Source organism: Dendrobates tinctorius, unplaced genomic scaffold, assembly GCF_039654945.1.
Source record: "Dendrobates tinctorius isolate UK_male_01 unplaced genomic scaffold, ASM3965494v1 ptg000143l, whole genome shotgun sequence".
Lineage (NCBI taxonomy): Eukaryota > Metazoa > Chordata > Amphibia > Anura > Dendrobatidae > Dendrobates > Dendrobates tinctorius.
In genome coordinates, this window is record NW_027361810.1 from 221055 (window position 1) to 509412 (window position 288358).

The window sequence follows — 288358 nt, forward strand, 5'->3', positions numbered from 1 at the left end:
TCAGACGGGAAGGAGCGCCATTTGACTTTTATGGCTGGAATTGAGATCAGACGCCATGTCACGTTTGGAGAGCCCCTGATGGGCCTAAACAGTAGAAACCCCCCACAAGTGACCCCATTTTGAAAACTAGACCCCCCAAGTAACTTATCTAGATGTGTGGTGAGTTTTTGCATCACCACATATTGAGAGCTATAATTTTTCCATATTTTGACCCACCGAGTCATGTGAGGTCTTATTTTTTGCGGGACGAGTTGACGTTTTTATTGTTACCATGTTCGGGCACGTGACATCTTTAATCACTTTTTATTCCGATTTTTAGGAGGCAAGATGAACAAAAACCAGCGATTCATGAATTTCTTTTGGGGGAGGGGGTGCTACACCATTCCGCGTGCGGTAAAATTGATAAAGCGGTTTTATTCATCGGGTCAGTACGATTACAGTGATACCTACTGTAACTTATATCTTTTTTGTGTTTTGGTGCTTTTACACAATTTTATATAAAAAATGATTGTTTTTGCATTGCTTTATTCTGCGAGCTATAACTTATTTTTTTGCTGATGACGCTGTGTGGCGGCTCATTTTTTTGCATGACAAGATGACGTTTACAGCGGTACCATGGTTATTCATATCAGTCTTTTTGATCGCGTGCTATTGCACTGCTTTTTGCCTTTTTCTTTTAAGGGGTTAACTAGTGGGACGGCTTTATAGGGCGGGTTGCTACGGACATGGAGATATTAAATGTGTACTTTTATTATTTACATAAAGAAATGAATTAGGGTTTTGTTTTTTGTTTTTTTTTACCCCCCGTGGCCATCTTGGATCCAGGGGCCTGCAGGGAGGAGGCCCTCGGAACAATGCGATCACATTGCGTTCTGAGGGTCTCAGGGAAGCACGCAGGGAGCTCCCCTCCCTGCGTGATGCTTCCCTATGCCCCCAAAGCACTGAGATCATGTTTGATCTCAGTGTGCTGGGGGTTAATGTGCTAATTAGCTGATTCCCGGCCATGAGCGCAGCTGATCACTATGACGTACTATCCCGTCCATGGGCATTAAGGCCCAAGGCACATGGATGAGCTAGTACGTCAAATGTCGGGAAGGGGTTAATGAACACTGCACCCCGTCTTCACTGAAAAAATGGAAATGTTTAAGTTTTTGCAAATTTATTAAGAAAAACTGAAATCACATGGTCATAAGTATTCAGACCCTTTGCTCAGACTCTCATATGTAAGTCACATGTGGTCCATTTCCTTGTGATCCTCCTTGAGATGGTTCTACTTCATTGGAGTCCAGCTGTGTGTAATTACACTGATAGGACTTGATTTGTAAAGGCGCACACCTGTCTATATAAGACCTCACAGTGCATGTCAGACCAAATGAGGATCATGAGGCCAAAGGAACTGGCCAAGGAGCTCAGAGACAGAATTGTGTCAAGGCACAGATCTGGCCAAGGTTACAAAAGAATTTCTGCAGTAATCAAGGTTCCTAAGAGCACAGTGGCCTCCATAATCCTTAAATGGAAGAAGTTTGGCCATCCAGCCAAACTGAGCAATCGTGGGAGGAGAGCCTTGGTGAGAGGTAAAGAAGAACCCCAAGATCACTGCGGCTGAGCTCCACAGATGCAAATGGGAGAAAGATCCACAAAGTCAACTATCACTGCAGCCCTCCACCAGTCGGGCCTTTATGGCCGAGTGGCCCGACTGAAGCCTCTCCTCAGTGCCAGACATATGAAAGCCCACATAGATTTTACTAAAAACACATGAAGGACTCCCAGACTATGAGAAATAAGATTCTCTGGTCTGATGGGACGAAGATAGAACTTTTTGGTGATAATTCTAAGCGGTATGTGTGGAGAAAACCAGGCACTGCTCATCACCTGCCCAATACAATGCCAACAGTTAAACATGGTGGTGGCAGCATCATGCTATGGGGGTGTTTTTCGGCTGCAGGGACAGGACGACTGGTTGCCATTGAAGGAAACATGAATGCGGCCAAGTACAGAGATATCCTGGATGAAAACCTCTTCCAGAGTGCTCTGGACCTCAGACTTGGCTGAAGGTTCACCTTCCAGCAAAGACAATGACCCTAAGCACACACACAGCTACAATAACAAATTAGTGGCTTCAGAACAACTGTGACCATTCTTGACTGACCCAGCCAGAGCCCTGACCTAAACCCAATGGAGCATCTCTGGAGAGACCTGACAATGGCTGTCCACCAACGTTCACCATCCAACCTGACGGAACTAGAGAGGATCTGCAATGAAGAATGGCCGAGGATCCCCAAATCCAGGGGTGAGAAACTTGTGGCCTCATTCCCAAGAAGACTCATGGCTGCACTAGCTCAAAAGATGCGTCTACTCAATAATGAGCAAAGGGGCTGAATACTTATGACCATGGGAGATTTCAGTTTTTCTTTTTTAATAAAATTTGCAAAAATTTCTACATTTGTTTTTTTCAGTCAGGATGGGGGCAGAGTGCACATTAATGAGAAAAAAAAAAATTAACTTTTCTGAATTTACCAAATGACTGCAATGAAACAAAGAAAAATGTAAAGAGGTCTGAACACTTTCCGTACATCCCCCAACAAGAGACCACAGCGATTACTAGAAATGGTTTATTAAGTAAACAGCAGATGATGCGAGACCCCCGCAGAGTCCATAGACCCCCAGCTTTGCACATGAGTATTTACAGGACACCGGTGATCTTGCGGCACGGCGTCATCGGCTCACATGGTCACGTAGTTGTCCTGTAGGATCTTCACGAGTAAACAGGAAAAGAGAATCCCGAGAATCTGGAGGAAGAAGACGACACGAAGTCATAAAGAAACCCAGGAGAGCAGAGCGGCACAAGCTCGTGTTACCTGAGTGAAGCCCAGGCCGATGCCCACCGCGCCAATCACGTCAAAGTGTTCGGATATCCACGTCTTCATCTTCAGCACACAGCCCTGCGCAACAAACAGCGGCCTGTGGTGAGATGGTACACGGGCCCGCAGCGACATGGCGCTCGTACAACAGCCACCACCTCCCCAGCAGGGTGAGAAGTGTAAACCGTGCAGGGATCACATTTGGGAGTTTTGTTTTTTTTTTTTTATTTGAAGTGTTATATGCAGCCTCCTGATTGGACAGGACCTGTTTAGGAGCTGCATCCTACAAGTGACTGCACCATTCTCCCCCCCGCCCCCTACAAGTGACTGCACCATTCTCCCCCCCCACCCAACCATCTCCACGTCCTACAAGTGACTGCACCACTCCCCCCCCTACAAGTGACTGCACCATTCTCCCCACCACCACCAACCATCTCCACGTCCTACAAGTGACTGCACCACTCCCCCCCCCTACAAGTGACTGCACCACTCCCCACCACCAACCATCTCCACGTCCTACAAGTGACTGCACCACTCCCCCCCCCTACAAGTGACTGCACCACTCCCCACCACCAACCATCTCCACGTCCTACAAGTGACTGCACCACTCCCCCCCCCTACAAGTGACTGCACCACTCCCCCCCAACCATCTCCACGTCCTACAAGTGACTGCACCACTCCCCCCCCCTACAAGTGACTGCACCACTCCCCCCCAACCATCTCCACGTCCTACAAGTGACTGCACCACTCCCCCCCTACAAGTGACTGCACCACTCCCCCCCAACCATCTCCACGTCCTACAAGTGACTGCACCACTCCCCCCCCCTACAAGTGACTGCACCATTCTCCCCACCACCACCAACCATCTCCATGTCCTACAAGTGACTGCACCACTCCCCCCCCTACAAGTGACTGCACCACTCCCCCCCAACCATCTCCTCGTCCTACAAGTGACTGCACCACTCCCCCCCCCTACAAGTGACTGCACCATTCTCCCCACCACCACCAACCATCTCCACGTCCTACAAGTGACTGCACCACTCCCCCCCTACAAGTGACTGCACCATTCTTCCCCCCCACCACCAACCATCTCCACGTCCTACAAGTGTCTGCACCACTCGCCCCCTACAAGTGACCACCAGTCTCCCCCCCCCCCCCCCCAACCATCTCAACGTCCTACAAGTGACTGCACCACTCCCCCCCCGCCCCCTACAAGTGACTGCACCACTTCCCCCCCCCCCACCATCTCGACGTCCTACAAGTGACTGCACCACTCCCCCCCCCCCCCCACCACCATCTCGACGTCCTACAAGTGACTGCACCACTCCCCCCCCGCCCCCTACAAGTGACTGCACCACTCCCCCCCCCCCCCACACACACCTTTACTCGCCCCACACCATTCATTTCAAGGTTTGTTACAGTGTAGCATTGCAGGCAAAGTGGATCCCACAGGACTGTCTATACCAGATTACTTGGTAACAAACCTTCAGCTGTGAGAGGTCGCAGCCTGTGCTTGCTGACAGGATACAGAATCATCCTGTGAACAGTCAGAGATCTTGAGAAAGACACTGGAAACGTGCGCACTCGCGTCACGGGCGTCCAACCTCATCCCGGGTTTTATAAACTCTGGTTACTAAGGGCGAGTGCACACAGTGCGGAATCATCTGCGGATTTGCAGGTAAAGTGGCCTGCGGTTTGACACCTGGACAGTGGAGCAGGTGTCAAACCGCTGCGGAATCCACAGAAAGAATTGACATGCTGCAGATTTAAAACCGCAGCAAATCTGAGCAGAAAAATCAGCAGCGTGTGCACTGCAGTTTTGAAATCCCATTGGCTAACATGGTACTGTACATTGCTCGCGGATCCGCAGCGTGTGCACATACCCTTAGGTGGACACAAGTCCTCTGCCTCATCTAACAACTCAAAGTGGTTGTGATTCCACGAGAAGTGGCGACCCGGGGGCATAAGGCCGCATCTTACTTATAGGCTTCTGGGTTGGGGGGGACAAAGCGCAGTTTGTTGTTTAGGTCCAGAATCTTCGCGTTTCTGCAGATCGCTGCGGCTGTGTCTTACTGCAACAGCCTTACAAGCCGCTCACTACTGACTGGCCAGATGACCACCTTCCCATACCGGGGACCCTCGGTGTCCGTCACGGCGGTCTCCATACCTCTTGGTACAGGCCCTCACTGTGCCCCAGCGCATCCTCTCCACACTTCGGACGTGGGATCCTGCAGCAGCTGCTGGGAACGGAGCTTTCATAGATTCCAGAAGAGACGTTAAACCAGTCGGTAAAGTTCTTTGCGCCACAACACTGGAACTACGGGAAGAAGAGGGGGATATACGAGAGACCGTCAGTCTGCCACAACGGGGGCAACATGCATAAAATAGAGTAAGCTGCGGACGAGCTCCGCACCCTCATTGGGGGGGGTCTATAACCTTCTGGCCTGGTCTCTATAGCCAGGTCCAGGCTCCACCTAAGGATGCGTTCACACAGTTTAAGTGCTTAAAATCATTTATTAAACTGTAAAGCGCTGCGGAATATGTTGGCGCTATATAGATGAAGATTATTTCAAGTACAAATGCTTCTAGTTTGGAGAAGTTTTTCTGTTCCGAAATGTTTTGGAACAGGGGTTTGTTCTTTTTTGCAGAATTCTGATTGGATTCCATCAGGATCCGCTCCCTAGGATCTACCTGATCTCCCATCTTCCCTCTGAGCAGCACAGTGGATTTCCCATAGAAGTGGACAGGAAGAGTTTTCCTATGAAGAGCATATTGCAGCAGATCCTGTGGTGGGGGGGCTACTCGGACTCACCCTTTGCTGCACCCCGTCCACTGCGCGGGTGACCAGCTTCTCCGCCCCGTACTTGTCCATCACCTTCATAAATCTGCTCAGTAGGTCACGGTGAAGCTGTAATAGAGCGGATTATTACATGGCGGCGGGCGCGGCGCACAATATGGCAGTAATAACCCTCGGGTGTCTGGAGAGGCCATGACTATAGAGGAGGCGCTGCAGTCAGTCTCCACAGACATGGCCGCTCACCTCACCTTGTCTCTGTAGGAATAGGCCGACATCCCGACTACGATTTCTGCGACAAAGACCAGAAGCATAATCCCTGTGAACTGAGAGAGGGGAGAGGAGACATGACGGCGCCAACAAACACGGAAAATGGAGGCCAAGTCCAGAGAGTGCCCCCCTCAGACCGCGCTGCACCTGTACAGGTGAATGGAGCGGCGACCTCACTGGCACTCACTATTCTGCAGCTTCAGAGCTGAGATCTCTCAGCATCCCCTGCTGCTTCAGCATCTGCACAGACCTTTGTCCCCCATGTCCATAAGCTTGCTGACTGTTTCCAGGAAAACTAGCAGAATAAGGGTGTGTGCACACACTGCGGATTCTGATGCGGATTGATCCGCCCGGATTTCGCAAAATCCGCAAGTCAAGAGACCTGCGGTTTATCTGTGGATTAGGCTGCGGTTTTGCCCTGCGGCTTATCACCTCTACAATGGAGGAGATGGTAAATTGCAGCGGAATCCGCAGAAAGAGTTGACATGTCAATTCTTTCTGCAGATTAGAAGCCGAAGCAAATCCACGCGGAAACATCTGCACCATCTGCACTGCGGTTTCCATTTCCCATAGGATATTATGGTGCTGTACAACAGCAGAAACTGCTGCAGATCCGCAGCGTGTGCACACAGCCTAATGAGTGCAGCTGTGGAGTAACGAGGACGCCGCCGTCAGGGTTACGGGGAACATACGATTTTTATCAGGATGAGGTTTTCTTTGATTGCAGCCACAGCCCCGAAACCAGAAAGGAAGAAAATGACCATCCCCACGACAGTCAGGACCATGGGGGCGCCGGATGAAGTCTCCACCACGACTACGGAAACATCCGATAACTTCATCTGTGCCGAGGCCCCGAGACAGATCAGCACAACACCGGTCACCTGACGGAGGACAAGAGCACCGGTCACAGCAAGTAACGGCTCCGGCAGACACCGGATAAGGCCCCGTGCACACCCGCAGGAGCATACAGCAGGCTGTCTAGGCAGGAGAAGAGACGGCGAAACAGCCAGCACGTCTGCATCCCTCACAAATACTGACCGTGTGAACGCGGCCCAAGTGTGTGATCATGGGGGGCCTGGCTCCAGAGACCCCACTGATCCCGAGAAGCCAGCAGCGGCCCGTATGTCTGCATCACAAATACTGACTGTGTGAACGCGGCCCAAGTGCGTGATTGTGGGGGGGCCTGGCTCCAGACACCCCACTGATCCCGAGAAGCCAGCAGCGGCCTGTATGTCTGCATCACAAATACTGACTGTGTGAACGCGGCCCAAGTGTGTGATCGTGGGGGGGCCTGGCTCCAGAGACCCCACTGATCCTGAGAAGCCAGCAGCGGCCTGTATGTCTGCATCACAAATACTGATCATGTGAACGCGGCCCAAGTGTGTGATCGTGGGGGGGGCCTGGCTCCAGAGACCCCACTGATCCTGAGAAGCCAGCAGCGGCCTGTATGTCTGCATCACAAATACTGATCATGTGAACGCGGCCCAAGTGTGTGATCGTGGGGGGGGCCTGGCTCCAGAGACCCCACTGATCCTGAGAAGCCAGCAGCGGCCTGTATGTCTACATCACAAATACTGACTGTGTGAACGCGGCCCAAGTGCGTGATTGTGGGGGGGGCCTGGCTCCAGAGACCCCACTGATCCTGAGAAGCCAGCAGCGGCCTGTATGTCTACATCACAAATACTGACTGTGTGAACGCGGCCCAAGTGCGTGATTGTGGGGGGGGCCGGGCTCCAGAGACCCCACTGATCCTGAGAAGCCAGCAGCGGCCTGTATGTCTGCATCACAAATACTGACTGTGTGAACGCGGCCCAAGTGCGTGATTGTGGGGGGGCCTGGCTCCAGAGACCCCACTGATCCTGAGAAGCCAGCAGCGGCCTGTATGTCTGCAGCCAGCGCTCACAGACGGAGGGATCCCACTCTTGGGACTCGCGGGTCTCAGCCATCAGACCCCCAGCAATCACACATTTATCCATCCACTGTAAAACAACCCATTCAACCAATGGAGAAGAAGAGTCTAGAAACCATAGGAGCATAAACTGCTCTTTACTGCAGGCAGTTTGTTACAATGTATCAGTGCAGGTGACACTTCGGATGATACAGTGCAATACACCCCTCATCATTGCCTGTAAACCCAACCCCAGGGGTCATCACCAGGATGGGCCCCAACTTATCCAGAGGAGTGACATGGAGCGCTCACCCAGTAGAAGAGGATGACGCAGAGCAGCGCAGCCTTCACACACACCACATTGCCCTGGGGCTCCGTCTTCATGTCTGCAGCCTTGTCTCAGGAGCTGACACTAACTAGAGGGAAAGATTCCTCATCAGATGCCACCATGAGCTAATGAGCCCGAGATCAGCGATCAGCTGAAAGTTAACCCCGCACATTCTGGGCAGCTTCCACCAGTGGATATTGGAAGTAGACAATTTATTCCACACAGGACAGAAAAAACTTGGAGTTGGTTTTGTTGCAGATTGCGCTGTGGATTTGTCACAGGTTGCGCTGTGGATTTGTCACAGATTGCGCTGTGGATTTGTCACAGGTTGCGCTGTGCATTTGTTGCAGATTGCTCTGTTGATTTGTCGCAGGTTGCGCTGTGGATTTGTCGCAGATTGCTCTGATGATTTGTTGCAGATTGCGCTGTGGATTTGTCACAGGTTGCGCTGTGGATTTGTCACAGATTGCGCTGTGGATTGGTCGCAAATTGCGCTGTGGATTTGTCGCAGATTGCGCTGTGCATTTGTTGCAAATTGCACTGTGGATTTGTCACAGATTGCGGTGTGGATTTGTTGCAGATTGCGCTGTGGATTTGTCACAGATTGCGGTGTGGATTTGTCACAGATTGCGCTGTGGATTTGTCACAGATTGCGGTGTGGATTTGTCACAGATTGCGCTGTGCATTTGTTGCAGGTTGCACTGTGGATTAGTCGGAGATTGCGCTATGGATTTGTCGCAGACTGCGCTGTGGATTTGTCGCAGGTTGCGCTTGGATTTGTCGCAGGTTGCGATGTTGATTTGTCACAGGTTGCGCTGTGGATTTGTCACAGATTGCGCTGCGGATTGGTCGCAAATTGCGCTGTGGATTTGTCACAGGTTGCGCTGTAGATTTGTCACAGATTGCGCTGTGGATTTGTCACAGGTTGCGCTGTGCATTTGTTGCAGATTGCTCTGTTGATTTGTCGCAGGTTGCGCTGTGGATTTGTCGCAGATTGCTCTGATGATTTGTTGCAGATTGCGCTGTGGATTTGTCACAGATTGCGCTGTGGATTGGTCGCAAATTGCACTGTGGATTTGTCGCAGATTGCGCTGTGCATTTGTTGCAAATTGCACTGTGGATTTGTCACAGATTGCGGTGTGGATTTGTTGCAGATTGCGCTGTGGATTTGTCACAGATTGCGGTGTGGATTTGTCACAGATTGCGCTGTGGATTTGTCACAGATTGCGGTGTGGATTTGTCACAGATTGCGCTGTGCATTTGTTGCAGGTTGCACTGTGGATTAGTCGGAGATTGCGCTATGGATTTGTCGCAGACTGCGCTGTGGATTTGTCGCAGGTTGCGCTTGGATTTGTCGCAGGTTGCGATGTTGATTTGTCACAGGTTGCGCTGTGGATTTGTCACAGATTGCGCTGCGGATTGGTCGCAAATTGCGCTGTGGATTTGTCGCAGATTGCGCTGTGCATTTGTTGCAAATTGCACTGTGGATTTGTCGCAGATTGCGGTGTGGATTTGTTGCAGATTGCGCTGTGGATTTGTCACAGATTGCGGTGTGGATTTGTCACAGATTGCGCTGTGCATTTGTTGCAGGTTGCACTGTGGATTAGTCAGAGACTGCGCTATGGATTTGTCGCAGACTGCGCTGTGGATTTGTCGCAGGTTGCGCTTGGATTTGTCGCAGGTTGCGATGTTGATTTGTCACAGGTTGCGCTGTGGATTTGTCACAGATTGCGCTGCGGATTTGTCACAGATTACGTTGTGGATTTGTCACAGGTTGCGCTGTGGATTTGTCGCAGATTGTGCTGTTGATTTGTCGCAGGTTGCGCTGTGGATTTGACGCAGGTTGCGCTGTTGATTTGTCGCATGTTGCGCTGTGGATTTGTCACAGATTGCGCTTTGCATTTGTTGCAGATTGCACTGTGGATTTTTCACAGGTTGCGCTGTGGATTTGTTGCAGGTTGCGCTGTGGATCTGTCACAGGTTGTGCTGTGGATTTGTTGCAGGTTGCGCTGTGGATTTGTCACAGGTTGCGCTGTGGATTTTTCACAAGTTGCGCTGTGGATTTGTTGCAGGTTGCGCTGTGGATCTGTCACAGGTTGTGCTGTGCATTTGTCGCAGATTGCGCTGTGGATTTATCACAGGTTGCGCTGTGGATTTGTCGCAGATTGTGCTGTGGATTTGTCGAAGGTTGTCCTGTGGACATCAGCTCTCCTGCTCAGTACATCACTTTCTCTCTGGTCTTCTGGATCAAAGAAGAAAAATAAATCACATTGTCCGATGAATCACGCTGGAGGACGGAGTGGTGACTACCCCGCAGGTAGAGATGTGACACGCAGTGTACAGCCCCGACAATGACACAGAAAAGGACATGGAGGTTCTAACCTAGGAAGACACGAAGGATCCCAATGAGGAAGACGCGGAGGATCCCCCTGAGGAAGACGCGGAGGATCCCCCTGAGGAAGACGCAGAGGATCCCCCTGAGGAAGACGCAGAGGATCCCCCTGAGGAAGACGCAGAGGATCCCCCTGAGGATGATACGGAGGATCCCACTGAGGATGACACAGAGGATCCCACTGAGGAAGACTTGTAGGATCCCACTGAGGATGACACGGAGGATCCCACTGAGGATGACACGGAGGATCCCACTGAGAATTGGGAAGTCCCTGTCACGTCTGTACTGTCCCACAGCAGCGGTCCCTGTCCTTCCATCTATGTCCCTTCTGTCCCAGGGCAGGGGTCCCTGTCCTTCCGGCTATGTCCCTTCTCTCCCAGGGCAGGGGTCCCTGTCTTTCCGTCTATGGCCCTTCTGTCCCAGGGCAGGGGTCCCTGTCCTTCTGTCTATGTCCCTTCTGTCCCAGTGCAGGGGTCCCTGTCCTTCCGTCTGTGGCCCTTCTGCCCCAGGGCAGGGGTCCCTGTCCTTCTGTCTATGTCCCTTCTGTCCCAGTGCAGGGGTCCCTGTCCTTCCGTCTGTGGCCCTTCTGTCCCAGAGCAGGGGTCCCTGTCCTTCCGGCTATGTCCCTTCTCTCCCAGGGCAGGGGTCCCTGTCCTTCCGTCTATGGCCCTTCTGTCCCAGGGCAGGGGTCCCTGTCCTTCCCTCTATGGCCCTTCTGTCCTAGGGCAGGGGTCCCTGTCCTTCCATCTATGTCCCTCCTGTCCCAGGGCAGGGGTCCCTGTCCTTCCGTCTATGGCCCTTCTGTCCCATGGCAGGGGTCCCTGTCCTTCCGTCCATGTCCCTTCTATCCCAGGGCAGGGGTCGCTGTCCTTCTGTCTATGTCTCTTCTGTCCCAGGGCAGGGGTCCCTGTCCTTCCGTCTATGACTCTTCTCTCCCAGGGCAGGGATCCGTGTCCTTCCATCTATGTCCCTTCTGTCCCAGGTCAGGGGTCCCTATCTTTCCGTCTATGGCCCTTCTGTCCCATGGCAGGGGTCCCTGTCCTTCCGTCCATGTCCCTTCTATCCCAGGGCAGGGGTCGCTGTCCTTCTGTCTATGTCTCTTCTGTCCCAGGGCAGGGGTCCCTGTCCTTCCGTCCATGTCCCTTCTGTCCCAGGGCAGGGATCCCTGTCCTTCTGTCTATGTCTCTTCTGTCCCAGGGCAGAGGTCCGAGTCCTTCCATCTATGTCCCTTCTGTCCCAGGTCAGGGGTCCCTGTCTTTCCATCCATGTCCCTTCTGTCCCATGGCAGGGGTCCCTGTCCTTCCGTCCATGTCCCTTCTGTCCCAGGTCAGGGGTCCCTGTCTTTCCGTCTATGGCCCTTTTGTCCCATGGCAGGGGTCCCTGTACTTCCATCCATGTCCCTTCTACCCCAGGGCAGGGGTCCCTGTCCTTCCGTCCATGTCCCTTCTCTCCCAGGGCAGGGATCCCTGTCCTTCTGTCTATGACTCTTCTCTCCCAGGGCAGGGGTCCATGTCCTTCCATCTATGTCCCTCCTGTCCCAGGTCAGGGGTCCCTGTCTTTCCGTCTATCTCCCTCCTGTCCCAGGTCAGGGATCCCTGTCTTTCCGTCTATGGCCCTTTTGTCCCATGGCAGGGGTCCCTGTTCTTCCATCCATGTCCCTTCTGTCCCATGGCAGGGGTCGCTGTCCTTCTGTCTATGTCTCTTCTGTCCCAGGGCAGGGGTCCCTGTCCTTCCGTCCATGTCCCTTCTGTCCCAGGGCAGGGATCCCTGTCCTTCTGTCTATGTCTCTTCTGTCCCAGGGCAGAGGTCCGTGTCCTTCCATCTATGTCCCTTCTGTCCCAGGTCAGGGGTCCCTGTCTTTCCATCCATGTCCCTTCTGTCCCATGGCAGGGGTCCCTGTCCTTCCTTCCATGTCCCTTCTGTCCCAGGTCAGGGGTCCCTGTCTTTCCGTCTATGGCCCTTTTGTCCCATGGCAGGGGTCCCTGTACTTCCATCCATGTCCCTTCTACCCCAGGGCAGGGGTCCCTGTCCTTCTGTCCATGTCCCTTCTCTCCCAGGGCAGGGATCCCTGTCCTTCTGTCTATGACTCTTCTCTCCCAGGGCAGGGGTCCGTGTCTTTCCGTCTATCTCCCTCCTGTCCCAGGTCAGGGATCCCTGTCTTTCCGTCTATGGCCCTTTTGTCCCATGGCAGGGGTCCCTGTCCTTCCATCCATGTCCCTTCTGTCCCAGGGCAGGGGTCCCTGTCCTTCCGTCCATGTCCCTTCTGTCCCAGGGCAGGGATCCCTGTCCTTCTGTCTATGACTCTTCTCTCCCAGGGCAGGGATCCCTGTCCTTCTGTCTATGACTCTTCTCTCCCAGGGCAGGGGTCCGTGTCCTTCCATCTATGTCCCTCCTGTCCCAGGTCAGGGGTCCCTGTCTTTCCGTCTATCTCCCTCCTGTCCCAGGGCAGGGGTCCCTGTCTTTCCATCCATGTCCCTTCAGTCACATGGCAGGGGTCCCTGTCCTTCCCTTCCTCTCTGCAATGTCCAGACCTGGGACTTTGGGGCCCTGCGCTTCTTCTAACTGCCCAGTCCTGGGATGCGGGGGTCCCTCCCGCTTCCCTCTCATACATGGCTCTGTGGCCGCACATCCCGGGATACACGCGAGGACATGTGTGAACACGTTCTAACATTTGGAGAATTTTCCGCAGATTTCCTCCAGGGGCTGTGGTACTATTAACCCTCGGCTGCCTGTAACACCGCAGCCAGCGGCTCATGTCTGACCGCCGCTTGCCTTGGTCTGGGCCGTATTTAGGCTGCGGCTCCTCAGGAGGGTGAAGCAATCGCCTTTATGTTTCCAAATAAGATCCCAGACACATTCATCCTGGAAATGTGTCCACATTGGGCCTTATAAGGGCCGCAGTGCCCTCCTGCCCTCCTAGCTGGCTGCTCACCAGCTCGGTTGTGTAACCTTCCTGTAATAAGGACCTGCGCCCGCTTCTCAGACGTTCTCCTCAAATGTGATGCTGGGATTTCTGCACATTCCAGGAGATGCCAGCGAGGGTGAGAGGGGAGAATTCATCAATGGAAGCCACCAGCCCATAACTGTACGGAATACGGGCTGAGCCCACCCGACTGGAGTATAGTGGGGCAAAGAGTGGCATCCTGGGCATGCAGAGCTGACGGTGCCCACCCTCCACGGAATAAGAGAGGCCTTCATCTCTGAAAGACGTATACTGCTCCCAGCTGAGGGCTCGTTACTTTGTGTCAGTGCAGACAGACATCTGTGGGGTAATACCCGGACGAAATCTGCCTCCTGCCCTGATGTCACAATGTGTCACTACAGACCAGGATGTGATTCTAAGCAGTGGCCAATAGAACCAGACCCTCAGTGGGATGAGACCCCAGGTGATGATGTCCCCGGGGGGCTGCACTAATCACTGGTCATGATGGTTGTGCTGGAATCTGAACACTGTGAATTAAAGAAATCTCATCAGAACCGAGAAAGACTGAGCCCAGCAAAGTGACAAATGGGAGGGACAAAACCTTCACATCCACAGGAATTATTACTGGTTATTATAAATAATTATCCATCTGTCATGGGGTTACCGCGACAGAGGAGCCAGAAGACCGCAGCCTCTGATTTCTCCTACTCCTGCCCTGATTACAAGCACTTCACCTTCATATTAGATGGTGTAAATTTATTTTAGCAGTGCAGGGTGTGGCATGGCGACTGGCCATGTAATTGATGGGTGGTATGTATCACAGAGGTGGGTGTCCTCTGTGATGGAAGCCTGGGTGTGTGTTGCTCAGCAGATCTACTGCTGGGGTTTACTATACATTGGGAGGCTTCCAGGTGACTTGGAGAGATGAGTGGGTCCAGTCACCTACATACCGACCCCAGGGGCTGTGTCTCAACGCCCAAGATGGCAGCAGTGCTGGCTAGTGTGAGCCAGAGTGAGGAGTCCTGTGATGACCGATCCATTAAAGTAAATGGCTGCCCACTCTCTCCAGTCCCACAAGCTCACTGCCTCGGGGTTATCCTTGACACTGATCTCTCCTTCAAACCACATATCCGAGCCCTTTCCACTTCCTGCCGACTTCAACTCAAAAATATTTCACGGATCCGTACATTCCTCAACCAAGAATCTGCAAAACCCCTAGTCCATGCCCTCGCTATCTCCCGCCTTGACTACTGCAACCTACTGGTCTGTGGCCTCCCCTCTAACACTCTCGCACCCCTCCAATCTATTCTAAACTCTGCTGCCCGACTAATCCACCTGTCCCCCCTGCTATTCCCCGGCCTCTCCCCTCAGTCAATCCCGCAATGGCTCCCCATTACCCAAAGACTCCAGTACAAAACCCTAACCATGACATACAAAGCCATCCACAACCTGAGTCCTCCATACATCTGTGACCTCGTCTCCCGGTACTTACCTGCATGTAACCTCCGATCCTCACAAGATCTCCTTCTCTACTCCCCTCTTATCTCCTCTTCCCACAATCGCATACAAAATATCTCCTGCGCATCACCCCTACTCTGAAACTCTCTACCCCAACATATCAGACTCTCGCCTACCATGGAAACCTTCAAAAGGAACCTGAAGACCGACCTCTTCCGACAAGTCTACAACCTGCAGTAACCACCGATCGACCAAACCGCCTCACGACCAGCTCTACCCTCGCCTACTGTATTCTCCCCCATCCCCTGTAGACTGTGAGCCCTCGCGGGCAGGGTCCTCGCTCCTCCGGGACCAGTAAAGCGCCATGGAATAAATGGCTCTGTAATAATAAATAATAATAATAATATACCTCCGGAGAGACGCCTCTGAGGATAAGAGGTATCCGGGAACCTGTGTGGTCGTCACAGATAGATAACAGACACTAATCTGTGTTAGGCACACCAGGCTCAGCGAGGACCGTGGGTTCTATGAAGCTGAAAGGTGGTCGGACGGCGCACGGGGTGCTGCATGTTACCAACTATCTGAGATTTGGTTTATGTTGTATATTAATAAACCGAATGGACTTGTTTTAACTCTTAGTGTCCCAGCATATTCCTCGAAGACCAGCCAAGTGAGTACTGCCCGTCCACAGATAGTGGAGATGTGTTACAGTCATGTGGAGCCGTGCAGAGCTTGCGGAGCCTCGCTGAGCCTTGCAGAGCGGTGCGGAGCCTCGCTGTCACGTGCCCCGTCCTGTGTGACACGGCCAGCAGGCCGGTAACTAATACAACAGGACACGGCACGTGTAATTGTCCAGTGTGACGCGGCCCGCAGGCCGATAACTAATACAACAAGACAAAGGGGATAGGGAAACATTTACAACGGTGGGCCCTACGATAGGGAACGGGGGATGTGGAGACCTTCTGCACTCCCCTGAGTCAGTGTCCCTAACGTTCCTTATGCCAGTTCCGCACCGGGCGCCGCTCAGGAACCTGTAGCCCTGGCACACCCTACACCTATCCCTTGCTAGGGAGCTGGGTGGTGCAGGCACTGGCCCCACCGCTGCACTAACACCAACATGAGGAAAAGTGACAAACGGAAACACGTAGCTTTGCTCTGATGCACTTGCTCCTGGCAACAGAGAACAACACCTGACTGCATCTTCCTCCACCGTGTCCAACACCTGGAAGCAGCTTTACAGCAACAGCGTCCAGCACTGAGTGCCCCCTTGGAGCAACAAAGTCCAGCACCTGAGTGCAGCTCTCCAGCAACCGAGTCCGGCAAACTGAGTGCAGCTCTCAGTAACAGAGTCCAGCAAACTTAGTGCAGCTTTACACCATAGCTGCCACTCCACAAAGCTTTGCAGGAATTCTTCACTGACACCATAGCTGCCACTCCACCATGCTTTACACGAACTCCTCACTGACACCATGGCTGCCACTCCAGGACTCTGAATGAGCCACCCTGGACTCTCCTCCAGCTCCCATCCAGCTCCTTCCTTCACCCAGGATGGTTGGAAAGCCCAACAATAATAATATCACCAACATCAGTGAGTACTACTGACACACCTTTATAGAGCAAACACACCTGTTAGTGATTCCCGTGCAATCACTCTAACCACCACCGGGGGCAAACTATCTCTAAAAACACCAGTGCAATGACCATACTGGCCACCAGGCAAAACTATCTCTAAGCACAAGTGCAATGACCATACTGGCCACCGGGGTAAAACTATCCTGAGCAAAACAGCTCACAGGAAAAAAAAGGTTACTTGTGCATTTAATCTGTCAGATCCACCCTGGATCATGACAGTACCCTCCCCTTAATGAGGGGCCTCTGGACCCTCAAGACCACTCCTCATCAGGGAACCACCTACAGCGGGGACGCCCAGATCCAGAGTTCACCCCACCACTAACTGACACTTCAGGTTTATGACAAAAGCACCGCTGGTATTGGCAATATGTTCTGGAGCCACCACTCATCGCGCTTACCTGGGGAACGAGTTGTGTATGTTCGGTATGAGCTGATCAGACTCCGCAACACACTTCCACAGGATGTTTTTTGGTGGCCACCCATACATGCTCGTTCACACACAGGTCCGGACCTGAACGTTTATTGCCACACATTCGTTTGTCATAATTCGGTGAACTCATTCTGGAATCGACAACAGGCGTCCCCCTGTGTCACCACACTCACCCCCCCGCAATTCACCAAGGGACACCACCCTCCAACCCTTTACACCATGAGGTCTGCGCCTCCCAGGGTTGGCTAATGGCGAGGGTTGAGATTTGTCCTGTGATAAAACACTCCGGGATCGGCTTTGCTGGGGTCAAAGGTCACGTGCGTTCAGCATGAAACTCAGGTGTAGAGCTGGGATTCGGGTGTAACTGACCCTGGGTCAGGTTTATTAACGGTGAAAGCAATGCAAAAGGAAATAAAACATAAAACAAATCCTTGCCTGTCCGGCACTAACTAAACAAGGTACAACCTAACTACCAACTGGTGGGCTTCTCCCGTCCAGCCAAACCACAGTTGCAGTGGGCACTGCTTCCACTCACATGTGTCTCTCACACAGACAGGCTCTCTGTGTTCCCAGGCTGAGACACTCACACAACCACCTGGCATCCTTTTATATCCACCTCCCATTATTCATTAGGAAGCAGGTGATATACTGACCAGACTTGGCCACATAGGAAAGGAATCTGGGCGAGATATACCTGCCCTCATCCACTATTCCCACATGATTCTCACATATCCCCCCCCCCTGCTCAGACCACTCCGGTCGAGCAATGACACCCGCCAAACAGTGCACTCGGGACAGGGCATCTGCATTTCCCATCTGTACCCCTGGGCGGTGCTCCACCGTAAAAGTGTAGGCCTGCAGGGCAAGGAACCACCGGGTCACCCGGCTATTCCGTTCCTTGTGCAAGTGCATCCACTTGAGAGGGGCATGGTCAGTGATCAGCCTGAACTTTCGGCCCACCAGGTAATATTTGAGGGCCTCTAGAGCCCACTTAATGGCGAGGCACTCTTTTTCTACGACTGCATACCTTTGCTCGTGTTTATTCAGCTTCCTGCTGAGATAGAGGACTGGGTGTTCCACTCCGTCCCTCACTTGTGAGAGTACGGCCCCGATACGGTATCAGAGGCATCCGTTTGTACCACAAACTCGCTGCGGAAGTCCGGAGTCACCAGTACGGGCTGAGAGCAAAGTGCCCGTTTCAGGCTATGGAAGGCTTCTTCAGCCGCTAAACTCCATTTAATCATGACGGAGTCTTTCCCTTTTGTAAGATCCGTCAGGGGGGTAGCGATGGCTGCAAAATTGGGTATGAACCGGCGATAATAACCGGCGATCCCCAGGAAGGCTTGCACCTGCTTCTTGTTGACAGGTTGCGGCCAGTCCTGAACCGCCTGAATCTTATCAACCTGGGGTTTAACAACACCCCTCCCAATTACATACCCCAAATACCGGGCTTCTTCTAGCCCGACGTGACATTTCTTGGGGTTCGTGGTTAGACCTGCCTCCCACAGATCGTCAATCACAGCTTGTACTTTCTGGAGATGAGTCTCCCAGTCCAAGCTGTAAATGACAATGTCATCCAAATAGGCTGAAGCGTACCGCCTATGTGGCCTCAGGACTCGATCCATCAGTCTCTGGAAGGTCACCGGTGCTCCGTGCAGTCCAAACGGCATATACACATACTGAAATAAACCTTCCGGCGTAGCAAATGCCGTCTTTTCTCTGGCAGCCTCCGCCAGAGGGATCTGCCAATACCCCTTTGTTAGGTCTAGGGTCGTAATATACCGGGCTTTTCCTAACCGATCTATTAACTCGTCGACCCGGGGCATAGGGTAGGCATCAAATTTTGAGACCGCATTCAGTTTCCTGAAGTCATTGCAGAACCGGATGGTGCCGTCCGGTTTAGGAATTAGCACAATCGGGCTGGACCAAGCACTGTGCGATTCCTCAATGACACCTAACTCTAACATTGCCTTCACTTCTCGGGAAACGGCTTCACGGCGCTTCCGGGATTCGGTAGGGCTTTACGTGAACTGTGACACCAGGTTCCGTTACGATGTCATGTTTCATTAGCGTAGTCTGCCCGGGTTTTTCTGAGAAAAACTTTTGGTTGTGAAGTAGAAACTGCCTGACCTCAGTCTTTTGCCGCTCCGAGAGAGTCTCTGCAACCCGTACCTCCGGTACGGTATGCGAGCAGACGGGACGGGCCAGCTCCGCTGACAAGGCAGACCGATCTTTCCAGGGTTTTATCAGATTTACATGATAAATCTGTTCAGGTTTCCGTTTACCTGCCTGGTATACTTTGTAGTTTACTTCACCAACTCTTTCCTTGATCTCAAAGGGGCCCTGCCACTTTGCCAGGAACTTACTGTCCACCGTGGGGACCAGGATCAACACCCTATCTCCGGGTGCAAACGTACGGATCTTGGCGCCCCTATCATAGATTCTTTTTTGGGCTCCTTGGGCCTGTATCATGTGTTCTTTGACGATAGGCATAACAGCCGCAATACGGTCCTGCATTTGTGTGACGTGATCTATCACTGTTTTAAACGGAGTGACCTGACCCTCCCAGGTTTCTTTTGCAACGTCTAACAGTCCGCGAGGACGTCGGGCGTACAATAACTCGAAAGGCGAGAACCCCGTGGAAGACTGGGGTACTTCCCTGATGGCAAAAAGCAAATACGGAAGTAAATAGTCCCAGTTCTTCCCATCCTTGTCTATCACCTTTCTCAGCATCTGCTTCAGAGTTTTATTGAACCGTTCGACCAACCCGTCTGTTTGAGGGTGATACACGGATGTGCGTAACGGTTCGATTTGTAACAATCGGCAGAGCTCCTTCATTACCCTGGACATAAAGGGGGTCCCCTGGTCGGTGACTATCTGTTTTGGTATACCGACCCGACTAAACACATGCACCAGTTCCTTGGCAATCGTCTTAGTGGCCGTGTTACGCAAAGGGATGGCCTCCGGGTAACGAGTGGCATAATCCAAGATGACCAGGATATGTTGGTGTCCACGTGCAGACCGTGGAAGGGGCCCCACTAAATCCATCCCAATCCTCTCAAACGGGACTTCAATAATAGGTAGGGGTACCAAAGGGCTACAGAACCAGGGCTTAGGTGCAGAGGCTTGGCAGTCAGGACAAGACTCACAATATACACGAATATCATGATGCATGCCTGGCCAAACAAAACAGTGTAATATCCTTTCGGTGGTTTTCTGGAATCCCAGGTGACCTCCCATCACATGTCTGTGGGCCAGGTCCAGCACCTGCCGCCGGTAGGGTTTTGGCACGACTAATAGTTGTGTCACATCGGCGGGCATGCCCGCCGATGCCCCTGCTGCTGCGGCGCGCGCCACAGCGTTACCTCTCCAGCGCGCTCCCGTCCGGTCACGCGCCCGCCGTCCACTCGGCCTCACGGCGGCTCCTGGCTCCCGCCTCCTGGTTCGCGCACGCCACCTCCCACGCTCTCTCTCCAGCGGTGGGCGGCGCTGAGGGGCGGGTCCAGGGGACGCACTTCCGGGGGTGTGCTGTATTTCAGGCGTCCTCGCTGTCAGGAGGACGCCTGATGATTGTGTAGATTCTCTGCACCCTCTGGCCTCTACAGTTTTGCTGTAGTTAACCTCTCTCTGCCTGTATCGCTCTGCCGTCCTCAGTCTCGTGTCTCCCTTCCACCCAGTCTGCCTGGGCGCTGTCTTCCCTCCATCCCCTGTGCCCTCCTCTGTCTCCAGTCCGCCTTGGCCTTCCACGTGCCTTTCTCCCGTAGTATTCCATCCCCTGTGCCACTGGTCCTTGCTCGTTTTCGCACCGTCACCTTCCCAGTCCTTTTGTCCGTGGAGCCGTCCCTCTTGGTTCCGGCTGTCGCGCCTCCGTCCTCTGTGGCCCTGCCCCTAACGATCCCTGTATAGGGGTCGGTCTTCACCTGGCGTGCTCGGCCCAGGGGCTCCGGATCCGTGACCCAGAGGGTCCACTCTCTAACGTAGAGTTCCCCTAAGTATTACAAGTTGCACCGTATCTTCCCCCTTTTTCTCTATCTGATAGAGTAAATCATTCTCCAGAACCATGTAAGGATATGCCAGCCTAGAGCCAGGTTTTACGGGTACCCCATTTATCACTTTTACATTTGTCCTAGCCTGAGAAAGGGTAGGATCCTTTATTTGCTCGCTTTGGAAGTCATCTTTCTGAACTTCTAAATCCGGCAAACGGGGAGGTGGACGGCTGTCGGCCTCCTCCTCTTCCCCGGTCTCCTCCGTATCACCCGCCATGACTGAAAACGGGAACTGTAGGTCATTTCCCCGCAGACCCTTCCCCCGAGTCTTCCGGGGAGACCTCTTCCAGGGGTTCGGGACCCACACGCGCCCTGGGAGAAGAATCATGTACACTATTACCCGAGGGCATCAACTGATTCTCCCACAATTGCCAGAAGTGGGGAAAATCCCGGCCCAGGATAACATCATGCAATAACGCCGGGACGAGTCCCACTTTATGTTGCACAGACCCATAGGAAGTAGTAATGCATATGACCGTGGTGAGGTACGAACAGGTGTCTCCATGCACACACGTTACAGAAAATTTGTCTGATGGTCCAGTCGGGGCTGACACCAGACTGGCCTTCACCAGAGTCACCACACTTCCCGAGTCTAACAATGCCACCACATTTTTGCCATCAACAGTTAAATCACACAAGTGTTTTTCCACATCCTTTTGACCGGCATTCACACTCACTACCCGTGCAACCATAGACATGCGGTTTTTAGAGTCTGTGACGTCGCACTGCATGGGTTCAGTAGTGACCGGACAGTTCGCAGCAATATGTCCCATCTCTTGGCAGCGGAAACACCTAACGGGCCCCTTGCTTAGACCATAGTTCGTTACTCTCGGCCTCGCAGTGCGGGCAGTCCCGTTTTCCTCCCCCACTGTCTTAGGGATTTTTCCATCTCCCCTACTCCCTGGAACAGTCTTACCGGTTCCACGTGGAGATGATGAAGAACGAGGTGGGGTAGCGTCGTCTCGGAGTCCTTCCGCCACGGAGTAACGTTCAACCAGATCCACCAGTTGATCTGCCGTCGTAGGATTTCCATGGCTTACCCACTTCCTCAGGGCTGGCGGTAGAGCTCTCAGGTACTTGTCCATGACGACTCTCTGGATTATCTCTGGTGCTGTCAACACCTCGGGTTGTAGCCACTTCTTCATCACGTGGATCAGGTCGAACATCTGGGACCACGGTGGTTTATCCGGCTGATAAGTCCATTGTTGCACTCTCTGTGCACGGACAGCGGTCGTCACTCCCAGCCGGGCCAAGATCTCGGCTTTCAATTTGTCAAAGTCCTGCGCAGCTTCAGGCTCTAAGTCATAATAAGCCTTTTGGGCCTCACCGGAAAGAAACGGGGCAATCAGGCCGGCCCATCGTGCCTTCGGCCATTTTTCTCACACCGCCGTCCGTTCAAACGTGGTCAGGTATGCCTCGACGTCATCTTCGGTCGTCATCTTCTGCCAGTACCGACTCACGTGAATCACTCTCGACTCGGCTTCCAGGTTAACCTCAGGTAAGCTTGCCAAGCGCTGCGCCACCTGCTGGAGAAGCGAACGATCGGTAACTGTCATGTCCACCAACTCCTTCAGCTGGGCCATCATCACCCGATTAGCTTCTTGCTGGACGGCGGTGGACTGTACCAGCGCTTTCACCACGTCCTCCATGCTTGCAACGTGATGCCCGCGTTCTCCACCACAATGTGATAAAACACTCCAGGATCGGCTTTGCTGGGGTCAAAGGTCACGTGCGTTCAGCATGAAACTCAGGCGCAGAGCCGGGGTCCGGGTATAACTGACACTGGGTCAGGTTTATTAATGGTGAAAGCAATGCAAAAGGAAATAAAACATAAAACAAATCCTTGCCTGTCCGGCACTAACTAAACAATGGACAACCTAACTACCAACTGGCGGGCTTCTCCCGTCCAGCCAAACCACAGTTGCAGTGGGCACTGCTTCCACTCACGTGTGTCTCTCACACAGACAGGCTCTCTGTGTTCCCAGGCTGAGACACTCACACAACCACCTGGCATCCTTTTATATCCACCTCCCATTATTCATTAGTCACCAGGTGCGATACTGACCAGACTAGGCCACATAGGAAAGGAATCTGGCCGAGATATACCTGCCCTCATCCACTATTCCCACGTGATTCTCACAGCCCCTACTCCCCCGCAGCGCACCTGCTGCTCATACCGGATAGGGAGGGGCCTGGGATATGGAGGAAAAATACACTCCCTGGTCGCCTTCCTCCACATGACCAGGAGGGGGCAGCTTCTTCGGTGGTATGGAAGATTTGGCGTGAGCCCCACGGGCTATAACATCAGTCTGCTCACTACCAGGACGTACCCCTTCACCTCGGGGAACCGCAGACAGCACCATGGGGACACCAACTCCACCCACCTGTCTGGGTGTGTCCGTCAGCATGAGCAAATCCCGCTCCCCAGCAGCGACTCTAGGGGCCTCCATTGCCAGCCGCTATTTGATTTTCTGGTTAAGACAGAGGGAAGGCCCCAGACCCTGAATACCGCTGCTGGAACTGCTTACACACCATGCAGCTCCTCACTCACCTCAGTGTGGCCCAGCAGCAAATGCTCACAGGTCTGAACATGGCCTGAGGCTCACCAGAAAAAAAAAAAGTATGGTTGGTGATAATGTCACGTGCCCGGTCCTGTGTGACACGGCCAGCAGGCCGGTAACTAATACAACAAGACAAAGGGGGATAGGGAAACATTTACAATGGAGGGCCCTGCAATAGGGAATGTGGAGACTCCCCTGAGTCAGTGTCCCTAACGCTCCTAACGTTCCCTATGCCGGTTCCGCACCGGACACCGCTCAGGAACCTGTAGCCCTGGCACACCCTACACCTATCCCTTGCTAGGGAGCTGGGTGGTGCAGGCACTGGCCCCACCGCTGCACTAACACCAACCTGAGGAAAAGTGACAAACGGAAACACTTAGCTTTGCTCTGATGCACTTGCTCCTGGCAACAAAGAACAACACCTGACTGCATCTTCCTCCACCGGGTCCAACACCTTGGTGCAGCTTTACAGCAACAGCGTCCAGCACTGAGTGCCGCCTTGGAGCAACAGAGTCCAGCACCTGAGTGCAGCTGTCCAGCAACCGAGTCCGGCAAACTGAGTGCAGCTCTCAGTAACAGAGTCCAGCAAACTGAGTGCAGCTCTACACCATAGCTGCCACTCCACCAATCTTTGCAGGAATTCTTCACTGACACCATAGCTGCCACTCCACCATACTTTACACGAATTCCTCGCTAACACCATGGCTGCCACTCCAGGACTCTGAATGAGCCGCCCTGGACTCTCCTCCAGCTCCCATCCAGCTCCTTCCTTCACCCAGGATGGTTGGAAAGCCCAACAATAATAATAATATCACCAACGTCAGTGAGCACTACTGACACACATTTATAGAGCAAACACACCTGTTAGTGATTCCCGTGCAATCACTCTAACCACCACCGGAGGCAAACTATCTTTAAAAACACCAGTGCAATGACTATACTGGCCACCGGGCAAAACTACCTCTAAGCACAAGTGCAATGACCATACTGGCCACCGGGCAAAACTACCTCTAAGCACAAGTGCAATGACCATACTGGCCACCGGGGTAAAACTATCCTGAGCAAAACAGCTCACAGGAAAAAAAAGGTTACTTGTGCATTTAATCTGTCAGATCCACCCTGGATCATGACACTCGCTGTGAGGAACTGCTGGGGCAGATAGACTGCCGTGTACAGGCAGTGAGGGGCCTGAGAGGGCCGTGGACAGTCCACGGCGTGCACCCCAAGGAGGGATGGTTGCCTGAAAAGGGAAGTAGTCCCAAAAAGGGGTGGTGACCCAAACAGGGGTGGTTGCCCAAAAAGGGGCAGTGGCGAATGCGCCAAGGGACTGTTGCCGGGAACAGTGTTCGAACAGCGCGTGTCTGGTATCCTGTATCAGTTATCCATTTGACAAGACAGCACAGAGGTGTTCTGTGGAAGTCAATGGGGAGAGCGTGGCCGGACTTCTGGACTCAGGGTGCCCAGTGACCCTGGTGAGCACCACGCTCCCTGTCTATCTGATTCCCGGAAGGAAGATGGAAGTCCACTGCGTTCATGGGGTCCCTAGGGATTATCCGGTGTCCAGGGTAATCATTGAGACGCCCACGATTATCACCAGCCATGATGTCCCTGTAGTCCTGGACTTGCCATACCGTGTTGTAATAGGCCGGGACTTTAAATTGTTTTGGGACTTGTGGGAGACGCATTAAGAGGAGGACGTAGCGCCCCTCAGGTTGATATCCCAGAGTTAGGGGTGACCGGGAAAAAGTGTGTGTCTGGCCAATTCAGGGACTTAGATGGGTTGACCAAATGTGTGAAAACGGGGTAGATACAGGAAAGGGATCCAACACCTGTTTTAGTGGGGACTTGTTGTTCCTGGGTGACAGGGTGAGTAGTGGTGACTCCCATTCAGACAGACTCAAGGGGGGAAAGAGTGCGGTTAGGTGGACCCGAGCTAAAACGGCCAGTCTTCCTCTCAGCGCCAGGGACACGGCGGCCGCAGAGAGGCAGGACAGGCTACACCCTCTGAGAAGAGGGATGAAGAAGAGACAGGGTCAGGGGCCGCCAGGCTGATTTCCTGGATAAGGAGGTCACTTTACCACTGACAATCCCCTGCACGGAGGTCGTCAATGATGTGGCAGAAAATGACAACGGCGCCAAAATTCTGGAAAGGGAAGGCAACTGTACTGAGGCGTGTGACACCAGGACAGTAGGTGGTGAGAACTCCAGAGAACCCGAGGCTGGGGAGATGGAGTGAGGGAACGAGGACATTGAATCTTTAGAAAGTATTGATGATCGGATCTATTATAGGGCGGAGTATCGATGATCGGATCTATTATAGGGCAGAGTATTGATTACCAGATCTATTATAGGGCGGAGTATCGATGATCGGATCTATTATAGGGCAGAGTATTGATTACCAGATCTATTATAGGGCGGAGTATTGATTACCGGATCTATTATAGGGCGGAGTATTGATTACCGGATCTATTATAGGGAGGAGTATTGATTACCGGATCTATTATAGGGAGGAGTATTGATGATCGGATCTATTATAGGGAGGAGTATCGATGATCGGATCTATTATAGGGCAGAGTATTGATTACCGGATCTATTATAGGGCGGAGTATTGATTACCGGATCTATTATAGGGCGGAGTATTGATTACCGGATCTATTATAGGGAGGAGTATTGATTACCGGATCTATTATAGGGAGGAGTATCGATGATCGGATCTATTATAGGGCGGAGTATCGATTACCGGATCTATTATAGGGAGGAGTATTGATTACCGGATCTATTATAGGGCGGAGTATTGATTACCGGATCTATTATAGGGCGGAGTATTGATTACCGGATCTATTATAGGGCGGAGTATTGATTACCGGATCTATTATAGGGCGGAGTATCGATGATCGGATCTATTATAGGGCAGAGTATCGATTACCGGATCTATTATAGGGCGGAGTATCGATTACCGGATCTATTATAGGGCGGAGTATTGATTACCGGATCTATTATAGGGCAGAGTATTGATTACCGGATCTAATATAGGGCGGAGTATTGATTACCGGATCTATTATAGGGCGGAGTATTGATTACCGGATCTATTATAGGGAGGAGTATTGATTACCGGATCTATTATAGGGCGGAGTATTGATTACCGGATCTATTATAGGGCGGAGTATCGATTACCGGATCTATTATAGGGAGGAGTATCGATGATCGGATCTATTATAGAGCGGAGTATCGATGATCGGATCTATTATAGGGCGGCGTATCGATATTCGGATCTATTATAGGGCGGAGTATCGATGATCGGATCTATTATAGGGCGGAATATCGATGATCGGATCTATTATAGGGCGGAGTATCAATGATCGGATCTATTATAGGGCGGAGTATCGATGATCGGATCTATTATAGGGCGGAGTATCGATGATCGGATCTATTATAGGGCGGAGTATTGATTATCGGATCTATTATAGGGCGGAGTATTGATGATCTGATCTATTATAGGGAGGAGTATTGATGATCGGATCTATTATAGGGCGGAGTATGGATGATCGGATCTATTATAGGGCGGAGTATCGATGATCGGATCTATTATAGGGAGGAGTATCGATGATCGGATCTATTATAGGGCGGAGTATCGATGATCGGATCTATTATAGGGCGGAGTATCGATGATCGGATCTATTATAGGGCGGAGTATCGATGATCGGATCTATTATAGGGCGGAGTATCGATGATCGGATCTATTATAGGGCGGAGTATCGATGATCGGATCTATTATAGGGCGGAGTATTGATTATCGGATCTATTATAGGGCGGAGTATTGATGATCGGATCTATTATAGGGCGGAGTATTGATGATCGGATCTATTATAGGGAGGAGTATTGATGATCGGATCTATTATAGGGCGGAGTATCGATGATCGGATCTATTATAGGGCGGAGTATCGATGATCGGATCTATTATAGGGCGGAGTATCGATTACCGGATCTATTATAGGGCGGAGTATTGATTACCGGATCTATTATAGGGCGGAGTATTGATTACTGGATTTATTATAGGGCGGAGTATTGATGATCGGATCTATTATAGGGAGGAGTATGGATGATCGGATCTATTATAGGGCGGAGTATCGATGATCGGATCTATTATAGGGCGGAGTATTGATGATCGGATCTATTATAGGGAGGAGTATTGATGATCGGATCTATTATAGGGAGGAGTATTGATGATCGGATCTATTATAGGGAGGAGTATTGATGATCGGATCTATTATAGGGCGGAGTATTGATGATCGGATCTATTATAGGGCGGAGTATAGATGATCGGATCTATTATAGGGCGGAGTATCGATGATCGGATCTATTATAGGGCGGAGTATCGATGATCGGATCTATTATAGGGCGGAGTATCGATGATCGTATTTATTATAGGGCGGAGTATCGATGATCGGATCTATTATAGGGAGGAGTATCGATGATCGGATCTATTATAGGGTGGAGTATCGATGATCGGATCTATTATAGGGCGGAGTATCGATGATCGGATCTATTATAGGGTGGAGTATCGATGATCGGATCTATTATAGGGAGGAGTATCGATGATCGGATCTATTATAGGGCGGAGTATCGATGATCGGATCTATTATAGGGCGGAGTATCGATGATCGGATCTATTATAGGACGGAGTATTGATGATCGGATCTATTATAGGGAGGAGTATCGATGATCGGATCTATTATAGGGCGGAGTATCGATGATCGGATCTATTATAGGGCGGAGTATCGATGATCGGATCTATTATAGGGCGGAGTATCGATGATCGGATCTATTATAGGGTGGAGTATCGATGATCGGATCTATTATAGGGCGGAGTATCGATGATCGGATCTATTATAGGGCGGAGTATCGATGATCGTATTTATTATAGGGCGGAGTATCGATGATCGGATCTATTATAGGGAGGAGTATCGATGATCGGATCTATTATAGGGTGGAGTATCGATGATCGGATCTATTATAGGGCGGAGTATCGATGATCGGATCTATTATAGGGTGGAGTATCGATGATCGGATCTATTATAGGGAGGAGTATCGATGATCGGATCTATTATAGGGCGGAGTATCGATGATCGGATCTATTATAGGGCGGAGTATCGATGATCGGATCTATTATAGGACGGAGTATTGATGATCGGATCTATTATAGGGAGGAGTATCGATGATCGGATCTATTATAGGGCGGAGTATCGATGATCGGATCTATTATAGGGCGGAGTATCGATGATCGGATCTATTATAGGGCGGAGTATCGATGATCGGATCTATTATAGGGTGGAGTATCGATGATCGGATCTATTATAGGGAGGAGTATCGATGATCGGATCTATTATAGGGCGGAGTATTGATGATCGGATCTATTATAGGGCGGAGTATCGATGATCGGATCTATTATAGGGCGGAGTATTGATGATCGGATCTATTATAGGGAGGAGTATCGATGATCGGATCTATTATAGGGAGGAGTATTGATGATCGGATCTATTATAGGGCGGAGTATTGATGATCGGATCTATTATAGGGCGGAGTATCGATGATCGGATCTATTATAGGGCGGAGTATAGATTACCGGATCTATTATAGGGAGGAGTATGGATGATCGGATCTATTATAGGGCGGAGTATCGATGATCGGATCTATTATAGGGCGGAGTATCGATGATCGGATCTATTATAGGGCGGAGTATCGATGATCGGATCTATTATAGGGCGGAGTATCGATGATCGGATCTATTATAGGGCGGAGTATCGATGATCGGATCTATTATAGGGCGGAGTATCGATGATCGGATCTATTATAGGGCGGAGTATCGATAACCGGATCTATTATAGGGAGGAGTATTGATTACCGGATCTATTATAGGGCGGAGTATTGATTACCGGATCTATTATAGGGCGGAGTATCGATGATCGGATCTATTATAGAGCGGAGTATTGATGATTGGATCTATTATAGGGTGGAGTATCAATGATCGGATCTATTATAGGGCGGAGTATCGATGATCGGATCTATTATAGGGCGGAGTATCGATGATCGGATCTATTATAGGGCGGAGTATCGATGATCGGATCTATTATAGGGCGGAGTATTGATGATTGGATCTATTATAGGGCGGAGTATCAATGATCAGGTCTATTATAGAATCATAGAATCATAGAATCATAGAATCGTAGAGTTGGAAGGGACCTCCTGGGCCATCTGGTCCAACCCCCTACTCAAAGCAGGATTCGCTAAATCATCCCAGTCAGATGTCTGTCCAGCCTCTGTTTGAAGACTTCCATTGAAGGAGAACTCACCACTTCTCGTGGCAGCCTGTTCCACTCATTGATCACTCTAACTGTCAAAAAGTTTTTTCTAATATCTAATCTGTGTCTCCTCCCATTCAGTTTCATCCCATTGCTTCTAGTCTTTCCTTGTGCAAATGAGAATAAAGTTGATCCTTCTACAATGTGACAGCCCTTTAGATATTTGTAGACAGCTATTAAGTCTCCTCTCAGTCTTCTCTTTTGCAAACTAAACATTCCCAAATCCTGCAACCTTTCCTCATAAGACAGGGTTTGCAGACCGGTCACCATTCTGGTCGCTCTTTTCTGAACTTGCTCCAGTTTGTTGATGTCTTTTTTAAAATGTGGTGCCCAAAACTGGACACAATATTCCAGATGAGGTCTGACCAAAGAGGAGTAGAGGGAAATAATGACTTCACGTGATCTAGACTGTATGCTTCTGTTAATACATCCTAGAATTGCATTTGCCTTTTTTGCTGCTGCATCACACTGTTGACTCATATTCAGTCTGTGATCTATTAGTATACCCAAGTCTTTTTCACATGTGCTGTCACTTAGCCCTATTCCTCCCATTCTGTATATGCTTTTTTCATTTTTATTGCCCAGATGTAGTACTTTGCATTTCTCCCTGTTAAAAACCATTCTGTTAGTTGCTGCCCACTTCTCCAGTTTATTTAAATCTTTTTGAATCCTCTCTCTCTCTTCTCTAGTATTAGCTATCCCTCCTAGCTTTGTGTCATCAGCAAATTTAATCAGTTTACCCTCAATTCCTTCATCTAAATCGTTGATAAAGATGTTGAACAATACAGGGCCCAGGACAGAGCCCTGTGGTACCCCACTTGAGACATTCTTCCAACTGGATGTGCAGCCATTTACGACCACTCTTTGGGTCCGATCACTAAGCCAGTTATGAATCCACCTAACAGTTGCCTTGTCCATTCCATACTTAGTCATTTTTTCAATAAGGATTGTATGAGAGACTTTGTCAAATACTTTGCTGAAGTCAAGATATACTATATCTACAGCATTTCCTTGATCCACCCAATCAGTGATACCGTCATAGAAGGAAATTAAGTTAGTCTGACATGACTTATTAGTTACAAACCCATGCTGACTCTGTTTAATCACTTCATTCTTATCCAGGTATTGACATACATGTTGTTTAATAATTTGTTCAAAGATCTTTCCTGGTATAGAAGTCAGACTCACCGGCCTATAGTTGCCTGGGTCCACCTTCTTCCCCTTTTTGAAGATAGGAACAACATTTGCTCTTCTCCAGTCTTCTGGCACTTCTCCTGTTCTCCAAGAATTTTCAAAGATTATGGAGAGGGGTTCAAAAATTTCTTCTGCTATCTCCTTCAGTACTCTGGGGTGTAATTCATCTGGACCTGGAGACTTAAATTCATTTAGGTTAGCTAAGTGTTTCCTCACTATCTTTCTGTTTATAGATATCCTGGATTCTTCTATTCCCTTAATAGGACAGTGAATAACAGTTGATTTTACATTTCCTTTCTGAGAGAAAACAGATGCAAAATAGGAATTTAAAAGTTCAGCCTTCTCAACATCCTGTCTTACCATTTCATCATTTTCATCCTGTAAAAATCCTATAGCATCTTTGACTTTTCTTTTACTTTTGACATATCCCCAAAATCCTTTATTATTTCTTTTGACATCTCTTGCAAGCCTCAATTCATTTTCAGCTTTAGATAATCTGATTTGTGCCCTGCAGGTTCTGCAGACAGCATTATATTCTTCTTTAGATATGCCTCCCTCTTTCCATTTTATAGACATTTTTCTCTTCCTTTTTAGCATGTGCTTAAGTTCTGTGTTCATCCATCCTGGTTTCCTTAAATGCTTCCTATTCTTCCCTCTTTTCGGAATTGTTAACAACTGTGCTTTGAGAATTTCATTTTTCAAGATTTCACATCCTTCCTGGACATTTTTGTCTTTAAGGATATCCAGCCATTGGATCCCTCCAATTCTCTTTCTGAATCCCTTAAAATCTGCCTTTCTGAAATCTAACCTTGACGTCTGAGTCTTCACAGGTCTTCCGCCTCTTGTTATCCAAAATTCTAAAATAGCATGGTCGCTACCTCCTAGGGTCCCAGCCACTTTTACCTCCTCAACCATTTCCTCCCTGTTTATAAGGATTAGATCCAAGGTAGCAGTTCCCCTTGTTTTCTCCCCTACCTTTTGGAAGATAAAGTTGTCAGCAAGAGAGGATAAGAATTTCCTTGACCTGTTAGTTTTGCCTGAGAGAGATTCCCAACAAATGTCTGGATAGTTGAAATCTCCCATGACAACTATGTCATATTTTTTGGAGAACTTGGCCATTTGATGCATAAAGAGTTCATCCATATCTTCAGCTTGCACAGGCGGCCTGTAGTAAATGCCTACAATGGTGTCCTTTCCATTGTTCTGTCCTTGTATTCTTACCCAAACAGTTTCCACAGAACTCCCAGTCTCTGAAGCTTGGATCTCTGTGCAGATATACGCGTTTCTACCATACAATGCGACACCTCCTCCTCGTTTATCAAGTCTGTTTCTTGCAAATAAGTTGTATCCTTCTAGTCTTGTATTCCAATCATGTGTATAGTCCCACCAAGTTTCAGTGATTCCAATGACATCATATTTCTTTTCCTGTGTTAGTAGTTCCAATTCTCCTTGTTTGTTGCCCATGCTTTGTGCATTAGTATAGAAACATTTTAGTTTGTGATTGGTTTCTCTTTCTCCAATATTTTTATTAATTAGATACTTTTGTCTTTGTTCTTCCTTTCCACTTCTAATAGCAGAGTTCTCAATAGCATTTGTCAGGTGTTTGGCTTTTTCTGGTCTTGTGCTTCCCTTCCCATGTTGTTCTAGTGTAAAGCTCTCCTTACAAGTGTAGCAAGGCGACTTCCAAATACCTGCTTTCCAGTCTTCGTAAGGTGCACCCCATCTCTAGCAAGTAGTCCATCGTGTAAGTAATTCACTCCGTGATCCAGAAATCCAAATCGTTGCTGACGGCACCATCGACGTAGCCAGTTGTTCACCTGCAGAATCTTATTCCACCTCCTTGTTCCATGGCCATCCACTGGGAGGATGGAAGAGAAGACCACCTGCGCTCCCAGGTCTTTCACGTTCTTGCCTAAGTCTTCAAAGTCTCTGCAGATGGTTTCCAGGTCGTTTCTTGCGGTTTCATTTGTCCCCACATGTAGTAGCAGGAATGGGTAGTCATCTGTAGGTCTGAAGAGTCCTGATCTCCTGTCAGACACATCTTTAATTTTTGCACCTGGAAGACAGCACATTTCTCTTGAAGTTATATCCGGTCTGCAGATAGCGGCCTCTGTTCCTCTCAACAGGGAATCCCCCATGACCACCACTCTCCGTTTCTTCTTCACATTTTTCTTTCTCCATCCAGGAGGACTCTGAAGGCGTACAAGGTTGCTGTTTGTGGGTAAAGTCTTATCCTGATGTATTTCTTCATCGTTTTCCTGCGTGAGAGCCTGGTACTGGTTCCTGAGCAGTATGGGTGCTGACTGCCTCCTGATCCTCCTGCTTCTCTGGGTCACATTGTCATGATTTGTAGTCTTGCCCTGTCCTGTATTTTGTATAATATGTCATTTAACTTTCCTCTGGTTCATTTGCTGTAAATTAACCATATCTCCTTCCCCCAATACTTGCAATGTCTTGTGATGTACCTGGACCATAATCTAATTTAGGCTTGTGTCAACAGCTAGTGGAACTTTGGCTATTGTTTTCCTAAGCAGAAGATAACCTACAATACACATCCTGTAGACTAAGTGGAGCCCTTACATTTCTAGAATCTTCTGATGGACCAAACCATTGAATAGTAGGTGTGACCCCTACCCCCCTTCAGATGGACTGATCCCAGGAGCCCTGACAATACATTCTTGCTTTAAGATCAGATGTGAGTTGGATGCTAAAAGAGAAGGGCGAGGCTGTCTGAGGAAGCTTCGGCCTCGGTGTGATCGTGGTGGATTTCTGGGACTCTTAAAGGACTATGGTTTTGTGATCTGGCACAAGGATTGTCGGGAGGTGCCCCCGAATCAGTTTCCTGTCGACTTATTTTGGGACTCTGCAAATTACCTTCGTGTTGTTCCTGTTTTTTGGTCAATAAATCTGTTGGATTATTCCCAGGCCTGTTGTCCCTCCTTGCTCTGGAGAATACTCCCGTCACAAACTGGTGGCAGCGGTGGGATCAGAGCAGAAGGAATGGAGGACAACGGCCCATCAACATCTGGAACCAGCACCGCAGAGTACAAGAACTGGACTGCGGTGAACCTACAAACAAAGGCCCGTGAACTGGGAGTCAGCTACAAGGGACTCTCCAAGGAGCAGCTGATTGAGGCTTTGGAAGCAGTTCACCTGCAAGATGATGCTGAGGAAGGATCCTCACAGCAAAGAGAGGAAAGGCGGCAGTCGGAGGTAAATACCCAAAAAAGTCAGTGGGTTGTGTGGTACGAGGAGGAGATGGCCTTGCTGGGAGAAGAGGCTACCATAGAAGATAAGAGGGAGGTCATGCGCACAGCCAAGGAGAGGCAGCGCAGGATGGAGGAGAGGGCAATGCTGGAGAGGGAGATCACTTTGGAGGCAGCGAGAAGCTCCAGACAGACTGTACCCACAGCATCCCCCATGAGGGAACTCCCCAGAGTGTCCCGCAAAGACTTCAAGCCGTTTAATGAGGCTTCCGGTGACATTGAGGGCTTCTTCCTGGACTTTGAGCATCAGTGTCGATTAATGGAAGTCCCGGAATGGGAGCGCGTCCGACATCTTGTGGGGCTCTTAGAGGGTGGAGCTGCTGCAGCCTATAGAGCTATGGACCCTCGGTTGAACTGTGAGTATGCGGAGATTAAACAGACTATTCTAGAACATTATGCTGTGACCCCAGACACTTACAGGACTCAGTTCCGTACTTTAGCCTGTGATGAGGAAGTGTCCTTCAAGATGTATGCTCACAAACTCAAATATATATGTCATCGCTGGCTGGAGGCAGAGGAGGCAATAACCTGGGAAACGTTCCTGCAGGTCATCCTAAAAGAGCAGTTTTATTTTAAGTGCCCCGCTGAGATCCGGGAATGGGTGCGTGAAAGGAGACCAGCAACAGTGGAGGAAGCTGCAGCTCTAGCTGATGAGGCTCTCACCATCAAGCCTCAGTGGAAAAAATTACTACTCAGGGAGAAAAACACTACCAGCCCCCCAACGCTGGCGGCCCCTGGTCCTTCTGCCTCCAATATTCACCATCCCACTAGACCATCAACTCATGGTGACCTTCGTGTGACTGTGCCTCGCATTACTCCTGCTCCACCTTTGGGACTACGACGTGGAGGAAGAATCCCAGAGCGCAGATGCTATGGATGTGGGCAGCCCGGGCATATGCAATTCCAATGTCCAGGTGTACGGAGGCAGAACACCTACAGACCGCCTTTGCCTGTTCATTATCTACAGACCCCCTCACCTGGAGAAGAGATGGATTCAGTGCCTGATGACTTGCCAAGTGACTCTGATATCCTGGCTTCCCTACCAGGAGTCTATGGGGTGCGAGCCCCAGCCACCTGTTCTTCTGATCTTCAGCACAAACATCTACAGGAGGTCGTGCTGGATGGTCAAAAAGTTGTTGGCTTCCGTGACACTGGGGCTTTTCTCACCATAGCCGATCCCCGAGTAATTCAACCAGAAGCAATTCAAAAGGGACCAGGAATTGCCATTGAATTGGCTGGAGGTACCCAGAGATATATTCCAAGAGCGAGTGTGACCCTGGATTATGGCTTTGGGGCCAAACAATGCATGGTCGGTGTGATGAGCGGCCTCCCTGCAGACGTTCTTCTAGGAAATGATGTGGGGAATCTTCATTGCCACTTTGTCGGTGCGGTAACCCGAAGTCAAGCCAAGAGAGCAGCAAATGTGGACGTGTACAACCCATCCATGGAAATGAGGCCACCAGAACTGCCGTCACAGCCGGTGAGTGATTCTTCTTGTGGGGATAATATGAATGTTACCTGGGATAAAGTTCAGTTTAGACAAGAAGTGGAGACTGACCCCACCCTAGCTAGTTTTAGAGCTCGAGCTGAAATAGGGCAGCTAGGGGAGAATGGAGAAAGAATTATCAGAGAAAATGGACTTCTGTATCGGGTTACCAATGCCGACTCCCTAGATAAGCCCTGGACTTATAGCAAACAGCTGATTGTTCCTCAGAAATACAGAATTCCCCTATTACACCTTGCTCATGATATTCCTACTGCTGGCCATCAAGGCAAAACCCGCACCGAGAGGCGATTGACTCAATCTTTCTATTGGCCTGGGATTTCCCAAGCAGTGGCGCATTTCTGCCGAACTTGCGACATATGTCAGCGTAGAGGGCGACCCGGAGATCACCCAAAGGCACCCCTGCAACCGCTCCCTATAATAGAAGAACCCTTTCAAAGAGTAGCTGTTGATATCATTGGACCTCTGGCTAAACCAAGTAAATCTGGAAAGCAGTACATTCTCACTGTTGTGGACTATGCCACCCGATATCCAGAAGCGGTGGCCTTGTCAAGTATTTCTGCAGCCAAGGTGGCCGAGGCCCTGGTTACCATTTTCACCAGAGTAGGATTTCCCAGTGAGATCTTGTCGGACCAAGGCTCCCAGTTCATGTCAGAGCTGGTCCAGTGTCTGTGGCGCACCTGTGGAGTACGAGCGATCCGCACGACCCCGTATCATCCCCAAACAAATGGACTTTGTGAACGATTTAATGGCACTCTGAAGAATATGCTGAGGGCCTTCACTGACAGAGATTCAAACTGGGAGAAGTACCTACCCCATCTCTTGTTTGCCTATCGGGAAGTTCCCCAGGAGTCCACTGGGTTCTCCCCCTTTGAACTACTCTTTGGAAGAAAGGTCCGAGGACCCTTAACCCTGCTCAAGGAATACTGGGAGGGGCAAGTTGAAGATACAGGGGCCCCTGTTGTCCCTTATGTCCTAAAGCTGCGAGAAACCCTGGCCCAACTTGCTAGTTTTGCCCAGAGTCATGTGCGGATGGCTCAAACCAGACAGAAGACATGGTATGACCGTAAAGCACGCTACCGGGAGTTTGTAGAAGGACAACAGGTCTTAATGATTGTTCCCCATCGGCAGAATAAACTGCAGACAACATGGGAGGGTCCCTTCCGGGTTCTCAGAAAACTGAATGACACCAATTACCTTCTTGCTTTAGATGATCAGGGGCTAAGACAAAAGACTGTCCATGTGAATATGATTAAGGAGTACCATGACCGGACCCTTCTAATGATAGCAAGCTGTCGGCTAGCTTCAGAGGACGGTCAAGAGGATGAGGACTCCCTACCTGATCTTGTGGAAGCAGCGAGAGCCCCATCCACTGTGGAACAGGTTCCTCTGGGAGATCACCTGGATTCCTTACAGAAAAACCAGATGCTGGGAGTGCTTCAACAGAGACGTGCTGCTTTCTCATCCCAACCAGGTCGAACCACCGTCACCCAACATCATGTGGACACTCAGGGCATCCGTCCCATACAACAGGCTCCTTACCGGGTACCTGAATCAGTTCGAAACACCATGCAGCACGAACTGGAGGAGATGCTACAGCTTGGGGTAATCCAGGCCTCCCATAGCCCTTGGGCCTCTCCTGTGGTGTTAGTACCCAAGAAGGATGGGAGTACTCGATTTTGTGTGGACTATCGACGACTAAACGACCATACCGTCAGCGATCCTTACCCAATGCCTCGTATTGACGAACTTCTAGACCGACTGGCTGGATCCCGATATGTCACTATCTTTGATCTCAGTAAGGGATACTGGCAAATCCCTCTGACGGAGGAGGGGAGAGAACGGTCCGCTTTTATAACCCCCTTTGGTCTGTATGAATTCCTAAATATGCCCTTTGGAATGAAGAATGCCCCGGCCACCTTCCAGAGAATGGTGGACCAGATCCTCCGGGGATGTGGTGACTTTGCTTGTGCCTACTTGGATGATATCGCTATCTTCAGCCAGACGTGGGAGGAACATCTGAACCAAGTAGCCGTTATTCTTGACCTGCTTCTTGCAGCAGGCCTAACCATTCGACCAGATAAATGCCAATTGGGGATGGGTGAAGTCCAGTACCTAGGGCATAGAGTAGGAGGAGGGAAGCTCCGTCCCGAACCTGCCAAAATCCAGGCTATTAGAGACTGGCCTGTACCCCAAACTAAGAAACAAGTTATGGCTTTTTTGGGCACTGCCAGTTATTACCGAAAATTTGTTTCGCATTTCAGCACTGTGGCCAAGCCTCTTACCGACCTGACCAAGAAAACGATGCCCCGGCTGGTGATCTGGACTCCAGCCTGTGATGAGGCTTTTAACCAGCTGAAGGACGCTCTGGTCTGTGACCCTGTTCTGGCTGCTCCAGACTACAAGAGGAGATTCATTGTGCAGACGGACGCCTCTGCTTATGGACTGGGAGCTGTCCTCAGCCAGGTGAATGCAGCTGGGGACGAGCACCCCATTGCCTACCTCAGCCGGAAACTGCTGGACCGAGAAGTGGCCTATGCAACTGTTGAAAAAGAATGTCTGGCTGTAGTGTGGGCCCTTAGGAAACTAAGGCCGTATCTGTATGGACGAGAATTCACTGTCATTACTGATCACAATCCCCTCACCTGGCTGAACAGAGTCTCTGGGGACAATGGACGCTTACTACGATGGAGCCTGGCACTGCAGCCCTATAACTTTACCATACAGTATAGAAGAGGCAGCCAACACCAAAATGCAGATGGACTGTCCAGGCAAGAGGAGCCCTGAGTCCTGTCAGCCATGCCTGTGTGTACTTAACCAGTGACCTGTAGAGGTCCCTAGTACGTACACAAATTGGGAGGGGAAGGGATTGTCATGATTTGTAGTCTTGCCCTGTCCTGTATTTTGTATAATATGTCATTTAACTTTCCTCTGGTTCATTTGCTGTAAATTAACCATGTCTCCTTCCCCCAATACTTTGCAATGTCTTGTGATGTACCTGGACCATAATCTAATTTAGGCTTGTGTCAACAGCTAGTGGAACTTTGGCTATTGTTTTCCTAAGCAGAAGATAGCCTACAATACACATCCTGTAGACTAAGTGGAGCCCTTACATTTCTAGAATCTTCTGATGGACCAAACCATTGAATAGTAGGTGTGACCCCTACCCCCCTTCAGATGGACTGATCCCAGGAGCCCTGACAATACATTCTTGCTTTAAGATCAGATGTGAGTTGGATGCTAAAAGAGAAGGGCGAGGCTGTCTGAGGAAGCTTCGGCCTCGGTGTGATCGTGGTGGATTTCTGGGACTCTTAAAGGACTATGGTTTTGTGATCTGGCACAAGGATTGTCGGGAGGTGCCCCCGAATCAGTTTCCTGTGGACTTATTTTGGGACTCTGCAAATTACCTTCGTGTTGTTCCTGTTTTTTGGTCAATAAATCTGTTGGATTATTCCCAGGCCTGTTGTCCCTCCTTGCTCTGGAGAATACTCCCGTCACACACATGTCTCCATTCCTCTGTTTCTTCAGGTGCACTTCGAATTTCTTCTCTTTCTGTAACATGAAGAGATAATTCTGCTCTGTCCAAGAACTCTTCACCTTCCTTAATGATCTTCAACGTAGCTAACCTCTCTTCCTCCAGCAGGGACACAAGCTGCATTTGTGGCATGTGAAGTTTGGCTTTTCCACTGGTAAGTCTGTGAACATGTAGCAAGAAATGCAGCTCACTAATGGCTCCTGGCCTCTTCCATCTTGAGATTTCTTAAAAACGATGAAAGATGAAAAGATGAGCCAAAATTCGGCGCGCGGTTTTTCCGATTTCCTCTTTTCAGCTGCAACTGCCAAAACCCAGTGATCGTTGAGCTCGCGGGAGACTCTTCACTTATCCCAGAAGGCACTGGGAATATGCAAATGATCTCCTCAAGACTCTTCCCCAGGGCGGAGTATTGATTACCGGATCTATTATAGGGCGGAGTATTGATGATCGGATCTATTATAGGGCGGAGTATTGATGATCGGGTCTATTATAGGGAGGAGTATCGATGATCGGATCTATTATAGGGCGGAGTATTGATGACCGGATCTATTATAGGGAGGAGTATTGATGATCGGATCTATTATAGGGCGGAGTATCGATGATCGGATCTATTATAGGGCGGAGTATCGATGATCGGATCTATTATAGGGCGGAGTATTGATGATCGGGTCTATTATAGGGAGTAGTATCGATGATCGGATCTATTATAGGGAGGAGTATTGATGATCGGATCTATTATAGGGCGGAGTATCGATGATCGGATCTATTATAGGGCGGAGTATCGATGATCGGATCTATTATAGGGCGGAGTATCGATGATCGGATCTATTATAGGGAGGAGTATCGATGATCGGATCTATTATAGGGAGGAGTATCGATGATCGGATCTATTATAGGGAGGAGTATCGATGATCGGATCTATTATAGGGCGGAGTATCGATGATCGGATCTATTATAGGGATGAGTATCGATGATCGGATCTATTATAGGGAGGAGTATCGATGATCGGATCTATTATAGGGAGGAGTATCGATGATCGGATCTATTATAGGGCGGAGTATCGATGATCGGATCTATTATAGGGCGGAGTATCGATGATCGGATCTATTATAGGGAGGAGTATCGATGATCGGATCTATTATAGGGAGGAGTATCGATGATCGGATCTATTATAGGGCGGAGTATTGATGATCGGATCTATTATAGGGCGGAGTATCGATGATCGGATCTATTATAGGGAGGAGTATCGATGATCGGATCTATTATAGGGCGGAGTATCGATGATCGGATCTATTATAGGGAGGAGTATTGATGATCGGATCTATTATAGGGTGGAGTATCGATGATCGGATCTATTATAGGGAGTAGTATCGATGATCGGATCTATTATAGGGAGGAGTATTGATGATCGGATCTATTATAGGGAGGAGTATCGATGATCGGATCTATTATAGGGAGGAGTATCGATGATCGGATCTATTATAGGGCGGAGTATTGATGATCGGATCTATTATAGGGAGGAGTATCGATGATCGGATCTATTATAGGGCGGAGTATCGATGATCGGATCTATTATAGGGCGGAGTATCGATGATCGGATCTATTATAGGGAGGAGTATCGATGATCGGATCTATTATAGGGTGGAGTATCGATGATCGGATCTATTATAGGGCGGAGTATTGATGATCGGATCTATTATGGGGCGGAGTATCGATGATCGGATCTATTATGGGGCGGAGTATTGATGATCGGATCTATTATGGGGCGGAGTATCGATGATCGGATCTATTATAGGGCGGAGTATTGATGATCGGATCTATTATGGGGCGGAGTATCGATGATCGGATCTATTATAGGGCGGAGTATCGATGATCGGATCTATTATAGGGAGGAGTATCGATGATCGGATCTATTATAGGGAGGAGTATCGATGATCGGATCTATTATAGGGAGGAGTATCGATGATCGGATCTATTATAGGGCGGAGTATCGATGATCGGATCTATTATAGGGCGGAGTATCGATGATCGGATCTATTATAGGGAGGAGTATCGATGATCGGATCTATTATAGGGAGGAGTATCGATGATCGGATCTATTATAGGGCGGAGTATTGATGATCGGATCTATTATAGGGCGGAGTATCGATGATCGGATCTATTATAGGGAGGAGTATCGATGATCGGATCTATTATAGGGCGGAGTATCGATGATCGGATCTATTATAGGGAGGAGTATTGATGATCGGATCTATTATAGGGTGGAGTATCGATGATCGGATCTATTATAGGGAGTAGTATCGATGATCGGATCTATTATAGGGAGGAGTATTGATGATCGGATCTATTATAGGGAGGAGTATCGATGATCGGATCTATTATAGGGAGGAGTATCGATGATCGGATCTATTATAGGGCGGAGTATTGATGATCGGATCTATTATAGGGAGGAGTATCGATGATCGGATCTATTATAGGGCGGAGTATCGATGATCGGATCTATTATAGGGCGGAGTATCGATGATCGGATCTATTATAGGGAGGAGTATCGATGATCGGATCTATTATAGGGTGGAGTATCGATGATCGGATCTATTATAGGGCGGAGTATTGATGATCGGATCTATTATGGGGCGGAGTATCGATGATCGGATCTATTATGGGGCGGAGTATTGATGATCGGATCTATTATGGGGCGGAGTATCGATGATCGGATCTATTATAGGGCGGAGTATTGATGATCGGATCTATTATGGGGCGGAGTATCGATGATCGGATCTATTATAGGGCGGAGTATCGATGATCGGATCTATTATAGGGAGGAGTATCGATGATCGGATCTATTATAGGGAGGAGTATCGATGATCGGATCTATTATAGGGTGGAGTATCGATGATCGGATCTATTATAGGGCGGAGTATTGATGATCGGATCTATTATGGGGCGGAGTATCGATGATCGGATCTATTATAGGGAGGAGTATCGATGATCGGATCTATTATAGGGAGGAGTATCGATGATCGGATCTATTATAGGGCGGAGTATCGATGATCGGATCTATTATAGGGAGGAGTATCGATGATCGGATCTATTATAGGGAGGAGTATCGATGATCGGATCTATTATAGGGAGTAGTATCGATGATCGGATCTATTATAGGGAGGAGTATTGATGATCGGATCTATTATAGGGTGGAGTATCGATGATCGGATCTATTATAGGGCGGAGTATTGATGATCGGATCTATTATGGGGAGGAGTATCGATGATCGGATCTATTATAGGGCGGAGTATCGATGATCGGATCTATTATAGGGAGGAGTATCGATGATCGGATCTATTATAGGGAGGAGTATCGATGATCAGATCTATTATAGGGTGGAGTATCGATGATCGGATCTATTATAGGGCGGAGTATTGATGATCGGATCTATTATGGGGCGGAGTATCGATGATCGGATCTATTATAGGGAGGAGAATCGATGATCGGATCTATTATAGGGAGGAGTATCGATGATCGGATCTATTATAGGGCGGAGTATTGATGATCGGATCTATTATAGGGAGGAGTATCGATGATCGGATCTATTATAGGGAGGAGTATCGATGATCGGATCTATTATAGGGAGTAGTATCGATGATCGGATCTATTATAGGGAGGAGTATTGATGATCGGATCTATTATAGGGCGGAGTATCGATGATCGCATCTATTATAGGGCGGAGTATCGATGATCGGATCTATTATAGGGCGGAGTATCGATGATCGGATCTATTATAGGGCGGAGTATCGATGATCGGATCTATTATAGGGCGGAGTATTGATGATCGGATCTATTATGGGGCGGAGTATCGATGATCGGATCTATTATAGGGCGGAGTATCGATGATCGGATCTATTATAGGGAGGAGTATCGATGATCGGATCTATTATAGGGCGGAGTATTGATGATCGGATCTATTATGGGGCGGAGTATCGATGATCGGATCTATTATAGGGCGGAGTATCGATGATCGGATCTATTATAGGGCGGAGTATTGATGATCGGATCTATTATGGGGCGGAGTATCGATGATCGGATCTATTATAGGGCGGAGTATCGATGATCGGATCTATTATAGGGAGGAGTATCGATGATCGGATCTATTATAGGGAGGAGTATCGATGATCGGATCTATTATAGGGTGGAGTATCGATGATCGGATCTATTATAGGGCGGAGTATTGATGATCGGATCTATTATGGGGCGGAGTATCGATGATCGGATCTATTATAGGGAGGAGTATCGATGATCGGATCTATTATAGGGAGGAGTATCGATGATCGGATCTATTATAGGGCGGAGTATCGATGATCGGATCTATTATAGGGAGGAGTATCGATGATCGGATCTATTATAGGGAGGAGTATCGATGATCGGATCTATTATAGGGAGTAGTATCGATGATCGGATCTATTATAGGGAGGAGTATTGATGATCGGATCTATTATAGGGTGGAGTATCGATGATCGGATCTATTATAGGGTGGAGTATCGATGATCGGATCTATTATAGGGCGGAGTATTGATGATCGGATCTATTATGGGGCGGAGTATCGATGATCGGATCTATTATAGGGCGGAGTATCGATGATCGGATCTATTATAGGTAGGAGTATCGATGATCGGATCTATTATAGGGAGTAGTATCGATGATCGGATCTATTATAGGGAGTAGTATCGATGATCGGATCTATTATAGGGCGGAGTATCGATGATCGGATCTATTATAGGGCGGAGTATCGATGATCGGATCTATTATAGGGCGGAGTATTGATGATCGGATCTATTATAGGGCGGAGTATCGATGATCGGATCTATTATAGGGAGGAGTATCGATGATCGGATCTATTATAGGGCGGAGTATTGATGATCGGATCTATTATGGGGCGGAGTATCGATGATCGGATCTATTATAGGGAGGAGTATCGATGATCGGATCTATTATAGGGAGGAGTATCGATGATCGGATCTATTATAGGGCGGAGTATTGATGATCGGATCTATTATAGGGAGGAGTATCGATGATCGGATCTATTATAGGGAGGAGTATCGATGATCGGATCTATTATAGGGAGTAGTATCGATGATCGGATCTATTATAGGGAGGAGTATTGATGATCGGATCTATTATAGGGCGGAGTATCGATGATCGGATCTATTATAGGGCGGAGTATCGATGATCGGATCTATTATAGGGAGGAGTATTGATGATCGGATCTATTATAGGGCGGAGTATCGATGATCGGATCTATTATAGGGCGGAGTATCGATGATCGGATCTATTATAGGGCGGAGTATTGATGATCGGATCTATTATGGGGCGGAGTATCGATGATCGGATCTATTATAGGGAGGAGTATCGATGATCGGATCTATTATAGGGAGGAGTATCGATGATCGGATCTATTATAGGGAGGAGTATCGATGATCGGATCTATTATAGGGCGGAGTATTGATGATCGGATCTATTATAGGGCGGAGTATTGATGATTGGATCTATTATGGGGCGGAGTATCGATGATCGGATCTATTATGGGGAGGAGTATCGATGATCGGATCTATTATAGGGAGGAGTATCGATGATCGGATCTATTATAGGGCGGAGTATCGATGATCGGATCTATTATAGGGCGGAGTATTGATGATCGGATCTATTATGGGGCGGAGTATCGATGATCGGATCTATTATAGGGAGGAGTATCGATGATCGGATCTATTATAGGGCGGAGTATCGATGATCGGATCTATTATAGGGCGGAGTATCGATGATCGGATCTATTATAGGGAGGAGTATCGATGATCGGATCTATTATAGGGAGGAGTATCGATGATCGGATCTATTATAGGGCGGAGTATCGATGATCGGATCTATTATAGGGAGGAGTATTGATGATCGGGTCTATTATAGGGCGGAGTATCGATGATCGGATCTATTATAGGGCGGAGTATTGATGATCGGATCTATTATGGGGCGGAGTATCGATGATCGGATCTATTATAGGGAGGAGTATCGATGATCGGATCTATTATAGGGAGGAGTATCGATGATCGGATCTATTATAGGGCGGAGTATCGATGATCGGATCTATTATAGGGCGGAGTATCGATGATCGGATCTATTATAGGGCGGAGTATTGATGATCGGATCTATTATAGGGAGGAGTATTGATGATCGGATCTATTATAGGGCGGAGTATCGATGATCGGATCTATTATAGGGCGGAGTATCGATGATCGGATCTATTATAGGGCGGAGTATTGATGATCGGATCTATTATAGGGCGGAGTATCGATGATCGGATCTATTATAGGGAGGAGTATCGATGATCGGATCTATTATAGGGCGGAGTATTGATGATCGGATCTATTATAGGGAGGAGTATCGATGATCGGATCTATTATAGGGCGGAGTATCGATGATCGGATCTATTATAGGGAGGAGTATCGATGATCGGATCTATTATAGGGAGGAGTATCGATGATCGGATCTATTATAGGGCGGAGTATCGATGATCGGATCTATTATAGGGAGGAGTATTGATGATCGGATCTATTATAGGGCGGAGTATCGATGATCGGATCTATTATAGGGCGGAGTATGGATGATCGGATCTATTATAGGGCGGAGTATCGATGATCGGATCTATTATAGGGAGGAGTATCGATGATCGGATCTATTATAGGGCGGAGTATCGATGATCGGATCTATTATAGGGAGGAGTATTGATGATCGGATCTATTATAGGGCGGAGTATCGATGATCGGATCTATTATAGGGCGGAGTATTGATGATCGGATCTATTATAGGGAGGAGTATCGATGATCGGATCTATTATAGGGAGGAGTATCGATGATCGGATCTATTATAGGGCGGAGTATCGATGATCGGATCTATTATAGGGCGGAGTATTGATGATCGGATCTATTATAGGGAGGAGTATCGATGATCGGATCTATTATAGGGAGGAGTATCGATGATCGGATCTATTATAGGGAGGAGTATCGATGATCGGATCTATTATAGGGCGGAGTATTGATGATCGGATCTATTATAGGGAGGAGTATCGATGATCGGATCTATTATAGGGCGGAGTATCGATGATCGGATCTATTATAGGGCGGAGTATTGATGATCGGATCTATTATAGGGCGGAGTATCGATGATCGGATCTATTATAGGGCGGAGTATCGATGATCGGATCTATTATAGGGCGGAGTATCGATGATCGGATCTATTATAGGGCGGAGTATTGATGATCGGATCTATTATAGGGCGGAGTATCGATGATCGGATCTATTATAGGGAGGAGTATCGATGATCGGATCTATTATAGGGCGGAGTATCGATGATCGGATCTATTATAGGGCGGAGTATTGATGATCGGATCTATTATAGGGTGGAGTATCGATGATCGGATCTATTATAGGGAGGAGTATTGATGATCGGATCTATTATAGGGTGGAGTATCGATGATCGGATCTATTATAGGGCGGAGTATCGATGATCGGATCTATTATAGGGAGGAGTATCGATGATCGGATCTATTATAGGGCGGAGTATCGATGATCGGATCTATTATAGGGCGGAGTATTGATGACTGATCTGTAGTTGTCAGCCGCCTGCAGTTCCCCTCTTCTCCAGCAGATGGCGCCGGCGGTGCAGCCTCCCCGCTCCGCGCTCGCACCTGCCGCTCTTCTCCGCGGTGTCGCTGGTTGTATGTTCACATTGTCTTGTCTGCAGCCGCAGGGAATGAACCGTCTCTGACACCCGGAGCTGTTACCAGGGCAACCGAAGTAGACCCGTGAGCCGCCCGCAGGGGGGCGGAGCTCAGAGCCGGGTCAGCGCTCGTCAGAGAGAGGAATGAAGTGCGAGCTCTGTGTACAAGGTGAGTGCAAAGCCGAGACCCCGACACACGGACCGCCCCCTATAGAGGGAGACCCCGATACACAGACCGCCCCCTATAGAGGGAGACCCCGATACACAGACCGCCCCATATAGAGGGAGACCCCGACACACGGACCGTCCCCTATAGAGGGAGACCCCGATACACAGACCGCCCCCTATAGAGGGAGACCCCGACACACGGACCGCCCCCTATAGAGGGAGACCCCGATACACAGACCGCCCCCTATAGAGGGAGACCCCGACACACGGACCGTCCCCTATAGAGGGAGACCCCGATACACAGACCGTCCCCTATAGAGGGAGACCCCGATACACAGACCGCCCCCTATAGAGGGAGACCCCGACACACGGACCGCCCCCTATAGAGGGAGACCCCGACACACGGACCGTCCCCTATAGAGGGAGACCCCGACACACGGACCGCCCCCTATAGAGGGAGACCCCGATACACAGACCGCCCCCTATAGAGGGAGACCCCGACACACGGACCGCCCCCTATAGAGGGAGACCCCGATACACGGACCGCCCCCTATAGAGGGAGACCCCGACACACGGACCGTCCCCTATAGAGGGAGACCCCGACACACGGACCGCCCCCTATAGAGGGAGACCCCGACACACGGACCGCCCCCTATAGAGGGAGACCCCGATACACAGACCGCCCCCTATAGAGGGAGACCCCGACACACGGACCGCCCCCTATAGAGGGAGACCCCGATACACGGACCGTCCCCTATAGAGGGAGACCCCGACACACGGACCGTCCCCTATAGAGGGAGACCCCGACACACGGACCGCCCCCTATAGAGGGAGACCCCGACACACGGACCGCCCCCTATAGAGGGAGACCCCGACACACGGACCACCCCCTATAGAGGGAGACCCCGACACACGGACCGCCCCCTATAGAGGGAGACCCCGACACACAGACCGCCCCCTATAGAGGGAGACCCCGATACACGGACCGTCCCCTATAGAGGGAGACCCCGATACACAGACCGCCCCCTATAGAGGGAGACCCCGACACACGGACCGCCCCCTATAGAGGGAGACCCCGACACACGGACCGCCCCCTATAGAGGGAGACCCCGACACACGGACCACCCCCTATAGAGGGAGACCCCGACACACGGACCGCCCCCTATAGAGGGAGACCCCGACACACAGACCGCCCCCTATAGAGGGAGACCCCGATACACGGACCGTCCCCTATAGAGGGAGACCCCGATACACAGACCGCCCCCTATAGAGGGAGACCCCGACACACGGACCGCCCCCTATAGAGGGAGACCCCGATACACAGACCGCCCCCTATAGAGGGAGACCCCGACACACGGACCGCCCCCTATAGAGGGAGACCCCGATACACGGACCGCCCCCTATAGAGGGAGACCCTGACACACGGACCGTCCCCTATAGAGGGAGACCCCGACACACGGACCTTCCCCTATAGAGGGAGACCACGACACACGGACCATCCCCTATAGAGGGAGACCCCGATACACGGACCGTCCCCTATAGAGGGAGACCCCGATAAACAGACCGCCCCCTATAGAGGGAGACCCCGACACACGGACCGCCCCCTATAGAGGGAGACCCCGACACACGGACCGTCCCCTATAGAGGGAGACCCCGACACACGGACCGCCCCTATAGAGGGAGACCCTGACACACGGACCGTCCCCTATAGAGGGAGACCCCGACACACGGACCTTCCCCTATAGAGGGAGACCCCGACACACGGACCGTCCCCTATAGAGGGAGACCCCGACACACGGACCGTCCCCTATAGAGGGAGACCCCGACACACGGACCGCCCCCTATAGAGGGAGACCCTGACACACGGACCGTCCCCTATAGAGGGAGACCCTGACACACGGACCTTCCCCTATAGAGGGAGACCCCGACACACGGACCGTCCCCTATAGAGGGAGACCCCGATACACGGACCGTCCCCTATTAGGGAGACCCCCGATACACGGACCGCCCCCTATAGAGGGAGACCCCCGATACACGGACCGCCCCCTATAGAGGGAGACCCCGACACACGGACTGCCCCATATAGAGGGAGACCCCTATGCACGTACTGCCCCTATAGAGGGAGACCCCCGATACACGGACCGCCCCCTATAGAGGGAGACCCCCGATACACGAACTGCCCCCTATAGAGGGAGACCCCCGATACACGGACTTCCCCCTATAGAGGGAGACCCCGATACACGGACCGCCCCCTATAGAGGGAGACCCCGACACACGGACTGCCCCATATAGAGGGAGACCCCTATGCACGTACTGCCCCCTATAGAGGGAGACCCCCGATACACGGACCGCCCCCTATAGAGGGAGACCCCCGATACACGGACCGCCCCCTATAGAGGGAGACCCCTGATACACGGACCGCCCCCTATAGAGGGAGACCCCCGATACACGGACCGCCCCCTATAGAGGGAGACCCCGACACACGGACTGCCCCATATAGAGGGAGACCCCTATGCACGTACTGCCCCCTATAGAGGGAGACCCCCGATACACGGACCGCCCCCTATAGAGGGAGACCCCCGATACACGGACCGCCCCCTATAGAGGGAGACCCCCGATACACGGACCGCCCCCTATAGAGGGAGACCCCTGACACACGGACCGCCCCCTATAGAGGGAGACCCCCCATACACGGACCGCCCCCTATAGAGGGAGACCCCCGATACACGGACCGCCCCCTATAGAGGGAGACCCCCGACACACAGACCGCCCCCTATAGAGGGAGACCCCCGATACACGGACTGCCCCTTATAGAGGGAGACCCCTGATACACAGACTGCCCCCTATAGAGGGAGACCCCGACACACGAACTGCCCCCTATAGAAGGAGACCCCGATACACGGATCGCCCCTATAGAGGGAGACCCCCATACACGGACTGCCCCCTATAGAGGGAGACCCCGATACACGGACTGCCCTTTATAGAGGGAGACCCCAGATACACGGACTGCCCCCTATAGAGTGAGACCCCGATACATGGACTACCTCTATAGAAGGAAGACCCCGATACACGGACTGCTCCTATAGAGGGAGACCCCAGACACACGGACTGCCCCCTATAGAGGGAGACCCCAGATACATGGACTGCCCCCTATAGAGGGAGACCCCAGATGCGTGGAGTCTCCCAAGTCCATGGACTTTTCTCTGATCCGTGACTGCCCTCTATAGTCATTCGTTTGAATAGCCTCCAGATGCCCCCTCGGTCAATGTCTCCTGACCCTATTTGCCCCCCTCGGTCTGCGTGTCCTCTCCTCAGATGCCCCCTTGGTCAGCATCTCCTGCTCCCGGATTGTCGCCTCGGTCTGCATCTCCTGCCCCTAGATGCCCCCCTCGGTCAGCGTTTCCTGTCCCCAGATCCCCCCTTGGTCAGTGTCTCCTGCCCCCAGATCCCCCCTCGGTCAGCGTCTCTTGCCCCCAGATCCCCCTCGGTCTGCGTCTCTTGCCCCCAGATCCCCCTCGGTCTGCGTCTCTTGCCCCCAGATCCCCCTCGGTCTGCGTCTCCTGCCCCCAGATCCCCCCTCGGTCTGCGTCTCTTGCCCCCAGATCCCCCTCGGTCAGCGTCTCCTGCCCCCAGATCCCCCCTCGGTCAGCGTTTCTTGCCCCCAGATCCCCCTCGGTCTGCGTCTCTTGCCCCCAGATCCCCCTCGGTCTGCGTCTCCTGCCCCCAGATGCCCCCTCGGTCAGCGTCTCCTGCCCCCAGATGCCCCCTCGGTCAGCGTCTCCTGCCCCCAGATGCCCCCTCGGTCAGCGTCTCCTGCCCCCAGATGCCCCCTCGGTCAGCGTCTCCTGCCCCCAGATCCCCCCTCGGTCAGCGTCTCCTGCCCCCAGATCCCCCCTCGGTCAGCGTCTCTTGCCCCCAGATCCCCCCTCGGTCAGCGTCTCCTGCCCCCAGATCCCCCCTCGGTCAGCGTCTCTTGCCCCCAGATCCCCCCTCGGTCAGCGTCTCCTGCCCCCAGATCCCCCCTCGGTCAGCGTCTCCTGCCCCCAGATCCCCCCTCGGTCAGCGTCTCTTGCCCCCAGATCCCCCCTCGGTCAGCATCTCCTGCCCCCAGATCCCCCCTCGGTCAGCGTCTCCTGCCCCCAGATCCCCCCTCGGTCAGCGTCTCCTGCCCCCAGATCCCCCCTCGGTCAGCGTCTCCTGCCCCCAGATCCCCCCTCGGTCAGCGTCTCCTGCCCCCAAATCCCCACTCGGTCAGCGTCTCCTGCCCCCAAATCCCCACTCGGTCAGCGTCTCCTGCCCCCAGATCCCCACTCGGTCAGCGTCTCCTGCCCCCAAATCCCCACTCGGTCAGCGTCTCCTGCCCCCAGATCCCCCCTCGGTCAGCGTCTCCTGCCCCCAGATCCCCCCTCGGTCAGCGTCTCCTGCCCCCAAATCCCCACTCGGTCAGCGTCTCCTGCCCCCAGATCCCCCCTCGGTCAGCGTCTCCTGCCCCCAGATCCCCCCTCGGTCAGCGTCTCCTGCCCCCAGATCCCCCCTCGGTCAGCGTCTCCTGCCCCCAGATCCCCCCTCGGTCAGCGTCTCCTGCCCCCAGATCCCCCCTCGGTCAGCGTCTCCTGCCCCCAGATCCCCCTCGGTCAGCGTCTCCTGCCCCCAGATCCCCCCTCGGTCAGCGTCTCCTGCCCCCAGATCCCCCCTCGGTCAGCGTCTCCTGCCCCCAGATCCCCCCTCGGTCAGCGTCTCCTGCCCCCAGATCCCCCCTCGGTCAGCGTCTCCTGCCCCCAGATCCCCCTCGGTCAGCGTCTCCTGCCCCCAGATCCCCCCTCGGTCAGCGTCTCCTGCCCCCAGATCCCCCCTCGGTCAGCGTCTCCTGCCCCCAGATCCCCCCTCGGTCAGCGTCTCTTGCCCCCAGATCCCCCCTCGGTCAGCGTCTCTTGCCCCCAGATCCCCCCTCGGTCAGCGTCTCCTGCCCCCAAATCCCCCCTCGGTCAGCGTCTCGCGTCTCCTGGAGTGTCCCGGGGTTTCCTCGGAGCTGGCAGCGGCCCCTAGTAGTGGGATGTAGGAGGGCTCATCAGCCACGTTTATACCCTCCGTCTGCTCCCGGGTGCAGGTCAGAGGGAGGATGAGAAGAGGAGGTGCAAGGACTGATCGCTCAGGTACCCGGGGGCTCAGGGGGCTTCCACTGGGTGTAACTGGAGGTAGTGCAAATATAATTTGGGGCATAAATAAGGGGTGACTCCTCTCCCCATAGTGGGGGCTGAATAGAAATTCCTCTGGTTTCTTTGGTGCATAGCCATACTTCATGACTGTTTCCTTCGTCCTTAGATATTCCATCTGTTTTCTTGCTGCATGGTTGTGCCTTCTATCTGTTTCCTTTGGTGGACAGATAGATGTTCCTCCTGACTGTTTCCTTGGTGCATGGAAGTCTCTCCTGACTGTTTCCTTGGTGCATGGATGTCCCTCCTGACTGTTTGCTTGATGCACGGCTGTCCCTCCTGACTGTTTCTTTGGTGCATGGATGTGTCTCCTGACTGTTTCCTTAGTGCAAGGATGTCCTTCCTGACTTTGCTTGATGCACGGATGTCCCTCCTGACTGGTTCCTTGGTGCATGGGTGTTCCTCCTGACTGTTTCCTTGGTGCATGGATGTTCCTCCTGACTGTTTCCTTGCTGCATGGATGTTCCTTCTGACTGTTTCCTTGGTGCATGGATGTCCTTCCTGACTGTTTCCTTGGTGCATGGATGTTCCTCCTGACTGTTTCCTTGGTGTATGGATGTTCCTGCAGACTGTTTCCTTGGTGCATGGATGTTCCTGCAGACTGTTTCCTTGGTGCGTGGATGTCCCACCTGACTGTTTCCTTGGTGCATGGATGTTCCTCCTGACTGTTTCCTTGGTGCATGGATGTTCCTTCTGACTGTTTCCTTCGTGCAAGGATGTCCCTCCCGACTGTTTACTTGGTGCAGGGATGTTCCTTCTGACTGGTTCCTTGGTGCATGGATGTTCCTCCTGACTGTTTCCTTGGTGCATGGATGTTCCTCCTGACTGTTTCCTTGGTGCATGGATGTTCCTCCTGACTGTTTCCTTCGTGCAAGGATGTGCCTCCCGACTGTTTCCTTGGTGCAGGGATGTTCCTTCTGACTGTTTCCTTAGTGCATGGATGTTCCTTCTGACTGTTTCCCTTGGCGGACTAATGTTCATCCTGACTGTTTCCTTGGTGCATGGATGTTCCTCCTGACTGTTTCCTTGGTGCATGGATGTTCCTCCTGACTGTTTCCTTGGTGCATGGATGTTCCTCCTGACTGTTTCCTTCGTGCAAGGATGTCCCTCCCGACTGTTTCCTTGGTGCATGGATGTTCCTTCTGACTGTTTCCTTGGTGCATGGATGTTCCTTCTGACTGTTTCCCTTGGCGGACTAATGTTCATCCTGACTGTTTCCTTGGTGCATGGATGTTCCTCCTGACTGTTTCCTTGGTGCATGGATGTTCCTCCTGACTGTTTCCTTCGTGCAAGGATGTCCCTCCCGACTGTTTCCTTGGTGCAGGGATGTTCCTTCTGACTGTTTCCTTGGTGCATGGATGTTCCTCCTGACTGTTTCCTTGGTGCATGGATGTTCCTCCTGACTATTTCCTTGGTGCATGGATGTTCCTCCTGACTGTTTCCTTCGTGCAAGGATGTCCCTCCCGACTGTTTCCTTGGTGCAGGGATGTTCCTTCTGACTGTTTCCTTGGTGCATGGATATTCCTCCTGACTGTTTCCTTGGTGCATGGATGTTCCTCCTGACTGCTTCCTTGGTGCACGGATGTTCCTCCTGACTGTTTCCTTGGTGCACGGATGTTCCTCCTGACTGTTTCCTTGGTGCATGGATGTTCCTCCTGACTGCTTCCTTGGTGCACGGATGTTCCTCCTGACTGTTTCCTTGGTGCACGGATGTTCCTCCTGACTGTTTCCTTGGTGCATGGATGTTCCTCCTGACTGTTTCCTTGGTGCATGGATGTTCCTCCTGACTGTTTCCTTGGTGCACGGATGTTCCTCCTGACTGTTTCCTTGGTGCAGGGATGTTCCTTCTGACTGTTTCCTTGGTGCATGGATGTTCCTCCTGACTGCTTCCTTGGTGCACGGATGTTCCTCCTGACTGTTTCCTTGGTGCACGGATGTTCCTCCTGACTGTTTCCTTGGTGCATGGATGTTCCTTCTGACTGGTTCCTTGGTGCATGGATGTTCCTCCTGACTGTTTCCTTGGTGCATGGATGTCCCTCCTGACTGTTTCCTTCGTGCAAGGATGTCCCTCCTGACTGTTTCCTTGGTGCATGGATGTTCCTTCTGACTGTTTCCTTGGTGCATGGATGTTCCTTCTGACTGTTTCCTTTGGCGGACTAATGTTCACCCTGACTGTTTCCTTGGTGCATGGATGTTCCTCCTGACTGTTTCCTTGGTGCATGGATGTTCCTCCTGACTGTTTCCTTCGTGCAAGGATGTGCCTCCCGACTGTTTCCTTGGTGCAGGGATGTTCCTTCTGACTGTTTCCTTGGTGCATGGATGTTCCTTCTGACTGTTTCCCTTGGCGGACTAATGTTCATCCTGACTGTTTCCTTGGTGCATGGATGTTCCTCCTGACTGTTTCCTTGGTGCATGGATGTTCCTCCTGACTGTTTCCTTCGTGCAAGGATGTGCCTCCCGACTGTTTCCTTGGTGCAGGGATGTTCCTTCTGACTGTTTCCTTGGTGCATGGATGTTCCTCCTGACTGTTTCCTTGGTGCATGGATGTTCCTCCTGACTGTTTCCTTGGTGCATGGATGTTCCTCCTGACTGTTTCCTTCGTGCAAGGATGTCCCTCCCGACTGTTTCCTTGGTGCATGGATGTTCCTTCTGACTGTTTCCTTGGTGCATGCATGTTCCTTCTGACTGTTTCCCTTGGCGGACTAATGTTCATCCTGACTGTTTCCTTGGTGCATGGATGTTCCTCCTGACTGTTTCCTTGGTGCATGGATGTTCCTCCTGACTGTTTCCTTGGTGCATGGATGTTCCTCCTGACTGTTTCCTTCGTGCAAGGATGTCCCTCCCGACTGTTTCCTTGGTGCAGGGATGTTCCTTCTGACTGTTTCCTTGGTGCATGGATGTTCCTCCTGACTGTTTCCTTGGTGCATGGATGTTCCTCCTGACTGTTTCCTTGGTGCATGGATGTTCCTCCTGACTGTTTCCTTGGTGCATGGATGTTCCTCCCGACTGTTTCCTTGGTGCAGGGATGTTCCTTCTGACTGTTTCCTTGGTGCACGGATGTTCCTCCTGACTGTTTCCTTGGTGCAGGGATGTTCCTTCTGACTGTTTCCTTGGTGCATGGATGTTCCTCCTGACTGCTTCCTTGGTGCACGGATGTTCCTCCTGACTGTTTCCTTGGTGCACGGATGTTCCTCCTGACTGTTTCCTTGGTGCATGGATGTTCCTTCTGACTGTTTCCTGAGAGAGAGCTGTATCCATAGCGTATGTTACTCTGTATCCATAGCGTGTGTATGTTACTCTGTATCCATAGCGTCTGTATATTACTCTGTATCGATAGCGTGTGTATGTTACTCTGTATCCATAGCGTCTGTATATTACTCTGTATCGATAGCGTGTGTATGTTACTCTGTATCCATAGCGTGTGTATGTTACTCTGTATCCATAGCGTCTGTATATTACTCTGTATCGATAGCGTGTGTATGTTACTCTGTATCCATAGCGTGTGTATGTTACTCTGTATCCATAGCGTCTGTATATTACTCTGTATCGATAGCGTGTGTATGTTACTCTGTATCCATAGCGTCTGTATATTACTCTGTATCCATAGCGTGTGTATGTTACTCTGTATCCATAGCGTGTATATGTTACTCTGTATCCATAGCGTGTGTATGTTACTCTGTATCCATAGCGTCTGTATATTACTCTGTATCCATAGCGAGTATATGTTACTCTGTATCCATAGCGTCTGTATATTACTCTGTATCCATAGCGTGTGTATGTTACTCTGTATCCATAGCGTGTATATGTTACTCTGTATCCATAGCGTCTGTATATTACTCTGTATCGATAGCGTGTGTATGTTACTCTGTATCCATAGCGTCTGTATATTACTCTGTATCGATAGCGTGTGTATGTTACTCTGTATCCATAGCGTGTGTATGTTACTCTGTATCCATAGCGTCTGTATATTACTCTGTATCGATAGCGTGTGTATGTTACTCTGTATCCATAGCGTCTGTATATTACTCTGTATCCATAGCGTGTGTATGTTACTCTGTATCCATAGCGTGTATATGTTACTCTGTATCCATAGCGTGTGTATGTTACTCTGTATCCATAGCGTCTGTATATTACTCTGTATCCATAGCGAGTATATGTTACTCTGTATCCATAGCGTCTGTATATTACTCTGTATCCATAGCGTGTGTATGTTACTCTGTATCCATAGCGTGTATATGTTACTCTGTATCCATAGCGTCTGTATATTACTCTGTATCGATAGCGTGTGTATGTTACTCTGTATCCATAGCGTGTATATGTTACTCTGTATCCATAGCGTGTGTATGTTACTCTGTATCCATAGCGTGTGTATGTTACTCTGTGTCCATAGCGTGTATATGTTACTCTGTATCGATAGCGTGTGTATGTTACTCTGTATCCATAGCGTGTGTATGTTACTCTGTATCCATAGCGTGTATATGTTACTCTGTATCCATAGCGTGTATATGTTACTCTGTATCCATAGCGTGTATATGTTACTCTGTATCGATAGCGTGTGTATGTTACTCTGTATCCATAGCGTGTATATGTTAGGCTGTATCCATAGCGTGTGTATGTTACTCTGTATCCATAGCGTGTGTATGTTACTCTGTATCCATAGCGTGTGTATGTTACTCTGTATCCATAGCGTGTGTATGTTACTCTGTATCCATAGCGTGTATATGTTACGCTGTATCCATAGCGTGTGTATGTTACTCTGTATCCATAGCGTGTGTATGTTACTCTGTATCCATAGCGTGTGTATGTTACGCTGTATCCATAGCGTGTATATGTTACGCTGTATCCATAGCGTGTGTATGTTACTCTGTATCCATAGCGTGTATATGTTACTCTGTATCCATAGCGTGTATATGTTACGCTGTATCCATAGCGTGTGTATGTTACTCTGTATCCATAGCGTGTATATGTTACTCTGTATCCATAGCGTGTATATGTTACGCTGTATCCATAGCGTGTGTATGTTACTCTGTATCCATAGCGTGTGTATGTTACTCTGTATCCATAGCGTGTGTATGTTACTCTGTATCCATAGCGTGTGTATGTTACTCTGTATCCATAGCGTGTGTATGTTACTCTGTATCCATAGCGTGTGTATGTTACTCTGTATCCATAGCGTGTGTATGTTACTCTGTATCCATAGCGTGTGTATGTTACTCTGTATCCATAGCATGTGTATGTTACTCTGTATCCATAGCGTGTGTATGTTACTCTGTATCCATAGCGTATGTATGTTACTCTGTATCCATAGCATGTGTATGTTACTCTGTATCCATAGCGTGTGTATGTTACTCTGTATCCATAGCGTGTGTATGTTACTCTGTATCCATAGCGTGTGTATGTTACTCTGTATCCATAGCATGTGTATGTTACTCTGTATCCATAGCGTGTGTATGTTACTCTGTATCCATAGCGTATGTATGTTACTCTGTATCCATAGCGTGTGTATGTTACTCTGTATCCATAGCGTGTGTATGTTACTCTGTATCCATAGCGTGTGTATGTTACTCTGTATCCATAGCGTGTGTATGTTACTCTGTATCCATAGCATGTGTATGTTACTCTGTATCCATAGCGTGTGTATGTTACGCTGTATCCATAGCGTGTGTATGTTAGGCTGTATCCATAGCGTCTGTATATTACTCTGTATCCATAGCGTGTATATGTTACTCTGTATCCATAGCGTGTGTATGTTACTCTGTATCCATAGTGTGTATATGTTACGCTGTATCGATAGCGTTTGTATGTTACTCTGTATCCATAGCGTGTGTATGTTACGCTGTATCCATAGCGTGTATATGTTACTCTGTATCCATAGCGTGTGTATGTTACTCTGTATCCATAGCGTGTGTATGTTACTCTGTATCCATAGCATGTGTATGTTACTCTGTATCCATAGCGTGTGTATGTTACACTGTATCCATAGCGTGTATATGTTACTCTGTATCGATAGCGTGTATATGTTACGCTGTATCCATAGCGTGTATATGTTACGCTGTATCGATAGCGTGTATATGTTAGGCTGTATCGATAGTGTGTATATGTTACGCTGTATCCATAGCGTGTATATGTTACTCTGTATCGATAGCGTGTGTATGTTACTCTGTATCGATAGCATGTGTATGTTACTCTGTATCCATAGCGTATGTATGTTACTCTGTATCCATAGCATGTGTATGTTACTCTGTATCCATAGCGTGTGTATGTTACTCTGTATCCATAGCGTGTGTATGTTACTCTGTATCCATAGCATGTGTATGTTACTCTGTATCCATAGCGTGTGTATGTTACTCTGTATCCATAGCGTATGTATGTTACTCTGTATCCATAGCGTGTGTATGTTACTCTGTATCCATAGCGTGTGTATGTTACTCTGTATCCATAGCGTGTGTATGTTACTCTGTATCCATAGCGTGTGTATGTTACTCTGTATCCATAGCATGTGTATGTTACTCTGTATCCATAGCGTGTGTATGTTACGCTGTATCCATAGCGTGTGTATGTTAGGCTGTATCCATAGCGTCTGTATATTACTCTGTATCCATAGCGTGTATATGTTACTCTGTATCCATAGCGTGTGTATGTTACTCTGTATCCATAGTGTGTATATGTTACGCTGTATCGATAGCGTTTGTATGTTACTCTGTATCCATAGCGTGTGTATGTTACTCTGTATCCATAGCGTGTGTATGTTACTCTGTATCCATAGCATGTGTATGTTACTCTGTATCCATAGCGTGTGTATGTTACTCTGTATCCATAGCGTATGTATGTTACTCTGTATCCATAGCGTGTGTATGTTACTCTGTATCCATAGCGTGTGTATGTTACTCTGTATCCATAGCGTGTGTATGTTACTCTGTATCCATAGCGTGTGTATGTTACTCTGTATCCATAGCATGTGTATGTTACTCTGTATCCATAGCGTGTGTATGTTACGCTGTATCCATAGCGTGTGTATGTTAGGCTGTATCCATAGCGTCTGTATATTACTCTGTATCCATAGAGTGTATATGTTACTCTGTATCCATAGCGTGTGTATGTTACTCTGTATCCATAGCGTGTGTATGTTACGCTGTATCCATAGCGTGTATATGTTACTCTGTATCCATAGCGTGTGTATGTTACTCTGTATCCATAGCGTGTGTATGTTACTCTGTATCCATAGCATGTGTATGTTACTCTGTATCCATAGCGTGTGTATGTTACACTGTATCCATAGCGTGTATATGTTACTCTGTATCGATAGCGTGTATATGTTACGCTGTATCCATAGCGTGTATATGTTACGCTGTATCGATAGCGTGTATATGTTAGGCTGTATCGATAGTGTGTATATGTTACTCTGTATCGATAGCGTGTGTATGTTACTCTGTATCCATAGCGTGAATATGTTACTCTGTATCCATAGCGTCTGTATATTACTCTGTATCGATAGCGTGTGTATATTACTCTGTATCCATAGCGTGTATATGTTACTCTGTTTCCATAGCGTGTGTATGTTACTCTGTATCCATAGCGTGTGTATGTTACGCTGTATCCATAGCGTGTATATGTTAGGCTGTATCGATAGCGTGTATATGTTACTCTGTATCGATAGCGTGTATATGTTACGCTGTATCCATAGCGTGTATATGTTACTCTGTATCCATAGCGTGTGTATGTTACTCTGTATCCATAGCGTGTGTATGTTACTCTGTATCCATAGCGTGTGTATGTTACTCTGTATCCATAGCATGTGTATGTTACTCTGTATCCATAGCATGTGTATGTTACTCTGTATCCATAGCGTGTGTATGTTACTCTGTATCCATAGCGTGTGTATGTTACTCTGTATCCATAGCATGTGTATGTTACTCTGTATCCATAGCATGTGTATGTTACTCTGTATCCATAGCGTGTGTATGTTACTCTGTATCCATAGCATGTGTATGTTACTCTGTATCCATAGCATGTGTATGTTACTCTGTATCCATAGCGTGTATATGTTACTCTGTGTCCATAGTGTGTATATGTTACTCTGTATCCATAGCGTGTGTATGTTACGCTGTATCCATAGCGTGTATATGTTACTCTGTATCCATAGCGTGTGTATGTTACTCTGTATCCATAGCGTGTGTATGTTACTCTGTATCCATAGCATGTGTATGTTACTCTGTATCCATAGCGTGTGTATGTTACGCTGTATCCATAGCGTGTGTATGTTACGCTGTATCCATAGCGTGTGTATGTTACGCTGTATCCATAGCGTCTGTATATTACTCTGTATCCATAGCGTGTATATGTTACGCTGTATCCATAGCGTGTGTATGTTACTCTGTATCCATAGCGTGTGTATGTTACTCTGTATCCATAGTGTGTATATGTTACGCTGTATCGATAGCGTTTGTATGTTACTCTGTATCCATAGTGTGTATATGTTACGCTGTATCCATAGCGTGTGTATGTTACTCTGTATCCATAGTGTGTATATGTTACGCTGTATCCATAGCGTCTGTATATTACTCTGTATCCATAGCGTGTGTATGTTACTCTGTATCCATAGTGTGTATATGTTACGCTGTATCGATAGCGTTTGTATGTTACTCTGTATCCATAGCGTGTATATGTTACGCTGTATCCATAGCGTGTGTATGTTACTCTGTATCCATAGTGTGTATATGTTACGCTGTATCCATAGCGTCTGTATATTACTCTGTATCCATAGCGTGTATATGTTACTCTGTATCCATAGCGTGTGTATGTTACTCTGTATCCATAGCGTGTGTATGTTACTCTGTATCCATAGCGTGTGTATGTTACTCTGTATCCATAGCATGTGTATGTTACTCTGTATCCATAGCATGTGTATGTTACTCTGTATCCATAGCATGTGTATGTTACTCTGTATCCATAGCGTGTATATGTTACTCTGTATCCATAGCGTGTGTATGTTACTCTGTATCCATAGAGTGTGTATGTTACTCTGTATCCATAGAGTGTGTATGTTACTCTGTATCCATAGCGTGTATATGTTACTCTGTATCCATAGCGTGTGTATGTTACTCTGTATCCATAGCGTGTGTATGTTACTCTGTATCCATAGCGTGTGTATGTTACTCTGTATCCATAGCATGTGTATGTTACTCTGTATCCATAGCGTGTATATGTTACTCTGTATCCATAGCGTGTGTATGTTACGCTGTATCCATAGCGTGTATATGTTACTCTGTATCGATAGCGTGTATATGTTACGCTGTATCCATAGCGTGTGTATGTTACGCTGTATCCATAGCGTGTGTATGTTACTCTGTATCCATAGCGTGTGTATGTTACTCTGTATCCATAGCGTGTATATGTTACTCTGTATCCATAGCGTGTGTATGTTACTCTGTATCCATAGCGTGTGTATGTTACTCTGTATCCATAGTGTGTGTATGTTACTCTGTATCCATAGCGTGTGTATGTTACTCTGTATCCATAGCGTGTATATGTTACGCTGTATCCATAGCGTGTATATGTTAGGCTGTATCCATAGCGTGTGTATGTTACTCTGTGTCCATAGCGTGTATATGTTACTCTGTGTCCATAGCGTGTATATGTTACTCTGTATCAATAGCGTGTGTATGTTGCTCTGTGTCCATAGCGTGTGTATGTTACTCTGTGTCCATAGCGTGTGTATGTTGCTCTGTGTCCATAGCGTGTATATGTTACTCTGTGTCCATAGCGTGTGTATGTTACTCTGTATCCATAGCGTGTATATGTTACTCTGTGTCCATAGCGTGTATATGTTACTCTGTATCAATAGCGTGTATATGTTACTCTGTGTCCATAGCGTGTGTATGTTACTCTGTATCCATAGCGTGTATATGTTACTCTGTATCCATAGCGTGTATATGTTTCTCTGTATCCATAGCGTGTGTATGTTACTCTGTATCCATAGCGTGTATATGTTACTCTGTATCCATAGCGTGTGTATGTTACTCTGTATCCATAGCGTGTATGTTACTCTGTATCCATAGAGTGTGTATGTTACTCTGTGTCCATAGCGTGTGTATGTTACTCTGTATCCATAGCGTGTATATGTTACTCTGTATCCATAGCGTGTATATGTTTCTCTGTATCCATAGCGTGTGTATGTTACTCTGTATCCATAGCGTGTATATGTTACTCTGTATCCATAGCGTGTGTATGTTACTCTGTATCCATAGCGTGTATGTTACTCTGTATCGATAGCGTGTATATGTTACTCTGTGTCCATAGCGTGTGTATGTTACTCTGTATCCATAGCGTGTGTATGTTACTCTGTATCCATAGCGTGTATATGTTACTCTGTATCCATAGCGTGTATGTTACTCTGTATCCATAGAGTGTGTATGTTACTCTGTATCGATAGCGTGTATATGTTACTCTGTATCCATAGCGTGTATATGTTACTCTGTATCCATAGCGTGTGTATGTTACTCTGTATCCATAGCGTGTATATGTTACTCTGTGTCCATAGCGTGTATATGTTACTCTGTATCCATAGCGTGTATATGTTACTCTGTATCCATAGCGTGTATATGTTACTCTGTATCCATAGCGTGTGTATGTTACTCTGTATCCATAGCGTGTATGTTACTCTGTATCCATAGAGTGTGTATGTTACTCTGTATCGATAGCATGTATATGTTACTCTGTGTCCATAGCGTGTATATGTTACTCTGTATCCATAGCGTGTATATGTTACTCTGTATCCATAGCGTGTATATGTTACTCTGTATCCATAGCGTGTGTATGTTACTCTGTATCCATAGCGTGTATGTTACTCTGTATCCATAGCGTGTGTATGTTACTCTGTATCGATAGCGTGTATATGTTACTCTGTGTCCATAGCGTGTATATGTTACTCTGTATCCATAGCGTGTGTATGTTGCTCTGTATCCATAGCGTGTGTATGTTACTCTGTATCCATAGCGTGTATGTTACTCTGTATCCATAGAGTGTGTATGTTACTCTGTATCGATAGCGTGTATATGTTACTCTGTGTCCATAGCGTGTATATGTTACTCTGTATCCATAGCGTGTGTATGTTGCTCTGTATCCATAGCGTGTGTATGTTACTCTGTATCCATAGCGTGTATGTTACTCTGTATCCATAGAGTGTGTATGTTACTCTGTATCGATAGCGTGTATATGTTACTCTGTGTCCATAGCGTGTATATGTTACTCTGTATCCATAGCGTGTATATGTTACTCTGTATCCATAGCGTGTATATGTTACTCTGTGTCCATAGCGTGTGTATGTTACTCTGTATCCATAGCGTGTGTATGTTACTCTGTATCCATAGCGTGTGTATGTTACTCTGTATCCATAGCGTGTATGTTACTCTGTATCCATAGAGTGTGTATGTTACTCTGTATTGATAGCGTGTATATGTTACTCTGTGTCCATAGCGTGTATATGTTACTCTGTATCCATAGCGTGTATATGTTACTCTGTATCCATAGCGTGTATATGTTACTCTGTATCCATAGCGTGTGTGTGTTACTCTGTATCCATAGCGTGTGTATGTTACTCTGTATCCATAGCGTGTATATGTTACTCTGTATCCATAGCGTGTATATGTTACTCTGTATCCATAGCGTGTATATGTTACTCTGTATCCATAGCGTGTGTATGTTACTCTGTATCCATAGCGTGTGTATGTTACTCTGTATCCATAGCGTGTATATGTTACTCTGTATCCATAGCGTGTATATGTTACTCTGTATCCATAGCGTGTATATGTTACTCTGTATCCATAGCGTGTATATGTTACTCTGTATCCATAGCGTGTGTATGTTACTCTGTATCCATAGCGTGTATATGTTACTCTGTATCCATAGCGTGTATATGTTACTCTGTATCCATAGCGTGTATATGTTACTCTGTATCCATAGCGTGTGTATGTTACTCTGTATCCATAGCTTGTATATGTTACTCTGTATCCATAGCGTGTGTATGTTACTCTGTATCCATAGCGTGTATATGTTACTCTGTATCCATAGCGTGTATGTTACTCTGTATCCATAGAGTTTGTATGTTACTCTGTATCGATAGCATGTATATGTTACTCTGTGTCCATAGCGTGTATATGTTACTCTGTATCCATAGCGTGTATATGTTACTCTGTATCCATAGCGTGTATATGTTACTCTGTATCCATAGCGTGTGTATGTTACTCTGTATCCATAGCGTGTATGTTACTCTGTATCCATAGCGTGTGTATGTTACTCTGTATCGATAGCGTGTATATGTTACTCTGTATCCATAGCGTGTATATGTTACTCTGTATCCATAGCGTGTATATGTTACTCTGTATCCATAGCGTGTATATGTTACTCTGTATCCATAGCGTGTGTATGTTACTCTGTATCCATAGCGTGTATATGTTACTCTGTATCCATAGCGTGTATATGTTACTCTGTATCCATAGCGTGTATATGTTACTCTGTATCCATAGCGTGTATATGTTACTCTGTATCCATAGCGTGTGTATGTTACTCTGTATCCATAGCGTGTATATGTTACTCTGTATCCATAGCGTGTATATGTTACTCTGTATCCATAGAGTGTGTATGTTACTCTGTATCGATAGCGTGTGTATGTTACTCTGTGTCCATAGCGTGTATATGTTACTCTGTATCCATAGCGTGTATATGTTACTCTGTATCCATAGCGTGTATATGTTACTCTGTATCCATAGCGTGTGTATGTTACTCTGTATCCATAGCGTGTATGTTACTCTGTATCCATAGAGTGTGTATGTTACTCTGTATCGATAGCGTGTATATGTTACTCTGTGTCCATAGCGTGTATATGTTACTCTGTATCCATAGCGTGTATATGTTACTCTGTATCCATAGCGTGTGTATGTTACTCTGTATCCATAGCGTGTGTATGTTACTCTGTATCCATAGCGTGTATGTTACTCTGTATCCATAGAGTGTATATGTTACTCTGTATCGATAGCGTGTATATGTTACTCTGTGTCCATAGCGTGTATATGTTTCTCTGTATCCATAGCGTGTGTATGTTACTCTGTATCCATAGCGTGTATATGTTACTCTGTATCCATAGCGTGTGTATGTTACTCTGTATCCATAGCGTGTATGTTACTCTGTATCCATAGAGTGTGTATGTTACTCTATATCCATAGCGTGTGTATGTTACTCTGTATCCATAGCGTCTGTATATTACTCTGTATCGATAGCGTGTGTATATTACTCTGTATCCATAGCGTCTGTATATTACTCTGTATCGATAGCGTGTATATGTTACTCTGTATCCATAGCGTGTATATGTTACTCTGTATCAATAGCGTGTGTATGTTACTCTGTATCCATAGCGTGTATATGTTACTCTGTATCCATAGCGTGTGTATGTTACTCTGTATCCATAGCGTGTATATGTTACTCTGTATCCATAGAGTGTGTATGTTACTCTGTATCCATAGCGTCTGTATATTACTCTGTATCGATAGCGTGTGTATATTACTCTGTATCCATTGCGTCTGTATATTACTCTGTATCAATAGCGTGTATATGTTACTCTGTGTCCATAGCGTGTATATGTTACTCTGTATCCATAGCATGTATATGTTACTCTGTATCCATAGCGTGTGTATGTTACTCTGTATCAATAGCGTGTGTATGTTACTCTGTATCCATAGCGTGTGTATGTTACTCTGTATCCATAGCGTGTATATGTTACTCTGTATCAATAGCGTGTATATGTTACTCTGTATCCATAGCGTGTGTATGTTACTCTGTATCCATAGCGTGTATATGTTACTCTGTATCAATAGCGTGTGTATGTTACTCTGTATCCATAGCGTGTATATGTTACTCTGTATCCATAGCGTGTATATGTTACTCTGTATCCATAGCGTGTATATGTTACTCTGTATCCATAGCGTGTATATGTTACTCTGTATCCATAGCGTGTGTATGTTACTCTGTATCCATAGCGTGTGTATGTTACTCTGTATCCATAGCGTGTATATGTTAGGCTGTATCCATAGCGTGTATATGTTAGGCTGTATCCATAGCGTGTGTATGTTACTCTGTGTCCATAGCGTGTGTATGTTACTCTGTATCCATAGCGTGTATATGTTACTCTGTGTCCATAGCGTGTATATGTTACTCTGTATCGATAGCGTGTGTATGTTACTCTGTATCCATAGCGTGTGTATGTTACTCTGTATCCATAGCGTCTGTATATTACTCTGTATCGATAGCGTGTGTATGTTACTCTGTATCCATAGCGTGTGTATTTTACTCTGTATCCATAGCGTCTGTATATTACTCTGTATCGATAGCGTGTGTATGTTACTCTGTATCCATAGCGTGTATATGTTACTCTGTATCCATAGCGTCTGTATATTACTCTGTATCGATAGCGTGTGTATGTTACTCTGTATCCATAGCATGTGTATGTTACTCTGTATCCATAGCGTCTGTATATTACTCTGTATCGATAGCGTGTGTATGTTACTCTGTATCCATAGCGTCTGTATATTACTCTGTATCCATAGCGTGTGTATGTTACTCTGTATCCATAGCGTGTATATGTTACTCTGTATCCATAGCGTGTGTATGTTACTCTGTATCCATAGCGTGTATATGTTACTCTGTATCCATAGCGTGTATATGTTACTCTGTATCCATAGCGTGTGTATGTTACTCTGTGTCCATAGCGTGTATATGTTACTCTGTATCCATAGCGTGTATATGTTAGGCTGTATCCATAGCGTGTGTATGTTACTCTGTGTCCATAGCGTGTATATGTTACTCTGTATCCATAGCGTGTATATGTTACTCTGTATCGATAGCGTGTATATGTTACTCTGTATCCATAGCGTGTATATGTTACTCTGTATCGATAGCGTGTGTATGTTACTCTGTATCCATAGCGTGTATATGTTACTCTGTATCCATAGCATGTGTTTGTTACTCTGTATCCATAGCGTGTGTATGTTACTCTGTATCCATAGCGTGTGTATGTTACTCTGTATCCATAGCGTGTGTATGTTACTCTGTATCCATAGCATGTGTTTGTTACTCTGTATCCATAGCGTGTATATGTTACTCTGTGTCCATAGTGTGTATATGTTACTCTGTATCCATAGCGTGTGTGTGTTACTCTGTATCCATAGCGTGTGTATGTTACTCTGTATCCATAGCGTGTATATGTTACTCTGTATCGATAGCGTGTATATGTTACTCTGTATCCATAGCGTGTATATGTTACTCTGTATCGATAGCGTGTGTATGTTACTCTGTATCCATAGCGTGTATATGTTACTCTGTATCCATAGCATGTGTTTGTTACTCTGTGTCCATAGCGTGTGTATGTTACTCTGTATCCATAGCGTGTGTATGTTACTCTGTATCCATAGCGTGTGTATGTTACTCTGTATCCATAGCATGTGTTTGTTACTCTGTATCCATAGCGTGTATATGTTACTCTGTGTCCATAGTGTGTATATGTTACTCTGTATCCATAGCGTGTGTGTGTTACTCTGTATCCATAGCGTGTGTATGTTACTCTGTATCCATAGCATGTGTATGTTACTCTGTATCCATAGCGTGTGTATGTTACGCTGTATCCATAGCGTGTGTATGTTAGGCTGTATCCATAGCGTCTGTATATTACTCTGTATCCATAGCGTGTATATGTTACTCTGTATCCATAGCGTGTGTATGTTACTCTGTATCCATAGTGTGTATATGTTACGCTGTATCGATAGCGTTTGTATGTTACTCTGTATCCATAGCGTGTGTATGTTACGCTGTATCCATAGCGTGTATATGTTACTCTGTATCCATAGCGTGTGTATGTTACTCTGTATCCATAGCGTGTGTATGTTACTCTGTATCCATATCGTGTGTATGTTACTCTGTATCCATAGCGTGTGTATGTTACTCTGTATCCATAGCATGTGTATGTTACTCTGTATCCATAGCGTGTGTATGTTACTCTGTATCCATAGCGTGTGTATGTTACTCTGTATCCATAGCGTGTGTATGTTACGCTGTATCAATAGCGTGTATATGTTACTCTGTATCGATAGCGTGTATATGTTACGCTGTATCGATAGCGTGTATATGTTAGGCTGTATCGATAGTGTGTATATGTTACGCTGTATCCATAGCGTGTGTATGTTACTCTGTATCCATAGCGTGTATATGTTACGCTGTATCCATAGCGTGTGTATGTTACTCTGTATCCATAGCGTGTATATGTTACTCTGTATCGATAGCGTGTGTATGTTACTCTATATCCATAGCGTGTATATGTTACTCTGTATCCATAGCGTGTATATGTTAGGCTGTATCCATAGCGTGTGTATGTTACTCTGTGTCCATAGCGTGTGTATGTTACTCTGTATCCATAGCGTCTGTATATTACTCTGTATCGATAGCGTGTGTATGTTACTCTGTATCCATAGCGTGTATATGTTACTCTGTATCCATAGCGTCTGTATATTACTCTGTATCGATAGCGTGTGTATGTTACTCTGTATCCATAGCGTGTGTATGTTACTCTGTATCCATAGCGTCTGTATATTACTCTGTATCGATAGCGTGTGTATGTTACTCTGTATCCATAGCGTGTGTATGTTACTCTGTATCCATAGCGTCTGTATATTACTCTGTATCGATAGCGTGTGTATGTTACTCTGTATCCATAGCGTCTGTATATTACTCTGTATCCATAGCGTGTGTATGTTACTCTGTATCCATAGCGTGTATATGTTACTCTGTATCCATAGCGTCTGTATATTACTCTGTATCGATAGCGTGTGTATGTTACTCTGTATCCATAGCGTGTATATGTTACTCGGTATCCATAGCGTCTGTATATTACTCTGTATCGATAGCGTGTGTATATTACTCTGTATCCATAGCGTGTATATGTTACTCTGTATCCATAGCGTGTGTATGTTACTCTGTATCCATAGCGTGTATATGTTACTCTGTATCCATAGCGTGTATATGTTAGGCTGTATCCATAGCGTGTGTATGTTACTCTGTATCCATAACGTGTATATGTTACTCTGTATCCATAGCGTGTGTATGTTACTCTGTATCCATAGCGTGTGTATGTTACTCTGTGTCCATAGCGTGTATATGTTACTCTGTATCGATAGCGTGTATATGTTACTCTGTATCCATAGCGTGTATATGTTACTCTGTATCGATAGCGTGTGTATGTTACTCTGTATCCATAGCGTGTGTATGTTACTCTGTATCCATAGCGTGTGTATGTTACTCTGTATCCATAGCGTGTGTATGTTACTCTGTATCCATAGCGTGTATATGGTACTCTGTATCCATAGCGTGTGTATGTTACTCTGTATCCATAGCGTGTGTATGTTACTCTGTATCCATAGCGTGTGTATGTTACTCTGTATCCATAGCGTGTGTATGTTACTCTGTATCCATAGCGTGTGTATGTTACTCTGTATCCATAGCGTGTGTATGTTACTCTGTATCCATAGCGTGTGTATGTTACTCTGTATCCATAGCGTGTGTATGTTACTCTGTATCCATAGCGTGTGTATGTTACTCTGTATCCATAGCGTGTGTATGTTACTCTGTATCCATAGCGTGTGTATGTTACTCTGTATCCATAGCGTGTATGTTACTCTGTATCCATAGAGTGTATATGTTACTCTGTATCGATAGCGTGTATATGTTACTCTGTGTCCATAGCGTGTATATGTTTCTCTGTATCCATAGCGTGTGTATGTTACTCTGTATCCATAGCGTGTATATGTTACTCTGTATCCATAGCGTGTGTATGTTACTCTGTATCCATAGCGTGTGTATGTTACTCTATATCCATAGCGTGTGTATGTTACTCTGTATCCATAGCGTCTGTATATGTTACTCTGTATCCATAGCGTGTATATGTTACTCTGTATCCATAGCGTGTGTATGTTACTCTATATCCATAGCGTGTGTATGTTACTCTGTATCCATAGCGTGTGTATGTTACTCTGTATCCATAGCGTGTGTATGTTACTCTGTATCCATAGCGTGTGTATGTTACTCTGTATCCATAGCGTGTATGTTACTCTGTATCCATAGAGTGTATATGTTACTCTGTATCGATAGCGTGTATATGTTACTCTGTGTCCATAGCGTGTATATGTTTCTCTGTATCCATAGCGTGTGTATGTTACTCTGTATCCATAGCGTGTATATGTTACTCTGTATCCATAGCGTGTGTATGTTACTCTGTATCCATAGCGTGTGTATGTTACTCTATATCCATAGCGTGTGTATGTTACTCTATATCCATAGAGTGTATATGTTACTCTGTATCGATAGCGTGTATATGTTACTCTGTGTCCATAGCGTGTATATGTTTCTCTGTATCCATAGCGTGTGTATGTTACTCTGTATCCATAGCGTGTATATGTTACTCTGTATCCATAGCGTGTGTATGTTACTCTGTATCCATAGCGTGTATATGTTACTCTATATCCATAGCGTGTGTATGTTACTCTGTATCCATAGCGTGTATGTTACTCTGTATCCATAGCGTGTGTATGTTACTCTGTATCCATAGCGTGTATATGTTTCTCTGTATCCATAGCGTGTGTATGTTACTCTGTATCCATAGCGTGTATATGTTACTCTGTATCCATAGCGTGTGTATGTTACTCTGTATCCATAGAGTGTGTATGTTACTCTATATCCATAGCGTGTGTATGTTACTCTGTATCCATAGCGTCTGTATATTACTCTGTATCGATAGCGTGTGTATATTACTCTGTATCCATAGCGTCTGTATATTACTCTGTATCGATAGCGTGTATATGTTACTCTGTGTCCATAGCGTGTATATGTTACTCTGTATCCATAGCGTGTATATGTTACTCTGTATCAATAGCGTGTGTATGTTACTCTGTATCCATAGCGTGTATATGTTACTCTGTATCCATAGCGTGTGTATGTTACTCTGTATCCATAGCGTGTATGTTACTCTGTATCCATAGAGTGTGTATGTTACTCTGTATCCATAGAGTGTGTATGTTACTCTGTATCCATAGCGTGTGTATATTACTCTGTATCGATAGCGTGTGTATATTACTCTGTATCCATTGCGTCTGTATATTACTCTGTATCGATAGCGTGTATATGTTACTCTGTGTCCATAGCGTGTATATGTTACTCTGTATCCATAGCGTGTATATGTTACTCTGTATCAATAGCGTGTGTATGTTACTCTGTATCCATAGCGTGTATATGTTACTCTGTATCCATAGCGTGTGTATGTTACTCTGTATCCATAGCGTGTATGTTACTCTGTATCCATAGAGTGTGTATGTTACTCTGTATCCATAGAGTGTGTATGTTACTCTGTATCCATAGCGTCTGTATATTACTCTGTATCGATAGCGTGTGTATATTACTCTGTATCCATTGCGTCTGTATATTACTCTGTATCGATAGCGTGTATATGTTACTCTGTGTCCATAGCGTGTATATGTTACTCTTTATCCATAGCGTGTATATGTTACTCTGTATCAATAGCGTGTGTATGTTACTCTGTATCCATAGCGTGTATATGTTACTCTGTATCCATAGCGTGTATATGTTACTCTGTATCCATAGCGTGTATATGTTACTCTGTATCCATAGCGTGTATATGTTACTCTGTATCCATAGCGTGTGTATGTTACTCTGTATCCATAGCGTGTATATGTTACTCTGTATCCATAGCGTGTATATGTTAGGCTGTATCCATAGCGTGTATATGTTAGGCTGTATCCATAGCGTGTGTATGTTACTCTGTGTCCATAGCGTGTATATGTTACTCTGTGTCCATAGCGTGTATATGTTACTCTGTATCGATAGCGTGTGTATGTTACTCTGTATCCATAGCGTGTGTATGTTACTCTGTATCCATAGCGTCTGTATATTACTCTGTATCAATAGCGTGTGTATGTTACTCTGTATCCATAGCGTGTATATGTTACTCTGTATCCATAGCGTCTGTATATTACTCTGTATCGATAGCGTGTGTATGTTACTCTGTATCCATAGCGTGTGTATGTTACTCTGTATCCATAGCGTGTATATGTTACTCTGTATCCATAGCGTCTGTATATTACTCTGTATCGATAGCGTGTGTATGTTACTCTGTATCCATAGCGTGTGTATGTTACTCTGTATCCATAGCGTGTGTATGTTACTCTGTATCCATAGCGTCTGTATATTACTCTGTATCCATAGCGTGTGTATGTTACTCTGTATCCATAGCGTGTATATGTTACTCTGTATCCATAGCGTGTATATGTTACTCTGTATCCATAGCGTGTATATGTTACTCTGTATCCATAGCGTGTGTATGTTACTCTGTATCCATAGCTTGTATATGTTACTCTGTATCCATAGCGTGTGTATGTTACTCTGTATCCATAGCGTGTATATGTTACTCTGTATCCATAGCGTGTGTATGTTACTCTGTATCCATAGCGTATGTATGTTACTCTGTATCCATAGCGTGTATATGTTACGCTGTATCGATAGCGTTTGTATGTTACTCTGTATCCATAGCGTGTATATGTTACGCTGTATCCATAGCGTGTGTATGTTACTCTGTATCCATAGCGTGTGTATGTTACTCTGTATCCATAGCGTGTATATGTTACTCTGTATCCATAGCGTGTATATGTTACTCTGTATCCATAGCGTGTATATGTTACTCTGTATCCATAGCGTGTGTATGTTACTCTGTATCCATAGCTTGTATATGTTACTCTGTATCCATAGCGTGTGTATGTTACTCTGTATCCATAGCGTGTATATGTTACTCTGTATCCATAGCGTGTGTATGTTACTCTGTATCCATAGCGTGTGTATGTTACTCTGTATCCATAGTGTGTATATGTTACGCTGTATCGATAGCGTTTGTATGTTACTCTGTATCCATAGCGTGTATATGTTACGCTGTATCCATAGCGTGTGTATGTTACTCTGTATCCATAGTGTGTATATGTTACGCTGTATCCATAGCGTCTGTATATTACTCTGTATCCATAGCGTGTATATGTTACTCTGTATCCATAGCGTGTGTATGTTACTCTGTATCCATAGCGTGTGTATGTTACTCTGTATCCATAGCGTGTGTATGTTACTCTGTATCCATAGCATGTGTATGTTACTCTGTATCCATAGCATGTGTATGTTACTCTGTATCCATAGCATGTGTATGTTACTCTGTATCCATAGCGTGTATATGTTACTCTGTATCCATAGCGTGTGTATGTTACTCTGTATCCATAGAGTGTGTATGTTACTCTGTATCCATAGAGTGTGTATGTTACTCTGTATCCATAGCGTGTATATGTTACGCTGTATCCATAGCGTGTGTATGTTACGCTGTATCCATAGCGTGTATATGTTACTCTGTATCCATAGCGTGTGTATGTTACTCTGTATCCATAGCGTGTGTATGTTACTCTGTATCCATAGCGTGTGTATGTTACTCTGTATCCATAGCGTGTGTATGTTACTCTGTATCCATAGCGTGTATATGTTACTCTGTATCCATAGCGTGTGTATGTTACGCTGTATCCATAGCGTGTATATGTTACTCTGTATCGATAGCGTGTATATGTTACGCTGTATCCATAGCGTGTGTATGTTACGCTGTATCCATAGCGTGTGTATGTTACTCTGTATCCATAGCGTGTGTATGTTACTCTGTATCCATAGCGTGTATATGTTACTCTGTATCCATAGCGTGTGTATGTTACTCTGTATCCATAGCGTGTGTATGTTACTCTGTATCCATAGTGTGTGTATGTTACTCTGTATCCATAGCGTGTGTATGTTACTCTGTATCCATAGCGTGTATATGTTACGCTGTATCCATAGCGTGTATATGTTAGGCTGTATCCATAGCGTGTGTATGTTACTCTGTGTCCATAGCGTGTATATGTTACTCTGTGTCCATAGCGTGTATATGTTACTCTGTATCAATAGCGTGTGTATGTTGCTCTGTGTCCATAGCGTGTGTATGTTACTCTGTGTCCATAGCGTGTGTATGTTACTCTGTGTCCATAGCGTGTATATGTTACTCTGTGTCCATAGCGTGTGTATGTTACTCTGTATCCATAGCGTGTATATGTTACTCTGTGTCCATAGCGTGTATATGTTACTCTGTATCAATAGCGTGTATATGTTACTCTGTGTCCATAGCGTGTGTATGTTACTCTGTATCCATAGCGTGTATATGTTACTCTGTATCCATAGCGTGTATATGTTTCTCTGTATCCATAGCGTGTGTATGTTACTCTGTATCCATAGCGTGTATATGTTACTCTGTATCCATAGCGTGTGTATGTTACTCTGTATCCATAGCGTGTATGTTACTCTGTATCCATAGAGTGTGTATGTTACTCTGTATCGATAGCGTGTATATGTTACTCTGTGTCCATAGCGTGTGTATGTTACTCTGTATCCATAGCGTGTGTATGTTACTCTGTATCCATAGCGTGTATATGTTACTCTGTATCCATAGCGTGTATGTTACTCTGTATCCATAGAGTGTGTATGTTACTCTGTATCGATAGCGTGTATATGTTACTCTGTATCCATAGCGTGTATATGTTACTCTGTATCCATAGCGTGTGTATGTTACTCTGTATCCATAGCGTGTATATGTTACTCTGTGTCCATAGCGTGTATATGTTACTCTGTATCCATAGCGTGTATATGTTACTCTGTATCCATAGCGTGTATATGTTACTCTGTATCCATAGCGTGTGTATGTTACTCTGTATCCATAGCGTGTATGTTACTCTGTATCCATAGAGTGTGTATGTTACTCTGTATCGATAGCATGTATATGTTACTCTGTGTCCATAGCGTGTATATGTTACTCTGTATCCATAGCGTGTATATGTTACTCTGTATCCATAGCGTGTATATGTTACTCTGTATCCATAGCGTGTGTATGTTACTCTGTATCCATAGCGTGTATGTTACTCTGTATCCATAGCGTGTGTATGTTACTCTGTATCGATAGCGTGTATATGTTACTCTGTGTCCATAGCGTGTATATGTTACTCTGTATCCATAGCGTGTGTATGTTGCTCTGTATCCATAGCGTGTGTATGTTACTCTGTATCCATAGCGTGTATGTTACTCTGTATCCATAGAGTGTGTATGTTACTCTGTATCGATAGCGTGTATATGTTACTCTGTGTCCATAGCGTGTATATGTTACTCTGTATCCATAGCGTGTGTATGTTGCTCTGTATCCATAGCGTGTGTATGTTACTCTGTATCCATAGCGTGTATGTTACTCTGTATCCATAGAGTGTGTATGTTACTCTGTATCGATAGCGTGTATATGTTACTCTGTGTCCATAGCGTGTATATGTTACTCTGTATCCATAGCGTGTATATGTTACTCTGTATCCATAGCGTGTATATGTTACTCTGTGTCCATAGCGTGTGTATGTTACTCTGTATCCATAGCGTGTGTATGTTACTCTGTATCCATAGCGTGTGTATGTTACTCTGTATCCATAGCGTGTATGTTACTCTGTATCCATAGAGTGTGTATGTTACTCTGTATTGATAGCGTGTATATGTTACTCTGTGTCCATAGCGTGTATATGTTACTCTGTATCCATAGCGTGTATATGTTATTCTGTATCCATAGCGTGTATATGTTACTCTGTATCCATAGCGTGTGTATGTTACTCTGTATCCATAGCGTGTGTATGTTACTCTGTATCCATAGCGTGTATATGTTACTCTGTATCCATAGCATGTATATGTTACTCTGTATCCATAGCGTGTGTATGTTACTCTGTATCCATAGCGTGTGTATGTTACTCTGTATCCATAGCGTGTATATGTTACTCTGTATCCATAGCGTGTATATGTTACTCTGTATCCATAGCGTGTATATGTTACTCTGTATCCATAGCGTGTATATGTTACTCTGTATCCATAGCGTGTGTATGTTACTCTGTATCCATAGCGTGTATATGTTACTCTGTATCCATAGCGTGTATATGTTACTCTGTATCCATAGCGTGTATATGTTACTCTGTATCCATAGCGTGTGTATGTTACTCTGTATCCATAGCTTGTATATGTTACTCTGTATCCATAGCGTGTGTATGTTACTCTGTATCCATAGCGTGTATATGTTACTCTGTATCCATAGCGTGTATGTTACTCTGTATCCATAGAGTTTGTATGTTACTCTGTATCGATAGCATGTATATGTTACTCTGTGTCCATAGCGTGTATATGTTACTCTGTATCCATAGCGTGTATATGTTACTCTGTATCCATAGCGTGTATATGTTACTCTGTATCCATAGCGTGTGTATGTTACTCTGTATCCATAGCGTGTATGTTACTCTGTATCCATAGCGTGTGTATGTTACTCTGTATCGATAGCGTGTATATGTTACTCTGTATCCATAGCGTGTATATGTTACTCTGTATCCATAGCGTGTATATGTTACTCTGTATCCATAGCGTGTATATGTTACTCTGTATCCATAGCGTGTGTATGTTACTCTGTATCCATAGCGTGTATATGTTACTCTGTATCCATAGCGTGTATATGTTACTCTGTATCCATAGCGTGTATATGTTACTCTGTATCCATAGCGTGTATATGTTACTCTGTATCCATAGCGTGTGTATGTTACTCTGTATCCATAGCGTGTATATGTTACTCTGTATCCATAGCGTGTATATGTTACTCTGTATCCATAGAGTGTGTATGTTACTCTGTATCGATAGCGTGTGTATGTTACTCTGTGTCCATAGCGTGTATATGTTACTCTGTATCCATAGCGTGTATATGTTACTCTGTATCCATAGCGTGTATATGTTACTCTGTATCCATAGCGTGTGTATGTTACTCTGTATCCATAGCGTGTATGTTACTCTGTATCCATAGAGTGTGTATGTTACTCTGTATCGATAGCGTGTATATGTTACTCTGTGTCCATAGCGTGTATATGTTACTCTGTATCCATAGCGTGTATATGTTACTCTGTATCCATAGCGTGTGTATGTTACTCTGTATCCATAGCGTGTGTATGTTACTCTGTATCCATAGCGTGTATGTTACTCTGTATCCATAGAGTGTATATGTTACTCTGTATCGATAGCGTGTATATGTTACTCTGTGTCCATAGCGTGTATATGTTTCTCTGTATCCATAGCGTGTGTATGTTACTCTGTATCCATAGCGTGTATATGTTACTCTGTATCCATAGCGTGTGTATGTTACTCTGTATCCATAGCGTGTATGTTACTCTGTATCCATAGAGTGTGTATGTTACTCTATATCCATAGCGTGTGTATGTTACTCTGTATCCATAGCGTCTGTATATTACTCTGTATCGATAGCGTGTGTATATTACTCTGTATCCATAGCGTCTGTATATTACTCTGTATCGATAGCGTGTATATGTTACTCTGTATCCATAGCGTGTATATGTTACTCTGTATCAATAGCGTGTGTATGTTACTCTGTATCCATAGCGTGTATATGTTACTCTGTATCCATAGCGTGTGTATGTTACTCTGTATCCATAGCGTGTATATGTTACTCTGTATCCATAGAGTGTGTATGTTACTCTGTATCCATAGCGTCTGTATATTACTCTGTATCGATAGCGTGTGTATATTACTCTGTATCCATTGCGTCTGTATATTACTCTGTATCAATAGCGTGTATATGTTACTCTGTGTCCATAGCGTGTATATGTTACTCTGTATCCATAGCATGTATATGTTACTCTGTATCCATAGCGTGTGTATGTTACTCTGTATCAATAGCGTGTGTATGTTACTCTGTATCCATAGCGTGTGTATGTTACTCTGTATCCATAGCGTGTATATGTTACTCTGTATCAATAGCGTGTATATGTTACTCTGTATCCATAGCGTGTGTATGTTACTCTGTATCCATAGCGTGTATATGTTACTCTGTATCAATAGCGTGTGTATGTTACTCTGTATCCATAGCGTGTATATGTTACTCTGTATCCATAGCGTGTATATGTTACTCTGTATCCATAGCGTGTATATGTTACTCTGTATCCATAGCGTGTATATGTTACTCTGTATCCATAGCGTGTGTATGTTACTCTGTATCCATAGCGTGTGTATGTTACTCTGTATCCATAGCGTGTATATGTTAGGCTGTATCCATAGCGTGTATATGTTAGGCTGTATCCATAGCGTGTGTATGTTACTCTGTGTCCATAGCGTGTGTATGTTACTCTGTATCCATAGCGTGTATATGTTACTCTGTGTCCATAGCGTGTATATGTTACTCTGTATCGATAGCGTGTGTATGTTACTCTGTATCCATAGCGTGTGTATGTTACTCTGTATCCATAGCGTCTGTATATTACTCTGTATCGATAGCGTGTGTATGTTACTCTGTATCCATAGCGTGTGTATTTTACTCTGTATCCATAGCGTCTGTATATTACTCTGTATCGATAGCGTGTGTATGTTACTCTGTATCCATAGCGTGTATATGTTACTCTGTATCCATAGCGTCTGTATATTACTCTGTATCGATAGCGTGTGTATGTTACTCTGTATCCATAGCGTGTGTATGTTACTCTGTATCCATAGCGTCTGTATATTACTCTGTATCGATAGCGTGTGTATGTTACTCTGTATCCATAGCGTCTGTATATTACTCTGTATCCATAGCGTGTGTATGTTACTCTGTATCCATAGCGTGTATATGTTACTCTGTATCCATAGCGTGTGTATGTTACTCTGTATCCATAGCGTGTATATGTTACTCTGTATCCATAGCGTGTATATGTTACTCTGTATCCATAGCGTGTGTATGTTACTCTGTGTCCATAGCGTGTATATGTTACTCTGTATCCATAGCGTGTATATGTTAGGCTGTATCCATAGCGTGTGTATGTTACTCTGTGTCCATAGCGTGTATATGTTACTCTGTATCCATAGCGTGTATATGTTACTCTGTATCGATAGCGTGTATATGTTACTCTGTATCCATAGCGTGTATATGTTACTCTGTATCGATAGCGTGTGTATGTTACTCTGTATCCATAGCGTGTGTATGTTACTCTGTATCCATAGCGTGTGTATGTTACTCTGTATCCATAGCGTGTGTATGTTACTCTGTATCCATAGCGTGTGTATGTTACTCTGTATCCATAGCATGTGTTTGTTACTCTGTATCCATAGCGTGTATATGTTACTCTGTGTCCATAGTGTGTATATGTTACTCTGTATCCATAGCGTGTGTGTGTTACTCTGTATCCATAGCGTGTGTATGTTACTCTGTATCCATAGCATGTGTATGTTACTCTGTATCCATAGCGTGTGTATGTTACGCTGTATCCATAGCGTGTGTATGTTAGGCTGTATCCATAGCGTCTGTATATTACTCTGTATCCATAGCGTGTATATGTTACTCTGTATCCATAGCGTGTGTATGTTACTCTGTATCCATAGTGTGTATATGTTACGCTGTATCGATAGCGTTTGTATGTTACTCTGTATCCATAGCGTGTGTATGTTACGCTGTATCCATAGCGTGTATATGTTACTCTGTATCCATAGCGTGTGTATGTTACTCTGTATCCATAGCGTGTGTATGTTACTCTGTATCCATAGCGTGTGTATGTTACTCTGTATCCATAGCGTGTGTATGTTACTCTGTATCCATAGCGTGTGTATGTTACTCTGTATCCATAGCGTGTGTATGTTACTCTGTATCCATAGCGTGTGTATGTTACTCTGTATCCATAGCGTGTGTATGTTACGCTGTATCAATAGCGTGTATATGTTACTCTGTATCGATAGCGTGTATATGTTACGCTGTATCGATAGCGTGTATATGTTAGGCTGTATCGATAGTGTGTATATGTTACGCTGTATCCATAGCGTGTGTATGTTACTCTGTATCCATAGCGTGTATATGTTACGCTGTATCCATAGCGTGTGTATGTTACTCTGTATCCATAGCGTGTATATGTTACTCTGTATCGATAGCGTGTGTATGTTACTCTATATCCATAGCGTGTATATGTTACTCTGTATCCATAGCGTGTATATGTTAGGCTGTATCCATAGCGTGTGTATGTTACTCTGTGTCCATAGCGTGTGTATGTTACTCTGTATCCATAGCGTCTGTATATTACTCTGTATCGATAGCGTGTGTATGTTACTCTGTATCCATAGCGTGTATATGTTACTCTGTATCCATAGCGTCTGTATATTACTCTGTATCGATAGCGTGTGTATGTTACTCTGTATCCATAGCGTGTGTATGTTACTCTGTATCCATAGCGTCTGTATATTACTCTGTATCGATAGCGTGTGTATGTTACTCTGTATCCATAGCGTGTGTATGTTACTCTGTATCCATAGCGTCTGTATATTACTCTGTATCGATAGCGTGTGTATGTTACTCTGTATCCATAGCGTCTGTATATTACTCTGTATCCATAGCGTGTGTATGTTACTCTGTATCCATAGCGTGTATATGTTACTCTGTATCCATAGCGTCTGTATATTACTCTGTATCGATAGCGTGTGTATGTTACTCTGTATCCATAGCGTGTATATGTTACTCGGTATCCATAGCGTCTGTATATTACTCTGTATCGATAGCGTGTGTATATTACTCTGTATCCATAGCGTGTATATGTTACTCTGTATCCATAGCGTGTGTATGTTACTCTGTATCCATAGCGTGTATATGTTACTCTGTATCCATAGCGTGTATATGTTAGGCTGTATCCATAGCGTGTGTATGTTACTCTGTGTCCATAGCGTGTATATGTTACTCTGTATCGATAGCGTGTATATGTTACTCTGTATCCATAGCGTGTATATGTTACTCTGTATCGATAGCGTGTGTATGTTACTCTGTATCCATAGCGTGTGTATGTTACTCTGTATCCATAGCGTGTGTATGTTACTCTGTATCCATAGCGTGTGTATGTTACTCTGTATCCATAGCGTGTATATGGTACTCTGTATCCATAGCGTGTATATGTTACTCTGTATCCATAGCGTGTGTATGTTACTCTGTATCCATAGCGTGTGTATGTTACTCTGTATCCATAGCGTGTGTATGTTACTCTGTATCCATAGCGTGTGTATGTTACTCTGTATCCATAGCGTGTGTATGTTACTCTGTATCCATAGCGTGTGTATGTTACTCTGTATCCATAGCGTGTGTATGTTACTCTGTATCCATAGCGTGTGTATGTTACTCTGTATCCATAGCGTGTGTATGTTACTCTGTATCCATAGCGTGTGTATGTTACTCTGTATCCATAGCGTGTATGTTACTCTGTATCCATAGAGTGTATATGTTACTCTGTATCGATAGCGTGTATATGTTACTCTGTGTCCATAGCGTGTATATGTTTCTCTGTATCCATAGCGTGTGTATGTTACTCTGTATCCATAGCGTGTATATGTTACTCTGTATCCATAGCGTGTGTATGTTACTCTGTATCCATAGCGTGTATGTTACTCTGTATCCATAGAGTGTGTATGTTACTCTATATCCATAGCGTGTGTATGTTACTCTGTATCCATAGCGTCTGTATATTACTCTGTATCGATAGCGTGTGTATATTACTCTGTATCCATAGCGTCTGTATATTACTCTGTATCGATAGCGTGTATATGTTACTCTGTGTCCATAGCGTGTATATGTTACTCTGTATCCATAGCGTGTATATGTTACTCTGTATCAATAGCGTGTGTATGTTACTCTGTATCCATAGCGTGTATATGTTACTCTGTATCCATAGCGTGTGTATGTTACTCTGTATCCATAGCGTGTATGTTACTCTGTATCCATAGAGTGTGTATGTTACTCTGTATCCATAGAGTGTGTATGTTACTCTGTATCCATAGCGTGTGTATATTACTCTGTATCGATAGCGTGTGTATATTACTCTGTATCCATTGCGTCTGTATATTACTCTGTATCGATAGCGTGTATATGTTACTCTGTGTCCATAGCGTGTATATGTTACTCTGTATCCATAGCGTGTATATGTTACTCTGTATCAATAGCGTGTGTATGTTACTCTGTATCCATAGCGTGTATATGTTACTCTGTATCCATAGCGTGTGTATGTTACTCTGTATCCATAGCGTGTATGTTACTCTGTATCCATAGAGTGTGTATGTTACTCTGTATCCATAGAGTGTGTATGTTACTCTGTATCCATAGCGTCTGTATATTACTCTGTATCGATAGCGTGTGTATATTACTCTGTATCCATTGCGTCTGTATATTACTCTGTATCGATAGCGTGTATATGTTACTCTGTGTCCATAGCGTGTATATGTTACTCTTTATCCATAGCGTGTATATGTTACTCTGTATCAATAGCGTGTGTATGTTACTCTGTATCCATAGCGTGTATATGTTACTCTGTATCCATAGCGTGTATATGTTACTCTGTATCCATAGCGTGTATATGTTACTCTGTATCCATAGCGTGTATATGTTACTCTGTATCCATAGCGTGTGTATGTTACTCTGTATCCATAGCGTGTATATGTTACTCTGTATCCATAGCGTGTATATGTTAGGCTGTATCCATAGCGTGTATATGTTAGGCTGTATCCATAGCGTGTGTATGTTACTCTGTGTCCATAGCGTGTATATGTTACTCTGTGTCCATAGCGTGTATATGTTACTCTGTATCGATAGCGTGTGTATGTTACTCTGTATCCATAGCGTGTGTATGTTACTCTGTATCCATAGCGTCTGTATATTACTCTGTATCAATAGCGTGTGTATGTTACTCTGTATCCATAGCGTGTATATGTTACTCTGTATCCATAGCGTCTGTATATTACTCTGTATCGATAGCGTGTGTATGTTACTCTGTATCCATAGCGTGTGTATGTTACTCTGTATCCATAGCGTCTGTATATTACTCTGTATCGATAGCGTGTGTATGTTACTCTGTATCCATAGCGTGTGTATGTTACTCTGTATCCATAGCGTGTATATGTTACTCTGTATCCATAGCGTCTGTATATTACTCTGTATCGATAGCGTGTGTATGTTACTCTGTATCCATAGCGTGTGTATGTTACTCTGTATCCATAGCGTGTGTATGTTACTCTGTATCCATAGCGTCTGTATATTACTCTGTATCCATAGCGTGTGTATGTTACTCTGTATCCATAGCGTGTATATGTTACTCTGTATCCATAGCGTGTATATGTTACTCTGTATCCATAGCGTGTATATGTTACTCTGTATCCATAGCGTGTGTATGTTACTCTGTATCCATAGCTTGTATATGTTACTCTGTATCCATAGCGTGTGTATGTTACTCTGTATCCATAGCGTGTATATGTTACTCTGTATCCATAGCGTGTATGTTACTCTGTATCCATAGAGTTTGTATGTTACTCTGTATCGATAGCATGTATATGTTACTCTGTGTCCATAGCGTGTATATGTTACTCTGTATCCATAGCGTGTATATGTTACTCTGTATCCATAGCGTGTATATGTTACTCTGTATCCATAGCGTGTGTATGTTACTCTGTATCCATAGCGTGTATGTTACTCTGTATCCATAGCGTGTGTATGTTACTCTGTATCGATAGCGTGTATATGTTACTCTGTATCCATAGCGTGTATATGTTACTCTGTATCCATAGCGTGTATATGTTACTCTGTATCCATAGCGTGTATATGTTACTCTGTATCCATAGCGTGTGTATGTTACTCTGTATCCATAGCGTGTATATGTTACTCTGTATCCATAGCGTGTATATGTTACTCTGTATCCATAGCGTGTATATGTTACTCTGTATCCATAGCGTGTATATGTTACTCTGTATCCATAGCGTGTGTATGTTACTCTGTATCCATAGCGTGTATATGTTACTCTGTATCCATAGCGTGTATATGTTACTCTGTATCCATAGAGTGTGTATGTTACTCTGTATCGATAGCGTGTATATGTTACTCTGTGTCCATAGCGTGTATATGTTACTCTGTATCCATAGCGTGTATATGTTACTCTGTATCCATAGCGTGTGTATGTTACTCTGTATCCATAGCGTGTATGTTACTCTGTATCCATAGAGTGTGTATGTTACTCTGTATCGATAGCGTGTATATGTTACTCTGTGTCCATAGCGTGTATATGTTACTCTGTATCCATAGCGTGTATATGTTACTCTGTATCCATAGCGTGTATATGTTACTCTGTATCCATAGCGTGTGTATGTTACTCTGTATCCATAGCGTGTATGTTACTCTGTATCCATAGAGTGTGTATGTTACTCTGTATCGATAGCGTGTATATGTTACTCTGTGTCCATAGCGTGTATATGTTACTCTGTATCCATAGCGTGTATATGTTACTCTGTATCCATAGCGTGTATATGTTACTCTGTATCCATAGCGTGTGTATGTTACTCTGTATCCATAGCGTGTATGTTACTCTGTATCCATAGAGTGTATATGTTACTCTGTATCGATAGCGTGTATATGTTACTCTGTGTCCATAGCGTGTATATGTTTCTCTGTATCCATAGCGTGTGTATGTTACTCTGTATCCATAGCGTGTATATGTTTCTCTGTATCCATAGCGTGTGTATGTTACTCTGTATCCATAGCGTGTATGTTACTCTGTATCCATAGAGTGTGTATGTTACTCTATATCCATAGCGTGTGTATGTTACTCTGTATCCATAGCGTCTGTATATTACTCTGTATCGATAGCGTGTGTATATTACTCTGTATCCATAGCGTCTGTATATTACTCTGTATCGATAGCGTGTATATGTTACTCTGTGTCCATAGCGTGTATATGTTACTCTGTATCCATAGCGTGTATGTGTTACTCTGTATCAATAGCGTGTGTATGTTACTCTGTATCCATAGCGTGTATATGTTACTCTGTATCCATAGCGTGTGTATGTTACTCTGTATCCATAGCGTGTATATGTTACTCTGTATCCATAGAGTGTGTATGTTACTCTGCATCCATAGCGTCTGTATATTACTCTGTATCGATAGCGTGTGTATATTACTCTGTATCCTTTGCGTCTGTATATTACTCTGTATCGATAGCGTGTATATGTTACTCTGTGTCCATAGCGTGTATATGTTACTCTGTATCCATAGCATGTATATGTTACTCTGTATCCATAGCGTGTGTATGTTACTCTGTATCAATAGCGTGTGTATGTTACTCTGTATCCATAGCGTGTGTATGTTACTCTGTATCCATAGCGTGTGTATGTTACTCTGTATCAATAGCGTGTATATGTTACTCTGTATCCATAGCGTGTGTATGTTACTCTGTATCCATAGCGTGTATATGTTACTCTGTATCAATAGCGTGTGTATGTTACTCTGTATCCATAGCGTGTATATGTTACTCTGTATCCATAGCGTGTATATGTTACTCTGTATCCATAGCGTGTATATGTTACTCTGTATCCATAGCGTGTATATGTTACTCTGTATCCATAGCGTGTGTATGTTACTCTGTATCCATAGCGTGTATATGTTACTCTGTATCCATAGCGTGTTTATGTTAGGCTGTATCCATAGCGTGTATATGTTAGGCTGTATCCATAGCGTGTGTATGTTACTCTGTGTCCATAGCGTGTGTATGTTACTCTGTATCCATAGCGTGTATATGTTACTCTGTGTCCATAGCGTGTATATGTTACTCTGTATCGATAGCGTGTGTATGTTACTCTGTATCCATAGCGTGTGTATGTTACTCTGTATCCATAGCGTCTGTATATTACTCTGTATCGATAGCGTGTGTATGTTACTCTGTATCCATAGCGTGTATATGTTACTCTGTATCCATAGCGTCTGTATATTACTCTGTATCGATAGCGTGTGTATGTTACTCTGTATCCATAGCGTGTGTATGTTACTCTGTATCCATAGCGTCTGTATATTACTCTGTATCGATAGCGTGTGTATGTTACTCTGTATCCATAGCGTGTATATGTTACTCTGTATCCATAGCGTCTGTATATTACTCTGTATCGATAGCGTGTGTATGTTACTCTGTATCCATAGCGTGTGTATGTTACTCTGTATCCATAGCGTCTGTATATTACTCTGTATCGATAGCGTGTGTATGTTACTCTGTATCCATAGCGTCTGTATATTACTCTGTATCCATAGCGTGTGTATGTTACTCTGTATCCATAGCGTGTATATGTTACTCTGTATCCATAGCGTGTATATGTTACTCTGTATCCATAGCGTGTGTATGTTACTCTGTGTCCATAGCGTGTATATGTTACTCTGTATCCATAGCGTGTATATGTTAGGCTGTATCCATAGCGTGTGTATGTTACTCTGTGTCCATAGCGTGTATATGTTACTCTGTATCCATAGCATGTATATGTTACTCTGTATCGATAGCGTGTATATGTTACTCTGTATCCATAGCGTGTATATGTTACTCTGTATCGATAGCGTGTGTATGTTACTCTGTATCCATAGCGTGTGTATGTTACTCTGTATCCATAGCGTGTGTATGTTACTCTGTATCCATAGCATGTGTATGTTACTCTGTATCCATAGCATGTGTATGTTACTCTGTATCCATAGCGTGTATATGTTACTCTGTGTCCATAGTGTGTATATGTTACTCTGTATCCATAGCGTGTGTATGTTACTCTGTATCCATAGCGTGTGTATGTTACTCTGTATCCATAGCATGTGTATGTTACTCTGTATCCATAGCGTGTGTATGTTACGCTGTATCCATAGCGTGTGTATGTTAGGCTGTATCCATAGCGTCTGTATATTACTCTGTATCCATAGCGTGTATATGTTACTCTGTATCCATAGCGTGTGTATGTTACTCTGTATCCATAGTGTGTATATGTTACGCTGTATCGATAGCGTTTGTATGTTACTCTGTATCCATAGCGTGTGTATGTTACGCTGTATCCATAGCGTGTATATGTTACTCTGTATCCATAGCGTGTGTATGTTACTCTGTATCCATAGCGTGTGTATGTTACTCTGTATCCATAGCGTGTGTATGTTACTCTGTATCCATAGCATGTGTATGTTACTCTGTATCCATAGCATGTGTATGTTACTCTGTATCCATAGCGTGTGTATGTTACTCTGTATCCATAGCGTGTGTATGTTACTCTGTATCCATAGCGTGTGTATGTTACGCTGTATCCATAGCGTGTATATGTTACTCTGTATCGATAGCGTGTATATGTTACGCTGTATCGATAGCGTGTATATGTTAGGCTGTATCGATAGTGTGTATATGTTACGCTGTATCCATAGCGTGTGTATGTTACTCTGTATCCATAGCGTGTATATGTTACGCTGTATCCATAGCGTGTGTATGTTACTCTGTATCCATAGCGTGTATATGTTACTCTGTATCGATAGCGTGTATATGTTACTCTGTATCCATAGCGTGTATATGTTACTCTGTATCGATAGCGTGTGTATGTTACTCTATATCCATAGCGTGTATATGTTACTCTGTATCCATAGCGTGTATATGTTAGGCTGTATCCATAGCGTGTGTATGTTACTCTGTGTCCATAGCGTGTGTATGTTACTCTGTATCCATAGCGTCTGTATATTACTCTGTATCGATAGCGTGTGTATGTTACTCTGTATCCATAGCGTGTATATGTTACTCTGTATCCATAGCGTCTGTATATTACTCTGTATCGATAGCGTGTGTATGTTACTCTGTATCCATAGCGTGTGTATGTTACTCTGTATCCATAGCGTCTGTATATTACTCTGTATCGATAGCGTGTGTATGTTACTCTGTATCCATAGCGTGTGTATGTTACTCTGTATCCATAGCGTCTGTATATTACTCTGTATCGATAGCGTGTGTATGTTACTCTGTATCCATAGCGTCTGTATATTACTCTGTATCCATAGCGTGTGTATGTTACTCTGTATCCATAGCGTGTATATGTTACTCTGTATCCATAGCGTCTGTATATTACTCTGTATCGATAGCGTGTGTATGTTACTCTGTATCCATAGCGTGTATATGTTACTCTGTATCCATAGCGTCTGTATATTACTCTGTATCGATAGCGTGTGTATATTACTCTGTATCCATAGCGTGTATATGTTACTCTGTATCCATAGCGTGTGTATGTTACTCTGTATCCATAGCGTGTATATGTTACTCTGTATCCATAGCGTGTATATGTTAGGCTGTATCCATAGCGTGTGTATGTTACTCTGTGTCCATAGCGTGTATATGTTACTCTGTATCGATAGCGTGTATATGTTACTCTGTATCGATAGCGTGTATATGTTACTCTGTATCGATAGCGTGTGTATGTTACTCTGTATCCATAGCGTGTGTATGTTACTCTGTATCCATAGCGTGTGTATGTTACTCTGTATCCATAGCGTGTGTATGTTACTCTGTATCCATAGCGTGTATATGGTACTCTGTATCCATAGCGTGTATATGTTACTCTGTATCCATAGCGTGTGTATGTTACTCTGTATCCATAGCGTGTGTATGTTACTCTGTATCCATAGCGTGTGTATGTTACTCTGTATCCATAGCGTGTGTATGTTACTCTGTATCCATAGCGTGTGTATGTTACTCTGTATCCATAGCGTGTGTATGTTACTCTGTATCCATAGCGTGTGTATGTTACTCTGTATCCATAGCGTGTGTATGTTACTCTGTATCCATAGCGTGTGTATGTTACTCTGTATCCATAGCGTGTGTATGTTACTCTGTATCCATAGCGTGTGTATGTTACTCTGTATCCATAGCGTGTGTATGTTACTCTGTATCCATAGCATGTGTATGTTACTCTGTATCCATAGCATGTGTATGTTACTCTGTATCCATAGCGTGTGTATGTTACTCTGTATCCATAGCGTGTGTATGTTACTCTGTATCCATAGCGTGTGTATGTTACGCTGTATCCATAGCGTGTGTATGTTACTCTGTATCGATAGCGTGTATATGTTACGCTGTATCGATAGCGTGTATATGTTAGGCTGTATCGATAGTGTGTATATGTTACGCTGTATCCATAGCGTGTGTATGTTACTCTGTATCCATAGCGTGTATATGTTACGCTGTATCCATAGCGTGTGTATGTTACTCTGTATCCATAGCGTGTATATGTTACTCTGTATCGATAGCGTGTATATGTTACTCTGTATCCATAGCGTGTATATGTTACTCTGTATCGATAGCGTGTGTATGTTACTCTATATCCATAGCGTGTATATGTTACTCTGTATCCATAGCGTGTATATGTTAGGCTGTATCCATAGCGTGTGTATGTTACTCTGTGTCCATAGCGTGTGTATGTTACTCTGTATCCATAGCGTCTGTATATTACTCTGTATCGATAGCGTGTGTATGTTACTCTGTATCCATAGCGTGTATATGTTACTCTGTATCCATAGCGTCTGTATATTACTCTGTATCGATAGCGTGTGTATGTTACTCTGTATCCATAGCGTGTGTATGTTACTCTGTATCCATAGCGTCTGTATATTACTCTGTATCGATAGCGTGTGTATGTTACTCTGTATCCATAGCGTGTGTATGTTACTCTGTATCCATAGCGTCTGTATATTACTCTGTATCGATAGCGTGTGTATGTTACTCTGTATCCATAGCGTCTGTATATTACTCTGTATCCATAGCGTGTGTATGTTACTCTGTATCCATAGCGTGTATATGTTACTCTGTATCCATAGCGTCTGTATATTACTCTGTATCGATAGCGTGTGTATGTTACTCTGTATCGATAGCGTGTGTATGTTACTCTGTATCCATAGCGTCTGTATATTACTCTGTATCGATAGCGTGTGTATATTACTCTGTATCCATAGCGTGTATATGTTACTCTGTATCCATAGCGTGTGTATGTTACTCTGTATCCATAGCGTGTATATGTTACTCTGTATCCATAGCGTGTATATGTTAGGCTGTATCCATAGCGTGTGTATGTTACTCTGTGTCCATAGCGTGTATATGTTACTCTGTATCGATAGCGTGTATATGTTACTCTGTATCCATAGCGTGTATATGTTACTCTGTATCGATAGCGTGTGTATGTTACTCTGTATCCATAGCGTGTGTATGTTACTCTGTATCCATAGCGTGTGTATGTTACTCTGTATCCATAGCGTGTGTATGTTACTCTGTATCCATAGCGTGTATATGGTACTCTGTATCCATAGCGTGTATATGTTACTCTGTATCCATAGCGTGTGTATGTTACTCTGTATCCATAGCGTGTGTATGTTACTCTGTATCCATAGCGTGTGTATGTTACTCTGTATCCATAGCGTGTGTATGTTACTCTGTATCCATAGCGTGTGTATGTTACTCTGTATCCATAGCGTGTGTATGTTACTCTGTATCCATAGCGTGTGTATGTTACTCTGTATCCATAGCGTGTGTATGTTACTCTGTATCCATAGCGTGTGTATGTTACTCTGTATCCATAGCGTGTGTATGTTACTCTGTATCCATAGCGTGTATGTTACTCTGTATCCATAGAGTGTATATGTTACTCTGTATCGATAGCGTGTATATGTTACTCTGTGTCCATAGCGTGTATATGTTTCTCTGTATCCATAGCGTGTGTATGTTACTCTGTATCCATAGCGTGTATATGTTACTCTGTATCCATAGCGTGTGTATGTTACTCTGTATCCATAGCGTGTATGTTACTCTGTATCCATAGAGTGTGTATGTTACTCTATATCCATAGCGTGTGTATGTTACTCTGTATCCATAGCGTCTGTATATTACTCTGTATCGATAGCGTGTGTATATTACTCTGTATCCATAGCGTCTGTATATTACTCTGTATCGATAGCGTGTATATGTTACTCTGTGTCCATAGCGTGTATATGTTACTCTGTATCCATAGCGTGTATATGTTACTCTGTATCAATAGCGTGTGTATGTTACTCTGTATCCATAGCGTGTATATGTTACTCTGTATCCATAGCGTGTGTATGTTACTCTGTATCCATAGCGTGTATGTTACTCTGTATCCATAGAGTGTGTATGTTACTCTGTATCCATAGAGTGTGTATGTTACTCTGTATCCATAGCGTCTGTATATTACTCTGTATCGATAGCGTGTGTATATTACTCTGTATCCATTGCGTCTGTATATTACTCTGTATCGATAGCGTGTATATGTTACTCTGTGTCCATAGCGTGTATATGTTACTCTTTATCCATAGCGTGTATATGTTACTCTGTATCAATAGCGTGTGTATGTTACTCTGTATCCATAGCGTGTATATGTTACTCTGTATCCATAGCGTGTATATGTTACTCTGTATCCATAGCGTGTATATGTTACTCTGTATCCATAGCGTGTATATGTTACTCTGTATCCATAGCGTGTGTATGTTACTCTGTATCCATAGCGTGTATATGTTACTCTGTATCCATAGCGTGTATATGTTAGGCTGTATCCATAGCGTGTATATGTTAGGCTGTATCCATAGCGTGTGTATGTTACTCTGTGTCCATAGCGTGTGTATGTTACTCTGTATCCATAGCGTGTATATGTTACTCTGTGTCCATAGCGTGTATATGTTACTCTGTATCGATAGCGTGTGTATGTTACTCTGTATCCATAGCGTGTGTATGTTACTCTGTATCCATAGCGTCTGTATATTACTCTGTATCAATAGCGTGTGTATGTTACTCTGTATCCATAGCGTGTATATGTTACTCTGTATCCATAGCGTCTGTATATTACTCTGTATCGATAGCGTGTGTATGTTACTCTGTATCCATAGCGTGTGTATGTTACTCTGTATAGATAGCGTCTGTATATTACTCTGTATCGATAGCGTGTGTATGTTACTCTGTATCCATAGCGTGTGTATGTTACTCTGTATCCAAAGCGTGTATATGTTACTCTGTATCCATAGCGTCTGTATATTACTCTGTATCGATAGCGTGTGTATGTTACTCTGTATCCATAGCGTGTGTATGTTACTCTGTATCCATAGCGTGTGTATGTTACTCTGTATCCATAGCGTCTGTATATTACTCTGTATCCATAGCGTGTGTATGTTACTCTGTATCCATAGCGTCTGTATATTACTCTGTATCCATAGCGTGTGTATGTTACTCTGTATCCATAGCGTGTATATGTTACTCTGTATCCATAGCGTCTGTATATTACTCTGTATCGATAGCGTGTGTATGTTACTCTGTATCCATAGCGTGTATATGTTACTCGGTATCCATAGCGTCTGTATATTACTCTGTATCCATAGCGTGTATATGTTACTCTGTATCCATAGCGTGTATATGTTACTCTGTATCCATAGCGTGTGTATGTTACTCTGTATCCATAGCGTGTATATGTTACTCTGTATCCATAGCGTGTATATGTTAGGCTGTATCCATAGCGTGTGTATGTTACTCTGTGTCCATAGCGTGTATATGTTACTCTGTATCGATAGCGTGTATATGTTACTCTGTATCTATAGCGTGTATATGTTACTCTGTATCGATAGCGTGTGTATGTTACTGTGTATCCATAGCGTGTATATGTTACTCTGTATCCATAGCGTGTGTATGTTACTCTGTATCCATAGCGTGTATATGTTACTCTGTATCCATAGCGTGTATATGTTACTCTGTATCCATAGCGTGTGTATGTTAATCTGTATCCATAGCGTGTGTATGTTACTCTGTATCCATAGCGTGTGTATGTTACTCTGTATCCATAGCGTGTGTATGTTACTCTGTATCCATAGCATGTGTATGTTACTCTGTATCCATAGCGTGTATATGTTACTCTGTGTCCATAGTGTGTATATGTTACTCTGTATCCATAGCGTGTGTATGTTACTCTGTATCCATAGCGTGTGTATGTTACTCTGTATCCATAGCGTGTGTATGTTACTCTGTATCCATAGCATGTGTATGTTACTCTGTATCCATAGCGTGTGTATGTTACGCTGTATCCATAGCGTGTGTATGTTACTCTGTATCGATAGCGTGTATATGTTACGCTGTATCCATAGCGTGTGTATGTTACGCTGTATCCATAGCGTGTGTATGTTACTCTGTATCCATAGCGTGTGTATGTTACTCTGTATCCATAGCGTGTGTATGTTACTCTGTATCCATAGCGTGTGTATGTTACTCTGTATCCATAGCGTGTGTATGTTACTCTGTATCCATAGCGTGTGTATGTTACTCTGTATCCATAGCGTGTATATGTTACTCTGTATCCATAGCGTGTATATGTTACTCTGTATCCATAGCGTGTATATGTTACTCTGTATCCATAGCGTGTATATGTTACTCTGTATCCATAGCGTGTGTATGTTACTCTGTATCCATAGCGTGTATATGTTACTCTGTATCCATAGCGTGTATATGTTAGGCTGTATCCATAGCGTGTATATGTTAGGCTGTATCCATAGCGTGTGTATGTTACTCTGTGTCCATAGCGTGTGTATGTTACTCTGTATCCATAGCGTGTATATGTTACTCTGTGTCCATAGCGTGTATATGTTACTCTGTATCGATAGCGTGTGTATGTTACTCTGTATCCATAGCGTGTGTATGTTACTCTGTATCCATAGCGTCTGTATATTACTCTGTATCAATAGCGTGTGTATGTTACTCTGTATCCATAGCGTGTATATGTTACTCTGTATCCATAGCGTCTGTATATTACTCTGTATCGATAGCGTGTGTATGTTACTCTGTATCCATAGCGTGTGTATGTTACTCTGTATAGATAGCGTCTGTATATTACTCTGTATCGATAGCGTGTGTATGTTACTCTGTATCCATAGCGTGTGTATGTTACTCTGTATCCAAAGCGTGTATATGTTACTCTGTATCCATAGCGTCTGTATATTACTCTGTATCGATAGCGTGTGTATGTTACTCTGTATCCATAGCGTGTGTATGTTACTCTGTATCCATAGCGTGTGTATGTTACTCTGTATCCATAGCGTCTGTATATTACTCTGTATCCATAGCGTGTGTATGTTACTCTGTATCCATAGCGTCTGTATATTACTCTGTATCCATAGCGTGTGTATGTTACTCTGTATCCATAGCGTGTATATGTTACTCTGTATCCATAGCGTCTGTATATTACTCTGTATCGATAGCGTGTGTATGTTACTCTGTATCCATAGCGTGTATATGTTACTCGGTATCCATAGCGTCTGTATATTACTCTGTATCCATAGCGTGTATATGTTACTCTGTATCCATAGCGTGTATATGTTACTCTGTATCCATAGCGTGTGTATGTTACTCTGTATCCATAGCGTGTATATGTTACTCTGTATCCATAGCGTGTATATGTTAGGCTGTATCCATAGCGTGTGTATGTTACTCTGTGTCCATAGCGTGTATATGTTACTCTGTATCGATAGCGTGTATATGTTACTCTGTATCTATAGCGTGTATATGTTACTCTGTATCGATAGCGTGTGTATGTTACTGTGTATCCATAGCGTGTGTATGTTACTCTGTATCCATAGCGTGTGTATGTTACTCTGTATCCATAGCGTGTATATGTTACTCTGTATCCATAGCGTGTATATGTTACTCTGTATCCATAGCGTGTGTATGTTAATCTGTATCCATAGCGTGTGTATGTTACTCTGTATCCATAGCGTGTGTATGTTACTCTGTATCCATAGCGTGTGTATGTTACTCTGTATCCATAGCATGTGTATGTTACTCTGTATCCATAGCGTGTATATGTTACTCTGTGTCCATAGCGTGTATATGTTACTCTGTATCCATAGCGTGTGTATGTTACTCTGTATCCATAGCGTGTGTATGTTACTCTGTATCCATAGCGTGTGTATGTTACTCTGTATCCATAGCGTGTGTATGTTACTCTGTATCCATAGCGTGTGTATGTTACGCTGTATCCATAGCGTGTATATGTTACTCTGTATCGATAGCGTGTATATGTTACGCTGTATCCATAGCGTGTGTATGTTACGCTGTATCCATAGCGTGTGTATGTTACTCTGTATCGATAGCGTGTATATGTTACTCTGTATCCATAGCGTGTATATGTTACTCTGTATCCATAGCGTGTGTATGTTACTCTGTATCCATAGCATGTGTATGTTACTCTGTATCCATAGCGTGTGTATGTTACTCTGTATCCATAGCGTGTATATGTTACTCTGTATCCATAGCGTGTATATGTTACTCTGTGTCCATAGCGTGTATATGTTACTCTGTATCCATAGCGTGTGTATGTTACTCTGTATCCATAGCGTGTATATGTTACTCTGTATCCATAGCATGTGTATGTTACTCTGTATCCATAGCATGTGTATGTTACTCTGTATCCATAGCGTGTGTATGTTACGCTGTATCCATAGCGTGTATATGTTACTCTGTATCGATAGCGTGTATATGTTACTCTGTATCCATAGCGTGTGTATGTTACGCTGTATCCATAGCGTGTATATGTTACTCTGTATCGATAGCGTGTATATGTTAGGCTGTATCGATAGTGTGTATATGTTACGCTGTATCCATAGCGTGTATATGTTACTCTGTATCCATAGCGTGTATATGTTACGCTGTATCCATAGCGTGTGTATGTTACTCTGTATCCATAGCGTGTATATGTTATTCTGTATCCATAGCGTGTGTATGTTACTCTGTATCCATAGCGTGTATATGTTACGCTGTATCCATAGCGTGTGTATGTTACTCTGTATCCATAGCGTGTATATGTTATTCTGTATCCATAGCGTGTATATGTTACTCTGTATCCATAGCGTGTGTATGTTACTCTGTATCCATAGCGTGTGTATGTTACGCTGTATCGATAGCGTGTATATGTTACGCTGTATCGATAGCGTGTATATGTTATTCTGTATCTATAGCGTGTATATGTTACTCTGTATCCATAGCGTGTATATGTTACGCTGTATCCATAGCGTGTGTATGTTACTCTGTATCCATAGCGTGTGTATGTTACGCTGTATCCATAGCGTGTATATGTTACTCTGTATCCATAGCGTGTATATGTTACTCTGTATCCATAGCGTGTATATGTTGCTCTGTGTCCATAGCGTGTATATGTTACTCTGTATCGATAGCGTGTATATGTTATTCTGTATCCATAGCGTGTATATGTTACTCTGTATCCATAGCGTGTGTATGTTACTCTGTATCCATAGCGTGTGTATGTTACTCTGTATCCATAGCGTGTATATGTTACGCTGTATCCATAGCGTGTGTATGTTACTCTGTATCCATAGCGTGTGTATGTTACGCTGTATCCATAGCGTGTATATGTTACTCTGTATCCATAGCGTGTGTATGTTAGGCTGTATCCATAGCGTGTGTATGTTACTCTGTATCCATAGCGTGTGTATGTTAGGCTGTATCCATAGCGTGTGTATGTTACTCTGTATCCATAGCGTGTGTATGTTACGCTGTATCCATAGCGTGTGTATGTTACTCTGTATCCATAGCGTGTGTATGTTACTCTGTATCCATAGCGTGTATATGTTACTCTGTATCCATAGCGTGTGTATGTTAGGCTGTATCCATAGCGTGTATATGTTACTCTGTATCCATAGCGTGTATATGTTACTCTGTATCCATAGCGTGTGTATGTTACGCTGTATCCATAGCGTGTATATGTTACTCTGTATCCATAGCTTGTATATGTTACTCTGTATCCATAGCGTGTGTATGTTACGCTGTATCCATAGCGTGTGTATGTTACTCTGTATCCATAGCGTGTGTATGTTAGGCTGTATCCATAGCGTGTATATGTTACTCTGTATCCATAGCGTGTATATGTTACTCTGTATCCATAGCGTGTGTATGTTACGCTGTATCCATAGCGTGTATATGTTACTCTGTATCCATAGCGTGTATATGTTACTCTGTATCCATAGCGTGTGTATGTTAGGCTGTATCCATAGCGTGTATATGTTACTCTGTATCCATAGCGTGTATATGTTACTCTGTATCCATAGCGTGTGTATGTTACGCTGTATCCATAGCGTGTATATGTTACTCTGTATCCATAGCTTGTATATGTTACTCTGTATCCATAGCGTGTGTATGTTACGCTGTATCCATAGCGTGTGTATGTTACTCTGTATCCATAGCGTGTGTATGTTAGGCTGTATCCATAGCGTGTATATGTTACTCTGTATCCATAGCGTGTATATGGTACTCTGTATCCATAGCGTGTGTATGTTACTCTGTATCCATAGCGTGTATATGTTACTCTGTATCCATAGCGTGTGTATGTTAGGCTGTATCCATAGCGTGTATATGTTACTCTGTATCCATAGCGTGTATATGTTACTCTGTATCCATAGCGTGTATATGTTACTCTGTATCCATAGCGTGTATATGTTACTCTGTATCCATAGCGTGTATATGTTACTCTGTATCCATAGCGTGTGTATGTTAGGCTGTATCCATAGCGTGTATATGTTACTCTGTATCCATAGCGTGTATATGTTACTCTGTATCCATAGCGTGTATATGTTACTCTGTATCCATAGCGTGTATATGTTACTCTGTATCCATAGCGTGTGTATGTTACTCTGTATCCATAGCGTGTGTATGTTACGCTGTATCCATAGCGTGTATATGTTACTCTGTATCCATAGCGTGTGTATGTTAGGCTGTATCCATAGCGTGTATATGTTACTCTGTATCCATAGCGTGTGTATGTTACTCTGTATCCATAGCGTGTATATGTTACTCTGTATCCATAGCGTGTATATGTTACTCTGTATCCATAGCGTGTGTATGTTACTCTGTATCCATAGCGTGTGTATGTTACGCTGTATCCATAGCGTGTATATGTTACTCTGTATCCATAGCGTGTGTATGTTACTCTGTATCCATAGCGTGTATATGTTACTCTGTATCCATAGCGTGTGTATGTTACTCTGTATCGATAGCGTGTATATGTTACTCTGTATCCATAGCGTGTGTATGTTACGCTGTATCCATAGCGTGTATATGTTACTCTGTATCCATAGCGTGTATATGTTACTCTGTATCCATAGCGTGTATATGTTACTCTGTATCCATAGCGTGTGTATGTTACTCTGTATCCATAGCGTGTGTATGTTACGCTGTATCCATAGCGTGTATATGTTACTCTGTATCCATAGCGTGTGTATGTTACTCTGTATCCATAGCGTGTATATGTTACTCTGTATCCATAGCGTGTATATGTTACTCTGTATCCATAGCGTGTATATGTTACTCTGTATCCATAGCGTGTATATGTTACTCTGTATCCATAGCGTGTGTATGTTACGCTGTATCCATAGCGTGTATATGTTACTCTGTATCCATAGCGTGTGTATGTTACTCTGTATCCATAGCGTGTATATGTTACTCTGTATCCATAGCGTGTATATGTTACTCTGTATCCATAGCGTGTATATGTTACTTTGTATCCATAGCGTGTATATGTTACTCTGTATCCATAGCGTGTATATGTTACTCTGTATCCATAGCGTGTGTATGTTACGCTGTATCCATAGCGTGTATATGTTACTCTGTATCCATAGCGTGTATATGTTACTCTGTATCCATAGCGTGTGTATGTTACTCTGTATCCATAGCGTGTGTATGTTACGCTGTATCCATAGCATGTATATGTTACTCTGTATCCATAGCGTGTGTATGTTACTCTGTATCCATAGCGTGTATATGTTACTCTGTATCCATAGCGTGTATATGTTACTCTGTATCCATAGCGTGTATATGTTACTTTGTATCCATAGCGTGTATATGTTACTCTGTATCCATAGCGTGTATATGTTACTCTGTATCCATAGCGTGTATATGTTACTCTGTATCCATAGCGTGTGTATGTTACTCTGTATCCATAGCGTGTATATGTTACTCTGTATCCATAGCGTGTGTATGTTACTCTGTATCGATAGCGTGTATATGTTACTCTGTATCCATAGCGTGTATATGTTACTCTGTATCCATAGCGTGTGTATGTTAGGCTGTATCCATAGCGTGTATATGTTACTCTGTATCCATAGCGTGTATATGTTACTCTGTATCCATAGCGTGTGTATGTTACGCTGTATCCATAGCGTGTATATGTTACTCTGTATCCATAGCTTGTATATGTTACTCTGTATCCATAGCGTGTGTATGTTACGCTGTATCCATAGCGTGTATATGTTACTCTGTATCCATAGCGTGTGTATGTTACTCTGTATCCATAGCGTGTGTATGTTACTCTGTATCCATAGCGTGTGTATGTTAGGCTGTATCCATAGCGTGTGTATGTTACTCTGTATCCATAGCGTGTATATGTTACTCTGTATCCATAGCGTGTGTATGTTACGCTGTATCCATAGCGTGTATATGTTACTCTGTATCCATAGCGTGTATATGTTACTCTGTATCCATAGCGTGTATATGTTACTCTGTATCCATAGCGTGTGTATGTTACTCTGTATCCATAGCGTGTGTATGTTACGCTGTATCCATAGCGTGTATATGTTACTCTGTATCCATAGCGTGTGTATGTTACTCTGTATCCATAGCGAGTATATGTTACTCTGTATCCATAGCGTGTATATGTTACTCTGTATCCATAGCGTGTATATGTTACTCTGTATCCATAGCGTGTATATGTTACTCTGTATCCATAGCGTGTATATGTTACTCTGTATCCATAGCGTGTGTATGTTACGCTGTATCCATAGCGTGTATATGTTACTCTGTATCCATAGCGTGTGTATGTTACTCTGTATCCATAGCGTGTATATGTTACTCTGTATCCATAGCGTGTATATGTTACTCTGTATCCATAGCGTGTATATGTTACTTTGTATCCATAGCGTGTATATGTTACTCTGTATCCATAGCGTGTGTATGTTACTCTGTATCCATAGCGTGTATATGTTACTCTGTATCCATAGCGTGTGTATGTTACTCTGTATCGATAGCGTGTATATGTTACTCTGTATCCATAGCGTGTATATGTTACTCTGTATCCATAGCGTGTATATGTTACTCTGTATCCATAGCGTGTATATGTTACTCTGTATCCATAGCGTGTGTATGTTACGCTGTATCCATAGCGTGTATATGTTACTCTGTATCCATAACGTGTATATGTTACTCTGTATCCATAGCGTGTATATGTTACTCTGTATCCATAGCGTGTGTATGTTACTCTGTATCCATAGCGTGTATATGTTACTCTGTATCCATAGCGTGTATATGTTACTCTGTATCCATAGCGTGTATATGTTACTCTGTATCCATAGCGTGTATATGTTACTCTGTATCCATAGCGTGTATATGTTACTCTGTATCCATAGCGTCTGTATATTACTCTGTATCGATAGCGTGTGTATGTTACTCTGTATCCATAGCGTGTGTATGTTACTCTGTATCCATAGCGTCTGTATATTACTCTGTATCGATAGCGTGTGTATGTTACTCTGTATCCATAGCGTCTGTATATTACTCTGTATCGATAGCGTGTGTATGTTACTCTGTATCCATAGCGTGTATATGTTACTCGGTATCCATAGCGTCTGTATATTACTCTGTATCGATAGCGTGTGTATATTACTCTGTATCCATAGCGTGTATATGTTACTCTGTATCCATAGCGTGTGTATGTTACTCTGTATCCATAGCGTGTATATGTTACTCTGTATCCATAGCGTGTATATGTTAGGCTGTATCCATAGTGTGTGTATGTTACTCTGTGTCCATAGCGTGTATATGTTACTCTGTATCGATAGCGTGTATATGTTACTCTGTATCCATAGCGTGTATATGTTACTCTGTATCGATAGCGTGTGTATGTTACTCTGTATCCATAGCGTGTGTATGTTACTCTGTATCCATAGCGTGTGTATGTTACTCTGTATCCATAGCGTGTGTATGTTACTCTGTATCCATAGCGTGTATATGTTACTCTGTATCCATAGCGTGTATATGTTACTCTGTATCCATAGAGTGTGTATGTTACTCTGTATCGATAGCGTGTATATGTTACTCTGTGTCCATAGCGTGTGTATGTTACTCTGTATCGATAGCGTGTATATGTTACTCTGTATCCATAGCGTCTGTATATTACTCTGTATCGATAGCGTGTGTATGTTACTCTGTATCCATAGCGTGAATATGTTACTCTGTATCCATAGCGTCTGTATATTACTCTGTATCGATAGCGTGTGTATATTACTCTGTATCCATAGCGTGTATATGTTACTCTGTATCCATAGCGTGTGTATGTTACTCTGTATCCATAGCGTGTATATGTTACTCTGTATCCATAGCGTGTATATGTTAGGCTGTATCGATAGCGTGTGTATGTTACTCTGTGTCCATAGCGTGTGTATGTTACTCTGTATCCATAGCGTGTGTATGTTACTCTGTATCCATAGCGTGTGTATGTTACTCTGTATCCATAGCGTGTGTATGTTACTCTGTATCCATAGCATGTGTATGTTACTCTGTATCCATAGCATGTGTATGTTACTCTGTATCCATAGTGTGTGTATGTTACTCTGTATCCATAGCGTGTGTATGTTACTCTGTATCCATAGCATGTGTATGTTACTCTGTATCCATAGCGTGTATATGTTACTCTGTATCCATAGCGTGTGTATGTTACGCTGTATCCATAGCGTGTATATGTTACTCTGTATCCATAGCGTGTGTATGTTACTCTGTATCCATAGCGTGTGTATGTTACTCTGTATCCATAGCATGTGTATGTTACTCTGTATCCATAGCGTGTGTATGTTACGCTGTATCCATAGCGTGTGTATGTTAGGCTGTATCCATAGCGTCTGTATATTACTCTGTATCCATAGCGTGTATATGTTACGCTGTATCCATAGCGTGTGTATGTTACTCTGTATCCATAGTGTGTATATGTTACGCTGTATCGATAGCGTTTGTATGTTACTCTGTATCCATAGCGTGTATATGTTACTCTGTATCCATAGCGTGTGTATGTTACTCTGTATCCATAGCGTGTGTATGTTACTCTGTATCCATAGCGTGTGTATGTTACTCTGTATCCATAGCATGTGTATGTTACTCTGTATCCATAGCATGTGTATGTTACTCTGTATCCATAGCGTGTGTATGTTACGCTGTATCCATAGCGTGTATATGTTACTCTGTATCGATAGCGTGTATATGTTACGCTGTATCCATAGCGTGTGTATGTTACGCTGTATCCATAGCGTGTATATGTTACTCTGTATCGATAGCGTGTATATGTTACTCTGTATCCATAGCGTGTATATGTTACTCTGTATCCATAGCGTGTGTATGTTACTCTGTATCCATAGCGTGTGTATGTTACTCTGTATCCATAGCGTGTGTATGTTACTCTGTATCCATAGCATGTGTATGTTACTCTGTATCCATAGCATGTGTATGTTACTCTGTATCCATAGCGTGTGTATGTTACGCTGTATCCATAGCGTGTATATGTTACTCTGTATCGATAGCGTGTATATGTTACTCTGTATCCATAGCGTGTGTATGTTACGCTGTATCCATAGCGTGTATATGTTACTCTGTATCGATAGCGTGTATATGTTACTCTGTATCCATAGCGTGTGTATGTTACGCTGTATCCATAGCGTGTATATGTTACTCTGTATCCATAGCGTGTATATGTTACGCTGTATCCATAGCGTGTATATGTTACTCTGTATCCATAGCGTGTATATGTTACGCTGTATCCATAGCGTGTGTATGTTACTCTGTATCCATAGCGTGTATATGTTATTCTGTATCCATAGCGTGTGTATGTTACTCTGTATCCATAGCGTGTATATGTTACGCTGTATCCATAGCGTGTGTATGTTACTCTGTATCCATAGCGTGTATATGTTATTCTGTATCCATAGCGTGTATATGTTACTCTGTATCCATAGCGTGTGTATGTTACTCTGTATCCATAGCGTGTATATGTTACGCTGTATCGATAGCGTGTATATGTTATTCTGTATCCATAGCGTGTATATGTTACTCTGTATCCATAGCGTGTATATGTTACGCTGTATCCATAGCGTGTGTATGTTACTCTGTATCCATAGCGTGTGTATGTTACGCTGTATCCATAGCGTGTATATGTTACTCTGTATCCATAGCGTGTATATGTTACTCTGTATCCATAGCGTGTGTATGTTACTCTGTATCCATAGCGTGTATATGTTGCTCTGTGTCCATAGCGTGTATATGTTACTCTGTATCGATAGCGTGTATATGTTATTCTGTATCCATAGCGTGTATATGTTACTCTGTATCCATAGCGTGTGTATGTTACTCTGTATCCATAGCGTGTGTATGTTACTCTGTATCCATAGCGTGTATATGTTACGCTGTATCCATAGCGTGTGTATGTTACTCTGTATCCATAGCGTGTGTATGTTACGCTGTATCCATAGCGTGTGTATGTTAGGCTGTATCCATAGCGTGTGTATGTTACTCTGTATCCATAGCGTGTGTATGTTAGGCTGTATCCATAGCGTGTGTATGTTACTCTGTATCCATAGCGTGTGTATATTACTCTGTATCCATAGCGTGTGTATGTTACGCTGTATCCATAGCGTGTGTATGTTACTCTGTATCCATAGCGTGTGTATGTTACTCTGTATCCATAGCGTGTATATGTTACTCTGTATCCATAGCGTGTGTATGTTAGGCTGTATCCATAGCGTGTATATGTTACTCTGTATCCATAGCGTGTATATGTTACTCTGTATCCATAGCGTGTGTATGTTACGCTGTATCCATAGCGTGTATATGTTACTCTGTATCCATAGCTTGTATATGTTACTCTGTATCCATAGCGTGTGTATGTTACGCTGTATCCATAGCGTGTGTATGTTACTCTGTATCCATAGCGTGTGTATGTTAGGCTGTATCCATAGCGTGTATATGTTACTCTGTATCCATAGCGTGTGTATGTTACGCTGTATCCATAGCGTGTATATGTTACTCTGTATCCATAGCGTGTATATGTTACTCTGTATCCATAGCGTGTGTATGTTAGGCTGTATCCATAGCGTGTATATGTTACTCTGTATCCATAGCGTGTATATGTTACTCTGTATCCATAGCGTGTGTATGTTACGCTGTATCCATAGCGTGTATATGTTACTCTGTATCCATAGCTTGTATATGTTACTCTGTATCCATAGCGTGTGTATGTTACGCTGTATCCATAGCGTGTGTATGTTACTCTGTATCCATAGCGTGTGTATGTTAGGCTGTATCCATAGCGTGTATATGTTACTCTGTATCCATAGCGTGTATATGTTACTCTGTATCCATAGCGTGTGTATGTTACTCTGTATCCATAGCGTGTGTATGTTACGCTGTATCCATAGCGTGTATATGTTACTCTGTATCCATAGCGTGTGTATGTTACTCTGTATCCATAGCGTGTATATGTTACTCTGTATCCATAGCGTGTATATGTTACTCTGTATCCATAGCGTGTGTATGTTACGCTGTATCCATAGCGTGTATATGTTACTCTGTATCCATAGCGTGTATATGTTACTCTGTATCCATAGCGTGTATATGTTACTCTGTATCCATAGCGTGTGTATGTTACTCTGTATCCATAGCGTGTATATGTTACTCTGTATCCATAGCGTGTATATGTTACGCTGTATCCATAGCGTGTATATGTTACTCTGTATCCATAGCGTGTATATGTTACTCTGTATCCATAGCGTGTATATGTTACTCTGTATCCATAGCGTGTGTATGTTACTCTGTATCCATAGCGTGTGTATGTTACGCTGTATCCATAGCGTGTATATGTTACTCTGTATCCATAGCGTGTGTATGTTACTCTGTATCCATAGCGTGTATATGTTACTCTGTATCCATAGCGTGTATATGTTACTCTGTATCCATAGCGTGTATATGTTACTCTGTATCCATAGCGTGTATATGTTACTCTGTATCCATAGCGTGTGTATGTTACTCTGTATCCATAGCGTGTGTATGTTACGCTGTATCCATAGCGTGTATATGTTACTCTGTATCCATAGCGTGTGTATGTTACTCTGTATCCATAGCGTGTATATGTTACTCTGTATCCATAGCGTGTATATGTTACTCTGTATCCATAGCGTGTATATGTTACTTTGTATCCATAGCGTGTATATGTTACTCTGTATCCATAGCGTGTGTATGTTACTCTGTATCCATAGCGTGTATATGTTACTCTGTATCCATAGCGTGTGTATGTTACTCTGTATCGATAGCGTGTATATGTTACTCTGTATCCATAGCGTGTATATGTTACTCTGTATCCATAGCGTGTATATGTTACTCTGTATCCATAGCGTGTATATGTTACTCTGTATCCATAGCGTGTGTATGTTACGCTGTATCCATAGCGTGTATATGTTACTCTGTATCCATAGCGTGTATATGTTACTCTGTATCCATAGCGTGTATATGTTACTCTGTATCCATAGCGTGTGTATGTTACTCTGTATCCATAGCGTGTATATGTTACTCTGTATCCATAGCGTGTATATGTTACTCTGTATCCATAGCGTGTATATGTTACTCTGTATCCATAGCGTGTATATGTTACTCTGTATCCATAGCGTGTGTATGTTACGCTGTATCCATAGCGTGTATATGTTACTCTGTATCCATAGCGTGTGTATGTTACGCTGTATCCATAGCGTGTGTATGTTGCTCTGCTGGGGGCTTCGCGTTGCATCTTTACATTGTAGGATGAGGGTCTAGCGTGTCACATTGGATCCGTAGCGGTGACTATTGTTTCGTGCTCCTCGGTGACCACAATGATTCCTGTCCGCCTCCTGCCTTGTGCTGATAACGTAATATACACGTCTCCCGCTAATTATAGGGACCGGTCCTCTGGTGATAACGAGCTGGGGATGGGAGCGTTGTGCAGACGATGGGGTTCCAGTATGTGAGGTTTTGGCCTAATGCCCATAGCGGAGGGGGCAGAGGAGTCGCTCTGGTGGCACCTGAAGAAGCTCCAGCCCCGGTCCACGGGGGTTTTCCTTTATGTCTTTCCAGGGGGGCGACTACAGCTGCCACTGAGGTGGTCTCCCAGCCTGGTGCATGAGATGAGCGCAGCAGCCCTGAGCCCCTGACACTGCTGCTCTGCCAGGTGACTGGATGGGAAATGACTCCTTGTTGGAAGAGGTCAAGGCTGCGACTCTCCCACCGGCCTCTGACCATGTGCTGCGACTGTGACCGGCAGGACGTTGCCCCCGGCACTGGGTGACACCAGGGGGGTCAGTGCCTGAAACGGGGAGGCGCAGGGCAGAAGGCAGTGTGTGGACTGATGGACCGAGTATGTGTACGCACAAGAGAGTACACCCCCTGTATAATCAGAACTATATATACAGGGATCAGCAGAAGTAAGTACACCCCCTGTATAATCAGTACTATGTATATACAGTGCTCAGCAGAAGTGAGTACATCCCCTGCATAATCAGTACTATGTATATACAGTGCTCAGCAGAAGTGAGTACATCCCCTGTATAATCAGTACTATGTTTATACAGTGCCCAGAAGAAGTGAGTACACCCCCTGTATAATCAGTGCTATATATATATACAGGACTCAGCAGAAGAGAGTACACCCCCTGTATAATTAGTACTGGAATTCTGCAAGCACCTTCTCCAAGTCCATCGGAGCACCTCCAACAGTGCTTGCCGGGCCGAGCTGGGCAGATTCCCTCTACACCTAACGGTTCTAAAGAGGGCACTGTCATTCCGGGCTCACCTACGTAGGAGCAATCCAAGCTCCCATCACCATAAAGCCCTGACACATGTAGGGGAAACAGAAAAACCAGGACCCTCGGAACAGCTCACCCAAACCCAACCTGACCAGAACACCAATCACAACAACCTGACAAAAGCCGGAATCAGGAAGATGGTAGACGAAGGCCAGGAGAGGTACGTAAGTGACTGGAAGAACGACATCATCAGCTCACAGAGACTGACCATGTACCAGAGTCTACAGAGAGACTACAGACTGGCTCCATACCTGGAGAAACTCCAGGACCCCAAAGACCGCAAGATCCTGAGCCGGTATAGACTCAGTGCCCACAGTCTGGCCATCGAATCCGGCCGACACAGGCAGAGCTACAAGCCCAGGGAGGAAAGACTGTGCCAGCACTGTGACCAGGAGGCCCTGGAGGATGAGACCCACTTCCTGCTACACTGCTCCAAGTACTCAGCAGTGAGGGACACTCACTTCAGGAGACTCTCACATCTCTTCCCGGATTTCATCACCATGAAGGAGGAAGAGAAAACATATTGTTACGGTTGCTGTTGCGGAGAGGAACGTAGGACAACCCGGAAGTGGACCCTCTGGGTCACGGCTCCAGAGCCCCCGAGGGCGAGCGCCCAGGTGCTACCACCCCCTATACAGGGAGTGTTAGGGGCAGACCCCCAGGGGATAGAACCGCGACAGCCGGAACCAAAGGGGCGACTAGGCTATTGACAGGAGAGGAGGGACTGACGTATTAGTACAGTTAAGCACAGGGGAACACGGAGGCCGTGGAGAATGGACAGGGCACAGGACTGGAGCGCAGAGGGTGGCAATGGCTGTAGGCTGCAATAAAAGGAAGCACAAATAATACAGTAAGCGAGAAGCAAGGCGGACAAACAGGGATGATAAGAGGAAAGGACAGGTGGACGGACGGAGCAGGACAGGGAAGATATAAGGACCCAAGAAGGCCAGGTAAGGCAGGAGCACAGGAGGAGAGTTATCAGAGGCAGCACTGGCAGAGGCAAAGGCAGAGGACCTGAGACACAGAGGACAGCGCAGACAGAGGCGTTAGGATGAGGGGCCTGAGACACAGAGACAGCTGCCAAGAGACAGCATCACCGCATTCGTAGACAGGTGTCTTACCTGTACAGACGCCGGGCATAAGTAGCGATGGGCACTGCCATGTTGGGGGCGGGACCAGTGCGTCAATCTACCCAGGAGGTTGCGCGCCATGAGGACGGCAGTGCGCAGGTTCCCGACGCCGAGGGAGCCGGAGGCTGGGCGCTGGGACGTGCCGGAGAGCGGGAGCGCGCCGGGTGGTGCGCGCAGGGAAACAGGTAGGGGCCGGGGCCGTGATAGTACCCCCCCCTTTACGCCCCCTCCTCCTAACGCTGGTGAGAAATCGTCTCATGATGCGAGGAGCATCAATATTCTCCCGGGGTTCCCATGATCTCTCCTTAGGACCGAAACCCTTCCAATCAACCAAAAACAGATTTTTTTTCCCCTAATTGTCTTCATCGCCAATATATCCCGTACCTCAAAGATGTTATCCGAGGTACACGGTTGGGAGGTTTGAGGAGGCGCTGAGTGGAAGTGGTTAAATACTGCAGGTTTTAGGAGAGATACATGAAAGGCATTGGGAATCTTTAGTGATGTGGGCAATCTCTACTTGTAGGCCACGTCGTTGATGCGACTTAAGACCTGAAAGGAACCAATGTAATGTGGACCTAACTTATAGGAGGGAATCTTCAACCTGATATACCGAGAAGATAGCCAAACCCTATCCCCTGGGCGATACGGAGGAGCTTCAAGCCGTTTTTTGTCGGCATACCTCTTCATCCTGAGGCTGGCACTCTCAAGGGCCACTTTGGTCTCCCTCCAAATCAGAGAGAAGTCTACAGACAAGGAGTCCGCTGCCGGTACACCCCAGGTAGGGGACACAGGAAGGGGAATGCCGGGGTGTTGACCAAAAACCACAAAAAAGGGAGATTTAGAGGAAGCTTCACTTGGATGGTTGTTATAGGCGAATTCAGCCCAAGGAAGAAGAGAGACCCAGTCATCTTGGTGAGCATTGGAAAAATGCCGAAGGTAGGATGTCAGTGCTTGATTGACCCGCTCGACTTGACCATTAGACTGGGGGTGGTAGGCTGAGGAAAAATCCAAAGTTATCTTCAGCAATCCGCAGAGAGCTCGCCAAAAACAGGAGGTAAACTGGACTCCACGATCCGAGAGGATATGCTGAGGGAAACCATGGAGGCGAAAAACATGGAGCAGGAAGGTCTTTGCCAACTCAGGAGTGGTAGGCAGACCAGTTAGTGCGATGAAGTGGGCCATTTTGGAAAATCGATCCACGACCACCAATATAACCGTACATCTTGGTGAAGGAGGCAAATCGGTGACGAAATCCATAGCAAAATGAGTCCATGGATTGGCAGGCACAGGTAACAGATGAAGGAGTCCTGAAGGAAGGTGTCGAGGGACTTTGTTCCGGGCACAAGAAGGGCAGGCCCTTTAGCTGTCTACAAATATCTAAAGGGCTGTCACATTGTAGAAGGATCAACTTTGGGCAGCACGGTGGCTCAGTGGTGCAGCGCTTGGGTCCTGGGTTCGAATCCCACCAAGGACAACATCTGCAAGGAGTTTGTATGTTCTCCCCGTGTTTGCGTGGGTTTCCTCCGGGTACTCCGGTTTCCTCCCACACTTCAAAGACATACTGATAGGGAATTTAGATTGTGAGCCCCCATCGGGGACAGTGATGAAAATGTGTGCAAAACTGTAAAGCGCTGCGGAATATGTTAGCGCTATATAAAAATAAAGATTATTATTATTATTATTATTAACTTTATTCTCATTTGCACAAGGAAAGACTAGAAACAATGGGATGAAACTGAATGCGAGGAGACACAGATTAGATATTAGAAAAAACTTTTTGACAGAGTGATCAATGAGTGGAACAAGCTGCCACGAGAAGTGGTGAGTTCTCCTTCAATGGAAGTCTTCAAACAGAGGCTGGACAGACATCTGACTGGGATGATTTAGCGAATCCTGCTTTGAGCAGGGGGTTGGACCAGATGGCCCAGGAGGTCCCTTCCAACTCTACCATTCTATGATTCTATGATTCTAGGAGGCGATGAAATCCTGGACGTCTCTGCGAAACGAAGGCCCCCAATAATGGCGGGAGATGAGCTCAAGAGTCTTTTTAACCCCCGAATGTCCAGAAAATTTTGACGAGTGACTCCAACGTAGAACATTCAGTCGATCTCCACTCCGAACAAAGGTTTTACCAGATGGTGGGGAGACCAGGCTTAGGGGGGCCACGGTAAGGATTTTGTCAGGGTCGACGAGATGTGCTGGACCCTCTTCTTTATCTACTGACAGGAATGACCGTGATAGGGCATCCGCCTTGATGTTCTTATCCCCGGGTCGGAAGTGGAGTTCGAAGTCAAAGCGTTCGAAAAACAATGACCATCTGGCCTGCCGTGGGTTGAGTCTTTGGGCGGACTGAAGGTAGGCCAAATTTTTGTGATCCGTAAAAATGATGAACGGATGAAGGACCCCCTCGAGAACATGGCGCCACTCTTCGAGAGCCATTTTATGGCCAAGAGTTCTCTATCTCCCACAGCATAGTTACGTTCAGGAGCGGAGAAGGCCTTAGAAAAGAATCCGCAGGTGAGAGCACGGCCAGAGGAGGATTTCTGCAGAAGAACTGCTCCTGCTCCCACCTAGGATGCGTCAACCTCGAGAATGAATGGCCTGCTGGTATCCGGGCGATGGACTAGTAGAGACTTCGCGAATTCTTGTTTCAGAGCTTCAAAGGCAGTTTCTGCATCGGAGGGCCAATGATTTGGATCGGCTCCTTTGCGGACGAGAGCCGAGATATGTTTAGTCAACGAAGAGAAGTGGGGGATAAATTGCCTATAATAATTGGCAAAATCCAAAAAACGCTGAATTGCCTTTACTCCGAGGGGACGTGGCCAATTAAGAACTGCCGAGACTTTCTCAGGGTCCATCTCTAACCCCGAGTTCGAGACGATGTAACCAATAAAGGGCAATGAAGTTTGCTCAAAGAGGCACTTCTCTAACTTGGCAAAAAGGTGATTCTCTCTAAGACGTTGGAGGATTTGGCGAACGTCTCGGCGATGTGTGGCCAGATCGGGAAAGAAGACTAAGATGTCGTCAAGGTAGACTACGACACAGGAGTAGAGGAGATCTCGAAAGACATCATTAACGAGTTCCTGGAATACTGCAGGTGCGTTGCAAAGACCAAAAGGCATAACTAAATACTCGTAGTGCCCATCACTCGTGTTGAACGCAGTCTTCCACTCGTCCCCAGAGCGTATGCGAACCAGATTATAGGCCCCTCGTAGATCAAGCTTAGTAAACACACGTGCTCCCCTCAAGCGATCAAAGAGCTCAAGATGAGGGGCAGTGGATATTTGTTCTTCACCGTGATACGATTCAGGCCACGATAATCGATGCACGGACGCAGCGACCCATCCTTTTTCTTTACGAAAAAGAAGCCTGCTCCTGCAGGGGACGAAGACTTCCGAATAAAGCCTCGGGCCAGGTTGTCTTGGATGTATTCAGACATGGCTTGGGTCTCTGCCGAGGAGAGAGGATGAATCCTTCCATGAGGAGGAGTGGTACCTGGAATGAGCTCAATGGGGCAATCGTAGGGACGGTGCGGAGGAAGAGTCTCAGCCTCTTTCTTATCAAAAACTTCCACAAAGGCACTGTAAGCCAACGGCAATCCGGAGGGAACAAGGGGAGAACGAGGGATACCTACGGGACGCACCGACAGCAGACACCGAGCCCGACAAGACTCCCCCCAGCACAAGACGTTGCCGCTATGCCAATCTAAGGTGGGCTCGTGGAGCCGCAGCCAGGGAAGACCGAGAAGGATTGGATGGGAAATACCCGCTAAGACATAAAACGTAATTTTCTCCTTGTGCAGAGCCCCTACTTGCAACTCTACCTCATGAGTGACAAGAGTAACTGTCTCTAGCAGGGGTCGACCATCTACGGATGCGAGAACTTGAGGATTCTCCAAGGTCCTTACGGGAACAGAAAATTTGTTGACCTCCTCAAGCCTAATAAAATTTCCGGCGGCACCCGAGTCCACGTAGGCCTCTAGAGAAGCCCGCTTCCCACCAACATGCAAGAGGACAGACAGAGTGAGGGTTAGAGAGGTATCACAAACGCCCAGGAAGGCCTCTCTTACCTGGCCTAGGCGGAGGAGTTTTCCGGACGATCAGGACAAGTTCGGAGCAAATGGGACCAGCTGTCGCAGTAGAAACAAAGGCCCTGGAGGCTTCTCTTCCTGCGACGCTGGTCAGCGAGTTTCAGGCGGTCCACCTGCATAGGTTCGGGTGCAGAGGCAGAGGAGAGGATCCTGGGTCGGGGACTGGGTGGTCTGCGAACAGAAGACAATGGATGGGAAACCCTTCTCTCCCTAGCCCGTTCCTGAAACCGGAGATCTATCCGGGTGGCTACGGAAATAAAATCTTCCAGAGCAGTAGGGGTATCCCGACCAGCGAGCTCATCCTTTATACAACTCGAGAGGCCTCGCCAGAAGGCGCCCACCAACGCCTCGTTATTCCAACTTAAGTCGGAGGACAGGGTCCTAAACTGTATGGCGTACTGGCCCACGGTTAGAGAACCTTGGCAGAGGTTAAACAAAGCCACAGTGGTGGAGGCAAAACGACCCGGTTCGTCAAAAACCCGACGGAAAGTGTCCAGAAAAACGGATAACTGAGTAACCACAGGGTCATCACGCTCCCAGAGGGGACCAGAGGGGATTGACCCAAGCCCAAGCGTCCCCCTCCAGATGAGAGATGATGAAGGCCACCTTGGCTCGGTCAGTGGGGTACTGCTGGGGCAGCAGTTCAAAATGAAGGTGGCACTGATTTAAAAAACCCCGGCACAATTTGGCGTCACCGCTATACCGGGGTGGTTTGGCCAACCGGGAAGGAGGATGGGAACCCGCAGCAGGAGGGGCAGAGGCGGCCGACTGCAAGGAAAGCAACCGACCGTCTACCGAAGCCATATAGCTGAGGATATGTGAATGGGTGTCACGCTGCTGAGCCAATTCTTGTTGTAAGCCGGCCAACTGGGCGGCGTTACCAGGGTCAGAGGACTGGAGAGCGGAAAGGCGCGAGTCCATAGTTTTCATAAAGGACATCATGCGCGTCTGGTTTTCCCGAAGGAAAACTAACTCTTTTTGGGCAGCCGTGGCTCCAGCGGGGTCCATGGCCTGTTCTTACTGTTACGGTTGCTGTTGCGAACGTAGGACAACCCGGAAGTGGACCCTCTGGGTCACGGCTCCAGAGCCCCCGAGGGCGAGCGCCCAGGTGAGACCACCCCCTTTACAGGGAGTGTTAGGGGCAGACCCCCAGGGGATAGAACCGCGACAGCCGGAACCAAAGGGGCGACTAGGCTATTGACAGGAGAGGAGGGACTGACGTATTAGTACAGTTAAGCACAGGGGAACACGGAGGCCGTGGAGAATGGACAGGGCACAGGACTGGAGCGCAGAGGGTGGCAATGGCTGGAGGCTGCAATAAAAGAAAGCACAAATAATACAGTAAGCGAGAAGCAAGGCGGACAAACAGGGATGATAAGAGGAAAGGACGGGTGGACGGACGGAGCAGGACAGGGAAGATATAAGGACCCAAGAAGGCCAGGTAAGGCAGGAGCACAGGAGGAGAGTTATCAGAGGCAGCACTGGCAGAGGCAAAGGCAGTGGACCTGAGACACAGAGGACAGCGCAGACAGAGGCGTTAGGATGAGGGGTCTGAGACACAGAGACAGCTGCCAAGAGACAGCGTCACCGCATTCGTAGACATGCGTCTTACCTGTCCAGACGCCGGGCATAAGTAGCAATGGGCGCCGCCATGTTGGGGGTGGTACCAGCGCGTCAATCTACCCAGGAGGCTGCGCGTCAGGAGGACGGCAGTGTGCAGGTGACCGACGCCGAGGGAGCCGGAGGTTGGGCGAGGGGACGCGCCGGAGAGTGGGAGCGCTGGGAGACAGGTAGGGGCCGGGGCCGTGATACATATATCCTGCTGGGGGAAGAAGAGAGAGCAGTGGAGATAGCAGCGCGGTATGTAGCGAATGTCATAGACTGCGAGAAATAGAACTATGATATGCCATGGACTTCTATGGCCCCCACCCTGGATCTGCCCCATGCCCCCCATCCACCTTCCCTATGCCATGGACTTCTATGGCCCCCACACTGGATCTGCCCCATGCCCCCCATCCAACTTCCCTATGTCATGGACTTCTATGGCCCCCACACTGGATCTGCCCCATGCCCCCCATCCACCTTCCCTATGCCATGGACTTCTATGGCCCCCATCCCCCTTCCCTACGCCATAGACTTCTATAGCCCCCACCCTGGATCTGCCCCCATCTCCCCATCCACTTTCCCTATGCCATGGACTTCTATAGCCCCCACCCTGGATCTGCCCACATCCCCCCCATCCACCTTCCCTATGCCATGGACTTCTATAGCCCCACCCTGGATCTGCCCCCATCCCCCCATCCACCTTCCCTATGCCATGGACTTCTATAGCCCCCCCCCCTGGATCTGCCCCATCCACCTTTCCTACAGCCCCTACCCAACATCCCTACAGTCCCTATCCCTATTCCCTTCTGTACACCTGCTTTGGCAAAACTAATGTGTATTTAGTCCTGCCAATAAAGCTTCTTTGAATCTTGAATCTATATATATATATATATATATATAGAGGGCTCAGCAGAAGTGAGTACACCCCCTGTATAATCAGTACTGTATAGACAGTGCTCAGCAGAAGTGAGTACACCCCTGTATAATTAGTACTATATATACAGTGCTCAGCAGAAGTGAGTACACCCCCTGTATTATCAGTACTATGTATATACAGTGCTCAGCAGAAGTGAGTACACCCCCTGTATAATGAGTACTGTATATATACACAGTGCTCAGTAGAAGTGAGTACACCCCCTGTATAATGAGTACTATGTATATACAGTGCTCAGCAGAAGTGAGTACACCCCCTGTATAATGAGTACTATATATATATATATATATATATATATATATACAGTGCACAGCAGAAGTGAGTACACCCCCTGTATAATCAGTACTATATATATATATATATATATATATATATATACAGTGCACAGCAGAAGTGAGTACACCCTATGTATTATCAGTACTATATATTTCAGTTCTTCAATATAAAAAAAACTTCATATATAATCTTCAACATTTAAAGAAATAAACTCTTAAAATAGATCACTGTGTGTAATGACTCTATATAATATATGAGATTCACTTTTTGTATTGAAGAACTGAAGTAAATTAACTTTTTATGATAATTTATTTTTGGGAGACTCTCCTGTAGTATAATGCACAGCCCATAGTCATCCGTGTAGTATAATGCACAGCCCATAGTCATCCATGTAGTATAATACACAGACCATAGTCATCCGTGTAGTATAATACACAGCCCATAGTCATCTATGTAGTATAATACACAGCCCATAGTCATCTATGTAGTATAATACACGGCCTATAGTCATCTATGTAGTATAATACACAGCCCATAGTCATCCGTGTAGTATAATTCACAGCCCATAGTCATCCGTGTAGTATAATGCACAGCCCATAGTCCTCCATGTAGTATAATGCACAGCCCATAGTCATCCATGTAGTATAATGCACAGCCCATAGTCATCCATGTAGTATAATGCACAGCCCATAGTCATCCATGTAGTATAGTACACAGCCCATAGTCATCATTGTAGTATAATGCAGAGCCCATAGTCTTCCGTGTAGTATAATTCATAGCCCATAGTCTTCCGTGTAGTATAATGCACAGCCCATAGTCATCCGTGTAGTATAATGCACAGCCCATAGTAATCCATGTAGTATAATGCACAGCCCATAGTCCTCCATGTAGTATAATGCATAGCCCATAGTCATCCATGTAATATAATGCAGAGCCCATAGTCTTCCGTGTAGTATAATTCACAGCTCATAGTCATCCGTGTAGTATAATGCACAGCCCATAGTCATCCATGTAGTATAATACACAGCCCATAGTCATCCGTGTAGTATAATGCACATCCCATAGTCCTCCATGTAGTATAATACACAGCCCATAGTCATCCGTGTAGTATAATGCACAGCCCATAGTCCTCCATGTAGTATAATGCACAGCCCATAGTCATCCATGTAGTATAATGCAGAGCCCATAGTCTTCCGTGTAGTATAATTCACAGCTCATAGTCATCCATGTAGTATAATGCTCAGCCAATAGTCATCCATGTAGTATAATACACAGCCCATAGTCATCCGTGTAGTATAATGCACATCCCATAGTCTTCCGTGTAGTATAATGCACAGCCCATAGTCATCCATGTAGTATAATACACAGCCCATAGTCATCCATGTAGTATAATGCACAGCCCATAGTCCTCCATGTAGTATAATACACAGCCCATACTCATCCATGTATTATAATACGCAGCCCATAGTCATCCATTTAGTATAATACACAGCCCATACTCATCCATGTAGTATAATACGCAGCCCATAGTCATCCATGTAGTATAATGCACAGCCCATAGTCATCCGTGTAGTATAATACACAGCCCATACTCATCCGTGTAGTATAATACGCAGCCCATAGTCATCCATGGAGTATAATACACAGCCCATACTCATCCGTGTAGTATAATGCACAGCCCATAGTCCTCCATGTAGTATAATACACAGCCCATAGTCATCCATGCAGTGTAATGCACATCCCATAGTCATCCATGCAGTGTAATACACAGCCCATAGTCATCCATGCAGTGTAATGCACATCCCATAGTCATCCATGTAGTATAATACACAGCCCATACTCATCCGTGTAGTATAATGCACAGCCCATAGTCATCCATGTAGTATAATACGCAGCCCATAGTCATCCATGTAGTATAATACGCAGCCCATAGTCATCCATGTAGTATAATACGCAGCCCATAGTCATCCATGTAGTATAATGCACAGCCTATAGTCATCCATGCAGTGTAATGCACAGCCCATAGTCATCCGTGTAGTATAATACGCAGCCCATAGTCCTCCATACAGTATAATGCACAGCCCATAGTCATCCATGTAGTATAATACGCAGCCCATAGTCATCCATGTAGTATAATACGCAGCCCATAGTCATCCATGTAGTATAATACGCAGCCCATAGTCATCCATGTAGTATAATGCACAGCCTATAGTCATCCATGCAGTGTAATGCACAGCCCATAGTCATCCGTGTAGTATAATACGCAGCCCATAGTCCTCCATACAGTATAATGCACAGCCCATAGTCATCCATGCAGTGTAATGCACAGCCCATAGTCATCCATGTAGTATAATGCACAGCCCATAGTCATCCATGTAGTATAATGCACAGCCCATAGTCATCCGTGTAGTATAATGCACATCCCATAGTCCTCCATGCAGTATAATGCACAGCCCATAGTCATCCATGTAGTATAATGCACAGCCCATAGTCATCCATGTAGTATAATGCACAGCCCATAGTCATCCATGCAGTATAATGCACAGCACATAGTCATCCATGTAGTATAATGCACAGCCCATAGTCATCCATGTAGTATAATGCACAGCCCATAGTCATCCATGTAGTGTAATGCACAGCCCATAGTCATCCGTGTAGTATAATGCACATCCCATAGTCCTCCATGCAGTATAATGCACAGCCCATAGTCATCCATGTAGTGTAATGCACAGCCCATAGTCATCCGTGTAGTATAATGCACAGCCCATAGTCATCCATGTAGTATAATGCACAGCCCATAGTCATCCATGTAGTATAATGCACAGCCCATAGTCATCCATGTAGTATAATGCTCAGCCCATAGTCATCCGTGCAGTGTAATGCACAGCCCATAGTCATCCGTGTAGTATAATGCACACCCCATTGTAATCCATTGTAAGACAGGAGTGTTTCCGTCAGTGAATTTAGTGAGACAGTGACCCAGGCAAGGTAAGTAATTGTCCTTTATGGTCCAAATGCTGCACACATGAAATCGCTCACCTCTGTATCGCAGGCAGGACTGTGTACATAGAGTCCGGTGCCTCTGGTACTTGCACTCCAGTAAGGTGCTCAGGTCCTACCATGTTTGTCCATGTCACTGTCTCTGGCCTGTGTAAGCGTCATACAACCAAACCAAATCCAAACACAACAACTGACACTCCCGAACCTTAACTGCAGGTTTAAATTAAAACCATGGCCATGGGCCACTTGTAAGACCCGGACAGGAGGGAGAGATCTGTCCCACTACCATCCTACAAATGTCTCCAAAAATATAAAAAAGCTGTCAGGTTTTCGTAAACTGACTTAGTGAAATAAGTTGACCCAGTGCACCGTGACTGTTATTTAGCATGGTGACCATAGCTCTAGCTGTAATGACAATGTACTCCAGCTCAGTGCGCTTCTCAGCACATTGTGGGGGATACGTAACGGCCCTCGCATATCATCCCTTGTTCAAACTTGTGGGGTTGACCACCTGTCACCATACGGGATGTCCGCGACAAGACATCCGCGTTCCCTTGCGATTTCTCAGCTCGATGTTCCACCAAAAAATGAAACCATCTGGTGACCCGAGTATTCCTTTCCTTAGCATTTCTCATCTAGACCAGGGGTGAATGGTTCCTTACTTGCTGGTACTTTCGCACCAGTAAATAATAACGTAGGGAATCCAAGGCCCAGTTAATGGCCAAGCACTTCTCCGCTATAATTTTTCTCACCCGGGGTAAGTTTGCTGTTGAAGTAGGTGACCGGATGTTCCTCTCCGTTCACCTCCTGTGTTAGACCCACGCCTAGGCCTTCATCGGAGGCGCCTGTTTGCACAAGAAACCTGTTCGTAAATTTGAGATTAAAAAGGATGATCTGTCCGCACAGCGCCAACTTCATGGACTGGAAGGCGTCCTCCGCCTGAGGATTCCACTGGGCCATGACCGATTTTCGCCCCTTAAAGAGATTGGTCAGTGGTGCCGATCTCCCAGTAAATTTAGTTATAAACCATCTATAATATTCAATGATGCCTAGGAACGCTCGCACCTGTCTTGTAGTAAGAGTCCGGGGTCAGTTTTGAATGGCTTCCATTTTATTTTATTTGGGGTTTGATAATCCAACGGCCAAACACCCCAAATATGCTGTCAATCCCATGGCTCTGAGTTAACCCTCTACCGCTTGCACCTGGGATAAGAGGGCATGCCAGTCAGCACTATAGATGATGCTATCATCCAAATACGCTGACTCTTACTTCTGAAGGGCTCGAACACTATGTTCATCAGCCTCTGAAATGTGACCGGGGTCCCATGTAACCCAGGTAGCCCAAAAGGCAAGATGACATAATCATTAAGACCCTCTGGGGTCATGAAGGTGTTCTTTTCCTTAGCCTATTCTGTCAGTGGTACCTGCCATTAACCCTTGGTCAGATTGAGCGTGGTGAAGTACTGGGTCTGCCCCAGCTTCTCAATCAGCTCGTCAACCCGGGGGCATTGGATAAAAGTCAAATCTGGACACTTCATTCAATTTCCGAAAATCGTTACAGAACCGTAATGATCCGTCCGGCTTTGGAATCAGCATGGGACTAGCTCACCCACTCCTGGACTCCTTAGTGACCTGCCTCCAGGTTTCTGGCACACTTTACGGTTTCATTCGCACCCGTACCTGAGGCGCGATGACAGTGTCATGCCAGATCACAGATGTCTGACTGGGCAGTTCTGAGAATACTTCCATATTGCGCTGCACTAATTTCCGAGCCTCCCTTCTCTACTGTTTCGAGACTTTTGCCAATCTTTACTTCGTTCACAGCCTCCTCCCGGGACGGTGACGGAGGTGCCATAGGAGATGTGACCAGAATCAGCTCTGTAACCAGACGTTCCCAGTCTTTCCATGCCTTTAGTAGATTGACATGGTAAATTTGCTCGGGTTTCCGCTTCCCGGGCTGATATACCCTGTAGTTCACCTTCACAGTTTTTTTCCCAGACTTCATATGGGTCTTGCTACCTGGCCAAGAACTTACTTTCTGTGGTTGGCATCAAAACCAACACTCTATCCCCTTGTTTAACCCCTTAACGACCGCCGATACGCCTTTTAACGTCAGCAGTTAAGGGTACTTATTCCTCAGCACCGCTTTTTTATGGAGCTGAGAAATAAGTGTATAACGCCCCCCAGTGTCAGAAAATATCTGGGGTCTCTGCTACCGAACCGGGGTAGGTGATGGGGGCGACTCTCGCAGGGCTGCAATCTGTTGCAGAATCAGGTTGTTAGGTTGGTTTCACACTAGCGTTTTTTAGCGCTGCGCTTCGTGCGCGTACATGCACATGCGTCCTGCGCCCCTATCTTTAACATGGGGGCGCATGGTCAAGCGTATGCACGGGTTCATATGTGATTTCATGTGCATGCGTTTTTTCGTAGTTGCGCCTAGGCGCCCCGGACACAACCTGTTGCATTTTTGGTCTGTCGACCTGTCTCAAAAAAACGATTGCGCACGCTTGCGCGTGGAATGCGATAAAATAACACATTACAGCCTATGGGAATGCAGGCGTGCGCATGGACATGTGCACAGCTGCGTTTAAAATCGCATGCGTTTTAAGGGTTAACATGGCTAGAAACTGGTTAAAACGCATGCGCCTAAAAAAAGCAAATGCATACAAAATGCATGATGCGTTATTTGCATGCGATTCTATTGCGCACGAAGCGCAGCGCTAAAAAACTCTAGTGTGAAACTAGCCTTAGTCTGTTGCTGCTGATACAGCTCCTGCTGCTGATACAGCTCCTGCTGCTGCTAATACAGCTCCTGCTGCTGACACAGCTCCTGCTGCTGCTGATACAGCTCCTGTTGCTGCTTCTGCTTATTCAGCTCCTGCTGCTGATATAGCTCCTGCTGCTGCTGAACAGCTCATGTTGCTGCTTCTGCTGTTACAGCTCCTGCTGCTGATACAGCTCCTTCTGGTGCTGATACAGCTCGTGCTGATATATCTCCTTCTGGTGCTGGTGCTGGTGCAGCTTCTGCTGGTGCTGGTGCAGCTTCTGCTGGTGCTGATAGAGCTCCTGCTGATGCTGGTGCTGATAGAGCTCCTGCTGATGCTGGTGCTGATAGAGCTCCTGCTGATGCTGGTGCTGATACAGCTCTCGCTGATGCTGGTGCTGATGCAGCTCCTGCTGATGCTGGTGCTGATACAGCTTGTGCTGGTGCTGATGCAGCTCATACTGGTGCTGATACAGCTCCTGCTGATGCTGGTGCTGATACAGCTCCCGCTGATGCTGGTGCTGATGCAGCTCCTGCTGATGCTGGTGCTGATACAGCTTGTGCTGGTGCTGATACAGCTCATACTGGTGCTGATACAGCTCCTGCTGGTGCTTCTGCTGATACAGCTCCTGCTGCTGGTGGTGATACAGGTCCTGCTGCTGGTGCTGATACAGCTCCCGCTGGTGCTGGCGCAGCTTCTGCTGGTGCTGATACAGCTCCTGCTGCTGGTGCTGATACAGCTCATGCTGGTGCTGATACAGCTCCTGCTGCTGGTGCTGATACAGCTCCTGCTGGTGCTGGTTCTGATACAGCTCCTGGTGCTTTTGCAGCTTCTGCTGGTGCTGATACAGCTCCTGCTGCTGGTGCTGATACAGCTCCTGCTGGTGCTGGTTCTGATACAGCTCCTGGTGCTGGTGCAGCTTCTGCTGGTGGTGATACAGCTCCTGCTTCTGCTGGTGGTGATACAGTTCCTGCTGTTGCTGCTGATACAGCTCCTGCTGCTGATACAGCTCCTGCTGGTGGTGATACAGCTTCTGCTGGTGCTGCTTGTGCTGATACAGCTCCTGCTGCTGATACAGCTTCTGCTGGTGCTGATACAGCTCCTGCTGCTGATACAGCTTCTGCTGGTGCTGATACAGCTCCTGCTGGTGCAGCTCCTTCTTGTGCTGATACAGCTCCTGCTCCTGGTGCTGCTGCTGCTGCTTGTGCTGCACCTCCTGTTGCAGCTATTGCTGATTCTGTTCCTGCTGTTGCCTCTGAAACCTCAGTTGCTTCTGTTGGGTTTGGAGCTACAGCTTTAGTAGCTCCTCCATGGGGCTGATTTGTAATTGTGCAGGCGTAATCGCTGACATGCAGTTTTCTCTGGAGTATATGAACCTATATAGAAATTTGGAGTATAACGCCCAAACAATCAATTCAAAGAAGTCAAATTTATAATATAAAAAATGATTTGCTCTTTATTAATACAGGTGCAAAAAAAGTACATATTAAAAGTACATACTCTGGAGTATGTCTAAATTCACACTTCTCGCATTCTCCACCATATGTTAGACAGCGGTGTTTGCATCAGTGAATTTAGTGACCCAGGCAAGTTAAGTAATTGTCCAAATGCTGCGCACATGAAATCACTCACCTCTGTATCGCAGCCGGGAGTACGTAACTAGAGTCTGGGTCAGGTTCTCAGGGGCTACCATGTTTGTCCATGTCACTAGCACAGGCCAGTGTTAGCTTCACACAGCCAGGCATACAACCGCAGCAACTTCAGCTCTGCTGCATGTGAAATCCAAACACGAAAACTGACACCCCCGAGCCGTACCTGCAGGTTTAGAGGGAACCTGTCACCCCCTGGATGCTTTGAGCTATTACTGTGGGCATGCATGTAATAGAATGGTTAAACCAGTCTGACCTGTGGCCTCAAAGCTGCGTCCTAGATGTTCAGAAATGCACTTTTAGGCGGTGTGCCCACGTTGTGTTTTTGTAAGCGTTTCCACAGCGTTTGAGCCGGCTCAGACGCTGCAGAAACACTTAAAAGAAGCTTCCCATTCAATGTAATGCATTTTTGGCTTTTTGTGCCAGTGCATGCGTTTTTTTCCGCTCAGAAAACGCTTAGTGGCTAAAAGCGCAGCACGCTCATTAATTTCCGCATTGCTCCGCGTTTTTAGCTGTTTCCAATGTTCCCAGAAAACACGTGGAAAAAAATGCATCAAAACCGCGCGTTTTCTGGGAAGGAGTCCGGTTTTATGAGCGTTTAAAAACGCTAACGTGGGCCCATAGCCTCAGTGTTTTATGCTAATGATTTCTTCCAGGCTCTGGGGCGTGCAGTGTCTGGAACGACATCTCGGCCTCCTCCACTGACCTGTGGCGTTGTGGCGCCGTAATCCTGTGCATGCACCGTGCACTTGCACAGATATGGCTGCCTTATCCGGGCTTCTATGGGCAGTGTCTTCATCCTGCTTCTGCGCAGGCGCCGGCGAGTCACAGCGAGTCACAGCACAGTACCTGCGCAGAGGCAGGAAGAAGACACTGATAAATGGGCCAAGCTCATAGCAACAAGGAACATCCCCAAGCCACTCTGCTCGCCCTCTATGTTTTCCAGTCTTCACCGTGTCCTGCGGCTGAATTCAGGGTTTATGGGTGGTCTCACCAGGTCTGCGGCCTTTACACATCTCTCCATAGAACCTTCTGCCTGTACTCTTAGTTCGGGCTTCTCGTCTTCTGATGGCTGCAGGACTCACCGGTGACTGAAGAGCCTCTCTCCCTGGGGCCGATCATCGGACGCTTCTTTTCCATTCTTGTGGTTCTATGATCTATGCGGACGGTAGTATTTATTTTCCTAGCGCGTGTTTCGGGTTTTGTTTTCCATTTTAAAGCATTGGAAATCTTTTTAGCTGAGCAGCCAATTATTTTCTGCACTTCTTTACAGGGCTGTGGAGTCGGAGTTGTGGAGTCGGAGTTAGTTTTGGTTGGAGTCGGAGTCGGTAGAAATGTACCGACTCCGACTCCAGCTTTAAAAAAAATGTATTAATATTTAATAATTGAACTTTCATATGAATTTTATAAATGTTACTCAAATATATATGTTCTATCAAACTATGAACAACAGTGATAAGCAGTTCTGCTGGAGATAGAGACATTTCTTACTTCTTGTGTGTCACTGTTCTCCACTGCCCTTATCTAATCTTATACTTGGTTAACCTCATGCTGCCCCAACCCCCCTACTTACAATGTATGAAACTGAAAGTGAAAATGTGTTGCAAATTCTTAGTAGTAAAGCTCCTCCTCTAGACTAGATCATACTAGGTGTGCGTCTTCCAAGCATCTCACAGCTGCCTGCTACTCAGAAGAGGAAGACTGTAAGAAGTATTATCCTTTCAACAAACTTTGCATCAGTTAACTGTGAGTACATGTGGAATAATAACAGTATTACTGACCACTATATCAGTTGTACGACCTGGCAATAATTTTGTACAATTGTTTTTAGGAAAAACAATTGTCATTTGGATTGTGAATGCAGAATTAAAAACCTGAGAATGTCAAAGAAGCATCACATTAAATCAGCTGTATTTGAACATTTCACCATCACTCAAGATAGAAAACATTATGTCTGTCAGTGTATGACAAATGATCCAGACGAAAACAAATGCTGTGAAGCCAAGATGAGTGCATATTCAGGCAAAGATAAAAATGCTCCTACCAGAGCTTCTAATCTAAAGAGACATTTACAGTGCTTTCATCCAGAAGTACTGAAAGCAGTGGATGAGAAAGACTGCATCCAAACCAATGAACCAGTGCCCAGCTCTTCCAGCCAAACAAAGGAGCAGAGAACTTTGCAGCCATCAGTTGCAAGATATTTTGTCAGTGACAAAGTTACTGTGACAATGACAGTAGATACATTTAAAAAACAGATCATAGAGCTTGTTGTAAAGGATAGTGTGCCTATTTCATTATTTTCACGACCAGCTTTTATGTGTCTGAATGGGGAAATGGCCCGCAAGCTTGGCGTTTCTCTGGAGAGAGAGATTATTAGAAAATTAGTAATCGAAGAAGCTTTTAAACAAAAGGAAGAACTTAAAAAAACTCTCAAGGGTCGCTTTCTGTTTCTTAAAATGGATGCCTGCACACGTCACAGAGTGAACTATTTTGCCATCAATGTCCGATTTGTTTCTGACAAAAATGAAATAGTTACCAAGACATTGGCAGTAAAAGACACCAAAGCTCATCACACCAGTGAGTTTCTCCAGGTCTTGGTGGAAAAGGTTCTGCAAGACTATGAACATAAAAAAGAGCAAGTTCTTTCTGTCGTAACTGACAATGCTTCAAATATGATAAGTACTATTAAGCTAATGAATGAGAGTAATGATGGTGACCAGCAGCTAGAAGAACATTCTGGGTCCACAGACACAGAAATGTTTGAAATAGAGGAACACAGTATTGTAACTGAGGAGCAAACTGAAGTTGCTTCAGATGAACAGCAACATGATAGTTTAGATGATCTTGTTGAAACTGTGTCAATATGTTCTTTCATTCATCACATGCGCTGTGTTGTGCATACGCTACAGCTGGCTATAGGAGACAGTCTGCAAGAAGGACATGCTGCTGCACTGATTGGCAAGGTGAGAAAATTGGCTACTGTTGCCAGAACCCCTAAAGTTGACTCAATTTTGAAGAGACGTGCTGGAAAAGGGGCAATTATTGATCAAGCCACACGATGGGGCAGTACTTACTTAATGATTCAGCGCTTGGTTGAACTGAAAACCTTTCTTGTAGACATGGCTAACCCTCAACTGATGCTAAATGAAAGTCAGTGGAATCAGGTGACTGAGCTGGAAAAATTGCTAGAGCACCCATTTACAGTGACTAAAAAATTACAAGCAGAGGACTTAACTCCAGGTATTTTCTTAAAGGAGTGGAAGAACCTGATGTTTCGCCTGTCCCAAAGAGGAGGGTTAATTGCAAGTGGCATTGCTACATCAATGAAACGGAGGGAGCTACTATTACAAAATAACATTCTTTTGGCAGCTGTTTATGTAGACCCAATGCATCGGATTCTTCTAGATGATCAACAGCTAAGTAAAGGAAAAGAAGCTCTGTTTGAAATAGCAGTAAGGATGAAAGGGTTGCAGAACAGTCAGGAGGAACAAGAAGAATTTGGTCGTCCTGCCACATCTTCACCCTCATCATCAACTGATGAAGAATTTAATTTCGAAAAATATTTGGATCACAAGGACCGTGCAAAGCGTTCCCGCATAGAAGAAGAGTCATCCCCATCAAGGAACACAGCCAGGACATTGCAGCAGAATTTTTCATGTGCACTAAAAGAAATTGAGAAATTTGACCGTTCATCAAAAATAACAGTGCAACAAGCGATTCCTCTGTATCCTGACATTGTCAGAGATGTTGCCCGAGTGGTTACTGCTTTGCCACCAACACAAGTCAGTGTAGAGAGGTTGTTCTCTGCTCTCAAAATAATTAGATCAGATTTGAGGGCATCCATGAAGGAGGATCTGACAGAAGCAATACTTTTTCTGAGGACAAATTTATAGATTTCTTCTTATTAACTGCATAAAAGTGTTTATTGCATATTTACTTACAGTTTAGAAAAGTTTATAAAAGTTATTTACTATATTCTAATTGTATTCTAATAAATGTAGTTTTTGCTCTAAGTGGTCTGATTACTTATATGATGGTGAGAAACTGAATAAGCACGATGTTTAATACTTTACAACAGTAAATTTGTTGTTATGAATTGGCCATTTATGAAGGAGCCGGAGTCGGAGCCTGATAAAATCCAGGAGTCGGAGTCGGAGTCGCAACTGTGGCTTACCGACTCCACAGCCCTGCTTCTTTCTTTATAGGTTTTCCTTTCTGTAATCAACTTCTTGACTAAAGTTCTTTCTCCTTCAGTACAATGTCTGGAACGACGCATTTTACTCACTAAGCAAAGGCTAAATCCAGCGGTTGCAAGATCTGCGGCCCCCTTTCTCCCCCCCAATAAGGCCCATAATTTACACCTATTTCCTCGCATAATGAATGACCTCACTAATGAACTCAGCACTGCTATTAATTAGTACACCCCCCTTTCATTAAACGAGTCAATTACACCCGATAGCAGTGTGCATGTCTGTTGGTTCTGTTGCTAGCCCATTACTTGCCTATACCTAGTCAGCAATGTTTCCCCATCTTGTATGATCTTTTCTGCCAAAGCCAGTAATGAAATGTATTACTGATGTCAGACGGCTGGTATTGTGCACATAAGTGGATCTGATGTAAATGTTGACCATTTGCTTTGGGGCCGTTGTTCGGCTCTTGGTCTCAGACGATGGATGCAGTGTAGAGCAGTAGTGTTGTGAGTTCATTTTCCCCTTCGTCACTGGGGTCTGGTGAACTCCCTATTCTGGTGAAGGAAGGTAGTAAGCCTGATTATCAGGCACCTGAGTCTAATGACTGAGGATGACTGGCTGAGTGGAGTCACAGACTGGATATAAGGCTGCCGACGCCCTTCTGCCCTGCGGGTGATTTCTCTGTGGACTTCTAGGACACCAGTCTGATTCCTGCTCCCTAAAGCTAAGTTTTCTGTGTTGGCTGTTAGCCTTTTTGTTTTGTTTTTTGTTTTCCTTGCTTTTCAGTATTCTGCCATCCCCTGCTGGGGTGAGCTGAATCTCCTTTTGCCTGTAGCTCTGTCTTCAGTATATTCCTGAGTGCTGACATAGCTTTTTGAAGCCTAGCGTCTTCAGGGCCTTTTTCACTGTCAGTTTGTTGGCTCTTATTTTCATAGGGTTTTTCACGGATTGCAGACAGCAGCCTTCCTGTCCTTTTCTATGTAGTTAGCTTGGGCCCCGTCTTTGCTCAGTCTATCTTTCCGTCTGTGTTAGTGTTTTCATCTTGCTTCACCGTCATTATATGTTGGGGGCTGCCTATTGCTTTGGGGTCTGCTCTGGGGCAGTTTAGATTTCCCCTTTCTTTCTTTAGGCCTATTTAATTCTCCGGCTGTGATCGAGGGGTCTAGGGCATCGTAGGAACCCCCCACGGCTACTGCTAGTTGTGTTGATAGGTTCAGGGCTCTGCAATCCGATAGCTGCCAACTTCTCTGGTTTTCTGGACTTAGCTAGCATTTCTGTTTTTGCCTCCTACGGTGACTCAATCATAACACAGTAGTATCAGAAGTGACAGTGTGTCTGCTGTGTGCTCCACTACTTAGGGCCCTGTGGGTGCAATGATATCTGCTGTGCACTGCACTACAGAGGGTCCTGCAAATGCTCTGGTATCTGCTGTGCGCTCCACTACAGAGGTCCTGCGGGCACCCTGATATCTGCTGTGCGCACCTGCGGGTGCCCTGGTATCTGCTGTGCGCTCCACTACAGAGGTCCTGCGGGCACCCTGATATCTGCTGTGCGCTACAGGACACAGGGTCCTGTGGGAGCCCTGTTATCTGATGTGTGCTCCACTACAGAGGGTCCTGCGAGCTCCCTGGTACTGTATCTGCTGTGCGGTGCACTACAAAGGGTCTTGTGGGTCCAGTACAGAAGGTCCTGTGGGTGCCCTGGGATCTGCGGTGCACTACAGAGGGTCCTGCGAGCTCCCTGGTATCTGTTGTGCACCTAAGAGGGTCCTGCGAGCGCCCTGGTATCTGCTGTGCTTTCTATTACAGAGGCTCCTGCGAGCTCCATGGTATCTGCTGTGCTCTCTATTACAGAGGCTCCTGCGAGCGCCCTGGTATCTGATGTGTGCTCCACTACAGAGGGTCCTGTGGGCGCCCTGGTATCTGCTGTGCTCTCTATTAGAGAGGCTCCTGCGAGCTCCCTGGTATCTGCTGTGCTCTCTATTACAGAGGCTCCTGCGAGCTCCCTGGTATCTGCTGTGCTCTCTATTAGAGAGGGTCCTGCGAGCTCCCTGGTATCTGCTGTGCTCTCTATTACAGAGGGTCCTGCGAGCTCCCTGGTATCTGCTGTGCTCTCTATTAGAGAGGGTCCTGTGAGCTCCGTGGTATCTGCTGTGCTCTCTATTACAGAGGCTCCTGCGGGCACCCTGGTATCTGCTGTGCTCTCTATTACAGAGGCTCCTGCGAGCTCCATGGTATCTGCTGTGCTCTCTATTAGAGAGGGTCCTGCGAGCTCCCTGGTATCTGCTGTGCTTTCTATTACAGAGGCTCCTGCGGGCGCCCTGGTATCTGCTGTGCTCTCTATTACAGAGGCTCCTGCGGGCGCCCTGGTATCTGCTGTGCTCTCTATTACAGAGGCTCCTGCGGGCGCCCTGGTATCTGCTGTGTTCTCTATTACAGAGGCTCCTGCGGGCGCCCTGGTATGTGCTGTGTTCTCTATTACAGAGGCTCCTTCGGGCGCCCTGGTATCTGCTGTGTTCTCTATTACAGAGGCTCCTGCGGGCGCCCTGGTATCTGCAGTGCTCTCTATTACAGAGGCTCCTGCGAGCTCCCTGGTATCTGCTGTGTTCTCTATTACAGAGGCTCCTGCGGGCGCCCTGGTATCTGCTGTGCTCTCTATTACAGAGGCTCCTGCGGGCTCCCTGGTATCGGCTGTGTTCTCTATTACAGAGGCTCCTGCGGGCGCCCTGGTTTCTGCAGTGTTCTCTATTACAGAGGCTCCTGCGGGCGCCCTGGTATCTGCTGTGCTCTCTATTACAGAGGCTCCTGCGAGCTCCGTTGTATCTGCTGTGCTCTCTATTACAGAGGCTCCTGCGGGCGCCCTGGTATCTGCTGTGCTCTCTATTACAGAGGCTCCTGCGAGCTCCGTGGTATCTGCTGTGCTCTCTATTACAGAGGCTCCTGCGGGCGCCCTGGTATCTGCTGTGTTCTCTATTACAGAGGCTCCTGCGGGCGCCCTGGTATCTGCTGTGCTCTCTATTACAGAGGCTCCTGCGAGCTCCCTGGTATCTGCTGTGCTCTCTATTAGATAGGCTCCTGCGGGCGCCCTGGTATCTGCTGTGCTCTCTATTACAGAGGCTCCTGCGAGCTCCCTGGTATCTGCTGTGCTCTCTATTACAGAGGCTCCTGCGGGCGCCCTGGTATCTGCTGTGCTCTCTATTACAGAGGCTCCTGCGAGCGCCCTGGTATCTGCTGTGCTCTCTATTACAGAGGCTCCTGCGGGTGCCCTGGTATCTGCTGTGCTCTCTATTACAGAGGCTCCTGCGAGCTCCCTGGTATCTGCTGTGCTCTCTATTACAGAGGTTCCTGCGGGCGCCCTGGTATCTGCTGTGCTCCCTATTACAGAGGCTCCTGCGAGCTCCCTGGTATCTGCTGTGCTCTCTATTACAGAGGCTCCTGCGAGCTCCCTGGTATCTGCTGTGCTCCCTATTACAGAGGCTCCTGCGAGCTCCCTGGTATCTGCTGTGCTCTCTATTACAGAGGCTCCTGCGAGCTCCCTGGTATCTGCTGTGCTCTCTATTACAGAGGCTCCTGCGGGCGCCCTGGTATCTGCTGTGCTCTCTATTACAGAGGCTCCTGCGGGCGCCCTGGTATCTGCTGTGCTCTCTATTACAGAGGCTCCTGCGGGCGCCCTGGTATCTGCTGTGTTCTCTATTACAGAGGCTCCTGCGGGCGCCCTGGTATGTGCTGTGTTCTCTATTACAGAGGCTCCTGCGGGCGCCCTGGTATCTGCTGTGTTCTCTATTACAGAGGCTCCTGCGGGCGCCCTGGTATCTGCAGTGCTCTCTATTACAGAGGCTCCTGCGAGCTCCCTGGTATCTGCTGTGTTCTCTATTACAGAGGCTCCTGCGGGCGCCCTGGTATCTGCTGTGCTCTCTATTACAGAGGCTCCTGCGGGCTCCCTGGTATCGGCTGTGTTCTCTATTACAGAGGCTCCTGCGGGCGCCCTGGTATCTGCAGTGTTCTCTATTACAGAGGCTCCTGCGGGCGCCCTGGTATCTGCTGTGCTCTCTATTACAGAGGCTCCTGCGAGCTCCGTTGTATCTGCTGTGCTCTCTATTACAGAGGCTCCTGCGGGCGCCCTGGTATCTGCTGTGCTCTCTATTACAGAGGCTCCTGCGAGCTCTGTGGTATCTGCTGTGCTCTCTATTACAGAGGCTCCTGCGGGCGCCCTGGTATCTGCTGTGTTCTCTATTACAGAGGCTCCTGCGGGCGCCCTGGTATCTGCTGTGCTCTCTATTACAGAGGCTCCTGCGAGCTCCCTGGTATCTGCTGTGCTCTCTATTAGAGAGGCTCCTGCGGGCGCCCTGGTATCTGCTGTGCTCTCTATTACAGAGGCTCCTGCGAGCTCCCTGGTATCTGCTGTGCTCTCTATTACAGAGGCTCCTGCGGGCGCCCTGGTATCTGCTGTGCTCTCTATTACAGAGGCTCCTGCGAGCGCCCTGGTATCTGCTGTGCTCTCTATTACAGAGGCTCCTGCGGGTGCCCTGGTATCTGCTGTGCTCTCTATTACAGAGGCTCCTGCGAGCTCCCTGGTATCTGCTGTTCTCTCTATTACAGAGGCTCCTGCGGGCGCCCTGGTATCTGCTGTGCTCCCTATTACAGAGGCTCCTGCGAGCTCCCTGGTATCTGCTGTGCTCTCTATTACAGAGGCTCCTGCGAGCTCCCTGGTATCTGCTGTGCTCCCTATTACAGAGGCTCCTGCGAGCTCCCTGGTATCTGCTGTGCTCTCTATTACAGAGGCTCCTGCGAGCTCCCTGGTATCTGCTGTGCTCTCTATTACAGAGGCTCCTGCGGGCGCCCTGGTATCTGCTGTGCTCTCTATTACAGAGGCTCCTGCGGGCGCCCTGGTATCTGCTGTGCTCTCTATTACAGAGGCTCCTGCGAGCTCCCTGGTATCTGCTGTGCTCCCTATTACAGAGGCTCCTGCGAGCTCCCTGGTATCTGCTGTGCTCTCTATTACAGAGGCTCCTGCGAGCTCCCTGGTATCTGCTGTGCTCTCTATTACAGAGGCTCCTGCGGGCGCCCTAGTATCTGCTGTGCTCTCTATTACAGAGGCTCCTGCGGGCGCCCTGGTATCTGCTGTGCTCTCTATTACAGAGGCTCCTGCGAGCTCCCTGGTATCTGCTGTGCTCTCTATTAGAGAGGCTCCTGCGGGCGCCCTGGTATCTGCTGTGCTCTCTATTACAGAGGCTCCTGCGAGCTCCCTGGTATCTGCTGTGCTCTCTATTACAGAGGCTCCTGCGGGCGCCCTGGTATCTGCTGTGCTCTCTATTACAGAGGCTCCTGCGAGCGCCCTGGTATCTGCTGTGCTCTCTATTACAGAGGCTCCTGCGGGTGCCCTGGTATCTGCTGTGCTCTCTATTACAGAGGCTCCTGCGAGCTCCCTGGTATCTGCTGTGCTCTCTATTACAGAGGCTCCTGCGGGCGCCCTGGTATCTGCTGTGCTCCCTATTACAGAGGCTCCTGCGAGCTCCCTGGTATCTGCTGTGCTCTCTATTACAGAGGCTCCTGCGAGCTCCCTGGTATCTGCTGTGCTCCCTATTACAGAGGCTCCTGCGAGCTCCCTGGTATCTGCTGTGCTCTCTATTACAGAGGCTCCTGCGAGCTCCCTGGTATCTGCTGTGCTCTCTATTACAGAGGCTCCTGCGGGCGCCCTGGTATCTGCTGTGCTCTCTATTACAGAGGCTCCTGCGGGCGCCCTGGTATCTGCTGTGCTCTCTATTACAGAGGCTCCTGCGAGCTCCCTGGTATCTGCTGTGCTCCCTATTACAGAGGCTCCTGCGAGCTCCCTGGTATCTGCTGTGCTCCCTATTACAGAGGCTCCTGCGGGCGCCCTGGTATCTGCTGTGCTCCCTATTACAGAGGCTCCTGCGAGCTCCCTGGTATCTGCTGTGCTCCCTATTACAGAGGCTCCTGCGGCGCCCTGGTATCTGCTGTGCTCTCTATTACAGAGGCTCCTGCGGGCGCCCTGGTATCTGCTGTGCTCTCTATTACAGAGGCTCCTGCGGGCGCCCTGGTATCTGCTGTGCTCTCTATTACAGAGGCTCCTGCGGGCGCCCTGGTATCTGCTGTGCTCCCTATTACAGAGGCTCCTGCGAGCGCCCTGGTATCTGCTGAGTGACTGAGTTCTGTGCTGAGTGACTTGTATTTGTTTTGTGTCAGGAAAACAATGATTGACTGGAAGTGACAAACGTGTTCGGTGAGATCCAGGACCAGTCTGGTCTTCGGTAATGAAGGCCTCGGCCCTGGGTCACCTGGTGCAACCGTCTGCGGGAGATCTGCTTGCAATGTGTCAGTCTACAATCATAGCGGATTTCTCAGGCTGCACTTTCTATTAACCCCTGATGTGTGCGCCGCAATTGCGACCATCTTGGTCCTTAAGATTCAGATAATTGATAATGATAATTTGTATTTCTATAGCGCCATTATATTCGGCAGCACTTTACACTTTAGAGGCGACGTGTACAGACAATAAAGACTTTACAGGATAACACATAACTCGGATACAGGAGGGGCGAGGGTCCGGCTGCTCCAAGCTCCAGTCTGAAGAAATAGGGGGACACGATAGGTGAATGGTAAAAAGTGCTTGTATTGTCTGTATGATCGGCACAGCAGCTGCAGCCCTGCGCTCGCTCCCCTCTGCTACATCTGTGATCTTGTTCATGCAGGATTCTGACTGTTTCACAAATTGTTGTGTAATGTTGGACGAATCTGAACAAAAGGCGCTATTAACGGCGCAGTGATGGATGGCTGGGCACTGTGCCCGCTCCCCTCTGCCCCACGGTCTCTAATTGCAGGTTTCTACTTTAATCCAAAATAGGAGAAATGAAGGAGCCCTAACCGCGAGTACACAACGGTGGCTCTATCAGAGCTCCTGATACTGACGGCTGACAGGCCTGGGGCCCCGTTCAGCTCCTGTGTTCTGGTGACCCGAGACAGGATTATATGAGAGACGATCATGGTGGTGGACTTGCTGCATCTGGACACTGGGCACAAAGATGGTGGGCCACCCAGTCACGAGGAGGCTGTAATCTCTAGATATCAGTCCACTCACCCTCTATTCACAGTACAGCCTTCTACTTCTATTCTACTTTCAAAAATTAAAGTTGCAATGCAACTGGTTCTGACCCAACGTGCGCCAGGGCTATGCCTTCTGACCCAGGGTGCGCCTGCGCTATGCCTTCTGACCCAGTGTGCGCACCTGCGCTGTGCCCTCTGACGCAGGGTGCGCCTGCGCTGTGCCCTCTGACGCAGGGTGCGCCTGCGCTGTGCCCTCTGACGCAGAGTGCGCCTGCGCTGTGCCCTCTGACGCAGGGTGCACCTGCGCTGTGCCCTCTGTCGCAGGATGCTCCTGCGCTGTGCCCTCTGATCCACGATGCACCTGCGCTGTGCCCTATGACCCAGGGTGTGCCTGCACTATGCCCTCTGACCCAGGGGTGCACCTGCACTGTGCCCTCTGACCTTATGTGCACCTGCTCTCTGTGCCCCTGACCTGGAGTTCACCTGCTCTCTGTGCCCCCTGACCTGGAGTTCACCTGCTTTCTGTGCCCTCTGCCCTGGGGTGCACCTGCTCTCTGTGCCCTCTGACCTGGGGTGCACCTGCTTTCTGTGCCCTCTGCCCTGGGGTGCACCTGCTCTCTGTGCCCTCTGACCTGGGGTGCACCTGCTCTCTGTGCCCTCTGACCTGGGGTACACCCACTCTCTGTGCCCCCTGACCTGGGGTGCACTTGCTCTCTGTGCCCCCTGACCTGAAGTTCACCCACTCTCTGTGCCTTCTGACCTGGGGTGCACCTGCTCTCTGTGCCTCCTGACCTGGGGTGCACCTACTCTCTGTGCCCTCTGCCCTGGAGTTCACCTGCTCTCTGTGCCCCCTGACCTGAAGTTCACCCACTCTCCGTGCCTTCTGACCTGGGGTGCACCTGCTCTCTGTGCCCCCTGACCTGGAGTTCACCTGCTTTCTGTGCCCTCTGCCCTGGAGTTCACCTGCTCTCTGTGCCCCCTGACCTGGAGTTCACCTGCTTTCTGTGCCCTCTGCCCTGGGGTGCACCTGCTCTCTGTGCCCTCTGACCTGGGGTGCACCTGCTCTCTGTGCCCTCTGACCTGGGGTGCACCCACTCTCTGTGCCCCCTGACCTGGGGTGCACCTGCTCTCTGTGCCCCCTGACCTGAAGTTCACCCACTCTCTGTGCCTTCTGACCTGGGGTGCACCTGCTCTCTGTGCCTCCTGACCTGGGGTGCACCTACTCTCTGTGCCCTCTGCCCTGGGGTGCACCTGCTCTCTGTGCCCTCTGACCTGGGGTGCACCCACTCTCTGTGCCCCCTGACCTGGGGTGCACCTGCTCTCTGTTCCGTCTGACCTGGAGTGCACCTGCTCTCTGTGCCCTCTCACCTGGGGTGCACGTGCTCTCTGTTCCCTCTGACCTGGGGTGCTCCTGCTCTGACCTGGGGTGCACGTTCTCTCTGTGCCCCCTGACCTGGGGTGCACCCACTCTCTGTGCCCCCTGACCTGGGGTGCACCCACTCTCTGTGCCCCCTGACCTGGGGTGCACCTGCTCTCTGAGCCCTCTGACCTTGGGTGCACCTGCTTTCTGAACCCTCTGCCCTGGGGTGCACCTTCTCTCTGTGCCCTCTGCCCTGGGGTGCACCTGCTCTCTGAGCCCTCTGACCTGGGGTGCACCTGCTCTATGTGCCCTCTGACCTGGGGTGCACCTGCTCTCTGTGCCCTCTGACCTGGGGTGCACCTGCTTTCTGAGCCCTCTGACCTGGGGTGCACCTTCTCTCTGTGCCTCCTGACCTGCGGTGCACCTGCTCTCTGTGCCCCCTGACCTGGGGTGCACCTGCTCTCTGAGCCCTCTGACCTGGGGTGCACCTGCTCTCTGTGCCCTCTGACCTGGGGTGCACCTGCTTTCTGATCCCTCTGACCTGGGGTGCACCTTCTCTCTGTGCCTCCTGACCTGGGGTGCACCTGCTCTCTGAGCCCTCTGACCTGGGGTGCACCTGCTCTATGTGCCCTCTGACCTGGGGTGCACCTGCTCTCTGTGCCCTCTGACCTGGGGTGCACCTGCTCTCTGAGCCCTCTGACCTGGGGTGCACCTGCTCTATGTGCCCTCTGACCTGGGGTGCACCTGCTCTCTGTGCCCTCTGACCTGGGGTGCACCTGCTTTCTGATCCCTCTGACCTGGGGTGCACCTTCTCTCTGTGCCTCCTGACCTGGGGTGCACCTGCTCTCTGAGCCCTCTGACCTGGGGTGCACCTGCTCTATGTGCCCTCTTACCTGGGGTGCACCTGCTCTCTGTGCCCTCTGACCTGGGGTGCACCTGCTTTCTGATCCCTCTGACCTGGGGTGCACCTGCTCTCTGTGCCCTCTGACCTGGGGTGCACCTGCTTTCTGAGCCCTCTGACCTGGGGTGCACCTTCTCTCTGTGCCTCCTGACCTGGGGTGCACCTGCTCTCTGTGCCCCCTGACCTGGGGTGCACCTGCTCTATGTGCCCTCTTACCTGGGGTGCACCTGCTCTCTGTGCCCTCTGACCTGGGGTGCACCTGCTTTCTGATCCCTCTGACCTGGGGTGCACCAGCTCTCTGTGCCCCCTGACCTGGGGTGCACCTGCTCTCTGAGCCCTCTGACCTGGGGTGCACCTTCTCTCTGTGCCTCCTGACCTGGGGTGCACCTGCTCTCTGTGCCCCCTGACCTGGGGTGCACCTGCTCTATGTGCCCTCTGACCTGGGGTGCACCTGCTCTCTGTGCCCTCTGACCTGGGGTGCACCTGCTCTCTGAGCCCTCTGACCTGGGGTGCACCTGCTCTATGTGCCCTCTGACCTGGGGTGCACCTGCTCTCTGTGCCCTCTGACCTGGGGTGCACCTGCTTTCTGATCCCTCTGACCTGGGGTGCACCTTCTCTCTGTGCCTCCTGACCTGGGGTGCACCTGCTCTCTGAGCCCTCTGACCTGGGGTGCACCTGCTCTATGTGCCCTCTTATCTGGGGTGCACCTGCTCTCTGTGCCCTCTGACCTGGGGTGCACCTGCTTTCTGATCCCTCTGACCTGGGGTGCACCTGCTGTCTGTGCCCTCTGACCTGGGGTGCACCTGCTTTCTGAGCCCTCTGACCTGGGGTGCACCTGCTCTCTGTGCCCCCTGACCTGGGGTGCACCTGCTCTATGTGCCCTCTTACCTGGGGTGCACCTGCTCTCTGTGCCCTCTGACCTGGGGTGCACCTGCTTTCTGATCCCTCTGACCTGGGGTGCACCTGCTCTCTGTGCCCCCTGACCTGGGGTGCACCTGCTCTCTGAGCCCTCTGACCTGGGGTGCACCTTCTCTCTGTGCCTCCTGACCTGGGGTGCACCTGCTCTCTGTGCCCCCTGACCTGGGGTGCACCTGCTCTATGTGCCCTCTTACCTGGGGTGCACCTGCTCTCTGTGCCCTCTGACCTGGGGTGCACCTGCTTTCTGAGCCCTCTGACCTGGGGTGCACCTTCTCTCTGTGCCTCCTGACCTGGGGTGCACCTGCTCTCTGAGCCCTCTGACCTGGGGTGCACCTGCTCTATGTGCCCTCTTACCTGGGGTGCACCTGCTCTCTGTGCCCTCTGACCTGGGGTGCACCTGCTTTCTGATCCCTCTGACCTGGGGTGCACCTGCTCTCTGTGCCCCCTGACCTGGGGTGCACCTGCTCTCTGAGCCCTCTGACCTGGGGTGCACCTGCTGTCTGTGCCCTCTGACCTTGGGTGCACCTGCTCTCTGTGCCCTCTGACCTGGGGTGCACCTGCTCTCTGTGCCCCCTGACCTGGGGTGCATCTGCTCTCTGTGCCCTCTGACCTTGGGTGCACCTGCTCTCTGTGCCCTCTGACCTGGGGTGCACCTGCTCTCTGTGCCCCCTGACCTGGGGTGCATCTGCTCTCTGTGCCCTCTGACCTGGGGTGCACCTGCTCTCTGTGCCCCCTGACCTGGGGTGCATCTGCTCTCTGTGCCCTCTGACCTGGGGTGCACCTGCTCTCTGAGCCCTCTGACCTGGGGTGCACCTGCTCTATGTGCCCTCTTACCTGGGGTGCACCTGCTCTCTGTGCCCTCTGACCTGGGGTGCACCTGCTTTCTGATCCCTCTGACCTGGGGTGCACCTGCTCTCTGTGCCCCCTGACCTGGGGTGCACCTGCTCTCTGAGCCCTCTGACCTGGGGTGCACCTGCTCTCTGTGCCCTCTGACCTTGGGTGCACCTGCTCTCTGTGCCCTCTGACCTGGGGTGCACCTGCTCTCTGTGCCCCCTGACCTGGGGTGCATCTGCTCTCTGTGCCCTCTGACCTTGGGTGCACCTGCTCTCTGTGCCCTCTGACCTGGGGTGCACCTGCTCTCTGTGCCCCCTGACCTGGGGTGCATCTGCTCTCTGTGCCCTCTGACCTGGGGTGCACCCGCTCTCTGTGCCCTCTGACCTGGGGTGCACGTACTCTCTGTGTCCCCTGACCCGGGATGTCTCTGTTCTTTCAGGTGACGTATTTCTGCGGTTTGTGTCCGGCCGGTGCTTCCTGTAGACGACTGGTTTCTACGTAATAATCGTTTCCACAGCAGATCGGAGGTGCGGAGCTTGTGGTTTGGCAGAATGTGAGATTGTTGTTTTTGTATAATGTTGTGGTCACCTCTGATATTTGGGGCGTTCTCTGATGCACATAGTGAACGCCATTAGACCTGGGCATGTGTCTGTTAGGCCCCTGAGCCCCATGGATATTGAAAGAATGCAGCAGAGCTGCAGTTTAAAGCATGGGGTGGGGAAGAGCCTGAGCTTTGTGTGTTGTAAATATGTAAAGTATCCGGAGATGACACATGGAGAATTTACAGTGTGGGGCAGCCAGGAATTTTCTAATACTTTCTCTTTCCCTATCAGGAGTTATTACAGTTCAGCTATTGATCCGTTATAAGAAGGCCCTCTGTCCCTCTGCTGTGCTCTGTTCCCCCCGCACTCCGCCCCTCCCGTTCCGCTCTCCGTGCTCCATCCAACCACCCTTCAGTCCTCCCGTGATCTGTCCCTGTGCTGCTCCATTCCCCTGCGATCCGTCCCTCCACTGTGCTCCGTTTCCCCGTGCCCCATGTGCCGTCCCACGCGCTCTGTCCCTGTGTCACTGCATCTCCCTGCGTACCGTCCCCCCTCTGTGCTCTGTCCCCATGTGCTGCATCCCCGCACTGTGCTATATTACCCGATGCTCGGTCCCCCTGCTGTATTCCATCCCCTGCACTCTATCCCCCTGCTATTCTCCATCCCCCCTGCTCTCTGTCCCACACCCTGGGCTTTGTCCCCCTGCTGTGCTCCATCCCCTATGTTCCGTCCCACACTGTGCTCCATCCACCATGCTCTGTCCCTCTGCTGTGCTCCATCCTCCCATTCTCTGTCCTTTCGTTGTGCTCCGTCCTCCCGTGCTCCATCCTCCTTGCTCTGTGCCTCCACTGTGTTCCGTTCCCCCGTGCTTTGTCCGTCCGCTGTGCTCTGTCCCCCTTGCTCTCTCCCTCTGCTGCGCTCCATCCACCATGCTCTGTCCCTCTGGTGTGCTCCCTCCTCCCGTGCTTTGTCCCCTCCGCTGTGCTCTGTCCCTCCGTACTCTCTCTATCTGCTGTACTCTATCCCCCAAAGCTCCATCCCCCATGCTCTGTCCCTCTGCTGTGCTCCGTCCTCCTGTGCTCTGTCCCTCCACTGTGCTCCGTCTCCCCATGTTCTGTCCCTGCACTGTTCTCCGTGGTCTGTCCCTCCGCTGTGCTCCATCCCCCCGTGGTGCTCTGTCCCTCTGTTGTGCTCCTCCCCCCTGCTCTGTCCCTCCCCTGTGCTCCATCCCCTCATGCTGTGTCCCTCCACTGTGCTCCGTATGCTCTGTCCGTCCCCCCGTACTCTGTCCCTCCACTCTGCTTCGTCCCCCCAAGGCTCTGTCCCTCCACTCTGCTCCGTCCCCCCAAGGCTCTGTCCCTCCACTGTGCTCCGTATGCTCTGTCTGTCCTCCTGTACTCTGTCCCTCCACTTTGCTCCATCCCCCCGTGCTCTGTCCCCCCGCTGTGCTCCATCCTGCCGTACTCCATCTCCCTTGCGCTGTCCTTCAACTGTGGTCCGTCCTCCCTGCACTCCATCCACCATGCTCTGTCCCTCTGGTGTGCTCTGTCCTCCCGTGTTCTGTCCCCTCCGCTGTGCTCCATCCCCCCTATGCTGTGTCCCACCGCTGTGCTCTGTCTCCCTCTGCTGTGCTCCATGACCCCGCTCTCCCCCACTGGGCTCTGTCCCTTTGCTGTGTTCCTTTCCCGCTTGCTATGTTCCTCTGCTGTGCTCCGTCCTCCCGTGCTCTGTCTTTCCGCTGTGCTCCATTCCTCCTTGCTATGTTCCTCTGCTGTGCTCCGTCCTCCCGTGCTCTGTCACTCCGCTGTGCTCCGTTCCCCCTTGCTATGTTCCTCTGCTGTGCTCCGTCCTCCCGTGCTCTGTCCCTCCGCTGTGCTCCGTTTCCCCCTTGCTATGTTCCTCTGCTGTGCTTTGTTCTCCCTTGCTCTTTCCCTCCACTGTGCTACATCCCCCGTGATGTGTTCCTCCGCTGTGCTTCATGACCCCGCTTTCCCCCACTTGGCTCTGTCCCTCCGCTGTGCTCAGTCCCCCCCGTGCTGTGTCCCACCTCTGTGCTTCGTCTCCCTCTGCTGTGCCCCATCCTCCCACTTTCCTCCACTGGGCTCTGTTCCTTTGCTGTCCTCTGTTACCCCTTGCTCTGTTCCTCCACTGTCCCTCCGCTGTGCTCCATCCCCCTTGCTCTGTGCCTCCTCTGTTCTCCATCCCCCCCATGTTTTTCTGTTGGCTGTGCTCTATACCCCCGTGCTCTTTCCCTCTGCTGTGCTCCGTCCTCCCGTGCTCTGTCCCTCCGCTGTGCTCCGTTCCCGCTTGCTATGTTCCTCTGCTGTGCTCCGTCCTCCCGTGCTCCGTCCTCCCGTGCTCCGTCCCTCCGCTGTGCTCCGTTCCCACTTGCTATGTTCCTCTGCTGTGCTCCGTCCTCCCGTGCTCCGTCCCTCAACTGTGCTCCGTTCCCGCTTGCTATGTTCCTCTGCTGTGCTCCGTCCTCCCGTGCTCTGTCCTCCGTTCCCACTTGCTATGTTCCTCTGCTGTGCTCCTTCCTCCCGTGCTCTGTCCCTCCGCTGTGCTCCGTTCCCCCTTGCTATGTTCCTCTGCTGTGCTTCGTTCTCTCTTGTTCTTTCCCTCCACTGTGCTACATCCCCCGTGCTGTGTTCCTCCGCTGTGCTTCATGACCCCGCTTTCCCCCATTTGGCTCTGTCCCTCCGCTGTGCTCCGTCCCCCCGTGCTGTGTCCCACCTCTGTGCTCCGTCTCCCTCTGCTGTGCCCCATCCTCCCACTTTCCTCCACTGGGCTCTGTCCCTTTGCTGTCCTCTGTTCCCCCTTGCTCTGTTCCTCCACTGTCCCTCCGCTGTGCTCCATCCCCCTTGCTCTGTGCCTCCTCTGTTCTCCATCCCTCATGTTTTTCCGTCCGCTGTGCTCTATACCCCCGTGCTCTCTCCCTCTGCTGTGCTCCGTCCTCCCTTGCTCTGTCTCTCTGCTGTGCTCCGTGTTCCCGTTCTCTGTCCTTCCACTGTGCTCCGTCTCCCCGCTCTCCATCCCCCTGTGCTGTGTCCCTCTGTTGTGCTTCGTCCCCAATGTGCTGTGTCCCTCCGCTGCGCTCCATCCTCCGCTTTCCGTCCCCCCAATGTGCTCTCCCTTTTCTGTGCTCTGTACCCCCCCCCGCTGTTCTCCATCCCCCGCATTCACCAGATTGTCAGCTCAGCTGTTGAGACTCGCTCCTCCGAGTGCCGTCTCCAGGTCTCCTTCCCAGATGTCCGTCCATGGCCCTTAATGAGCCGCATCTGAGGTCTGGCACTTGAGCTTCTCATCTTTGGGATGAGTGCAGTGTGCAGATGACGTATTGGGGGGCCTCTCTGTCAGCCGGACATTCCTGTGTCCCACCTGCTCGCACTTACCGGCAAATTTCACAGGAGAAAAACATTATTTTTGGCAATAATGAGCAGAAAATCTGCAGCTGATCAGACCGTCGAGATGTTAACCCTAACAGGGCGGAATACTGGATATCGAGAAGTGTCCAGTCTGATACATTGTAACAAAGTATCAGGAGAGGGATTCCTGCTGCCTTGGGTTTATGTACCCAAAGATTACCTCAACTGTTACATTGTAGCAAATTCTCAGCTTTGCCAGTAGGACATGGTTGAAAGACTTTTCAATTTATTGACAGCAATCAGGTACATTGGAAGTTATAATGAATTGACACTTGAGGTTTATTAGAAGCTTCAAGGGGTGACCAGAAAATTCATATCCTCTTAATACAGTAGCAAATTTTTGTTTTGCTCTTTCGCTTTTTCCTTCTCTTCTTTCAGGAACCATATATTTTGTTCTCTGCCAACCTTGTGGTATCACCGCTGTATTTTTTTGTGGGACACATTGAACTTGAATATCATTCACTTCACCATTAAATGTACTGAAAATGTCCCACCTGCACCTCACACTCACTTTACATCTTCAAACCTGTCACAGAAGAGGTTACCCAGCTCCTCTCTTCTTCTCGCCCAGCAACCTGCACCAGTGACCCTATTCCCTCACATCTCCTCCAGTCCCTTTCCCTGGCTGTCGATGCCCACCTAACTACAGTTTGTCGCCTCTCTCTTTCTTCCAGTATTTTTCCCTATTCATCCATACACACCGTCATATCCCCTTTTCTAATAAACCCATCCCTGGACCAGAACTGCATTGCCAACTATAGACCTGTCTCTAATCTTCTCCTCATCTCTGAACTCCTGGCACGCTCAGTCCACTCCCGTCTAAACCGCCATTTCTCAAATTACGCTCTTCTTGACCCTTTTCAATCAGGTTTCTGCTTCTTACCTTCTACTGAAACTGCAAGATACACAAAGTTGGGGAGCGCACATGAGCGGTACCAATTGAATGATGTGGATATTAAGGCAAACCAATCGCCAAAGGGCTACTAACCTCTAAGGGTTATGCACGCCCTGCATAACCCTGGTGACAGGTGAAAGTGAAAATTGGGGGCATCCGTGGTGTGGCAAGCTGCGGTGTCTCTTGATGCTGGTGAGCAGTGGAAGCCACGCGCAGCCGCACTGTACGCCGAGCACGTGCACCTGATGAAGATGGCGGTGTGCCGTTGAAACGCGTCTTGGATATACTCCTTTAATAAAGGGTTGCACATTTTTAATCAATTTTTGCCTTCTCTATCTCTGCCTCAAGCGCACCATCAAGACCGCGCTTTTCTTTTATTTCCACTCTACTGAAACTGTCCTCAGTAAAGTCTCTAACGCTCTATTAACATTTAAATCCAATGGTCCCTGCTCCCTGATGATCTCCTGGATCTCTGCAGCATCTGACACCACAGATCACCAGCTCCTCCTCAATAGGTTCTGCACTATCCGTCTCAAGGGCGCAGCGCTCTCCTGGCTCACATAGCTCTCTGTCCACTCTTTCATTGTATCTGCCGACTCTTCTTCCTCTCCTCTTTCCCTTACTGTTATGGTTCCTCAGGGCTCAATCCTAGGCTTTCTACTATTACTGTCGAGGTTCTTCAGGGTTCAGTTCTAGTTCGCCTCCTCTTATTGTCGGGGTTCCTCAGGGTTCAGTCCTATGTACCCTCCTCAAATTGTGTGAGTTGTTGATGACACCATTTATAGACTTCAGCAAAGCATTTGACAAAGTCTCTCATACAATCCTTATTGAAAAAATGACTAAGTATGGAATGGACAAGGCAACTGTTAGGTGGATTCATAACTGGCTTAGTGATCGGACCCAAAGAGTGGTCGTAAATGGCTGCACATCCAGTTGGAAGAATGTCTCAAGTGGGGTACCACAGGGCTCTGTCCTGGGCCCTGTATTGTTCAACATCTTTATCAACGATTTAGATGAAGGAATTGAGGGTAAACTGATTAAATTTGCTGATGACACAAAGCTAGGAGGGATAGCTAATACTAGAGAAGAGAGAGAGAGGATTCAAAAAGATTTAAATAAACTGGAGAAGTGGGCAGCAACTAACAGAATGGTTTTTAACAGGGAGAAATGCAAAGTACAACATCTTGGCAATAAAAATGAAAAAAGCATATATAGAATGGGAGGAATAGGGCTAAGTGACAGCACATGTGAAAAAGACTTGGGTATACTAATAGATCACAGACTGAATATGAGTCAACAGTGTGATGCAGCAGCAAAAAAGGCAAATGCAATTCTAGGATGTATTAACAGAAGCATACAGTCTAGATCACGTGAAGTCATTATTTCCCTCTACTCCTCTTTGGTCAGACCTCATCTGGATTATTGTGTCCAGTTTTGGGCACCACATTTTAAAAAAGACATCAACAAACTGGAGCAAGTTCAGAAAAGAGCGACCAGAATGGTGGCCGGTCTGCAAACCCTGTCTTATGAGGAAAGGTTGCAGGATTTGGGAATGTTTAGTTTGCAAAAGAGAAGACTGAGAGGAGACTTAATAGCTGTCTACAAATATCTAAAGGGCTGTCACATTGTAGAAGGATCAACTTTATTCTCATTTGCACAAGGAAAGACTAGAAGCAATGGGATGAAGCTGAATGGGAGGAGACACAGATTAGATATTAGAAAAAACTTTTTGACAGTTAGAGTGATCAATGAGTGGAACAGGCTGCCACGAGAAGTGGTGAGTTCTCCTTCAATGGAAGTCTTCAAACAGAGGCTGGACAGACATCTAACTGGGATGATTTAGCGAATCCTGCTTTGAGCAGGGGGTTGGACCAGATGGCCCAGGAGGTCCCTTCCAACTCTACGATTCAATGATTCTATGATCTATGATTCTAGACATCTTCTCCTGACATCACCCCCATTACTACAGATACCGGGGTTTGTCTGTCTGCCGTCTATAACATCATGTCCTCCCCATCTGAAACTGAATCTCTCCAAAACACCTGCAACTTAAAAGCATCTCCAGAATTCAACCTTTTTTCACCTTTGAAACTGGAAAAACTCTTATTGTCGCTCTTATTCATTCTCGTCTGGACTTATACAACTTTCTACTGATCGGTCTCCCTCTAATCAAACTCTCCACTCTCCAATTCATCCTAAATGCAGCAGTCAGGGTCGTATTTCTGTCCAGCCGCTGAACCGATGCCTCTACCCTGTGCCAGTCACTGCACTGGTTACCCATCCGCTACAGAATACGATACAAACTGACCACTCTCGCCCACGAAGCGCTCCACAGTTTTGCACCACTCTGAATCTCCTCCCTCATCTCTGCTTATCAGGTTATCATCCTGCCCGTTCCCTATGTTCTGCATTTGTACTAAGGCTAACATCCTACATAATCTGAACCTTCCGCCTCCGTCTCCAAGACGTCTCTCTTGATGCGACAGTATTCTGGAATGCACTAACCTGGACAATCCGACTAATAGCTAGAACCCAGGTTTTTAAAAGTGCTTTAAACACACATCTCTGTAGGCAGAGCTGTCACCTCAATTTACCAACCTAACTCTCCCCTGTTGCCTCTTTCTAATTGTCACTATTCACCTGTGTCCACGTCTTCCTTGCACCCAATAGCACATGGTAACTGTACCCAGACAGATCCATCTAGTTTTATATGAAAACCCCTGTTTATTGTACTGATGGCCGGACTGTACATGACGGCACGTTCTCCTTATTGTCTGCCCCCTATTTCCTTGTAGCTTGGAGCAGCCGGACCCTCGCTCCTACTGTAACTGGTGAACTGTGTTACTTTGTAGTGTATATAGTGTCTGTACACATCCCCGTTTGTTGTCGCGCTGCCGAACATGTTGGCGCTATAAAAATAAAATAATAATTATTATTATTAGACAATTATTATTACTGAAAAGCAAATATTTCAATGGGAGGGGAGTTTTTTCACCTCCTTTATGGCGTTCACCACTCATAAATATGCTAGCTATTATACCTATTATTTTATATCTACCTTTCTACATCTTTTTTTTCTTTCTTTTCGAAGTGGGGCGATTCAGCTAGCTCAGGCTGCATAGTCTCCCCCCTGCTCAGGCTACACAGGCCCAGCAGTCAGCATCACACAGGATAGGATTAGATACACGGCTCAGCAGTCAGTATCACACATGATGGGATTAGATACACAGCTCAGCAGTCAGTATCACACAGGAGAGGATTAGATACACGGCTCAGCAGTCAGTATCACACAGGAGAGGATTAGATACACGGCTCAGCAGTCAGTATCACACATGATGGGATTAGATACACAGCTCAGCAGTCAGTATCACACAGGAGAGGATTAGATACACGGCTCAGCAGTCAGTATCACACAGGAGAGGATTAGATACACTGCTCAGCAGACAGTATCGCACAGGATAGGATTAGATACACAGCTGAGCAGTCAGTATCACACAGGATAGGATTAGATACACGGCTCAGCAGTCAGTATCTCACAGGATAGGATTAGATACACGGCTCAGCAGTCAGTATCTCACAGGATAGGATTAGATACACGGCTCAGCAGTCAGTATCTCACAGGAGAGGATTAGATACACGGCTCAGCAGTCAGTATCATACAGGAAAGGATTACAGTTGTGGCCAAAAGTATTGACACCCCTGCAATTCTGTCAGATAATACTCAGTTTCTTCCTGAAAATGATTGCAAACACAAATTATTTGGTATTATTATCTTCATTTAATTTGTCTTAAATGAAAAAACACAAAAGAGAATGAAGCAAAAAGCAAAACATTGATCATTTCACACAAAACTCCAAAAATGGGCCAGACAAAAGTATTGGCACCCTCAGCCTAATACTTGGTTGCACAACCTTTAGCCAAAATAGCTGCGACCAACCGCTTCCGGTAACCATCAATGAGTTTCTTACAATGCTCTGCTGGAATTTTAGACCATTCTTCTTTGGCAAACTGCTCCAGGTCCCTGATATTAGAAGGGTGCCTTCTCCAAACTGCCATTTTTAGATCTCTCCACAGGTGTTCTATGGGATTCAGGTCTGGACTCATTGCTGGCCACCTTAGAAGTCTCCAGTGCTTTCTCTCAAACCATTTTCTAGTGCTTTTTGAAGTGTGTTTTGGGTCATTGTCCTCCTGGAAGACCCATGACCTCTGAGGGAGACCCAGCTTTCTCACACTGGGCCCTAAATTATGCTGCAAAATTTGTTGGTAGTCTTCAGACTTCATAATGCCATGCATACGGTCAAGCAGTCCAGTGCCAGAGGCAGCAAAGCAACCCCAAAACATCAGGTAACCTCCGCCATGTTTGACTGTAGGGACCGTGTTTTTTTCTTTGAATGCCTCTTTTTTTCTCCTGTAAACTCTATGTTGATGCCTTTGCCCAAAAAACTCTACTTTTGTCTCATCTGACCAGAGAACATTCTTCCAAAACGTTTTAGGCATTTTCAGGTAAGTTTTGGCAAACTCCAGCCTGGCTTTTTTATGTCTCGGGGTAAGAAGTGGGGTCTTCCTGGGTCTCCTACCATACAGTCCCTTTTCATTCAGACGCCGACGGATAGTACGGGTTGACACTGTTGTACCCTCGGACTGCAGGGCAGCTAGAACTTGTTTGGATGTTAGTCGAGGTTCTTTATCCAACATCCGCACAATCTTTCGCTGAAATCTCTTGTCAATTTTTCTTTTCGTCCACATCTAGGGAGGTTAGCCACAGTGCCATGGGCTTTACACTTCTTGATGACACTGCACACGGTAGACACAGGAACATTCAGGTCTTTGGAGATGGACTTGTAGCCTTGAGATTGCTCATGCTTCCTCACAATTTGGTTTCTCAAGTCCTCAGACAGTTCTTTGGTCTTCTTTCTTTTCTCCATGCTCAATGTGGTACACACAAGGACACAGGACAGAGGTGGAGTCAACTTTAATCCATGTCACCTGACTGCAAGTGTGATTTAGTTATTGCCAACACCTGTTAGGTGCCACAGGTAAGTTACAGGTGCTGTTAATTACACAAATTAGAGAAGCACCACAGGATTTTTCCAACAGTGCCAATACTTTTGTCCACCCTCGTTTTTATGTTTGGTGTGGAATTATATCCAATTTGGCTTTAGGACAATTCTTTTTGTGTTTTTTCATTTAAGATAAATTAAATGAAGATAATAATAACAAAGAATTTGTGTTTGCAATCATTTTCAGGAAGAAACTGAGTATTATCTGACAGAATTGCAGGGGTGTCAATACTTTTGGCCACAACTGTAGATACACATCCAGATTGCATATGTCCACGCTCCTGTTTTTTGGGGGTACCAGGATTCTGGGCTGGCACTTAGGATTTTTCCTCTTGTGGACGTGGAGAAGTTTCTGCCATTTCTCAGCATCTGCAGAAAAGCTTCTACGTTGTCAGAGGAAGGTGTGAGGTTGTCGTGTCCAAGAAGGCAGCTCAGCTCCTGGATGTGACCTGCTATGATGTCAGCGGCCATTTTATCATCCTGATCCTGGCTGTCCTGGAACGTCCCAGGGTTCAGGAGCAGAACGAGGATGGGGGAGGGCGCCGAGGGCTTAGTGTTGTAAGCTTACTGTAAGTTCCCCTCTTGGACAATCTGTTACTCCTCCACTCGGACCCTCTGTTACTCCTCCGCTCGGTCTCTTAGGTTTCCCTCTTGGTCCCTCTGTTACTCCTCCGCTCGGTCACTCTGTTACTACTCCGTTTCGTCCCTTAGGTTTCCCTCTTGGTCCCTCTGTTACTCCTCCGCTCGGAGCCTCTGTTACTCCTCCGCTCGGTCCCTTAGGTTTCCCTCTCGGTCCCTCTGTTACTCTTCCGCTCGGTCCCTTGTTTCCCTCTCGGTCCTTACGTTACTCCTCCGCTCGGTCCCTTAAGTTTCCCTCTTGGTCCTTCCGTTTCTCCTCCGCTCAGTCCCTCTGTTACTCCTCCGCTTGGTCCCTTAAGTTTCCCTCTCGGTCCCTCTGTTACTCCTCCGCTTTGTCCCTTAGGTTTCCCTCTTGGTCCCTCTGTTACTCCTCCGCTTTGTCCCTTAGGTTTCCCTCTTGGTCCCTCTGTTACTCCTCCACTCAGTTCCTCTGTTACTCCTCCGCTCGGTCCCTTAGGTTTCCCTCTTGGTCCCTCTGTTACTCCTCCGCTCGGTCCCTTAGGTTTCCCTCTTGGTCCCTCTGTTACTCCTCCACTCGGTCCCTCTGTTACTCCTCCGCTCGGTCCCTTAGGTTTCCCTCTTGGTCCCTCTGTTACTCCTCCACTCGGTCCCTTAGGTTTCCATCTTGGTCCCTCTGTTACTCCTCCGCTCGGTCCCTCTGTTACTCCTCCGCTCAGTCTCTTAGGTTTCCCTCTCGGTCCCTCTGTTACTCCTCCACTCGGTCCCTTAGGTTTCCCTCTCGGTCCCTCTGTTACTCCTCCTGTCGTCAGCTGTTGTTTCTAAGCCGGGTCATTGAGTTTTCCTTCTCTCCTGCAGTCAGTATGGCGGAGGTGAAGCTGGTGTCCAGCCTGAATATCGCTAGGACCCCCGTGGCCGGTGAGCGCACATACCCGACCTCCTTCCTGCCCCGGGAAGCCCCAGCATTTATCCTGCCCCCGAGGAACAGCCGCGTCTCTGAAGGCAGTACGGCCCGGATCGATGGGAAGGTAGGACCCCTGTGACTGTTCCTGGTGGTCTGTGAATGGACGGGCTTTGGATACAGAATGGTATCGTGGCCGCTATCACCCTGCAGCTTTACCGCCACTGTTGTACGATCACTGCAGCACGGCTAAACCATATGGTAACTGATGCCGAATTATCAGATGTTCTGGACCGTCATATGCCGGACTGGTGGACTGACGCTGTGCAGGTCGTTACATTGTATCGAGAGCCGTTTGTTGCTCCCGTCTCCTCCGTATTAAGCAGGTTAAGTCCTCTGATGACTGGGCGAGACCCCCAGAATGCACGCTGTCCGCCAGGTCCGTGCTCCGTCTGCAGCTGAGCGAGCATTGCGTAATGACTTGTAATCCTGCCGACTGTCCGTTATCCAACTTTCCAGATATTAAGTGAGAGCGACCGGCGGCCAGGAATGTGCGAGGATTTATCACCAGTCACCGTATAAAGTGATAGCGCCATGGCAGCGTTATATAACGGACTAACGGGGGATGTCACCTGGTGCCGCTCGCTCCAAGAGCTGACAGTCTGCGCCCTCTGCTCTGTACATATAGCGCCATGGCAGCGTTATATAACGGACTAATGGGGGATGTCACCTGGTGCCGCTCGCTCCAAGAGCTGACAGTCTGCACCCTCTGATCTGTACATATAGCGCCATGGCAGCGTTATATAACGGACTAACGGGGGATGTCACCTGCTGCCGCTCGCCCCAAGAGCTGACAGTCTGCGCCCTCTGCTCTGTACATATAGCGCCATGGCAGCGTTATATAACGGACTAATGGGGGATGTCACCTGCTGCCGCTCGCTCCAAGAGCTGACAGTCTGCACCCTCTGCTCTGTACATATAGCGCCATGGCAGTGTTATATAACGGACTAACGGGGGATGTCACCTGCTGCCGCTCGCCCCAAGAGCTGACAGTCTGCACCCTCTGCTCTGTACATATAGCGCCATGGCAGCGTTATATAACAGACTATCAGGGGGATGTCACCTTCTGCCGCTCGCCCCAAGAGCTGACAGTCTGCACCCTCTGCTCTGTACATATAGCGCCATGGCAGCGTTATATAACGGACTAACGGGGGATGTCACCTGCTGCCGCTCGCCCCAAGAGCTGACAGTCTGCACCCTCTGCTCTGTACATATAGCGCCATGGCAGCGTTATATAACAGACTATCAGGGGGATGTCACCTTCTGCCGCTCGCCCCAAGAGCTGACAGTCTGCACCCTCTGCTCTGTACATATAGCGCCATGGCAGCGTTATATAACGGACTATCGGGGGGATGTCACTTGCTGCCACTCGCACCAAGAGCTGACAGTCTGCACCCTCTGCTCTGTACATATAGCGCCATGGCAGCGTTATATAGCGGACTATCAAGGGGATGTCACCTGCAGCCGCTCGCCCCATGAGCTGACAGTCTGCACCCTCTGCTCTGTACATATAGCGCCATGGCAGCGTTATATAACGGACTATCGGGGGGATGTCACCTGCTGCCACTCACACCAAGAGCTGACAGTCTGCACCCTCTGCTCTGTACATATAGCGCCATGGCAGCGTTATATGACGGAGTATCAGGGGGATGTCACCTGCAGCCGCTCGCCCCATGAGCTGACAGTCTGCACCCTCTGATCTGTACAAATAGTGCAATGGCAGCGTTATATAACGGAGTATCAGGGGGATGTCACCTGCAGCCGCTCGCCCCAAGAGCTGACAGTCTGCACCCTCTGATCTGTACATATAGCGCCATGGCAGCGTTATATAACGGAGTATCAAGGGGATGTCACCTGCAGCCGCTCGCCCCAAGAGCTGGCAGTCTGCACCCTCTGATCTGTACATATAGCGCCATGGCAGCGTTATATAACGGACTATCTGGGGGGATGTCACCTGCAGCCGCTCGCCCCAAGAGCTGATAGTCTGCACCCTCTGATCTGTACATATAGCGCCATGGCAGCGTTATATAACGGAGTATCAGGGGGATGTCACCTGCAGCCGCTCGCCCCATGAGCTGACAGTCTGCACCTTCTCTGCTCTGTACATATAGCGCCATGGCAGCGTTATATAACGGACTATCAGGGGGATGTCACCTGCAGTCGTTCGCCCCAAGAGCTGACAGTCTGCACCCTGTGATCTGTACATATAGTGCAATGGCAGCATTATATAACGGAGTATCAGGGGGATGTCACCTGCAGCCGCTCGCCCCATGAGCTGACAGTCTGCACCCTCTGCTCTGTACATACACTCACTGGCCACTTTATTAGGTACACCTGTCCAACTGTGTGTTAAGACTTAATTTCTAATCAGCCAATCACATGGCGGCAACTCAGTGCATTTAGGCATGTAGACATGGTCAAGACAATCTCCTGCAGTTCAAACCGAGCATCAGTATGGGGAAGAAAGGTGATTTGAGTGCCTTTGAACGTGGCATGATTGTTGGTGCCAGAAGGGCTGGTCTGAGTATTTCAGAAACTGCTGATCTACTGGGATTTTCACGCACAACCATCTCTAGGGTTTACAGAGAATGGTCCGAAAAAGAAAAAAAATCCAGTGAGCGGCAGTTCTGTGGCCGGAAATGCCATGTTGATGCCAGAGGTCAGAGGAGAATGGGCATACTGGTTCGAGCTGATAGAAAGGCAACAGTGACTCAAATTGCCACCCGTTACAACCAAGGTAGGCAGAAGAGCATCTCTGAACGCACAGTGCGTCGAACTTTGAGGCAGATGGGCTACAGCAGCAGAAGACCACACTGGGTACCACTCCTCTCAGCTAAGAACAGGAAACTGAGGCTACAATTTGCACAAGCTCATCGAAATTGGACAGTAGAAGATTGGAAAAACGTTGCCTGGTCTGATGAGTCTCGATTTCTGCTGCGACATTCGGATGGTAGGGTCAGAATTTGGCGTAAACAACATGAAAGCATGGATCCATCCTGCCTTGTATCAACGGTTCAGGCTGGTGGTGGTGGTGTCATGGTGTGGGGAATTTTTTCTGGGCACTCTTTGGGCCCCTTGGTACCAATTGAGCATCGTTGCAACGCCACAGCCTACCTGAGTATTGTTGCTGACCATGTCCATCCCTTTATGACCACAATGTACCCAACATCTGATGGCTACTTTCAGCAGGATAATGCGCCATGTCATAAAGCTCGAATCATCTCAGATTGGTTTCTTGAACATGACAATGAGTTTACTGTACTCAAATGGCCTCCTCAGTCACCAGATCTCAATCCAATAGAGCATCTTTGGGATGTGGTGGAACGGGAGATTCGCATCAGGGATGTGCAGCCGACAAATCTGCGCCAACTGTGTGATGCCATCATGTCAATATGGTCCAAAATCTCTGAGGAATGCTTCCAGCACCTTGTTGAATCTCTGCCATGAAGAATTGAGGCAGTTCTGAAGGCAAAAGGGGGTCCAACCCGTTACTAGCATGGTGTACCTAATAAAGTGGCCAGTGAGTGTATAGCGCCATGGCAGCGTTATATAACGGACTATCGGGGGGATGTCACCTGCTGCCACTCACACCAAGAGCTGATAGTCTGCACCCTCTGCTCTGTACATATAGCGCCATGGCAGCGTTATATAACGGACTATCAGGGGGATGTCACCTGCAGCCGCTCGCCCCAAGAGCTGGCAGTCTGCACCTTCTCTGCTCTGTACATATAGCGCCATGGCAGCGTTATATAACAGACTATCAGGGGGATGTCACCTTCTGCCGCTCGCCCCAAGAGCTGACAGTCTGCACCATCTGATCTGTACAAATAGTGCAATGGCAGCGTTATATAACGGAGTATCAGGGGGATGTCACCTGCAGCCGCTTGCCCCAAGAGCTGACAGTCTGCACCCTCTGATCTGTACATATAGCGCCATGGCAGCGTTATATAACGGACTATCAGGGGGATGTCACCTGCAGCCGCTCGCCCCAAGAGCTGGCAGTCTGCACCCTCTGATCTGTACATATAGCGCCATGGCAGCGTTATATAACGGAGTATCAGGGGGATGTCACCTGCAGCTGCTCGCCCCATGAGCTGACAGTCTGCACCTTCTCTGCTCTGTACATATAGCGCCATGGCAGCGTTATATAACGGACTATCAGGGGGATGTCACCTGCAGTCGTTCGCCCCAAGAGCTGACAGTCTGCACCCTGTGATCTGTACATATAGTGCAATGGCAGCATTATATAACGGAGTATCAGGGGGATGTCACCTTCTGCCGCTCGCCCCAAGAGCTGACAGTCTGCACCCTCTGCTCTGTACATATAGTGCAATGGCAGCGTTATATAACGGACTATCAGGGGGAAGTCACCTTCTGCCGCTCGCCCCAAGAGCTGACAGTCTGCACCCTCTGATCTGTACATATAGTGCAATGGCAGCGTTATATAACGGAGTATCGGGGATGTCACCTTCTGCCGCTCGCCCCATGAGCTGACAGTCTGCACCCTTTGATCTGTGCATATAGCGCCATGGCAGCGTTATATAACGGAGTATCAGGGGGATGTCACCTGCAGCCGCTCTCCCCATGAGCTGACAGTCTGCACCCTCTGCTCTGTACATATAGCGCCATGGCAGCGTTATATAACGGAGTATCAGGGGGATGTCACCTTCTGCCGCTCGCCCCAAGAGCTGACAGTCTGCACCCTCTGATCTGTACATATAGTGCCATGGCAGCGTTATATAACGGAGTATCGGGGATGTCACCTTCTGCCGCTCGCCCCATGAGCTGACAGTCTGCACCTTCTCTGCTCTGTACATATAGTGCAATGGCAGCGTTATATAACGGACTATCAGGGGGATGTCACCTGCAGCCGCTCGCCCCAAGAGCTGACAGTCTGCACCATCTGATCTGTACATATAGCGCCATGGCAGCGTTATATAACGGACTATCAGGGGGATGTCACCTGCAGCCGCTCGCCCCAAGAGCTGACAGTCTGCACCCTCTGATCTGTACGTATAGTGCAATGGCAGCGTTATATAACGGAGTATCAGGGGGATGTCACCTGCAGCCGCTCGCCCCAAGAGCTGACAGTCTGCACCCTCTGTACGTATAGTGCAATGGCAGCGTTATATAACGGAGTATCAGTGGGATGTCACCTGCAGCCGCTCGCCCCATGAGCTGACAGTCTGCACCCTCTGATCTGTACATATATAGCGCCATGGCAGCGTTATATAGCGGAGTATCAGTGGGATGTCACCTGCAGCCGCTCGCCCCATGAGCTGACAGTCTGCACCCTCTGATCTGTATATATATAGCGCCATGGCAGCGTTATATAACGTAGTATCAGTGGGATGTCACCTGCAGCCGCTCGCCCCAAGAGCTGACAGTCTGCACCCTCTGATCTGTATATATATAGCGCCATGGCAGCGTTATATAACGGAGTATCAGTGGGATGTTACCTGCAGCCGCTCGCCCCATGAGCTGACAGTCTGCACCCTCTGAACTGTACATATAGTGCAATGGCAGCGTTATATAACGGACTATCAGGGGGATGTCACCTGCAGCTGCTCGCCCCATGAGCTGACAGTCTGCACCCTCTGATCTGTACATATAGTGCAATGGCAGCGTTATATAACGGAGTATCAGGGGAATGTCACCTGCAGCCGCTCTCCCCATGAGCTGACAGTCTGCACCTTCTCTGCTCTGTACATATAGCGCCATGGCAGCGTTATATAACGGACTATCAGGGGGATGTCACCTGCAGCCGCTCGTCCCATGGGCTGACAGTCTGCACCCTCTGATCTGTACATAAAGCGCCATGGCAGCGTTATATAACGGACTATCAGGGGGATGTCACCTGCAGCTGTTCGCCCCAAGAGCTGACAGTCTGCACCATCTGCTCTGTACATATAGTGCAATGGCAGCGTTATATAGCGGACTATCAGGGGGATGTCACCTGCAGCTGCTCGCCCCATGAGCTGACAGTCTGCACCCTCTGATCTGTACATATAGTGCAATGGCAGCGTTATATAACGGAGTATCAGGGGAATGTCACCTGCAGCCGCTCTCCCCATGAGCTGACAGTCTGCACCTTCTCTGCTCTGTACATATAGCGCCATGGCAGCGTTATATAACGGACTATCAGGGGGATGTCACCTGCAGCTGTTCGCCCCAAGAGCTGACAGTCTGCACCCTCTGATCTGTACATATAGTGCAATGACAGCGTTATATAACGGAGTATCGGGGATGTCACCTGCAGCCGCTCGCCCCATGAGCTGACAGTCTGCACCTTCTCTGCTCTGTACATATAGTGCAATGGCAGCGTTATATAACGGACTATCAGGGGGATGTCACCTGCAGCCGCTCGCCCCATGAGCTGACAGTCTGCACCCTCTGATCTGTACATATTGCGCCATGGCAGCTTTATATAACGGACTATCAGGGGGATGTCACCTGCTGCCGCTCGCCCCAAGAGCTGACAGTCTGCACCCTCTGCTCTGTACATATAGCGCCATGACAGTTTTATATAACGGAATATCAGGGGGATGTCACCTGCAGCCGCTCGCCCCATGAGCTGACAGTCTGCACCCTCTGCTCTGTACATATAGCGCCATGGCAGCGTTGTATAACGGACTATCGGGGGGATGTCACCTGCTGCCGCTCGCCCCAAGAGCTGACAGTCTGCACCCTCTGATCTGTACATATTGCGCCATGGCAGCTTTATATAACGGACTATCAGGGGGATGTCACCTGCTGCCGCTCGCCCCCAGAGCTGACAGTCTGCACCCTCTGATCTGTACATATTGCGCCATGGCAGCTTTATATAACGGACTATCGGGGATGTCACCTGCTGCCGCTCGCTCCAAGAGCTGACAGTCTGCACCCTCTGATCTGTACATATTGCGCCATGGCAGCTTTATATAACGGACTATCAGGGGGATGTCACCTGCTGCCGCTCGCCCCAAGAGCTGACAGTCTGCACCCTCTGATCTGTACATATTGCGCCATGGCAGCTTTTATATAACGGACTATCGGGGATGTCACCTGCTGCCGCTCGCCCCATGAGCTGACAGTCTGCACCCTCTGATCTGTACATATAGCGCCATGGCAGCGTTATATAACGGACTATCAGGGGGATGTCACCTGCAGCCGCTCTCCCCATGAGCTGACAGTCTGCGCCATCTCTGCTATGTACATATAGAACCATGGAAGGGTTATATAACGGCCTGTCAGGGGGTTTCACGTAGCCGCTACTCAGCACGTGACTTGGGGTTGCGCCTGCAAGGGTTAATCTGTCTCCTCTCACTCAGTCCAGCATTCACCCTCTGTCCTATGCTGCAGTGGGAGCATAAATCACACCTTGACACAGACCACGCACCCCGCTCATACACGCTGCCATCACTCACCGAACACACGGGCGATGAGTCCCGGAGATACTACTGTCTGCCAATCATCAGGATCACACGATCTAAGGCTATGGATTCCTTAGGGCAGGAAGGTTCAGACTTATTAAAGTTTTAAGCTTTAATAGAAAAGGTACAGTGCTTACAATAAAAAGTATATAAAAGCATGGAAATAAACAGTGACATACAAATATTCAAAAACAGTGATAAAATAAAAGGGAGAAAACGTACAGAAATGTCTAAACTTTGCAGTCTAATCCTCTGTCCCCAAGAGAGAGGGGAATATGAAATGGAGCACAGCAGCTAGGCTGCCCCTCACTGTGAACAGGTTTCTATGTGTGCAGGACTAATTTATAGATGTGACTTGGGAATCCAATTTCTAGACCAGCCTCTCATGTTAATATTCTAATTGCTGGTTTGTGACTGGACCATGGCTATTTTACCAATGAATACATTATTTTTTCCTCTGAAACTCTTTGTGTAACCTTTCTTATAGATATAGTGTCATTCTCCAATTGGCGTCTCTTCTTCAGAGAACTAGGAGGTGTGAAATGTTTCCACTGTGTAGTTCTCAGTAAAGCACCCTGGTGAGATTGGAGACAGGAGACTGCCTCCTCAGGATAACATGAGGTCATGACCTGTGTGGAGAGCTGCAGCCTAAGACAAATGTTAATTACTGCTTGTCATACATGTATACATATACATATTTCACTGCACCATGTATAAGTATATAAGGGGACAACACAAATATCTCTCTGAGGATCTGTTTATACCAAGGAAGGTGACGGTCACAAGGGAGCAATTCTCCCTTGTGACCGAGAGAAGGTTTTTCCACCAACATAGAAGAGGATTCTTTACTGTTAGGGCAGTGAGAATCTGGAATTCCTTGCCTGAGGAGGTGGTGATGGCGAACTCAGTCGAGGGGATCAGGAGAGGCCTGGATGTCTTCCTGGAGCGTAACAATATTGTATCTGACAGTGATTAGGTTCTTTAGAAGGACGGAGATCTGGGGATTTATTCTGATGGAATATAGGCTGAACTCCATGGACAAATGGCTTTCTTTGGCCTTGCTATGTTAAAAGGAGCCAGGAAAATGGTAATATTTCTATACAATCAGCAGCCAGACACAAGATGTACTATAAAATATATTTCTGAGGAAAATTCTCTCCAGATAATGGCAGCACGTGAGCGCAGAACAACGAGAAGAGATTTAATGAGACATCCTGAAAAAAACTTTCCCTGCAGGTCTGGATGCCCCAACTGTTATCGAAATGTTCTTTGTTCTCAATCAAGAGCTGCACTCACTATTCTGCTGGTGCAGTCACTGTGTACATACATTACATTACTGATCTTGAGTTACATCCTGTATTATACTCCAGAGCTGCACTCACTATTCTGCTGGTGCAGTCACTGTGTACATACATTACATTACTGATCCTGAGTTACATCCTGTATTATACCCCAGAGCTGCACTCACTAGTCTGCTGGTGCAGTTACTGTGTACATACATTACATTACTGATCCTGAGTTACCTCCTGTATCTCTTTTATTATAAAATATCAAAAACAATACAACACAACATTCCAGAAAAGAAAACACATAAACCAAAATACACACATTAATCATACACTTAGGACATACAGAAACTTGTGCATAACCGCAACTTGTTATAGTCCCCAAGCTTTCCAGCTTAGGGGACCCCCAGCAGGAACTTTCCAACAGAAAACTCTCCCCATAAAATAATGAAAAACAGTTTTTAATCTTTCACCCCCATTCACTCTCTTTCACTCCCCATTCACACTTCCACCCATACCTATATACAGGAAAACAAAAATAATATTCTTGGCCCATACTGCCTTAAATAAACCTAGCCAATTCTTTTTTGGCAAAAGTACCTACACCAGCTTAACACCTCAATATATATATTTTTTTTTTTGCTGTTTTTTTATTATTTTTCCCACCACCCACACCACAGGTCCATAAATGTCCATGGCCTTATCACGTCTAGGCCTGATGAGCACGAAAGTTTATGCCCACAAGCAAAACCCTCACCCATTTGCCCCCGATGTGCTCAAAAATGGTCCATTTTCCATAATTTCCATGGTCCATGGTATATGGTATATCCATTCGCCACTTTCCCCTTGGTTTAGGGTCCTTTTACTTTTTTTTCCGCTCTTACCCCCCCATTCACCCCCCTCCCAACCTCACTACGCCCCCCATGCACCTCTGACTACGGAAAAGAATAGCAACACATACTACAATACATATTACAATACAATATTACAATGCAATGTCATTACATCATTTGCTTTACCGAATAATACCACACCACACACCTTTACTTACAGGCCCAAGTTCAGTGCCTGCAAGCCCAATATCCATTATTTCTCTATCTCAAAACAAAAATCTAGGTGTGCAATGCAGTAGCCCACCACCAGGAAAAAGGAGTTCTAGAGGCCCCATCCCTCACTAACACATTCACCCTGTCCCTCAACAACTAAGACTGTCCCTACTTCTGTCCCTAAAGAAACTGTCCCTATCTGTCCTTACCTGCCCCTACTCTACCTACCTTATCATAACTAACTCTCTATCTGTCCCTCAGTGCCTGTCCCTCCCTGTCCCTATCTGCCCCTACTTCTGTCCCTCACCACCCACACCACCTTATGCTGTCCCTACCCACATTCACACAAAATCTAGCTCTCCCTAGAGTGCGTTTTTAAAAGGAAAGGCCCCTCCAAAGCCAAGAGGCCCTCCTCACACCCAACCTTTCGAACTCCAAAGAACGCACCTTCACCAGGTAACCCAGGATGTTACTAACCACCTCTTCCCTTGGGAGGGCTTTCTGCCGCGTCGAAACTAAGCACCGTGCATTCCAAATGTAGAACCTAACCACTACACTGACTAGGAATAAAGCGCCCCGGTCTCGGTCACCCAGAGTTCTGAACGCTCCATAGGCCCACTCGGCATAGGAGAGGGACGCCAGCCGCGGCCAACGTATGGAAGCCCCCACCCTGTTGTAAACCTCTGTATTAAAGGGACACTGAAGCAGGAAGTGCTCCATGCTTTCCAGCACGTCGCCACACTCCTCACGGGGACAACCCCGATCATCGGATTTCCTGCACTTCAGGTTATCCTTTACATACAGCCTCCCGTGGAAGCAGCGCCAGGTCAAGTCCCAAAACTTCGTGGGGATCCGCTTAGAATTTAAAAGCCCGAGCCCCACCTCCAGATCCCAGCCTGGGCAATCCTTAAGGGCCAGGGGCTTCTGGAAATGGGTCAACAGAACCCTCCTGTCAAGGCATTGCCGCGACATGGTCCTGATTTCCCACATTCCCAGACCCCACCGGCGGATCACCTTCAGAACCGGGGTAGCATAAGCCGGGAGATGCCCATGAGGTGTGCGGAGGTCCTTCACTTGCCCTCCTATCTCCCATTCCTGGAAGAAGGGCCGAAGCCAACCCTTGCAGGAGACTACCCACGGAGGAGCCCTCTCTAGCCAGAGGTTGGAAATGTTGGCTTTAAGAAAGGTGTTCACTAAGAACACTACCGGGTTGACCATACCCAACCCACCTAGTCTCCTCGTGCGGTATGTGACCTCTCTCTTGATTAGGTTGAGCCTATTCCCCCATAACAGCTGGAAGAACAGGCTATAGACCCGTGTCCAGAGAGGTTCTGGCAAGATGCACACGCTACCTAGGTAAATTAACAAGGGAAGCAGAAAGCCTTTAGCCAGGGCAACCCTTTCCCTTAGGGACAAAGACCAACCCTTCCATTGGTCCACCTTTTGGGCAGCGATCTTAAGTCTGCCCTCCCAATTTTGCTGGGGGTAGTCCCCGGGGCCAAATTCGATGCCTAGAATTTTGGCGGTGGCCTGGGGCCCTGGAAGGGTGTCCGGGAGATCAAAACTAGGATCTCCCCCTCCCAGCCAGAGACTTTCACACTTATCCCGGTTGATCATGGACCCGGATGCCTCCGAGTAGCGCACTACCTCTGACATGACCCAATCCGCCTCCCCCCTCGAGGAAACGAAAAGGGAAACATCATCGGCGTACGCCACCACCCTCAGAGAGGACCCAGAGCCCGCCTGGTCCATCCCGACTCCCGCCAACGGTCCACGATCTACCCTCCTTAGGAAGGGATCGATCGCGAACACGTATAAAAGCGGGCTCAGCGGACAGCCCTGACGGACCCCAGAACCCACCTCAAAAGGGCGATCTGACCAACCGTTCACCAGCGGAAAAGTCTCAGCCCCTTGGTACAAGATCTCTAACCATTTTACAAACCTCCCAGGCAGACCATACCTCAAAAGGACGGACCAGAGGTACTCATGGTTGACCCGATCAAAGGCTTTCGCTTGGTCTAACGACAGCAAGTACCCCTTCCAGTGGCCTGCCCTACCCTGCTCCACTGCCTCCCGGACACCGAGCACAGCACTAAAAGTACTGCGGCCTGGAACAGAGCAATGCTGGGCCCCCGAAAGGAGCCGGGGTGCAAACTTCACCAGCCGATTAAACAGCACCTTGGCCAGAACCTTCCGGTCCGTATCGAGAAGCACTATGGGACGCCAATTCTCGATACGGGACGGATCTTTACCCTTTGACAGAATAATTAAGGCTGACTTCCTCATTGAGTCGGGAAGAGTGCCCGAGGATAGACACTCATTAAAGACCCCTGTCAAGAGGGGGACCAAGGAGTCCCTAAAAGTCTTATAAAACTCGGATGTTAAGCCATCCGGACCTGGCGATTTCTTGGGCCGAAGCCCATCAATGGCCAGTCTCACTTCCTCCTCCCTAATTTCTTCTGCCAAAACACCAAGAGAGGGATCACCCCATGGCTCAGGGACGGTTTCAGCCAGGAAAGCCGAGATCCTATCCCGATCCAGATCCTTCTTTTCCAAGAGGCACGAGTAGAAGGATCTGACCACCTCCAGGATCCCTGATTTGGATCTGTTCAGGGACCCCGTACTGTCGATCAGTCCTGTCACCATCTTACAATTCACTGACATCTTACAGTTTCTGTAAGGGTCGGGCGAGCGGTACTTCCCGAAGTCCCTCTCAAAAACTAAAGATGTGTGTCTATCATACTGGCACCTCTTGAGCAAAGATTTCACTCTGGAGATTTCCTCACGGTCACCTCCAGTCGAGACAAGCTGCTCGAGTTTCCTCCCCAGAGCCTGATACAAGCGGTGTCTGTTCAGACTTCTGAGGTTCGAGAGCTGACGGAAGAACCCCGCCACCCGCTTTTTGAAGATCTCCCACCACTCTGACTTACTACTACAGAGATCCAACAGCGGTACCTGGCTCTGAAGAAAATCCTCGAAGAATTGTCTCACCTCCGCTTCTTCCAGCAGGGACGAATTGAGCTTCCACAGCCCTCTTCCCATCCGAGGAGTTTCTGCAACATTCAGAGAAAAGAAAATTAAACAGTGGTCGGAGAACTCCACCTCAACGGCGGACACAGCAGAAAAGATGGCGTCCTCCTTCAAAAAAAACCTGTCTATTCTAGACCTACTGCTACCCCTATGGTAGGTGAAACCCCCGTGGCCTGGGGTGTGCCGGATGTGGACATCCACCAGGCGAGCTTCACTAGCTATGTTATTAAGCGCGACGCTGTCATAAGCCAGGCGGTCTCCGGGACCCCCCTGGTCACGGGACCTCGTAACGGTGTTGAAGTCCCCACCGAAGACCACCTGTCGGCTCGTAAAAAGAAAGGGCTTGATCCTCAGGAAGAGACATTTACGGTCCCACTTGGACTGTGGGCCGTAGATATTAATGAGCCGGAGCTCTTGTCCCCTCATGAAGACATCTAGGATCAGGCACCTCCCCATTTCCAACTCAGTAACCCGTCGGCATTCAACATCTGCAGTCTTAAAAAGGACTGCCACCCCGCTATACGGCTCAGCCGCAAGAGACCAATATGAGGGCCCGCACCTCCACTCCCTCCGTGCTTTAAAGATGGCCCCCATGTCCGTTAGTCTGGTCTCTTGCAAAAATAAAATTTCTGCCTCAATCCGGGAGAAAAAATCAAAGGCTGTGAAGCGAGCCGCATCTGACTTAATGCTGGCGACATTAATGGACGCCAGCGTCAACGGGGCGAGTTCAGCCATCATGGGTGATCGAGTTGGATGGCCAGTTTCTTCCCTGCCCCGCTATCACCTCCTCCTGGGGAGGGGTCAGACACCTTCCTTTTTAGGGAAGCCCCCTGACGTGTCCATCCCTCCCCCCCCAGTGTCCTCGCCCCCGAGTTCCAGGCCTGTCCCCCCCTCAGGAGGAACAGTGCCCCCTGAGGGACGGACTCCACCATCCCCCGAAGGACCCTCCGGTGTTACCCCCGGCCCAGCACCCTCGTCTTGCGGATCATCATCTGAACCTCCGAGGGCGCTGAACCGGTTGGAGAGTCTGATCAGAGGGGGGTCAGCGGGCCCTTCCGTATGCACTCTTGTGGTCGGGGGAGGGGGGGACTTTGAAGACTTGTCAGCCCTCTTCCCTCCCGATTTACGGTTGGCACGCTTGTTTTTGCCACCTGATGCTGTAGGCTGCCCCCTGACATTCTCGTTGACACTTTCATAACGAGAGGAGTCATCTGAGTCAGCCGCTTTCTCCTCTCTCTCCATCCTCCTGATCTCCTCACTCACCGCACTCTCCCCCAGGGCCTCAGAGGCTTTTGCCACGGGCCTAGAGGGAGGGGCAGGCATCACCCCAGTTTCCCGAGGCTCCACCTGCCCCTTGCCTCCATGGCGTTTTTCTTGCCTCCGCTCATAAGCGGGGCCCCTTGCCTTAGCATTGCCCTTCCTCACTGGCCCCTCAGCCCTTCCCCCTCCACCACCACCTGCCACGGCAGAAGCACCGCCAGAGGTTGCCCCCTCACGGTCTCCCCCCACCGGGCCTGCAGCGGTATTGGAGAAAGAGCAAGGGCAGCGGCTGAGCGGGTGACCTAGGTTACCACACAGGTGGCACCGAATGTCTTTGCACAAGGCGGCCAGGTGGCCTACCCCACCACACAACGCACACTTCTGCACCTTGCAGCTGGCGCTGAAGTGGGTGGGGTCGCCGCACTTGTGGCAGACCTTCTGTTGCCCCTGGTAGAAGACCAGGATCCTGTCCCTCCCCAAGAACGCCGAGGAAGGGATGTGGGTGACCGTGCCGCCGGAAACCTTCAGCTTTACCATGAAGATCCAGCCCCCCGACCAGATGCCAAATTCGTCCCTGTTCTTTTTTGGGACCTCGGTGACTTCCCCGTAACGAGAAAGCCACGTCATTATGTCCACGCCTGCGAGCGACTCGTTACAAGTCACCACGGTCACTTGCTTGATGGCATTTTGGCGAGACACCGCTTGTGCAACGAAGTCTCGCCATCCGGGCTCTTCTCGCACCAGCTCGTAGTTCGACCAGAAGAGCTCAAGCCCCTCTGGCCGCACGAAACTGACATCAAAGAAGCGGGACGCCGAAGGATGTATCAGGGCAAAGATGTCATTCGCCCCGAAGCCCATCTTTAGGAGGAGCTCCACCACCTTGCTCCTGGGTGGAACAGCTTCATTGCCCCCCCACCTAAGACGGACCACATTCCTTCTTGGCGGCCCCTGCCCGGCTGTGGGGAGAGACCAAACAGTCCCTCCCTCCCTTTGATTTTGGAAGGCAGCAAGGCCGTGTCTCTCTATCCAGAAAGACAGGTCCACTGTCCTCCCCTCTACTGTTACCGACCTTTCTCCCCTTTTAAGGGCCTCCAGGAAACGGTGGTGCAAAGCGCCGTCCCTGGAGCCCGGAGGCGAGGAGACCCCCCCAGGACCACCCTGACCCCCAGCCGCAGCCCCCGCATAGTTACGTTGGGGTCTCGCGGCCGGGGGGGCAGATGGGCCAGCCCTCCCACCACCACTTGTGCCTGCACCCCCATTCGTCCTCCCACTCACTCTCCCATTCACTCTATTATTCCCAGCATTCACTCCAGCACTTTCAGCCACATTCACTCCCTCATCCTTGTCACTCACATCCCCATTCACGTCCACAAACAACTCCTCAAAAATATCAGTCACCCCGCTCTCACATTCACTCACGCACTCCTCATACTCCTCAGCACCAATTTTATTTATATTTACATTTTTATTTACATCAGCATTAACAGTTCCTTTTCCGCAATTTTCCCTCCCACCTGCTGGGGGCCCTAGCTGGCCAGGTGCTCCATGATTGCCCTTACTGGCCAAGAGTGCTGCTGCCTTTTTAAGTGCCTCAGCGCTGATGACATACTGCACATTTCCCTGGCTGTGCCTGGGAGCAGCAGCAGCTCTTGGTTTCTCCAGCACCATTTTTTTTTCTTTTTCAGAGTTTCTTTTGATTTCCTTGCTCTGGGCAGGGACGGCCTCTGGCACAGCTCCCTGCCCTGCATCCTTCTTCACTCCCTCTGCCGGCTTGCCAGGGGGCGCCAGAGTCCCCGCACCCTCAGATGAAGGTAGGTGGGCTGGGGACCCCGACAACCCCCCGCCAGCTTTTGGGGGCAGCTTGCTTGCACTGCTTGGGAGGGTGGGTGGGACAGAGGGCAGCAGGCCTGCCGTGGCCACGCCCCCCCGCCAGTCACGGCCACCACGGGCAGAGCAGTGACCCCTTGCGAGGCCACGCCCCCCCAGGTGACGTGGACGTAGCGAGCGGGACAGCGGCCAAGGAGGACACGCCCCCCCCCGCATGCCACAGCCTTTGCAGGCCAGGCAACACTCGGGGAGGCCCCGCCCCCCTCGCAGACCACCGCCGCCACTCTGTGCCCACTACTTGCCACGGGCAGGGCCGGCCACTCCCCCTCGTCGACCAGTGGCAGCGGAGCCCCCCGCACGGACCCCCTTTTGGGTCGACGTGCCGGAGACCCCGCTCTTGACACGGGCGCCGCCATGGGAGCGACCAGCTCCCTGCACCGCTTCAGTTGTTGTTTGATTTTTTGCTCGCCCTTCCTAGACTTCTGGACCCCCACTAGCGATCCAGACTTAGCGGATCCGTACATGGGGGGCCCAGAAGCCCCAGCACTCGCCGCCGGAGGTGCGGCCCTGGCTGTACCAACTTTACCTGGTGCCAGGCCAGCCCCCCCTGCCACCGAGGGCTGAGCCTGGACACCACCACCAACACCACAACCAGCACTGACCTCCATGTCGCTGCCCTGGTCTGAACTGTCACCAGATGCGACAGTCAGGTCACAACAGTCATCTCTCTCCCCGCTCCCTCGCTGCGGACCCACCACAGGGCCCGAGCCGGGGTGGGTAGCGGGGTCCACACAGTGGGACAGAGGGGCCCCGGGAAGAGGAGCAAAAACCAGTTGTTCCTCCACGCCTTCAGAGGCCTTACGCCTGCGCCTCCTGTTTCTCCTCTTCCCGGTTGCCTCATCCTCCGGGCAGACTTCATCCCCAAACAACAGCGTGCCAAACCGTGCTGGGGATTCCATCTTCCGCACTTGCCTGAGGATGAGGCAGCCCCCCTCGGTATTACTCCCGCTCCCTCCATCCTCCCCCTCGCTCCTGCTTTCCTCCGCGTTACTGGAGTCCAGCGGGAGGGCCACCTGCTCGGGGGCTATCCCACTGTATGTTACCTGGCTCACGCTGGTGTCCGTCAGGTCTTCAGGTGGAGGTGGCCCGGGTGTGGTGTGGGCGCCATCTTGCTCTTCCTTCTCCTCACTTTCCTCCACCTGGGTGAGGCCTCCTGAACCCCCAGGAGACCCACCGGCCATGGCCCTGAACCGGTCCTCGTTCCGCAGCTTCTCCTGGAAGGGGCCGCTGCCGGCCATGATGACACTTCGCCGGCCCTCCAGGGCCCGAATCTCCTCTTCCAGCCACTGGACTGTGGCGGCGACCTCCGCTTTCTTTGAGGTACGGAGCCTGTTTTTAGATATTATCCTGGCTCCCTCCAACTCCCCCCGAAGTCTCCTCAGCTGCTTCCCGGCCTCCTCATATTCGGAGAGGTGGGCATGGATGCGGGAGGCGTAGGTGGTAGCCGGCTCTCCTGCAGCCTTTGAGCCCCAGATGTTAAGGGGGGCCCCGCCTCACCTCTGCCGGCTGCTGCACCTCCGGGGGAAGGGCCCGCCACAGCCTTCACTTCAGGGGTCCCGGACCCTGGAGCCTTGCGGCCCCCTGGTGTCCGCTTTTTCCCCATCCCTGGGACTGGCTGGCTGTGCCTTGGGCCTCCTGGTGGTGGATGAGGCCCCCCCACCCCCAGCTGGCTTGCCGGGGGGTGGGAGGCAGGGGCACAGCCCCGGCGCTCAGTCCCAGGGAGAGTCTTCTTTCCTGGGAAGGGGGCAGATGGAAAGTCCTTGCAGGAAAAAAAAACCTCCCTTCCCAGGAGCTTAGCAAAATCCCAGCCTGCAGATGCTCAGCTGCGACGCTCCTCCTCTTCCTGGGCGTGTCCAGAGCTGCACTCACTATTCTGCTGGTGCAGTCACTGTGTACATACATTACATTACTGATCCTGAGTTACATCCTGTATCTCTTTTATTATAAAAATATCAAAAACACAATACATAATACATAAGACAGACAAAAACAACATTCCAGAACTAAAAAACAAGACAAAACCATACAGAAACATACAACGCCTGTGCAAAACTTGCAATGTCCTTTGTGGTCCTCAAGCTTTCCAGCTTGGAAGACCCCCAGCAGGAACTCTCCACCAACACTATACAATTTAAAAAATAAAAAACCCCAGATATAATCCATTCATCCTCATGCATACCCGTTCACGCCCCATTCACGTTTCCCACCCATACCTATATACAAATAACTAAAGAAATACTTCCGGCCCATACTGCCTCAAAACTAGCTTTAGCCATTAACTTGGCAAAAAGAACCGCCACCGAGCTTACCACCCCTATCCTCTTTTTTTTTTTTTTTTTGAATTTTTTTTATTATATATTTTTTTTTTATAATTTTTTTTAAATTTTTTCCCCCCACCTTTTTTCCTCACCACAGGTCCATATACGTCCATGGCCTATCACTCCACAAGGTCCATAACAGTTCGTGGCCTATCACATCTACTTGAGGAGCACGAAAGTTTTATGCCCCTCAAGAAAAAAAACCCCTCCACCATTTGCCTCCGATGTGCTCCAGCATGCCTTCTTCCTCCATGGTCCATGGTATATCTCAACTTGCCACTTCCCTTGACTTGGGGTCCTTTGATTTTTCCATTCTCACCTCCCCCATTCACCCCCCTCCCAACCTCACTATACCCTCCCATGCCCTCTAACTAAAAGAAAATAATAACACATACACAACACATAATAACATACAATACAATACATAATACAATATAACACCAATTAAATATAATTAATTACTAAATACACCATACCCTTCAAAACGTTTCTTACAGGCCCAAGTTCAGTGCCTGCAAGCCCAATATCCATTAATGCTCTATGTTTCCAAAACAAAAGACTAGAGTGGCATGCTTTTAGCCCACCACCAGGAAAAGGAGTTCTCGAGGCCCCGTCCCTCACTAACTCATTCACCCTGTCCCTTAACAGCTAAGACTGTCCCTGCTTCTGTCCCTAAAGAAACTGTCCCTATCTGTCCCTTCCTGTCCCTACTCCACCTAACTTAACATAACTAACTCTCTATCTGTCCCTCAGTGCCTGTCCCTCCCTGTCCCTATCTGCCCCTACTTCTATCCCTAACACACCCAGTGAAACTTATGCTATCCCTACCCTCATTCACACGGAGCTAGCCCTCCCTTGAGTGCGTTTTTAAAAGGAGAGGCCTCTCCAAAGCCAAGAGGCCTTCCTCACACCCAACCTTTCGAACTCCAAAGAACGGACCTTCACCAGGTCACCCAAGATGTTTCCTACCACCTCATCCCTTGGGAGGGTTTTTTTCCGCGTCGAAACTAGGCACCGTGCATTCCAAGTGTAGAACCTAACCACTACACTGACTAGGAATAAAGTGCACGGGTCCCGGCCACCCAGGGATCTGAACGCTCCATAGGCCCACTCAGCGTAGGAGAGGGACGCCAGCCGCGGCCAGCGTATGGAAGCACCCACCCTGTTGTACACCTCTGCATTAAAGGGACACTGAAGCAGGAAGTTCTCCATGCTTTCCAGCACGTCGCCACACTCCTCACGGGGACAACCCCGATCATCGGATTTCCTGCACTTCAAGTTATCCTTTACATACAGCCTCCCGTGGAAGCAACGCCAGGTCAAGTCCCAAAACTTCATGGGGATCCGCTTAGAATTTAAAAGCCCCAGCCCGACCTCCAGATCCCGGCCTGGGCAATCCTTAAGGGCCAGGGGCTTCTGGAAATGGGTCAACAGGACCCTCCTGTCAAGGCATTGCCTCGACATGGTCCTGATTTCCCACATTCCCAGACCCCACCGGCGGATCACCTTCAGAACCGGGGTAGCGTAAGCCGGGAGATGCCCATGAGGTGTGCGTAGATCCTTCACCTGCCCTCCTGTCTCCCATTCCTGGAAGAAAGGCCAAAGCCAACCCTTGCAGGAGACTACCCACGGAGGAGCCCTCTCTAGCCAGAGGTTGGAGATGTTAGTCTTAAGAAAGGTGTTTACTAGAAACACCACCGGGTTGACCATACCCAACCCGCCTAGTCTCCTCGTACGGTATGTAACCTCCCTCTTGATTAGGTTAAGCCTATTCCCCCATAACAATTGGAAGAACAGGCTATAGACCCGTGTCCAGAGAGGTTCCGGCAAGATGCACACACTGCCCAGGTATATTAATAAAGGTAGCAGAAAGCCTTTAGCCAGGGCAACCCTTTCCCTCAGGGTTAAAGACCAACCCTTCCATTGGTCCACCTTTTGGGCGGCGATCTTAAGTCTGCCCTCCCAATTTTGCTGGGGGTAATCCCCGGGGCCAAATTCGATGCCTAGAATTTTGGCGGTGGCCTGGGGCCCTGGAAGGGTGTCCGGGAGATCAAACCTAGGATCTCCCCCTCCCAGCCAGAGACTTTCACACTTATCCCGGTTGATCATGGACCCGGATGCCTCCGAGTAGCGCACTACCTCCGACATGACCCAATCCGCCTCCCCTCTCGAGGACACGAAAAGGGAAACATCATCAGCATACGCCACCACCCTCAGAGAGGACCCAGAGCCCGCCTGGTCCATCCCGACTCCCGCCAACGGTCCACGATCTACCCTCCTTAGGAAGGGATCGATCGCAAACACGTATAAAAGCGGGCTCAGCGGACAGCCCTGACGGACCCCAGAACCCACCTCAAAAGGGCGACCTGACCAACCGTTCACCAGCGGAAAAGTCTCAGCCCCTTGGTACAAGATCTCTAACCATTTTACAAACCTCCCAGGCAGACCATACCTCAAAAGAACGGACCAGAGGTACTCGTGGTTGACCCGGTCAAAGGCTTTCGCTTGATCTAATGACAGCAAGTACCCCTTCCAGTGACCTGCCCTACCCTGCTCCACTGCCTCTCGGACACCGAGCACAGCACTAAAAGTACTGCGGCCTGGAACAGAGCAATGCTGGGCCCCTGACAGGAGCCGGGGTGCAAACTTCACCAGCCGATTAAACAGCACCTTGGCCAGAACCTTCCGGTCCGTATCGAGAAGCGCTATGGGACGCCAATTCTCGATACGGGACGGATCCTTACCCTTTGACAGAATAATGAGGGCTGACTTCCTCATTGAGTCGGGAAGAGTGCCCGAGGAGAGACACTCATTGAATACCCCTGTCAAGAGGGGGACCAAGGAGTCCCTAAAAGTCTTATAGAACTCGGATGTTAAGCCATCCGGACCTGGCGATTTCTTGGGCCGAAGCCCATCAATGGCCAGTCTCACTTCCTCTTCCCTGATTTCTTCTGCCAAAACACCAAGAGAGGGATCACCCCCTGGCTCAGGGACGGTTTCAGCCAGGAAAGCCGACATCCTGTCCCGATCCAGATCCTTCTTTTCCAAGAGGTGTGAGTAGAAGGATCTGACCACCTCCAGGATCCCTGATTTGGATCTGTTCAGGGACCCCGTACTGTCGATCAGTCCTGTCACCATCTTACAATTCACTGACATCTTACAGTTTCTGTAAGGGTCGGGCGAGCGGTACTTCCCGAAGTCCCTCTCAAAAACTAAAGATGTGTGTCTATCATACTGACACCTCTTGAGCAAAGATTTCACTCTGGAGATTTCCTCACGGTCACCTCCAGTCGAGACAAGCTGCTCGAGTTTCCTCCCCAGGGCCTGGTACAAGCGGTGCCTGTTCAGACTCCTGAGGCTCGAGAGCTGACGGAAGAACCCCGCCACCCGCTTTTTGAAGATCTCCCACCACTCTGACTTACTACTACAGAGATCCAACAGCGGTACCTGGCTCTGAAGAAAGTCCTCGAAGGATTGTCTCACCTCCGCTTCTTCCAGCAGGGACGAATTGAGCTTCCACAGCCCTCTTCCCATCCGATGAGTCTCTGCAACATTCAGAGAAAAGAAAATTAGACAGTGATCGGAGAACTCCACCTCAACGGCGGACACAGCAGAAAAGATGGCGTCCTCCTTCAAAAAAAACCTGTCTATTCTAGACCTACAGCTACCCCTATGGTAGGTGAAACCTCCGTGACCTGGGGTGTGCCGGATGTGGACATCCACCAGGCGAGCTTCGCTGGCTATGCTATTCAACGCGACGCTATCATAAGCCAGGCGATCTCCGGGACCCCCCCGGTCACGGGACCTCGTAATGGTGTTGAAGTCCCCACCGAAGACCACCTGCCGGCTCGTAAAAAGAAAGGGCTTGATCCTCAGGAAGAGACATTTGCGGTCCCACTTGGACTGCGGGCCGTAGATGTTGATGAGCCGGAGCTCTTGTCCCCTCATGAAGACATCTAGGATCAGGCACCTCCCCATTTCCAACTCAGTAACCCGTCGGCATTCAACAGCTGCAGTCTTAAAAAGGACTGCCACCCCGCTATACGGCTCGGCCGCAAGAGACCAGTATGAGGGCCCGCACCTCCACTCCCTCCGTGCTTTATAGATGGCCCCCATGTCTGTTAGTCTGGTCTCTTGCAAGAATAAAATTTCTGCCTCAATCCGGGAGAAAAAATCAAAGGCCGTGAAGCGAGCCGCATCTGACTTTATGCTGGCAACATTAATAGATGCCAGCGTCAACGGGGCGAGTTCCGCCATCATGGGTGATCAAGTTGGATGGCCAACTTCTTACCACTGCTATCACCTCCTCCTGGGGAGGGGTCGGACACCTTCCTTTTCAGGGAAGCTCCCGTTGTGTCCATCCCACTCCCCCCGGTGTCCTCGCCCCCGGGTTCCAGGTCTGTCCCCCCCCCAGGAGGAACACTGCCCCCTGAGGGACGGACCCCACCATCCCCCGAAGGACCCTCCGGTGGTACCCCCGGCCCAGCATCCTCGTCTTGCGGCCCATCATCCGAGCCTACGAGGACGCTGAACCGGTTGGAGAGATCAATCAGAGGGGGGTCAGCGGGCCCTTCCGTGCGCACCCTGGTGGTCGGGGGCGGGGGAGATTTTGAAGGCTTGCCAGCCTTCTTCCCCCCCGATTTGTTACGATTGGCACGTTTACTTTTGCCACCCGCTGCTGTAGGCTGCTCCTGGACCTCCTCATCAACACTTTCATACTGTGAGGACCCGTCCGAGTCAGCCGCTTTATCCTCCCTCTCCATCCTCCTGATCTCCTCTCTCACCACACCCTCCCTCAGGACCTCAGAGGCTTTTGCCACGGGCCTGGAGGGAGGAGCAGGCATCGACCCGGTTGCCCGAGACTTCACCTGCCCCCCACCCCCATGGCGTTTTTCTTGCCTCCGCACATACGCGGGGCCCCTCACCTTGGCATTGCCCTTCCTCACCGGTCCCTCAGCCCCTTCCCCTCCGCCACCACCTGCCACAGCTGCAGGAGCGCCGCCAGAGGTTTCTCCCTCACGGACTCCTCCCGCCGGGCCTGCAGCGGCATTAGAAAAGGAGCGAGGGCAGCGGCTGAGAGGGTGACCTAGGTCACCACACAAGTGACACCGAATGTCTTTACACGAGGCGGCCAGATGACCTACCCTACCACACAAGGCACATTTCTGTACCTTGCAGCTAGCGCTGAAGTGAGTGGGGTCGCCGCACTTGTGGCAGACCTTCGGTTGCCCCTGGTAGAAGACCAGGATCCTGTCCCTTCCCAGGAACGCCGAGGAAGGGATGTGGGTGACCGTGCCGCCGGAAACCTTCAGTTTAACCATGAAGGTCCAGCCCCCCGACCAGATGCCGAATTCGTCCCTGTTCTTTTTGGGGACCTCGGTGACTTCCCCGTAACGGGAAAGCCACGTCATAATGTCCACGCCGGCAAGTGACTCATTACAAGTGACCACGGTCACTCGCTTGACGGAATTTTGGCGAGACACCGCTTGCGCAACGAAGTCTCGCCATCCGGGCTCTTCCCGCACCAGCTCATAGTTAGACCAGAAGAGCTCAAGCCCCTCTGGCCGCACAAAGCTGACGTCGAAGAAGCGGGACGCCGAAGGATGTATCAGGGCAAAGATGTCATTCGCCCCGAAGCCCATCTTAAGGAGGAGCTCCACCACCTTGCTCCTAGGTGGAACAGCTTCACTGCCCCCCCACCTAAGACGGACCACATTCCTCCTTGGCGGCCCCTGCCCGGCTGTGGGGAGAGACCAAACAGTCCCTCCCTCCCTTTGGTTTTGGAAGGCAGCAAGGCCGTGTCTCTCTATCCAGAAAGACAAGTCCACTGTCCTCCCCTCTACCACTATCGACCTTTCTCCTTTTTTGAGGGCCTCCAGGAAACGGTGGTGCAAAGCGCCGTCCCTGGAGCCCGGAGGCGAGGAGACCCCCCCAGGACCACCCCGAGGACCACCCCGACCCCCAGCCGCGGCCCCCGCATAACTATGTTGGGGTCTTGCGGCCAGGGGGGCAGACGGGCCAGCCCTCCCACCACTTGTGCCAGCACCCTCATTCGTCCTCCCACTCACTCTCCCATTCACTCTTTTATTATTTGCATTCACTCCAGCACACTCACCCACATTCACAGTAGCACTCACTCCCTCATCCATGTCACTCATATCACCATTCACTTCAGCAAACATCTCCTCAAATATGTCCACTCCGCTTTCGTACTCACTCTCACTCGCACAATTGGTGAACATAGCAACATTATTTACATTTTTTACATTTTTAACATTTCCCAAACCAGTGTAGTTCCTCTCTTTGCCTGCTGGGGGCCCTGAGCTCTCTTGCTGGGAGCTACTCCAGCTCCTGTCCAGGAGCGCTGCTGCCCCTTTAAATGCCTCAGTGCTGATGACATCCTGCACTCTGCCCTGGCTGGGCCTAGGAGCAACAGCAGCTCCTGGTTTCAGCTCCATTTTTTTTCCTTTTACTGAGGTTTCATTACTCTGGGCAGGGACGGCCACTGGCACCGCTCCCTGCCCTGCACTTTTCTTCACCCCCGCCGCCGGCTTGCCTGGGAGTGCCAGAGTCCCCGCACCCTCAGATGAAGGTAGGTGGGCCGGGGACCCCGACAACTCCCCGCCAGCTTTTGGGGGCAGCACAGCATTACTTGGAAGGGTGGGTGGGACACAGGGCAGCGGGCCCGCAGCGGCCACGCCCCCCCCGCCGGCCGCAGCCACTCCAGGCAGAGCCGCGGCCCCCTGCGAGGCCACGGCCCCCCGGGTGACGCGAGCACAGCGGGCGGAGCCGCGACCGCTGAGGCCACGCCCCCCGCCAGCCACAGCCACCACGGGCAAAGCAGCGACCCCTTGCGAGGCCACGCCCCCCCCGGGCGACGCAGATGCAGCGGGTGGGACGACGGCCAAGGAGGACATGCCCCCCCCGCACGCCACAGCCTTTGCAGGCCGGGCAACACTCGGGGAGGCCACGCCCCCCTCACGGACCACCGCCGCCACCCCATGCCCACCACTTGAGACAGGCAAGGCCGGCCACTCCCCCTCGTCGCCCAGCGGCGGCGGAGTCCCCTGCACGGACCCCTTTTTGGGTCGACGTGCCGGAGACCCCGCTCTCACCACAGGCGCCGACATGGGAGCGACCAGCACTTTGCACCGCCTCAGCTGCTGCTTGATGTTTTGTTCGCCCTTCCTAGGCTTCTGGACCCCCACTAGCGATCCAGACTTAGCGGATCCGTACGTGGGGGGTCCAGAAGCCCCAGCACTCGCCGCCGGAGGTGCGGCCCTGGCTGTACCAACTTTACCTGGTGCCAGGCCAGCCCCCCCTGCCACTGAGGGCTGAGCCTGGACACCACCACCACAACCAGCACCGACCTCCATGTCGCTGCCCTGGTCTGAACTGTCACCAGATGCGACAGTCAGGTCACAACAGTCATCTCTCTCCCCGCTCCCTCGCTGCGGACCCACCACAGGGCCCGAGCCGGGGTGGGTAGCGGGTTCCACACAGCGGGACAGAGGGGCCCCAGGAAGAGGAGCAAAAACCAGTTGTTCCTCCACGCCTTCAGAGGCCTTACGCCTGCGCCTCCTGTTTCTCCTCTTCCCGGTTGCCTCATCCTCCGGGCAGACTTCATACCCAAACAACAGCGTGCCAAACCGTGCTGGGGATTCAGTCTGCCGTACTTGTTTAAGGATGAGGCAGCCCCCCTCAGAACTACTCCCGCTCCCTCCATCCTCCCCCTCGCTCCCGCTTTCCTCCGCGTTACTGGAGTCCAGCGGGAGGGCCACCTGCTCGGGGGCTATCCCGCTGCATGTTACCTGACTCACGCTGGTGTCCGCCAGGTCTTCAGGTGGAGGTGGCCCGGATGTGGTGTGGGCGCCATCTTGTTCTTCCTCCTCCTCGCTTTCCTCCACCTGGATGGGGACTCCTGACCCCCCAGGAGACCCACCGGCCATGGCCCTGAACCGGTCCTCGTTCTGCAGCTTTTCCTGGAAGGGGCCGCTGCCGGCCATGATGGAACTTCGCCTGTCCTCCAGGGCCCGAATCTCCCCTTTCAGCCGCTTGACCGTGGCGGTGACCTCCGCTCTCTTTGAGGCAGGGAGCCTGTTTTTACTGATGACCCGGGCTCCCTCCAACTCCCCCCGGAGTCTCCTGAGCTGCTTGCCGGCCTCCTTGTACTCGGAGAGGTGGGCATGAATGCGGGAGGCGTAGGTGGTAGCTGGCTCTCCCGCAACCTTGGAGCCCCAGATGTTAAGGGGGGGCCCCGCCTCACCTCTGCCGGCTGCTGCACCTCCGGGGGAAGGGCCCGCCACAGCCTTCACTTCGGGGGTCCCGGACCCTGGAGCCTTGCGGCCCCCTGGGGTCCGCTTTTTCCCCATCCCTGGGACTGGCTGACTGTGCCTTGGGCCTCCTGGTGGTGGATGAGGCCCCCCACCCCCAGCTGGCTTGCCGGAGGGTGGGAGCCAGGGGCACAGCCCCGGCGCTCAGTCCCAGGGAGAGTCCTCTTTCCTGGGAAGGGGGCAGATGGAAAGTCCTTGCAGGAAAAAAAACCTCCCTTCCCAGGAGCTTAGCAAAATCCCAGCCTGCAGACGCTCAGCTGCAACACTCCTCCTCTTCCTGGGCGTGTCCAGAGCTGCACTCACTATTCTGCTGGTGCAGTCACTGTGTACATACATTACATTACTGATCCTGAGTTACATCCTGTATTATACCCCAGAGCTGCACTCACTATTCTGCTGGTGCTGTCACTGTGTACATACATTACATTACTGATCCTGAGTTACATTCTGTATTATACTGCAGAGCTGCACTCACTATTCTGCTGGTGCAGTCACTGTGTACATACATTACATTACTGATCCTGAGTTACATCCTGTATTATACTCCAGAGCTGCACTCACTATTCTGCTGGTGCAGTCACTGTGTACATACATTACATTACTGATTCTGAGTGACATCCTGTATTATACTCCAGAGCTGCACTCACTTTTCTGCTGGTACAGTCACTGTGTACATACATTACATTACTGATTCTGAGTAACATCCTGTATTATACTCCAGAGCTGCACTCACTATTCTGCTGGTGCAGTCACTGTGTACATACATTACATTACTGATCCTGAGTTACATCCTGTATTATACCCCAGAGCTGCACTCACTATTCTGCTGGTGCAGTCACTGTGTACATACATTGCATTACTGATCCTGAGTTACATCCTGTATTATACTCCAGAGCTGCACTCACTATTCTGCTAGTGCAGTCACTGTGCACATACATTACATTACTGATCCTGAGTTACATCCTATATTATACCCCTGTGCTGCACTCACTATTCTGCTGGTGCAGTCACTGTGCACATACATTACATTACTGATCCTGAGTTACATCCTATATTTTACCCCTGTGCTGCACTCACTATTACATAGAGGTTACCCAGAGGATAAGAGAATACACAGGATACACAAAATCTCTCTATGTATCCTGTGTATCCTCTGTGTATCCTCTATGTATCCTCTGTATATGCTCTCGGTATACTCTGTGTATCCTTTATGTATCCTCTGTATCCTTTGTGTTTCCTCTGTAAATCCTCTATGTATCATCTGTGTATTCTCTCATTGTATCCTCTGTGTATCCTCTGTATATCCTCTACGTATCCTCTATGTATTCTTTGTGTATCCTCTGTGTATTCTCTGTGTATCCTCTGTATATCCTCTGTGTATTCTCTGTGTATCCTCTGTATATCCTCTGTGTATCTTCTGTGTATCCTCTATGTATCCTCTATGTATCTTCTGTGTATTCTCTATGTATCCTCTGTGTATCCTGTGTGTATCTTCTGTGTATCCTCTATGTATCCTTTATCTTCTGTGTATCCTCTGTGTATCCTCTATGTATCCTCTGTGTATCCTCTATGTATCTTCTGTGTATCCTCTGTGCATCCTCTATGTATCCTCTGTCTATCCTCTATGTATCTTCTGTGTATCCTCTATGTATCCTCTGTGTTTCCTCTATGTATCCTCTGTGTATCCTCTATGTATCCTCTGTGTATCCTCTATGTATCTTCTGTGTATCCTCTCTGTATCTTCTGTGTGTCCTCTATGTATCCTCTATGTATCTTCTGTGTATCCCCTCTGTATCTTCTGTGTGTCCTCTATGTATCCTCTGTGTATCTTCTGTGTATCCTTTGTTTATCCTCTATGTATCTTCTGTGTATCCTCTATGTATCCTATGTATCTTCTGTGTATCCTCTATGTATCCTCTATGTATCTTCTGTGTATCCTATATGTATCCTCTGTGTATCCTCTATGTTTCCTCTCTGAATCCTCTGTGTATCTTTTGTGTGACCTCTATGTATCCTCTGTGTATCTTCTGTGTATCCTCTATGTATCTTCTATGTATCCTATGTATCTTCTGTGTATCCTCTATTTATCCTCTATGTATCTTCTGTGTATCCTCTGTGTATTCTCTATGTATCCTCTGTATATCCTCTGTGTATCTTCTGTGTATCCTCTATGTATCCTCTGTGTATCCTCTATGTATCCTCTGTGTATCCTCTATGTATCCTCTCTGAATCCTCTGTGTATCTTTTGTGTGACCTCTATGTATCCTCTGTGTATCTTCTGTGTATCCTCTATGTATCCTATGTATCTTCTGTGTATCCTCTGTTTATCCTCTATGTATCTTCTGTGTATCCTCTGTGTATCCTCTGTGTATTCTCTATGTATCCTCTGTGTATCCTCTGTGTATCTTCTGTGTATCCTCTATGTATCCTCTATGTATCTTCTGTGTATCCTCTGTGTATCCTCTGTGTATCCTCTATGTATCCTCTCTGAATCCTCTGTGTATCTTTTGTGTGACCTCTATGTATCCTCTGTGTATCCTCTATGTATCCTCTATGTATCCTATGTATCTTCTGTGTATCTTCTGTGTATCCTCTGTTTATCCTCTATGTATCTTCTGTGTATCCTCTGTGTATCCTCTGTGTATCCTCTATGTATCCTCTGTATATCCTCTATGTATCTTCTGTGTATCCTCTATGTATCCTCTGTATCCTATGTATCTTCTGTGTATCTTCTGTGTATCTTCTGTGTATCCTCTATGTATCCTCTATGTATCTTCTGTGTATCCTCTATGTATCCTCTGTGTATCCTCTATGTTTCCTCTCTGAATCCTCTGTGTATCTTTTGTGTGACCTCTATGTATCCTCTGTGTATCCTCTATGTATCCTCTATGTATCCTATGTATCTTCTGTGTATCTTCTGTGTATCCTCTGTTATCCTCTATGTATCTTCTGTGTATCCTCTGTGTATTCTCTATGTATCCTCTGTATATCCTCTGTGTATCCTCTATGTATCCTCTGTGTATCCTCTGTGTATCCTCTGTGTATCCTCTGTGTATCCTCTGTGTATCCTCTCTGAATCCTCTGTGTATCTTTTGTGTCACCTCTATGTATCCTCTGTGTATCTTCTGTGTATCCTCTATGTATCCTATGTATCTTCTGTGTATCTTCTGTGTATCCTCTGTTTATCCTCTATGTATCTTCTGTGTATCCTCTGTGTATCCTCTGTGTATTCTCTATGTATCCTCTGTATATCCTCTGTGTATCTTCTGTGTATCCTCTATGTATCCTCTATGTATCTTCTGTGTATCCTCTGTGTATCCTCTCTGAATCCTCTGTGTATCTTTTGTGTCACCTCTATGTATCCTCTGTGTATCTTCTGTGTATCCTCTATGTATCCTCTGTATATCCTCTATGTATCTTCTGTGTATCCTCTATGTATCCTCTGTATCCTATGTATCTTCTGTGTATCTTCTGTGTATCTTCTGTGTATCTTCTGTGTATCCTCTATGTATCCTCTATGTATCTTCTGTGTATCCTCTATGTATCCTCTGTGTATCCTCTATGTTTCCTCTCTGAATCCTCTGTGTATCTTTTGTGTGACCTCTATGTATCCTCTGTGTATCCTCTATGTATCCTCTATGTATCCTATGTATCTTCTGTGTATCTTCTGTGTATCCTCTGTTATCCTCTATGTATCTTCTGTGTATCCTCTGTGTATTCTCTATGTATCCTCTGTATATCCTCTGTGTATCTTCTGTGTATCCTCTATGTATCCTCTGTGTATCCTCTGTGTATCCTCTGTGTATCCTCTGTGTATCCTCTCTGAATCCTCTGTGTATCTTTTGTGTCACCTCTATGTATCTTCTGTGTATCCTCTATGTATCCTATGTATCTTCTGTGTATCTTCTGTGTATCCTCTGTTTATCCTCTATGTATCTTCTGTGTATCCTCTGTGTATCCTCTGTGTATTCTCTATGTATCCTCTGTATATCCTCTGTGTATCTTCTGTGTATCCTCTATGTATCCTCTATGTATCTTCTGTGTATCCTCTGTGTATCCTCTCTGAATCCTCTGTGTATCTTTTGTGTCACCTCTATGTATCCTCTGTGTATCTTCTGTGTATCCTCTATGTATCCTATGTATCTTCTGTGTATCTTCTGTGTATCCTCTGTTTATCCTCTATGTATCTTCTGTGTATCCTCTGTGTATCCTCTGTGTATCCTCTGTGTATTCTCTATGTATCCTCTGTATATCCTCTGTGTATCTTCTGTGTATCCTCTATGTATCCTCTATGTATCTTCTGTGTATCCTCTGTGTATCCTCTGTGTATCCTCTATGAATCCTCTCTGAATCCTCTGTGTATCTTTTGTGTGACCTCTATGTATCCTCTGTGTATCTTCTGTGTATCCTCTATGTATCCTATGTATCTTCTGTGTATCTTCTGTGTATCCTCTGTTTATCCTCTGTGTATCTTCTGTGTATCCTCTGTGTATCCTCTATGTATCCTCTGTATATCCTCTATGTATCTTCTGTGTATCCTCTATGTATCCTCTGTATCCTATGTATCTTCTGTGTATCTTCTATGTATCTTCTGTGTATCCTCTGTGTATCCTGTATGTATCCTCTGTGTATCCTCTGTGTATCCTGTATGTATCCTCTGTGTATCCTCTGTGTATCCTCTATGTATCCGCTGTGTATCCTCTGTGTATTCTCTATATGTTACAGTACATAGGCTACCGATTGGGTTTCTCTTCCTGCGCTCTGATCACCGGTTTGTGTCTGTAATCTGTTATATGAAAGTTGACTTTTCAGTTGGTCCAAGCGATGGATCAGGAGCAGTGACCACTAACGATATTTACTGTGATACATGGAGGATGGATGAATCAGACAAACCAGTAACTTTATTTTGTGAAACCCATTTGCCAATATTCTTCAACCAATAATGTGTGCATCTAAGTATTAATACCTGCCCAATAGTGTCACACACTGAAGACCTACAGACGCTGCACTGATGTCCTGATATCTGTAGGTCCTGACACTTTTTCCCCCCTTTCTCCTGTGGTTTGCAGCATTTTGCATCTTGTGTGCTGCACTCTCTCGTGTTACACAGTTAGTGAGCGCCATCTATAGGGCAATCTCTGCATATCATCACTGGGAAGAATGCTGCGGGCGGCAGTATCGGAGGCTAGATCACCACAGCAGACAGGAAAGTGTTAATTCCAACCGAGCTGTGGCGAGCCTTGCCGCTGTGTGACCAGGTCAGGCCTGCAGACAATCTTACAGCAAGCAGAGATCCTGAGCACTGATCTACACAGCCGGCTTATGAGACCCTTCGATGTGATTCTGTGCGCATTTAACCCTTTGATGTTACGGTGGTTGCTGACCATCCCTCTGACCACTGATCCGTTTGCTTTCGTTTCAGGTCAGCGGATGTCCAGCTCCTCTGGTCACATGGTACCGGCGCGGACAGCCGCTTGTGAGCGAGGAGCGCTGCATCGTGGATCAGAGTGCGAGAGGAACCTTCTGCCTCACCATAAGAGACGTGACCATGGACGATGGCGGCAAATATACGTGTGAGGCCTCCAATGAGGAGGGAGTGCGGCAAGTGACCATAGAACTCACCGTGGAGGGTAAGACGCCAGCAATGAGCGAGCACAAAATAAAGCTGCACCGTGCCTCCAAAAACTGGAGAACTGCAAGCGTAGGATCAGGAAGCCGGGTGAATCAGTAACTCCAACCACCATCAGGTGCACAGTGTCCTTATTGTGTCCACACTCTTGGAACAAGGGAGAATTGTACAATTGACCACAGGGACAAATCGATGATAACCCGCAAAATAGCCTCCCATATAAAGTATGAGCCCCACACAGCCTCCCATATACAGTATGAGCCCCACATAGACTCCATTACACAGTATGAGCCCCACATAGACTCCTTTACACAGTATGGGCCCCCACAAAGCCTCCCATATAAAGTATGAGCCCCCACAAAGCCCCCATATACAGTATAAGACCCTCATAGATTCCAATACACAGTTTGAGCCCCCACATAGCCTCCCATATACAGTATGAGCCCCACATAGCCTCCATTACACAGTATGAACCCCATATAGCCTCCATTACACAGTATGAGCCCCCACAAAGCCTCCCATATAAAGTATGAACCCCCACAAAGCCCCCATATACAGTATAAGACCCTCATAGATTCCAATACAGTTTGAGCCCCCACATAGCCTCCCATATACAGTATGAGCCCCACATAGCCTCCATTACACAGTATGAACCCCATATAGCCTCCATTACACAGTATGGGCCACATATAGCCTCCATTATATAGTATGGGCCCCCACAAAGCCTCCCATATAAAGTATGAACCCCCACAAAGCCCCCATATACAGTATAAGACCCTCATAGATTCCAATACACAGTTTGAGCCCCCACATAGCCTCCCATATACAGTATGAGCCCCACATAGCCTCCATTACACAGTATGAACCCCATATAGCCTCCATTACACAGTATGGGCCCCCACAAAGCCTCCCATATAAAGTATGAACCCCCACAAAGCCCCCATATACAGTATAAGACCCTCATAGATTCCAATACACAGCTTGAGCCCCCACATAGCCTCCCATATACAGTATGAGCCCCCACACAGCCTCCCATATATTGTATGAGTACCCACAAAGCCTCCTTTACACAGTATGGGCCCCCACAAAGCCTCCCATATACAGTATGAGCCCCACATAGCCTCTATTACACAGTATGAGCCCCATTTAGCCTCCATTACACAGTATGGGCCCCCAAAAAGCCTCCCTTTTACAGTATGAGCCCCCATACAGCCTCCCATATATTGTATGAGCACCCACATAGCCTCCATTACACAGTATGGGCCCCCACACAGCCTTCCATATACAGTATGAGCCCCACATAGACTCCATTACACAATATGAGCCCTATATAGCCTCCATTACACAGTATGGGCCCCCACAAAGCCTCCCATGTACAGTATGAGCCCCGACACAGCCTCCCATATATTGTATGAGCACCCACATAGCCTCCATTACACAGTATGGCCCCCCCACAAAGCCTTCCATATACAGTATGAGCCCCACATAGCCTCCATTACACAGTTTGAGCACCCACAAAGCCTCCCATATAAAGTATGAACCCCCACAAAGCCCCCATATACAGTATAAGACCCTAATAGATTCCAATACACAGTATGGGCCCCTACAAAGCCTCCCATATACAGTATGGGCCCCACATAGACTCCATTACACAGTATGAGCCCCATATAGCCTCCATTACACAGTATGGGCCCCCACAAAGCCTCCCATATACAGTATGAGCCCCCACACAGCCTCCCATATATTGTATGAGCACCCACATAGCCTCCATTACACAGTATGGGCCCCCACAAAGCCTCCCATATACAGTATGAGCCCCACATAGCCTCCATTACACAGTAAGCCCCATATAGCCTCCATTACACAGTATGGGCCCCCACAAAGCCTCCCATATATTGTATGAGCCCCCACACAGCCTTATTATTTACATACAGACATTCCATATACATGGAAAAAAGACACCACTTTCTCGCCTTGCCCCGGTTCCCTCAGCGCTCTACCCCACTCCTGTCTCCGGTGCACTGACTCTCCGTCATCACGTCAGCTGTATCACACACTAATTGGTGGAATAAGGGTTCGGCAGCTCCTCCTCCACCAATGTATTGACCGCTGTCTGCATCCCGTGAATGCAGTCTGCGGTGACAGCGGCGGAGCAGGGGGAGGGCACAGTGCGGCCCTCGGGCCACTATTTCTGCCCTTCGGTTGTTTGAGTCCGCACTTTGCCCTGGACCAATGGAGGATAGCCACTGCTGGGGACTATTTGTATCTCTAGACGATCGGATGGTGCCCTCACTGACACGGCAGGATGTAATGGTGGATCTGATCCGGCTGTGTCAGCAGCGCTCACTCCATGGATGCTCTTCTTTTGCAGGTAGCTCGGCCATGAAGTTCAGTTTGCGCAGCCGGAGTGCGGGGTGAGTCGGCAGGATGGTGGAGGTGTCAGACACGGGTGCAGGGAGGGGACAGCTGGTGTCTGTGTCCTATACAATCTATAGGGTCCTGCTGGTTCGTCACCCTGGCACTGCCACCTAGAGAGGCTCTGAAGAGCCCACAGTCTGAGCCCATCCGAGCCGGTGCCTGTATGTATATATAATGGTCGCTTGTAATAAGAGACATTTACCAGAAAATCCCAGAAAATTCAAATCCTGGAGTTTAAAGAAAGGTGTGAAATGTCCAGTGCGGCGCCCACTGGGACTGTCAGTCCCCAAGGGCGTCACAGCCACTCCGGCTGTATCCTTATATGACTGCAGGGTTGTAGGAAAGCTGGGTGACGAGCACTCGCGTGGCAGCCATATTGATTGTCACTCAATTTTTCCCAAAACCCAGTTTCACAAGTCGATAACTTCGGGTGGAGGTTTACTGACAAGAATCTCAAGATCCGCCTCAAATCGTCGTCATTTATTATTCTCCATCAGTTCAATTTATAATTGTTCTCCTATAAAACATTATTATACACATGATCCTCTGATAGTTCTGCCTGGCAAAATACAGGAGGATAAGACACGATGGCACAGCAGAATAATGACCGCAGTTTTGAACGACAAGACACGACATAGCAGCAGAATAATGATTGCAGCTCTGGAGGATATGACATGATGCAACAGCAGAATAGTGACTACAGCTCTGGAGGATAAGGCACCATGTAGTAGCAGAATAGTGACTACAGCTCAGGAGGATAAGGCACCATGTAATAGCAGAATAGTGACTACAGCTCTGGAGGATAAGGCACCATGTAATAGCAGAATAGTGACTACAGCTCTGGAGGATAAGGCACCATGTAATAGCAGAATAGTGACTACAGCTCTGGAGGATAAGACACTATGTAACAGCAGAATAATGACTGCAGCTCTGGCGGGTCAGACACCATATAATAGCATAAAAATGACTGCAGCTCTGGAGGATAAGACACCAGGTAATAGCAGAATAGTGACTGCAGCTCGGGAGGATAAGACACCATGTAATAGCAGAATAATGATTTCAGCTCTGGAGGATAAGGCACCATGTAATAGCAGAATAGTCACTGCAGCTCTGGAGGATAAGACACCATGTAACAGCAGCAGAATAATGATTGCAGCTCTGGAGGATAAGGCACCATGTAATAGCAGAATAATGATTGCAGCTCTGGAGGATAAGGCACCATATAATAGCATAATAATGACTGCAGCTCTGGAGGATAAGACACCATGTAATAGCAGCAGAATAATGATTGCAGCTCTGCAGGATAAGACACAATGTAATAGCAGAATAATGACTGCAGCCCTGGAGGATAAGACACCATGTAATAGCAGCAGAATATTGATTGCAGCTCTGGAGGATATGATTTGATGTAACAGCAGAATAGAGACCGCAGCTCTGGAGGATAAGACACAATGTAATAGCAGAATAATGATTGCAGCTCTGGAAGATAAGACACCATGTAATAGCAGAATACTGACTGCCTGTATTGTAATTGATTCAAAAGGATTGTAACGAATAGCATTGAATAAACTAAATTGATTTACTTAATAAATGATAAGATTAAATAATAACCAGTATAAACAATAAATACTTATGAATCAGAAACAAGCATTATTCATACATTAATAAATTTAATAATAATAAATTTTATTTCTATAGCGCCGACATATTCCGCAGCACTTTACATTTCAGAGGGGATTTGTACAGACGATAGACATTACAGCATAACAATAATCACATACAGTAGATTATAACAAATACCAAGAGGAGTGAGGGCCCTGCTCGCAAGCTTACAGTCTATGAGGAAAGAGGTAGACATGAAAGGTGGGTGGTAACAGTTGCCCTGATTGTATGGACCAGCCATAATGTTAAGTGTGTAACAGTACAGACACAGAGGGCTAATGGATGCATAAAGCATGTGGGAACATGATGCGGGGAACCTGGTTATGGTAAAACTTTTGGCTCTGCCACACAGGGATAGGTTAGGTTAATGTGTTGAGGCGATAGGCCAGTCTGAATAAATGCGTTTTCAGGACACGCTTAAAATTGTGGGGATTGGGGACTAATCGTATTGACCTGGGAAGTGCATTCCAAAGAATTGGCGCGGCACGTGTAAAGTCTTGGAGACGGGAGTGGGAGGTTCTGACTATTGAGGATACTAACCTCAGGTCATCAGCAGAACGGAGGGCGCGGGTAGGGTGGTATACTGAAACAAGGGAGGAGATGTAGGGTGGTGCTGAGCCATGGAGGGCTTTGTGGGTGAGGGTAATAAGTTTATACTGAATTCTGGAGTGGATGGGTAGCCAGTGTAATGACTGGCACAAGGTAGAGGCATCGGTGTAACGATTGGTGAGGAATATGATCCTGGCTGCAGCATTCAAGACAGATTGGAGAGGGGAGAGTTTGGTAAGAGGGAGACCGATTAGAAGAGAGTTACAGTAGTCGAGACGAGAATGAATAAGAGAAACAGTAAGAGTTTTTGCAGAGTCAAAAGTAAGAAAAGGTCGAATTCTAGAAATGTTTTTGAGGTGCAGATGACAAGAGCGAGCCAGTGATCGAATGTGGGGGGCAAAGGAAAGCTCGGAATCAAGTATGACCCCAAGACAGCGGGCCTGTTGCTGGGGAGTAATAGTGGAACCACAGACGGAAATGGCAATGTCGGGTATAGGTACATTAGTAGCGGGAGGAAACACAAGGAGTTCAGTCTTTGACAGGTTCAGTTTCAGATATAGTGAGGACATGATATTAGACACAGCGTTTAGACAATCGCCAGTGTTTTCTAGAAAGGCTGGCGTGACGTCAGGAGAAGAAGCGTATAATTGGGTGTCATCAGCATAGAGATGGTAATGGAAACCAAATCTACTGATTGTTTGACCAATAGGGGCAGTGTACAAGTAGAAGAGGAGGGGGCCTAGAACCGATCCTTGAGGAACCCCAACAGTAAGGGGAAGGTGAGAGGAGGAGGAACCGGCAAAAGAAACAGTAAAGGAGCGGTCGGAGAGATAGGAGGAGAACCAGGAGAGAACGGTGTCCTTGAGGCCAATGGAATGGAGCATAGTGAGGAGGAGCTGATGATCCACAGTGTCGAATGCTGCAGAGAGATCCAAGAGAATTAGCATGGAGTAATGACCATTAGATTTAGCTGTTAGCAGATCATTAGAGACTTTAGTGAGGGCAGTGTCAGTAGAGTGTAAAGAGCGGAAACCGGATTGGAGAGGGTCGAGAACAGAGTTTTCTGAGAGATAGCGGATAAGACGGGAGTGGACCAGGCGTTCCAGGAGTTTAGAGATGAAGGGAAGATTAGAGACAGGTCTATAGTTAGCGGCACAGTTTTGGTCGAGGGATGGTTTTTTAAGTAGTGGATGTATGATGGCATGCTTAAATGAGGAGGGAAAAATACCAGAAGAGAGAGAGAGGTTAAATATTTTAGTTAGGTGAGGGGTGACAGCAGGGGAAAGGGACTGGAGGAGATGTGACGGAAATGGGTCACTGGTGCAAGTAGTTGGGCGAGAAGATGCAAGGAGCCTGCTTACTTCTTCTTCTGTGACTGGTTCAAAATCAGAGAGTGAGTTAGATGCAGTGGGGGAGGGAGGACAGTGCATGGTATGAGGGGATTTGGAGATAATTTCCTGTCGGATCTGGTCAATTTTTTCTTTGAAGTAATTGGCCAGATCGTCAGCTCGGAGCTCCGTGGTTGGGGCCTGTACTCTTGGATTGAGTAGAGAATGAAAAGTGTCAAAGAGACGTTTCGGGTTATTGGACAGTGAGATGATGAGGGTGTTGAAATAGGTTGTTTGTTTGTTTACATTATTCAGGTAGAAAAGTCCATCCATCTGTGTCCATCCCTCTCTCATCTCCGTCTGTCTCTCTGTGTCCCCCCTCCCTGTATGTCTGTGTGCTCTTTTATATGTATAAACGTCTTTGATGTCCCAAGTTATGTGTACTGGACACGAAACTGCCTCCAATTAGGATAAACATCTATCTGATGTATCTATCTCTATCTGAAACTCAGCCTCTCCAAAACTGAACTTCTTCTGCTCCCGCCGTCTACTAACCTCCCTAAATCTGACATTTCCCTCTCTGTGGGTGGTACCACAATAACACCCCGGCAGCAGGCGCGCTGTCTGGGTGTTATGTTTGACTCCGACCTCTCCTTCACCTCCCATATACAATCTCTTGCCCGCTCGTGCCGCTTACACCTAAAGAACATCTCTAGAATCCGCCCTTTTCTCACCATGGAAACAACAAAAACCCTCACTGTCGCCCTGATCCACTCCCGCCTGGACTACTGTAACGCTCTATTAATTGGCCTCCCCCTCACTCGACTCTCCCCTCTCCAGTCCATCCTTAATGCAGCAGCCAGGGCTGTCCATCTGGCTAATCATTTCTCGGATGCGTCCACTCTTCGCCAGTCCTTACACTGGCTGCCAATTCATTACAGGGTACAATTCAAAGTACTTGTTCTCACCCACAAAGCTCTCCACAGTGCGGCACCCCCCTACATCTCCTCCCTCATCTCTGTCTATCGGCCTAACCGACCACTGCGCTCTGCAAATGACTTTCGACTAACCTCTGCCCTAATCCGTACCTCCCACTCCTGACTCCAAGACTTCTCCCGTGCTGCGCCAATCCTCTGGAATGCTCTACCCCAAGATATTAGGACCATCCACAATTTGCCTAGTTTTAGGCGCTCGCTCAAAACACATTTGTTCAGAGCGGCCTATCACATTCAGTAATCAAAGTCATTTTATGCTTGTGTGTGTAGCCCATTCACTATCTCCATTATTATTATTATTATTATTATTATTATTAAACATCTCCTGGGAAAGGTCTAATTAGTATCTGTGACTGTCAAAGGTCCTTTGTTTAGAAGATAAGTGTTAAGATAATAAAAAACAGCAGTTATTTGCCCTCTTTGGACAGTTTCAACAAGTTTCAATGATCTGACTTTCAGGGAGGTTAGCAGAAGGATATATATATATATTATATTTATATTAAACCGTAGTAAAATAATTAATTGGAGTATTGAAACCATTAAAAATAACTCGTACTAAACACTGTAGCTCTGGTGGAGAAGACAACAGGTAACAGCAGAATAGTGACCGCAGCTCTGGAGGTGACTGGAGGATAAGACACGATGTAACAGCAGAATAGTGAGTGCAGCTCTGGAGGTGACTGGAGGATAGAGCACGCCCAGGAAGAGGAGGAGCATCTGTGCTGAGTGTCTGCAGGCTAGGGCCTTGCTAAGCTCCTGGGAAGGGAGGTTTTTTCCTGCAAGGACTTTCCATCTGCCCCCTTCCCAGGAAAGAGGACTTTCCCTGGGACTGAGCGCCGGGGCTGTGCCCCTGGCTCCCACCCTCCGGCAAGCCAGCTGGGGGTGGGGGGCCTCAGCACCATCCGGAGGCCAGGGTGCAGCCAGCCAGTCCCAGGGAGATGGGGAAGAGACGGAGCCAGGAGAGAGGGGGTCGCAGGACCCAGGAGCCCCGGGACACCGGGCCCCCCGAAGCTGGTACCGTGGCGGCTCCTCCTCCCGGAGGAGTGGCGGCCCAGAGCAGAGGTGCAGTGGCAGAGCCCCCCAACATCTGGGGCTCCAGAGCTGAGGGAGAGCCATCTACCATCTACGCCTCCCGCATCCATGCGCACCTCTGCGAATATGAGGAGGCCGCCAAACAGCTGAAAAAACTCCGGGAGGAGTTAAGGGGAGCACGAGCGGTGGCTAAGAACCGGCTCCCCGCCTCGAGACGAGCTGAGGTCTCCGCCACGGTGGAGAGGCTGAAGGGGGCTATCAGGGCCTTGGAGGAGATACGGGCGGCTATCCTGAGTGGGAGCGGCCCCTTTGCAGAGAAACTGAAAAACGATGACCGGTTTAGAGCCATGACCGGAGGGTCTCCTGGGGGGTCGGGAGGCCCCTGCCAGGTGGAGGGCCAAGAGGAGGAGGATGGCGGAACATCTACGCCTGCCCCACCTGAAGGCCTGGTGAGCAACAACACCCAGGTAACATGCAGCGGGGTGGCCCCTGAGCAAGTGGCTCTCCCACCGGACTCCAGTTACTCGGAGGAAAGTGGGGGCGAGGGGGAGGCTGGTGGGAGTGGGGACAGTAGTAGTGAGGGGGGCTGCCTCGTCCTACAACAGGTGAGGCAGATCGAGTCCCCAGAGCGGTTTGGCACACTGCTCTTTGGGGATGAGGTCTGCCCTGAGGACGAGGCAACCGGAAAGAGGAAAAAGAAAAAAAACAAGCGCAAGCCAAAAAACACCGTGGCTGACAAACTTATGTTTGTCCCTCTTTCCGGGGTCCCTCTGTCCCGCTGTATGGAACCCGCTGCCCACCCCGGCTCGGGCCCTGTGGTGGGTCCGCAGCGGGGGCGCGGGCAGAGTGATGTGTGCCTGGACCTTACCGTCACATCTGGTGGTGGCGGTGAGGGTTCAGGCAGCGACATGGAGGTCGGTGCTGGTGCCAGTGGTGTAACAGCCGCTGGCGGTGTTGGCAGTAGTGGTGTCCGGGCTCAGTCCCCGGTGGCAGGGGGGGCTGGCCTGGCGCTCAGCACGGGTACAGCCAGGACCGCACCTCCGGCGGTGAGTGCTGGGGTCTCTGGATCCCCCACGCACGGGTCCGTTAAGTCTGGTCCACTTATGGGGGTCCAGAGACCTAGAAAGGGCGTGGAGGCTGCTGTGAAGCAGCAGCTAAAAAAATGCAAGGGGCTGGTAGCTCCTCTGACGGCGCCCGTGGCAAGAGCGGGGTCCCCGGCGCGTAGACCCAAAAAGGGGTCCGTGCTGGGGGCACCGCCGCCGCTGGGCGATGAGGGGGAGTGGCCAGCCCTGCCAACATCAAGTGGTGGGTTCAGGGGCGCAGTGACAGTCCGTGAGGGGGGCGTGGCCTCCCCGAGTGTTGCCCAGCCTGCAAAGGCTGCGGCATGCGGGGGGGGCGTGTCCTCCTCGGCCGCTGTCCCGCCCGCTGTGCCCGCGTCACCTGGGGAGGGCGTGGCCTCGCAAGGGGTCACTGCTCTGCCCGGGGTGGCTGCGGCCGGCGGGGGGGGCGTGGCCTTGGCGGGCCCACTGCCTCCTGTCCCGCCTACCCCCTCAAGCAGCATAGTGCCCCCAAAAGTCGGTAGGGAGTTGTCGGGGTCCCCAGCCCGCTTACCTCCATCTGGTGGTGCGGGGGCTCTGGCGCTCCTTGGGAAGCCGGCGGGGGCGAACAGCAGAGGGCAGGGTGCGGTGGCAGTGGCCGTCCCTGTCCTCAGTGCAAAGACACCACAAAAAGAAAAAAAAGTGGAGCCAGAGAACCCAGGAGCTGCTGCTGCTCCCAGGCTCGGGCAGGGCGTACTGAGTGCGCTCTGCTCGGAGGTATTTAAAGGGGCAGCGGCACTCCTGGACAAGAGTTGGAGCAGTGCCAGCAGCTCCAAGGAGCAGAGCACTGGCCAGTCAGGGCCCCCAGCAGGCAGGCAGGGGTACTGCAACACCAAGTCTGCTAATGTAAATAGTGGTCTATCTGGAAGTGAGAGTGGGAGTGAGATAGGAGATATTTTTGAAGAGCTGTTTGAGGACATAAATGGTGATGTGAGCGATATGGATGAGGGAGTGAGTGCGAGTGTGAATGTGGCAGTAAATGCTGGAGTGAGTGCCGGAGCGAGTGGAAATAATAAAAGAGTGAACGGGAGAGTGAATGAGGGTGCTGGCACAAGTGGTGGTAGTGGTGGGAGGGCTGGCCCGTCTGCCCCCCCAGCCGCGAGGCCCCAACGTAATTATGCGGGGGTCGCGGCTGGGGGTCGGGGTGGTTCCGGGGGGGTCTCCTCGCCTCCGGGCTCCGGGGACGGCGGTTTGCACCGCCGTTTCCTGGAGGCCCTCCAAAGGGGAGAAAGATCGATCATGGTAGAGGGGAGGACAGTGGACCTGTCTTTCTGGATAGAGAGACATGGCCTAGCAGCCTTCCAAAATCAAAGGGAGGGAGGGACTGTTTGGTCTCTCCCCACAGCCGGGCAGGGGCCGCCAAGAAGGAATGTGGTCCGTCTTAGGTGGGGGGGCAGTGAAGCTTGTCCACCTAGGAGCAAGGTGGTGGAGCTCCTCCTTAAGATGGGCTTCGGGGCGAATGACATCTTTGCCCTGATACACCCTTCGGCGTCCCGCTTCTTCGACGTCAGCTTCGTGCGGCCAGAGGGGCTTGAGCTCTTCTGGTCAAACTACGAGCTGGTGCGAGAAGAGCCCGGATGGCGAGACTTCGTGGCTCAAGCGGTGTCTCGCCAAAATTCCGTCAAGCGAGTGACCGTGGTTACATGTAACGAGTCACTCGCAGGCGTGGACATCATGACGTGGCTTTCCCGTTACGGGGAGGTCACCGAGGTCCCAAAAAAGAACAGGGACGAGTTTGGCATCTGGTCGGGGGGCTGGACCTTCATGGTCAAATTGAAGGTTTCCGGCGGCACGGTCACCCACATCCCTTCCTCGGCGTTCCTGGGAAGGGACAGGATCCTGGTCTTCTACCAGGGCCAACCGAAGGTCTGCCACAAGTGCGGCGACCCCACTCACTTCAGCGCCAACTGCAAGGTGCAGAAGTGCGCGTTGTGTGGTGGGGTAGGTCACCTGGCTGCCTTGTGCAAAGACATTCGGTGCCACCTGTGTGGTGACCTGGGTCACCCTCTCAGCCGCTGCCCTCGCTCTTTCTCTAATGCCGCCACAGGCCCGGTGGGGGGAGACCGCGGGGGGGCAACCCCCGGTGGCGCTGCTTCTGCTGTGGCAGGTGGTGGCGAAGGGGGAAGGGCTGAGGGGCCAGTGAGGAAGGGCAATGCTGCAAGGGGCCCCGCGTACCAGCGGAGGCAGGAAAAACGCCAGGGAGGTAAGGGACAGGTGGAGCCTCGGGCAACCGGGGTGATGCCTGCTCCTCCCTCCAGGCCCGTGGCCAAAGCCTCTGAGGCCCTGGGGGAGAGTGCGGTGAGTGAGGAGATCAGGAGGATGGAGAGAGAGGAGAAAGCGGCTGACTCGGACAATTCCTCTCAGTATGAAAGTGTTGATGAGGATGTCCAAGAGCAGCCTACAGCACCAGGTGGCAAAACCAGGCGTGCCAAGCGCAAAGCGGTGGGGAGGAAGGCTGACAAGCCTTCAAAGTCCCCCCCGCCCCCGACCACAAGGGTGCATACGGAAGGGCCCGCTGACCCCCCTCTGATCAGACTCTCCAACCGGTTCAGCGCCCTCGGGGGTTCAGATGATGAACCGCAAGACGAGGGTACTGGGCCGGGGGTAACACCGGAGGGTCCTTCGGGGGATGGCGGAGTCCGTCCCTCAGGGGGCATTGCTCCTCCTGAGGGGGGGACAGACCTGGAACCCGGGGGCGAGGACACCGGGGGGGGTGGGATGGACACGTCGGGAGCTTCCCTGAAAAGGAAGGTGTCTGACCCCTCCCCAGGAGGAGGTAATAGCGGGGTAGGGAAGAAATTGGCCATCCAACTCGATCACCCATGATGGCTGAACTCGCCCCGTTGACGCTGGCGTCTATTAATGTCGCCAGCATTAAGTCAGATGCGGCTCGCTTCACGGCCTTTGATTTTTTCTCCCGGATTGAGGCAGAAATTTTATTCTTGCAAGAGACCAGACTAACAGACATGGGGGCCATCTATAAATCACGGAGGGAGTGGAGGTGCGGGCCCTCATACTGGTCTCTTGCGGCCGAGCCGTATAGCGGGGTGGCAGTCCTTTTTAAGACTGCAGCAGTTGAATGCCGACGGGTTACTGAGTTGGAAATGGGGAGGTGCCTGATCCTAGATGTCTTCATGAGGGGACAAGAGCTCCGGCTCATCAACATCTACGGCCCGCAGTCCAAGTGGGACCGCAAATGTCTCTTCCTGAGGATCAAGCCCTTTCTTTTTACGAGCCGACAGGTGGTCTTCGGTGGGGACTTCAACACCATTACGAGGTCCCGTGACCGGGGGGGTCCCGGAGACCGCCTGGCTTATGATAGCGTCGCGTTGAATAGCATAGCCAGTGAAGCTCGCCTGGTGGATGCCCACATCCGGCACACCCCAGGTCACGGAGGTTTCACCTACCATAGGGGTAGCTGTAGGTCTAGAATAGACAGGTTTTTTTTGAAGGAGGACGCCATCTTTTCTGCTGTGTCCGCCGTTGAGGTGGAGTTCTCCGATCACTGTCTAATTTTCTTTTCTCTGAATGTTGCAGAGACTCCTCGGATGGGAAGAGGGCTGTGGAAGCTCAATTCGTCCCTGCTGGAAGAAGCGGAGGTGAGACAATCCTTCGAGGATTTTCTTCAGAGCCAGGTACCGCTGTTGGATCTCTGTAGTAGTAAGTCAGAGTGGTGGGAGATCTTCAAAAAGCGGGTGGCGGGGTTCTTCCGTCAGCTCTCGAGCCTCAGGAGTCTGAACAGGCACCGCTTGTACCGGGCTCTGGGGAGGAAACTCGAGCAGCTTGTCTCGACTGGAGGTGACCGAGAGGAAATCTCCAGAGTGAAATCTTTGCTCAAGAGGTGTCAGTATGATAGGCACACATCTTTGGTTTTTGAGAGGGACTTCGGGAAGTACCGCTCGCCCGACCCTTACAGAAACTGTAAGATGTCAGTGAATTGTAAGATGGTGACAGGACTGATCGACAGTACGGGGTCCCTGAACAGATCCAAATCAGGGATCCTGGAGGTGGTCAGATCCTTCTACTCACACCTCTTGGAAAAGAAGGATCTGGATCGGGACAGGATGTCGGCTTTCCTGGCTGAAGCCATCCCTGAGCCAGGGGGTGACCCCTCTCTTGGTGTTTTGGCAGAAGAAATCAGGGAAGAGGAAGTGAGACTGGCCATTGATGGGCTTCGGCTCAAGAAATCGCCAGGTCCGGATGGCTTAACATCTGAGTTCTATAAGACTTTTAGGGACTCCTTGGTCCCCCTCTTGACAGGGGTCTTTAATGAGTGTCTCTCCTCGGGCACTCTTCCCGGCTCAATGAGGAAGTCAGCCCTCATTATTCTGTCAAAGGGTAAGGATCCGTCCCGAATCGAGAACTGGCGTCCCATAGCGCTTCTCGATACGGACCGGAAGGTTCTGGCCAAGGTGCTGTTTAATCGGCTGGTGAAGTTTGCACCCCGGCTCCTTTCAGGGGCCCAGCATTGCTCTGTTCCAGGCCGCAGTACTTTTAGTGCTGTGCTCGGTGTCCGAGAGGCAGTGGAGCAGGGTAGGGCAGGTCACTGGAAGGGGTACTTGCTGTCATTAGATCAAGCGAAAGCCTTTGACCGGGTCAACCACGAGTACCTCTGGTCCGTCCTTTTGAGGTATGGTCTGCCTGGGAGGTTTGTAAAATGGTTAGAGATCTTGTACCAAGGGGCTGAGACTTTTCCGCTGGTGAATGGTTGGTCAGGTCGTCCTTTTGAGGTGGGTTCTGGGGTCCGTCAGGGCTGTCCGCTGAGCCCGCTTTTATACGTGTTCGCGATCGATCCCTTCTTAAGGAGGGTAGATCGTGGACCGTTGGCGGGAGTCGGGATGGACCGGGCGGGCTCTGGCTCCTCTCTGAGGGTGGTGGCGTACGCCGATGATGTTTCCCTGTTCGTATCCTCGAGAGGGGAGGCGGACTGGGTCATGTCGGAGGTAGTGCGCTACTCGGAGGCATCCGGGTCCATGATCAACCGGGATAAGTGTGAAAGTCTCTGGCTGGGAGGGGGAGATCCTAGTTTTGATCTCCCGGACACCCTTCCAGGGCCCCAGGCCACCGCCAAAATTCTAGGCATCGAATTTGGCCCCGGGGACTACCCCCAGCAAAATTGGGAGGGCAGACTTAAGATCGCCGCCCAAAAGGTGGACCAATGGAAGGGTTGGTCTTTAACCCTGAGGGAAAGGGTTGCCCTGGCTAAAGGCTATCTGCTACCTTTATTGATATACCTGGGCAGTGTGTGCATCTTGCCGGAACCTCTCTGGACGCGGGTCTATAGCCTGTTCTTCCAATTGTTATGGGGGAATAGGCTTAACCTAATCAAGAGGGAGGTTACATACCGTACGAGGAGACTAGGCGGGTTGGGTATGGTCAACCCGGTGGTGTTTCTAGTAAACACCTTTCTTAAGACTAACATCTCTAACCTCTGGCTAGAGAGGGCTCCTCCGTGGGTAGTCTCCTGCAAGGGTTGGCTTTGGCCTTTCTTCCAGGAATGGGAGACAGGAGGGCGGGTGAAGGACCTACGCACACCTCATGGGCATCTTCCGGCTTACGCTACCCCGGTTCTGAAGGTGATCCGCCGGTGGGGTCTGGGAATGTGGGAAATCAGGACCATGTCGAGGCAGTGCCTTGACAGGAGGGTCCTGTTGACCCATTTCCAGAAGCCCCTGGCCCTTAAGGATTGCCCAGGCCGGGATCTGGAGGTCGGGCTGGGGCTTTTAAATTCTAAGCGGATCCCCATGAAGTTTTGGGACTTGACCTGGCGTTGCTTCCACGGGAGGCTGTATGTAAGGGACAACTTGAAGTGCAGGAACTCCGATGACCGGGGTTGCCCTCGTGAGGAGTGTGGCGACGTGCTGGAAAGCATGGAGCACTTCCTGCTTCATTGTCCCTTTAATGCAGAGGTTTACAACAGGGTGGGTGCCTCCATACGTTGGCCACGGCTGGCGTCCCTCTCCTACACTGAATGGGCCTATGGAGCGTTCAGATCCCTGGGTGGCCGGGACCCGTGCACTTTATTCCTAGTCAGTGCAGCGGTTAGGTTCCACACTTGGAATGCACGGTGCCTAGTTACGACGCGGAAAAAAACCCTCCCAAGGGATGAGGTGGTAGGAAACATCTTGGGTGACCTGGTGAAGGTCCGTTCTTTGGAGTTCGAAAGGTTGGGTGTGAGGAAGGCCTCTTGGCTTTGGAGAGGCCTCTCCTTTTAAAAACGCACTCAAGGGAGAGCTAGCTCCGTGTGAATGAGGGTAGGGATAGCATAAGTTTCACTGGGTGTGTTAGGGACAGAAGTAGGGGCAGATAGGGACAGGGAGGGACAGGCACTGAGGGACAGATAGAGAGTTAGTTATGATAAGTTAGGTAGAGTAGGGGCAGGTAGGGACAGATAGGGACAGGTTTCTTTTTTTAGGGACAGAAGTAGGGACAGTCTTAGTTCTTGAGGGATAGGATGAATGTGTTAGTGAGGGATGGAGCCTCTAGAACCCCGTTTTCCTGGTGGTGGGCTGGTGCATGCCACCTTAGCTTTTTGTTTTAAAAACAGGACATATAATGGATATTGGGCTTACAGGTGCCAAACTTGGGCCTTGGGTATGTAAATGCTGTGTTTAGTTTGTATATTAATGCGTAAGTAGATGGGATGGTATTGAGAGTTTTGGAAAATGTCTTTTGGTTGTGCTTTGGTAAAAGGAAAAACATATAACACACGTTTTTTTTTTTTTGTTTTTTTTAGTTAGAATGTGTGGATGGGGTGTAGTCAGGTTGGGAGGGGGGTGCATGGGGGGTGGTGGATGGATGACCGGATGCCAAGAGCAACATGAAGGAGCAGAGGAGCAGGGCAGGAGAAGTAGACTCTGCGGACCCTGGAAATAATTTTTGTGTGGAATCAAAAGGCCATAAACTTTCGTGGACCAGATTTTGCAGTGACAAGGCTACAAACTTGTAGGACCTGCGGTGCAAGGTGGTGGGAAAAAAAAGGCTGCGAACTTGTTGCCATGTGTGGGAGAGGAAAAAAAAAAAAAAAAAAAAAAAAAAAATCTTTGCTGTGTAATAGGAGGTAAGGTTTGTCGGCCAAAGTGGCAGAGTTCTTGTTTTTTTCAAGGCGGAGGGCCAGGAAAGGGTTATTTTCGTTTGGTTTTTGTAAATAGTAAAATTGTAAATAGTAAACTAGTAAAATCGGTGAGGTGTGAATGGGGGTGAATGGGGGTGAATGGAGTGAGAGTGGGGAGAGGGGTTTATGTTTCTTTGTATTTTCTTTTAAGTGGATTCCTGCTGGGGGACCCTAAGCTGCCAAGCTTAGTGGAGGACAAGGAAAGGATTTGGACTTTCAGTTGTTTGCGCATGTTTTGCACATTTTATGTCTGTCTATGTTGGTTTTCTTTAGTTTATGTATTGTGGTTTGTTTCTGAGTGTAATTTTGATAATTTTGTAAAATAAAAGAGTTGGAGGATAAGACACGATGTAACAGCAGAATAGTGAGTGCAGCTCTGGAAGATAAGGCATGATGTACCAGCAGAATAGTGACTGAAGCTCTGAAGGGAACTATAGGATAAGATCTGATGTAACAGCAGAATAGTGACCACAGCTCTGGAGGATAAGATATGACTTGACAGCAGAATAATGTCTGCAACTCTGGAGGTGACTGGAGTATAAGAACTGATGTAACAGCAGAATAATGAGTGCAGCTCTGGAGGTGACTGGGAAGACCCGATTTAACCTTGGTCTTTCACATAAAAATCTTGTTTCTCTCCAGCAGCCCTATTGCTGTCCCTGCATTAGCGAACCGGCCAGGTATTTGGGGTGTGAGTCCTCCTAAATTTGTGACTAAACCGACTCAGGTTGTGGTACAAGAGGGTCAGACTGGAAGATTAATATTCAAGATAACAGGACGTCCGCAACCAACGGCCACATGGCGCAAGGTGAGTGAGCCGCCACCTGACTGCTCTGCAGCTTTAGAGGTGACTAGAGGATAAGACATGATGTAACAGCAGAATAGTGACCGCAGCTCTAGAGGTGACTGGAGGATAAGACACAATGTAACAGCAGAATAGTGACTGCAGCTCTGGAGGTGATGGATAAGACACAATGTAACAGCAGAATAGTGAGTGCAGCTCTGGAGGTGAGTGGAGGATAAGACAGGATGTAACAGCAGAATAGTGACTGCAGCTCTGGAGGTGACTGGGGGATGAGACACGATGTAACAACAGAATAGTGACTGCAGCTCTGGAGGTGACTGGAGGATGAGACACGATGTAACAACAGAATAGTGACCGCAGCTCTGGAGGTGATGGATAAGACACAATGTAACAGCAGAATAGTGACTGCAGCTCTGGAGGTGACTGTAGGATGAGACACGATGTAACAGCAGAATAGTAACTGCAGCTCTGGAGGTGACTGGAGGATAAGACACGATGTAACAGCAGAATAGTGACTGCAGCTCTGAAGGTGACTGTAGGAGGGGACACGATGTAACAACAGAATAGTAACTGCAGCTCTGGGGGATAAGACAGGATGTAACAGCAGAATAGTGACTGCAGCTCTGAAGGGGACTGTAGGAGGAGACACGATGTAACAACAGAATAGTGACTGCAGCTCTGGAGGTGACTGGAGGATAAGACAATGTAACAGCAGAATAGTGACTGCAGCTCTGGAGGTGACTGGAGTTACTTTGTGACTTTGTTTCCCTCCTGTGCAGGATGATGTTCAGCTGCAGAGTGGAGAGCGATATAACATGTACGACAAGGCCGGGGTTTACTACCTGGAGATTGGCGCAGCGTGCAAGCTGGACGCTGGGGTTTACACCTGTTCGGTGGCTAACAGTGGCGGGAGCAGCGCAGCGTCTGTGGAGTTAGTTGTTCACGGTAAGCAGTGGGGTCCGCACCATAGAGGGGGCTTGCGGCTCTGTGAGGGTGTGTGCACACGTTGCGGATTTTTCCACACTGACCGGCGTTTTACCTGCGGATTTAGTGCAGTTTGTGTGCGGACTTCCCCTGCGTTTTTACACCTGTGGATTCCTATAATGGAGCAGGTGTCAAAACGCTGCGGAATCTGCACAAAGAATTGACATGTTGCCGCGCGGAAAAATCCGCAGCATGTGCACAGCATTTTTCATTTCTCCTAGACTTTAATGGTACTGTACACGGCAGCAGAATCCGCACCGTGTGCACACAGCCCAACACTTCCTGCCCAGGCGGATTTTGAGTGATGACGTTTCTACTCTGTTGCAGGCTGTGACGGGACGGACCGGTACGTAGCGCTCTGCACATTACAGCTGTCGTTCTGTGAGTCACCTGATTATTATAGTCCTTATAATGTGCGGCACCACGACGAGGCCCCGGGGCCCGAAGAAGGCAACGTGCCTTGTGCAGTAGTAATGCGATCAGTAATGTTTGCTGCTTTTCATCTCTGATCAACCTCCTATGTCACCCAAGAGTACGGCTGCTCTGAGGCTCATCAGTGCTTTATACTGCAGCTCTGCTCTATTGAAGCACAGTTATAATCAGTGTCTCAGACTCCAACCGACAGAGGTCGTCTAAATCCACTTCTTGTCTCTTCAGAAGCTCAGGCTGCTGTGGTGTCCTAAATGCTTTACACTGCAGCTTCGCTCTTTTAGGGATCAGCTGTTTTCAGTGACTCCAGCTTCGCTGCATTGCCTGTTGGTATTCTGGAACCCTCAGAGGAGTTGTCTCCCTGTGCTCTACACTGCAGCATTGCTCCAGTAGGGCACAGTTATTATCAGTGACTAAAGTTGTAGCAACTTAAGGGGTCTGAGTAAGGGTACCGTCTCACATAGGGGCGCGCCAGCAATCCCGACAGCGATACGACCTGGTAGGGATCGCTGGGGCGTTGTCCCATAGCAGCTATTCTGAACGATTCCAGCCTGCGTCGCCAACAAGGTCGCTCGTCGGCATCAAACACAGTGATGCATGCTGGCCAGTGGGATGCCGACAATTAAAAAATGGCCCAGGACATTCGCGCACGATCAGCGAAACTGGCGGGGCTTGGGGCGGTCGCCGCTATGTGTCACATGTAGTGAGATCGCAGACGAGATCGCTGTTGCGTCACAGAATTGGTGACAGATTAGCGGTCTCACTATGTGAGACAGGGCCTTTAGTCTGAAGTCCACCTTCTGTCTAAACAGAGATTTAAAGTTTTTGTCCAGCACTGGACAACCTCTTTTAAGATTCTGTTTCTGTCCCCATGCTTTACACTGCAGCTCAGCTTCAATAGAATACATCTTTTCTTTCTTTTTTTCAGATTTTCTCCAGGTCTTCGACTCCCTTTAACTTCTATGAACAAGATGGCCGTCACTGCTCAGGTGGCCACTGATGACACTGGAAAAAGTCAGAAGGGCGCAGAGAAGCTGGTTCTTGTCCAGAGCGTCAAAGAGCCTATGAAAAGTTTCACAAAAGATGAGTCCAACGTTTTCTCAAAGAGGACATTGTCAGCATCCACAATGTCCGCAGTGTCGTCCTGCCCTCGTTTGCCCAGCACTAAGCCTTCAGGACAGGTAGAGGAAGTTCTAGCTTCGCTTCTGAGCTCAGAAGGTTCTGATTCTGGATCCATGAAAAGCCGCTCCTACACTAAACCTCAAGTCACAAGTTTTACCAAAAATTCCCCCTCCATCGTCTCCCATTACATCTCCATCCTAGATGCAAAGACTCAGTTGTCATCGCCTGGTGGAGAAACTGGAAAGAAGAAATCCCCTTCCTCACTGAACTTTTTCGCTTTGGAATCCCAGACCCCCACGGTGACTTCACGTCACAGCATAGAGTCAACACTGAGACCCTCGCTGTCCACAAAGGAGACACAAGGACTCAGCAGAGACCTGAGCATCATCACCTCCAGGAACGTGAGAAACATTGAGTCAAGCATCCGACCTCAGTCTACAGGGCTAACAACCATGATATCTTCTTCTCGAACCTCACCAAGCTCCCCTCCATTGGGAGCCATGGAACCCGGTCCTAAAGGGACAGCAAAGACTCTTGTTGGTGAATCTCCTGGTGGTCCGCAGTCAGTAGAATCAGCCTCTAAGAATCCTCTGTATGGGTCCACAAAGGAGACTTCACTAAGCTCCATCAACAAGAAGAGCATCTCTCTAGGCGAGTGTAAGATATCGCCAAATACAACCAGTCATACCGCACGCAGGACAGGATGGACCCAAGACCTGACCCAAAAACCTTCCCGAGAACTCGCCAAAGAACCGATCCAAAAACCTTCCCGAGAGCTTCCCAAAGAACCAAACCAAAAACCTTCCCGAGAGCTTCCCAAAGAACCAAACCAAAAACCTTCCCGAGAGCTTCCCAAAGAACCAAACCAAAAACCTTCCCGAGAGCTTCCCAAAGAACCAAACCAAAAACCTTCCCGAGAACTCGCCAAAGAACCGACCCATAAACCTTCCAGAGAACTTGCCAAAGAACTGACCCACGAACCAACCAAGGAACTGAGCCGCCAGTCCATACACAACATCTCCCTGAAGAAAACGTCCCCAACTTGTAAATCTTGTCATAAGGGAATTCCTGACCCAAGTGCAGGGAGTGAGCTGAGAGTGGCAATGGAGACGCCTGACAGAGGCTCGAAGGCTCCTCAGGTCTCGTCCAGTTCCATCACGTTGAGATCTGTGAAGATTCAGCCAGGAGTGGAGCACAACCGCCCTGGGAGGCGCCAAAGCGGGGAGACCCTCGTGGACCGGAGCCACAGAGCATCTGATAGTGACCAGCAGGGGGCGGTAGAGGCAAAGAAAGCTACAACACTCCTCACTCTGTCCAGTATGGAGGCAGAGGGCAGCAACGTGGTGTCCAAATGTAAAGGCAAGTCCCTGCATATTGTGACCTGTCCTTAAATACAGGCACCGTGTGCAGTGTCCTTTTATACAGGTGCGGTGCCCTTATATACAGGCGCTGTGTGCGGTGTCCTTATATACAGGCTCCGCGTGTGGTGTCCTTATGTACAGGCGCCGAGTGCAATGTCCTTATATACAGGCGCCATATGCGGTGTCATGATATACAGGTGTGGGGTCCTTATGTACAGTCGCCATGTGCGGTATCCTTATGTACAGGCGCCGAGTGCGGTGTCCTTATATACAGGCGGCGAGTGCGGTGTCCTTATGTACAGGCGGCGAGTGTGGTGTCCTTATATACAGGCGCCGAGTGTGGTGTCCTTATATACAGCTGCGGTATCTTTATGTACAGGTGCCGTGTGTGGTGTCCTTATATACAGGCGGCTTGTGTGGTGTCCTTATACACAGGCGCCATGTGTGGTGTCTTTATATATAGCTGCGGTGTCTTTATGTACAGGTGCCGTGTGTGGTGTCCTTATATACAGGCGGCTTGTGTGGTGTCCTTAAACACAGGCGCCATGTGTGGTGTCTTTATATATAGCTGCGGTGTCTTTTTGTACAGGTGCCGTGTGTGGTGTCCTTATATACAGGCGGCTTGTGTGGTGTCCTTATACACAGGCGCCATGTGTGGTGTCTTTATATATAGCTGCGGTGTCTTTATGTACAGGTGCCGTGTGTGGTGTCGTTATATACAGGCGGCTTGTGTGGTGTCCTTATACACAGGTGCCATGTGTGGTGTCTTTATATATAGCTGCGGTGTCTTTATGTACAGGTGCCGTGTGTGGTGTCCTTATATACAGGCGGTTTGTGTGGTGCCCTTATACACAGGCGCCATGTGTGGTGTCTTTATATATAGCTGCGGTGTCTTTATGTACAGGTTGCGAATGTGGTGTCCTTATGTACAGTCGCCATGTGTGGTGTCCTTATATACAGTCGCCATGTGCAGTGTCCTTGTATATAGACTGCTTGTGTGATGTCCTTATATACAGTTGCCATGTGCGCTGTCCTTGTATGCAGGCGGCTTATGTGTTGTCCTTATGTACAGACGCCATGTGCGGTGTCCTTGTATACAGGCAGCTTGTGTGTTGTCCTTATGTACACGCACCATGTGCGGTGTCCTTGTATACAGCCGGCTTGTTTGTTGTCCTTATGTACAGGCGCCGTGTGCGGTGTCCTTGTATACAGGCGGCTTGTGTGTTGTCCTTATGTACACGCACCATGTGCGGTGTCCTTGTATACAGTCGGCTTGTTTGTTGTCCTTATGTACAGGCGCCGTGTGCGGTGTCCTTGTATACAGGCGGCTTGTGTGTTGTCCTTACGTTCAGGCGCCATGTGTGGTGTCCTTATGTACAGGCGCCATGTGTGCTGTCCTTGTATAAAGGCGGCTTGTGTGTTGTCCTTATGTACAGGCGCCATGTGCGGTGTCCTTATATACAGTCGCCATGTGCGGTGTCCTTGTATACAGGTGGCTTGTGTGTTGTCCTTATATACAGTCACCATGTGCGGTGTCCTTATGTACAGTCGCCATGTGCGGCATCCTTATATACAGTCACCATGTGCGATGTCCTTATATACAGTCGCCATGTGCGGCGTCCTTATATACAGTCGCCATGTGCGGCGTCCTTATATACAGTCGCCATGTGCGGCATCCTTATATACAGTCGCCATGTGCGGTGTCCTTATGTACAGGCGCCATGTGCGGTGTCCTTGTATACAGGTGGCTTGTGTGTTGTCCTTATGTACAGGCGCCATGTGTGCTGTCCTTGTATAAAGGCGGCTTGTGTGTTGTCCTTATGTACAGGCGCCATGTGCGGTGTCCTTGTATACAGGTGGCTTGTGTGTTGTCCTTATATACAGTCACCATGTACGGTGTCCTTATGTACAGTCGCCATGTGCGGCATCCTTATATACTGTTGCCATGTGCGATGTCCTTATATACAGTCGCCATGTGCGGCGTCCTTATATACAGTCGCCATGTGCGGCGTCCTTATATACAGTCGCCATGTGCGGTGTCCTTATATACAGTCGCCATGTGCGGCGTCCTTATATACAGTCGCCATGTGCGATGTCCTTACATACAGTCGCCATGTGCGGTGTCCTTATGTACAGGCGCCATGTGCGGTGTCCTTATGTACAGGCGCCATGTGCGGTGTCCTTGTATACAGGCAGCTTGTGTGTTGTCCTTATATACAGTCGCCATGTGCGGTGTCCTTATGTACAGGCGCCATGTGCGGTGTCCTTGTATACAGGTGGCTTGTGTGTTGTCCTTATATACAGTCGCCATGTGCGGTGTCCTTATGTACAGGCGCCATGTGCGGTGTCCTTGTATACAGGCGGCTTGTCTGTTGTCCTTATTTACAGTCGCCATGTGTGGCGTCCTTATATACAGTCGCCATGTGCGGCGTCCCTATATACAGTCGCCATGTGCGGCGTCCTTATATACAGTCGCCATGTGCGGTGTCCTTATATACAGTTGCCATGTGCGGTGTCCTTGTATACAGGCGGCTTGTGTGTTGTCCTTATGTACAGGCGTCATGTGCGGTGTCCTTATGTACAGTCGCCATGTGCGGTGTCCTTGTATACAGGCTTGTGTGTTGTCCTTATGTACACGCACCATGTGCGGTGTCCTTATGTACAGTCGCCATGTGCAGTGTCTTTGTATACAGGCGGCTTGTTTGTTGTCCTTATGTACAAACGCCATGTGCGGTGTCCTTATGTACTGGCGCCATGTGCGGTGTCCTTGTATACATGCGGCTTGTCTGTTGTCCTTATATACAGTCACCATGTGCGGTGTCCTTGTATACAGGCGGCTTGTCTGTTGTTCTTATATACAGTCGCCATGTGCGGTGTCCTTGTATACAGGATACAGGCGGCTCGTGTGTTGTCCTTATGTACAGGCGCCGTGTGGGGTGTCCTTGTGTACAGTCGCCATGTGCGGAGTCCTTATATACAGTTGCCATGTGCGCTGTCCTTGTATGCAGGCGGCTTATGTGTTGTCCTTATGTACAGACGCCATGTGCGGTGTCCTTGTATACAGGCGGCTTGTGTGTTGTCCTTATGTACACGCACCATGTGCGGTGTCCTTGTATACAGCCGGCTTGTTTGTTGTCCTTATGTACAGGCGCCGTGTGCGGTGTCCTTGTATACAGGCGGCTTGTGTGTTGTCCTTATGTACACGCACCATGTGCGGTGTCCTTGTATACAGCCAGCTTGTTTGTTGTCCTTATGTACAGGCGCCGTGTGTGGTGTCCTTGTATACAGGCGGCTTGTGTGTTGTCCTTACGTTCAGGCGCCATGTGCGGTGTCCTTATGTACAGGCGCCATGTGTGCTGTCCTTGTATAAAGGCGGCTTGTGTGTTGTCCTTATGTACAGGCGCCATGTGCGGTGTCCTTATATACAGTCGCCATGTGCGGTGTCCTTGTATACAGGCGCCATGTGTGCTGTCCTTGTATAAAGGCGGCTTGTGTGTTGTCCTTATGTACAGGCGCCATGTGCGGTGTCCTTATGTACAGGCGCCATGTGCGGTGTCCTTGTATACAGGCGGCTTGTGTGTTGTCCTTATGTACAGGCGCCATGTGTGCTGTCCTTGTATAAAGGCGGCTTGTGTGTTGTCCTTATGTACAGGCGCCATGTGCGGTGTCCTTGTATACAGGTGGCTTGTGTGTTGTCCTTATATACAGTCACCATGTACGGTGTCCTTATGTACAGTCGCCATGTGCGGCGTCCTTATATACAGTCGCCATGTGCGATGTCCTTATATACAGTCGCCATGTGCGGCGTCCTTATATACAGTCGCCATGTGCGGCGTCCTTATATACAGTCGCCATGTGCGATGTCCTTACATACAGTCGCCATGTGCGGTGTCCTTATGTACAGGCGCCATGTGCGGTGTCCTTATGTACAGGCGCCATGTGCGGTGTCCTTGTATACAGGCAGCTTGTGTGTTGTCCTTATATACAGTCGCCATGTGCGGTGTCCTTATGTACAGGCGCCATGTGCGGTGTCCTTGTATACAGGTGGCTTGTGTGTTGTCCTTATATACAGTCGCCATGTGCGGTGTCCTGATGTACAGGCGCCATGTGCGGTGTCCTTGTATACAGGCGGCTTGTCTGTTGTCCTTATATACAGTCGCCTTGTGTGGCATCCTTATATACAGTCGCCATGTGCGGCGTCTTTATATACAGTTGCCATGTGCGGCGTCCTTATATACAGTCGCCATGTGCAGTGTCCTTATATACAGTTGCCATGTGCGGTGTCCTTGTATACAGGCGGCTTGTGTGTTGTCCTTATGTACAGGCGTCATGTGCGGTGTCCTTATGTACAGTCGCCATGTGCGGTGTCCTTGTATACAGGCTTGTGTGTTGTCCTTATGTACACGCACCATGTGCGGTGTCCTTATGTACAGTCGCCATGTGCAGTGTCTTTGTATACAGGCGGCTTGTTTGTTGTCCTTATGTACAAGCGCCATGTGCGGTGTCCTTATGTAAAGGCGCCATGTGCGGTGTCCTTGTATACATGCGGCTTGTCTGTTGTCCTTATATACAGTCGCCATGTGCGGGGTCCTTGTATACAGGCAGCTTGTCTGTTGTTCTTATATACAGTCGCCATGTGCGGTGTCCTTGTATATAGGCGGCTTGTCTGTTGTCCTTATACACAGTCACCATATGCGGTGTCCTTGTATACAGGATACAGGCGGCTCGTGTGTTGTCCTTATGTACAGGCGCCGTGTGGGGTGTCCTTGTGTACATTCGCCATGTGCGGAGTCCTTATATACAGTCGCCATGTGCGGAGTCCTTATATACAGTCGCCATGTGCGGTGTCCTTGTATACAGGTGGCTTGTGTGTTGTCCTTATATACAGTCTCCATGTGCGGTGTCCTTATGTACAGGCACCATGTGCGGTGTCCTTGTATACAGGCGGCTTATCTGTTGTCCTTATATACAGTCGCCATGTGCAGCGTCCTTATATACAGTCACCATGTGCGGCGACCTTATATACAGTCGCCATGTGCGGTGTCCTTGTATACAGGCGGCTTGTCTGTTGTCCTTGTATACAGTCGCCATGTGCGGTGTCCTTGTATACAGGTGGCTTGTCTGTTGTCCTTATATACAGTCGCCATGTGCGGTGTCCTTGTATACAGGCGGCTCGTGTGTTGTCCTCATGTACAGGCGCCGTGTGGGGTGTCCTTGTATACTGTCGCCATGTGGGGTGTCCTTGTATGCTGTCGCCATGTGGGGTGTCCTTGTATACAGTCGCCATGTGCGGCGTCCTTATATACAGTCGCCATGTGCGATGTCCTTGTATACAGGTGGCTTGTGTGTTGTCCTTATGTACAGGCGCCATGTGCGGTGTCCTTGTATACAGTCGCCATGTGCCGTGTCCTTGTATACAGTCGCCATGTGCGGCGTCCTTATATACAGTCGCCATGTGCGATGTCCTTGTATACAGTCGCCATGTGCGGCGTCCTTACAGTTGTGGACAAAAGTATTGACACCCCTGCAATTCTGTCAGATAATACTCAGTTTCTTCCTGAAAATGATTGCAAACACAAATTCTTTGGTATTATCTTCATTTAATTTGTCTTAAATCAAAAAAACACAAAAGAAAATGAAGCAAAAAGCAAAACATTGATCACTTCACACAAAACTCAAAAACAAAAAGACAAAAGTATTGGCACCCTCAGCCTAATACTTGGTTGCACAACCTTTAGCCAAAATAACTGCGTCCAACCGCTTCCGGTAACCATCAATGAGTTTCTTACAAGGCTCTGCTGGAATTTTAGACCATTCTTCTTTGGCAAACTACTCCAGGTCCCTGATATTTGAAGGGTGCCTTCTCCAAACTGCCATTTTTAGATCTCTCCACAGGTGTTCTATGGGATTCAGGTCTGGACTCATTGCTGGCCACCTTAGAAGTCTCCAGTGCTTTCTCTCAAACCATTTTCTAGTGCTTTTTGAAGTGTGTTTTGGGTCATTGTCTTGCTGGAAGACCCATGACCTCTGAGGGAGACCCAGCTTTCTCACACTGGGCCCTACATTATGCTGCAAAATTTGTTGGTAGTCTTCTGACTTCATAATGCCATGCACACGGTCAAGCAGTCCAGTGCCAGAGGCAGCAAAGCAACCCCAAAACATCAGGGAACCTCCGCCATGTTTGACTGTAGGGACCGTGTTCTTTTCTTTGAATGCCTCTTTTTTCTCCTGTAAACTCTATGTTGATGCCTTTGCCCTAAAAGCTCTACTTTTGTCTCATCTGACCAGAGAACATTCTTCCAAAACGTTTTAGGCTTTTTCAGGTAAGTTTTGGCAAACTCCAGCCTGGCTTTTTTATGTCTCGGGGTAAGAAGTGGGGTCTTCCTGGGTCTCCTACCATGCAGTCCCTTTTCATTCAGACGCCGACGGATAGTACGGGTTGACACTGTTGTACCCTCGGACTGCAGGGCAGCTTGAACTTGTTTGGATGTTAGTCGATGTTCTTTATCCAACATCCGCACAATCTTGCGTTGAAATCTCTTGTCAATTTCTCTTTTCCGTCCACATCTAGGGAGGTTAGCCACAGTGCCATGGGCTTTACACTTCTTGATGACACTGCGCACGGTAGACACAGGAACATTCAGGTCTTTGGAGATGGACTTGTAGCCTTGAGATTGCTCATGCTTCCTCACAATTTGGTTTCTCAAGTCCTCAGACAGTTCTTTGGTCTTCTTTCTTTTCTCCATGCTCAGTGTGGTACACACAAAGACACAGGACAGAGGTTGAGTCAACTTTAATCCATGTCACCTGGCTGCAAGTGTGATTTAGTTATTGCCAACACCTGTTAGGTGCCACAGGTAAGTTACAGGTGCTGTTACTTACACAAATTAGAGAAGCATCACATGATTTTTTGAACAGTGCCAATACTTTTGTCCACCCTCTTTTTTATGTTTGGTGTGGAATTATATCCAATTTGGCTTTGGGACAATTCTTTTTGTGTTTTTTCATTTAAGACAAATTAAATGAAGATAATAATACCAAAGAATTTGTGTTTGCAGTCATTTTCAGGAAGAAACTGAGCATTATCTGACAGAATTGCAGGGGTGTCAATACTTTTGGCCACAACTGTATATACAGTCGCCATGTGCGGTGTCCTTGTATACAGGCGAAGGAGAAAAAGGCACCACTGCAAGGAGCGCACACTAAACTCAATGAAGTAGAAATATTTATTGATGCAAAAAGGATATTAAAAACATGCTAAAAACATGATAGGCAACCCACAATTGTACAATATAATGGTTGAACATGTGTGACATATGTATCTACAATATGATAATCCATATACCGTCCAACCTATATAGAACTCCTTTTGGATAAAATATTCTGACTCAGGCTTACTGTGCGCTCCTGGTCCAGCAGCGCACAGTAAGCCTGAGTCAGAATATTTTATCCAAAAGGAGTTCTATTTGGCGGTCACGTTGTGGACCTTCGGGCGTGCAGCAAGCTGACATTGACTTACATGCTTATATCTTTCCTGGAAAAGGTGAGTAGATTCCATTTGAATTTATTCCACTTTCCACCCAGATAAGACCCTATTGCGCTTTCCTTTTTCCTTAGTTTTATACTGGTCCAACCTATATAAGAATATATCAGCAACCACCCTAAGGTAAGGCTCATGGGGACCACCAGGCCCTAATAAAATGGAGTAACCACCAATCATACACTCCAGTAATAATACTGGAGTGTCGAAGCCGCACGGGTTGTGGCGATACGCGTGGGGTATGGTCCTGGGTTGGGCACCCACTCTGGTTACTTTATTACAGTTTGACCGCTAAATGTGCTCGGTGTGGCAATTGGTATACTGGGTGGTGAATTCTGGCCCCTTGGTCTGAGGCCTATTGTGGTCCAATTGCCTTTAATAGGAAATATCTATTATTACTGGAGTGTATGATTGGTGGTTACTCCGTTTTATTAGGGCCTGGTGGTCCCCATGAGCCTTACCTTAGGGTGGTTGCTGATATATTCTTATATAGGTTGGACGGTATATGGATTATCATATTGTAGATACATATGTCACACATGTTCAACCATTATATTGTACAATTGTGGGTTGCCTATCATGTTTTTAGCATGTTTTTAATATCCTTTTTGCATCAATAAATATTTCTACTTCATTGAGTTTAGTGTGTGCTCCTTGCAGTGGTGCCTTTTTCTCCTTTTCTACAGTTTATTCCACTGTTGCGGCACCTTTTCTCGTATAAATCTTTAATATTGGCACAGTTAGTGCGCCCTATTGTGTTTACATCCTTGTATACAGGCGGCTCGTGGGTTGTTCTTATATACAGGCGCCGTGTGCGGTGTCCTTGTATACAGGCGGCTCGTGGGTTGTTCTTATGTACAGGTGCCGTGTGCGGTGTCCTTGTATACAGGCGGCTCGTGGGTTGTTCTTATGTACAGGCGCCGTGTGTGGTGTCCTTGTATACAGGCGGCTCGTGGGTTGTTCTTATATACAGGCGCCGTGTGCGGTGTCCTTGTATACAGGGGGCTCGTGGGTTGTTCTTATGTACAGGTGCCGTGTGCGGTGTCCTTGTATACAGGCGGCTCGTGGGTTGTTCTTATGTACAGGCGCCGTGTGCGGTGTCCTTGTATACAGGTGGCTCGTGGGTTGTTCTTATGTACAGGTGCAGTGTGCGGTGTCCTTGTATACAGGCGGCTCGTGGGTTGTTCTTATGTACAGGTGCCGTGTGCGGTGTCCTTGTATACAGGCGGCTCGTGGGTTGTTCTTATGTACAGGTGCCGTGTGCGGTGTCCTTGTATACAGGCAGCTCGTGGGTTGTTCTTATGTACAGGTGCCGTGTGCGGTGTCCTTGTATACAGGCGGCTCGTGGGTTGTTCTTATATACAGGCGCCGTGTGCGGTGTCCTTGTATACAGGTGGCTCGTGGGTTGTTCTTATGTACAGGTGCCGTGTGCGGTGTCCTTGTATACAGGCGGCTCGTGGGTTGTTCTTATGTACAGGTGCCGTGTGCGGTGTCCTTGTATACAGGCGGCTCGTGGGTTGTTCTTATGTACAGGTGCCGTGTGCGGTGTCCTTGTATACAGGCGGCTCGTGGGTTGTTCTTATGTACAGGTGCCGTGTGCGGTGTCCTTGTATACAGGCGGCTCGTGGGTTGTTCTTATATACAGGCGCCGTGTGCGGTGTCCTTGTATACAGGTGGCTCGTGGGTTGTTCTTATGTACAGGTGCCGTGTGCGGTGTCCTTGTATACAGGCGGCTCGTGGGTTGTTCTTATGTACAGGTGCCGTGTGCGGTGTCCTTGTATACAGGCGGCTCGTGGGTTGTTCTTATGTACAGGTGCCGTGTGCGGTGTCCTTGTATACAGGCGGCTCGTGGGTTGTTCTTATATACAGGCGCCGTGTGCGGTGTCCTTGTATACAGGTGGCTCGTGGGTTGTTCTTATGTACAGGTGCCGTGTGCGGTGTACCTGACACATGCAGCAGTTTTTACGTCGCCGTCTAATGACAGCATTTTCTGCAGGTTGCCCTATGATCGGCTGCAGTGGTCGCAAGACGTAGATGTGAATTTAATAATGAACAGCGGAATTTTTTAAAAAAGAAATCACTGCTGTTACCGTCAGGACAGGAAAGATGGCGGCCGCCGAAATCGTGTACGAAAATCAAAATATAAACCAAGTGACTGTGCCGGATTACTAACAACATTCCGAGACGCAGTCAGGTGACCTCTGTCAGCCAATAAGATGCAAGGAGCAGACTGATTAACATTCACTGAATTCACAGACATATTGTTACTGGAGATCTGCAGGATCCTGTCGCCTCCTCGTCACTTCTCCTATTTGGTAATTTAAGGCTTTGAAGCTCCGCGCTTTGTTAAAGTTCTAAAGAGCCGCAAGTTAACAGAAGGACAGGACCTGATCCTGAGCAGCACCGTGCACGGGGATCCGCAGCCCAAAATCACCTGGTTTTTAAATGGTAAAAGTCACCCCTATATGTGCAAATGTTGTGCACCCCTGGGAGTTCACCACCAATCAGCAGAATAGTGAGTGCAGCTCTGGGGTATAATACAGGAGGTAACTCAGGATCAGTAATGTAATGTATGTACACAGTGACTGCACCAGCAGAATAGTGAGTGCAGCTCTGGAGTATAATACAGGAGGTAACTCAGGATCAGTAATGTATGTACACAGTGACTGCACCAGCAGAATAGTGAGTGCAGCTCTGGAGTATAATACAGGAGGCAACTCAGGATCAGTAATGTAATGTATGTACACAGTGACTGCACCAGCAGAATAGTGAGTGCAGCTCTGGAGTATAATACAGGATGTAACTCAGGATCAGTAATGTGATGTATGTACACAGTGACTGCACCAGCAGAATAGTGAGTGCAGCTCTGGGGTATAATACAGGGTGTAACTCAGGATCAGTAATGTGATGTATGTACACAGTGACTGCACCAGCAGAATAGTGAGTGCAGCTCTGGAGTATAATACAGGGTGTAACTCACAATCAGTAATGTAATGTCTGTACACAGTGACTGCACCAGCAGAATAGTGAGTGCAGCTCTGGAGTATAATACAGGAGGCAACTCAGGATCAGTAATGTAATGTATGTACACAGTGACTGCACCAGCAGAATAGTGAGTGCAGCTCTGGAGTATAATACAGGATGTAACTCAGGATCAGTAATGTGATGTATGTACACAGTGACTGCACCAGCAGAATAGTGAGTGCAGCTCTGGAGTATAATACAGGGTGTAACTCACAATCAGTAATGTAATGTCTGTACACAGTGACTGCACCAGCAGAATAGTGAGTGCAGCTCTGGAGTATAATACAGGAGGCAACTCAGGATCAGTAATGTAATGTATGTACACAGTGACTGCACCAGCAGAATAGTGAGTGCAGCTCTGGAGTATAATACAGGATGTAACTCAGGATCAGTAATGTGATGTATGTACACAGTGACTGCACCAGCAGAATAGTGAGTGCAGCTCTGGGGTATAATACAGGGTGTAACTCAGATGGTCAGACCTCATCTGGAATATTGTGTCCAGTTTTGGGCACCACATTTTAAAAAAGACATCAACAAACTGAAGCAAGTTCAGAAAAGAGCGACCAGAATGGTGACCGGTCTGCAAACCCTGTCTTATGAGGAAAGGTTGCAGGATTTGGGAATGTTTAGTTTGCAAAAGAGAAGACTGAGAGGAGACTTAATAGCTGTCTACAAATATCTAAAGGGCTGTCACATTGTAGAAGGATCATCTTTATTCTCATTTGCACAAGGAAAGACTAGAAGCAATGGGATGAAACTGAATGGGAGGAGACACAGATTAGATATTAGAAAAAACTTTTTGACAGTTAGAGTGATCAATGAGTGGAACAGGCTGCCACGAGAAGTGGTGAGTTCTCCTTCAATGGAAGTCTTCAAACAGAGGCTGGACAGACATCTGACTGGGATGATTTAGCGAATCCTGCTTTGAGCAGGGGGTTGGACCAGATGGCCCAGGAGGTCCCTTCCAACTCTACGATTCTATGATTCAGGATCAGTAATGTGATGTATGTACACAGTGACTGCACCAGCAGAATAGTGAGTGCAGCTCTGGAGTATAATACAGGATGTATCTCAGGATCAGTAATGTAATGTATGTACACAGTGACTGCACCAGCAGAATAGTGAGTGCAGCTCTGGGGTATAATACAGGATGTCACTCAGGATCAGTAATGTAATGTATGTACACAGTGACTGCACCAGCAGAATAGTGAGTGCAGCTCTGGGGTATAATACAGGATGTAACTCAGGATCAGTAATGTAATGTATGTACACAGTGACTGCACTAGCAGAATAGTGAGTGCAGCTCTGGGGTATAATACAGGATGTGACTCAGGATCAGTAATGTAATGCATGTATACAGTGCCTGCACCAGCAGAATAGTGAGTGCAGCTCTGGGGTATAATACAGGATGTCACTCAGGATCAGTAATGTAATGTATGTACACAGTGACTGCACCAGCAGAATAGTGAGTGCAGCTCTGGGGTATAATACAGGATGTAACTCAGGATCAGTAATGTAATGTATGTACACAGTGACTGCACCAGCAGAATAGTGAGTGCAGCTCTGGAGTATAATACAGGATGTCACTCAGGATCAGTACATTATACTTTTGCTCTGACGCTTTGAGCTTTCTGTATTGTAGTGCAGTAATAAGTGTTTGATTCTTATTGTTTGTGATGTGGCAGCCCCATCCCCGTCGTGTGACCCGGATGGTGTGATCAGGCGCACACAGGCTGTGCAGGATCATTAGAATATACTGTAATTTTCTTCTATTATTACAGCAGTAAATGGCCTCAGACTTTCTCCTTTCTTTTCTTCACATGCAGTTCCGCTCTTGACCACGTGGGGGCATCACAGACTCTCTGATTTTCCAAGTGCAGAGTTTCACATTTTCGCTTTTCTTTTTTCTTGCTGTTTTGTGGTTGTGATGATTCCTGTAGTACTTTGATGGTTGATCTTTTGCGCTGATCACTTTGATTCTCCTCAGATCAGCCCATGCAGTTTGGCCGCTCCACGTATGAAGACCGGATCGCGAAGCTGACGGTGCAGGATGCTCTACCTGAAGGTCGGGGCGTCTACACCTGTGTGGCGCAGAACAGCGCTGGATCGTCATCCTGTAGAGCGACGGTGACTGTGACAGGTGAGAAGTTCTTCCCCACAGCAGCCAGACGTGTGAGAGGTAAATGATGGGAGTGAAGTCCGTGCACCCAGATGTGAAGCTACAATGAAAGGTTTCCCTAATTCCTCCCAGACTGTCGCCTCGATTCAGTATGGCCGGCGTTGTGCTCTAGTCTTCGTGGTACTTTCGCTGGAGTGAGGAGCGCACAGTTCAGTGTGGGGTGCATGATGGCGCCCCCTGATTTAGACGCCCCTTACTGCGGCCTCCACCTGAGAGCTTGCTCCCTTCGGGCTGGAGGAGGACGCTGCTGTCTTTCACAGCACTAGAGTGGCGTAAACTTTGCAGAATTTGCCAGGCGGACTTGTCCAGGGCCCGGCCCCCATTTCTGCCCACGTTGGTGGAGCTGTCCAGGACTGGCATAAAAGCGCAAAAAGTTCCCACATTTTTGCACAACTTTTGAGTTTCACAAATATTTGGCGACATTTCATGGCGTTTTACGTGCAAACACCTCGGTGAATCGGGCTCTTGGTGTCACTCTCCGTTTTCAAGCCCTCTGCTTGCTGTCAGTGAGTACATCCTTGTCTTTCTCTTGACCTGCTCACAGCTGAGGGTTTGTTACATGTCTGATGTAGGCAGTCTTCTGGAGCTAAATCAGGGGCACACATATCTCACCTGTCCTGGTAGGTACAATGGATCAGTCCGGGGTTCAGGCATCCTACCTTACAGAGGATTGTCTAGGTCGGATGCAATTGTAACAAACCCTCAGCTGTGAGATGTGTCAGGGGATTCTGAGTCTGTGACAGCAGCCATAACCATATGATGACACCACGGCGAGCGGGGAGTAAAGTATCGGAGTCCTTATCTTTATAACCAGGCAGCTACTTTCTTGGCCCCTTTCCCCTGTGCCAGGCCCTGTGGTTGGGGCGGGATTTAGGGGTGCACATTAGTGCTCATCCCGCCCACATATAGCACCCGAAGTGGAGAGAAGACCATATATATATACAGTATATATGTGTGTGATCGGAGGAGGTGATTTAATGGACAGAGCAGGAATTCCTGATTAATCCCCGGGATCCAGGGGTAAAGAACGTGGAAAATGTCTGCAGTCCTGCACAAATCATCTCAGAACATAAACCTGGCAGTGCAGAGACGCGTGACTGTCATGTATCTGCTGTAACAGGACCCACCGGGATCTGGATCTCGTCTAGGATTAATGGCAGCTCCCCGGGCAGCCCCCTGACGGGTGGTGGGCACAGGACGTGTCAGCAGCTGCTCACTGGAATAGCTGGGATAAGCGGCTGCCGGGCACCGCTGCTCTCTTCACGTAATGGGAAAACCCAGCGGAAGGTCCTAAAATGCTGCAAATATGCAATCTCTATGAGAAGACCCCAGAGGGAGTCACGTTATCCCCCATTCCCCAAAATGGCGCTGCACATTACTTCAATCACTGGACAGAGGGCTGTCTTATAACAGTTCCCATCAAAAGTTCTTCAATTTCCCAGTAATCTCGGTATTCTCATACATCCCTGTTGCTTTCTGGAAATGAAGATGAACCAGATCTAACCTGATCACACGGATTGTTACAATGTATCGCCTGCACTGACACACTGTAACAGAATAAGGACAGGAGCGGAGATCTGTGCGGAGTCATGAAAACTCCATACAAGTGGAAAAAGCCTGCAGCTGGGAGAGATGAGAGTTTAGGGCAAAAAACTGAATAAAGGAAGAAGGTGTTCTTATCCACGGACAGCAAGCAGAGATGTTAGGGCACAGGACAGATGAGAAAGTGGCAGAACTTCTCAATGTGCAGCCCTCTGGGTGATTGTGGGGGGCAATACTGAGGAGCAGGTGGAGCGGACATTGTCGGGGGCTCCTCAGTGGTCTCTCTGGGATCTGGAGATGTTCATCCCCAGGGTGCAGTAGAGGTGCAGGGATTACCCGGACCCCTGACTTCTATTGATTGTAGCACAGATTTGGGGGTGAGGGCCGGGATCTGCCGCCCTCATGAGAATCCCATTAAAGGCGTCTCTGCGGGATGGTGAGGCTGTGTCTGCACCCAGATCTTGAAGCATTACTGCCAGCATTGCACGGCGCGCACAGTAGGAGTTGTAGGACTGCAGAAGTTCAGTGTTCTCCTCCGTATAATTCTGTGTTGTCCTCCATACTTTACCTGCCAGGTGTGCCATGCGGTGCAAGGTCTACAGGAGAGACAAATCCTGCGCCGTCCATGAGAGCGGTGTATTCATTGCATCCGGCTTCCTTTTTTTTCTGCGTTTTTGGCTTTTTATTACCGCTTCTGTGATTCCTCGCCTCCGGCTTTCCAATCTATATGATTTATGACTGTTACATTAGACTTTGTGCTTTTCATACCATTTATAAGATCCTCTGCTTGTTGTCAGTGAATGGCCACATTAAAATAGCCAAAACCGTGTCCTGTCCTAAGACAGCTGAGGGTTTGTTGCAGTTGTATCCAGTCTACACAATGTTCTGGGGGATAAACATCCTGCACATTTCAGACTGATACATTGTAACAAACTGTCAGAGAGCTTTGTGCTGCGCTTTTATGGCAGAGGATTCTACTCTGATACTGTAACAAACCCTCAGCGGTGTGGCTAAGGAGGTCAGGATGGATTTTAAGCCTCTTATGAATTTTCCAATTTACTGACAACAAGTAGAGATCTTACCAGGATGAGAAATTAATATATCAGGTATTTGAGAGAATGTCCAAACTTTTCATCCGCTGTCACGCAGTTTTGCTCACAATGGAGTCTTATTTGGAGAAGACGTCATTTCATGCAGCGCCACCGTCAGGGGGTAAATTGTCACTGGTGGAGGTGCAGGCGCCGCTGCTGCTGACCTTGTCGTGGGTCTAATGCTGAGATTATCCTTTAATTCTTTTACACTGAGACCTGATCTGTAAGGAGCCGAGAGGCTGTGTCCAGCAGGGGGGACGCAGCGAGGCCCTCCTAGCAGGCAGGGTGCACCATTATTTGGGGGCTGAAGACAGTGCACACAGGACTATGGAGGCACACGACGGCGCACTCAGGACTATGGAGGCGCAAGAATTTAGAGGGTGCAGGATGGTGTACACAGGGCTGTGATGGTGCAGGACAGTGTATGCAGGAGTTTAGTGTGGTGCAGGATGGTGCTCACAGGGTTGTGATGGTGCAGGATGGTGTATACCGGAGTTTTGGGGGGTGCAGGATGGTGCACACAGGGCTGTGATGGTGCAGGACGGTGAATGCAGGAGTTTAGAGGGTGCAGGATGGTGCACACAGGGCTGTGATGGTGCAGGACAGTGTATGCAGGAGTTTGGGGGGGTGCAGGACGGTGCACACAGGGTTGTGATGGTGCAGGATGGTGTATGCAGTTTAGAGGGTGCAGGATGGTGCACACAGGGCTGTGATGGTGCAGGACGGTGAATGCAGGAGTTTAGAGGGTGCAGGATGGTGCACACAGGGCTGTGATGGTGCAGGACAGTGTATGCAGGAGTTTAGGGGGTGCAGGACGGTGCACACAGGGTTGTGATGGTGCAGGATGGTGTATGCAGTTTAGGGGGTGCAGGATGGTGCACAGGGCTGTGATGGTGCAGGACGGTGTATGCAGGAGTTTAAAGGGTGCAGGATGGTGCACACAGGGCTGTGATAGTGCAGGATGGTGTATGCTGGAGTTTAGGGGGGTGCAGGATGGTGCACACTGGGCTGTGATGGTGCAGGACGGTGTATGCAGGAGTTTAGGGGGGTGCAGGATGGTGCACACAGAACTGTGATGGTGCATGACGGTGTATGCAGGAGTTTAGAGGGTGCAGGATGGTGCACACAGGGCTGTGATGGTGCAGGACAGTGTATGCAGGAGTTTGGGGGGGTGCAGGACGGTGCACACAGGGCTGTGATGGTGCATGACGGTGTATGCAGGAGTTTAGAGGGTGCAGGATGGTGCACACAGGGCTGTGATGGTGCAGGACAGTGTATGCAGGAGTTTGTGGGGGTGCAGGACGGTGCACACAGAGTTGTGATGGTGCAGGATGGTGTATGCAGTTTAGAGGGTGCAGGATGGTGCACACAGGGTTGTGATGGTGCAGGATGGTGTATGCAGTTTAGGGGGTGCAGGATGGTGCACACAGGGTTGTGATGGTGCAGGATGGTGTATGCAGTTTAGAGGGTGCAGGATGGTGCACACAGGGCTGTGATGGTGCAGGATGGTGTATGCTGGAGTTTAGGGGGGTGCAGGATGGTGCACACAGGGCTGTGATGGTGCAGGACGGTGTATGCAGGAGTTTAGAGGGTGCAGGATGGTGCACACAGGGCTGTGATGGTGCAGGACGGTGTATGCAGGAGTGTAGGGGGTGCAGTATGGTGCACACAGGGCTGTGATGGTGCAGGACCATGTATGCAGGAGTGTAGGGGGTGCAGTATGGTGCACACAGGGCTGTGATGGTGCAGGACCATGTATGCAGGAGTGTAGGGGGTGCAGGATGGTGCACACAGGGCTGTGATGGTGCAGGACCGTGTATGCTGGAGTGTAGGGGGTGCAGGATGGTGCACACAGGGCTGTGATGGTGCAGGACCATGTATGCAGGAGTGTAGGGGGTGCAGTATGGTGCACACAGGGCTGTGATGGTGCAGGACCATGTATGCAGGAGTGTAGGGGGTGCAGGATGGTGCACACAGGGCTGTGATGGTGCAGGACCATGTATGCAGGAGTGTAGGGGGTGCAGGATGGTGCACACAGGGCTGTGATGGTGCAGGACCATGTATGCAGGAGTGTAGGGGGTGCAGTATGGTGCACACAGGGCTGTGATGGTGCAGGACCATGTATGCAGGAGTATAGGGGTGCAGTATGGTGCACACAGGGCTGTGATGGTGCAGGACCATGTATGCAGGAGTGTAGGGGGTGCAGTATGGTGCACACAGGGCTGTGATGGTGCAGGACGGTGTATGCAGGAGTGTAGGGGGTGCAGTATGGTGCACACAGGGCTGTGATGGTGCAGGACCATGTATGCAGGAGTATAGGGGGTGCAGTATGGTGCACACAGGGCTGTGATGGTGCAGGACCATGTATGCAGGAGTTTAGAGGGTGCAGTATGGTGCACACAGGGCTGTGATGGTGCAGGACCGTGTATGCTGGAGTGTAGGGGGTGCAGTATGGTGCACACAGGGCTGCGATGGTGCAGGACCGTGTATGCTGGAGTTTAGGAGTGTGAAGAGCTGCAGGTTCCCGATGTTGGGATGTGCTGTAACATGGCTGTGTACCTGCAGCGAGCAGTCACTGGGGAGATTCATGGCCGGAGGGCGCAGGACGATCGCAGCGCACCATAGATGGTAAGGAGAGCGGCGCCCAGGTTGGCCTCTCTTCCTCTTCCCTGCTGCCAGGGATTCTTCCGATGCTTCTGTCAGAGACTAAACAGCAGAGAGTGCCCACTGACAGATGAGGAAGGAAGTGAGGACGTGCAGGGGTTAATCAAGACATTCCCAGGACTGAAGTGCAGTTCTCTGATTGTGGAGGACAGACACCTCCCTGTTCACATCCAGGCAGCAGAGGTACTATCCTGGTGTCCTACATCACACAGAGAACCAGAGGATAAGACAGCAGAATAGTGAATGCAGCTCTGGAGGTGACTGGAGGATAGCACACGATGTAACAGCAGAATAGTGACTGCAGCTCTGGAGGTGACTGGAGGATAAGACACGATGTAACAGCAGAATAGTGAGTGCAGCTCTGGAGGTGACTGGAGGATAAGACAATGTAACAGCAGAATAGTGACTGCAGCTCTGGAGGTGATGAGGATAAGACAGGATGTAACAGCAGAATAGTGAGTGCAGCTCTGGAGGTAACTGGAGGATAAGACACGATGTAACAGCAGATTAGTGACTGCAGCTCTGGAGGTGACTGGAGGATAAGACACAATGTAACAGCAGAATAGTGACTGCAGCTCTGGAGGTAACGAGGATAAGACAGGATGTAACAGCAGAATAGTGAGTGCAGCTCTGGAGGTGACTGGGGTATAAGACACGATGTAACAGCACAATAGTGACTGTAGCTCTGGAGGTACCGAGGATAAGACAGGATGTAACAGCAGAATAGTGAGTGCAGCTCTGGAGGTGACTGGAGGATAAGACACAACGTAACAGCAGAATAGTGACTACAGCTCTGGAGGTGACTGGAGGATAAGACACCATGTAGCAACAGAATAGTGACTGCAGCTCTTGAGGTGACTGGAGGATAAGACCCGATGTAACAGCAGATTTGTGACTGCAGCTCTGGAGGTGACTGGAGGATAAGATAGGATGTAACAGCAGAATAGTGACCGCAGCTCTGGAGGTGACTGGAAGATAAGACACCATGTAAGAGCAGAATAGTGACTGCAGCTCTGGAGGTGACTGGAGGATAAGACAGGATGTAACAGCAGAATAGTGAGTGCAGCTCTGGAGGTGACTGGAAGATAAGACAGGATGTAACAGCAGAATAGTGACTGCAGCTCTGGAGGTGACTGGAGTATACCCTGTGACTCGGGTTCAGACCTCGAGCCGTGGAGTTGTGACCCGTGGAGGGATGTCGCATTTTTCTCCTGAATGTTCCGGATTTGTTTTCTTGCCCTTTTTCCCACGGACGGGCGCTGATACTGATGGGTGGTTGCTTCCTGCTGACTCCTATCAGGTGACTGCGGCTGATGGGAGTTGTCGGCCACACAATGCGATCTAAAGATCACCAGATTTCCAATCTCCGCCGGTCTTCTGTGAATAAAGCTTTTTTGTTTGCTGGAATGTTCTGTAACTTCCCAGTAGACTTGTATTTCAGTTATTCATTAAGATCTCTGCTTGCTGTCATTGGGGGAAATCTGTTTACTGATCCTGTAGATCTGCCTTGTCCCCCATCTGATTATTTGTGACAATGTATCAATGTAGACAAGATGTAGCTTTGATCTTTAGGACCAGATGCGACCTCGACCTCTGCATCCCTATCCCTGTATAGACAGCAAGCAGAGGAGGGGGCAGGATGCTGGAGCGTCGCACTGACAAGGCAGCCAGTCTCTGCTCTGTTCCAATTGGTTGTGGTGTTTTCCCACTGCATATTCCTGCAGCAGGTGAAGGGTTAACTCCGCCCAGTCCAGACACAATACCGCTGTCTATATTTGTGGCTGATTTCCCAGTATTCCCAGTCTTCGCTTGCTGCTCCCTTCTATTTCTGCTGGTTCTTGAGATGGGAAAATCTCTGGATTGTGAAATCTCCGCCAGTTTCCAGTCTCTGAATTTATAAACTGTCGGCGATTTATCGTCTCCTCTACCTGTAATGTCACCGCGACTCCTAGAACCCTCCTGTCACTCTCCTCTTACTACACCGAGTAATAATGGCCCAGTACAGCGCGCCAGCAAATCTGATAGGTGACCCAGTCCGAGTGTCAGTAAACCTGATGCTGTGCTCGGTCCGTGTGTCAGTAAACCTGATGCTGTGCCCGGTCCGTGTGTCAGTAAACCTGATGCTGTGCCCGGTCCGTGTGTCAGTAAATCTGATGCTGTGCCCGGTCCGTGTGTCAGTAAACCTGATGCTGTATCCGGTCCGTATGTCAGTAAACCTGATTCTGTACCCGGTCCGTGTGTCAGTAAGCCTGATGCTGTACCCGGTCCGTGTGTCAGTAAACCTGATGCTGTGCCCGGTCCGTGTGTCAGTAAACCTGATGCTGTGCCCGGTCCGTGTGTCAGTAAATCTGATGCTGTGCCCGGTCCGTGTGTCAGTAAATCTGATGCTGTGCCCGGTCCGTGTGTCAGTAAGCCTGATGCTGTGCCCGGTCCGTGTGTCAGTAAACCTGATGCTGTGCCCGGTCCGTGTGTCAGTAAACCTGATGCTGTACCTGGTCCGTGTGTCAGTAAATCTGATGCTGTGCCCGGTCCGTGTGTCAGTAAACCTGATGCTATGCCCGGTCCGTGTGCCAGTAAGCCTGATGCTATGCCCGGTCCGTGTGTCAGTAAGCCTGATGCTGTGCCCGGTCCGTGTGTCAGTAAATCTGATGCTGTGCCCGGTCCGTGTGTCAGTAAACCTGATGCTGTGCCCGGTCCATGTGTCAGTAAACCTGATGCTGTGCCCGATCCGTGTGTCAGTAAACCTGATGCTGTGCCCGGTCCGTGTGTCAGTAAACCTGATGCTGTGCCCGGTCCGTGTGTCAGTAAACCTGATGCTGTGCCCGGTCCGTGTGTCAGTAAACCTGATGCTGTGCCCGGTCCGTGTGTCAGTAAACCTGATGCTGTGCCCGGTCCGTGTGTCAGTAAACCTGATGCTGTGCCCTGTCCGTGTGTCAGTAAACCTGATGCTGTGCCCGGTCCGTGTGTCAGTAAACCTGATGCTGTGCCCGGTCCGTTTGTCAGTAAGACTGATGCTGTGCCCGGTCCGTGTGTCAGTAAACCTGATGCTGTTCCCGCTCCGTGTGTCAGTAAACTTGATGCTGTACCCGGTCCGTGTGTCAGTAAATCTGATGCTGTACCCGGTACGTGTGTCAGTAAATCTGATGCTGTGCCCGGTCCGTGTGTCAGTAAATCTGATGCTGTATCCGGTCCGTGTGTCAGTAAACTTGATGCTCTATCCGGTCCGTGTATCAGTAAATCTGATGCTGTGCCCGGTCCGTGTGTCAGTAAATCTGATGCTGTACCCGGTCCGTGTGTCAGTAAACCTGATGCTGTACCCGGTCCGTGTGTCAGTAAACCTGATGCTGTATGAGGTCCGTGTGTCAGTAAATCTGATGCTGTACCCGGTCTGTGTGTCAGTAAATCTGATGCTGTGCCCGGTCCGTGTGTCAGTAAACCTGATGCTGTACCCGGTCCGTGTGTCAGTAAACCTGATGCTGTGCCCGGTCCGTGTGTCAGTAAACCTGATGCTGTGCCCGGTCCGTGTGTCAGTAAACCTGATGCTGTGCCCGGTCCGTGTGTCAGTAAACCTGATGCTGTGCCCGGTCCGTGTGTCAGTAAACCTGATGCTGTGCCCGGTCCGTGTGTCAGTAAACCTAATGCTGTGCCCGGTCCGTGTGTCAGTAAGACTGATGCTGTGCCCGGTCCGTGTGTCAGTAAACCTGATGCTGTGCCCGGTACGTGTGTCAGTAAACCTGATGCTGTACCCGGTACGTGTGTCAGTAAACCTGATGCTGTGCCCGGTCCGTGTGTCAGTAAATCTGATGCTGTGCCCGGTCCGTGTGTCAGTAAACCTGATGCTGTACCCGGTCTGTGTGTCAGTAAATCTGATGCTGTGCCCGGTCCGTGTGTCAGTAAACCTGATGCTGTACCCGGTCCGTGTGTCAATAAACCTGATGCTGTATCCGGTCCGTGTGTCAGTAAGCCTGATGCTGTGCCCGGTCCGTGTGTCAGTAAGCCTGATGCTGTGCCCGGTCCGTGTGTCAGTAAACCTGATGCTGTGCCCGGTCCGTGTGTCAGTAAACCTGATGCTGTGCCCGGTCCGTGTGTCAGTAAACCTGATGCTGTGCCCGGTCCGTGTGTCAGTAAACCTGATGCTGTACCCGGTCCGTGTGTCAGTAAACCTGATGCTGTATCCGCTCCGTGTGTCAGTAAGTCTGATGCTGTGCCCTGTCTGTGTGTCAGTAAACCTGATGCTGTGCCCGGTCCGTGTGTCAGTAAACCTGATGCTGTACCCGCTCCGTGTGTCAGTAAACCTGATGCTGTATCCGCTCCGTGTGTCAGTAAGCCTGATGCTGTGCCCTGTCTGTGTGTCAGTAAACCTGATGCTGTGCCCGGTCCGTGTGTCAGTAAACCTGATGCTGTACCCGGTCCGTGTGTCAGTAAACCTGATGCTGTATCCGGTCCGTGTGTCAGTAAGCCTGATGCTGTGCCCTGTCTGTGTGTCAGTAAACCTGATGCTGTGCCCGGTCCGTGTGTCAGTAAGCCTGATGCTGTGCCCGGTCCGTGTGTCAGTAAGCCTGATGCTGTGCCCGGTCCGTGTGTTAGTAAACCTGATGCTGTGCCCGGTCCGTGTGTCAGTAAGCCTGATGCTGTGCCCGGTCCGTGTGTCAGTAAACCTGATGCTGTGCCCGGTCCGTATGTCAGTAAACCTGATGCTGTGCCCGGTCCGTGTGTCAGTAAACCTGATGCTGTGCCCGGTACGTGTGTCAGTAAACCTGATGCTGTACCCGGTCCGTGTGTCAGTAAACCTGATGCTGTGCCCGGTCCGTATGTCAGTAAACCTGATGCTGTGCCCGGTCTGTGTGTCAGTAAATCTGATGCTGTGCCCGGTCCGTGTGTCAGTAAACCTGATGCTGTACCCGGTCCGTGTGTCAGTAAATCTAAAAGTTGGACCCAGTCCGTGTGTCATCAAAAATGGAAGGTGGCCTCGGTCAGTGCATCAGTAAGCCTGAGGCTGGACCTGCCATGAGCTGTAGTGGCGCTCCTCCAGCTGTGTGATGCCCCTTGTGCTCTGTACATGTGAGCAGCGTTTCCCCCCTCCGGCTCTGCTGACCTGTGGACAATAATTGTGGCTATTTCAGGAGTGGAATTGTGTGGGAAAATCTGCCTGTATTTTTAGTGTGTATACATTACTGACAATCTGTGGATCCCACTTTTCCATAATGAGCGCGGCTGTCGGAGGCTGCAGATGTGTGCCCCCTCCAAGACCCGACTCCTATCCTCCTTGCAGCAAGACAGATTTTACACGGACTACTTCTTAAATTGAAAATCCAAGATAAAAACATAATGAGTAAATACCCTGCAGTAAATAAACAGCAGTAGTGCATGAAATTAACATAGGGCAAAAACCATCCGACCATGTCACGGTGACCTTCTTCAGGATGGTTGCAACCTCAAATATTAAAACCTTACTATTTCCAAAGTGACGTGCGTGTGGATAAGGGCAGAGAAGGACTGAAACCCGGTTAGTGGACACGCTGTCATGTCAGTGAATGCTTTTATTACTATTTACACCTATAGGTTGTGGCTTTTTTGCTCCTTGGGGTTTCCTCTATGGTTCCTCAGTGGCTTCTTTGGTGTTTCCTCCATGGTTCCTCTGTGATTTCTTTCAGGTTTCCTCCATGGCTTCTTTGTGATTTCCTTGAGGTCTCTTCCATGGCTTTTCTGTGGCTTCTTTTGGTTTCTTCCGTGGTTCCTCTGGCTCTTTTGGGGTTTCCTCCATGGTTTCTCTGTGATTTCTTTGAGGTTTCCGCCATGGCTTCTATGTGATTTCCTTGAGGTCTCTTCCATGGCTTTTCTGTGGCTTCTTTGGGTTTCTTCTGTGGTTCCTCTGTGGCTCTTTTGGGGTTTCCTCCATGGTTCCTTTGTGATTTCTTTGAGGTTTCCTCCATGGCTCCTATGTGATTTCCTTGAGGTCTCTTCCATGGCTTTTCTGTGGCTTCTTTGGGTTTCTTCCGTGGTTCCTCTGTGGCTCTTTTGGGGTTTCCTCCATGGTTTCTCTGTGTCTTCTTCAGGTTTTCTCTATGGTTTTTCTGTGGCTTGCTTGGGGTTTCCTCCATTGTTTTTGTGTGGCTTCCTTGAGGATTCCTATATATTTCCTCTGTGACTTCCTTGGGGTTTCCTCCATGGTTCCTCTCTGGCTTCTTTGGGGTTTTCTTCCATTGTTTTTCTATGGCTTTGTTGGAACTTACTCCAAGGTTATTCTGTGGCCTCCTTGGGGTTTCCTTCATAGTTTCTCTGAGGCTTCCTTTAAGTTTCCTCCATGATTTTTCTGTGGCATCCTTGGATTTCCTCTGTAGTTCTTCTGTGGCTTCCTAGGGGTTTCCTCCATAGTTTCTTTGTGGCTACCTTGGGCTTTCCTCCATGGTTTCTCTATGGCTTTCTTGGGATTTCCTCCATGTTTTTTCTTTGGCTTCCTTAGGGTTTCCTCCATGGTTTCTTTGACTCCTTGGGGTTTATTTCATCTCTGGATTTTTAGTAATCCTCCTCTTTTTTTTCTTCAGAAAAGCAGTCTTCTGAAAAACTGGAAGGTTCCAAAGTGCCATCTCCCAGGATCAGTTCTGCTCCTGTTTTTGTGAAAGGTCTCTGTGATCTCCAGGTTATGGATGGGAGTCAGGTGGTGATGAATGTTGAAGTTACAGGTAATTCATTGCTGTGTCTGTATAATGTTTTTCTTAGCACATTTAGTAAATATCTGTGCCCATTTCTTTTTTTGTAGCAGAAATCTAATTCCTCAGGAAACTGAATTTTTTTTACTGTCTCATAGTGTAGTCAGAACCCCCATTTTTTCAGTGCTCTGTTCCACCCACAACAGCTCAGCAACTGACTGCTCCAATGTGGAGGAGACCACTCCACACAGAAGATGGGGGTTCTGACTACACTAAGAAGCAGAGCCCTCATTTTTCGGCTCTAACAATAAACATCTGAATTATGTAATATAATGTAATATTCTGCATTTAGTGATGTCAGCTGCTGTCATAGTTGGCGCAATCACTAGAACATTGTAAGGTTTTCATGGGAAATCTACACCCAGATCATTAGTTTTTGTTGATTTGCTCTTTTATTTTCAATTGATTTAAGCTCATCCTCCGGCGGAGATTCTCTGGTTCCACAATGGTAAAGAGATCCAGGAGACGGAGGATTTTCACTTTGAGAGGAGCGGCGACACCTTCTGCCTGTACATCCAGGAGGTGTTTCCTGAGGACACTGGGACGTACACGTGTGAGGCCTGGAATAGCCTGGGACAGGCCCGGACAGAGGCAGTGCTGACCGTGCAAGGTGAGAAGTGTGCATGTGTCCATAACAAGCCTTTATTCACACTGAGGTCATTTTTTGACACATGGTAAGGTTTTAATACTAGAGGTTTGGATCGTCCCTACTGGTACTCATTGGCACTGGTAAGAAAAAATGTAAAAGCCATTCTATCAAAAACAGACAGTGCTTACCAAGTCCCCTATATTATTTACAGCGGGTGAAATAAGTATTGAACACGTCACCAATTTTCTAAGTAAATCTATTTGTAAAGGTGCTATTGACATAAAATTCTCACTAGTTAGAAACAACCCATCCAATCCACACAGGCAAAGAAATCATCCATAGATGTCTGTAAATTATGTGTGATAATGAGAAATGACGCAGGGAAAAAGTACTGAACACGCCTACTGAAATGTATTTAACACTTTGTACAAAACCATTGTTGGTCCTGAAGCTTCAAGACGCCTTCTGTATGGAGAAACTAGTCGCAGGCATTGCTCAGGTGTTATTTTGACCCATTCTTCCACGCAAACACTTGTAACTTCCTGAAGCTTCCGTGGCTCCGTGAACTCTGAGCTTTAGCTCCTTCCATGCATTTTCTCTTAGATTCAGGTCTGGTGATCGGCTCGGCCATTCTAGCAGAGAGTTTCCTTGGCCGTGTGATTTGTATCATTGTCTTGCTGAAATGTCCACCCTCATTTCATCATCATCCTGGTAGATGGCAGCGGATTTTTATGCAGACTGTCTCGGAACATTTGTTCATTCATCTTTCCCTCAATTATATGATGTTTGCCAGTGCCTTATGCCATGATTTTCCCACCTCCACATTTCGTTGCTGGTATGGTGTTTTTAGGGTGATATGCAGTGCCTTTTGGCCTCCAAACATCATACTGGCATCTGACCAGATTATATTCCCCAGTATTTCACAGGCTTGTCTAAATGTTTTTCAGCAAACTGTAAACACGCTTAAACATTTTTTGTTCAGCTATGGAGGTTGTGTGGTGAGTGTGCATACAGCCCATGCAGGTTGTGTGGTGAGCGTGCATACAGGCCATGCAGGTTGTGTGGTGAGCGTGCATACAGGCCATGGAGGTTGAATGCATCACATATAGTTTTCTGTGAAACAATTGTACCTGCTGATTCCAGGTCTTTCTGTAGCTCTCCACAGGTGGTCTTTGGCTCTTGGACAATTCTTCTGATCATTCTTTTCACTCCTCTATCAGAAATGTTGCAAGGACCACCTGGCTGTGGCCGGTTTAATGTTGAAATTATGTTATGGTCACTTCCAGATTATGGCCCCGACAGGGTTCACTGCAACCTTTAGTACTTTAGCAATCATTATGTAACCAATGCTCTCAGGATGTTTTGCAACAATAAGGTTGTGGAGGTCTTGAGACAGCTCACTGGTGTTACTCATCATGAGATGTTTCTTGTGTGGCCCCTTGGAAATGAGACACCTTTTTATAGACCATCAGATTAACCAGCTGATATTATTTGTCACTAAGTGGAAGGATTGCCTTCTAATTACTGATAGATCTCAGCGGGCATCAGGACTTTCCATGGCTTTTTGCTCCTGCCTTTCTTCATGTGTGCAATACTTTTTCCCTGTGTCTTTTATCTGTATTACACATAACTTATAGACAAATATGGTGATTTCCTTGCCTGTGTGGATGTGGATTGGATGGGTTGTTACCAACACCTGGATAGAACTTCATGTTAATATCATCTTTAGAAATAGATTTACTTAGAAAATTAGTGATGAGTTCAATACTTATTGCCAGGGCTGTGGAGTCTGTAAGCCAAACCTCGGACTCCTCAATTTCCGTAACTCCGACTCCACAGCACTGGTCACCCCTGACATGGACATAAAGTGTATATTCATAAACGGTAATGCAAGGATTGTGTATCCACAGGGATGTAGAGCAGCCAAGATATTAGTAATCATTTTTATTTGCTTACAAATAACATTAAAATAACAAAACATGGAAGGAGGAAAAAAGGAAAGAAACAACAGGTGGAAACATGTGCAGGGTGATACGGGGTAAGAACATGCACATGGAAAAATGATAGTGGGTAGCTACAACAAAAACAAATACATGATCCAAATAGATCAATAATGATAAATAGAGTAAATATACCTGTCTAATCCAATAAAGAATTAAATACATAGTGGTTAATATGGTTACAAAGTGCAATAAAAATATCTCTGTGTGGTCGTGGCTTCACAGAAACCAGTCAAGATGAAGAAAGCATACAACATATTAAGGTGCCCATGCAAAGAACTACAGCAGTCTACTGGCCAGAAAGTGTAGACCCCAGAACAGTCTGCCCCTGCCCAGCGCGCGTTTCGCCTGAGCTTTGACGAGGGGTTACATAGATCAATGAACCATTACCTTGTGTTCTCATAACATAGACAGGTACATATTTTCAGAAGCTGATCATACTTAATTGCCACTTTGCACATGTGACATTATGTATTTATTTCCTTCTTTATTGGATTAGACAGGTATATTTACTCTGTTTATCATTATTGATCTATTTGGATCATGTATTTGTTTTTGTTGTAGCTACCCACTATCATTTTTTCACGTGCACGTTCTTTCCCCGTATCACCCTGCACATTTTTCCACCTGATGTTTTTTTCCTTTTTTTCTCCTGCCCTGTGATGTTATTTTAATGCTATTTTGAACCAACTATAAGTTATTACCTATTCTCTTGGTTGTGTATCATATTTCTAGGCTGCACAACAGATTCATCTCCAGTAAAAGCCGAGATCCTCAGATCAGGAACACAACAGACATTTATAGGACATTTCAGAACTTTCCCAAATTCTTATGAAAACATTTCCAGCACATCCTGCATTGTACTACTGCACCCAACGGATTATATAATTTAACTAGCTGAAGAGCCCGGCGTTGCCCAGGCCTAGTAACCAACTGTGGTTAGTTATAACAAATTATAATGATTATATTGCACATAAAAACATTTCACATCATATAGTCAACACTACAGATTTGCAACACAAATTAACTAAACGATTAACCAAGTATTGATAGTATTTTATTTTCAACTCATTCAAGATTTTTGGTTTTTCCTTTTGGTGCAAAGATGAACAGATTTTTGGCAGTTACAACTCTTGAACAGACCACATAAAGTTGACCATAAGAAAAGCATGGAGATTGCAAATCGATCCCTACTACTTTCAAGGACTGTCCCTGAGCATTGTTAATGGACATTGCAAATAGCAGTTGAACTGGAAACTGGAGGCGTTTAAAATCAAAAACAAATCAGATGGAATGAGTGGAATTCTTGGAATGAAAATGTCCTCTCCTTTGGCACATCCTGTTTCTGAGCCGTGTATCTAACCCTATCCTGTGTGATAATGTCTGCTGAGCTGTGTATCTAATCCTATCCTGTGTGATACTGTCTGCTGAGCTGTGTATCTAATCCTATCCTGTGTGATACCGTCTGCTGAGCCGTGTATCTAACCCTATCCTGTGTGATACTGTCTGCTGAGCCGTGTATCTAATCTTATCCTGTGATACTGACTGCTGAGCCGTGTATCTAATCCTATCCTGTGTGACACTGACTGCTGAGCCGTGTATCTAATCCTATCCTGTGTGATACTGACTGCTGAGCCGTGTATCTCATCCTATCCTGTGTGATACTGACTGCTGAGGTGTGTATCTAATCCTATCCTGTGATACTGACTGCTGAGCTGTGTATCTAATCCTCTCCTGTGTGATACTGACTGCTGAGCTGTGTATCTAATCCTATCCTGTGTGATACTGACTGCTGAGCCGTGTATCTAATCCTATCCTGTGTGATACTGACTGCTGAGCTGTGTATCTAATCCTCTCCTGTGTGATACTGACTGCTGAGCTGTGTATCTAATCCTCTCCTGTGTGATACTGACTGCTGAACCGTGTATCTAATCCTATCCTGTGTGATATTGACTGCTGAGCCATGTATCTAATCCTATCCTGTGTGATATTGACTGCTGAGCCATGTATCTAATCCTATCCTGTGTGATACTGAGCTCCTATAAAAAGAGAGAAGCCAGCGCTGCCGGTGGTCAGAACGCATAACATGAAGTGCAATGCACATATTAACATCTAACTGTATTCAATATGAGACATTTGGCAAAATATTGATCAATAAATTGAGCCACCCCGCCGCGCCAAGGCAATCTCATGTGGGGGGTCCTACTCTACATTTTTATTATTCACTGTGCCATTACGGCCTCCTAAATATTATAAAAGCAAGACCATATCAAATGCAATCCGTACCCGAGGCATATCTGCATCACTCCCGTGCAGCCAGATGTAGAAAGTGCAGATAAAGGCCAACCAGGTCTGAACATAGACATCTCAGGTTTGACCTCCACACATTTCCTGACCAGCAAACACAGATGAAGGGCAATGCAGGCTCAGACACAGGTGTACAAATTAAATAAAGCCTGGGGCGGGGCTGCTGTGTGTGTGCACAGAAGCCTTGATCCACCACAATGAACACAGCAAAAATGGCGAACATAAACCAGCGCGCACGGCAACAGTGGTGGTCAGCCACGACGCAATATGCAAATATAAAAAGAGAGAAGCCAGCGCTGCCGGTGGTCAGAACGCATAACATGAAGTGCAATGCACATATCCAACTGTATTCAATATGCAGTCTGTGTCAGAGGGTGGTCTGTGTTGGCACGGTAATAAATTGTGTTATTTCCAGCTTTACAGAAGGACGATAACACCATAGAAATGATAAGAATAGGACAAATTGTTTGGTGAATTTGAACGCGCGGGTTAAAATTTCACCTCACAACATAGCCTAGGGCGCTCTCGGGGTCCAGACGTGTGACTGTGCAAAATTTTGTGGCTGTAGCTGCGACGGTGCGGTTGCCTATCCCGGACATACATACATACACACATACATACACACATACATACATTGAGCTTTATATATTAGATAGTCGGAGTCTGTCCATTTTATACCGACTCTGACGCCACAGCCCTGCTTGTTTCACCTGCTGTATATGTAATACATATGCACACACTCTTTTGTGCCGTACAGTGTATATTTAGATATTACCGCCCAGTAGACATCTGTGTAGCTATGTATTACATCTCACTGCCATATAGATGTATAAACCCTCCAATACAGATATTACAGCATGGGGTATGTGCATATGTGTGTGTGTGTGTGTGTGTGTGTGTGTGTGTGTGTGTGTGTATATATATATATATATATATATGTGTGTATATATATGTGTGTGTACAGCACTGTACACTGTATGGGGAATATTTAGGTGGTTGTATGTGATATTGTTGGAATTCACACCCTCACGTAACATTAGGCAGCATTCACACACAGGCAATGTGGTTTGGTCCAAACAGGTGCAGTTTTGTTGCTTTCGTAAAACTCTAAGGGATTCAAAGCCAGAACTAGAACCAGCCTCCTCTGGGCACAAATGTATCACCGCCAGTAACCAGTTCATCCAGCAGCCCATTCATCAGTGTGGCTCCCCCAACAGAGTACAGTCCTCTCCCTCTGCGATTCTGACTGACACTGCAACACCAGATGTCTTTTCTTCCTCCCAGGCACAATAAGGTGATATATACAGTCCTTTATCCTGGAGCAAACTTTACTCAAGAGGTCCGGTCCCACCAGTCTCGGTATCACCTTCAGCCTGAGCTCCTTCTGCTTCCGGCACCAAGCTGAAGTGTTCAACGCCTTAGTTCGTCAGCTGGGAAGCTGACCAGAGTGGATTGTATTGAAGATGATGAGCGAGACAATCCAGAATCTCACACTGAACAGACTGCAGTTCCAACACACAGACTGCTCCTCTTTCCTAGCTGACCTGTGCAGTCATCATTCAGAGACAGACCCTGGCTTGTCTGTCTCAGATGCAGCTCACGTTTTGGCTGGACACTCACCAGCTTAAACACACTCCACTCTTCTCAACTCCCAGCAGACTCCATAGTGAACCCATCACCTGGTTCTTAGTCAAAGCTCGCCAGGTGCATCTAATCAAGACCTGCAGCGCTAAGCGTTAACCCTGTCCTACCTGGCTTTGCTACACTGTGTTTGTGTGTGTGGGTGTGTGGGATGAAACTGAATGGGAGGAGACACAGATTAGATATTAGAAAAAACTTTTTGACAGTTAGAGTGATCAATGAGTGGAACAGGCTGCCACGAGAGGTGGTGAGTTCTCCTTCATTGGAAGCCTTCAAACAGAGGCTGGACAGACATCTGACTGGGATGATTTAGCGAATCCTGCTTTGAGCAGGGGGTTGGACCAGATGACCCAGGAGGTCCCTTCCAACTCTACGATTCTATGATTCTATATTTATATATAGATTGTGAGGGAAATCATATGCAAGGGTTGTTACGTGTCCCCCAGAATGCGTATGGAGGCATACTAAACCCGCTCGGGCGTATTGTGATTGTAGACAAAGCTGTGGCTACAATACAATGCAAGATAAAAGTAGAGTGAATTTGGTCAAACTATTTGATCAATTCGGATTTAAGAGACCCTGACATGGGCTTTTATTTTTGAAGAGATCTGTAGGATGGTAGTGGGATGGATCTCTCCCTTCACTCCATGTCTTGGGAGTGGCCCATGTCCACAATTCCCATTTAAACCTTCAGATCATGTCTGGGTGTGTCGGTGTTTGGTTTGCAAGCAGCAAAGCAGGAGGCTCTGTGTATGACACATCTGTGAGAGTCTGAACACAGGCCAGAGAAAGCGAAGCCTTTGACTCCCCCACGAATGTTACGGTGGTGCAGTCTCCCACGGCAACAACTGATACAGGCTGTTACAATAGATCCAGAGGATAAAGTTTGTTATTTTTGAACGTTGCCAAAATACAGACGCATAAGTTGCACTAACCTGGTCACTGCCTCTTTACCACACTATCGTGAAAGCCGCTGCATTACAATATATGCATATATATATATATATATATATATATACACACACATATATAGCACAGTGCATTTCATGTATTTTTTCGGTCTCAGAGCCGCAGGAGGGGACGCAGCCCTGGTTCATCAGTAAGCCTAAATCCATGGCATTGTTGCCGGGGCAGAGCGCGCTGCTCTCTTGTGCAATTGCCGGAGATCCCTTCCCTGAGGTTCAGTGGATGAAGGATGGACAGAAGCTCAGCGACCGCGACGTTCTGCAGAATGAAGATGTCTTCACATTAATCCTGAGGAACGTTCACGAGGAAGATGCCGGAGTGTATCAGATCTGCCTCAGGTAAGAGAATACCATTTTGGTGCTGCAGTGGCCGCCTGCTGATGTAAGGTTTGTGTAGTAGGTTCCTGCTTGTTCTCATACCCCCTGCTATTATACTTGCCATTATTCCTTCCCTTTCCCATGCTTTACATTTCAGCTCTTCTTGTTCAGACTGGCTGATATATAAGATGAAGCCTGGCAGGATGGTGATTTCTATTACAGTTAGAACAGAATTATTATACAGCGCAGAGGACTAAAAGGGAGAAAATAAAGTATATCAGGAAACTGCTGAAGATAGTCAGAAGGGAGGGGCCTCAAGAAGAGGGTGTGACTTCAAGAAGAGGGAGGGGGCTTAGGAAGAGGGATTGCCTTCAAGAAGGAGGTTTTAAGAAGAGGGAGAGGTCTCAAGAAGGAGAAGGCTTCAGGAAGAGGGAGGGGCCTCGAGAAGATGGAGTGGCTTTCAGAAGAAAGAGGAAGCGGTTTTGAGAAGAGGGCGGGACTTCAAGAAGAGGGAGGAGGTTTCAAGAAAAGGCAGGGGCCTCAAAAAGGAGGACGCTTCAAGAAGAGGGAATGGCTCCAAGATGAAGGCGGAGGCTTCAAGAAGAGGATGGGGCCTCAAGAAGGAGAAGGTGATTTCAAGAAGGCGGGGCATCAAGAAGTGGGAGAGGTCTCAAGAAGGAGGAGGCTTCAAGAAGAGGGAGGGGCCTCAGGTAGAGGAAGTGGCTCCAACAAGAAGCATGGGGCTTCAAGAAGCGGGAATGGCCCCAAGAAGAAGAAGGAGGTTTCAAGAAGAGGCAGAGGTCTCAAGAAAGCGGATGCTTCAAGAATAGGGAGGAGGTTTCAAGAAGAGGCAGAGGTCTCAAGAAAGCGGATGCTTCAAGAAGAGGGCGGGGTGTCAAGAAGCTGCATTGGACTTCATGTAGTGGAAGAGGGCAAGGTGTCAAGAAGATAGAGTGGCCTCAAGAAGCGGGCAAGGCCTCAAAAAGAAGAGGACTCAAGAGGAGGGAGGGGACTTAAGAAAAGAAGGCATGAGTTTCTTTTTAATCACAGTCAGAAAATTACATTAATATTTAGTCCTTTGACATACACAGCAGAGTATTTCCCTTGAGCCATACCCATATAGAATCACATACCATGGCGTATCCTAACGCAGCAATCAGACTAACCATGTGGCTCTTCAGGGGTGTATGGAAATGCTTCAATTCTGCACCGTAGTTTAAAGTAGTCTTTTTATAGAGAGATGACATAGAGCTTGGATACAGAGCAGCATCATATCAGATGTTCAGAGTTTTAGTCACAGTGTATCAGACAGGTGAGAACTGTGAGCCCGAGATCCTATATATTTATATATATATACAATTGTAGCAAACCTTAGGCTGTGTAAGCTGAACTAGGCCAGGCCAAGCTTCTATTCAATGACAGAAAGCACAGATGTTTACAGTAAAGGAACAAAAACATAAATTAAATCAGAGACAAACGCAGAGTTGCTGATGCTTGCATTTTTCACGCTCTAAAAGCTGACTCTAGTGTGAGGAGCCAGGCTGCTCAGGGGCGGGGTCATATAGAAGACTGGTTTCACAGAGACTGGCTTCCCCTTTAGCAAAAGAATAAAAATGAATGTCCGGCGCAGACAGTGATTATAGGACGATAACACATGGACGGCTCCTGGTGCATTGGATGCAGAATATTGCACTGAGAGATTGGGGTGGTTAGTTCCTGTTGGGCCGGGGGCAGGAGCCCCTTACCCTGGATATATACAGTGGGTATGTAGGGCGGCACGGTGGCTCAGTGGTTAGCGCTGCAGCCTTGCAGTGCTGGGTTCGAATCCCACCAAGGACAACATCTGCAAGGAGTTTGTATGTTCTCCCCGTGTTTGCGTGGGTTTCCTCCGGGTACTCCGGTTTCCTCCCACACTCCAAAGACATACTGATAGGGAATTTAGATTGTGAGCCTCATCGGGGACAGTGATGATAATGTGTGCAAAATGTAAAGCGCTGCGGAATATGTTAGCGCTATATAAAAATAAAGATTATTATTATTATTAAAGTATTCAGACCCCTTTAAATTTTCCACTCTTTGTTTCATTGCAGACATTTGGTAAATTCAAAAAAGTTCATTTTTCCTCATTAATGGACACTCTGCACCCCATCTTGACTGAAAAAAAAAAACAGAAACGTAGAATTTTTTTTCAAATGTATTAAAAAACAAACAAAACTGAAATCTCCCATGGTCATAAGTATTCAGCCCCTTTGCTCAGTATTGAGGAGATGCACCTTTTGAGCTAGTACAGCCATGAGTCATCTTGGGAATGAGGCCACAAGTTTTTCACCCCTGGATTTGGGGATCCTCGGCCATTCTTCCTTGCAGATCCTCTCCAGTTCCGTCAGGTTGGATGGTGAACGTTGGTGGACAGCCATTTTCAGGTCTCACCAGAGATGCTCCATTGGGTTTAGGTCAGGGCTCTGGATGGGCCGGTCAGGAATAGTCAGAGAGTTGTTCTGAAGCCACTCCTTTGTTATTTTAGCTGTGTGCTTGGGGTCATTGTCTTGTTGGAAGGTGACCCTTCGGCCAAGTCTGAGGTCCAGAGCACTCTGGAAGAGGTTTTCATCCAGGATATCTCTGTACTTGGCCGCATTCATGTTTCCTTCAATGGCAACCAGTCGTCCTGTCCCTGCAGCTGAAAAACACCCCCATAGCATGATGCTGCCACCACCATGTTTCACTGTTGGGATTGTATTGGGCAGGTGATAAGCAGTGCCTGGTTTTCTCCACACATACCACTTAGAATTATCACCAAAAAGTTCTATCTTTGTCTCATCAGACTAGAGAATCTTATTTCTCATAGTCTGGGAGTCCTTCATGTGTTTTTTAGCAAACTCTATGGGGGCTTTCATATGTCTGGCACTGAGGAGAGGCTTCCGTCTGGCCACTCTGCCATTAAGGCCCAACTGGTGGAGGGCTGCAGTGATAGTTGACTTTGTGGATCTTTCTCCCATCTCCCTACTGCATCTATGGAGCTCAGCCACAGTGATCTTGGGGTTCTTCTTTACCTCTCTCACAAAGGCTCTTCTCCCACGATTGCTCAGTTTGGCTGGACGGCCAGGTCTAGGAAGATTTCTGCTGGTCCCAAACTTCTTCCATTTAAGGATTATGGAGGCCACTGTGCTCTTAGGAGCCTTGAGTACTGCAGAAATTCTTTTGTAACCTTGGTCAGATCTGAGCCTTGCCACAATTCTGTCTCTGAGCTCCTTGGCCGGTTCCTTTGGCCTCATGTTTCTCATTTGGTCTGACATGCCCTGTGAGCGGTGAGGTCTTATATAGACAGGTGTGCGCCTTTACAAATCAAGTCCTATCAGTGTAATTACACACAGCTGGACTCCAATGAAGGAGTAGAACCATCTCAAGGAGGATCACAAGGAAATGGACAGCATGTGACTTACATATGAGAGTCTGAGCAAAGGGGTTGAATACTTATGACCATGGGAGATTTCAGTTTTTCTTTTTTAATAAATTTGCAAAAATTTCTACATTTCTGCTTTTTTTCAGTCAAGATAGGGTGCAGAGTGCACATTAATGAGAAAAAAAGGAACTTTTCTGAATTTACCAAATGGCTGCAATGAAACAGAGAGTGAGAAATGTAAAGGGGTCTGAATACTTTCCGTACCCACTGTAGCTAAAGGACTGAGAGTCCTCGCTGCTTGTATCTCCGGCCGGAGAATCTGCTGGAAAGAACTTAATATGGTATTGATTGTGCGTGGCTTCGCCTGCCCCGTGCGCCTCCGTCTGTGAGTGTGATAAAACATTAGTGATCCATTATGTTCCATGTATCTCTTTGAAGGCAGCGAGGTGCTGCTCTCTGTGACGGAGGCATTGGCCCGGAGAAATACGTTCTCCGCACCATATATGGCCACACTTTTAAGTTTTTAATATAAACGAGAACAGGAGGAGGGGTGAATCCTCGCGGGAGGAGGCGCAGCTCACATACAGTGGAAAATTCAGGGGCTGAATGTGCAGCTGGAGGATGGGGGGAGTAGTTCCTGGGTTAAACATGAAACTTATAAAAACACTAAACATGAATCCAGTTTCTTGCGGGACATGATCCATGGTCAGTGGTGGTCCGCCCTACAGATAAACCGGGGGGAGGGAGATCAGTGCAGGTGCAGGCATCGCAGCCACCAGAGCTCACCCATCATATAGAAGACCAAACACAACCTGCAAATTCAAGGGAGACCGCGGGAACACTAAGATTCCCCCACATCCCTAATCACACACAAGAGCGGCTCCATAGGATGAAGAGGAATTAATGATGTAGGAGCGACAGAGGAAAATCCAGCAGCTCAGCCAAACAGCTCCCTATATGTCGGCTTCTTGGACCCATGAATGTGATGAGGGTGAGGATTTAGAGTCAGATGTTTCAAGGCTGAGTTATGAGTCCTACAAGGAATTTCCTCTTAAAATAACAGCAACACAACAAAGAAATAAAAAACCCTCAATTGTAATAAGTCATCTCCAAAATTCATAAATATCAACTCTATCTGTGCAACTGTCAGTCTTCACTGTACGATCATCAATAAATCCAGCACCGGGAAGAATTTCAAGATTTTTATTTCTAGATCTAAGATGTGGCCTTGCCGATTAATAGGTCATTGGTGACTTTAGTTAGGGCAGTGTCAGTGGAGTGATGCGGCCGGAAGCCAGATTGTAATCGGTCGAAGAGGGAGCAGGAGGAGCGGTGGGAGGACAGTTCAAGATGGAGGTGTTGTTCCAGTAGTTTTGAGGCATAGGGGAGAAGTGATATAGGGCGATAGCTAGATACACAGGATGGGTCAAGAGACGGCTTTTTGAGGATGAGTGTGATTGAGGCATGTTTAAAGCTTGAGGGAAAAACACCAGTTGATAGATATAGATTGAAGAGATGGGTTAGGATTGGGATGAAGACTGTGGTGAGGTTTGGGATGAAGTGGGATGGGATCGGGTCAAGTGCACAGGTGGAGAGTCGAACTTCACTAATGGTGGAGAAGTTGGTTTGGAAGAGGAGGGCTGAACAGTTAGGAGGAAGGGCTCTGGAGGTTGTCGACCAAAACTGTCTCTGATGTTACCAATCTTCTGCTTGAAAAATGAGGCAAAGTCTTCAACCGAGATGAGTGGAGAGGGAGGAGGTGCTGGGGGACGGAGGAGAGAATTGAAAGTGTTGAATAACTGTTTAGGGTTGTGAGACAGGGAAGATATGAGAGATGAGAAGTAGGTTTGTTTTGCTGCAGGGAGTGTGACCTTGATTTTGTCTGTAGCCACCACTAGGGGGAGCTCCCTGTATACAGAAATACATGATAAGATCCTGTCTGCAGCCACCACTAGGGGAAGCTCCCTGTATATAGATATACATGATAAGATCCTATCTGCAGCCACCACTAGGGGGATCTCCCTGTATACAGAGATACATGATAAGATCCTGTCTGCAGTCACCACTAGGGGAAGCTCCCTGTAAACAGAGATACGTGATGAGATCCTGTCTGCAGCCACCACTAGGGGGAGCTCCCTCTATACAGAGATAAATGATAAGATCATGTCTGCAATCACCACTAGGGGGAGCTCCCTGTATACAGAGATACATGATAAGATCCTGTCTGCAGCCACCACTAGGGGGAGCTCCCTTTATACAGAGATACATGATAAGATCCTGTCTGCAGCCACCACTAAGGGGAGCTCCCTGTATACAGAGATACATGATAAGATCCTGTCTGCAGTCACCACTAGGGGGAGCTCCCTGTATACCGTGAGACATGATATGATACTGTCTGCAGTCACCACTAGGGGGAGCTCCTTGTATACAGAGATACATGATAAGATCCTGTCTGCAGCCACCACTAGGGGGAGTGTTGTGAGCTCTTGATCCGACTTTTGAAGCAAGGCTCCCTCTGGTGGATACTGCCGGTAGTGGTGCTGGTCAACATGATGTTAACCCAACAGCTGCAGAAGATAATTGGAGGAGTGGTGGTAGTGACTGGGACTACATAAGCGAGCAGACTTCTCTCAGTGACTGCTGGTGATACTCCTTTCTTTACTTACTGAGGATTTCTGTCTGCTGCCTGATCCTGCATTTTTTCAGCTAAGTGTCATTTGCTAAACCATTTGCATCTGTTTTTTCCTTGCTGTCAGGGGTCAGCTTGCTCCCCCTGGGGCTGCTGGCTCCTGCCCTGTATTTTTGTATCTTGTGTTTGTTTGCTCAGTCCCCTGCTGTATTAGCCTGTTGCTAGCCGCCAGTTCACACCTGAGTGCTGATATAGTGGGGGCGAGGTTGTTCAAACCTCAGTATTTTTGTACATCAGTCATGTTGGAATTATTAGGGTTTTTGCGTGATTGCAGACAGCGCCTTTTCTGTCCTGTCCTATCTAGTCAGTGTGGGCCCCATCATTTGCTCAGTCTATTTACTGTCTGTGTTTGTGCTTCATCTTGTCTCACCGACAATATATGTTTGAGGGCTGTCTATTCCTTTGGGGATCTTCTCCGGGGCAGTTTAGATTTCACTTTTCTGTCTTTAGGCTTAATTAGTCCTCCGGCTGTGACGAGGCGTCTAGGGCAACGTAGCAGCGCTCCACGGGTACTGCTAGTTGTGTTGTTAAGATCAGGGGTCTGCAATCCGCTGAGTGACCAACCTCTCAGGTGTTCTGGTGGCATAGCCTATTGCGCTCTCCTCCTCGATGACCCATTCATAACAGGGGAGCTCCCTGTATACAGAGATACATGATAAGATCCTGTCTGCAGCCACCACTAGGGGGAGCTCCCTGTATACAGAGAGATAAGATCCTGTCTGCAGCCATCACTAGGGGAGCTCCTGTATACAGAGATACATGATAAGATCCTGTCTGCAGTCACCACTAGGGGGAGCTCCCTGTATACAGAGATACATGATAAGATCCTGTCTGCTGCCACCACTAGGGGGAGCTCCCTGTATACAGAGATACATGATAAGATCCTGTCTGCAGCCACCACTAGGGGGAGCTCCCTGTATACAGAGATACATGGTAAGAGCCTGTCTGCAGCCACCACTAGGGGGAGCTCCATGCATACAGAGATACATGATAAGATCCTGTCTGCAGCCACCACTAGGGGGAGCTCCCTGTATACAGAGATACATGATAGTCTTTATGTGGTGGATACATTAAATTGCAGATGAATATAATCAGTAATGTTGCTTCTTTTATCTCTGAGCTGTGACTGAAGTGATACTATAGCACTAAGACCTGAGATTTGAGGATTTGTTTGTAGCTGTAGTCGCCCTTTGCTGCCTGTGGTCACAGTGGATTTTCCATTCCTGAGGAGCCAGATAGAATTTGATTTTGACCCTGATCGTGTGGTCTGGTCATCCCTGGTGGCCAGCTCCCCATATCTCAGCTTTCCTTGCTCTAGTTTAGCTCAGTTGCTCCTGAGTTTTCAGGTTTTTAGGTTTTCTTTCATGTTTGGCTCGAAAATCGCATGATTGTTCCAAGTTTGGGTTCCCAGACAGAACCTATTCTCAGATTGGAGCTCGGCTATAATTAACCCTTCTCATGCTGGATGTGGGCAGAGCAGTTGTGCTCTTTTCCTCTTCGTCACATCTGCTGCTGTTTTGTGCCGATCACCATAAATAAAAACTACAGAATTTACATGTTTCACTTGTTTTTTTCTGTCTGCGACTCTGGGATAGTCACTGAGCGGTGAACACGTCCCATGATGCGAGATAGTAAGGACGGTGAATAAACTATTGTTTAGAGACTGAAAGAAACTTTTCGTTCCATTTTCTGATGTTTAATTGTTTTTCCCGAGGATAAAAAATTCCCTGTGTTTGTCTTGTAGGAACGTGGTGGGTGAATGCAGCTGCCAGGTGTCTGTGGTGCTGCAGGAGGATGAGCTCTCGGCAGCGGACACAGCGCTCACACAGTAAGTCACCGCGGGGTTCTCAGGACTATTTTTTGCTCAGCTAATTCTCTTCCCTCCTAGATCTTTGAGCCTCTAATCCCCAAAATGTGACCCTCCGGACACAGCCAGAGAGTGGGGCTGGGGATCGTTTTTTTTGGCTGTTTTCCTTATAAGGATACTGAAGTCATCACTGATGCAATAAAGCGATGGACTCGGTTCCTTCTCCACAGATTCTCCTCCCCTAGGACTTGTTTGATTCCAGAGCCAATCCTCCCTAAGTGCCTCTTTCTCTTTCCTCTCACTGACACTTAGGCAAAGGGAGCAGCCGGACTTTTCAGAAAGAGATGGATGTGGCCCTGACAATGCACTAAATATTGGAGAAGTGAGCCAAAAAACTGACAATCAAGAGAGCATCCGTGGTGTACTCAAGAGAAGAGTAGAGGTGAAGGAACATACTGAGGAAAGACTCCGACAGCAAGAAGCTGAGCAGCTGGACTTCCGGAATCTGCTGGGAAAGAAAGTGACCACTAGAACTGTTTCCGAGGAGATCCTTAAAGACGTCTCGGCCGAGCAAATGGACTTCAGGGCCAACCTTCAGCGACAGGTCAAACCCAAGGCCTCGTCAGAGGATGAGCGCAAGGTCAACAGCCCGCAGCAGGTTGATTTCCGATCAGTACTGGGCAAAAAGACTCCTGTCTCAAAACCTCAAGTAGTGGAAAAGGTTGAAGCCAAACCCGCCACCCCTGACTTCAGGTCTCTGCTTGGAAATAAGAAGAAAGTGCCAACCGAGAACGGTAACGCCAACAGCACTGAGCCCCACGAAAATGCAAAGCCCTTCAGCAAAGAAGAAAAGCTTAAGCCACTGGTCAAAGATGAGAAGCCAAAATCTGCAGTGAAGGAGGAAAACAGAAAGCCAGCGGTTAATCAGGAGAAGGCAAAGTCTTTGTTCACCCAGGAAAAAGCCAAACCTCCTGCCGTTAACGACGAAAAGCTCAAACCTGCCATCAAGGAAGAGAATGCCAAGCCAGCTGTCAATCAGGAAAAGGTGAAACCCCTGACCAAGGAGGAGAATGCTAAACAGACTGTCAACCAGGAAAAAGCTAAACCCCTGACCAAGGAGGAGAATGCTAAACAGACTGTCAACCAGGAAAAAGCTAAACCCCTGACCAAGGAGGAAAATGCTAAACCTGTGGTCAACCAGGAAAAAGGGAAAGTGAGTGTCAAAGAAGAAATCGTCAAACCAGCATTAAATCAGGAAAAGGCGACGCTCTCATCCAAGGAGGAGACGGTGAAATTTGCATCCAATGAAGAAAGTTCTAAGCCTCTGGGCAAAGGAGATGCTACTAAGCCCACAGCTGTGGAGGAGAAACCCAAACCTGCAGCAGAGGAGGTGAAAGTGGAGCAGAACTGTGTGTCCGTAGTGGATGGAGAGGTGGAGAACAAGACAACTTTGGAGAGTGTGTCCGGGACCCCTCCTGTGTTCTCTGAGGTCTTACAAGATGCCAAGATAGTGGATGGCGAAAAGTTAGTTTTGCACTGCCGGGTCACCTCAGAGCCACCACCGGCTATCACATGGACCCTCGATGGAAAAGTCATAAAGTCCTCCAAATTTATTGTACTTGCTCAGGAAGGTAATTATGAAAGAAAATCCCTGGTGTGTGACAGTGTCGTTACTATAAGAGGGTGAGTGTCCCTGGTGTATGAGGGTGTCCCTGTTATGAGAGGGTGAGTGTCCCTGGTGTATGAGGGTGTCCCTGTTATGAGAGGGTGAATGTCCCTGGTGTATGAGGGTGTCCCTGTTATGAGAGGGTGAGTGTCCCTGGTGTATGAGGGTGTCCCTGTTATGAGAGGGTGAGTGTCCCTGGTGTATGAGGGTGTCCCTGTTATGAGAGGGTGAGTGTCCCTGGTGTATGAGGGTGTCCCTGTTATGAGAGGGTGAGTGTCCCTGGTGTATGAGGGTGTCCCTGTTATGAGAGGATGAGTGTCCCTGGTGTATGAGGGTGTCCCTGCTATGAGATGGTTAGTTTCCTGATATAGGAGGGTGTCCCTGGTATATGAAGGTGTCCTTGCCATGAGCGGAAGAGTGTCCCTGATGCATGAGGGTGTCCCTGCCATGAGGTGGCGAGTGTCACTGATGTTTGCGGGTGTCCCCACTAAGAGCGGGTGAGTGTTGCCCCTGGGGCGAGTGCGCCGTCTCCTCACCATGTGACTGTTGGGTCTTGCTCTTTCGCTGTCTCTTCTGCTTCGCTGCTGTCAGACATTAATACTCTGGTTTGATAAACAAGATTCATCATTTGTATGATGGGATATTTCTGTAATTTGATGATCTCTCAGTAATTTGCAAAATTCAGAGACTGAAAAAAACAGCTGAGGGTTTGTTACGACATGTTTCTCAATTGTTTATGAGCTTATAGGGGTTGTGCAGTGAAAACAAGTTGTCCCCTATCCAGATTATAGGTGACAATATACTGAAGTTGGCAGTCAGACCACTGGCCCTCGCACCGATTAGCAGCATGGAGCCCTATTAGCCCATTACAGTATGGAGTGCGCAGCCCCAACCACCAATCAAAGCTCCGCACTAGGCAGCGCCAGATGGGATGGAGTGGTGGTCAAGCGTGCACATTGCAGCTTGACCGACATTATAAGAGGGATAAAAGTTCTCCATGCTGCCTATCGATGTGAGTCCCAGTGGTCGGACCCCACGATCAATGTTGTTACCTTCGGCAGATAGTTGATGACTTGTTTTTATCAGACAACCCCTTTAGAGTACCACGATCAGGAATTGCTGCGGTTTTGACGCTGTGTATTATGCAGCGTCAGACCCGCAGCGGCCAGATGTTACAGCACAGTGGATGGGATTTCTAGAAATCCAATGTCCACTATGCGTCCAGACGCCTGCGAATCACCCGCTGACGCTGACATGTGGCGCGTCTCTCCAGACCGCAGCATGTCAACTTCTCTTCTGGAGCCTCCACAACAGAAATGTCACCAATACAATGTATTGGATACGGTGAATCCGCACGGATCAGTGATCACATGCGGATTTACCTGCGTTTAATAGAAGGCAGCGCTTTGGACGCAGCGAATGTGCTCTGTTTCCAAAGTGCTGCTAGTTTTGGATCGAGGACACCCGGCCTTAGAAGTTGCAGAAAAAACCCTTTGTTCGGATCTTATAGGCGGTTACAATGTATCAGTCTGGAGTCCACAGGTTCTTAGTGCAGGCCGATACAAGGTAACCAAACCTCAGAGCTTTATTGGCTCCATGCAGGTTTCTGCCTCAGAATTTAAGGCTATTTCTGTTCTTTGATTGTAATCAGAGATCCTGAAAATGACAAACATAAAGTCTATTAGAAAGTGGTAGAGCTGTGCGTCGTCCATGGATAAAGCTTCATAATAGGGAAGGATTTCTCTGCCTACCTGCTAATAGTCTGTGACTCTCACTGTGAAAAATGCTGGGAGCTGCAGTACGATGAGCAGATCAGATAAGACTCCAGGCCATTACCACCAGTGAGGTAGGTGATTATATGCTGGGATTGCAGTGGTTAATGTGTGGGGATTGGGGGGCTGTGTATTAATGGGGTCCTCGGCACTGTGACCCTGTGTCTTGCTGGGTGTTTTGCGCACATTCTTCTGGGGGAAATCTGGTCTTTCCCACAGTAAAGCCACGTAATAAACTCTCCGTGTTTTATAGTCTGAGCCGCTGCCAGGCTCTTTGTGTCTGTGACTACTGATGTGTCACATTGATGGATAATTACTGTGTCAGTTCTCAGAGGAAGTCACTGGCTGTGTGTGGGAGGAAGGGACCTGTCTGTCTATGAGAGGTTAAATGCGTGAGAATCAGACCGTCCCCCGAGGGCCACATGTTGGTTCCCAGGGCGGCTGGGATCCCGGATGGCAGAGCATTATTATCTGGGAACTGTTTCCTCGCTGCCTCCTGTCTGATGGTTTATACTGGATACAGCCCAGATACCAGTATTCCATGAAGAGTCCGCACAGTCTGGCTCTGATTTATCCAGTACTGCCATCTCTAGGGGGCGAAACGCAGCCACGGCCACAAACTGCAAGAATCCAGCCATCGGATGTCGCACCTAACATTTACATAGAAAAAACAGAAGCCGATTCGGAAAATTAAAATCTTCCCATTTATCACAACTGCCATCAAAATAGCACATAAAGTCCTCCCAGCTATAGGCTATCACTGGCCGAGGTACTTCCAGCAGAAGCCATCACTAACCATTATAAACCAGCACTGACCGAGGTAATGATGATGAAATTGATAGATATTTGGTAGATATATAATCAGTGCTTTGCATGTGTAGCTTACTGTATGTGTATTAACCTGATAAGTGTAAAAAACTATGCGTAGGTCCCCCCTATTTTTTGGTAACCAGCCAAGGTAAAGCAGACAGCTGCCATCAGACTGGGAAGGTCCCTGGTAATTGGGCCCTTCCCACCTAAAAATGTGAGCCGGCAGCTGCCCCAGAAGTGGTGCATCACATGAGATGCACCAATTCTGGCGCTTTGCCTTCGCTCTTCCCGTTGTCCTGGTGTAATGGCAATCGGGATAATGGAGCTTTGAGTTGATGTCATCTGTGAATTGTCCTAAAACACAGCTGACATAAATTCTTGGTGTTAGTAATGATGAAGCATCTATCAGACATCAAGTCCTGGTGTTAGTAATGGAGAAAGGTCCATCAGACATTGTGCCCTGGGGTTAGTAATGGAGAGGGGTCTATCAGACATCGAACCCTGGGGTTATTAATGGAGAGGGGTCTATCAGACATCAATCTCTGGGGTTAGTAATGGAGAGGGGTCTATCAGACATCAAGTTCTGGGGTTGGTAATGGAGAGGGGTCTATCAGACATCAAGTCCAGGGGTTAGTAATGGAGCGGGGACTATCAGACATCGAGCCCTGGGGTTGTTAATGGAGAGGGGTCTGTCAGACATCAAGCCCTGGGGTTGGTAGTGGAGATGGGTCTATCAGACATCAAGCCCTGGGGTTGGTAATGGTGAGGGGTCTATCAGACATCAATCTCTGGGGTTAGTAATGGAGAGGGGTCTATCAGACATCAAGTTCTGGGGTTGGTAATGGAGAGGGGTCTATCAGACATCAAGCCCTGGGGTTGGTAATGGAGAGGGGTCTATCAGACATCAAGTTCTGGGGTTGGTAATGGTGAGGGGTCTCTCAGACATCAAGCTCTGGGGTTGGTAATGGAGAAGGGTCTATCAGACATCAAGCCCTGGGGTTAGTAATGGAGAGGGGTCTGTCAGACATCAAGTTCTGAGGTTGGTAATGGAGAGGGGTCTATCAGACATCAAGCTCTGGGGTTGGTAATGGTGAGGGGTCTATCAGACATCAAGCCCTGGGGTTGGTAATGGAGAGGGGTCTATCAGACATCAAGCTCTGGGGTTGGTAATGGTGAGGGGTCTATCAGACATCAAGCTCTGGGGTTGGTAATGGTGAGAGGTCTATCAGACATCAAGCCCTGGGGTTGGTAATGGAGAGGGGTCTATCAGACATCAAGCTCTGGAGTTGGTAATGGTGAGGGGTCTATCAGACATCAAGCGCTGGGGTTAGTAATGGAGAGGGGTCTATCAGACATCAAGCCCTGGGGATAGTAATGAAAGAGGGGTCTATCAGACATCAAGCCCTGGGGTTAGTAATGGAGAGGGGTCTATCAGACATCAAGCCCTGGGGATAGTAATGGAGAGGGGTCTATCAGACATCGAACCCTGGGGTTATTAATGGAGAGGGGTCTATCAGACATCAATCTCTGGGGTTAGTAATGGATAGGGGTCTATCAGACGGCAAGTTCTGGGGTTGGTAGTGGAGCAGGGTCTATCAGACATCAAGCTCTGGGGTTGGTAATGGAGAGGGGTCTTTCAGACATCAAGCTCTGGGGTTGGTAATGGAGAGGGATCTATCAGACATCAAGCTCTGGGGTTGGTAATGGTGAGGGATCTATCAGACATCAAGCCCTGGGGTTAGTAATGGAGCGGGGTCTATCAGATATCAAGCCCTGGGGTTGGTAATGGAGAGGGGTCTATCAGACATCAAGCCCTGGGGTTAGTAATGGAGAGGGGTCTATCAGACATCAAGCCCTGGGGTTGGTAATGGAGAGGGGTCTATCAGACATCAAGCCCTGGGGTTAGTAATGGAGAGGGGTCTATCAGACATCAAGCTCTGGGGTTGGTAATGGTGAGGGGTCTATCAGACATCAAGTCCAGGGGTTAGTAATGGAGCGGGGACTATCAGACATCGAGCCCTGGGGTTGTTAATGGAGAGGGGTCTGTCAGACATCAAGCCCTGGGGTTGGTAGTGGAGAGGGGTCTATCAGACATCAAGCCCTGGGGTTGGTAATGGTGAGGGGTCTATCAGACATCAAGCTCTGGGGTTGGTAATGGAGAGGGGTCTATCAGACACCTCCATTACTAACCCAGTAATAAAAAAACATACACAGAAAAATACTTTATGTAGAAAAAACACTCCCCAATTCTTTCCCTTGTTCACCAATTTATTAAAAGTAATCCGACAGCCCGCAATTCGAAATCTGAAAGTCTTAAAAATAGAAAAATAAAAACAAGACACTGTCCATTGTTCCCAAATGTTTATTCTAAAAAAGTTCCCATTCAGATCCGACATAATGGAGCGTTTCCAACGACATTCCCCGAGTCTGTGATCCAAAGTTTATAGACAATCGTCCTGAGGCTTCATAGACTTTATCAGCAGTCTGCGATCCAAGAAACCCAGCGACTGTGAAGAGCAGTAACGTTGCTGTTGTCACCTCTCATCAGAGTCGTTGGGAAGAGTCAAGGCGAAGCTCCAGAAGTGGCGCATCTAATGTGATGCACCACTTCTGGGTTGTCTGCTGGCTTGCATTTTTAGGCAGGGGAGAGGGGGACGACCTCACATCGTTTTTGTTTCATTTATGTTAGGCTAAAGGTTGTAACATTAGGTCTTCATACAAGGCATTAAAGGTGCCACTTCCTATGATGTGTCCTCCTGTGATATTAGATGCCTATATGTAAAGGGTCTTTCCAAAGTTCACAAACACGTAAAAATTAGTATTTTCTGCAAAGCATTTCATTCCGGTACATGTCACACAGGCACACAACACTGATAACACTGGTACTGATTTTCCAGGATGGTTATCATCCAGACGTGTGAAGGAGACCCAAGAGTAAGAACCAAACAGCTCAATCTACAAAACCCATGTCTGACATTTCAGTGTGATATAGTAATATATATATACTAATATGGCCGCCCTTCTCCTCAGTGTGATATAGTAATATATATACTAATATGGCCGGCCTTCTCCTCAGTGTGATATAGTAATATATATAGTAATATGGCCGCCCTTCTCCTCAGTGTGATATAGTAATATATATACTAATATGGCCGGCCTTCTCCTCAGTGTGATATAGTAATATATATAGTAATATGGCCGCCCTTCTCCTCAGTGTGATATAGTAATATGGCCGGCCTTCTCCTCAGTGTGATATAGTAATATATATATACTAATATGGCCGCCCTTCTCCTCAGTGTGATATAGTAATATATATAGTAATATGGCCGCCCTTCTCCTCAGTGTGATATAGTAATATATATAGTAATATGGCCGCCCTTCTCCTCAGTGTGATATAGTAATATATATAGTAATATGGCCGCCCTTCTCCTCGGTGTGATATAGTAATATATATAGTAATATGGCCGCCCTTCTCCTCAGTGTGATATAGTAATATATATAGTAATATGGACACCCTTCTCCTCAGTGTGATATAGTAATATATATAGTAATATGGCCGCCCTTCTGCTCCGTGTGATATAGTAATATATATCGTAATATGGCCGCCCTTCTCCTCAGTGTGATATAGTAATATATATAGTAATATGGCCGCCCTTCTCCTCAGTGTGACATAGTAATATATATAGTAATATGGACACCCTTCTCCTCAGTGTGATATATATATATATATAGTAATATGGCTGCCCTTCTCCTCAGTGTGATATAGTAACATATATAGTAATATGGCCGCCCTTCTCCTCAGTGTGATATAGTAATATATATATAGTAATATGGCCGCCCTTCTCAGTGTAGTATAGTAATATATATAGAAATATGGCCGCCCTTCTCCTCAGTGTGATATAGTAATATATATAGTAATATGGCCGCCCTTCTCCTCAGTGTGATATAGTAATATATATAGTAATATGGCCGCCCTTCTCCTCGGTGTGATATAGTAATATGGACACCCTTCTCCTCAGTGTGATATAGTAATATATATACTAATATGGCCGCCCTTCTCCTCAGTGTGATATAGTAATATATATACTAATATGGCCGCCCTTCTCTTCAGTGTGATATAGCAATATATATAGTAATATGGCCGCCCTTCTCCTCAGTGTGATATAGTAATATATATAGTAATATGGCCGCCCTTCTCCTCAGTGTGATATAGTAATATATATAGTAATATGGCCGCCCTTCTCCTCAGTGTGATATAGTAATATATATAGTAATATGGCCGCCCTTCTCCTCAGTGTGATATAGTAATATATATAGAAATATGGCCGCCCTTCTCAGTGTGATATAGTAATATATATAGTAATATGGCCGCCCTTCTCCTCAGTGTGATATAGTAATATATATAGAAATATGGCCGCCCTTCTCCTCAGTGTGATATAGTAATATATATAGTAATATGGCGGCCCTTCTCCTCAGTGTGATATAGTAATATATATTGTAATATGGCCGCCCTTCTCAGTGTGATATAGTAATATATATAGTAATATGGCGGCCCTTCTCCTCAGTGTGATATAGTAATATATATAGTAATATGGCCGCCCTTCTCCTCAGTGTGATATAGTAATATATATAGTAATATGGCGGCCCTTCTCCTCAGTGTGATATAGTAATATATATTGTAATATGGCCGCCCTTCTCCTCAGTGTGATATAGTAATATATATTGTAATATGGCCGCCCTTCTCCTCAGTGTGATATAGTAATATATATAGTAATATGGCGGCCCTTCTCAGTGTGATATAGTAATATATATAGAAATATGGCCGCCCTTCTCCTCAGTGTGATATAGTAATATATATAGTAATATGGCCGCCCTTCTCCTCAGTGTGATATAGTAATATATATTGTAATATGGCCGCCCTTCTCCTCAGTGTGATATAGTAATATATATAGTAATATGGCCGCCCTTCTCCTCAGTGTGATATAGTAATATATATAGTAATATGGCCACCCTTCTCCTCAGTGTGATATAGTAATATATATATAGTAATATGGCCACCCTTCTCCTCAGTGTGATATAGTAATATATATATAGTAATATGGCCACCCTTCTCCTCGGTGTGATATAGTAATATATCTAGTAATATGGCCGCCCTTCTCCTCGGTGTGATATAGTAATATATATAGTAATATGGCTGCCCTTCTCCTCGGTGTGATATAGTAATATATCTAGTAATATGGCCGCCCTTCTCCTCGGTGTGATATAGTAATATATCTAGTAATATGGCCACCCTTCTCCTCAGTGTGATATAGTAATATATATAGTAATATGGCCACCCTTCTCCTCAGTGTGATATAGTAATATATATAGTAATATGGCCGCCCTTCTCCTCGGTGTGATATAGTAATATATATAGTAATATGGACACCCTTCTCCTCAGTGTGATATAGTAATATATATATAGTAATATGGCCCCCCTTCTCCACGGTGTAATATAGTAATATATATAGTAATATGGCCGCCCTTCTCCTCAGTGTGATATAGTAATATATATATAGTAATATGGACACCCTTCTCCTCAGTGTGATATAGTAATATATATAGTAATATGGCCGCCCTTCTCCTCGGTGTGATATAGTAATATATATATAGTAATATGGACACCCTTCTCCTCAGTGTGATATATATATATATATATATATATATATATATAGTAATATGGCTGCCCTTCTCCTCAGTGTGATATAGTAACATATATAGTAATATGGCCGCCCTTCTCCTCAGTGTGATATAGTAATATATATATAGTAATATGGCCGCCCTTCTCCTCAGTGTGATATAGTAATATATATAGTAATATGGCCGCCCTTCTCCTCAGTGTGATATAGTAATATATATAGTAATATGGCCGCCCTTCTCCTCAGTGTGATATAGTAATATATATAGTAATATGGACACCCTTCTCCTCAGTGTGATATAGTAATATATATAGTAATATGGCCGGCCTTCTCCTCGGTGTGATATAGTAATATATATAGTAATATGGACACCCTTCTCCTCAGTGTGATATAGTAATATATATACTAATATGGCCGCCCTTCTCCTCAGTGTGATGTAGTAATATATATACTAATATGGCCGCCCTTCTCTTCAGTGTGATATAGCAATATATATAGTAATATGGCCGTCCATCTCCTCAGTGTGATATAGTAATATATATAGTAATATGGCCGCCCTTCTCCTCAGTGTGATATAGTAATATATATAGTAATATGGCCGCCCTTCTCCTCAGTGTGATATAGTAATATATATAGTAATATGGCCGCCCTTCTCCTCAGTGTGATATAGTAATATATATAGAAATATGGCCGCCCTTCTCAGTGTGATATAGTAATATATATAGAAATATGGCCGCCCTTCTCCTCAGTGTGATATAGTAATATATATAGTAATATGGCGGCCCTTCTCCTCAGTGTGATATAGTAATATATATTGTAATATGGCCGCCCTTCTCCTCAGTGTGATATAGTAATATATATAGTAATATGGCGGCCCTTCTCCTCAGCGTGATATAGTAATATATATAGTATTATGGCCGCCCTTCTCCTCAGTGTGATATAGTAATATATATAGTAATATGGCCGCCCTTCTCCTCAGTGTGATATAGTAATATATATAGTAATATGGCGGCCCTTCTCCTCAGTGTGATATAGTAATATATATTGTAATATGGCCGCCCTTCTCCTCAGTGTGATATAGTAATATATATTGTAATATGGCCGCCCTTCTCCTCAGTGTGATATAGTAATATATATAGTAATATGGCGGCCCTTCTCAGTGTGATATAGTAATATATATAGAAATATGGCCGCCCTTCTCAGTGTGATATAGTAATATATATAGTAATATGGCGGCCCTTCTCCTCAGTGTGATATAGTAATATATATTGTAATATGGCCGCCCTTCTCCTCAGTGTGATATAGTAATATATATAGTAATATGGCCGCCCTTCTCCTCAGTGTGATATAGTAATATATATAGTAATATGGCCACCCTTCTCCTCAGTGTGATATAGTAATATATATATAGTAATATGGCCACCCTTCTCCTCAGTGTGATATAGTAATATATATATAGTAATATGGCCACCCTTCTCCTCGGTGTGATATAGTAATATATCTAGTAATATGGCCGCCCTTCTCCTCAGTGTGATATAGTAATATGGCCGCCCTTCTCCTCAGTGTGATATAGTAATATATATAGTAATATGGCCGCCCTTCTCCTCGGTGTGATATAGTAATATATATAGTAATATGGCCGCCCTTCTCCTTGGTGTGATATAGTAATATATCTAGTAATATGGCCGCCCTTCTCCTCAGTGTGATATAGTAATATATATAGTAATATGGCCACCCTTCTCTTCGGTGTGATATAGTAATATATATAGTAATATGGCCACCCTTCTCCTCAGTGTGATATAGTAATATATATATAGTAATATGGCCGCCCTTCTCCTCGGTGTGATATAGTAATATATCTAGTAATATGGCCGCCCTTCTCCTCAGTGTGATATAGTAATATATATAGTAATATGGCCGCCCGTCTCCTCAGTGTGATATAGTAATATATATAGTAATATGGCCACCCTTCTCCTCAGTGTGATATAGTAATATATATATAGTAATATGGCCGCCCTTCTCCTCGGTGTGATATAGTAATATATCTAGTAATATGGCCGCCCTTCTCCTCAGTGTGATATAGTAATATATATAGTAATATGGCCGCCCTTCTCCTCAGTGTGATATAGTAATATATATATAGTAATATGGCCGCTCTTCTCCTCAGTGTGATATAGTAATATATATATAGTAATATGGCCGCCCTTCTCCTCGGTGTGATATAGTAATATATCTAGTAATATGGCCGCCCTTCTCCTCAGTGTGATATACAGTTGTGGCCAAAAGTATTGACACCCCTGCAATTCTGTCAGATAATACTCAGTTTCTTCCTGAAAATTATTGCAAACACAAATTCTTTGTTATTATTATTTTCATTTAATTTGTCTTAAATGAAAAAACACAAAAAGAATTGTCCTAAAGCCAAATTGGATATAATTCCACACCAAACATAAAAAGAGGGTGGATGAAAGTATTGGCACTGTTGGAAAAATCATGTGATGCTTCTCTAATTTGTGTAAGTAACAGCCCCTGTAACTTACCTGTGGCACCTAACAGGTGTTGGAAATAACTAAATCACACTTGCAGCCAGCTGACATGGATTAAAGTTGACTCAACCTCTGTCCTGTGTCCTTGTGTGTACCACATTGAGCATGGAGAAAAGAAAGAAGACCAAAGAACTGTCTGAGGACTTGAGAAACCAAATTGTGAGGAAGCATGAGCAATCTCAAGGCTACAAGTCCATCTCCAAAGACCTGAATGTTCCTGTGTCTACCGTGCGCAGTGTCATCAAGAAGTTTAAAGCCCATGGCACTGTGGCTAACCTCCCTAGATGTGGACGGAAAAGAAAAATTGACAAGAGATTTCAACGCAAGACTGTGCGGATGTTGGATAAAGAACCTCGACTAACATCCAAACAAGTTCAAGCTGCCCTGCAGTCCGAGGGTACAACAGTGTCAACCCGTATTCTCCGTCGGCATCTGAATGAAAATGGACTGTATGGTAGGAGACCCAGGAAGACCCCACTTCTTACCCCGAGACATAAAAAAGCCAGGCTGGAGTTTGCCAAAACTTACCTGAAAAAGCCTAAAACATTTTGGAAGAATGTTCTCTGGTCAGATGAGACAAAAGTAGAGCTTTCTGGGCAAAGGCATCAACATAGAGTTTACAGGAGAAAAAAAGAGGCATTCAAAGAAAAGAACACGGTCCCTACAGTCAAACATGGCGGAGGTTCCCTGATGTTTTGGCGTTGCTTTCCTGCCTCTGGCACTGGACGGCTTGACCGTGTGCATGGCATTATGAAGTCTGAAGACTACCAACAAATTTTGCAGCATAATGTAGGGCTCAGTGTGAGAAAGCTGTGTCTCCCTCAGAGGTCATGGGTCTTCCAGCAGGACAATGACCCAAAACACACTTCATAAAGCACTAGAAAATGGTTTGAGAGAAAGCACTGGAGACTTCTAAGGTGGCCAGCAATGAGTCCAGACCTGAATCCCATAGAACACCTGTGGAGAGATCTAAAAATGGCAGTTTGGAGAAGGCACCCTTCAAATATCAGGGACCTGGAGCAGTTTGCCAAAGAAGAATGGTCTAAAATTCCAGCAGAGCATTGTAAGAAACTCATTGATGGTTACCGGAAGCGGATGGTCGCAGTTATTTTGGCTAAAGGTTGTGCAACCAAGTATTAGGCTGAGGGTGCCAATACTTTTGTCTGGCCCATTTTTGGAGTTTTGTGTGAAATGATCAATGTTTTGCTTTTTGCTTCATTCTCTTTTGTGTTTTTTCATTTAAGACAAATTAAATGAAGATAATAATACCAATGAATTTGTGATTGCAATCATTTTCAGGAAGAAACTGAGTATTATCTGACAAAATTGCAGGGGTGTCAATACTTTTGGCCACAACTGTACTAATATATAGTAATATGGATGCCCTTCTCCTCGGTGTGATATAGTAATATATATAGTAATATGGCCGCGCTTCTCCTCAGTGTGATATAGTAATATATATAGTAATATGGACGCCCTTCTCGGTGTGATATAGTAATATATATAGTAATATGGCCGCCCTTCTCCTCAGTGTGATATAGTAATATATATAGTAATATGGCCGCCCTTCTACTCAGTGTGATATAGTAATATATATAGAAATATGGCCGCCCTTCTCCTCAGTGTGATATAGTAATATATATAGTAATATGGCCGCTCTTCTCCTCAGTGTGATATAGTAATATATATAGTAATATGGCCGCCCTTCTCGGTGTGATATAGTAATATATATAGAAATATGGCCGCCCTTCTACTCAGTGTGATATAGTAATATATATAGAAATATGGCCGCCCTTCTCCTCAGTGTGATATAGTAATATATATAGTAATATGGCCGCCCTTCTCCTCAGTGTGATACAGTAATATATATAGTAATATGGCCGCCCTTCTCCTCAGTGTGATATAGTAATATATATAGAAATATGGCCGCTCTTCTCCTCAGTGTGATATAGTAATATATATAGTAATATGGCCTCCCTTCTCCTCAGTGTGATATAGTAATATATATAGAAATATGGCCGCTCTTCTCCTCAGTGTGATATAGTAATATATATAGAAATATGGCCGCCCTTCTCCTCAGTGTGATATAGTAATATATATAGTAATATGGCCGCCCTTCTCGGTGTGATATAGTAATATATATAGTATTATGGCCGCCCTTCTCGGTGTGATATAGTAATATATATAGTAATATGGCCGCCCTTCTTCTCAGTGTGATATAGTAATATATATAGTAATATGGCCACCCTTCTCCACGGTGTAATATAGTAATATATATAGTAATATGGCCGCCCTTCTCCTCAGTGTGATATAGTAATATATATAGAAATATGGCTGCCCTTCTCCTCAGTGTGATAAAGTAATATATATATAGTAATATGGCCGCCCTTCTCCTCAGTGTGATATAGTAATATATATAGAAATATGGCTGCCCTTCTCCTCAGTGTGATATAGTAATATATATATAGTAATATGGCCGCCCTTCTCCTCAGTGTGATATAGTAATATATATAGAAATATGGCTGCCCTTCTCCTCAGTGTGATATAGTAATATATATAGAAATATGGCCGCCCTTCTCCTCAGTGTGATATAGTAATATATATAGAAATATGGCCGCCCTTCTCCTCAGTGTGATATAGTAATATATATAGTAATATGGCCGCCCTTCTCCTCAGTGTGATATAGTAATATATATAGTAATATGGCCGCCCTTCTCCTCAGTGTGATATAGTAATATATATAGTAATATGGCCGCCCTTCTCCTCAGTGTGATATAGTAATATATATAGAAATATGGCCGCCCTTCTCCTCAGTGTGATATAGTAATATATATAGTAATATGGCCGCCCTTCTCGGTGTGATATAGTAATATATATAGTATTATGGCCGCCCTTCTCGGTGTGATATAGTAATATATATAGTAATATGGCCGCCCTTCTCAGTGTGATATAGTAATATATATAGTAATATGGCCACCCTTCTCCACGGTGTAATATAGTAATATATATAGTAATATGGCCGCCCTTCTCCTCAGTGTGATATAGTAATATATATATATATATATATATATATATATACATACAGTGGGGCAAAAAAGTATTTAGTCAGTCAGCAATAGTGCAAGTTCCACCACTTAAAAAGATGAGAGGCGTCTGTAATTTACATCATAGGTAGACCTCAACTATGGGAGACAAACTGAGAAAAAAAAATCCAGAAAATCACATTGTCTGTTTTTTTTTTCATTTTATTTGCATATTATGGTGGAAAATAAGTATTTGGTCAGAAACAAGCAATCAAGATTTCTGGCTCTCACAGACCTGTAACTTCTTCTTTAAGAGTCTCCTCTTTCCTCCACTCATTACCTGTAGTAATGGCATCTGTTTAAACTTGTTATCAGTATAAAAAGACACCTGTGCACACCCTCAAACAGTCTGACTCCAAACTCCACTATGGTGAAGACCAAAGAGCTGTCAAAGGACACCAGAAACAAAATTGTAGCCCTGCACCAGGCTGGGAAGACTGAATCTGCAATAGCCAACCAGCTTGGAGTGAAGAAATCAACTGTGGGAGCAATAATTAGAAAATGGAAGACATACAAGACCACTGATAATCTCCCTCGATCTGGTGCTCCATGCAAAATCCCACCCCGTGGGGTCAGAATGATCACAAGAACGGTGAGCAAAAATCCCAGAACCACGCGGGGGGACCTAGTGAATGAACTGCAGAGAGCTGGGACCAATGTAACAAGGCCTACCATAAGTAACACACTACGCCACCATGGACTCAGATCCTGCAGTGCCAGACGTGTCCCACTGCTTAAGCCTGTACATGTCCGGGCCCGTCTGAAGTTTGCTAGAGAGCATTTGGATGATCCAGAGGAGTTTTGGGAGAATGTCCTATGGTCTGATGAAACCAAACTGGAACTGTTTGGTAGAAACACAACTTGTCGTGTTTGGAGGAAAAAGAATACTGAGTTGCATCCATCAAACACCATACCTACTGTAAAGCATGGTGGTGGAAACATCATGCTCTGGGGCTGTTTCTCTGCAAAGGGGCCAGGACGACTGATCCGGGTACATGAAAGAATGAATGGGGCCATGTATCGTGAGATTTTGAGTGCAAACCTCCTTCCATCAGCAAGGGCATTGCAGATGAAACGTGGCTGGGTCTTTCAACATGACAATGATCCAAAGCACACCGCCAGGGCAACAAAGGAGTGGCTTCGTAAGAAGCATTTCAAGGTCCTGGAGTGGCCTAGCCAGTCTCCAGATCTCAACCCTATAGAAAACCTTTGGAGGGAGTTGAAAGTCCGTGTTGCCAAGCGAAAAGCCAAAAACATCACTGCTCTAGAGGAGATCTGCATGGAGGAATGGGCCAACATACCAACAACAGTGTGTGGCAACCTTGTGAAGACTTACAGAAAATGCTTGACCTCTGTCATTGCCAACAAAGGATATATCACAAAGTATTGAGATGAAATTTTGTTTCTGACCAAATACTTATTTTCCACCATAATATGCAAATAAAATGAAAAAAAAACAGACAATGTGATTTTCTGGATTTTTTTTTCTCAGTTTGTCTCCCATAGTTGAGGTCTACCTATGATGTAAATTACAGACGCCTCTCATCTTTTTAAGTGGTGGAACTTGCACTATTGCTGACTGACTAAATACTTTTTTGCCCCACTGTATATAGTAATATGGCCACCCTTCTCCTCAGTGTGATATAGTAATATATAGTAATATGGCCGCCCTTCTCCTCAGTGTGATATAGTAATATATATATAGTAATATGGCCGCCCTTCTCCTCAGTGTGATATAGTAATATATATAGAAATATGGCCGCCCTTCTCCTCAGTGTGATATAGTAATATATATAGTAATATGGCCGCCCTTCTCCTCAGTGTGATATAGTAATATATATAGTAATATGGCCGCCGTTCTCCTCAGTGTGATATAGTAATATGGCCACCCTTCTCCTCAGTGTGATATAGTAATATATATAGTAATATGGCCGCCCTTCTCCTCAGTGTGATATAGTAATATATATATAATAATATGGCCGCCCTTCTCAGTGTGATATAGTAATATGGCCGCCCTTCTCCTCAGTGTGATATATTAATATATATAGTAATATGGCCGCTCTTCTCCTCAGTGTGATATAGTAATATATATAGTAATATGGCCGCCCTTCTTCTCAGTGTGATATAGTAATATATATAGTAATATGGCCGCCCTTCTCCTCAGTGTGATATAGTAATATATAGTAATATGGCCGCCTTTCTCCTCAGTGTGATATAGTAATATATATAGTAATATGGCCGCCCTTCTCCTCAGTGTGATATAGTAATATGTTATGAATGAGTCACCGTAGGAGGCAAAAGCAGAAATACAAGCTAAGTCCAGAAAACCAGAGAAGTTGGCAACTATCAGATTGCAGACCCCTGAACCTATCAACACAACTAGCAGTAGCCGTGGGGGGTTCCTACGATGCCCTAGACCCCTCGATCACAGCCGGAGAATTACATAGGCCTAAAGAAAGAAAGGGGAAATCTAAACTGCCCCAGAGCAGACCCCAAAGCAATAGGCAGCCCCCAACATATAATGACGGTGAAGCAAGATGAAAACACTAACACAGACAGAAAGATAGACTGAGCAAAGACGGGGCCCAAAACTACCTAGATAGGAAAGGACAGGAAGGCTGCTGTCTGCAATCTGCCAAAACCCTATCAAAGACATAAGCCAACAAGCTGATATGAAAAAGGCCCTGAAGCAGCTAGGCTTCAAAAACTAAATCAGCACTCAGGTATTTTCAGAAGACAGAGCTAAATGAATTCAGCACACCCCAGCAGGGAATGGCAGAAATCCAGAAAAACAAAGCAAAATGAAGTCAAAGCACCAAAGCAAAAGGCCGAGCAGCAAACTTAGCTTTAGAGGAGCAGGAATTCAGACTGGTCTCCAAGGATCCCACAGAGAAATCACCCGCAGGGCAGAAGAGCGTCGGCAGCCTTATATCCAGTCAGTAACTCCACTCAGCCAGTCATCATCATCAGCCTCAGGTGTTTGATAATCAGGCTCACTACCTTTACCAGAAGAGGGAGTTCCTCGGGCCTCAGTAATGAAGGGGAAAATGAACTCACAACAGTACCTCCCCCTTGAGGAGGGGTCACCGAACCCTCAACTACGCCACCAGGGCGATCAGGGTGAGCCCGATGAAAGGCACGCACCAATCTTTTGGCATGAATATCAGAGGCAGATACCAAGGAATTATCCTCCTGAACATAACCCTTCCACTTAACCAAATACTGGAGTCTCCGTCTAGCCAGACGGGAATCCAGTACTTTCTCTACCTCATATTCCATGTTACCTTCAACCAATACAGGGTCTGGAGGTGCCACCCCCGGAACAACAGGTTCAACAAACCTTTTCAACAAAGATTTATGGAACACATTATGGATTTTAAATATGACAGGAAGAGCCAAACGAAAAGAGACCGGATTAATAATCTCCAAAATCTTGTAAGGTCCAATAAATCTAGGCTTAAACTTAGGAGAAGCCACCTTCATAGCAATATGTTTTGATGATAACCACACCATATCACCAACCTTAAACTGGGCACCAATGGTCCTATGTCGGTTGGAAAACCGCTGGGCCTTTTCCTGGGAGAGAGGTAACTTATCCACCACTTGGTCCCAGATCTGGTGCATTCTCTCCACCACAGTGTCAACACCTGGGCAGGCAGAGGGCTCCACCTGCCCTGAAGAAAATCGAGGATGAAACCCAAAGTTACAAAAAAAAGGTGACATCAAAGTGGCAGAACTAGCTCTATTATTTAAAGCAAATTCGGCCAAGGGCAAAAATGAAACCCAATCATCCTGATCAGCAGAAATAAAACATCTCAAATACGACTCCAAGGTCTGGTTTGTTCTCTCTGTCTGCCCATTGGTCTGAGGGTGAAAAGCAGAGGAGAAGGACAACTGAATTCCCAGCCTGAAACAGAAAGTTCTCCAAAATCTAGACACAAACTGGACTCCTCTGTCAGATACAATGTTCTCAGGAATCCCGTGCAAACGAACCACCTGTTGTAAAAACAGGGGCACCAACTCAGAGGAAGACGGCAACTTAGGGAGTGGTACAAGATGAACCATCTTAGAGAACCTATCACAAATCACCCAAATAACAGTCATCCTTTGAGAGACAGGCATATCAGAGATGAAATCCATTGAAATATGGGTCCATGGCCTCTTGGGGACAGGCAAAGGCATCAACAACCCACTAGAGCGAGAACACGATTTAGACCGGGAGCACGTCCCACAGGACTGCACAAAATTCCTGACATCACGAGACAAGGAGGGCCACCAAAAAAAACGACTCACCAGATCTCTAGTACCAAAAATACCTGGATGACCAGCCAAGGCAGAGCAATGAACTTCAGACATCACTCTCTTCTTCCACTGGTCAGGAACATACAACTTTCCACTGGGACAACGCTCAGGTTTATCCTCCTGGAACTCTTCCAGAGCACGTCTCAAATCGGGCGAGATGGCAGAAAGAACTACCCCTTCGCCTAAGATGGTAGCAGGCTTGGTCACCACAGGAGAATCAGCAAAGAAACTCCTAGAGAGGGCGTCTGCCTTGACATTCTTCGTTCCAGGAAGAAAAGAAACCACAAAATCAAAACGTGTAAAAAACAAGGCCCACCTAGCCTGTCTAGGGTTCAAGCGCTTAGCCGACTCTAGGTAAATCAAATTCTTGTGATCAGTGAGGACCACGACGTGATGCTTAGCTCCCTCCAACCAATGTCTCCACTCCTCAAATGCCCATTTCATGGCCAACAGTTCCCTATTCCCCACATCATAGTTACGTTCAGATGGAGAGAACTTTCGGGAAAAGAAAGCACAGGGATTCATTTTAGATGTTACAGGATCCTTTTGGGACAAAACAGCTCCTGCACCAATCTCAGAAGCATCCACCTCTACCTGGAATGGAAGTGAGAAATCAGGTTGCCGCAAAACCGGGGCGGAGGTGAATCTTCGCTTCAGCTCCTGAAAGGAAGAAACAGCCTCCGGAGACCAATTTAACACATCAGCACCCTTCTTAGTCAAATCAGTCAATGGCTTGGCAATACTAGAAAATTTTGCTATAAATATCCGATAAAAATTAGCAAAACCCAAAAACTTCTGGAGGGTCTTCAAAGAAGTGGGCTGAACCCAATCGTAAATGGCCTGTACCTTGGCCGGGGTCCATTTCAATAGTTGACGGGGACAAAATAAATCCCAAAAAAGAAATCCTCTGTACTCCAAAAAGGCATTTAGATCCTTTGACATACAGGGAATTCTCCCTCAAGATCCGGAACACAGTCCGAATATGTTCCACATGAGAATCCCAATCCTTGGAGAACATCAAAATATCATCCAGATAGATAATCAAAAATTTATCGACAAAATCTCGGAAAATATCGTTCATGAAGCACTGGAAGACAGAAGGGGCATTAGTGAGCCCAAAAGGCATCACCAGGTACTGAAAATGTCCCTCCGGAGTATTAAACGCCATCTTCCATTCATCCCCATGCTTAATGCGAATAAGATTATACGCCCCCCTGAGGTCAAGCTTGGTAAACCAGCAAGCACCTTTAACTCTGGAGAATAGATCAGAAATCAGGGGTAACGGATACTGATATTTAACAGTAATTTTGTTGAGGGCACGATAATCAATACAAGGTCTTAATGATCCATCCTTTTTGGCTACAAAAAAAAAACCGGCACCTAAGGGTGACGAGGATGGTCTAATATGACCCTTCTCCAACGCCTCCTTAATATAGGATCGCATAGCCTCGTGCTCGGGTACAGATAAATTGAAGAGCCGACCCTTGGGAAATTTACACCCCGGGCTCAGTTCAATTGCACAGTCATAACACCTATGAGGAGGCAGAGACGCAGACTCATTCTCACTAAATACATCATAAAAGTCCGCCAAATAATCAGGAACATCATGCGACTGAGGAGAGGTGGAAAACACCGGAGCCTCACTAAAGGCACACCGACAACCCCAACTCACCACAGACACAGATTTCCAATCCAAAACTGGATTATGAATTTGTAACCAGGGAAACCCCAGAACAATAGTATCATGCAGATTATGCAACACCAAAAATCTGTAATTTTCTTGATGGTCTGGGGCGACCCGCATTACCACCTGGGTCCAAAACTGAGGTTTATTTTTAGCCAAAGGAGTAGCATCAATCCCCCTCAAAGGGATAGGCGTCTGCAGAGGTGTCATCGGAAATCCACAACGTTTAGCAAAATCCAAGTCCATTAGGTTTAGGGCTGCTCCCGAATCCACAAAAGCCTTGGCGGAAAATGTGGACAGGGAGCAGATCAGAGTAATAGCCAGAAGAAACTTAGGTTGAACACCCCCAACAGAAAACGTGTGTGCAAAGCGTTTCTCTCGTTTAGGACAGACAGAAATAATATGCGAGGCATCTCCACAGTAAAAACACAACTTATTACGCCTTCTGAACTCCTGACGCTGCTCTCTGGAAAAAACTCTATCACATAGCATAGGTTCAGAAATTTGTTCAGCAGGTGTCAACACCTCTCGTGCAGCTTTGCGTTCGCGCAAACGCCGATCAACCTGAATGGCTAATGACATAGAATCGTCAAGACCAGAGGGAACAGGAAATCCCACCATAGTATCTTTTACGGTTTCTGACAACCCCTTCCGAAAGAGAGCAGCCAAGGCATTATCATTCCAGGTAGTAAGTACTGCCCACTTTCGGAATTTTTGACAGTACAATTCTGCAGAATCACGACCCTGGTTCAATGCCAGCAGGGTCTTTTCAGCCTGATCAATGGCATTAGGTTCGTCATACAACAACCCCAAAGCTTGAAAAAATGCATTCACATTAGTCAGAATAGGATCATCTGGTTTCAAAGAAAACGCACAATCCTGGGGATCGCCACGCAGCAAAGAGATGACAATTTTAACCTGCTGCGCGGAGCTCCCTGACGAGTTAGGCTTCAAGGCAAAAAATAATTTACAATTATTTTTGAAATTCAAAAATTTAGACCGATCCCCAAAAAATACATCAGGTGTAGGAATCTTTGGTTCAGCAGCATGTGAATGAGCAAGGTAGGCAGAAATTCCCCGCACTTCCGCAGAGAGCTGCTCCACACGATCAGACAATTGCTTTATCTCCATTGAGAGAAAAAAAATTCCCCCTACGGCCTCAGAGATATAGAGGAAAAAATATACACACTTTTTTTTTTTTTTTACAATTCCTTCCTGCTATAGAGTACCCTAGGATCTGCGGTATGGCGGGTGATTCTGTTATGAATGAGTCACCGTAGGAGGCAAAAGCAGAACTACAAGCTAAGTCCAGAAAACCAGAGAAGTTGGCAACTATCAGATTGCAGACCCCTGAACCTATCAACACAACTAGCAGTAGCCGTGGGGGGTTCCTACGATGCCCTAGACCCCTCAATCACAGCCGGAGAATTACATAGGCCTAAAGAAAGAAAGGGGAAATCTAAACTGCCCCAGAGCAGACCCCAAAGCAATAGGCAGCCCCCAACATATAATGACGGTGAAGCAAGATGAAAACACTAACACAGACAGAAAGATAGACTGAGCAAAGACGGGGCCCAAAACTACCTAGATAGGAAAGGACAGGAAGGCTGCTGTCTGCAATCTGCCAAAACCCTATCAAAGACATAAGCCAACAAGCTGATATGAAAAAGGCCCTGAAGCAGCTAGGCTTCAAAAACTAAATCAGCACTCAGGTATTTTCAGAAGACAGAGCTAAATGAATTTAGCACACCCCAGCAGGGAATGGCAGAAATCCAGAAAAACAAAGCAAAACGAAGTCAAAGCACCAAAGCAAAAGGCCGAGCAGCAAACTTAGCTTTAGAGGAGCAGGAATTCAGACTGGTCTCCAAGGATCCCACAGAGAAATCACCCGCAGGGCAGAAGGGCGTCGGCAGCCTTATATCCAGTCAGTAACTCCACTCAGCCAGTCATCATCATCAGCCTCAGGTGTTTGATAATCAGGCTCACTACCTTTCTTTACCAGAAGAGGGAGTTCCTCGGGCCTCAGTAATGAAGGGGAAAATGAACTCACAACAGTAATATATATAGTAATATGGCCGCCCTTCTCCTCAGTGTGATATATTAATATATATATATAGTAATATGGCCGCCCTTCTCCTCAGTGTGATATATTAATATATATATAGTAATATGGCCGCCCTTCTCCTCAGTGTGATATAGTAATATATATATATATATATATATATATATATATATAGTAATATGGCCGCCCTTCTCCTCAGTGTGATATAGTAATATATATAGTAATATGGCCGCACTTCTCCTCAGTGTGATATATTAATATATATAGTAATATGGCCGCCCTTCTCCTCAGAGTGATATAGTAATATATATAGTAATATGACCGCTCTTCTCCTCAGTGTGATATAGTAATATATATAGTAATATGGCCGCCCTTCTCCTCAGTGTGATATAGTAATATATATAGTAATATGACCGCTCTTCTCCTCAGTGTGATATAGTAATATATATAGTAATATGGCCGCCCTTCTCCTCAGTGTGATATAGTAATATATATAGTAATATGGCCGCCCTTCTCCTCAGTGTGATATAGTAATATATATAGTAATATGGCCGCCCTTCTCCTCAGTGTGATATAGTAATATATAGTAATATGACCGCTCTTCTCCTCAGTGTGATATAGTAATATATATAGTAATATGGCCGCCCTTCTCCTCAGTGTGATATAGTAATATATATAGTAATATGGCCGTCCTTCTCCTCAGTGGTGATATAGTAATATATATAGTAATATGGCCGCCCTTCTCCTCAGTGTGATATAGTAATATATATATTAATATGGCCGCCCTTCTACTCGGTGTGATATAGTAATATATATAGTAATATGGCCGTCCTTCTCCTCAGTGTGCTATAGTAATATATATCGTAATATGACTGCCCTTCTCCTCAGTGGTGATATAGTAATATATATAGTAATATGGCCGTCCTTCTCCTCAGTGGTGATATAGTAATATATATAGTAATATGGCCGCCCTTCTCCTCAGTGTGATATAGTAATATATATAGTAATATGGCCGCCCTTCTCCTCAGTGTGATATAGTAATATATATAGTGATATGGCCGCCCTTCTCCTCAGTGTGATATAGTTATATATAGTAATATGGCCGCCCTTCTCCTCAGTGTGATATAGTAATATATATAGTAATATGGCTGCCCTTCTCCTCAGTGTGATATAGTAATATATATAGTAATATGGCTGCCCTTCTCCTCAGTGTGATATAGTTATATATAGTAATATGGACACCCTTCTCCTCAGTGTGATATAGTAATATATATAGTAATATGGCCGCCCTTCTCCTCAGTGTGATATAGTTATATATAGTAATATGGCCGCCCTTCTCCTCAGTGTGATATAGTAATATATATAGTAATATGGCTGCTCTTCTCAGTGTGATATAGTTATATATAGTAATATGGCCGCCCTTCTCCTCAGTGTGATATAGTAATATATATAGTAATATGGCCGCCCTTCTCCTCAGTGTGATATAGTAATATATATAGTAATATGGCTGCCCTTCTCCTCAGTGTGATATAGTTATATATAGTAATATGGCCGCCCTTCTCCTCAGTGTGATATAGTAATATGTATAGTAATATGGCCGCCCTTCTCCTCAGTGTGATAAGTAATATATATAGTAATATGGCCGCCCTTCTCCTCAGTGTGATATAGTAATATATATAGTAATATGGCCGCCCTTCTCCTCAGTGTGATATAGTAATACATATAGTAATATGGCCGCCCTTCTCCTCAGTGTGATATAGTAATATATATAGTAATATGGCCGCCCTTCTCCTCAGTGTGATATAGTAATATATATAGTAATATGGCCGCCCTTCTCCTCAGTGTGATATAGTAATATATATAGTAATATGACCGCTCTTCTCCTCAGTGTGATATAGTAATATATATAGTAATATGGCCGCCCTTCTCCTCAGTGTGATATAGTAATATATATAGTAATATGGCCGTCCTTCTCCTCAGTGGTGATATAGTAATATATATAGTAATATGGCCGCCCTTCTCCTCAGTTTGATATAGTAATATATATATTAATATGGCCGCCCTTCTACTCGGTGTGATATAGTAATATATATAGTAATATGGCCGTCCTTCTCCTCAGTGTGCTATAGTAATACTGTATATATCGTAATATGGCTGCCCTTCTCCTCAGTGGTGATATAGTAATATATATAGTAATATGGCCGTCCTTCTCCTCAGTGGTGATATAGTAATATATATAGTAATATGGCCGCCCTTCTCCTCAGTGTGATATAGTAATATATATAGTAATATGGCCGCCCTTCTCCTCAGTGTGATATAGTAATATATATAGTAATATGGCCGCCCATCTCCTCAGTGTGATATAGTAATATATATAGTGATATGGCCGCCCTTCTCCTCAGTGTGATATAGTTATATATAGTAATATGGCCGCCCTTCTCCTCAGTGTGATATAGTAATATATATAGTAATATGGCTGCCCTTCTCCTCAGTGTGATATAGTAATATATATAGTAATATGGCTGCCCTTCTCCTCAGTGTGATATAGTTATATATAGTAATATGGACACCCTTCTCCTCAGTGTGATATAGTAATATATATAGTAATATGGCCGCCCTTCTCCTCAGTGTGATATAGTTATATATAGTAATATGGCCGCCCTTCTCCTCAGTGTGATATAGTAATATATATAGTAATATGGCCGCCCTTCTCCTCAGTGTGATATAGTAATATATATAGTAATATGGCTGCCCTTCTCCTCAGTGTGATATAGTTATATATAGTAATATGGCCGCCCTTCTCCTCAGTGTGATATAGTAATATGTATAGTAATATGGCCGCCCTTCTCCTCAGTGTGATAAGTAATATATATAGTAATATGGCCGCCCTTCTCCTCAGTGTGATATAGTAATATATATAGTAATATGGCCGCCCTTCTCCTCAGTGTGATAAGTAATATATATAGTAATATGGCCGCCCTTCTCCTCAGTGTGATATAGTAATATATATAGTAATATGGCCGCCCTTCTCCTCAGTGTGATATAGTAATATATATAGTAATATGGCCGCCCTTCTCCTCAGTGTGATATAGTAATACATATAGTAATATGGCCGCCCTTCTCCTCAGTGTGATATAGTAATATATATAGTAATATGGCCGCCCTTCTCCTCAGTGTGATATAGTAATTTATATAGTAATATGGCCGCCCTTCTCCTCAGTGTGATATAGTAATATATATATAGTAATATGGCCACCCTTCTCCTCAGAGATGATATAATAATTGTGAGAATCATGTGGGAATAGTGGATGAGGGCAGGTATATCTCGCCCAGATACCTTTCCTATGTGGCCTAGTCTGGTCAGTATATCACCTGGTTACTAATGAGTAATGGGAGGTGGATATAAAAGGATGCCAGGTGGTTGTGTGAGTGTCTCAGCCTGGGAACACAGAGAGCCTGTCTGTGTGAGAGACACACGTGAGTGAAAGCAGTGCCCACTGCAACTGTTTTTTGGCGGGACGGGAGAAGCCCGCCAGTTGGTAGTTAGGTTGTACCTTGTTTAGTTAGTGCCGGACAGGCAAGGATTTGTTTTATTTTTTATTTCCTTTATGCATTGATTTCACCTTTAATAAATCTGACCCAGTGTCAGTTATACCCGGACCCCGACTGTGCGCCTGAGTTTCATGCTGAACGCATGTGACCTTTGACCCCAGCAAAGGCGATCCCGGAGTGTTTTATCACATTGTGGTGGAGAACATGTGCATCACGTTGGAAGCATGAACATGGAGGACGTGGTGAAAGCGCTGGTACAGTCCACCACCGTCCAGCAAGAAGCTAATCGGGTGATGATGGCCCAGCTGAAGGAGTTGGTGGACATGACAGCTACCGATCGTTCGCTTCTACAGCAGGTGGTGCAGCGCCTGGCAAGCTTACCTGAGGTTAACCTGGAAGCCGAGTCGAGAGTGATTCACGTGAGTCGGTACTGGCAGAAGATGATGACCAAAGATGACGTCGAGGCATACCTGACCACGTTTGAACGGACGGCGGTGCGAGAAAAATGGCCGAAGGCACGATGGGCCGGCCTGATTGCCCCGTTTCTTTCCGGTGAGGCCCAAAAGGCTTATTATGACTTAGAGCCTGAAGCTGCGCAGGACTTTGACAAACTGAAAGCCAAGATCTTGGCCCGGCTGGGAGTGACGACCGCTGTCCGTGCACAGAGAGTGCGTCAATGGACTTATCAGCCGGATAAACCACTGCGGTCACAGATGTTCGACCTGATCCACGTGACGAAGAAGTGGCTTCAACCCGAGTTGCTGACAGCGCCAGGGATAATCCAGAGAGTCGTCATGGACAAGTACCTGAGAGCTCTACCGCCAGCCCTGAGGAAGTGGGTAAGCCATGGAAATCCTACGACGGCAGATCAACTGGTGGATCTGGTTGAACGTTACTCCATGGCGGAAGGACTCCGAGACGACGCTACCCCTCCTCGTTCTTCATCATCTCCACGTGGAACCGGTAAGACTGTTCCAGGGAGTAGGGAAGAAGGAAAAATCCCTGAGACAGTGGGGGAGGAAACCGGGACTGCCCGCAATGCGAGGCCGAGAGTAACGAACTATGGTCTAAGCAAGGGGCCCGTTAGGTGTTTCCGCTGTCAAGAGATGGGCCACATTGCTGCGAACTGTCCGGTCACTACTGAACCCATGCAGTGCGATGTCACAGACTTTAAAAACCGCATGTCTATGGTTGCACGGGTAGTGAGTGTGAATGTCGGTCAAAGAGATGTGGAAAAACACTTGCGTGATTTAACTGTTGATGGCAAAAATGTGGTGGCATTGTTAGACTCGGGAAGTGTGGTGACTCTGGTGAAGGCTAGTCTGGTGTCAGCCCCGACTGGACCATCAGACAAATTTTCTGTAACGTGTGTGCATGGAGACACCTGTTCGTACCTCACCACGGTCATATGCATTACTACTTCCTGTGGGTCTGTGAAACATAAAGTGGGTCTCGTCCCTGCGTTATTACATGATGTTATCCTGGGCCGGGATTTTCCCCACTTCTGGCAATTGTGGGAGAATCAGTTGATGCCCCAGGGTAATAGTGTACATGTTCTTCTCCCAGGGCGCGTGTGGGTCCCGAACCCCTGGAAGAGGTCCCCCCGGATGACTCAGGGGAAGAGTCTGCTGGAAATGACCAGCAGTTCCCGTTTTCAGTCATGGCGGGTGATACGGAGGAGACCAGGGAAGAGGAGGAGGCCAACAGCTGTCTACCTCCCCGTTTGCCGGATTTGGAAGTTCAGAAAGATGACTTCCAAAGTGAGCAAATAAAGGATCCTACCCTTTCTCAGGCTAGGACAAATGTAAAAGTGATAAATGGGGTACCCGTAGAACCTGGCTCTAGGCTGGCATATCCTTACATGGTCCTGGAGAATGATTTACTATATCAGATAGAGAAAAAGGGGGAAGACACGGTGCAACTATTAGTTGTGCCAAAACCCTACCGGCGGCAGGTGCTGGAACTCACCCACGGACATGTGATGGGAGGTCACCTGGGAGTCCTGAAAACCACCGAAAGGATATTACACTGTTTTGTTTGGCCAGGCATGCATCACGATATCCGTGTATATTGTGAGTCTTGTCCTGACTGCCTAGCCTCTGCGCCTAAGCCCTGGTTCTGTAGCCCTTTGGTACCCCTACCTATAATTGAGGTCCCGTTTGAAAGGATTGGGATGGATTTAGTTGGGCCCCTTCCACGGTCTGCACATGGACACCAACATATCCTGGTCCTCTTGGATTATGCCACTCGTTACCCGGAGGCCATCCCTTTGCGTAACACGGCCACCAAGACGATTGCCAAGGAACTGGTGCATGTGTTTAGTCGGGTCGGTATACCAAAACAGATAGTCACCGACCAGGGGACTCCCTTTATGTCCAGAGTAATGAAGGAGCTCTGCCGATTGTTACAAATCGAACCGTTACGCACATCCGTGTATCACCCTCAAACAGACGGGTTGGTCGAACGGTTCAATAAAACTCTGAAGCAGATGCTGAGAAAGGTGATAGACAAGGATGGGAAGAACTGGGACTATTTACTTCCGTATTTGCTTTTTGCCATCAGGGAATTGCCCCAGTCTTCCACGGGATTCTCGCCTTTCGAGTTATTGTACGCCCGACGTCCTCGCGGACTGTTAGACGTGGCCAAAGAATCCTGGGAGGGTCAGGTCACTCCGTTTAAAACGGTGATAGATCACGTATCCCAAATGCAGGACCGTATTGCGGCTCTTATGCCTATCGTCAAAGAACACATGATGCAGGCTCAAGGAGCCCAAAAAAGAATCTATGATAGGGGCGCCAAGATCCGTACGCTTGCACCCGGAGATAGGGTGTTGATCCTGGTTCCCACAGTGGACAGTAAGTTCCTGGCAAAGTGGCAGGGCCCCTTTGAGATTAAGGAAAGAGTTGGTGAAGTAAACTACAAAGTATACCAGGCAGGTAAGCGGAAACCGGAACAGATTTATCATGTAAATCTGATAAAACCCTGGAAAGATCGGTCTGCCTTGTCAGCGGAGCTGGCCCGTCCCGTCTGCTCGCATACCGTACCGGAGGTACGGGTTGCAGAGACTCTCTCGGAGCGGCAAAAGACTGAGGTCAGGCAGTTTCTACTTCACAACCAAAAGTTTTTCTCAGAAAAACCCGGGCAGACTACGCTAATGAAACATGACATCGTAACAGAACCTGGTGTCATAGTTCACGTGAAACCCTACAGAATTCCGGAAGCGCCGTGAAGCCGTTTCCCGAGAAGTGAAGGCAATGTTAGAGTTAGGTGTCATTGAGGAATCGCACAGTGCTTGGTCCAGCCCGATTGTGTTAATTTCTAAACCGGACGGCACCATCCGGTTCTGCAATGACTTCAGGAAACTGAATGCGGTCTCAAAATTTGATGCCTACCCTATACCCCGGGTCGACGAGTTAATAGATCGTTTAGGAATAGTCCGGTATATTACGACCCTAGACCTAACAAAGGGGTATTGGCAGATCCCTCTGGCGGAGGCGGCCAGAGAAAAGATGGCATTTGCTACGCCGGAAGGTCTATTTCAGTATGTGTATATGCCGTTTGGACTGCACGGAGCACCGGCGACCTTCCAGAGACTGATGGATCGAGTCCTGAGGCCACATAGGCGGTACGCTTCGGCCTATTTGGACGACATTGTCATTTACAGCTTGGACTGGGAGACTCATCTCCAGAAAGTACAAGCTGTGATTGACAATCTGTGGGAGGCAGGTCTAACCGCGAACCCCAAAAAATGTCACATCGGGCTAGAAGAAGCCCGGTATTTGGGATATGTAATTGGGAGGGGTATTGTTAAACCCCAGCTCGATAAGATTCAGGCGGTTCAGGACTGGCCGCAACCTGTCAACAAGAAGCAGGTGCAAGCCTTCCTGGGGATCGCCGGCTATTATCGCCGGTTCATACCCAATTTTGCAGCCATCGCTACCCCCCTGACGGATCTTACCAAAGGGAAAGACTCCGTCATGATTAAATGGAGTTTAGCGGCTGAAGAAGCCTTCCATAGCCTAAAACGGGCACTTTGCTCTCAACCCGTACTGGTGACTCCGGACTTCTGCAGCGAGTTTGTGGTACAAACGGATGCCTCTGATACTAGTATCGGAGCCCTACTGTTACAAGTGAGGGACGGAGTGGAACACCCAGTCCTCTATCTCAGCGGGAAGCTGAATAAACATGAGCAAAAGTATGCGGTAGTAGAAAAAGAGTGCCTCGCCATTAAGTGGGCTCTAGAGGCCCTCAAATATTACCTGGTGGGCCGAAAGTTCAGGCTGATCACTGACCATGCCCCTCTCAAGTGGATGCACTTGCACAAGGAACGGAATAGCCGGGTGACCCGGTGGTTCCTTGCCCTGCAGGCCTACACTTTTACGGTGGAGCACCGCCCAGGGGTACAGGTGGGGAATGCAGATGCCCTGTCCCGAGTGCACTGTTTGGCGGGTGTCATTGCTTGACCGGAGTGGTCTGAGCAGAGGGGGGGGATATGTGAGAATCATGTGGGAATAGTGGATGAGGGCAGGTATATCTCGCCCAGATACCTTTCCTATGTGGCCTAGTCTGGTCAGTATCTCACCTGCTTGCTAATGAATAATGGGAGGTGGATATAAAAGGATGCCAGGTGGTTGTGTGAGTGTCTCAGCCTGTGGACACAGAGAGCCTGTCTGTGTGAGAGACACACGTGAGTGGAAGCAGTGCCCACTGCAACTGTGGTTTGGCTGGACGGGAGAAGCCCGCCAGTTGGTAGCTAGGTTGTACCTTGTTTAGTTAGTGCCGGACAGGCGAGGATTTGTTTTATGTTTTATTTCCTTTATGCATTGCTTTCACCGTTAATAAACCTGACCCAGGGTCAGTTATACCCGGACCCCGGCTGTGCGCCTGAGTTTCATGCTGAACGCACGTGACCTTTGACCCCAGCAAAGGTGATCCCGGAGTGTTTTATCACATAATATATTAGTAATATATTAGTAATATGTCTGGCCATCGAATCCGGCCGACACAGGCAGAGCTACAAGCCCAGGGAGGAAAGACTGTGCCAACACTGTGACCAGGAGGCCCTGGAGGATGAGACCCACTTCCTGCTACACTGCCCCAAATACTCAGCAGTGAGGGACACTCACTTCAGGAGACTCTCACATCTCTATCCGGATTTCATCACCATGAAGGAGGAAGAAAAAACATATATCCTGCTGGGGAAAGAAGAGCGAGCAGTGGAGATAGCAGCACGGTATGTGAGCGAGTGTCATAGACTGCGAGAAAGAGAACTATGATATGCCATGGACTTCTATGGCCCCCAACCTGGATCTGCCCCATGCCCCCCATCCTCCTTCCCTATGCCATGGACTTCTATGGCCCCCAACCTGGATCTGCCCCATGCCCCCCATCCTCCTTCCCTATGCCATGGACTTCTATGGCCCCCACCCTGGATCTGCCCCATGCCCCCATCCACCTTCCCTAAGCCATGGACTTCTATAGCCCCCACCCTGGTTCTGCCCCCATCCACCTTCCCTATGCCATGGACTTCTGTAGCCCCCACCCTGGATCTGCCCCCATCCACCTTCCCTATGCCATGGACTTCTATAGCACCACCCTGGATCTGCCCCATCCACCTTTCCTACAGCCCCTACCCAACATCCCTACAGTCCCTATCCCTATTCCCTTTTGTGCACTTGCTTTGGCAAAACTAATGTGTATTTAGTCCTGCCAATAAAGCTTCTTTGAATTTGAATATGGCCTTTCTTCTCCTCAGTGTGATATCGTAATGGAGAGGGGTCTATCAGATATCAATCCCTGGGGTTAGTAATGGTGAGGGGTCTATCAGACATCAATCTCTGGGGTTAGTAATGGTGAGAGATCTATCAGACATCAAGCCCTGGGGTTAGTAATGGAGAGGGGTCTATCAGATATCAATCCCTGGGGTTAGTAATGGTGAGAGATCTATCAGACATCAAGCCCTGGGGTTAGTAATGGAGAGGGGTCTATCAGACATCAAGCCCTGGGGTTAGTAATGGAGAGGGGTCTATCAGACATCAATCTCTGGGGTTAGTAATGGAGAGGGGTCTATCAGACATCAATCTCTGGGGTTAGTAATGGAGAGGGGTCTATCAGGCATCAAGCCCTGGGGTTAGTAATGGAGAGGGGTCTATCAGACATCAAGTCCTGGGGTTAGTAATGGTGAGGGGTCTATCAGATATCACCTTGCAACAATACAGCCCGCACTCCCACCTCAGGCGCATAGACTTCCACAATAAAAGGCTGAGACACGTCAGGCTGTATGAGAATCGGCGCAGATGAAAAATACCTCTTCAACGTATCAAATGCCTCCCTGGCAGGACTGGACCACTTGGAAAAGTCTGTCCCCTTCCTGGTCATATCTGTAAGAGATTTGGCTACTACCGAAAAGTTGTTTAGGAATTTACGGTGGTAGTTGGCGAAACCTTAAAACCCTTGTAACACCTTCAAAATCTCCAGACAATCCCAATCCAATACCACCCGGACTTTCGCTTGATCCATGCGAAAACCGATGGAACTCAACACATCCTAGGAAAGGGATCTCCTCAACTGAGAACATACAATTCTCGGGTTTGGCATATAATTTATTGTCTCGGAGAATCTGTAAGACCTGCCTGACATGTACCTGGTGTGACTCAAGGTCAGGTGAATAAATTAGTATGTCATCCAGATAGATAACCAGAAATCTGCTGACCAGGTAACTAAAGATGTCGTGAAGTGTTGAAAGAGGGCGGGCGCGTTCGTAAACCAAAAAGGCATCACCATGTTCTCATGGTGTCTCTCTGGCTTATTGAACGCCGTTTTCCACTCATCCCCCTCTTTAATGTGGATGAGGTTATTCGCCCCCAGAGGTCCATCTAAAAGAACCATTTTGCCTCTACAATTTGATTAGAGAAGTCCAGGATGAGAGGGAGCGGATACGGATCAAGGACTGTGATTGTATTGAGTTTGTGGACATCCAGGCAAGGACATAAGAAATGGTATGGTCTCCGGCGTGTGACTTCACTCACCCGTCCTGCAGACAGTTCTTCCCCATGCTCTGCATGCTTCCAGCCGGTCCTCTAGTCATGTCCTTAGGGCATGCGTGTGCACTCCCACCCTCTTAAAGGGTCAGCGCGTGCACTTGTTATTTACTCCCCCAGCCAATGTATATTGCTTCCTCCCCACTGGGGAGGTGCCTGAGCAACCTTCCTGTTAGCAGTCTATGTTGTGCAAGGTCACATACCTGTTCCTGCTTGCTGCACTCTGGTGCAAATCCTGCCTGCTGCACTCTGGTGCAGATCCTACCTGCTGCAGACCCTGTCTCCTGCACTCTGACGCAGACCCTGTCTGCTGCACTCTGATACAAGCTCTCCCTGCTGCTCCATCCAGTCTGTCCTTCTGGGTCCAGCTGCTGCGCAACCATTGGTCTGTCCTGGAGTGCCACCTGGTGTTCATCAGGAGCCAAGTCTAACCTCACCATCAGAGGCTCTAGTGAGCAGTCCGATGTTAGCTTAGTTACGCTCCCCCCCAGGCTCTCCGCGGTCTGTGGCACAGTGGTTCCAGAAACATCCAAGACAGCAGTCAGAACCAATGTCACGACACAGCTGTCTGGTGACCTAGGACCAGGGGCTCCATCCCTGTCCCTAACACTAGGGGGCGCCCTAGCTCGCCCTACTTCACGGGATACTTCTGAAGGTGAAGATGCCGGGGCCTCCGCCCTTGCCTTATCTCCTGAGTTAGCCCTCCGTCTATTCTCTTCCCCCACCCAGGGAAGCGGGGGCGCTACTGTGCACCGTAGTACACCAACCTGACAAGGCAAAATAGACAAGGGTTAACAGAAACGTCCAGGCATACAATATATTCACTCATATATAACAGAGGAATGCATCTGGGCATGGAGGTAGGCGAATTAACCAAAACAGAGAAGTATAAGGAATTACCATATTTTGCGGATTATAAGATGCTTCGGATTATAAGACGCACCCCAAATTTTGAGGAGAAAAATATGAAATGGTGGTGCTTCTTATAATCCATGCATCTTATTGCTTACCGGGGGGGGTGGCTGCAGGCTGGGATGAGGGGGTGTTCGGATGTGCACCGCGCCGGTGTCTGGTGCCGCTGCGGGTGTCCGATGATGCTGCGGGTGTCTGGTGCTGCTGCAGGGGCTCTTCTGACATTTTGTGAAAGGCCAGAGCCCCCACAGTTCCACGGTTTCCTATGCGGTGGACTCCGGGAATATGGCTGCCGGGGCGGCGCAGATGGAGATCACAGATCACATCCGAACCACCCCCTTTTCCCAGTGTGTGGCCTGCAGCAACGCTACACTCTTTCCTCCTCCAGCCACGACTCAGGGACCCTGCTCCGCCGCGGCCATTAAGGTATATCCGCATTATAAGACGCACCCCGATTTTCCCCCAAAATTTGGAGGAAAAAAATGCGTCTTATAATCCAAAAAATACGATACCACACATACAAACCAAGCAACAGTCACCGATAACTCCTCCATCTCTCCTCTTATGTCTTCCTCTCCCTCCTTTAGCCATGCAGCAAATGCTAGCTCTGACAAGGATTAGTAACAGAGCCCAGATTATAAAGGGGAAAGGAGTGGCTAAGGCCTCTTTCATACATCCGATCTCAGGGGTCCGGCGGCGTGCGGCGAAAAGCCGGGCCGCCGGATCCGGCCTGCAGCGGTGACACCGGATGTACATGCGGCGCCTGATGCGGCTTGGAGGACATTTAAAGGAGCCGCAGCACTGGGGGACGAGAGAGCCAGCCGGAGAGACAGCAGGGGACGAGAGAGCAGCCAGAGACAGCGGGGGATGAGAGAGCAGCCAAAGAGAGAGCGGGGGACGAGAGCAGCCAGAGAGACAGCGGGGGACGAGAGAGCCAGCCAAAGAGACAGCGGGGGACGAGAGAGCAGCCAAAGAGAGAGCGGGGGACGAGAGAGCAGCCAGAGAGACAGCGGGGGACGAGAGAGCAGCCAAAGAGAGAGCGGGGGACGAGAGCAGCCAGAGAGACAGCGGGGGACGAGAGAGCCAGCCAAAGAAAGGCATGGAGAGAGAAGGCGAGAGAGAAAGGGAGGGGGAGAGAGAGAGATGCGCGCCGGGCACTTGTGGGGTTAAAACTCACAGTGCCCGGGCATGCGCTGTTGAAAAAGCCGATACGGCACTGCAAAAAAACGTTGCAGCCAACGTTTTTTGCAGACGCCGGACGGCACATGTTTGCCGTATCTGGCAAAACCCGGAGGCACCGCATGTCCATCCGGCACGATGCGGCGATCATTACATTCTATGTGAAAAAAACGCATCCAATTCCGGATCCGGTTTTCACAATTTTCGCCGCATCGTGCCGGATTTAAAAAAACGGATGTGTGAAAGTAGCTAACCGAGCTGAACACAAGGCCGATTAACCCCTTTTCTGCCAGAAGAAATAAACACATTTAAAATGAATGAGAAGTGCTTCTTCTCAGTGTCAAAGTAGAAGCAATCAGACGCTGCAGTCTTCTGGCTCCAGACTGTCGCGGTAACCCTGTGACATATAGATAGGAGAAAAGAGAAGCCCCCGGAAGTGAATGTGGGGGGCACATACTTTTCTACATGTAGTGTAGATCGATGATGTCACACGCTGCTGTATACGGTGCTGAACTATATACTGTGTCTGTGCTGTGATGTCGTTCTGTGTTTCGTGATTAGATTATTATCAGTCTCACTTCTGGCGTCCTGTTATTGGGGTTTTGCTCTCTCCCCTCCATTACAGCATCTGCACCCCCATAACTTCCCAGGGCCATAGCTGTGGGTACTGGGGGCAGGAGCTCATATGCTGGGGCGCTTTTCTTTGCCCGGTGTATGTAGGCACGGGGCAGTGTCCTGGCACATCTCGGACCACTAAACAGATGCCGCCACCTGCAGCAGATTCTGATTTTCGGACCGGAGACGTTTCCTTGGTTCATGTGGTTAGAGAGTTAATGACATGAACGTTCCCCCCAGTGATTTCTGTCTGTGGTCGGTGAGGTCCGTGTGGAGGAAATACCAGATGATTGGAAGATCTGGACTGCAGCCCAGCATGAAAGTCTGAGCGCTGAGACCCGATCCTTATCTCCTGTCCCAGGTTCTTGGCTGATTGCTGGTTCCGGGGCAGCTCGGTATCACCGCCAGCGTCTCCTCAGCTCTATGTCTATATGGGCGTAAACCCTGCTGTTTGTAATTGTGGAACTACAACTCCCAGTCTGCTGCTTCTAAATCCCATCTGTAACCTCAGCCGTCGACATCAGCTGTGACCCCCCCCAACTCCCTCCAGGGACCCTCCATCTGAATGCAGATCACTCCGCACCCAGAAACCAGCAAATTAGTCTAAAAAAGTCCAACTTCTGCTACTAACCTGTGTATCTAATCCTCTCATGTCTGATACCACCTCCTGTATCTAATCCTCTCGTGTCTGATACCACCTCCTGTATCTAATGCCCTCGTGTCTGATACCACCTCCTGTATCTAATCCTCTTGTGTCTGATACCACCTCCTGTATCCAATCCCCTCGTGTCTGATACCAAATCCTGTATCTAGTCCTCTCGTGTCTGATACCACCTCCTGTATCTAATCCATGATAATGTGTGATATTGTTTGCGTAGCATATCTAAATTTATGATTTGTAATACTGCCTGCTGAGCCGTGTATCTAATCCTATCCTGTGTGATAATGCCTGCTGAGCCGTGTATCTAATCCTCTCCTGTGTGATACTGTCTGCTGAGCCATATATCTAATCCTCTCCTGTGTGATACTGACTGCTGAGCCGTGTATCTCATGCTATCCTGTGTGATACTGCCTGCTGAGCCATATATCTAATCCTATCCTGTGTGATACCGACTGCTGAGCCGTGTATCTAATCCTCTCCTGTGTGATACTGTCTGCTGAGCCATATATCTAATCCTATCCTGTGTGATACTGTCTGCTGAGCCGTGTATCTGATCCTCTCCTGTGTGATATTGACTGCTGAGCCGTGTATCTAATCCTCTCCTGTGTGATACTGTCTGCTGAGCCATATATCTAATCCTCTCATGTGTGATACTGTCTGCTGAGCCGTGTATCTAATCCTCTTCTGTGTGATACTGACTGCTGAGCTGTGTATCTGATCCTCTCCTGTGTGATATTGACTGCTGAGCAGTGTATCTAATCCTCTCCTGTGTGATACTGTCTGCTGAGCCATATATCTAATCCTCTCCTGTGTGATACTGTCTGCTGAGCCATGTATCTAATCCTCTTCTGTGTGATACTGACTGCTGAGCCATATATCTAATCCTATCCTGTGTGATAATGCCTGCTGAGCCGTGTATCTAATCCTCTCCTGTGTGATACTGACTGCTGAGCTGTGTATCTAATCCTATCCTGTGTGATACTGACTGCTGAGCCATATATCTAATCCTATCCTGTGTGATAATGCCTGCTGAGCCGTGTATCTAATCCTCTCCTGTGTGATACTGACTGCTGAGCTGTGTATCTAATCCTATCCTGTGTGATACTGACTGCTGAGCCGTGTATCTAATCCTATCCTGTGTGATACTGACTGCTGAGCCGTGTATCTAATCCTATCATGTGTGATACTGACTGCTGAGCCGTGTATCTAATCCTATTCTGTGTGATACTGTCTGCTGTGCCGTGTATCTAATCCTATCCTGTGTGATACTGTCTGCTGAGCTGTGTATCTAATCCTATCCTGTGTGATACTGACTGCCGAGCCATGTATCTAATCCTCTCGTGTAGGATACTGTCTGCTGAGCCGTGTATCTTATCCCATCCTTTATGATACTGACTGCTGAGCCGTGTATCTAATCTTATCCTGTTTGATACTTCCTGCTGAGCTGTGTATCTCATCCTGTGTGATGCGGCCAGTGTATGAGCCGTGTATCTCATCCTGTGTGATGCGGCCAGTGTATGAGCCGTGTATTTCATCCTGTGTGATGCGGCCAGTGTATGAGCCGTGTATCTCATCCTGTGTGAGGCAGCCAGTGTATGAGCCGTGTATCTCATCCTGTGTGATGCGGCCAGTGTATGAGCCGTGTATATCATCCTATATGATGCAGCCTGTGTATGAGCCATGTATCTCATCCTGTGTGATGCAGCCAGTGTATGAGCCGTGTATCTCATCCTGTGTGATGCGGCCAGTGTATGAGCCGTTTATCTGATCCTGTGTGATGCAGCCAGTTTATGAGCCGTGTATCTCATCCTGTGTGATGCGGCCAGTGTATGAGCCGTGTATATCATCCTATATGATGCAGCCTGTGTATGAGCCATGTATCTCATCCTGTGTGATGCAGCCAGTGTATGAGCCGTGTATCTCATCCTGTGTGATGCGGCCAGTGTATGAGCCGTGTATCTCATCCTGTGTGAGGCAGCCAGTGTATGAGCCGTGTATCTCATCCTGTGTGATGCGGCCAGTGTATGAGCCGTGTATATCATCCTATATGATGCAGCCTGTGTATGAGCCATGTATCTCATCCTGTGTGATGCAGCCAGTGTATGAGCCGTGTATTTCATCCTGTGTGATGCGGCCAGTGTATGAGCCGTGTATCTCATCCTGTGTGAGGCAGCCAGTGTATGAGCCGTGTATCTCATCCTGTGTGATGCGGCCAGTGTATGAGCCGTGTATATCATCCTATATGATGCAGCCTGTGTATGAGCCATGTATCTCATCCTGTGTGATGCAGCCAGTGTATGAGCCGTGTATCTCATCCTGTGTGATGCGGCCAGTGTATGAGCCGTTTATCTGATCCTGTGTGATGCAGCCAGTGTATAAGCCGTGTATCTCATCCTGTGTGATGCGGCCAGTGTATGAGCCATGTATCTGATCCTGTGTGATGCAGCCAGTGTATGAGCCGTGTATCTCATCCTGTGTGATGCAGCCAGTGTATAAGCCGTGTATCTCATCCTGTGTGATGCAGCCAGTGTATGAGCCATGTATCTCATCCTGTGTGATGCAGCCAGTGTATGAGCCGTGTATCTGATCCTGTGTGATGCGGCCAGTGTATGAGCCGTGTATATCATCCTGTGTGAGGCAGCCAGTGTATGAGCCGTGTGTCTCATATTTTGTGATGCGGCCAGTGTATGAGCCGTGTATCTCATCCTGTGTGATGCGGCCAGTGTATGAGCCATGTATCTGATCCTGTGTGATGCAGCCAGTGTATGAGCCGTGTATCTCATCCTGTGTGATGCAGCCAGTGTATAAGCCGTGTATCTCATCCTGTGTGATGCAGCCAGTGTATGAGCCATGTATCTGATCCTGTGTGATGCGGCCAGTGTATGAGCCATGTATCTGATCCTGTGTGATGCGGCCAGTGTATGAGCCATGTATCTGATCCTGTGTGATGCAGCCAGTGTATGAGCCGTGTATCTCATCCTGTGTGATGCGGCCAGTGTATGAGCCGTGTATCTCATCCTGTGTGATGCAGCCAGTGTATGAGCCGTGTATCTGATCCTGTGTGATGCGGCCAGTGTATGAGCCGTGTATATCATCCTGTGTGAGGCAGCCAGTGTATGAGCCGTGTGTCTCATATTTTGTGATGCGGCCAGTGTATGAGCCGTGTATCTCATCCTGTGTGATGCGGCCAGTGTATGAGCCGTGTATCTCATCCTGTGTGATGCGGCCAGTGTATGAGCCGTGTATCTCATCCTGTGTGATGTGGCCAGTGTATGAGCCGTGTATCTCATCCTGTGTGATGCGGCCAGTGTATGAGCCGTGTATCTCATCCTGTGTGATGCAGCCAGTGTATGAGCCGTGTATCTCATCCTGTGTGATGCAGCCTGTGTATGAGCCATGTAACTCATCCTGTGTGATGCAGCCTGTGTATGAGCCGTGTATATCATCCTGTGTGAGGCAGCCAGTGTATGAGCCGTGTGTCTCATATTTTGTGATGCGGCCAGTGTATGAGCCGTGTATCTCATCCTGTGTGATGCGGCCAGTGTATGAGCCGTGTATCTCATCCTATATGATGCAGCCTGTGTATGAGCCATGTATCTCATCCTGTGTGATGCAGCCAGTGTATGAGCCGTGTATCTCATCCTGTGTGATGCGGCCAGTGTATGAGCCATATATCTGATCCTGTGTGATGCAGCCTGTGTATGAGCCATGTATCTCATCCTGTGTGATGCGGCCAGTGTATGAGCCGTGTATCTCATCTTGTGTGATGCGGCCAGTGTATGAGCCATGTATCTCATCCTGTGTGATGCGGCCAGTGTATGAGCCGTGTATCTCATCCTGTGTGATGCGGCCAGTGTATGAGCCGTGTATCTGATCCTGTGTGATGCAGCCAGTGTATGAGCCGTGTATCTCTTCCTGTGTCATGCGGCCAGTGTATGAGCCATGTATCTGATCCTGTGTGATGCGGCCAGTGTATGAGCCATGTATCTGATCCTGTGTGATGCAGTCTGTGTATGAGCCATGTATCTCATCCTATATGATGCAGCCAGTGTATGAGCCGTGTATCTCATCCTGTGTGATGCTGCCAGTGTATGAGCCATGTATCTCATCCTGTGTGATGCGGCCAGTGTATAAGCCGTGTATCTCATCCTGTGTGATGCTGCCAGTGTATGAGCCGTGTATCTGATCCTGTGTGATGCAGCCAGTGTATGAGCCGTGTATCTCTTCCTGTGTCATGCGGCCAGTGTATGAGCCATGTATCTGATCCTGTGTGATGCGGCCAGTGTATGAGCCATGTATCTGATCCTGTGTGATGCAGTCTGTGTATGAGCCATGTATCTCATCCTATATGATGCAGCCAGTGTATGAGCCGTGTATCTCATCCTGTGTGATGCGGCCAGTGTATGAGCCGTGTATCTGATCCTGTGTGATGCAGCCAGTGTATGAGCCGTGTATCTCTTCCTGTGTCATGCGGCCAGTGTATGAGCCATGTATCTGATCCTGTGTGATGCGGCCAGTGTATGAGCCATGTATCTGATCCTGTGTGATGCAGTCTGTGTATGAGCCATGTATCTCATCCTATATGATGCAGCCAGTGTATGAGCCGTGTATCTCATCCTGTGTGATGCTGCCAGTGTATGAGCCATGTATCTCATCCTGTGTGATGCGGCCAGTGTATAAGCCGTGTATCTCATCCTGTGTGATGCTGCCAGTGTATGAGCCGTGTATCTGATCCTGTGTGATGCAGCCAGTGTATGAGCCGTGTATCTCTTCCTGTGTCATGCGGCCAGTGTATGAGCCATGTATCTGATCCTGTGTGATGCGGCCAGTGTATGAGCCATGTATCTGATCCTGTGTGATGCAGTCTGTGTATGAGCCATGTATCTCATCCTATATGATGCAGCCAGTGTATGAGCCGTGTATCTCATCCTGTGTGATGCTGCCAGTGTATGAGCCATGTATCTCATCCTGTGTGATGCGGCCAGTGTATAAGCCGTGTATCTCATCCTGTGTGATGCTGCCAGTGTATGAGCCGTGTATCTCATCCTGTGTGATGCTGCCAGTATATGAGCCGTGTATCTCATCCTGTGTGATGCGGCCAGTGTATAAGCCGTGTATCTCATCCTGTGTGATGCTGCCAGTGTATGAGCCGTGTATCTGATCCTGTGTGATGCAGCCAGTGTGTATGAGCCGTGTATCTCATCCTATATGATGCAGCCAGTATATGAGCCGTGTATCTCATCCTGTGTGATGCTGCCAGTGTATGAGCCGTGTATCTGATCCTGTGTGATGCAGCCAGTGTATGAGCCGTGTATCTCATCCTGTGTGATGCAGCCAGTATATGAGCCGTGTATCTCATCCTGTGTGATGCTGCCAGTGTATGAGCCGTGTATCTGATCCTGTGTGATGCAGCCAGTGTATGAGCCGTGTATCTCATCCTGTGTGATGCGGCCAGTGTATGAGCCGTGTATCTGATCCTGTGTGATGCAGTCTGTGTATGAGCCATGTATCTCATCCTATATGATGCAGCCAGTGTATGAGCCGTGTATCTCATCCTATATGATGCAGCCAGTGTATGAGCCATGTATCTCATCCTGTGTGATGCGGCCAGTGTATGAACCTGTCTCTTTGCCCATGTGGAGGGGTTTCCTCAACACTCCTCGCAGCGGCGGCTGTTGACCCCTTCGTCTTGTTGCAGGGTCACTGTGTTCTCTCACCATTGACAAGTCGTTCCCGGAGGACGGAGGACAGTACAGATGTGTAGCTGAGAACTGTGCAGGAAGAGCCGACTGCACCTGTAATGTGACAGTGGAAGGTGAGCGTCTCTGTTTTGATCCCGAACGTCCTCCTGACCCCGAACGTCCTCCTGGCCCGTCCTCCTGTCCCCGCACGTCCTCCTGTCCCCGCACATCCTCCTGACCCCGCACATCCTCCACATCTGTCTGCATGTATACAGGTTTCATAATGAAGTACTAATGGGCAGGATAACCCCCATCATCCCCCCAGTGCTAACAGTCACGCTGTATATGATCCCAGTATGGTGAAATGATCCCCGACTTCACTGCTACTTTTTCTTGCTGTCAGTGAATGTGTCTGTCGGGACCTCCGGATGTTCAGGTCACAATTGAAGCTCCTCTAAACTGGATACAATTGCTGCAATTCGCTGACAGCAAGCGGCAATGGGAAGGAAATGAGGTCACATGTTAGACAACTGCAGAATTGGCAGAGATTGTCGAGACCTGAAGTATCTGTGCGAGGCGCAAGGTTAGGGGTGCCCTGGACTGACAGGCACCGGTGAGACTGATGACAGCCTGCGGGATGCAGAGGATCCTTCACCACGTAACATCACCCGACTCCTCACCGTTGCGCCTCCTCTGATATCTCTCTCGTTTCAGATACTTCAGGAAACACCGGAATAAAGAAAATGAAGAAACCCAAAAGTAACGCTGCGCCCGCCATCATGTCAGAAAGTAAGTGACCCCCTACGAGAAAGCAATGAAATCACATAGAAAGTAAGTGACCACCTAACTACATATGATATAGAGCAAGCAAAAAATTGGAACAGAAAATAAGTGACCCCCTTTGAGGGCAAGCAATAAAAATCACACAAAAAGTAAGTGACCCCCTAAACAGGCAAGCAAAAAATCAGCACAAAAAGTAAGTGAACCCCTGAAAGGGCAAGCAAAAAATCAGTGAAGAAAGAAAGTGCACCCCTGACTGCGTATATCAGAGAGCAAGCAATAAAATCAACAGAGAAAGTGATTTTTTAGAATCAGATAAAAAAATATTACTCTGTCGCATCCTGTGAAACGTCAGCTGTACGGGCCGCATCCTACATAGCTGGAAAACTGCAAATTAAATCAAACCGGTTCTCTGTTACCGGGGTCGGCTCTCGCCCTATTACCGGGGTCGGTGTAACGGGGTCTTCTGTGCTGTAATACCTCTTTACATTACCACCCCGTTTCTCAGGAGGTCCACTCTGCTTTTCCTCACTTCTGAATGAAGGGCGCTGGCTCGAAAGGCTTTGTAACATGGGAACATATAAAAGATCACTGATACTCCATGTATTTCCAGTGTGGCAACATTTAACTCACTGGTCTCAGAATATATATAAATACAGAGGGCAGGACAATCAATATGGGCTAGTAGAGAACAGGCTCCAATTAAGACGCCAGACGTACATTTCAATAGCCGTGGGATTTGCATAGGTGGGGGGAGGTCAGAAGTGGGATATCTCGTTTACCTCTGCCAGGGGGTCGCAGCCGGTCGGTTGCTGCATTAAGGGCATACATCTCACATTACTCCTATCATACATGCATCTCCTATTCAGGGTGCTGGGGTGTTCTGTAACACGGCTCCAGCGACGCGATCGGCATACACAGTCTGATCCTTAACGGATCGGCTTGGGGATGACCGAAGTCTATGGGGTTGGTACAAGTTCCGTTTGTCGACTTAGTCCATCGGCGTTACCATTTTGTTTGCCGGGTCTGTAGCGGATGGTGAAGTCTAGAGGTTGTA

General features: G+C 47.8%; 3 protein-coding genes across 5 annotated transcripts in view; 2 read left to right on the plus strand and 1 right to left on the minus strand.

The window, feature by feature from the left end:
• Positions 1-2598: 2598 nt before the first annotated feature.
• LOC141049135 (CD63 antigen-like) lies at positions 2599-8279 on the minus strand. The gene is made up of 7 exons (XM_073545277.1): positions 8126-8279; positions 6618-6806; positions 5907-5981; positions 5674-5769; positions 5029-5178; positions 2859-2942; positions 2599-2789 (listed from the first exon to the last, which is right to left on the minus strand). The coding sequence occupies exons 1-7, from the start codon at positions 8195-8197 to the stop codon at positions 2724-2726; spliced, it is 732 nt and encodes a 243-aa protein (XP_073401378.1). The 5' UTR covers positions 8198-8279; the 3' UTR covers positions 2599-2723.
• A 38871-nt stretch (positions 8280-47150) lies between these two features.
• Positions 47151-203189, plus strand: LOC141049130 (uncharacterized). Its single transcript, XM_073545264.1, has 8 exons — positions 47151-47368; positions 149610-149779; positions 181707-181914; positions 184285-184327; positions 198751-198916; positions 199693-199858; positions 200225-200243; positions 201255-203189. Exons 1-8 carry the CDS (start codon positions 47344-47346, stop codon positions 202837-202839), a joined length of 2382 nt encoding a protein of 793 aa, XP_073401365.1. The 5' UTR covers positions 47151-47343; the 3' UTR covers positions 202840-203189.
• Positions 203190-215326: 12137 nt separating this feature from the next.
• Positions 215327-288358, plus strand: part of MYLK (myosin light chain kinase) — a 196699-nt gene continuing 123667 nt past the window's right edge. The window contains exons 1-8 of one of the 3 annotated variants that reach the window (XM_073545258.1): positions 215327-215516; positions 227398-227535; positions 227975-228172; positions 235166-235403; positions 243216-243299; positions 243543-244909; positions 286539-286655; positions 287236-287310. In XM_073545258.1, coding sequence (XP_073401359.1) covers positions 215372-215516; positions 227398-227535; positions 227975-228172; positions 235166-235403; positions 243216-243299; positions 243543-244909; positions 286539-286655; positions 287236-287310 — 2362 coding nt within the window. In that variant the 5' untranslated portion in view covers positions 215327-215371. The remainder of the gene's footprint in view (positions 215517-227397; positions 227536-227974; positions 228173-235165; positions 235404-243215; positions 243300-243542; positions 244910-286538; positions 286656-287235; positions 287311-288358) is intronic. The other 2 variants (XM_073545255.1, XM_073545256.1) reach the window with 2 other exon arrangements.

Bases quoted from the DNA above. Each gene is read 5' to 3' on its own strand.
- LOC141049135 (XM_073545277.1), bottom strand. From the start codon at position 8,197: ATGAAGACGGAGCCCCAGGGCAATGTGGTGTGTGTGAAGGCTGCGCTG. The intron at 6,807-8,125 runs GTGAGCGCTCCA...GTCCTCCGTCAG, and splicing joins GCGTCATCCTCTTCTACTGG to GTGACCGGTGTTGTGCTGAT. The intron at 5,770-5,906 runs GTGAGGTGAGCG...GCTCTATTACAG, and splicing joins CCTATTCCTACAGAGACAAG to CTTCACCGTGACCTACTGAG.
- LOC141049130 (XM_073545264.1), top strand. From the start codon at position 47,344: ATGAAGTGCGAGCTCTGTGTACAAG. The intron at 149,780-181,706 runs GTAGGACCCCTG...CTTTCGTTTCAG, and splicing joins CGGCCCGGATCGATGGGAAG to GTCAGCGGATGTCCAGCTCC. The intron at 184,328-198,750 runs GTGAGTCGGCAG...GTTTCTCTCCAG, and splicing joins TTGCGCAGCCGGAGTGCGGG to CAGCCCTATTGCTGTCCCTG.